Source organism: Bos indicus x Bos taurus, chromosome 23, assembly GCF_003369695.1.
Source record: "Bos indicus x Bos taurus breed Angus x Brahman F1 hybrid chromosome 23, Bos_hybrid_MaternalHap_v2.0, whole genome shotgun sequence".
NCBI lineage: Eukaryota > Metazoa > Chordata > Mammalia > Artiodactyla > Bovidae > Bos > Bos indicus x Bos taurus.
In genome coordinates this window covers 31,291,091-31,549,533 of record NC_040098.1, presented here as the reverse complement: position 1 = coordinate 31,549,533, position 258,443 = coordinate 31,291,091, and the positions used below count along the sequence as shown (strand labels likewise).

The 258,443-nt window shown below is 41.5% G+C and overlaps 9 protein-coding genes and 9 non-coding genes across 48 annotated transcripts; 8 read left to right on the top strand and 10 right to left on the bottom strand.

Annotated features, from left to right (window-relative positions):
* The first annotated feature begins 10,720 nt into the window (after positions 1-10,720).
* ZSCAN9 (zinc finger and SCAN domain containing 9) lies at positions 10,721-21,965 on the top strand. The gene is given in 6 exon segments (XM_027524699.1): positions 10,721-12,741; positions 12,947-12,983; positions 12,986-13,093; positions 15,203-15,289; positions 16,658-17,321; positions 21,206-21,965. Coding segments are annotated over 5 exon segments (1,269 nt in total). The 5' UTR covers positions 10,721-12,321; the 3' UTR covers positions 17,275-17,321; positions 21,206-21,965.
* A 7,922-nt stretch (positions 21,966-29,887) lies between these two features.
* ZKSCAN4 (zinc finger with KRAB and SCAN domains 4) lies at positions 29,888-41,778 on the top strand. Of its 3 annotated transcripts, XR_003508105.1 has the most exons (6): positions 29,888-30,632; positions 32,153-32,294; positions 33,496-33,578; positions 35,345-35,468; positions 36,730-37,755; positions 39,061-41,778. XR_003508105.1 is itself a non-coding variant. In XM_027524677.1 (5 exons), the coding sequence occupies exons 1-5, from the start codon at positions 30,201-30,203 to the stop codon at positions 37,587-37,589; spliced, it is 1,632 nt and encodes a 543-aa protein (XP_027380478.1). In that variant the 5' UTR covers positions 29,888-30,200; the 3' UTR covers positions 37,590-38,074. The 3 variants fall into 3 exon arrangements, 2 of the variants coding, with proteins under 2 accessions (XP_027380478.1, XP_027380477.1); XM_027524677.1 differs by lacking the exon at positions 39,061-41,778 and having other exon boundaries at positions 29,888-30,623; positions 36,730-38,074; XM_027524676.1 differs by lacking the exon at positions 39,061-41,778 and having other exon boundaries at positions 36,730-38,074.
* A 3,200-nt stretch (positions 41,779-44,978) lies between these two features.
* NKAPL (NFKB activating protein like) lies at positions 44,979-50,195 on the top strand. The gene is made up of 2 exons (XM_027524702.1): positions 44,979-46,360; positions 46,666-50,195. Exon 1 carries the CDS (start codon positions 45,081-45,083, stop codon positions 46,278-46,280), a length of 1,200 nt encoding a protein of 399 aa, XP_027380503.1. The 5' UTR covers positions 44,979-45,080; the 3' UTR covers positions 46,281-46,360; positions 46,666-50,195.
* Positions 50,196-52,637: 2,442 nt separating this feature from the next.
* ZSCAN26 (zinc finger and SCAN domain containing 26) lies at positions 52,638-63,338 on the top strand. 7 transcript variants are annotated; one of them, XM_027524689.1, is made up of 5 exons: positions 52,643-52,743; positions 55,907-55,983; positions 57,649-58,130; positions 58,440-58,557; positions 62,018-63,338. In XM_027524689.1, exons 3-5 carry the CDS (start codon positions 57,711-57,713, stop codon positions 62,917-62,919), a joined length of 1,440 nt encoding a protein of 479 aa, XP_027380490.1. In that variant the 5' UTR covers positions 52,643-52,743; positions 55,907-55,983; positions 57,649-57,710; the 3' UTR covers positions 62,920-63,338. The 7 variants fall into 7 exon arrangements, with proteins under 7 accessions (XP_027380491.1, XP_027380490.1, XP_027380494.1 ...); XM_027524690.1 differs by lacking the exon at positions 55,907-55,983 and having other exon boundaries at positions 52,638-52,743; XM_027524693.1 differs by lacking the exon at positions 55,907-55,983 and having other exon boundaries at positions 52,645-52,743; positions 57,813-58,130.
* A 1,309-nt stretch (positions 63,339-64,647) lies between these two features.
* On the top strand, positions 64,648-85,199 carry PGBD1 (piggyBac transposable element derived 1). 4 transcript variants are annotated; one of them, XM_027524656.1, is made up of 8 exons: positions 64,648-64,736; positions 66,970-67,522; positions 69,217-69,664; positions 70,820-70,976; positions 73,580-73,692; positions 75,239-75,338; positions 75,964-76,060; positions 83,381-85,199. In XM_027524656.1, the coding sequence occupies exons 3-8, from the start codon at positions 69,269-69,271 to the stop codon at positions 84,936-84,938; spliced, it is 2,421 nt and encodes an 806-aa protein (XP_027380457.1). In that variant the 5' UTR covers positions 64,648-64,736; positions 66,970-67,522; positions 69,217-69,268; the 3' UTR covers positions 84,939-85,199. The 4 variants fall into 4 exon arrangements, with proteins under 4 accessions (XP_027380457.1, XP_027380460.1, XP_027380459.1 ...); XM_027524659.1 differs by having other exon boundaries at positions 66,970-67,771; XM_027524658.1 differs by having other exon boundaries at positions 66,970-68,947.
* Positions 85,200-95,207: 10,008 nt separating this feature from the next.
* LOC113881606 (zinc finger and SCAN domain-containing protein 12-like) lies at positions 95,208-166,221 on the bottom strand. Of its 20 annotated transcripts, none has more exons than XR_003508098.1 (6): positions 140,526-140,726; positions 139,299-139,785; positions 133,375-133,513; positions 130,301-131,656; positions 119,161-120,057; positions 116,547-118,413 (listed from the first exon to the last, which is right to left on the bottom strand). XR_003508098.1 is itself a non-coding variant. In XM_027524668.1 (6 exons), exons 2-5 carry the CDS (start codon positions 162,636-162,638, stop codon positions 159,322-159,324), a joined length of 1,359 nt encoding a protein of 452 aa, XP_027380469.1. In that variant the 5' UTR covers positions 162,639-162,702; positions 166,027-166,220; the 3' UTR covers positions 139,702-139,785; positions 159,309-159,321. The 20 variants fall into 20 exon arrangements, 9 of the variants coding, with proteins under 9 accessions (XP_027380474.1, XP_027380467.1, XP_027380471.1 ...); XR_003508096.1 differs by having other exon boundaries at positions 116,548-118,183; positions 118,288-120,057; XR_003508097.1 differs by having other exon boundaries at positions 116,548-118,183; positions 118,315-120,057.
* Positions 166,222-170,889: 4,668 nt separating this feature from the next.
* On the bottom strand, positions 170,890-170,962 carry TRNAF-GAA. Its single transcript has one exon. It is a non-coding gene; the product is annotated as a tRNA-Phe (tRNA).
* Positions 170,963-171,993: 1,031 nt separating this feature from the next.
* LOC113881640 (olfactory receptor 2B11-like) lies at positions 171,994-173,301 on the bottom strand. Its single transcript, XM_027524718.1, has one exon. The coding sequence runs from the start codon at positions 173,183-173,185 to the stop codon at positions 172,241-172,243; it is 945 nt and encodes a 314-aa protein (XP_027380519.1). The 5' UTR covers positions 173,186-173,301; the 3' UTR covers positions 171,994-172,240.
* A 5,973-nt stretch (positions 173,302-179,274) lies between these two features.
* On the bottom strand, positions 179,275-179,348 carry TRNAT-UGU. The gene has a single exon. It is a non-coding gene; the product is annotated as a tRNA-Thr (tRNA).
* A 3,938-nt stretch (positions 179,349-183,286) lies between these two features.
* Positions 183,287-183,368, bottom strand: TRNAL-AAG. The gene has a single exon. It is a non-coding gene; the product is annotated as a tRNA-Leu (tRNA).
* Positions 183,369-188,385: 5,017 nt separating this feature from the next.
* TRNAM-CAU lies at positions 188,386-188,458 on the top strand. The gene has a single exon. It is a non-coding gene; the product is annotated as a tRNA-Met (tRNA).
* Positions 188,459-191,253: 2,795 nt separating this feature from the next.
* On the bottom strand, positions 191,254-191,327 carry TRNAT-CGU. The gene has a single exon. It is a non-coding gene; the product is annotated as a tRNA-Thr (tRNA).
* Positions 191,328-191,832: 505 nt separating this feature from the next.
* TRNAA-AGC lies at positions 191,833-191,904 on the bottom strand. Its single transcript has one exon. It is a non-coding gene; the product is annotated as a tRNA-Ala (tRNA).
* Positions 191,905-195,356: 3,452 nt separating this feature from the next.
* On the top strand, positions 195,357-239,751 carry GPX5 (glutathione peroxidase 5). Its single transcript, XM_027524735.1, has 5 exons — positions 195,357-195,678; positions 234,398-234,551; positions 237,495-237,612; positions 238,090-238,189; positions 239,281-239,751. The coding sequence occupies exons 2-5, from the start codon at positions 234,398-234,400 to the stop codon at positions 239,485-239,487; spliced, it is 579 nt and encodes a 192-aa protein (XP_027380536.1). The 5' UTR covers positions 195,357-195,678; the 3' UTR covers positions 239,488-239,751.
* Positions 199,615-207,223, bottom strand: GPX6 (glutathione peroxidase 6). Its single transcript, XM_027524730.1, has 5 exons — positions 206,995-207,223; positions 204,567-204,720; positions 202,594-202,711; positions 201,317-201,416; positions 199,615-200,531 (listed from the first exon to the last, which is right to left on the bottom strand). Exons 1-5 carry the CDS (start codon positions 207,079-207,081, stop codon positions 200,325-200,327), a joined length of 666 nt encoding a protein of 221 aa, XP_027380531.1. The 5' UTR covers positions 207,082-207,223; the 3' UTR covers positions 199,615-200,324.
* Positions 239,752-244,180: 4,429 nt separating the features above from the next.
* On the top strand, positions 244,181-244,274 carry TRNAI-UAU. Its single transcript has 2 exons — positions 244,181-244,218; positions 244,239-244,274. It is a non-coding gene; the product is annotated as a tRNA-Ile (tRNA).
* A 3,652-nt stretch (positions 244,275-247,926) lies between these two features.
* TRNAR-UCG lies at positions 247,927-247,999 on the bottom strand. Its single transcript has one exon. It is a non-coding gene; the product is annotated as a tRNA-Arg (tRNA).
* A 5,373-nt stretch (positions 248,000-253,372) lies between these two features.
* On the bottom strand, positions 253,373-253,446 carry TRNAT-UGU. The gene has a single exon. It is a non-coding gene; the product is annotated as a tRNA-Thr (tRNA).
* Between the last annotated feature and the right edge of the window lie 4,997 nt (positions 253,447-258,443).

The window sequence follows — 258,443 nt, the reverse complement described above, 5'->3', positions numbered from 1 at the left end:
CAATTGCCTTCACACACACAGAATAAAAGAAAACATCTCTGCTTTCAATAGCAACAAAAGAGATAAAACAGAAATAATTTTTTTCTATTTTGTTATATTTATTCATTTGGTTTCTTTTTAAGTTTCCATATATAAGTGATAATATAAAGTATTTAACTTTCTCTGTCTAACATTTCACTAAGCATAGTAGCATCTAGGTCCATCCACATTTTTGAAATATCAGAATTTCATTCTTTTTATGGCTAAATAATATTCCATTGTGTATATATACCACATCTTCTTTATTCATTTACCTGTTAATTGATACTTAGGCTGCTTCCACATCTTGACTATTATAAATAATGCTGCTATGAACATTTGTGTGCATGTATATTTTTGAATTAGTGTTTTTATTTTGTTTGGGTATATATCTAGGAATGGAATTGCTGGATCATATGGTAGTTCTTGTAGAAGGAAATGGCAACCCACTCCAATATTCTTGCCTGGAGAATCCCATGGACAGAGAAGCCTGGCAGGCTACAATCCATGGGGTCTCAAGAGTCAGACATGACTTGGTGACTAAACCACCACCACCATGGTAGTTCTATTTTTAGTTTTTGAGGCACCTCCATATTGTTTTTCATAGTGGGTTCACCAATTTACATTCCCACCAACTGTGAAAAGGGTTCCTTTCCTCCATATTTTCTCCATTTGTTATTTGTACACTTTTTGAGGATAACCATTCTGACAGGTGTGAGATATCTCATTGTGGTCTTAATTAACAATTCCTTGATGATTAGCAAGGTTGAGCATCTTTTCAGGTGCCTGTTGACTATCTGTATGTCTTCTTTGGAAAAATGTCTCTTCTGGTCTCCTGCTCATCATTTAATCAGGTTGGGTTTTTTGGTTTCTTTAGTTTGCTTTGAGTTAAATGAGCTACTTATATATTTGGGCACTGACCAGTTATCAATCACATCATATGCCAATGTTTTCTCTCATTCAGTAGGTTGTCTTTTTGTTTTGTTGAGAAATAAATTTAAGAGGAAAATACCAGGTCAATAATAAGAAAACTTAAAATCTTGTTTACTGAAGCCATATATGGAGAGAAAATCATATCAATTTTCTCTACATGTTAGTGAAAGGGTTAACGGCTAGGCAAGTCTGCCTAGGGAGGCCTGTGGTCCCCAAGCCCCAGGAGGAGACAAACTGGCAAGCCGCCAAACTTTTTTTCCCTGCATTCCTTTGCTCCCACTTCAACTACTTAGCAGGGGCCTTTAGTTCTGTGTTGCTATAAGGAGGATGGGTTCTGCCTGAAAGTAACTTTTTTCCAACCTTGAGCTGCTAATTGCCCAACAAAATAGTACATCTTACTCTGGAAAAGTTTTTCTTAAGTTATATTAATGAAACTATGTATCTTGTTTAAAAGTCTGTTTTCCTTCAAGACTTATACAATGTATCTCACCCACAGAGGACTCCCTTTGTGCAAATATGTATGTTGTGGGAGAGAGCTGCACCTGGTGCAACTCTGTCAGCCTTGAGGTGTTTATCTATGATCAACAGCTTGCTAATGAGTATAAGATGCCTTGCAAAAACTGGCAGGGGGGGGGTACTCTCCTGCCCCCTATTGTTGGAAGCTTTCTTTATCCCTGTTGCTTTAATAAAATCTACCCAAAGCTCTGAGTGACAGAGACCCTCTTTGGTGCCAGAGTTAAATCCTCTTCCAAAGTCACAAATCCAGCAGCACCATTCACGTAAGCTATCATCTTGGGGCTTCATCCGGGATCCCAAAACAAAATGTCAGCTTTCATCTATCATTAGTCTAGGTGTTAATACAATGCCAATAAATATTAACATAGAATTTTGTTTTCAAACTGGATAAATACCTTCAAAAGTTTGTGTGAAAAGTAAACAAGCATTAGTAGCCAGGAAAATTCAAGAAGAATAACAAGAAAGAACAAGCCTTTGGGGTTTTAAAACAAACTTCAATGAAAAAAACATTATAGTATGAACAGGATAGGAAATTCATAAGTAAGCACAAATATTTAAGAATTTGATAAAAATGGTATTTCAAGTCAGTGGAGAAAAGACAGATCACTCAATAAGTGGTACTGGGACATCTGGGTAGATCAGTTCAGTTCAGTCGCTTAGTTGTGTCCGACTGTGTGACCCCATGGACTGCAGCATGCCAGGCTTCCCTGTCCATCACCAACTCTGGAGCTTGCTCAAACTCATGTCTATCAACTCCATGATGCCATCCAACCATCTCGTCCTCTGTCATCCCCTTCTCCTCCTGCCTTCAATCTTTCCCAGCACCAGGGTCTTTTCCAGTGAGTCAGTTCTTCACATCAGGTGGCCAAAATATTGGAGTTTCAGCCTCAGCATCAGTCCTTCCAATGAATATTTGGACTGATTTCCTTTAAGATGGACTGGTTGGATCTCCTTGCAGTCCAAGGGACTCTCAAGAATCATCTCCAACACCACAGTTCAAAAGCATCAATTCTTCAGTGCTCAGCTTTCTTTATAGTCCAACTCTCATATCCATACATGACTACTGGAAAAACCTTAGCTTTGACTAGATGGACCTTTGTCAGCAAAGTAATGTCTCTATTTTTTAATATGTTGTCTAGGTTGGTCACAGCTTTTCTTCCAAGGAGCAAGCATCTTTTAATTTCAGGGCTGCAGTCACCATCTGCAGTGATTTTGGAGCCCCCCAAAATAAAGTCTCTCACTATTTCCATTGTCTCCCCATCTATTGGCCATGAAGTGATGGGACTGGATGCCATGATCTTCATTTTCTGAACGTTGAGTTTTATGTCAGCTTTTTCACTCTCCTCTTTCACTTTCAAGAGGCTCTTTAGTTCCTCTTCACTTTCTGCTATAAGAGTGGTATCATTTGCATTTCTGAGGTTATTGATATTTCTCCCAGCAATCTTGATTCCAGCTTGTAGTTCATCCAGCCCAGCATTTCGCATGATATACTCTGCATCAATGTTAAATGAGCGGGGTGACAGTATACAGTCTTGATGTACTCCTTTCCAAATTTGGAACCAGAGTGTTGTTCCATGTCCAGTTCCAACTGTTGCTTCTTGACCTCCATACAGATTTCTCAGGAAGCAGGTAAGGTGGTCTGGTATTCCCATCTCTTTAAGAATTTGCCACAGTTTGTTTTGATCTACAAAGTCAAAGGCTTTGGCATAATCAATAAAGCAGAAGTAGATGTTTTTCTGGAATTCTCTTGCTTTTTCGATAATCCAGGGGATGTTGGCAATTTGATCTCTGGTCCCTCTGCCTTTTCTAAATCCAGCTTGAATATCAGGAAGTTCACGGTTCATGTATTGCTGAAGCCTGGTTTGGAGAATTTTGAGTATTACTTTGCTAGCATGTGAAATGAGTGCAATTGTGCAGTAGTTAGAACATTCTTTGCCATTGCCCTTCTTTGGGATTGGGATGAAAACTGATGTCTGAGTAGACAAACATCTGAAAAAAAAAAAACAGAGTGCAATCCACATCTCATATTTTACAACTGAGTTATTTCTAGGTGGTTAGGAATTTAAATAGGAAAAAAATAAAGCTGTAAAAGTCCTAGAAAAAACCACATGAGAATTTTCTTTTACAGTCTTGGCACAATGGAGGCCTTTCTTGGCATCACAGAAAACATAAGGGATTAGTATATTGGCAAAAATCAAAAAGTTTGATGAAGATTGGGGGTGATATTTCTTTCAGATAGTGTTGGAGAGCTGGAAATTTTCATAACTACTTTTGAAAGCAATTTAGTAGTCTATAATAAATGAAAATTCTTTGACTCAGAAATTCTACTTTTAGGAATTTATCCTACAGATATACTCATATATGTGTAAGATGATGTATATATATATATATAAACATTTAGTACAGTATTTATAAATAGAAAATATTTGGAAATAATCTAATTGCTCATCAATAGAGGACTGGCTAAATGAATCTATATAATAGAATATTATTCAGCTGTCAAAAACAAAGAGATCTATGCCTATGGCTATGGGAAAAACTCCAAAATTAAACAAGCAAACAGAGGAGCTGTGTGCATAATGTCCTACTATCTGTATAAAATAATGGAGTTAAATTAAAAATAAATAATTGCTTCTACATGTATAAAATATCCCTGAAAACCTACAAAAGAAATCAAGAGCTTTGGCTGTTTCTAGGGAGTGAAATTAAGTGACTAGAGGTAGGAGTAAGATGAAATTTTTTATTAAAAATTTCTTAAATTTGAAAATGTTTAAATAGATGAGAGAGAGACTTTAGTACATATCCAGGATCTCTTATCCACAGTTCTACTGCTGCTGCTGCTAAGTCACTTCAGTCTAGTCTGACTCTGTGCAACCCCATAGATGGCAGCCCACCAGGCTCCCCCACCCCTGGGATTTTCCAGGCAAGATCACTGGAGTGATCTTCTCCGTCCACAGTTCTAAAATCCATACAATTCTGAACTCTTTTCCCCCCATAAATTTGGCAGTAAAACTCATCTGAGGCAAATCTCAAGGTGAACTGAACTGGGATTTTTTTAATAGTCTTAAAAAATCTGAATTTTGAAACATAGTTACTCCCAAAGGTCTATGTGTGATTATATAATGAACACCATATCAGATCAGATCAGATAAGATCAGTCGCTCAGTCGTGTCCGACTCTTTGCAACCCAATGAATCCCAGCATGCCAGGCCTCCCTGTCCATCACCAACTCCTGGAGTTCACTCAGACTCACGTCTATCGAGTCAGTGATGCCATCCAGCCATCTCATCCTCTGTTGTCCCCTTCTCCTCCTGCCCCCAATCCCTCCCAGCATCAGAGTCTTTTCCAATGAGTCAACTCTTTGCATGAGGTGGCCAAAGTACTGGAGTTTCAGCTTCAGCATCATTCCTTCCAAAGAAATCCCAGGGCTGATCTCCTTCAGAATGGACTGGTTGGATCTCCTTGCAGTCCAAGGGACTCTCAAGAGTCTTCTCCAACACCACAGTTCAAAAGCATCAATTCTTCGGCGTTCAGCCTTCTTCACAGTCCAACTCTCACATCCATATATGACCACAGAAAAACCATAGCCTTGACTAGACGAACCTTTGTTGGCAAAGTAATATCTCCACTTTTGAATATGCTATCTAGGTTGGTCATAACTTTCCTTCCAAGGAGTAAGCGCCTTTTAATTTCATGGCTGCAGTCACCATCTGCAGTGATTTTGGAGTCCAGAAAAATAAAGTCTGACACTGTTTCCACTGTTTCCCCATCTATTTCCCATGAAGTGATGGGACCGGATGCCATGATCTTCGTTTTCTGAATGTTGAGCTTTAAGCCAACTTTTTCACTCTCTTACTTTCACTTTCATCAAGAGGCTTTTGAGTTCCTCTTCACTTTCTGCCATAAGGGTGGTGTCATCTGCATATCTGAAGTTATTGATATTTCTCCCGGCAATCTTGATTCCAGCTTGTGCTTCTTCTAGTCCAGCGTTTCTCATGATGTACTCTGCATATAAGTTAGATAAACAGGGTGACAATATACAGCCTTGATGTACTCCTTTTCCTATTTGGAACCAGTCTGTTGTTCCATGTCCAGTTCTAACTGTTGCTTCCTGACCTGCATACAAATTTCTCAAGAGGCAGGTCAGGTGGTCTGGTATTCCCATCTCTTTCAGAATTTTCCAGTTTATTGTGATCCACACAGTCAAAGGCTTTGACACAGTCAATAAAGCAGAAATAGATGTTTTTCTGGAACTCTCTTGCTTTTTCCATGATCCAGCAGATGTTGGCAATTTGATCTCTGGTTCCTCTGCCTTTTCTAAAACCAGCTTGAACATCAGGAAGTTCACGGTTCACATATTGCTGCAGCCTGGCTTGGAGAATTTTGAGCATAACTTTACTAGCGTTTGAGATGAGTGCAATTGTGCGGTAGTTTGAGCATTCTTTGGCATTGCCTTTCTTTAGGATTGGAATGAAAACGGATCTTTTCCAGTCCTGTGGCCACTGCTGAGTTTTCCAGATTTGCTGGCATATTGAGTGCAGCACTTTCACAGCATCATCTTTCAGGATTTGGAATAGCTCAACTGGAATTCCATCACCTCCACTAGCTTTATTCGTAGTGATGCTTTCTAAGGCCCACTTGACTTCACATTCCAGGATGTCTGGCTCTAGGTCAGTGATCACACCATTGTGATTATCTGGGTCATGAAGATCTTTTTTGTACAGTTCTTCTGTGTATTCTTGCCATCTCTTCTTAATATCTTCTGCTTCTGTTAAGTCCATACCATTTCTGTCCTTTATCAAGCTCATCTTTGCATGAAATGTTCCTTTGGTATCTCTGATTTTCTTGAAGAGATCCCTAGTCTTTCCCATTCTGTTGTTTTCCTCTATTTCTTTGCATTGATCGCTGAAGAAGGCTTTCTTATCTCTCCTTGCTATTCTTTGGAGCTCAGCATTCAGATGTTTATATCTTTCCTTTTCTCCTTTGCTTTTCTCTTCTCTTTTCACAGCTATTTGTAAGGCCTCCCCAGACAGCCATTTTGCTTTTTTGCATTTCTTTTCTATGGGAATGGTCTTGATCCCTGTCTCATGTACAATGTCACGAACCTCATTCCATAGTTCATCAGGCACTCTATCTATCAGATCTAGGCCCTTAAATCTATTTCTCACTTCCACTGTATAATCATAAGGGATTTGATTTAGGTCATACCTGAATGGTCTAGTGGTTTTCCCTACTTTCTTCAATTTAAGTCTGAATTTGGCAATAAGGGGTTCATGGTCTGAGCCACAGTCAGCTCCTGGTTTTGTTTTTGCTGACTGTATAGAGCTTCTGCATCTTTGGCTGCAAAGAATATAATCAATCTGATTTCGGTATTAACCATCTGGTGGTGTCCATGTATAGAGTCTTCTCTTGTGTTGTTGGAAGAGGGTGTTTGTTCTGACCAGTGCATTTTCTTGGCAAAACTCTATTAGTCTTTGCCCTGCTTCATTCCATATTCCATGGCCAAATTTGCCTGTTACTCCAGGTATTTCTTGACTTCCTACTTTTGCATTCCAGTCCCCTATAATGAAAAGGACATCTTTTTTGGGTGTTAGTTCTAAAAGGTCTTGTAGGTCTTCATAGAACCATTCAACTTCAGTTTCTTCAGCATTACTGGTTGGGGCATAGACTTGGATTACTGTGATATTGAATGATTTGCCTTGGAAACGAACAGAGATCATTCTGTCGTTTTTGAGATTGCATCCAAGTACTGCATTTCGAACTCTTTTGTTGACCATGATGGCCACTCCATTTCTTCTGAGGGATTCCTGCCCGCAGTAGTAGATATAATGGTCATCTGAGTTAAATTCACCCATTTCAGTCCATTTCAGTTCGCTGATTCCTAGAATGTCAACATTCACTCTTGCCATCTCTTGTTTGACCACTTCCAATTTGCCTTGATTCATGGACCTGACATTCCAGGTTCCTATGCAATATTGCTCTTTACAGCATCGGCCCTTGCTTCTATCACCAGTCACATCCGTATACTCACCTACATTTATAAGTGTTCTTTTTGCCATATTTGTGCTCTCTCTCACACACTCTCTGCCGAAGTACTTTATAGTAAATTATAGACATCATGACATACCACCCTTGTTCTTCAGTTCTCATCTTTAATAAACAAGAACATTCTCCTGTGGAACAACGATACCATTGTCAAGCTCAACAGAAGAGAAAAATCAAAGGGAAATGTTTCAATATAGTCTCTTCTGTACTTTTTGTTCTTTGAAACCATGGCTCTATAACTATTTCAATAGATAATGCAATTTTAAATTAGAAACAAATTTGGATGAGACCTTTAATAGAGAAAATTAGCCAGAAAGCTATGGGATCTGTCAAACTATCAGTAAAGGACAAGAAAGGATTCACAAATACCCAATTAAAAATAGAGATTGGGGGAAAATCGTTTCATGTTAATACCCAACTAATTTGGGGCTGGCATGAATAGGGCTTTCATCAGGTCAGTACTGACAGAAACATGGCACAGAAAGCCAATAGACACCTGACACAAATGTCTACTGCTTTGAAGTAAAATTTTGTTTTCTCTGTCACAGAGTATGTGCTCAGGTACTCAGTCGTGTCCGACTTTTTAAGACCCCATGGACTGTAGCCCACCAGGCTCCTCTGTCCCTGGGATTTTCCCAGCAAGCATACTGGAGTGGGTTGCTATTTCTTTCTCCAGGAGATCTTTCCCACCCAGGGATTGAACCTGCCCCTCCAGTGCCTCTTGCATTGGCTGGCAGATTCATAGAGAGTCCAATGTAATCAATTTGACCCTAGGTGACTGGCTGTTCCTACTGGGATATTATACCATACTGTGGTTGCAGCTCAACAGTGGTGATGTCTGGATTAGCTTTAGTGAAATAAAGCTTCTTTCTTTTTAGTCTATGCACATCTTCCATCATGGTAGTCAAGGTCACCATGTTCAAAAGTTCCTTGACCAAAACCTGAAGTAGCTAAATAAGCAGTTGCTGACATCCATGGGGAGATCAGCTTCCCCACTTCTTACTGAAACCTCTCACATGGTGGGTTAGTGAAGATTCATATGGGACACAAATATTTTTACACTTGAGTCTATTCACCTGCCAGCTAGTTCCTTACTTTTCTTTGCTACCAATCCTCCAAATATTTTCTCTTCCTTCTCATTCTTCTTCTTTTTGAACTTATGATAAAACACACAGTAGAGTCAGTATCCCAATATGCCTGTTTCCAGGTTCAGATGACCCTCAATGTTTTTGCTAGCTGAGTAATCAGCATTTCTTCTTGTCCTTAAGTTGAGTGGCATTTTAAATATTTTCAGTAGAGGTTCCCAATTCTAAGTTAAAAATAATCCCTTCTGTCCTAGGATACTCATCAAGGTACTGCTGCAGGCCAATCTTCCTCCAGACAGAAAAGCAGGAGAGAGACATTCTCCTAGCTGTTTAACTATAAGGAAGTCCAGTGTGCTGTTCACTTGACCCTAAGTCGAATTGGCCTGAGTCCCATAATGTATCTACTTAAAAATCACACAAACCAGTTATAGAGCCTAATCAACTGTCAATGAGATATTTAAGCATATGGTAACTGTGCTTACTTGTTGCAGATGGGCATAAAAAATGGAAGAGAATAATATATTTAAAGCCCAAGAGAAGGTGAGCATTTATTCTCATTATATAGTTTTTAGGAAAGTTGTACTGAGGGCTTTGCATGTGAGGTATATTGGAGAAAGTGATCAGAATTTGGGGCAAATTTTCTTCATGCTGGTGCTCTTAATGATTACACTGCTGCTGCTAAGTCACTTCAGTCGTGTCCAACTCTGTGCGCCCCCATAGACGGCAGCCCGTCGTCCCTGGGATTCTCCAGGCAAGAACACTGGAGTGGGTTGCCATTTCCTTCTCCAATGCATGAAAGTGAAAATGAAGTCACTCAGTCGTGTCTGACTCTTAGCGACCCCATGGACTGCAGCCTACCAGGCTCCTCCATCCATGGGATTTTCCAGGCAAGAGTACTGGAGTGGGGTGCCATTGCCTTCTCCAATGATTACACAGTTATTGGATATTTGGAAGAAGTCAAAGTAAAGGATGAAGCCTGAGTTTATTTAATGCCTTCAGGTGGCAACATTGAGGAAAACAACTAAAGAAATTTATACAGCTGCAGTTTTGGAGTTAAAACCCATCATGGAACCTCCATTAGCATGCATGCAAGATGCTTTCTTACTGCTGTGATAAAATAAATAATGAGGTCCTGTTAAAACAAAACATAGTTTAATCTATGAAATGCCGCTGTTCTGTTGGCATAATAAAATTGAAGAATGACTAACTACTTATAATTGTACTCCTTTGTACCAGTAAACCTAATGTAACTGATTTTGGATTGATTTTGTATTTGTTGCATTGGCCAAAAAAATTTTTCGGAACCCAATACTTTTTGGCAACCCAACACTACTGGAAATCCAGACAACTGTTGGGGGTAGGGGGAGGGTGCAGCGGGAGGAAGGAAAGAAGACCTCTATCAATATGTAGGGGTCTGGGCAAATAAATTGGGAGGCAGGTGCTTGATGTACTATTACACAGACACTAAATGAGCTAGACCAACATGACCCATAAAGATGTCTGAGATACATGACACGAAAACGTTAAAGTAAGTGATGGGGGTGGGGGAAGCTAATTGTAAAATAGCTTAATGCCTATCTATCCATCTATCTCCTAATGTATGTGAGAAATCAGAACTATATATGAAAATTCCAAGCTAAGGGCAGTTGACTGTTTACCTCAAGGAAGTGAGGCTAAAGAGGGACAGGGGGGATTCCCACCCTTTATTAATTTTGGCATTGTCTTAGGTTTTTTAAAAACCGTAATTCGTGTATTACTTTTTTTAATGTTGTTGGTTTTTTTTTTAAATCATGTTCAATAATTATGGTCTGTGCTTCCTCTCTGTTTTCAGTTTAAAACCTAACTGGGGTCCACACACGTATGGAATTCTGATTATGTGATTCACCATTGATACCACATGGATGCTCAGGAAATTGGGGGAGAAGGAAATAGCAACCCACTCCAGTATTCTTGCCTGGAAAACCCCATGGACGGAGGAGCCTGGTAGACTACAGTCCATGGGGTCGCAAAGAGTCGGACACGACTGAGCGACTTCACTTTCACTTTTCCAGGTGAGGCACGCGCAGGAGGTAGGAAATGAGACTCGGAATCCTAGACCGACCGGAAGTGCCTGTGCGCAGTGGGCCCCGAGGTGGGCTGGCTTCTTCCCCGCCGGGCTGCTGTTCCCGGCGTGCTCCTCCCAGTGCTGGGGCGGGACACCCCACCACCCCACCGCCTCGCCTTTTCCAGGTCTGCAGAGACGGTCTGGAGAACCTGGGTGGAGTGGGTGTGGCTGAGAAAGGGATGTGAAAAGTGAACCTCGGCTCGGGGAGGCTGGAGGGGAGCGGGCGGTGGTCGAGGCTGGAGACCTAGAGCCGATCAGTCTCCCAGGCTGGGAATACCTTGCGCGGGAGAGGGTTGCCGGGACGAAGGGTCTTCCCTGTGAATAACCGCAGCAGGATTAGGACTCAGGACAGGAAATGCCTGAAGTCTGGGAAAATATCTGGGTACAAGGAAGTTGAGGACAAATTTGTGGCCTTCCTCTTGGACAGCCGGTGTGTAATACTCTCACTCTTTGGTTCTAAAAGCAGATAAAGGGGCGTTGAATGGACTGATTTTCCAGTGAAGAATGTGACGTTTTCCAATTCCCTTTCCCATGGTTCACTGATTCCCAAACCTTGGAGTGCATATAAATCCCTGGGGAGCCTAGGGATTAAAGATACATTATCAGGGCTCCCTATCCTCCCCCTCCCACCGCTTAACCCTGGATTCCGATTCCCCAGATGTCTGCCCCAGGGCCAGTAACGCTGAAATTCTGCTGCTGGGCTGCTCTTCCTGACGTTTTGGAGACAGCCCTCTTGGGAATCAGGCCCTGCCTGGGTGTGAGCAGACTTCTCCCTTGGGCTTCTGTAGATTCCTAGGACTGTCCTGATAAATAATTTAACCATAAGCAACCTCCTTAACTTCCCTTGGCCCCCATTTCTTATCTAGTGAATAGTGGTTGTAATCAAACCTCAGAGGGTAATTGTGAGGATTAAATGTGGTCTTGTATCTGAAAGCATGTTGTAGGGTGTTGTGCAGTGTTGGCTGTTACTCTGAGAATCAGCGGAGCAGTGTGGAAAACTTAGAGAATTTGCAGTCTACCTAAGCTTTCCTTTCTGTAAATTTAGTGAAAATGAAACTGTCCTTAGTGGTTGTTTTGAAGATTAATTTTAAAAACTCATGTAAAGATTTCAGTAAAAGTAAGTTCATTCATTTAGTCTAAGACAAGAAACAGTTTTCTTTTTTTTTCCTCTCTAATTTAACTTTTTTACAATGAGTCTGAACTTTTTAACCATTCTGAGTGATCTGTTTGGTCCCTAATTCCTCCAGGAACTCTGTAAGATATTATTGCTATTTCTTTTTCACATTAAAAAACTGAGATTGAAAGAAGATAAGAAATTGGCACAAGATTGCACAATTGGTAAAAGAATCAGAATAAAACTGAGGTCTTGGTAACTTGAAAGTCTGCTTTTTGTACATTATGACCTTATTTATCCCATTATTTCATTCTTTGGTCAGCAAGTCACTACTTTCAGTGAAGAGGTTTAGGTCTATAACAATTGATTATAAGTTTCTATCATTAACTGTTGCCATTTTTCTACCTAAACAATGACTTTTACTGATTAAAAGGAGGGAACTTCCAAAGGTGTTTCTAACTCATAACTCCAGCTAGAGGGTGCCTTTTAAGCTATTCAAGGTCAAGATGAATATAGACTCCAAGGAGATTTTATGCCTGGATATGCAAGCTCCCAAGGTTTGGGAGGAACTTCTGACAGAAAAAGTGGAGGCAGAAAGTCATCCTCAAAAACAGGAATCCAGACTGAAATGCAGTAATTCACTGGCAAGAGAGATCTCCCGAAGGCACTTTCGACAGCTCTGCTACCAGGAGACTCCTGGACCAAGACAGGCTCTCACTCGACTCCGGAAACTTTGCTACCAGTGCTTAAGGCCACATGTGAGCACGAAGAAACAGATCCTGGACCTGCTAGTGCTGGAGCAGTTCCTGTCCATCCTGCCCCAAGAGCTGCAGGGCTGGATGCGGGAACACTGTCCAGAGAGTGGGGAAGAAGCAGTGATTTTGCTAGAGGATCTGGAGAGAGAGCTCGATGAACCGCAACACGAGGTAGGAAGGGAGATTCACCAGGGAAAGAGTATGTGTCGATCACCAAGGATCTCTGTGTCCTCTGCTTTGTATCCCCTTGACTTTGGTGATTAAATAAGACCTTGCTTTCTGTGTCTTTCTGAAAAGTGTTTCTTTAGACAGTTAATTTCTTCAGAGTTCAAATCTTATATCTTAAAAAAAATAAATCTTGTTTCTTTGTTTCTAGATGGTAGCCTACAGACAGGAACAAGAAGTCCTTTCTAAAGGGCAGTGTCTCTGGAAGCACATATGTCACTGGCCCTTCAGTCCCAGCCTAAGGAGCCCCAACTCACACTTGACTCTGCTCAGGAGCCCCACCCTATCGGAGAGACAGGTGAGGGACAGGATTTATCTGGTGTTGAACATATCCCACCTGGTCAAGCACAGACGGACAGAAAAACCAGAGCTGGGAAACCAGGGGGTGACAAAATGCTCTACCAGCAATGCTAAGAGTTTCTGGAAGCTGCTTTTACTTGGGCAGGTTACTTAACCAGTTCATCAAGGTTTCTTCATCTGCAAAAAGTCTGCTCAGGCTGCCATAACAGAATATCACAGACTGACTGGCTTAAGCAACAGAAGTTTATTTTCTCATAGTTTTGGAGGCTAGAAATTCAAGATCAGGATGCCATCAGAGTTGGTATCTAGTGAGACTTCTATTCCTGGACTGTAGAGAGCTGCCTTCTCGCTATGTCCTCACATGGGCATTTCTCTCTACCCATGGCTGTGGAGAGAAGAGGAGAGAGAGAGCAAGAAAGTACTCGGGTATCTCTTCTTCTTATTATAAGGACATCAGTCCTATGGGATTAGGACCCCACCTTTAATTACCTTAATTACCTCTCTGAAAACCCTATCTTCAAATACAGTTAAGGCTTCAATAGATGAATTTGGGGTAGGCATGACACAGTTCAGTCAATAACAAATATGTACCTCAAAAGGTCGCTGCTAACATTGAACACAATTTGTGAAAAACACGTGGCACACATTATGCTTAATATATTGTAACTGTTATCAGAAATTACCAGGGCCACCCTTGTCGATTTGGGTTTACATTTGCAGTCAAGAGATATGAGATATACTTAGTAGGTGGCAGACCGGATGAGAGAATCCGATGGAATAGACCTTGCCATTTTTTTGGTATGTAATCTTCTTAGTGGCGTCAGCACTTGGCACCAGTGGGTATAGAACTAGGTACTTGGGGCTGAGTCAGTTGCCTTCCCATTCTAACTCTCCCTGCACAATTGGCTCCAAATCCAATCTAATTGCCCACATATAACATCACAGCCTCTTACTGACTTTTTGTTATCCTTCTGGTAATCCATCCACAGCAGAGGTCTCCTGTTTTCATTTTCACATTACCCCATGTGTATCAAAGCTACAACTTCTCTTGTCGTTCTGTTTCCAGCTTCTATTTATTTCATTTACCCTAGCAATCACACAGTTATGATTTTGGAATACATCTCTTAATTTAAATTAAAACTATATTTGATGAGTAATTCTGTGCCTGCTGCAGACCTTCCTCTGACTCCCATGACCTCATCTTACTAAAATTCCTTCTGGTTTCATCTTCCTCCTTAATGGGCATCTTTCCAGTCAGTTCCTTTGTTAGTTTCTTCTTCCTCTCCCCATGAACTTGGACTTCTCATTTTTCGGCCATTTTTTCCTTTCTTCTACCTTCCAAGCCTGCATCTAGAACCCTGCTGAGAACCCTTCTTCCACGGCACATCTGAGTAAGTCCTTCATCCATCTATCCATCCATCCATCCATCTGGTCATTCATTCATTCAACTAATATGTGTTAAGCATCTACAGTGGCTACAGGAGAGTATCCAGAGGGCTTCTACAGATCAGAGAGTGCTCCCTACAGCACTGTCAGTACACACGTGTGTTGTACATTCAGGAAAAGCCCATTTTGTAAAAGCAATGTAGGAAGTACTTCAGATTACAAGGACCAAATCCAAGTTCCAGCTCTTCAGTTTTTTAGCCAAGCAACATTTAAAGTTACTTTACATCATTGAATTTGAGTTTCTTTTAAAATGCGTACAGATAGTAAAGAATCCCCCAAATACACAAGTTTACATAGTAAAAAGTAAAAGTTCTCCTTCAAGTCCAACTCAGCAGGAGTAAATATTCTTGTCAAATTGCTGTGTGTTTTCCAGATTTCTTTCTAAATATAGTCTGTCTAGCTATAGACAGACTCCTTTGCATATCTTTAGTTCTTTTAAGAAGTGGGATACTAACATGAACAGGTTTTGTGGTTAGTTTGATAATATACATGAAAGTGCTTCGTAACTCATGGAACACTGTATAAATGATAATTATTAAAAAGTGGGAAATGTCTTGGCTTTTATATTCTACCCAGTCCCCTTGTACATTTCAGATGTAAATGTAAAGTTTGAGCAAAAGGGCAGTACTGGTCTCACTTGTGGCCCATTTCTTCTCTGCAGACACATTTCTGTTTTGCAAACCTGTTGTCATCTCCCAGCTAAAAGGAAGTGGAGAACCCTGGTCTCATCCCAGAGGAGTCCTAAGAGGTACCTATCCAGGAGTGTGAGGGACAGTGCAGTTAGATATCAGAGAAAGAGTCTAATGTTTTGGGTTTTTCTGAGTTGCAAAGTGGTGATCACATGTGGGGAACCCAAGACATCCTAAGGATTCACAGCAGCCCTTCTCCATCCTCACCTTCAACTCATCTAAATAGAGGCGGGCTAATTAGGTTGGTTGACTATTGTCCATCGTGAACCAGTTCTGTGGAACAGCCTTTGCCTCAGCACCAGCTCCTGGGTCAGTCAGTTCAGGCCATAGTAGTAACATTGATTTTAATCATTTCTCTAAATATTCAACAAATATTTATTGAGCCACCACTGTGCACCAGCCAAGATTCTCAGGGAATAAACCAGAAAGATCTTGTTCCCATGGAGATAAGATAGCAAGGGGGAGACAAATAATAAGCATGTAAATAAGATGATATAATTTGTTAGAAGGTGGTGTTACAGAATAAAGCACAAATAGAGCATACAGGGAATTTGACTGCTATGGATGGGGCACACAGAGTGTAGTTTTAAGTGGAAGAATTGAGAAGGTGAGAATTGAGTGAAAACTTCAAGGAAGTGAGAGAATGAGCTCTGAGGTCAGAGTTTCCAGGAAGAGAGAAGCACTAGAGCTGAGGCTTTGTCCTGGGGATGCACCCAGGATGATTACAGATTAGAAAGAGTAAAGTACTTCCTACAGCACCTAGAATAGGAGAAGCTCAGCACTTTTTCCATAAATGACCAAATGATCGGAGGTCTACACAAAATAACTTTCTTTAGAAAGGGTCACTGTGAGGCTCCCTGCATCACAGTGTGGAGGGAATTCTCAGGGAAGACTCCGGAGAAGCCACTCAGATCCTGACCATTCTCTTCTTGTGAAGAATATTTAAAAAATTTCTTCAGGCCTCATCCATGTGGGGACACCTAGCTGCATTTTGCCAAAGAGGGCAAACTTCCCTCGTTTGTAGGGAAGAAGGTGTTGCCACACTGGCCCCTCAGTTTGTAACCTCCTTCCGACTCTGTGACATCAGAATAGAAGTACCTCACTTGGGACTTCCTTGATTGTCCAGTGGCTAAGATTCTGTGCTCCCAATGCAGGGACCTGGGTTTGATCTCTGGTCAGGGAACTAGATCCCACGTGCAGCACCTAAGAGTTCATATGCCACAGCTAAAAAAAAAGATTCTGCATGCCACAATGAAGATCAAAGATCTCATGTGCCACAACTAAGACCCCTGCAGCCAAATAAATACATAGATTAAAAAGAAAAAGAAGCAGCAGCACCTTGCATTTCTGTTCACATAGCAGCCCATTCATCACTAGGCTCAGGGAACAAGTGACATTTACCTGGTCTTTTTGTTTGTTTGTTTCAGGTGGAATGACCCAGACTGAGGACAGGGAGTTGGTGCTAAGGAAACATTGTCCTAAGAGAGTGGAACCATGTGGGAAAGTGTCTTATGGACAAACCTGGGAGGAATCACAGCAGGGGCCCCAACATGGAGAAGTCAGTGAACATAAGGGTGGGGTAGAGAGGCACTGGGGAAGTCCTGTAGGAACCGGACCACACAGATACGAGGAATGTGGAAAGAGCTTTGCTCAGAGCTCGGGTCTGGTTCGACATCAAAGAGTTCACACTGGAGAAAGACCCTATGAGTGTAATGAGTGTGGGAAAACCTTCAGTCAGAGTTCGGGTCTTTTAAATCACAGAGGAATCCACAATATTCAGAAACGGTACCACTGTAAGGAGTGTGGAAAGGCCTTCAGCCAGAGTGCCAGTCTCATCCAGCATAAGAGAATCCACAAGGGAGAAAAGCCATATCAGTGCAGCCAGTGCAACAAGAGCTACAGTCAGCGCTCATTTCTCATCGAGCATCAGAGAAGCCACACTGGGGAGCGCCCTCATCATTGCAACCAGTGTGGGAAGAGCTTTAACCACCACTGCAACCTCATCCGCCATCAGAAGATCCACCTGGTGGCTGAGCTGGCCTAATACAAGCTGTGTGCAAGTTTTCCGGATCACTCGCCAAGTCACGTGGGGTAGGTAAAGACTAGAAAACACCTTTCTTCCTGTCTCCACAAAATGTGTTTTGGTCTCAGTTCAGTTCAGTTGCTCAGTTGTGTCTGACTCTTTGCGACCCCATGGACTACAGCACGCCAGGCCTCCCTGTACATCACCAACTCCCAGAGTTTATGCAAACTCAATGTCCATTGAGTTGGTGATGCCATCCAACCATCTCATCCTCTGTCATCCCCTTCTCCTCCCACCTTCAGTCTTTCCCAGAGGCAGGGTCTTTTCAAATGAGTCAGTTCTTCGCATCAGGTGGCCAAAGTATTGGAGTTTCAGCTTCAGCATCAGTCCTTCCAATGAACATTCAGGACTGATTTCCTTTAGGATGGACTGGTTGGATCTCCTTGCTGACCAAGGGACTCTCAAGAGTCTTCTCCAGCACCACAGTTCAAAAGCATCAATTCTTCAGTACCCAGCTTTCTTTAGAGTCTGACTCTCACATCCATATATGACTACTGGAAAAACCATAGCTTTGACTAGACGGACCTTTGTCAGCAAAGTAATGTCTCTGCTTTTTAATATTCTGTCTATGTTGGTCATGACTTTTCTTCCAAGGAGCAAGCGTCTTTTAATTTCAGGGCTGCTGTCACCATCTGCAGTGATTTTGGAGCCCAAAAATATAAAGTCTGTCACTGTTTCCATTATTTCCCCAACTATCTTCCATGAAGTGATGGGACCAGATGCCATGATCTTAGTTTTCTGAATGTTGACCCTTAAGCCAACTTTTTCCACTGTCCTCTTTCACTTGCATCAAGAGCCTCTTTAGTTCTTCTTCACTTTGTGCCATCAGCATGGTGTCATCTGCATATCTGAGGTTATTGATATTTCTCCCGGCAATCTTGATTCCAGCTTGTGCTTCATCCAGCCCAGCATTTTGCATAATGTACTCTGCATATAAGTTAAATAAGCAGGGTGACAATATACAGACTTGACCTACTCCGTTCCCAATTTGGAACCAGTCTGTTGTTCCATGTCCAGTTCTGACTTGCTTCTTGATCTGCATACAGATTTCTCAGGAGGCAGATCAGGGGGTCTGGTATTCCCATCTCTTGAAGAATTTTCCACAGTTTGTTTTGATCCACACACTCAAAGGCTTTGGCATAGTCAATAAAGCAGAAGTAGATTTTTTTTTTGGAACTCTCTTGTTTTTTCAATGATCCAGTGGATATTGGTGTTTTGATCTGGGGACATCCATAAAAGGAATGTTTGGGGTTTTGAAGCTGCTGATTTCCCTTTGGTTCCTTTGCCCTTTCCTGTTTCTTACTAGCCCCATCCCTCTTATTTATTCTCTTTGAGATGACTGCTAACATTTTCTAAAAATGTATTAATAAATGGCAGTGCCACAGCCAACATACTAGGACGACCTATCAGATCAGATCAGATCAGTCCCTCAGTCGTGTCCGACTCTTTGCGACCCCATGAATCGCAGCACTCCAGGCCTCCCTGTCCATCACCAACTCCCGGAGTTCACTCAGACTCATGTCCATCGAGTCAGTGATGCCATCCAGCCATCTCATCCTCTCTCGTCCCCTTCTCCTCTTGCCCCCAATCCTTCCCAGCATCAGAGTCTTTTCCAATGAGTCAACTCTTCGCATGAGGTGGCCAAAGTACTGGAGTTTCAGCTTTAGCATCATTCCTTCCAAAGAACACCCAGGGCTGATCTCCTTCAGAATGGACTGGTTGGATCTTCTTGCAGTCCAAGGGACTCTCAAGAGTCTTCTCCAACACCACAGTTCAAAAGCATCAATTCTTTGATGCTCAGCCTTCTTCACAGTCCAACTCTCACATCCATACATGACTACTGGAAAAACCATAGCCTTGACTAGATGGACCTTTGTTGGCAAAGTAATATCTCTGCTTTTGAATATGCGATCTAGGTTGGTCATAACTTTCCTTCCAAAGAGTAAGCGCCTTTTAATTTCATGGCTGCAGTCACCATCTGCAGTGATTTTGGAGCCTAAAAAAATAAAGTCTGACACTGTTTCCACTGTTTCCCCATCTATTTCCCATGAAGTGATGGGACCGGATGCCATGATCTTAGTTTTCTGAATGTTGAGCTTTAAGCCAACTTTTTCACTCTCTTACTTTCACTTTCATCAAGAGGCTTTTGAGTTCCTCTTCACTTTCTGCCATAAGGGTGGTGTCATCTGCATATCTGAGGTTATTGATATTTCTCCCGGCAATCTTGATTCCAGTCCAGCGTTTCTCATGATGTACTCTGCATAGAAGTTAAATAAACAGGGTGACAATATACAGCCTTGATGTACTCCTTTTCCTATTTGGAACCAGTCTGTTGTTCCATGTCCAGTTCTAACTGTTGCTTCCTGACCTGCATACAAATTTCTCAAGAGGCAGGTCAGGTGGTCTGGTATTCCCATCTCTTTCAGAATTTTCCACAGTTTATTGTGATCCACACAGTCAAAGGCTTTGGCATAGTCAATAAAGCAGAAATAGATGTTTTTCTGGAACTTTCTTGCTTTTTCCATGATCCAGCGGATGTTGGCAATTTGATCTCTGGTTCCTCTGCCTTTTCTAAAACCAGCTTGAACATCAGGAAGTTCACAGTTCACATATTGCTGCAGCCTGGCTTGGAGAATTTTGAGCATTACTTTACTAGTGTGTGAGATGAGTGCAATTGTGCAGTAGTTTGAGCATTCTTTGGCATTGCCTTTGTTTGGGATTGGAATGAAAACGGATCTTTTCCAGTCCTGTGGCCACTGCTGAGTTTTCCAAATTTGCTGGCATATTGAGTGCATCATCTTTCAGGATTTGGAATAGACCTATATCTGTGTTTAATTCCTAAAGATCACATAGAGTGCTGCTGATGTTTTACAATAAAGGGGTCTTTGGTGTTCCCCGTGACTGGTACCCACATAGTAAACACTGTTTCTGCCTGCTGCTTCCCTCTGACACCTGCGTGATCCTTCCTTGGATCACTGACCAGCATTGGCTGGGTGCTTCGCTGTTCTCAGAGTGCTTCCATTTTTTTTTTCTTTTGTTTTTTAAATAAAAAAATTTTTTTTCATTTAAAAAAGAAAAAAAATTTTTAAAAAAAAGAAAAAAAATTTTTTTTAAATTTAATAAAAAAGAAAAAAAAAAAAGAAAAAAAGGGGGTCACAAAGAGTTGGACACAAAGAGTGCTTCCATTTACTTCACCACAGTTGCTTCTCACAACAACCACACAGGAAAATGAGTATTATTATCCTGTTTTACAGATGAGGAATTGAAGATTCAGAAGTTCCAAACCTTAGAGCCAAGGCTTAACCTTTGGACTTTTATTTTTAGTAAACTTTTAACTTATGGAATAATTTTAGACTTATAAAAAAAAGTTGCAGAGAGGGAGTTCCCTGGCAGTCCAGTGGTTAGGACCTGGGGCTTTCACTGCCATGGCCCCAGTTCAGTCCATGGTCGGGGAACTAATATCCCACAAGCTGTTTGTCACTTCCCTCCCCCCACAAAAGTGGTAGAGTTCTCATGTACCCTTCACCCAGCTTCCCCTAATGTTAACATCTTACATCGGGGCTTTTCAGTTAAACCCTTGACTTTTGAATCCAAATCCCACTGTTTACAATGTCATGCTTCATATTGGTATTCTTAGATTTCCTCATTTAAGCTCAGTCACCCAAAATTCCCTTAGTGCTCTCCCATCAATCTTTAGCATTACAAAAAGTCGTCAGTATCCTGAGTATTAATATAAGACATCAGAGCATTGGATCATCATCCACAGATGCTTTAAAAACTACCATCTTAAATCTCCTGAATCTTTCCTTTCTGTTGTGTTACTTAGGTCTGGAGTTGTCTGCTGATGTTCTAATCTGATCTTGTGTCCATTTTTTTTTTTTTTCACACTTAGGATGCTGGTGAATGCTCCCAGTGTTCTACATACCGTCCTGTATAACCCTATATTTTCTTTGGAACTGCTGAGTTTTCCATCTGAAATAATAATCCAGTATAAAGAAGGGACCTGTTAGGAGGGAGAAAATCTTCCAAATGAAATGCAAGAATATGAAGTTGGTATGTATCTGAAAAGTATATGAAGAGGGAATAATTTGAGGAGGGCATGAGAAAGATGAAATCTGTGATGCCAGGGGCCAAAAGAAGTAATGGCCAGACACAGAACAGGTATGTGGGATAAGGAAAGAAAAGTTCAAACAGTGGACATCTGTTAGTAGAAGGAATGAAGATGGGCCTAGGAATATACCCAGAATGGTCCAGAATGCTATGGATGTGTCAAGATTTGATCATGTAGGGGAAATATGCAACAGACTGTCAACATGGTAACTGGGGTAGATGGAGGACTACATGACCCTTTCGCTTTGTGTTACCTCTCTTTGAGCTGTGAATGTGCTTATTGTACAGAGGTGGTATGACTCCCCCTTCCAATTACTAGGGATGATGTTATGAAGAATGAATGAAAAATGTTTTATTCTAATCAAGGAACTTTTGGGGGATAGTAGGGCAGCACCCAAGCTGGTCCAGAATTGACTTGAATAGTGCAAAGGATGTCACAGGTTAAGAGAGCTGAGACTGAAACTTCCAAGGCAGAATTTGAAATTTTGCTTTCTATCAGATATATTAAAGTGTTAGTTACTCAGTTGTATTCGACTCTTTGTGACCCCAAGGACGTAGCCACCAGGCTTCCCTGTCCATGAAATTCTCTAGGCAAGAATACTGGAGTGGGTTGCTATTTCCTTCCAGGGGATCTTCCCAACACAGGGATTAAGCCCAAGTCTCCTGCATTGCAGACAGCCAGGGAAGCTCAGAAAAGGAGCTTCCTGGAGAAGGAAATAACAGTTCATGGTATCACAAGAGGCAGACAAGACTTAGCGACTAAACCATCACGAGCAGTGCAAAGGAGGGTAAGAGCTAGTGGCCCTGGTTTTTATTGTGGTTAGGGGATGGGCCCAGGAAATACTTCTTACACACAGATAAGGTAAGGACTTGCATAGCTTGAGGTGCCAACTGAGGAAGCATATTTCTTATAAACTTACTCAGATGTGGGGAGAAAGGAAGGGGAAAATAGGAGGTGAAAGCTGTCAGTGATCTGTCAAACATCAACAACAGTCAAGATTTTTTTTTAATTACAACTGTTTAAAGAGAATCAATTCAGAAGATACTTTATCATCTGATTCTAGTTGCTCTATCCTTGTAAACTAAGGAGTAAGTATGAACTTAGCATTCAATCCATTTTTAAACAAATGTATATAATGAGAAAAAGCAAAAAATCCATACCTGTTAAAAAAAAAAAATCCATACCTGTCCATTTGACTACCTGAAACTGTCTCACTACTGCAGAGTGGCTCACCTCCCACTGAAGTCAGCTGAGACTTTCTAGAAGAGGTGAGCTCCCAGGGGCAGCCTGTCCCCTCACTAGACTCTTGAAGGAGGTGTGGTTTGTGGGACCTGAGGTGAAATTTCAGGGATTCCTAATCTGTTTGGAAACATACAACTCTTTCTTGCCTACTTCCTGCCAGAGAGGAAGAGCTGGGATCTATGAGTAATTAAAAATGTTTAGATACAAAAGGATATTACTATGGTAGTGGTTAATTTTAATACACTGAGAATCTATAGTGTCCATCATATTTTCAAAAGGGTCCAAAAACTAAACAAAGTTAAGAACTACTGCCTGATGTGTGGTGGAATGACAAGAAACAGGTGTGGTGGAGCCTTTTCAGAGAGCCCTGACTCCAACTTTGATTTTTTTCACACGTACACCTCCCGCCCCCCGACACACACACACACGCACAGTCCCACATCAACATTTTCATCGGCTCTCCTGGTTTACCAGGTTCTCTCTCCAGATCCTCCAGCACAATCACCATTTCCTCTTCACATTCTGGATGATGTCCTCACCCTCAGACCAGTTGCTGGTCACCCTGCCTATCCTGACAAAATGATATCCAGTGCAGCAGAAGCCAGTGCTTTGGGAGTACTTTTAAGGTATAGAACTAATTGTTGAATGAAGTGAAGTGAACTGAAGTCGCTCAGTCATGTCTGACTCTTTGTGACCCCATGGACATCAGGCTCCTCCGTCCATGGGATTTTCTAGGCAGGAGTACTGGAGTGGGTCGCCATTTCCTTCTCCAGGGAACTTCCCAACCTAGGGATCGAACCCAGGTCTCCCACATTGTAGACAGACACTTTACCATCTGAGCCACCAGGGAAGTCACAGTTATTAATATCAGATGAGCTAGTTGAAGGCTATAAGCAGAAGATTCTCTGAGGCTCACCCAGCAAGAAGTTAACTCAGAATTCAACCCTCAATTCAGAAAAATCTAGATGTCTTCTACATTCTGTTCACCCCTAGAAACCTTTCTTTGACTCATAGAATTCAAGACTGTGAAGAAGGCTGAGCACCAAATAATTGATGCTTTTGAAGTGTGGTGTTGGAGAAGACTCTTGAGAGTCCCTTGGACTGCAAGGAGACCCAACCAGTCCATTCTGAAGGAGATCAGCCCTGGGATTTCTTTGGAAGGAATGATGCTAAAGCTGAACCTCCAGTACTTTGGCCACCTCATGCAAAGAGTTGACTCATTGGAAAAGACTCTGATGCTGGGAGGGATTGGGGGCAGGAGGAGAGGGGGATGAGAGAGGATGAGATGGCTGGATGGCATCACTGACTCGATGGACGTGAGTCTGAGTGAACTCCAGGAGTTGGCGATGGACAGGGAGGCCTGGCGTGCTACAATTCATGGGGTCACAAAGAGTTGGACAGGACTGAGCGACTGAACTGAATGAACTGAACGGGGGTGTTTCCAGGTTTGCCCCTATTCCTTTGGGAGAAAAGTAGAGAAATGGAGAGAGAAGGAATATACTGGACTTCTCTTTGAGATTGCATCAAAGACTGGCTTTTATCACAGCTCATAATTGTATCCTTTCACAGTGGCAGTACCTATCCAAGTGATTGGTGTCATTTGCCCCTTTCCAACTTCCTCAGATTCTGTTATTTACTGTCCTGAATCTGTTTCCTTAAGTATGACTGAAATTCCAGTCTTATTTATGAGACTCTGGACTACCCAAGCCAGGATAGTCACCATTGTTACCTGCACAACAGCTGATTGATATAGGTGAGGGGTACTGTTCATGAGAAACAATGTGTGTGTGTGAGTGTGTGTCTATGTGTTTAGTCGCTCAATTGTGTCCAACTCTTTGCAACCCCATGGACAGGCTCCTCTGACCATATAGGTGGGTAAAAATCTTACTGGATAACTGAAACTCTGTGTACAAAGCTTCTATCCTAATTTTTCTACTAATTAGATGGGGGAACTTGAGCTCCCTGAATTTCTCTATGTTTCAGCAGAGAAGTGAGTCTTTTAGCTTTAGGGGGTCTTTAAAATTGACTGCAGAGAGGAGTTCATAAACTATTTTTAAAGCGTCTACAAATTAGCCATAATATCTTTAATTTTGTTTGGCAGCAAGGTGACTGTTCCTCAAGAGGTGAAAGCAGTGTGAGAGTTAAAATGTGTCTAGAGTGAGTGCTGGCCTTCTATGCCAGTGTATGTATGTATATACCTTGAGGAAATTAGAATTAAAAAAACAGTTATGCATGCAAAGCTTTATCACCATAATATTGAAAGGGAATATATGTCTAAGGAAAATTCATAAGTAATGCTCCAAATCTTGAGATTTATGTGTATGCATAATAGGGTCTTGACCCAAGACTAAACAAGCCCAGAAGGACATCAACAAGGACTGGTGGACATATTTTCTCAGATTTTGGGGGTCTGGGATTTCACTCTACTAACAAGTAATTAGGGCTTCCCTGGTAGCTCAGCTGGTAAAGAATCTGCCTGCAATGCAGGAGATCCTGGTTCGATTCCTGGATTGGGAAGATCTGCTGGAGAAGGGATAGGCTACCCATTCCAGTATTCTTGGGCTTCCCTGGTGGCTCAGCTGGTAAAGAATCTGTCTGCGATGTGGGAGACCTAGATTCAATCCCTGGGTTGAGAAGATCCCCTGGAGAAGGGAAAGGCTACCCACTCCAGTATTCTGCCTGGAGAATGCTATGGACTGTGTAGTCCATGGGGTCATGGTTGCAAAGAGTCAGACATGACTGAGCAACTTTCACTTTCAACAAGCTAATTAATTGAGCCTGTGATTCTTTCATGGAATCTGGCATAAAATATGAGTTTCCTGGGTCAGAAAGAAAGAATTTTATATGATTCCATGGAGGCCCAATGCCTTTCACATTTTGCCCTCAGAATTTCATTGTGTTTCTCCAGTGCACGGATGTCCACATCCTCCCCCACCTATAGCCATACTGTTTCAAAGTCATAATTGTTTTTCTTCTCCAATTCTCAGAAACCTTCTTATTATGACAGTCCTCCTTGGGTCTTCAGTGCTTCTACATGTCTTGTTGCATGGGTTCAGGTTATAAGGCCCTGATCATTACTTCTTTAGCCCATTTCTTATAGATCACAAGCCTAACACTTGTTATTCATAGATGGCGAGCAGCATGAGATCATCATATTTGCATCAGTTTCCCTTGCCCCCAAGTCCCAAGGAGGTGACATGATGGGCTCAGGTGGGTGCTATACACACAATGTGCCTATGTTGCATCCAGGAAATCTGAATTTACAAAATACTCAGCTTTTATAATAAGCAGTAAGTAAGCCTGCTAATCAGAGAAGGCAATGGCACCCCACTCCAGTACTCTTGCCTGGAAAATCCCATGGATGGAGGAGCGTGGTAGGCTGCAGTCCATGGGGTCGCTAAAAGTCAGATGAGACTGAATGACTTCACTTTCACTTTTCACTTTCCTGCATTGGAGAAGGAAATGGCAACCCACTCCAGTGTTCTTGCCTGGAGAATCCCAGGGACGGGGGAGCCTGGTGGGCTGCCGTCTATGGGGTCGCAGAGTCAGACACGACTGAAGTGACTTAGCAGCAAGCTTGCTAATTGACCATTGGGATATGTTATCTCATCTTTCAAGATTACCAACTACATAAACAATCCTGTAGAATAGACTGGTTAAAAAAAAAAAAAGATCAAGGTCTTGTCCTTATACTTTTATTCCTTTATTAAAAAACCATCATTCTCATAATGTCCTATTAAAATTTATGTATTCTTCTCATTGTTTATCTTTTGTCAGTCCCCACTGGAATATAAATTTCATAAGGTCAGAAATCTTTGTCCTATTTTGTCAATGTTGTATCCTGAATACCTAAAACAGTGTCTGGCTCTGAAAAGTGACTCAATTAACAAAATTGTTCATGTTCAAGACTCATACAAGTTAAATAATTTAAAGCTGTTAAGTCCATGTGTATATCATTCTCAACCTTACCGTATATATTGACATTGCCTTTTAAGATGAGCACACCAGCTTACACATCCATCAGCTGTATATGAGTTCAAAATTTTTCACATTCTTATTAGCAAATATTACTGAAACTGCAAAATTTTGCTGAGGTATTGGTATGAAATGTATTAAAATTTTCTGGTTTTAGAAAAGGCAGAGGAACAAGAGATCAAATTGCCAACATCTGCTGGATCATAGAAAAAGCAAGAGAGTTCCAGAAAAGCATCTATTTCTGCTTTATTGACTATGCCAAAGCCTTTGACTGTGTGAATCACAATAAACTGTGGAAAATTCTGAAAGAGATGGGAATACCAGACCACCTGACCTGCCTCTTGAGAAACCTATATGTAGGTCAGGAAGCAACAGTTAGAACTGGACATGGAACAACAGACTGGTTCCAAATAGGAAAAGGAGTACATCAAGGCTGTATAGTGTCACCCTGCTTATTTACCTTCTATGCAGAGTACATCATGAGAAACGCTGGGCTGGAAGAAGCACAAGCTGGCATCAAGATTGCTGGGAGAAATATCAGTAACCTCAGATATGCAGATGACACCACCCTTATGGCAGAAAGTGAAGAGGAACTCAAAAGCCTCTTGATGAAAGTGAAAGAGGAGAGTGAAAAAGTTGGCTTAAAACTCAAGGTTCAGAAAACTAAGATCATGGCATCTGGTCTGATCACTTCATGGGAAATAGATGGGGAAACAGTGAAAACAGTGTCAGACTTTATTTTGGGGGGCTCCAAAATCACTGCAGATGGTGACTGCAGCCATGAAATTAAAAGATGCTTACTCTTTGGAAGGAAAGTTATGACCAACCTAGATAGCATATTCAAAAGCAGAGACATTACTTTGCCAACAAAGGTTCGTCTAGTCAAGGCTATGGTTTTTCCAGTAGTCATGTATGGATGTGAGAGTTGGACTGTGAAGAAGGCTGAGCGCCGAAGAATTGATGCTTTTGAACTGTAGTGTTGGAGAAGACTCTTGAGAGTCCCTTGGACTGCAAGGAGATCCAACCAGTCCATTCTAAAGGAGATCAGTCCTGGGTGTTCTTTGGAAGGAATGATGCTAAAGCTGAAACTCCAGTACTTTGGCCACCTCATGCGAAGAGTTGACTCATTGGAAAAGACTCTGATGCTGGGAGGGATTGGGGGCAAGAGGAGAAGGGGACGACATAGGATGAGATGGCTGGATAGCATCACCAACTCGATGGACATGAGTTTGAGTGAACTCCAGGAGTTGGTGATGGACAGGGATGCCTGGCGTGCTGCGGTTCATGGGGTCGCAAAGAGCTGGACATGACTGAGCGACTGAACTGACTGAACTGAACTGAGTAACTAATGAAGTTAAAGATCTTTGCTTGTTTGTTGGTCACTCCAGACTCCTTATCTGTAAATTGCCTGTACATAGTTCTTGTCAATTATTCTGTTTGACTGTTGGCTTTTTTCTTGTTTATTTGTTTATGCTCTTTGTATAATCTGGGTATTGATCCTTGTTGGTCATATGGCTCGCAAATATCTTCCATCAGTCTTCTGTTTGTAGTTTCCACTTGTTTCTGGTATCTTTTGATGTGGTTTTAAATTTTAATGTCAAATGTACTACATTTTTCCTTCACAATTTGTGCAGTCTGTGCATTTTATACTCAAGAGCATAAAGAAATGCTTCTAATTTTTTTATAAAAATGTGAAAGTTTTGCTATTTGACTTTTATGTCTTTAAACAATTAGAATTTGTTTTATTTTTCCATTTATCTCAAAACATTGCAGTGCCATTTATCAAATACTATATATGTACACTTATACACTGACTTGTGTACATTTATATTTATTTCTATAAGTAACTGTAGATTTTGGGACTTGAGTTCATGTTGATACCTTAGATTCCAATCCAACACCACAGGATCATTTTGGCCTTTCTCTTTTTCATGTTTGTAACTGCTTTTCTGACATGGGGAATCTGGCTCATGGTTGTATAGTTGCAAGGAGAGACCTTGACACCATAAGATTGCAGCTGGCAGCTAGTAGCAGATACTGTTTTGAGAATGGCTGGTAGTATCCTTGAGTTTGATACAGTTCAGAAAATTCAAGTTCTCAGTGATGCAGGAACGTGTCTGAAACCATATCCACAATGTGTCCCCCCACCCCCGCCCGGTTCCAACTGTGCTTGAACCACAGTTTCATATCTTGTGATGAGATATTTGTTCTTGTGAGAACAAATAACATTGGTCTGATTGGGGGGGGGTGGGGGGGCGGGCATTTATCTCTATCTTCAAAGTGGACATTGTGAACAATAAGGTAAATGCATTTTTTTAAGTGGTTAAAGCAGATGTACATCTTGTAAATCAGACTAACTTCCCTATGCCTCAATAGGTGAAATTTTCTTCCATCACTATCTACTGTTACTATCCCCATTTACAGATTGGGAAAGTCAGGCACAGAAAGCTGAAATAATTTACCAAGGTCACCCAGTTAGTATGTGGTAAAGCCAGGATTACTCAGATAACTTGGCTTGAAAATCTGCAGATCTAACTATTATGCCAGATGGTAAATGAGGGCTAGGAAGAAACAAGAGCAAAGAAAGGAGATAACAGGACTAGAGAGTTTCTGGAAGTGGGAAGCCTGAAAGCCTGCTTGGCTGAGAAGAAGCCATGGAAAATAGAAAGGGATAACTTATGTGCAGAGGGGGAGGGGGAGTGGAAACTTTAGTTACTTTTGCAGGAGCAATCTCAATGGCTTTGCTGGCAGTTTGCCACCTACAGTGTGTTATGGATGAATGGAAATTGAGGACTAGAATCAGAGATAGGAGGGCTTCCTTTCAAGTTTAATAGTTTAGCCTTGAAGGGGAGGAAAGAGAGTGGTAACTGGAGTGGGGCAGCACCCAGGGGCAGCCACTGTTTCTTCGAGCAAGGGCTTGGTGATATGTTCTGCTTCTTTGATGTTTCTGAGAGAAAGGGAGTGTCCTCCTGCCTGGAGCTCTGAGAAAACCCTGCTTTCTACTGAACTTTAGTGACAGTTTTATGCCAGCTCTTTAGTCAAGCTTACATCAGAGCATGGTATAGGCCACAACAGCATCCTTACACGATCGAAAGATCTAGTCTTATTTCTCATGATTCAGAGCCTGTCATCCTGCTTTCTCCTCCCCTAACTGCTTCACTTGGAGGTAAGGGCATGGTTGCTAATGGGTTAACTCGGGGACAACCACCGAGAGGCTCTTCCTAGAGGGCCCGGGAAGTGGTATTGATTCCCACTTGGGCTTCCTGTGCCCCACAGTCTCAATTCTTCTCCAGCATCTGGAGGCTGTTCATTGCACCAAGACATCTTTGGGGATACTTATTGTGGGATTCAGGGTGAGGTGCAGAGGAGGACGCTGCAGAGGCGCGGACTGCAGGGGGCAACCTGTGAAGCTGCTCCCCAGGTGTGTCCTCGCCCCTGGACACGCGGAAGGGGACCGCTGCAGTTTTACGGTCCTATAGTGATTGCCCACGTTTCAATAATTTTCCGAAGACATATAGCTCCCAAGTAGAGTGAGGCTCAAGTACTGCCTTGGTCCACGATGGCTAGGGAATCGAAGGAAAGCGCAGCTTTGGACGCCCAGTCTGCAGAGGACCGGACGGGGATCCTGACCGTGAAGGTGGAAAAAGAGGACGCCTCCGTCTTGGCTGCAGAGGCGCGCGCCCCAGGCAGCCCGGCTCCGAGCCCCGAGCACTCCCGCCAGCGCTTCCGAGGCTTCCGCTACCCGGAGGCTGAGGGGCCCCGCGAGGCGCTGAGCCGACTTCGGGAGCTCTGCCGACTGTGGCTGCGGCCTGAGACGCACAGCAAGGAGCAGATGCTGGAGCTGTTGGTGCTGGAGCAGTTCCTGACCATCCTGCCGACGGACCTGCAGAGCTGGATGCGGGAGCAGCATCCAGAGAGCGGGGAGGAGGTGGTGGCGCTCTTGGAGTATCTGGAGAGGCAGCCGGATGGGCCGATGCCGCAGGTAGAACAGGTTTAGTGTCTGCAAGCTGTGGTCGGCTTCTTCCTGAAATCTCAAGATCAGAGTGAGGGGCTTTTCTTTAAGATCCAGAAATTCTCCGTCTCTTTTGGTACTATAAACCTCTTTGACAGTAAGGTGAAGTCTCTGGACTCCTTCACATAATAGTATTTATTAAATACCTGAAGTAAAATATAAAGAATTAAAAGCAACTCAATTATATTGAAATACAGTTAGCAAAGTAGTAAATGTATGGTAACTTATATATATGCTTTTAAAAATTAATGCACTAAAGAGTGAGATCGAGGGACAGGCCTAATAACTCTAGTATAATTTCAAAGTGGTGGTGAATATCTTTGATTAACATTTACTTGGTTGTAATGTGATGTGAAAACACCTCCAGTTTCAATTGGTGACAGTCTTTTGTACTGTCTGTAACATCTTGGTTTGTTGCTTCTGCTCATGATTGAATGAAATAATGAATTTTGCTTAGAGTCTAGTAAAAATAATTTTTCCTATTCATATTCATGGAATACTTAGGAGCGAATCTGTGGACCACAAGTTAGAAACCCCTGGGTTTGTATTTATTTACATCTTCCTGAATATTGTGTAAGACTAAGTTCCGTTTCAGAGAAGGCAATGGCACCCCACTCCAGTACCCTTGCCTGGAAAATCCCATGGATGGAGGAGCCTGGTAGGCTGCAGTCCATGGGGTCGTGAAGAGTCGGACACGACTGAGCGACTTCACTTTCACTTCTCACTTTCATGCATTGGAGAAGGAAATGGTAACCCACTCCAGTGTTCTTGCCTGGAGAATCCGGGACGGGGGAGCCTGGTGGGCTGCCGTCTATGGGGTCGCACAGAGTCGGACACGACTGAAGCGACTTAGCAGCAGCAGCAGCAGCAGCAGCCCTGTAATAGAAGAATCACTTCAAGTTTCAGCTTCAGGCTTTTCATTTTTTATAGTTGTTGTGGGAAATTCTAAGCTGCACATGAGCTAATGATTGTGACAGTGGCTTGAAAACCCATTAATTACAAATGTCTGGAAGGAAACCTGCATTTAATGAGGACGTACCATCACTAGGCCCTGTGTTAGGTGATTTCACACACTGGGTTCTTATTTGCTGGTTTGCAAAGCCCTGCAAGCTAGAAATTATCTTTTTTTTAGGATAAGAAAACATATTAGTGTTCTCTGAGAACTTAGCACCAGTTCCCAAAGAGTTTTCACAAAATCACAAATATAAATAATGAGGGAGCACAGAGTAATGGTAAAGAACGTGGACTCTGGAGTCATTCTGCCTAAGCTGGGTGACCTTGGGCAAGTTGCTTTAACACTGTGCCTCAGTTTCACCATTACAAGAATGCAGATAATAAAAATACCTAGCTAAGGTTGTTGCTATCTGCATTAAGTTAATATTCATAAAGCTCTTAGAAATAATGAATAGAAAGGAAATAGAAAGTACTGAGAAATAGAAAGTACTGGCACATAGAGAATGTTATAGAAGTGTCTGAATAAATAAATGAATGACTTTTAGGTCCTAGGTGGTGGCCAGGAGCAAGAACTGCTCTGTTGCAAGATGGCAGTGTTGACACCCATTCAGAGGCCACAAAATATCCAGTTCCAGCCAGTGAAGGCTCTGCTCAAGCGTGAATCTCTGGGATCCATTCCAGACAGAGGTGAGTGTTATCTTCTGGGCAGTATGAATTCTACAGACTTCACCCAGTTTCACTTAAGGATCCCCTAAAGGACAGATTTGTGGATAAGTGCTTTATATGCCCATCACAGATCTACTTCTCTTTGAGACTGAGACCAGCAGGGAAATTTCAAACAATAGTGGAAAGCTTTCCTAATCAAAACTGGACATGATAAATAAGACTTTATTAAAATTGGTGTTTGGAAAGAGTTGATTTTTTTTAGCAACACAGTTATCTCCGTTCATTCAACATATATTTCTGGAGGCTCCCTATGTGGTAGCCAGTATTGGTGTTGTGGGTATCAGGAATAGCATGGTCCACAGCATAGATTTCTTCCTCCTGTGGAGCTTACATTCTAGTAAGAAGAATAGCAAATAAATTAATAATACACTTTCAGATATTGGTGAGTGCTATGAGGAACATAAAACAGAATGTGTAAAGCCTGTCAGAATATTCCAGAATCGTAGGACTTGTGCAAATCAAAGAGTGTAAATCTTCAAAACCTGTCACTAGAACAGGGTGAAAAATCACTCAGTAGGAAACTGCTATATTTTCCTGAGTGTTCCCCATGTGCTGTGAACATTTGGGCAGATTTCCAAGGCAAATAACACTGGGATATGCCAGCCAACATGAAATCTTTATTTCTCAAAAGAGATCCTAGCCTAACCTATTTTCTGCCTCCTGCCAAGTTCACCTTTTATAGGAAAACCTGAAGTTCCCCTTTACTTCTCTTGAATCTGAGCAAGTTCTATATAAGCAGATTCCTATTTCCTTCTTTCTGGGCTCAGCCTAATCTGACTCTTCTTAGTCTTTTATAATAGAACTTAAGAAAAAAGTACTCTAAGCTTCTAAATAAATTTTAGCAAAAACAAATATCCTCTTATCCACTCTTTCCAGAATGTTCAAGATGAAAGACTCTTTAGATGGAATGCTTTGTTTTGCCTTTATGCTGCTTCCATTTCTTATCAAGGATCTCCCCACCAATTCTGTGCCTCTATGGAGCACACCACATCTCTTTAGGTCTAAGGATTTGAGCTGGCCAGGATCAGGAATTTTGGAAAGGCACACATGCTATATAAACTTCTTTGTGGCAATTTATCTATGCAGTTTTTGAACTTGGATTCCACGGAGCAGGAAGGCTGAATGCCAGGGTAGATCTCATCCAAAGTGCTTTCCTTCTCAGTTCTCCAGGTTCCAAGGCTTGCCCCTGGGGGGCGCTGCAGAGAAGATGCCGTGATAGCCACCAGGTTCGCCCCAGGGTCCCAGGTGAGCTGGAGCCCCTCTCCCTCCCCCTGCACCCAGCACCCTTCACTACTGATGGGCTCCCCAGTAGATCTCTTTCTCCCCATTCCTCCTCCACCCTCATCCTATATGCATCTGGAGTTTTGAGTTTTCTCATCTATTCCAAGATTGCCATATGTCATTATTTTGGTGTTCACTTAAGAGGATTTTTCTGTTTCACTCCTAGCTGAGGGAATGTCTGTGCTTCTCGGTTCTTCCTACCCCATCTGTTTGGTCAACTCTTTCATCAACAAGATTTTCTTCTTCAAGGGAAATTTAGCAAATACAAACTGAAGATTTTGTTGTGATGGTAATTTTTTTTTTTTTTAAGTATCAAAAACTGTGCTGCTAGTGAGTAATATAAAGTCATGCTCTGTCCCCTAGGGACTTAAAGGAACACAGAATGTGTGTGCTTTTAGTCCAAGATACTGAACAGCATTTGCTTAACCTGGATTTTAATTTCTTACCTGGTCTTTCATGTCCTGCTTGAAGACCTCAGTATTTGAGGCTCTGTAGAATCTATTTTCCCTCACCTCAGACCTAGATTTCATTGTATTTTAAAATCATTGCTATAAATAAGCCCCCACCCCTGGTTTGCCAAAGCACATCACATATATTTTGAAAAGTTTGGATATGGTTCCACTCCTTCCACTGCATTTGTCCTTATTTTCCAAACCTTTTACTTTCTGGACTTTTTAGATATTTATGTGAAAGTACTTATTGTAATGTGTGTATTTCTTTCCTTTAATGGTTATTTTTTTGATGAAGATATTATTAGAGACAGGGTTAAGTAGGCATAAGTGTACCATACTTGTTTTTTTATAAATAGCCCATGTAAAGGGAATGTTCCTTCATTACATGTACCCAGTTTTGTTTTGTTTTGTTTTGTTTTTATTGGAGCTTAGTTGATTTATAATATGTTAGTTTCAGGTATATAGCAAAGTGAATCAGTTATACATATACATATATCCACTCTTTTTAAAAAATTAATTTATATTTTGGCTGCACCACACAGCATATGGGACCTTAGTTCCCTGATCAGGGATCAAACCTGCACTCCCCTGCAGTGGAAGTGTAGAGTCTCAACCACTGGACCATCAAGGAAATCCCTCTCCACTCTTTTTAGATTCTTTTCCCATATAAGCTGTTACAGAGTATTGACTAGAATTCCCTATGCTATAAAGTAGGTCCTTACTAGTTATCTATTTTATATGTAGTAGTATGTATATGTTGGAGAAGGCAATGGCAACCCACTCCAGTGTTCTTGCCTGGCAAATCCCATGGACGGAGGAGCCTGGTAGGCTGCAGTGCATGGGGTTGCTAGGAGTCAGACACGACTGAGCGACTTCACTTTCCCTTTTCACTTTCATGCATTGGAGAAGGAAATGGCAACCCACTCCAGTGTTCCTGTCTGGAGAATCCCAGGGATGGGGGAGCCTGATGGGCTGCCGTCTATGGGGTCTCACAGAGTTGGACACGACTGAAGCGACTTAGCAGCAGCAGCAGCAGTATGTATATGTCAATCCCAATCTTCGAATTTATCCTTTCCTACCTCTTATCCCCTAGTAATTGTCAGTTTGTTTTCTACACCTGTAATTCTATTTCTGATAAGTTCATTTGTACCCTTTTTTTATATTCCACATATAAGCAACATTATATGATGTTTGTCTTTCTCTGTCTGACTGACTTGTACTCAGTATGAGTGCCTGGGGAGTGATTTTGGGCAAATGGAACTAACTCTATTGTTTTAGGGGCCATTTAAAATGGAAGATGTGGCACTGACTGTTTCCCCTGGATGGACACAGCTGGATTCATCTCAGGTGAACTTGTATGGAGATAAAAGGCAAGAGAACCATGGCAGCCTGACCTCCTTGGGTAAGACTTATGGACATTGATTTCTTCTAAGATTTCCTGGCTTCCTTTGTATATTAGCATCTACTAGGCTATTAGAAGCTGTATGAATTATGTTTAGCATTAGAACCACCATGTCTGAATCCCAACTACTAACTGGCTATGTGACTAGTTTATTAATCCTTCTGAGCCTTGCTTTTTCTAAAAAAAAATGTATTTACCTATTAATATTTGGCTGTGCCTAGTCTTTGTTGTGGCATGTGGGATCCTTAGTTGCAGCATATGAAGTCTTTAGTTGCAGCATGGGAACTCTTAGGGCATGTGGGACCTAGTTCCCTGACCAGAGACTCAACCTAGGCCCCCAGCATTGGGAGCATGGAGCCTTAGCCACTGAACCACTAGGGAAGTCCATGACCCTTGCATTTTTATCTGTACTGCCAGTGTTCTGGTCAGTTTAGGTGGGATGAAGTAGGTACAACCTCTAGTTTAGATCTAGCTCATAGTAGATGCTCAGTAAATGCTGATTTCTTCCCCTTCCCTTCCTGTTGCTAGCCCTGACAGGAGAGGAGAGCTGAGGGGTCTCTTCAGGAAATGGACCATGGAACCATAGGGCGAGAGCTAGAAGTGATCTAGAGACTGACTGCAGAGCCTGGCCTTAGAGATGAGGATGCGGTGCAGAGACACACAAGATTGCCTGGCTTGTCTGAGTTCACACAGCTCATTGGCAGCACAGTAGGGGCTCCAACTCAGATCTCCCAGCACTGATGCCAGTTTTACTTGGTGGACCCTGCCACTGCCTGGGTTCCAGCCAGAAATGACTGTACCTTCCAGTGGTCACTGAATTCTGAGTTCCTGCTTTCCCTGTTTCTCACAGAACATTTCAGAAATTCTTTTACTTGCCTTGTTTACTCACCCCCTGCTCAGCCCTTTTAGTGTCTAACCCCAAGCACATGGCCCTGCCTTACTTTCATGGCCCTTCTTACTTTACAGAATTTAGAGCCTCTGTGTGTATCCCCAGCACAGTCCTCGGTATTTCTCACCACCTTCCCTCCAGTCTCTCCTTTCCCAGGTTGCACCCTTCTTCCAACAGCCCCATTCTCATTCTCAGGTCTCTCTCCTCCCCAGCATCCCTGTTCTCCCCCTTTATTCCCATCTGCATTCTAATACTTACATCCTCATCCTTGCCATATACAGACCTTTGTAACTCTTGCCTCCCTGGGACTCATCACAAAGCTTTCCTCTGTGGCAGGACATAACTGACAGTTGCTGGCCGTTTGTTGTTCAGGTGGTGTGGTGCAACCGAAGATCAGAGAGCTGCCTCCAGATGAGGATCATCCAACACAGGAGCCCGGGCAGATACCATGCCACCTGGGTGAAGCCACTGGCCAGATTCCTGCTTGTGCAGAAGCTGGTGAACAGGAGGGCAGGTTACAAAGAAAGAAAACTGCCGCAGGAAACAGGCGGCACTATTGCCATGAATGTGGAAAGACTTTTGCTCAGAGTTCAGGCCTGACTAAGCACAGGAGAATCCACACTGGGGAGAAACCCTATGAATGTGAGGACTGTGGCAAGACCTTCATCGGAAGCTCTGCTCTCGTCATTCATCAGAGAGTTCACACTGGTGAGAAGCCATATGAATGTGAAGAATGTGGCAAGGTCTTCAGTCACAGTTCAAACCTTATCAAACACCAGAGAACTCACACTGGGGAGAAGCCCTACGAGTGTGATGACTGTGGGAAAACATTTAGCCAGAGCTGCAGCCTCCTTGAACATCACAAAATCCATACCGGGGAGAAGCCTTACCAGTGCAACATGTGTGGTAAAGCCTTTAGGCGGAATTCACATCTTCTGAGACATCAGAGGATCCACGGCAATAAAAACCTTCAGAATCCTGACCCTGGACGGACCTGGGAGAGTCAGGGGAGGAAGGAAAGCCAGTGGGAAAATGTTGAGGTTCCTGTGTCTTATAAATGTAATGAGTGTGAGAGAAGTTTCACTAGGAATAGAAGCCTAATTGAGCATCAAAAGATCCACACGGGTGAGAAACCCTTTCAGTGTGATACATGTGGAAAAGGCTTCACCCGAACTTCATACCTTATTCAACATCAGAGAAGCCATGTTGGGAAAAAAATTCTATCTCCGTGACCCACGTCTTACATGCCAGAGTTGATGTTCCTTCCTCATTGAACTGAAGCCACCCTGGAACCCTTGCTGACTAGAAAACTGAGCTGAGCTTTATTTCCCACCACATATCATCAGGTGTTTGTTAGAAAAGAGAGTCTGAGATGAATTATCTTCTACAACCTAGAAGGTGATTGAAAAAAAAAAAAAACTTGTTTGATAGGAAGCTATGGGAGCATTATCTGGAAGAGGTTGGACCTGAAATAGTTCTCACCTTTTAGACTTAAATGGGCTTCCAGGCTGTCTAATTAATCACTCTCAGCCAGCATTTTATGATGTCTTCTGGGTGGATGGCTCTCTGATTTGGGGGGCTGGTGTTCTGACTGCTCATTTTGCATATAATTAATCCCTCACCTGTTGGTTGGATCAGTGATGTCTTATCCCCACCCCACTGTGCCTTGTATACAGGTGCTATAAACATTTATGAAATATACCAGTGAAATGACTTTCATAGCTCTGAAAGTCTAATGTCTGCATTGCTGATGACTTTTTAAGGCCATTTGTGCTTGTCTAATTCTCTGAGGGTCTAGATTCTGGGTCAATCTAGTATATTTACTGCCAAGTACATAAGATTGTCAGAGTTGGAGAAGTGTGTGTGTGTTAGTCGCTCAGTCATGTCCGACTCTTTGCCACACCATGGACTGTAGCCTGCCAGGCTCCTCTGCCCATGGGATTCTCCAGGCAAGAATACTGGAGTGGGTTGCCATTCCCTTCTCCAGGGGATCTTCCCAACCAAGGGATTAAACCTGGGTCTCCTGTATTGCAGGCAGATTCTTACCGTCTGAGAGTTGGGGTAGAGGAATCCACATTTCTTCACCAGCATAGGAGTTATAGTAAGAATGCCTTAAATAGCTTCTTTATCATTAAGACATTGTGAGACTGTTGCATCCATACAACTGCAGTCTGTAGTCAGCGTTAACGACATTAGTTCATATTAATTGTGCTGTTCTTTAGGGAAAACCTTTCACAGTCAAGTAAATAAAAAACAATTGATCAAGTCAGATCAAAATGGTTATGTATCTTGATATAAATCCTATGATGCTCAAGAGCTTCTCACTTTTTGGTTATCTTGGACCTAACCAAGTACCAAGACACCATTGATATCTCTCTCTCCCAACTTAGAGCCCATGGTGCATCAAGGCTTATGCCAGCTAGGCTTAAACTTCTTCCAGGCTAGAGGATTCACACCAGATATTTATAACAAGTATCATTCATGTTTTCAAAACTGCCCTGTGGTTGGGGAGAGGAAGACTGGGTCAGAGGCAGCCAACAATGATAGAGACCTGAATATCGGTGGTAGGAGAAAATGTATCTTTTTGGAAACACATTGGGAGTCCTGGGATCTGACAGAAATGATTCCACAATGTCCAAAGTATCAACCTGTGAAGTCAAGACTGTCAATAAGAATTTCTTGGTATCTCCTGTTTTCACTCAGATCACCTTCTGTGAAGCTCTTCAAAGACCAATACCATCTTCATAGGTGCGAGTGCCCTCTCCCCAGCTTCCAGCTTTACCAGATTATGCCAAGAATGGATTCTGCTTTGATGAAATCCTGGACCAGTTTTGTTCAGTCACCAGCAGAACGTTTTCTGTTCTCCAGTCCCTTGCTGGATTCCTTCTCTGAAGAACCCCAGGCTGACTAGGGACTTTGCAAACTGTAGGCCTCTCCCAGTATCACTTCCCTTGGGTCTTTCATTGCCTTCATTATTCCCTCATTGGAGTATAATTTAAAACTATTTTTCTAAGAACTTGCAGACTTTCTCCAGTTAACCTTTTCTAGCCTGTAAAATTTTCCTTTTATATTAACTGTATTTTGGGTACCTCCATAAAGCTTACCATTTCCTCTTCTCTCCTTACCTTTATTTTTCCTAAATGTTTTTTAATAGCCCTGATCTTAAACACTGTTTTTTGGGGATTTTTTTTTGGTATTTGTTTCTTATGTCATGTGAAGAGATATACATGAGAACCTTTTACAAACCAGAAAGCATTATACACTTACTCAATAAGTATTATCTATTGAGATTAACAAAGGACCACTGTGCCTCCTTTCACTCTTTCTGCTCCTTCTGAAGCTAAAAATCTTCTCCAGGGAGGAGGGGAGGATCATAGAAAAATACTTTTCAGTGCCTGCTGTGCCTGACAATGAAGGGGATAAAGCATAGACATACACATGCATACATACTTGGGCTTAGACTTTCAGTATAATAACATTGATAAGACTTGCACATAAAAATAAGACAGTGCCAGAGTTGGGACTCCATGCTTCCACTGCTAGGTGCATGGCTTCAATCCCTGGTCGGGGACTTAAGATCCTGCATGCCATGCAGTACAGCCAAAAAAAAAATTGTTTTTTAAATAAGGCAATATTCTGATCAGTGACTTGTGAATGATGAACTGAATACTGTGAAAGTTCAGAGGAGAGAAATGTTACTTCTGCTGTGTGCTATTTTTATTACATTGACAGGCTGATACATTAGCTACAGAGACTAAAGGAGTTACCAGATTTAGTAACTAAGGCAAGTTTGAAGAAGTAGTGCATTGTAAGGGCCTTCAGTGCCAGAGCAAGGGGCTTAAATTTTATTCAGTAACGCTGACATTTTTATGATAAAAATATTTAGGAAGCTGTCTGGCACTATTGTATGATTTCAGATTAAAAAATTATTTTTCTGATAGGCTTTTGGACACCCCACTTTTGTATATAATAGATGTGTGTTTATAAATAAGTGAATTAGAAAATGGGTTTTAACTCTAGCCTATTTAAAAGGATGGTCAAAAAGTTATTTTCAGATGAAAATTAGACCCAGTAAAAGAAGCTACTTAGTTAAGATACAATCAGTATATAAAGTGAAATAAAATATCACTTTTCATGTTTTTAAAAACTGTTTCTAGGAATTTTAGTGTCAGCTGGCCATTCACTTCTCCAACTGAAGCAATGCTGAAATCTACCATTTTATTTTTCCTTCCATTTCATGAATAAGTAACTAATTATAACTAATTTTTTTTAACTTGGGTAAAATGAGTAGCTACAATGAAAAAAGATTTTTAATGAATAGCCCTCATAGATGTGTTCTTATTTTTTAAATGGATTTACTTGGCTGTACCAAGTTTTAGTTGTGGCATGTGGGATCTTGTTCCCTGACCAGGGATTAAAACTGGGCCCCCTACATTAGGAGCTTGGCATCTTAGCCACTGGACCACCAGTGAAGTCCCCTAGACGTAGTCTTAATTTTGGTAAATATGTGTGTAATCCTACAAAAGATTCTGTTTCTCTGCCTTCTTTAACGGAAAAAATGAATAGAGTGCCAGCTTACCTCACAGAATTGTGAGGATCTATCCTACAAAAAAGAAGTGCTGGGTAAATAATCTGAAAACATTAACATTGATAGAGAAATGGAGATTAAATGCTCTGTTAGCTGAAATATCTATATATTGGAATGACAATTGTTTAATAGTAAAGGCTATCTTTAAAAAAAGTGTCCTAATACTAGTATATAACAGTGTTGATCTTATCTTGTAATGATGTCCCAAGTCATCTGTGTGGTTGCATCTCAGTTATTCATATGAGAACTTTAACCACTCAGTAAACTTAATTTACCTACATTTCACTAAACACACTTTTTAGTCTGTCTTTTGTTATTCCTCATGATAATTAACATTGGGTCTGATGGGTTCAAATGAGGAAACTTTTTTTTGGTCAGTTCTGTAGATGTGGTACCTATTTTGAATGTTTCAAGTGGAGTTGCTACTACAGAAATACTTGGGGATGAGTATTTTCCTGTGAATTTTTTTGTTAGCATATTATTTGTAGAAATATCCTTTTATTTCTGCATCTACCCACATTTCTCACTTTATCTATGGCATTAGCAATTCCTTTTTGTTTACTGCATCAACTGAGACCTTGGAATTTCAGCACAGCAAGCATTCCTGGTCTCTTTTCCCAATTAATGACTGAACATTATGATATATTCTTACCTGTTCCATGTCTTTTGTTTATTAGGATTTGAGTTGTCATCCAAAAGCCTATGCACAACTTTCCAAATTCCTGTTTTTATTCTAATTTCTAAGCTACTTCAAATTTTTGAGGGTCTAAAAAAAAATCTGAGCAATCCTAATGTAACTTATTTGTATAAAATAATAAATCATGTGATTATTCCTTTTGTCTCAGTGAATTCTTAAACAGCTAAAACACTGCATAATTTCCAGGCTGTTAGAAAATAACTGTACTTACAGGTATTAACTAAAGTGTTAACACTTTGAACCATTTCCTCCACTCTGTTCTCCAATTCTGCCCATCAGCACTGGGAGTCTGTGAAATGGAATTTGTAGCCTTTCTGATGCACTACAGTTCAGGGTATAGGACTGGTGTGGTGAAAGTGAAAGTTGCTTAGTTGTGTCCGACTCTTCTTGACCCCATGGACTATACAGTCCATGGAATTCTCCAGGCCAAAATACTGGAGTGGGTAGCCTTTCCCTTCTCCAGGGGATCTTCCCAACCCAGGGATCAAACCCAGGCCTCCCACATTGTGGATGGATTCTTTACCAGCTGAACCACAAGGGAAGCCCAGACTGGTGTGGGGCTGAGACATATTTGCTTACAGATAATCTATAATACTTACCTTATCCATTGTGATATGTATGGTGAAATACATGTGACAATTCATTTTTAATACTCCCTCCTATTTGCCAGTTTCTAAGGCAGCATAGAGTCCCTTGGACTGCAAGGAAATCAAACCAGTTAATCCTAAAGGAAATCAGTCCTGAATATTCATTGGAAGGGATGGATGCTGAAGCTGAAACTCCAATACTTTGGCCACCTAATGCAATGAACTGAATCCTTGGAAAAGACCCTGATGCTGGGAATGATTGAAGGTGGGAGGAAAAGGGGATGGCAGAGAATGAGATGGCTGGATAGCATCATGGAGTTGATGGACATGAGTTTAAGCAAGCTCTGGGAGTTGGTGAAGGACAGGGAAGCCTGGCGTGCTGCTGTCCATGGGGTCACAAAGAGTTGGACACAACTGAGCGACTGAACTGAAGAAATCATATTTTATGGCAGAGCACCATGCCAGTCCTTATCCCCTAAAATCACATTACTAAAATTCTACTTGGATCAAATGACCTAACTTGGTTCTGTTTAATTTCTCCATTTTATTCGTTGACCCTAGCATCAGGAAAACACCATTGCTAAGTTCTGTCAGCAGTGGCCACAGGACTGGAAAAGGTCAGTTTTCATTCCAATCCCAAAGAAAGGCAATGCCAAAGAATGCTCAAACTACCGCACAATTGCACTCATCTCACATGCTAGTAAAGTAATGCTCAAAATTCTCCAAGCCAGGCTGCAGCAATATGTGAACTGTGAACTTCCAGATGTTCAAGCTGGTTTTAGAAAAGGCAGAGGAACCAGAGATCAAATTGCCAACATCCGCTGGATCATGGAAAAAGCAAGAGAGTTCCAGAAAAACATCTATTTCTGCTTTATTGACTATGCCAAAGCCTTTGACTGTGTGGATCACAATAAACTGTGGAAAATTCTGAAAGAGATGGGAATACCAGACCACCTGACCTGCCTCTTGAGAAACCTATATGCAGGTCAGGAAGCAACAGTTAGAACTGGACATGGAACAACAGACTGGTTCCAAATAGGAAAAGGAGTACATCAAGGCTATATATTGTCACCCTGCTTATTTAACTTCTATGCAGAGTACATCATGAGAAACACTGGGCTGGAAGAAGCACAAGCTGGAATCAAGATTGCCGGGAGAAATATCAATAACCTCAGATATGCAGATGACACCACCCTTATGACAGAAAGTGAAGAGGAACTAAAAAGCCTCTTGATGAAAGTGAAAAAGGAGAGTGAAAAAGTTGGCTTAAAGCTCAGCATTCAGAAAACGAAGATCATGGCATCCGGTCCCATCACTTCATGGGAAATAGATGGGGAAACAGCGGAAATAGTATCAAACTTTATTTTTTGGGGGCTCCAAAATCACTGCAGATGGTGATTGCAGCCATGAAATTGAAAGACGCTTACTCCTTGGAAGGAAAGTTATGACCAACCGAGATAGTATATTCAAAAGCAGAGATATTACTTTGCCAACAAAGGTCCATCTAGTCAAGGCTATGGTTTTTCCAGTGGTCATGTACGGATGTGAGAGGGACTGTGAAGATAGATGAGCACCAAAGAATTGATGCTTTTGAACTGTGGTGTTAGAGAAGACTCTTGAGATCCCTTGGACTGCAAGGAGATCCAACCAGTCCATCCTAAAGGAGATCAGTCCTGGGTGTTCTTTGGAAGGACTGATGCTGAAGTTGAAACTCCAATACTTCGGCCACCTCATGCAAAGAGTTGACTCATTGGAAAAGACCCTGATGCTGGGAGGGATTGGGGACAGGAGGAGAAGGGGACGACAGAGGATGAGATGGCTGGATGGCATCACCAACTCAATGGACATGAGTCTGAGTCAACTCCGGGAGTTGGTGATGGATAGGGAGGCCTGGCGTGCTGTGCTTCATGGGGTCGCAAAGAGTCGGAGACGACTGAGCGACTGAACTGAACTGAACTGAAGTTCTGTCTTAGCTTTCCTGTCACATTTCAAGTCTGCTAACTGAGCAGGTCAACTTAACTATAGAGAACCAAAATGACGGTAGTGTCTACACATTTTAAGATCGGGGGAAACAATCTTTTGCATGAAATATTTGCCATTTTAGAGAGCGAACAAAATGTATGCAGAGCGTAATTCCCAAACCACAGTTTCTGAAGAGATCATCTAGGTAAAGAGAGAATCTGGACTGAGTTGGATGCTTCCCTGTGTTTCTGTGAATTTAAGAATACAAATCATAATTCCAGTCTTCACTTAACTCAGGCCAAGCTCAATTTTTTATTTTAAAAGAAGTTCTGGGTTTTGCTTCCAAGTGGGACTTGGTAGTCATTAAAAAACGTATCTCTGCTATGAAAATAGTGGACGAGGTCCTTTTTAAGGGGTAAACAAGAGGAGTGGGAGAAGTGGGGAACCTTCACCAAGGGGTAAAGATAAAGAGAGCCGGAGTGAGAATGGTAGAAGAGAATGGTGTTAAGATGCTTAAAGGCAAATAACCAGGTAGAGAACGGAGTGTTTGAACAGGAGAGGGATTCACTGATGCGAATTCCTCTTCTAAATATTCCCACGGGGCTCAACATGGGAAATGTAAATCCCCAAAACAGGCGTTTCCACGCCCTCTTTATCTGCTCTCCAGAAGAGGCCTCCTTGCAGCCTCACCTAAAAACGGACCTTACAGCCCACACTCGGATTAAGATCCTCGCCTAGCAACCGCCGGAAGCGGAAGTCGTGCTCTGGACCGGAAGTCGTGCTCTGGACCGGAAGTCGTGCTCTGGACCGTTGCTAGTGCGCCTGCGTGGGCGAGAATTGCTGGCCAGTGAGGAACTCTGTAATAACCGCCAGTTTGAAAGACCGGCCCATGGCGCCAGTGTTCCAGTCCAGCTACCCAGAGGACACCCCGGGCTCTGGGAGACAGCGACGCAGCTCGTCCAAGAGCCCGCCATCCGCACAGGCCAGACACTCCCCTTGGGTCAGCCGTACTCACTCCCGCGACCGCGAAGGCCTCAGGCCTTCGTGGAGTCGGTCGGGTGTTGGAGCTTCTTACCCCTTTAACCGCCCTGGGTCTCGAGAGCGGCCCCCTGGGCTCCGCAACTACGACTTCTCATCCTCTTCTTTCTCCTGTGGAGGGTACCGTTACCATCAACACCACTATGTGGGCAACAGGCAGTGGGCGGAGGACTGTGAGAAAGAGAAGGAGGAGAGCTATCGCCAGAGGCGGCTGAAAGAGAGAGAAAGGATTGGGGAGTTGGGAGCTCCTGAGGTATGGGGGCTGTCTCCAAAGTTTCCTGAGCCAGATTCTGATGAACACACCCCGGTTGAGGATGAAGAGGTAAAGACCAAGAAGAGCAGCAGTTCAGATTCCAGCTCCGAAGAAAAAAGGAAAAAGGCCGGTCGTTCAAAAAATAAAAAGAAAAGAAAGAAAAAGTCCAAAAGAAAACATAGGACATATTCTGATAATAGTGACAGTGATTCGGACTCCGACACTAATTCCAGCTCTGATGATAAAAGGAGAGTAAAAAAAGTCAAGAAGAAAAAGAAACGCAGAGCTAAAAAGCCCAAGAAAAAGAAGACTAAGAAGACTAAAAAAGAATCCAGTGACTCAAGCTATAAGGATTCAGAAGGGGAGTTGGCAGAAGACGTCTGGATTGAGCAGTCAAAGATTGCAGATAACATGGATCTAATAGGTCCAGAGGCACCTATTATACACACCTCTCAAGATGAGAAACCTTTGAACTATGGCCATGCTCTGCTTCCAGGTGAAGGTGCAGCTATGGCTGAGTATGTAAAAGCCGGAAAGCGTATCCCACGAAGAGGTGAAATTGGGTTGACAAGTGAAGAGATTGCTTCTTTTGAACGCTCAGGTTATGTTATGAGTGGTAGCAGACATCGCAGAATGGAGGCTGTGCGCCTGCGTAAAGAGAATCAGATCTATAGTGCTGATGAGAAGAGAGCCCTTGCATCGTTTAACCAAGAAGAGAGACGGAAGAGAGAAAATAAGATTCTAACTAGTTTCCGAGAGATGGTGTACCGAAAAACAAAAGGAAAAGATGATAAATAAGGACTTTTGTTCCATGGCAGGACTTTCAACAATTTTATATGACCAAAATTAAAAGGCTTTATGGTGCTACTGTACCAACTGTAAGTTCCTTAAGAAAAAGCTGCTTTTTTAAATTTCTTTAACAATTTTGTTAAATTTAACTGAAAAAATTATATGTGTACGTGTTTTTAAAAATATTCAAACACTATAGGAGGAGAGTCAGTAAAATATGGGTCTTCTAGCCCCATCCCTAATCCTTCCCTCCTAAGAAATCTCTTTTTGGTATTTTCTTTATCTATCCATGAGTCCTGTTTAGGTACAAGCATGTGTATTGCAGGATAAAAGTTGGAGCTATTAACCTAAAGGGTTGTTGTTTACCTGTTGTTCTGACTTTTCTCTCTTCCAGGGCTTCATTTCCTCATGGAGACATTCATTTACCCAGGGACAACCAGGAGAACACCACAAAGAACAAAGGATTCAATTGAGTGTATACTTGTGGTTTGCATTTAACAGAGTTAAAAGTTAGTTTTATTGGCTCATTTTCCTCTTCTAGCTTGTTTCCCTTAAATAATAGGCTGCCAAAGCTCCTGAGTTTGGTTATGTATTTCCTGGTCCACTTATGAAGAGGGAAGGAAAATTTTTGTCTTGGCATTCCAAATAAGACTACTGAGACTCAGCCTAATTAGATTAGCTTAGGTCACATGCCCCGCTGCCGCCCTCCCCCCGCCCCATTTCCGGATATATCATTGCCACGAAAAGAGAATGACTTACTCCTGATCTGCCGAGTTGCTCACCTTATGGACTATGGGTAAGGAATGGATACCTGAGTATCCATATTAGAGTAATGTTAGGAAGGCAGGGGTAGGCAACCAACAGGTGCCCACTACAGTTCTGAATGACTTTTTAAAAAAATATAGTACATGTGCTGAAAGCCAACATTTTTTTGAAAAACTTGGCTTTGACTGTCAGAAGCCAAGGACCTCATTGAAAGAGTCCTGGGGTTTACCCATAAAAATAGACATTAGAAAGATAACGATCCAGAGTGCTTGGGTATTCCAACGAGTAGATTAGGTGCCAGCTAGACTAGGAAGAGAAAGAGCAAAAGGAGGAGGTATAAAGAGATGGTTGGTAGAGCTCATGAAATGATCAGATCAGGAAGGACCATGTGGACAAGAGAGTTAACCTGGAGACACTGGTTAGCACCAGTGCTGGAAAGACATTTAGAGCAAGCTCCACTTGTGGTCTGTGATAAGACCTTTATTGTCATCTAGTGATATCTGACCAAACTTAGACTTTCAGTACAAATGAAAACTATCTAATTTGGATAAGCCCCTTTTCAAGCCACAAGACCCTGGAAAGACCACAGAGCTGAAAGTGAAAGGATGTGGCTCTAGAATCTGGCAGGGCAGAGTTGATGTAGAGAGGAACTTTTACCCTGGATCACACTAGCTTGACAGTGGATCACACTAGCTTGAGATTTTCCCAAAGAGAGTTGGGTGAAAGCCCTCTTGTTAGGTATGTACATTTCCATTTATACCACACTATACAGAAGAATCTACATAGCTTGGAGATATTTTATATCAATGCATATAAATAGATCTTTTTAATGACTATAGTATTCCAGTCTATGGATGAACCATATTATATCTGATGTTTAGGATGTTTTTTGTATTTTGCTATTATACAACACTTGTAGTGAAAATCTTTGTGGATGTATGAGGGTTATCATCTGTAGCATGCTCATCTAAAAATAGAATTAATTATTGGGCAAAAAAGAATGCTTTGTGTCATCTAAAAATGGCCACCTAGAAGTGGAATTATTGGATCAAAGGGAAGGTATTTACTAATATAAGTGCTTTCCATGTACTAGGCAATATAGCAGATATTAGGGATAAACCAAAAAGCAAATTAAGCTTGATACCTGCCATCATAGAATTTTACATGCTAACTTGGGGAGACAGACTTTAAATAGTTAATAGACAAATAATTATAAATTGTAGTATGCTATGAAGAAAAGAAGGGGCTAGAGCCAGAAATGGTGGATGTTTTTGGTAGAGCGGTCAAAGTCTAAGAATATTACATTTAACCTTAAAGTGCTTTTAATAGCCATTGTAACATTGCTTTCCAAAGAGGATGCACTGGTTTATACACTCACCTGCTAATATTGTATTTCTAAACCTTTTGAATCTGAATCTTTGCCAATCTGATAGGTGATAATGGCATTTCACTTTTATTTAAGAGTATGGTTGAGTATGTATAATAATTGTAATTCTTTTGTGTGTGTGAATTATCCACATTATATATTTGTGTATTTTCCTATTGAGTTTCTGATCTTTTTCTTATTGATCATAAGAACTCTTCAAATAATAAATAAATCCGTTCTTTATTACAGAACTTGAAGATACTTTCCCCTTATTTGACTTTTGAATTGCTTTTTTGGGAAACACTTGATCATATTGCCCTTTAAGCCCTAAAGACTCTAGTAGCCATTCAGTGAATTGTCTTTCTTACGTGAGGAAAGAATGTAGCTCAGAAACTGTGGCTCCTAAGTAAACCAAGGTAAGACTGGTGGACTTCTGTCCCTCTCTCTTTTGGCTGCTCCAGGCTGCATACAGGATCTTATTTCCCTCTGCACTGGAAGCCTGGTGTCCTGACCCATGGATCCCTTGGGAATTCCTCATCTCTTTGCTCTTAACCTAATAAATTCAGCTGCATTTTTATGAAGATACTTATGAAGTTTTACTATCAAGCATGAGGGAGGTTTTTTGGTTTGAGATATGTGTATGTGTGTGTTTTTCCATATAAAGGAAGTATCCATCTATTCCTCTTTTATTAGGAGTTTCCCCATTTATTCAGAAATGTTTGTTGAATTTTATTAAATGACGTTTTAGCATTTGTAGTTATTAGTCTATTAATATGCTGGTTTTAAAGTTACGGATTTCCTAGCATTAAATTATGTGTTGTTTATTAGATTCATTTGGAAGTTTTTGATTATTTAAAACAATGATTGACTACAAATTTTTCTATGCCATAATTCACAGTAATGAATGAGTATGGGTGGAAGCAGAGAGAATAGTGGAAAGAATCATTACAAAAAGATACTTGTATCTCATGGCTATAATGCAGTAGTGCCTCTACTGATCATATAGAAAAGGAAGCTTTTATTTTAAACATCATGGACCTGGACCTCTGATGGAAACATATAGATGACCATTTTGTTTACAGAAATGAGGATAATCTTAGAAAATGAAAATCGCAAGTTCAAAAATTGATTTGTATTATTAGTGAAATGTAGCTCTGTCTTGGTAAAAATGGTATTTTGATTTATTCTCACTTTATCTACTTGTACCGCTTCCAAAAAATACAGCCTACTTAAAAATGCACACCTTGAATTCTTTTAAAAAAGCTCTTTGTCTAGCTTCATTGTGTTTTTATTTTCATGATATCCAATGCAATGACAATAATCTCAGCCTTGATAATATGGGTGGCATTTAAGCCAACCATGGTAGGGAGTTTGAAAGTGGGAATGAATGAATTAGGATATATTTGCTTCCTTTTAAAATTGAAATTTATGTTTACCTCTTGTATAATTTTTTTGAGGGAAAGCTCTTGAAAAAAATGAGATATGCATTTTCCCCTCAGGACAGAATTATTAACTTTTAATTAGTAAAATATTCGTATTGATTGGATTTGTTAGCCTAAGGAAGTTTTTAAGTATATACATTTTACTTTAACTTTTTTTTTGAGTTAAACTTTTAAAAGATATTTTTAAGTTTTTGAGACACAAGGGGAAAAAGAACTCTGTTGATAATGGAGTTTTTTTTCTGTTATGATAATTTCAGGCTTGAAACAATATGAATTGTGTGATAAAACAATGTTTAGTAAGATATATGTTTCAAAATTAACCAACTGATTAAACCAGTTTGTTCAGATTTTTTAAAGGGTTTATTTTGTTCACAGATAATAAAAATACAGTTTATGATGATGTGGGCAAGAGAGGGAATACTTCTATTTTCTTTGGCAGAATTTATTTTGGTAGTGACACCACCCTACCCCTCCCCCCTTCACATATTTTGCAGAGAATAATGGTTGATTATTCTCTCCCATGGTAATAGACTGTAATTGAGGAGGACCCTATGGGATCTTCCTGGTACAAACACCTCCCTCCTATCCTCTGCTGTAGCTCCTCTCTGATGTACATAGATAATAGTATCTGATGCACTCTCCTGGGTTGTCTTACAGATGCTAACATTACCACCAAATGAAAGAAATGAAATACTTGATGATCATGCCTCTAGACCTACAGTCCCAAAGTACCAATAAGGTGACTCAGACTGCCTTATTTGCCTGGTTAAAGAATCTGCCTGCAACGCAGGAGACTGGGTTTGGATCCCTGGATCGGGTAGATTCCCTGGAGAAGGGTATGGCTACCCACCCCAGTTATTCTTGCCTGGAGAATTTCATGGACAACTTAACCTAAGTAGTAGTAATGTTAACCACTCTGTTACCTCAACACCAACCAATCAGAGAACTGTGCAAGAGCTGATCAGGTTCCTGACAACCCTGCCTCCCTCACCTGACTTTTATTTTATTTTATTTGCACATCCCTTGAATTTAATTCTAACACCACATCTCAGAAAGTCAAATTGTGTTTTTCATATGTCCTCAGTATAGGCAACATCAGTGTCTTTCTGGGTGTTCCCTTCATGGTTCTTACAGCTGGGAGAGAGGTTCTCTTCTACATGCTTTAGACTGATTCTTTGAAGAGGGGTGGTGGTTTAGTCACTGAGTCATGTCAGACTCTTTGTGACCCCATGGACTGTAGCCTGTCAGGCTCCTCTGGCCCTGGGATTCTCCAGGCAAGAATACTGGAGTGGGTTGCCATTTCCTTCTCTACCTCACCTGACCCTTAAAAAATGCTTTGGTGAAACCCTTTGAGGAGTTGGGGGTATTTTTGAGCACACACCAGAAGTTTTCCTTGCTTGGTCCTGCAATAAACCTCGCTGCTCCACAACGCCCACATTTTGGTTTCTTTGGCCTACTGCATCTGGCACACAACCTTGCGTTTGGTAACATTCCTTAAGTTTTTGTTACCTTAAACCTTGCAAATATACATTCATTGTATATTTGCATATGTACATACATACATGTTCAACTTAAAAATACTTTTATTTTTGCCACTGTATTTGATAATTTTTTTAATTGGGGAGAATGGTAAAATATGTGTCCGTGTCTTAATTAGGTGAGTGAGCAAAGTGGAATACTGGCTGTGATAACACTAAAGTGAGCTGGCCTGTTTCCGTGCCTGTATATGTGTGCTCTGGAGAAGGCAATGGCACCCCACTCCAGTACTCTTGCCCGGAGAGTCCCATGAATGGAGGAGCCTGGTGGGCTGCAGTCCATGGGGTCGGGAAGAGTCGGACACGACTGAGTGACTTCACTTTCACTTTTCACTTTCATGCATTGGAGAAGGAAATGGCAACCCACTCCAGTGTTCTTACCTGGAGAATCTCAGGGACGGGGGAGCCTGGTGGCTGCCGTCTGTGGGGTCACACAGAGTCGGACACAACTGAAGTGACTTAGCATAGCATAGCATATGTGTGCTCAGTCATGTCCAACTCTTTGCAACCCCATGGACTAAGGCCCACCAGGTTCCTCTGTCCCTGGGATTTCCCAGGCAAGAATACTGGAGTGGGTTGCCATCTCCTACTCCAGAGGATCTTCCCAACCTAAGGATCAAACTTGTGCCTCTGAAGTCTTCTGCATTAGCAGGGGGATTACCGCTAAGGTTGGTGATGGATAGGGAAGCCTGGGTGCGGCAGTCCATGGGATCGCAAAGAGTTGGACACGACTAAGCGACTGAACTGAACTGAGGGCAACCTGCTACTCCTAAGTCGGCTTCAGTCGTGTCCGATTCTGTGCGACCCCATAGAGGGCAGCCCACCAGGCTCCCCGTCCCTGGGATTCTCCAGGCAAGAACACTGGAGTGGGTTGCCATTGCCTTCTCCAATGCGTGAAAGTGAAAAGTGAAAGTGAAGTCGCTCAGTCGTGTCCGACTCTGCGACCCCATGGACTGCAGCCCACCAGGCTCCTCAGTCCATGAGATTTTCTAGGCAAGAGTACTGGAGTGGCTTGCCATTGCCTTCTCCGGAGGGCAACCTGGAAAGCCCCCAAATACGCAAGGTTTCACCAATTTGCGTGTCATCTACATGAATGAAATAAATTTCGGGTTAAAAATTTAAGAAACCTAAAAACACACCTGGACGCCCCTCCCAGCCTCTGGACTTGGAGACCGGAGACCGCTCAACCAACTAGCCTGAATTTGGCCTCCTCTTGGGAGGCGGGAGCAGGAGGCCATCGAGCCGCAGTCCTCCAGTATTCCTAGAGCGACGGTCAAGTGCGCCGCGGAGCGAGAGCGGCCGCCCAGTAAAGAGCTAACAAGCTGCTTGAAAGCTTTTGGCTTTTCCCGTGGGTCCTTGGAGGGGTGAGTGGTGATTGTGCTCCATTTTGGGGAGTAACTGCGGCCCGTGGGCTGGGAAGCAGCTGATTTCCTTGGAGGTGCGGAGAAGCCTTACCCCATGGAGGAGACTTGTGGACTCTGAGTGGGCGAGGACAGGAGATGTTAATCTTGGGGCCTAGGAGAGGAATGATGCTGTGGATCTTGTTCTAGAGGCACAATCTTCTGCATGTGTGTATATATATATATTCTATCCACTGAGCTCCATTTTAAATATGTATAAAGTTAAGCCTTAGAAGGTGACTTTTGAGCAAAAGCCTGAGAGAGGTTTAAAAAACCTACGTGGCCTTTGCGGACACGAGTTTTCTAGTAAGGGGCAACAGCAGATGCAAAGGCGCTAAAGCAGGAGCTTGCTTATCATACTCGAGGAGTAGCTGGGAGCCCAGAGTGGTTAGAGCACAGTCAACAAGGGGAAAGTGTGTAGAAAATGCTGTCAGAGAGATGGGGGTGGGAGGAGGCCTGTAGAAAAAGTGGGTATTGTGTAAGGAATTTGTTCATTTCTTGATGTGGAAGGAGTATTCGGAAGGTTTTGAGCAAAGGAAAAACACCTGACAGGTTTTTAAGCATCTACAGCCGGGAACTCGAGATGAAACCAGACTGGAGGGCAAGACTGGAATCGGGTGACTGGAGGCAGGAAAAACGCTGATTTCTCAGCTTGAAGGCTGTCAGGCAAGTGACTTCTCTTATTGGGGGAAAGCCTTTTTGTTCTATCCTGGCTTTCACCCGATTGGATGAAGTCCACTTACATAAATGAAAGCCATCTGCTTTACTCAGTCGACTCCTTTAAATGTTAATCTCATCTGAAACACCCTCACAGAAACACCCACTGTAATGTTTGGCTAAATATCTGGGTACCTGATGGTGCAGTCAAGTTGTCAAATAAAATTCACCATCATAGTACCAAACTGTTTTCTGGCTAACCATCATTACTTTCATGGACATTTTTTCACTTCTTTTAAGAATACAGTTGACCCTTAAACAACATGGGTTAGCGGCCCATAGTGAAGTCAGAAATCCAACTATAACTTTACAGTCTGCTCTGTCTACTCACAGGGCCACATTGCAGATTTGGCCTATTTGAAAAAAAAGAAATCCATGTATAAGTGGACCCATGTAGTTCACTCTCCTGTTGTTTAAGGGTCAGCTGCAGCAGCATTGGCGTTTTGGATTGTAAATCCTGTTTTGACAAATAAGTATCAGCTGGGAGTGATACTATATAACAGCGAACTGAATTTGGAACCTAACTGGACACAGCCACTGAGTGAGTGAGCCTTATTCATGCTGATTCAGAAGTGTGTGCCAACAATTGGCAGATACTATTTCACTTATCTCTAGAGTCACTCAAGAGTCATCAAAATCAAGAGTCTCCACACACCAAGAGCCTGTTCAAAAGATTGATGGTATAATTCTCTGAGTTTTTTTTTTTTTAAGGTTGTGTTGGGTCTTCATTGCTGGGCATGGGGGGTACTCTGCATTGCAGTGCATGGGGTTCTCACGGAGGTGGTTTCTCTTGTTATGAGCACAGGCTCAAGGGTACATGGGCTTCAGTAGTGCAGCTTTTGGGCTCAATAGTTGCCGTTCCTGGGCCCCAGAGCACAGGCTCAACAGTTGTGGGACACAGGCTTAGTTGCTCTGAGGCGTGTGGGATCTTCCCAGACCAGGGATTGAACCCTTGTCTCCTGCATTGGCAGGCAGTTTCTTAACCACTGAGCCACCAGGAAGCCTCTCTGAGTTCATCTTGACATGTTGCGTTTGATAGGCTTTTGTAAGGTGTCCAGGAACCAGATAGCCAGAAGAAAAATCTGTCACTCTTGAGAGGTCTGGGCAGAAAAATAAGGAAATCATTGGCATAAAGATGGTACATAACATACCTGTCCTGTATGTTACCCTCTCCTAGCTTAGGTCCTATTTCTCTTTTTCCTTTCAATGTCCTGTTTTTTGAAAGAGTAATTTTTGCTTGTGCCATTTTTCTCATTTTCCTGTGGCTGGGTGACTGTTCTCCCTATCCAATGACCAGAATTGCCTTTACAGAGGTTGCAGTGACCTCTGTTTGTTTGTTTGTTTTAAATAATATTTATTTAAGTCTTTATGGCTCTGCTGGGTCTTAGTTGTGACATGCTGGATCTTCTAGATGTGGCATGTGGGATCTAGTTCTCTGACCAGGGATTGAACTCTGGACCCCTGCATTTGTTGCAAAGAGTCTTGGCTGCTGGACTGTCAGGGAAGTCACTGACTTTTTTTTGTTTTTGTTTGTATGTTTTTTAGAAATACTAATAGAAATACTAATCATCTGGGCTCCCCAGATGATTCAGCAGTAAAGAATTCACCTGCAGTGCAGGAGATGCAAGAGACATGGGTTCGATTCCTGGGTCAGGAAGATCCTCTGGAGGGAGGACGTGGCAGCCCGCTTCAGTATTCTTGCCTGGAAAATCCTGTGGACAGAGAAGCCTGGCGGTCTACAGTCCATAGGGTTGCAAAAAGTCGGATGCTACTGAGCACAATATAGTTATGGACAAGGAGACATGGAAAGTTTTGGGGTTTTCTGTTTGTTTTGGTTTTAATTTTTGGCTGTGGATGCGTCTTCATTGCTGCGTGCAAGGCTTTCTCTAGTTGCAGTGAGTGAGGACTACTCTCCAGTTGAGATGCCCTCATTTACCTCAAAACATGTCTCTGAATTAGGTATTATCTTCATTTTACAAATGAGTAAACAGTGTAGTGACAGAATTGGATGGAATGCAGGCCCCTTGTCTCCTGGATTCTACTGTCTTTGTTTTTCTACCTTCCTGCTTGTTCCTTCTTCTCTTGCTTACACGTAGGTGTTTCCCAGGTTCCAGCCCCACTCACCCTTTTCCCAGCTATAACTAACAACTACCCTGAACATGTGAGGTTTTCCAACAGCTCTGCGCTCAGGTTTTTCTCTGTCTGGAAAACCCTTTCTGTATTTTCTTGTCTGACTTTCACATGTCTTTTACAAGTCAGAAGGGCTCACCTTCAAGAGGCCTTTTCTGACCTGCTAACAGGGATTAAGTGTCTTACCACTGAGCTCTGCTAGCATCCTGTGTCTACCTTCACCGTGGCACTTAATACATGCAACTGTAATTGCTTATTTACTTGATTTCTTGTGGGGCAGAGAGCTATAGAGGCCAGAGGTTATTTCATCTCTGTATCTCCAGCAACTAAGAGTGTGGCACCTAGACAATAAATGAGGTAAGTTGTGAATATCCTTATGTTCTTTTAGTTAATTCTGATACTGGCTTTAATGAATGAACATACAAACAGTTTTGTTCATTTTGTGTCTTTTGTCTCCCTCTCAACAGTTGGAGAATTTTCAAATCTAGTGAAAAGTTGAAAGAATAGTATGGTCAACACTATAAACCCCACATATAGCAGCTCTTGTCAACTTCCTGCTACGTTTGTGTTTTTTCTCTCTCCCTCTCTCCTCATACCTCTCCACAGACTCCCCTTTTCTTGCAACATTTGAAAATAAGTTTTAGTACTGTCTCCTGAGAATAAGGCTATTCTCTTACATGACCACAAAACTGTATCCCACCCGAGGAGACTCTCAGATCTGCACACTTCTTCTGTGAAGGGCCAGAATAGCTGAGCTTTGCAGGTGCTGCAGTCTCTGTGGTAACTCCAGTTGACCCTTGAACAAAAGGGTTTGGACTACATGGGTCCACTTATACGTGGGTTTTTTCAGTGCATATAGTACATGTATTTTCATTTTGCAGATCTTTAAGTGGGGGAAAGTTTGTGTTTGGTTAAAGATCATGTGGAGTCAAAAGAACTAGAGTTTGAGTCCTGATCCTGTTGAAGCTGTTTTAGCTTCCTACCCTTGCTCATCTATCAGTTCCTTTGTTTTTGCAGCAGAGATAGTAAGTAGCACACAGATTTTGGATTTTTGACTGAGCAGGGGTCAGTGCCCCAATGTTCAAGTCCTCAGTCCTGCTAGTGTATTTCTGAAAGCAGATGTAAACACTATCTACTAAATGGGTTTGGCTGTATTTCAACAAGAAAAAAATCAATCTTCCCTGTTGGCTCGGTGGGTAAAGAGTCTGCCTTTAATGTGGGAGACTCGGGTTCAATCCCTGCAGAGTCAGACATGACTGTGCACCTAAGCAGCAGCAGTATTCTGGTAAAACTTTAAGTACAAATACAGCCTTTGGGCTCTATTTGGTTTGCCTATATATTATTCAGATTTCTGAATTCTTCAAAACATTTGTATATTTTTTTTATTCAAGAGCAAATTTCACTTGTTACGTTTTGCTGTATCTCTTTAGTCTAGAGAAATACCTTTCCCACACTCACTCTTTATTTTCATGAAATTGATGTTTTGAAAAGTGCATACCTCTTGTAGATAAGCTGCATTCTGGACATTCTAGATTTATCTGAAAGTTTCCTCATTATTAGATTCGTGTTAAACACATCTAGTAAAAATGCTGCATACGTGATTAAGGCACAAGGTCAGTTATCTTACTGTTGGTGTTGCTAGGTTTCATTTGACTGCCGGATAGCGCCATTCTTCCCTTTGTAATTCATAAGCAATCAGCGTGGTGATTCTTTGAGGCTGAGATTATCCTTTCCCCTTACTGCTTTTTACCCAATGATTTCACCCATTTGTGGTCCTTGATTGAATCAGTTATTTCATCAAGGGCTACAGAATGGTGATTTTTCAAATCTGTTATTTATGCTGTTAGCTGGCGATCTTCTGTAAAATAGTCTTCTCATTTTGTATGGTTGTTTCAGAGAGAGAGAAGAAATGGATAGTAATTATTGGAAATGTATAAATCCAACAAAGGGGTATTTCTATTGCAGTTATTATCATTACTACTACTATTACTGTTTCTGTGATTCTTGTTATTACATTTTCAGGGGTATCCCTGAGGAGGCAGTCAAAAGAAAGTTGCCCCAAATAGAGCAGTCTGAAGGTGGGGATGGCGATAGCATGGGGAACCGTTCCTTCCCTGGCTCCTGTGAACCTGAAGAAGGAGGGGCTTCAGGTGGTAAAGGAGGATCACCTCTCTGCTCGGGAACAGGGAGTCAAGCTTCAGGGAAACGGCACAGGCTTCAGGCAGGAGCCCCTGTGTAAGCGGTTCAGGCAGTTGCGCTATGAAGAGACCACAGGACCTCGAGAGGCCCTGAGCCGGCTCCGGGAACTCTGCCGACAATGGCTACAGCCTGAGACCCACACCAAGGAGCAGATCCTGGAGCTGCTGGTGCTGGAGCAGTTCCTGACCATCCTGCCTGAGGAGCTTCAGGCCCGGTTGCGGGAGCATCACCTGGAGAGCGGGGAAGATGCGGTGGTTTTCCTGGAGGATTTGCAGCTGGAGCTGGGAGGAACAGGACAACAGGAGGTAAGGGTCAGGTGTCCCCCTTTGCAAGAAAGCAGGAGTTGACACACTGGGCCAGAGCTGTAGCCATGACTTCAGCAGTGGAAGAACTGCTCAGCTTGGGTTCCGTTTCTTTGTAGTCTGGTTGTTTCTTGCTGAAGCTCTTACCTCAGCCACCCTGCCTCTGCTGGGAGGAAACTGAATGTACTCCAGGCTCTCCAGCCTCTTTTCTTTGCCTTTCTGTGGTTTCTCTTCACTTCCTTTTCTAAACATTGAAGTGTTTTTCTGAACAGCAGTTTCCGCCTAAACCCACGTGTACCTAATCATCCCTAGGACCCAAACCAGGCAAAGAAACAGGAAGTGCTCATGGAGGAGACAGCCCCTGGAAAAGCCACGCCAGAGCGGCAGGTCCAACCTGAAGGTGACGTTCCACAGCCCGAGAGAGAGAAGGGTAAGAAGACTGCATCTTCGCATGTGAGATTTGTGGTTCTGCCTGGAGGCCTTGCTCGGCACCCTTGGCATTTTACTTTTTTGTTTCTGTTTTGAGTCAGGTTTATTGAGGTTAGTTTACATGCACTAAAATTCACTCTTTGTAAGTGTACAGGCCAATGAGTTTTCACAAACATGAAATAATGACAGTTGTCTAATCATCACCACAATCAAGACAGAGAAGTTTCCATCGCCCCAGACATTTCCTTTTTCCCTAACCCTTGTTTCTGTTTTTGAGTGTTTCTAGTTTGGTTTTTTCTGTTTAATTAAAACTGAATCCTTCTCCTGTGTGAACCTTTACCTTCCTCTTCTCCCCATTACTGGGGGGTGGGGGTGTGAATTAAAAAGGAGTGCTTGTTTCTCTCCCAAGGGAAAGAATGGCAGCCACATGATTCACTGCTTATTTTTTCTTACCACCTTTCAGTTATTGTAAATGACTACTGCCTTTTATTTCTAAATGTTGTCTGGATTTTCTTTTGTTTTTTTCTTTTTGCTCTAGACTCTGAAATCTCTCTTTCTAATATTTATCCCTTTCATTCTTCTTCTCCTCTTTCCAGTCTGGTACAAGCCCTGTTTCTCTTTTTTGTTTTACCGTCTCTCATCTTGGTGCTTCCGCTAAAGTTAAATTACCTCTTGTTCATTCTCCACCATTTAAACACATTCATTACTGTTGCTCCCCTCCTTGAAGACCTTCAATGAACTAAGAAACAACCCATCACCTTCAGTCACTCCCAATAGCTCCTAACAGAAGCCTCACCTAGCATATTCTGGCACTTGCAGACCTTGCAGCCTCGTATTCCCTGACATAATCAGCTTGCTTCAGTTTGCTGGAGACTTTTCATTCCAACTATTCCATGTGCTGGGAAACCCCTCATTCCCAGACACACTGGGACAATTAGTCATCCTTGGTTCCATCAGCTCTTACGTGTGTTTCTCCTCATGCTGAGTCCCTTTCCCGCCTTGTCTGTCTGGAATACTTTTTCCTCACTCTCGCTGGCTAATTCCTACTCCTCCTTCACAGCTAGCTTAGATATCACTTTCTCTGTCCTTCCTAAATCCCCCCAAGTCTAGATCAGTTTCCCCACCTCTGCTGCTAAAGCTACCATAGAACTGATCATATTATATTAGAATTGCTGGTTTACTTCTCTTTTTCTCCTGCCAGAACCAAAGGACAGGGCTTTGTTTTGTCTCCTGAGTCTGCTACCATCCCGCGCCTAGAGTAGACCTTCAGTATATATCTATTTGATGCATGGCTGATTTCAATTGTAAAGCCTTCTTTTACTTACTACCTGGTTCCCCTGTGCAGTTTCTGAGTATACTTCAGAATTCCTCTTCTTCTGGAAGCTTTCTGAGTAAAGCAGCCAAAAGAGAGAGGCCTACTTTTTCTAAACAGCCTTGCAGAAATGAATTTATGCCATGTAATCAATGATGGGTATATATTTTAAATATAAAAAGTAGATTTAACAACAGTAGATTCTTGAAATTGTTCCTTACTTTCTAGATCTGTTGAAAAATGTTATTTTACACTCAGAGTTCAGGTTGTTTTTCAGTTTGGGAGGCCCCTGCATTCCCTTTTAGTTGTGTGTGTCATTCTGTCCTCATGGAAAAGGCTGTTCTCTCACTCCCTCCCCGTGGGGGCTATTCATCCTCTTGCCAAAGGCCTTTACACCCGATCAGGTTTCTCGTGTTTCTACTCTGCCTCCCCAACATGTGCTTTTACTCTCTCTGATACCTCCTCCCCCCACCCTTCATTTTCACTTTCTCACTGACTCTCACTTTTGAAATGTTCTGCTTGCTATCTTTATCTTGCTCACACAGAGTAAGCTTCATTTGTTTGTTATTAGTGCTGTTTAGACTCTCTCTCTTCTATTTTCTCCATCCACTTCTCCTTTTACTCTCATTCTGCTTTCCATCCCATTCATGCTCCTGGACTTCGTGCTCCTATCTGGTATTCCCTCTGACCCTCTCCCTGGTGTCTGAGCTAAGTTTTTATTCAGCAAACATTGTTTATTATCTCTTCTGTGCCACATCTATAAGCAAATGATTAAAGCAATGAACTATAATGGATCTACTGAACCACACAGGAAAGCAGTTTCTGCTGTCCAAGGAGATCAGGAAAGGCTAACACATTTTTGTGGACTTCATGTTACCCTCAAGGTCTTGTGGCCCAGTGTTTTTTTGATTTATTGGTGAGGACATTGAGCCCAGGGGATTTAAATCACCTAAGAAACACAGCTAATCAGTGATAAAATTGGCACCATGTCTGCATGCCTTCATTTCCAGTTCATTTCTTCATTTCTGGTGCTATCCCTTTCTCTTATTTGCCCTGGGTATTTAATTGACCTAGCTTTCTAATTTCCACATGGCAGACCATTATCAAGAACATACAGCTGTCAGCTGTACAGCAAAGTGAATCAGTTATATGTATATCCACACTTAAAAATTTCTTTTATTGGTGTCTAGTTGATTTACAATGTCATGTTAGTCTCAGGGATACAGTTTGGTGAATCAGTTATGCATATTCATATGTCTGTTCTTTTGTGGATTCTTTTCCCACACAGGCCATTACAGAGTAGAGTTCCCTGTGCTATACAGTAGGTCCTTATTTGTTTAATCTCACTTTTAAATACTTCCAATTGTATGTTCTTTTCAGACCCTGCAATTCTATATGCTTTTTCTTCAATTTTGAGACCAGTGATCTCATCATTTTGCCTAAGTTAACTGAAGTTTTTAAAGTAATATAGCCATTATAAATTATTCAAAAACTTAAGTTGTATAATATACTCTTATTTCCTGGTTTTGCCTGGTGGTTGATGTTTTATGGTAATTTATAGAAAACTAGATTAGCAAAAAGTTCTCAAAGATAAAATTATAACAATCATTTTTTTCTTCTGTGTCACTGCCATGTCTGGCACAAACTTTACGTTATTTTCCCACTACTTGTTTATAATTCTGTCTCTCCTTTAAAAAGAGTTCATAAAAAATAAGTTTTTATTCTACTTGATAACCTCAGTGCCTACAGTAATGATTGGCATTTAGGATGGGTTTAGGAAGGAAGGGATGAAGGCAGGAAAATGTTCAGTATTTTCTTCACTGAAGCCATAAGCAGATTTAAAAACAAAAAAGAACATAGAGCCCTGCCCTTTATGACTGTTGACTTGCTTGCTAACTTCTCTCTGTGTGTATTTATGCATATGTATCACATGACTTCAAACCATTTAAAATAAGTCATCTCTCACCATAATCCTCTCAAAGCAGCCACTGAGAAACATTTTCTTATGTATCATTCCATATATGTTATATACAAACACAAACATCCACATTTCCATTTTGCACACATTCAGTTTTATCCTCCTAATTGCAGATTCCTTCTCCTGAGCACCAAAAAGCAAGTAATTGGTGTTATATGCTTAATGTTTCAGGGGAGGCGAAAAGGATTGAGAATGGGAAGCTGGTTGTAGAGACAGACTCCTGTGGAAGAGTGGAATCATCTGGGAAACCATTTGAACCCATGGAGGTTCATTACAAGGACTCTAACTTGGATAGGCAGCAGGCTGAGCCCAAGGAGAAGACTGACTGTAAATGCTCAGAATATGGGCAGGCATTCTTCCAGCACTCAGACCTGATTAAGCATGAAAGTTCACACAGGAAAGAAAAACTCTGTGAAGCTGAAGTGTGTCAGAGTTTGAGTCTTCCTGGACATCAGAAAATATGCTCTAGAGAAAAAGGTCATCAGTGTCATGAATGTGGGAAAGCCTTTCAGAGAAGTTCACACCTTGTCAGACATCAGAAAATCCATCTTGGTGAGAAGCCTTATCAGTGCAAGGAGTGTGGAAAAGTCTTTAGCCAGAACGCAGGCCTTTTGGAACATCTCAGAATCCATACTGGAGAGAAACCTTATCTATGTATCCACTGTGGAAAGAACTTTCGGCGCAGCTCCCACCTTAATCGACACCAGAGAATTCACAGTCAGGAGGAGCCCTGTCAGTGCAAAGAGTGTGGAAAAACCTTTAGTCAGGCCCTTCTCCTCACCCACCATCAGAGAATCCACAGCCACTCCAGAAGCCACCAGTGTAATGAGTGTGGGAAAACCTTCAGTTTGACATCAGACCTTATTCGACACCACAGGATTCACACTGGAGAAAAACCTTTCAAGTGTACTATTTGCCAGAAAGCCTTCCGATTAAACTCCCATCTCGCTCAGCATGTGAGAATCCACAACGAGGAAAAACCCTACAAGTGTAATGAATGTGGAGAAGCCTTCAGGCAGAGGTCTGGTCTTTTTCAACATCAGAGATACCACCACAAAAACAGACTGGCTTGATGAAGTGTCCTCTCCTTATAGACCATCAGAGACAGTACGTTAATAAGCAGCACTTCAGGAAAAGTCATTCTAGCCAGTTCTGGCAGAGAATTGGGGGCCAAGTTGAAGGCTTTCTGCCTGCACTCTTATTTTCCTTGTAGTCAGCTTTGGGCCACAATATTTTGACCCTAGATGGTACTATGGGATCAAAGGTAAAAGCATTCTTCACTGCAGGACTTCTCAGAGGCTTTAACATGGTAAATGTGTAGTTATGTGTCTCCAAGTAGCAGAGAGCCTCATGATCAAGGGCTTGAAGTCATCAATGAGTCAAGTATGTATAAATTTATAGGTTTAAGCAGAAGAAGAGAGGGTTGATATTTTTGCACATGCTGCAGCAGCAGTCTCCTATACAAAATAAAAAAAGACTTTGGAATACCACACTGAAAGGTACCTTTTAATTTTTTTTTTTTTTTTTTTGCTGCATTGCACAATACATGGGATCTTAGTTCTCTGACCAGGGATCAAACCCATGCCCCCTGCATTGGGAGCGCAGACTTCCACCAGACTGCCAGGGAAGTCCCTCAAAGGTATCTTAAAGTCCAGGTTATTAATGGTAAACATTTTACTCCACTGATTTTACTACCCCATCCCCACCCCAATCAGCAGAAGCATTTTGGAAAGCAATGATGATCTAATTTTACCATTTCCCAGCCCCATCCCTGCCATGTATACCTCATTGATTCAAATTAGAAACTAAAGTTTTATTTAGACTATGGAAGAGATTTGGTAAGTTATTTGAATGAACCAGGCTGAATTAATCCAAGTAGCAACTATCTTACTTGATAACTTCAGTGTTAGTATAGTGGCTGCTGCATAGCAACTTTGATAAATGTCTGGGGAAAGAGATTGGATTTTTTTCCTTTAATACTGATGATGTAACTTTAAAATGCTGTTTGTTCTGGAATTTTGAAAGTCAAGTAATAAAATCAGCTTGGAAGAGATCATGTTCGTCACATTGTGAATGCCAAAATGTCATGGTAATGGTGAAGACTAGTAAGCTTAGGGGAGTCTGACTTCTGAATATGTCACCAGGATGATAAACATCACTTGCTGATTGGTGGCAGCTGCTTGGGGTACCGCTGTCTGGAAAATACTTGTTAGTCTGTCATGTGGTTGAGAAGACTGGTGAGCCCTCAGGTTTTGCTAAGGTTTTGTTCAGCTGCATATAATTTAAACACAAAAAGTGGGAATAACATAATAAAAGTTTGTTTTTCTTTAAATAGAAAAGGCCAGAGACAGCAGCCCAGGCCTGGAAGGTGGTTCTCTGACATCACTAGTGGTTCTCTGACATCACTAGGGGCCCCAGCCTTTGCCTTTCATGCCATCATTCCTTAAAGTCATCATATGATGATCCTTGATGGCTGCTGAAGCTCCAGCTATCACATACAAAATGTGGACAGAGGCAGAAGAACAGAGATGCCTCCCCGTCAGTCAGCTCCTTTTAAGCAGCTTTCCCATAAATCACTTCAGCACATATATCATAGGCCAAAACTAAAGAAAGGGAAACTGGAAAGTATATCTTATTCTGGGTTTCAGAGTGTCCAGCTGAAAATCAGGCTTCTGTCACTAAGAGTAAAGGGGAGAATGAAGGTTGAAATAGGCACTTAGGAGTCTTTGATCCACTTCCCACTGTGATCTGACTTAGTGCAAGCTGACCAGAAGCTACAGTTAATGCCATTTTCTGGAGAAGGACCAAATCTGCAGGAGAAGCAGCTGTAATTTTTCAAGAAATTGAATTTTATGGAAAGTCAGTCATATTCCATTGCTTAAGCCATAAGGTATGTATCTTTTATTCTGCTTTTATTAGTAAAATTAAGTTGATACCAGGGAGTTTTCCAAGAGTTTTGAGGGATGTGCTGAGGTTAATGCCTAAATATTTAGCTCTATATCATAGTTTAGATCTGTTTGAATCTGCTCAGTTAAGGAAGTGACCTGAAATATCTTTATTCTCTATTAAAGAGCGATGATAATGAAAAGATTCAAAGTATGAAGAATTATATATCCTTCAGTTCAGTCGCTCAGTCACATCCAACTCTGTGACCCCATGGGCTACGGCACGCCAGGCTTCCCTGTCCATCACCAACTCCCGGAACTTGCTCAAATTCATGTCCATCAAGTCGGTGATGCCATCCAGTCATCTCATCCTCTGTCGCCCCTTTCTCCTGCCTTCAATCTTTCCCAGCATCAGGGTTTTTTTTTTTTTTTTCCAGTAAGTCAGTTCTTTGCATCAGGTGGCCACAGTATTGGAGCTTCAACTTCAGAATCAGTCCTTCCAGTGAATATTCAGTACTGACTTCCTTTAGGATTGACTGAAGCTTCCACAAGCCTCTTATCCTTATCCCTCAGAGGGCAGAGAGAATGGAAACCATGGTTACAGAAAACTAACCAGACTGATCACTTGAATCACAGCTTTGTCTAACTCAATGAAACTATGAGATGCCGTGTTAGGGTCACCCAAGACAGACGGGTCATAGTGGAGAGTTCTGACAAAACATGATCCACTGGAAAAGGGATGGCAAATCACTTCAGTATTCTTGCCTTGAGAACCCCATGAACAGTACATACTCTTAGCGCTCTGGAAAATTAATCTTGGCTTTTTCTTTTCATGATGACTCTATATTATAGGTATTACAAGCACCCTAAGTTCATTGACACTTTAACCTAATTCTTCCTTACAATTCCAAAGGAAGTGGTGCACTCATCTGTACCCTGGGGGCAGACCCATAAATAACCACCTAGGCACAAATGATGGATAGAGATATATTTAAATAATGTTTTCCTTATTCCTGGAAATTATAGAAACGTTGAACAAAGGGCAAATGTTAGATTCAATTGGGGTTTTGCTTAAAAAATAAAACATCCTAGACACCCTAAAATGCAGTTAAAAATCTACTCAGAGCAGAAAGTCAGGAAGACTGTACTGTATTGCAGCGATATTCTGATTGGCCATTTCTGTTTGAGTTTACTTTTAGAGTTTTTAAGTAGTTTTACTGTCAAAAATGACCATCTTTTCACATATTAACTGGTTGTTAATATTAATTCTGATTTTGAGCCACCATGTTCACCTGGGCTGAATTATTCTATTAGATTCTCCTTTTACTCTTAAACAGCAGTGCCCTTAAAAATTAAACAGGGGATTTAAATTTAAATGCACATGCCCTTTGACAAATATATTCCAGTATGTATTGACCCTAGAAATATATTCATAAAAGCATATAAAGATATTCAGTGGTGTTCTCTACTTATAAAGAAAAAATATAGTAGGGATAGTTAAGTAAATTAGCCCATACACTGGAATACTAATTAGCTCTTAAAAGATGAACTGGTGTGGGAAGATCGCCAAGTTAACTGAAAAAGATAAGATGTAAAATAATATCATGATGCCAGGGGTGGTTTAAAATACATACTAAACAAATGTTTGTTGAGTGCTATTGTGTGGCTGCGGAGAAGGCAATGGCACCCCACTCCAGTACTCTTGCCTGGAAAATCCCATGGATGGAGGAGCCTGGAAGCCTGCAGTCCATGGGGTTGCTGAGGGTCGGACACGACTGAGCGACTTCACTTTCACTTTTCACTTTCATGCATTGGAGAAGGAAATGGCAACCCATTCCAGTGTTCTTGCCTGGAGAATCCCAGAGACGGGGGAGCCTGGTGGGTTGCCATCTATGGGGTCCCACAGAGTCGGACACGACTGAAGTGACTTAGCAGCAGCAGCATTGTGTGGCTGGTGGTGTCCTGGGAGGGTATACACAAAATACTAACAGTGGTTAACTGTGGGGAGTTGGGATACTTTTCATTTCAGTCTCTGTGCAACATGAGGGTGTTTTTGTTTACTATGGGACTTTTTAATATATTTTGATATATTGGTACATTATTAGCAGGCTTAACTAAGTTATATATGCAGTTATATGCAACTTGAGTTTTAGTTGTGCGTTATTTGAATCTGTATATTTAAATTTTTAAATGTGTGCTGCTTGCTCTATTGCAATGTTTATTCATCTGTCTCCCCAGCAGCCTGTGAGGACTCTAAAGACAGAAACTCAGTTTTGTCTTCATCATCTATTTGGTTTTTAATCGAAATAATTGCAAAAATGAGGGGTAGTTTGGGGATATCCGGATGGTCTGTCGGAGACTATGCTACTGAGCCTGTTGGGCTGTGGCAGCTGGAGTCTTCCAGGCGCACCAGAGAGATGTGCGGCCGCGTTCCTAGAGAGACGCAGAGCCGGCTCGGCCGCAGCCCGGAATCCTGACGGCAGGAAGTGGGGGCACGCCCACCAGGCGAGGTAGCTGGATTCTCTGGACTGGAGAGCTGCGCCTCTCATCTCCGATGGGATTTTTCACTGGGTCAGCTACGTCTTTGTTGTGCTTGATCCTTAAACTTTTGGTCTGTTAGCAGTTAAGACACTCATTCACCGAGTGCCCCCTGTATTCCAAGTGCCCCCTGTATTCCAAGTGCTGGGATGCGATCGCAGTAAGATACGTTCTGGGCCCGCGGGACATCCTGGCATCCCAGTACATCTCCGTGCATTCAGCAGGACATCCACCAGTATTTGCTGAATACCAGGTAGGCCGGCAAAGATAAGACCCTGTCCTCAAGGAGCAAGGGGTGATGGTCGTGATGAGGGCTGTGACCTGTGAGTTGGAGAATGAAGGGAGTTGGTGAGGCAGGCTTGGGCTCACTTTTCCATGGGAACGCCCTCCGCCTGAGTGGCTCAGAGGACAAGATTGTCTGTACGTTAGGTTTGGGGGTGGCATTTGCGCTGGACCTTGGGGATTCACGGTAAGAAGACTAATCGTGGCCATAAAGTACAAGGTGGGTGGAACAAATTTGAGTATTAGCTGGCAGTGACACGAGGTGTTTGAGAAGACGATGGCTTTCTTGCAAGTAGGGTCTGTGTCTTTTATTCTGGGGATAGCTCCTGGAAAATAATGATGTGCTCGATAAATGTTTATCGAGTGGCAAACACGTAAGTGAAACTCAGTTCTAAGATCGAATCCTGGGGAATTTGAATTTAGTTCAACCAGGAGCAATTGAAATTAGCATTTGGGGGTGGGGGGTTGTCAGATATGGTCCGAATTGTGCTTTAAGAAATACCAATCCAGTGATGAGGAAGTGGTGGAGCAGGAATACCACACAGATAATATTGTGATAATAGTGACTGTCAATCATAATGGTGTAAAAAGGAAGATGAAGGAGTGGATGCAAGAGGCCTTTTGGAGGAAGAACTGACTGGACCCAGGGTGATTATGTACACTATATGTAGGCTGGCTTTGAGCCTGAATACATGGAGGATGGTGGTGATGCCAATAGAAATAGAAAAATACAGAGTGAGTGCAGCTTTGAGGAGGCTGATTTCAGTTGGGGATGTGTTGAAATGACAGGGAAGGAAGGTCCAAGGCTGGAGGCATCCTGTGGCTTTTCAAGATGTGAGTCTGGAATGTGAAAAGCAAGTCAGAACCAGATAGATAATAGTGTTCTTAGAACAGAGATATATTGAATTTTGATGAAGATAACAAAAGGAAAAATGAGAGGGAGAAACAGAAGTTGAAATATTTCTGCTGTTTATCTATTGTTTCCTTAAAAAGAATGCCCCAAACTTAGTGGTGTAAGACAACTTCAGCTTATTATTTCTTATGATTCTGTAGGTTGACTGGGCAGTGTTACTGGACTCACTCATGTGGCTGGGGACTAGGCTCAGCTCCGCTTCAGCTGGGGCTCTGTGGTTCTCATCCACGTGACCTCTGCATGGCTAGCTTGGGCCTTCTCACAGCAAGGCAGTCTCATGGCTGTGTGCCAGGCACTACACAGCACTTCCACTTACAGTGTCATATCTGCCATATTTTATCGGTCAGAGCAAGTCACAGACCAGCACAGATTCAAGGGAAGGAAAAAGACTCCACCCCATAATGGGAAAAGTAACAAAATCTCATCACAACAGATCTTAGGCGATGGAGACTTGGAGACTTTTGAAAGTCTGCTTCACCTAAGGTAAAGTATTCTGTGAGAAAGACACAGAGATAGATGACCCTCCATCTAAAGTATAAGCTGCTCAGGCATTCTTATTAACCCTTCTTCTCTTATATCCCCTCCCTTTGGGCTCTACTCCCTTAGGAGTCAAGGTATACTTTATTGATAAAACAGGCAAGCAGGCCCAGTTTTTGAGCATCACTTAGAGTGGGGACAAAAAGATAAATGTGTTACATAGATTTTTGAAGCTCTTGTTATTCTCATGTTACTGATCAATACTTACGCCTCAGGTGTACATTTGGAAAAGCTAAGTGAACTGTTTTCGAAGCTTTTAAGATCACCATGGATGAAGTTTTGCAGGACTCCGCTCCTGAAAATGGAGACGGCCTTGTGAAAGTGAAGGAGGAAGACCCCACATGGGAACAGACATGCAGCTCACAGCAGAGTGTCCCCAATACTCGGGAGCTTTGCCGCCTGCGCTTCCGGCACTTCTGCTACCAGGAGGTACCTGGGCCCCGGGAGGCTCTGGCCCAGCTCCGAGAACTTTGCCATCAGTGGTTGAGCCCAGAGACCCACAGCAAGGAGCGGATCTTGGAGCTGCTGGTGCTGGAGCAGTTCCTGACCATCCTACCCGAGGAGCTCCAGGCCAGGGTGCAGGCGTGTTCTTTGGAGAGTGGGGAGGATGCAGTGATAGCGCTGGAGAGTCTAGAGAGAGACACAGGAGACTCAGGAGAACAGGTGGGAAGAGAATGTGTGTGGTGGTGTGGGAGATGTAATGGCGAACATTTGTCTGTTAATTTTTAACTCTGAAATAATTTATAACTTGGGAGAGTAGTGCAGAGAACTGTGTGTATGATTCACACACATGTTAACGAAATGTTAACATTTGTTACAGGAATGTGCACCCTTCTTGTGTGAGCAAGTGCTCCCTCTCTCTGTATGCATACATATTGTGTGTGCACGCACACACCCCCATACAGCTTATGCAGTTTTTTTTCTTGAACCATTTGAAAATGGAATTAGTTGGAGATACCTTTTATCTCTAAACACTTCAGTGTGTTTCTGAAGAAGAAAGACGTTCTTTTGTATAACTAGATTATAGATTATCATGTTTTGGGAAATTAAAATTTTTATGATAGTATCACCTCAGTAGTAGTCCTTGTTCAGATGTATCCGTGATAGCCCAATAGTGTTCCTTATGACAGTTTTGCCCCGATTCCATCATCACACATTTTTTAGTTGCTGTCTCTTCAGTCTTCTTAGATCTGGAACAGTTGTTCAGTCTCTGTCATGACAATGACATTTTTGAAGAGTACAGATCTGTTACTTTTTGGAATGCCCCTCAATTTGGGTTTGTCTTGTATTTTCTCACGATAAGACCCAGGTAGTACATTTTGGCTGGAATACCACAGCAGTGACATTGTGGTCTCCTCAGTGCATCACTTCAGGAGGCACACGGTGGTGGATCATCCTGTTGCTGATGAGGTTAAGGTGGTATATGTCAGATTTCTCCACTATCAAGTTACCATTTTCCCCTTTGTAATTAGTAATCTGTGGGAGACATTTGGAGATGGTATACATATCCTATTTCTCATTAAATTTCCACACACTGGTTTAAGCATCAATCTGGGGTTTTGTTTTGTTTTCCAGGTAGGGGTTCTTTGCCTGTATTGTGTCTCTTCTTTGCTTAGCATGTAGAACAGAATCTGGCTTTAGTAGGCATTCAGTCCATATTTGCCAAATGAGTGAATGTCTGTGTCTTGCTACTTTGTCTTACTCGCTACTTAAGGACTAAATGAAGCTTGTCTGGTGTTCCTTTGGGGAATGTCCCTAACTGCTGTTCAGTCCAGTTCCCACCAGGACGCCTTTTCAAAGTGAATCTTTTGTCCGCAGGCTTCTGTCTACACTGTAGGACAGGACCTGCACCTCCTGGTGACAGAATATCAAGGAACCTCTTCAGAGTGTCAGAGCGCCCAGCTCCTGTTGGGGGCAACCACCCTGAAGAGTGAGCCTCCAGAGTCCCTCCAGGAGACCTCCCAAGAAGTGAGTGGTGAGTGCCAGAGGGCGAAGTTAGTAAAGATACTGGGAACAGGCCACTGACAGGTGTGTGGCCTTCTATGTGAAAGCTTGTTTATCTGTGTTCTCAAGTTTTGTTTTTGTCTAACCCTGTACCTCAGAGAAGACAATGGCAACCCACTCCAGTACTCTTGCCTGGAAAATCCCATGGACGGAGGAGCCTGGTAGGCTGCAGTCCATGGGGTCGTGACGAGTCGGACATGACTGAGCGACTTCACTTTAACTTTTCTCTTTCATGAATCGGAGAAGGAAATGGCATCCCAGGAGATGCCAGGGAATCCCAGAATCCCAGGGATCGCGGAGCCTGGTGGACTGCCATCTCTGGGGTCGCACAGAGTCGGACACGACTGAAGCGACTTAGCAGCAGCAGCAGCAACCCTGTACCTAAGCAAGCTTTTAAAAACACCTGAAATTGTAAAATGTTAGAAATCTAAGATCTTTTCAACACCCTTAATAGTTAGGAAAGCCAAAACTCAGAGTTTAAATGACTTGCCCAGGGTCAGCAGAGGCAGCGTTGTCACCTGACCTTCTGGCTAAGATTCTCTTTACTATATGTCTCTACATTTCTAATTCCACACCTGGAATTTAAATATTTACTTGGTAGCTTTCCATAACTTTGTCTTTTTCCCCATGGTAATGTTTTCTTCAGTGGCCTCCTTCAAGATGCACTCCCTGTCATTCACAAGGGCTTTTTATACCTTCATAGGCCCTCCCAAATATTCCGGAGGCTCTAGCCAAGGACCTGTGTGCCTACTAGTCATAACCCAAGCACATTTCTCCAGGGTACCAGAGACCAAATGAACGGAAGAACAATTCCCCAGGCTACCTGCCTTCCCTCCCCTCCTGCTGGAGGGTAGGGTTTATTTAGGGGAAAGGCGGAGGGCGGGGGGGGAAGGTTAGTTGGGGCCATTTTATGGGGTGTTTAAATTCAAACCAGGAAGTTCAGACTTGAAAAAAAGTTGGGTACCATTGAAGCCTTTTTTTTTTTCCGTAAAAAGTATGATTTACAGTGACTGTTATTTGTGTATATTTGGTATTTCATTCCCACCAGTCATGGAACACTAGTTTAAAATGAAAACTACCGAGTACTTGAGTTTTACTAGCCTCTCAATGCTCAGCTGTGATTCTTAGTGTCAGACAGATTGTTAAATTTTAGATATGTTGATGGAGAAGTAGAAAAGACCTTGGTATCATCTTACTCATGGCAACTTAAGCCCACTTTGTCTTGTTCTGTCTTTGGCAGAAATATAGAGCAATGGGATCAGTGTGGTGTGTGTAGTGAGCATAATATGTTTGAAAACATTCTTCTACCTTCTTCCCAGTCTTAACCCTAAAGCTTTTCCACCTCAGGAGGATGATAAGGAGCAATCACAGAGTCTGGTCTGACATTTGCACTCAGATTTCCCATTGCTCTTGATCTCTTTGCCCCTCTTCCATTTTCTGTTGCCATCCTGCCCCTCCTTAGCCTAGCCCTTTCTCTGACAGCAGACCGGCTTCACACTGTGCTTTTTAAGCTGTTGGTTTTCTGGCATATATGCATTGCGGGGAGATTAGGTGGTAATAGTGAATCATGGGCTAGGCTATTTTATTTTCCTAGCAAGCTTTATTCTCTCTAGTATGAAGGAACAGCACCAAGAAGATTCCACAGTGATTCACTGTTGAAGCAAAGAAAAGTAATGCTATGTTCTGGGTTAGAATATCCCCTGTGCACTTCGTTTAGTAATTCTGGACTCCCTCTATTGTTACCGTCTTGGCAAACAGTGGTACATTACTTTGCATGGGGTCTTAAAGGGCTTTACAAAGGGCTTTTATGTTATCTCAGTCTTCATTGCCCCTGTAAAGTGGACTGTGTTCTCCCCCTTATACAGATAAGGAATGGGAAAGAATCTTTCTAAGTAACAGTGCAGTGATGTGCAGTCATTATCACTGTTTGGATTATGGTTTCCAAGGAAGCAGATTCTCAAAAGTTCTCCTAGTTTGCAGGTAGCATCTCTTCTATGTATGACTGTGTGTCTGACATTTTTTACTGAAGTATAGTTTATTTACAGTGCTATTAGTTTCAAGTGTACATGTATGACTTTTTTAGAGCCATTTTAGGTTCACAGCAAAATTGAAAGATTTCTCGTCTCCCCCTGCCTCCCACACATACCCAGCCTCCCCCATTATCAACTCAATTTTTTTTATCCTCACTTTCTCTTTTCATCTTTCTCTTACCTGCTTTCCTGTTGCCCCTTGGCTTTGTCTCTGTTCTCCACTTCTTACCTTTCTTCTTTGTTCTCTGGTTAATGTTTCTTTAATCACCAACTTCTTCTTCCCTCTCCTTATTTTTCATCTGTGATTTCTGATTTTTCTTTTATGTCTGTGAAAGTGCATCACTGGAAAGCATCTCATGAGTTCATAAACACCACTTATTCTGTGGGTGGGGGACGCTAAAGCTCTAGAATTCCTGACAATGAAAACAGACGTGATGTTCTAGCTTAAGATCTGTATCTTAGTTCTTGGATGTTTAAAAAACATAAGATTTAGGGTCTGGGTCCCCCACAAAGGGCTCTTGTAAAAGCTACTATTTCTCTTCAGGACTCTTGTCTGCTCCGTCCACAAGGCCAGCTCCCCAGAGACCAGACCCTCTCCAGGAAGAGAATCCCAGAGACCAGGCTGCAGTACTGGGGTTGAACTCAGCCAGGTCCCAGGTGAGCAGGGTGCCCAGGCTGTGGGAACCTCAGTAGTAGCCCTCCTTCCCCCGCCCACCCATCCGTGGCCCTTCTCTTGGCTCACACTGGTCACCCTGAGAGCCTTTCAGGTGGCACAATCCCTCTGCCTTCACCTTGTCACTGAATACCACACACTATGTGCGCCTCATCCGGGAGCTCACACATACACGCTGTTGCCTCATTCCGCACCATATGCAGAAGGCACATCCAAATCTCAGGTATAAGGGGTAGAGTGAGGCCCTTGGTTTCCGAAAGTGCCTCCACTCATTTGATGCCCAGTGACAGATGTTTTCTCTTTTGGGGAACCTCTGGTTTCTCTCCGCAGTCTGAGAACCAACCTCTTTCTCATATTCCTTTATATTCCCAGTGTTCTGCACATGCCCAATTCATACTTGGTGATGGTAATGGCAGTACTGTGTATCTTCTTCACAGAGTGGACTCTTGTTCATTCTTCCCCTTATTTTTAGTGGTCCAGTCATTTTCCGAGTTGTTTAGTTTGTAAGTGTTTAACTCTCCCATTGAAGCCCTTTCCTCTGCGTTCATTTCCTCCAGACAGGTTTTCATGCAGTCCTCTCCTCTCTGTTTTCACCTGTGATTTCTAATTGGCTCTGTCAGACCCTGGGCCTCCTAGTCTTAATACTTTACCTTCCTGAAAACCAGTGTATAGCAAGTGAAATGTACAGCAAGTAAAACTTCCCTTATGTATATTTAAATCAATGTAATTATCCTAAAATGTAACATAATGGAGAAACAAAATAATTTATTAAGAAAAGAAAAAATTCCCTGGTGGTTCGGGGTTAGGACTTTGCATGCTCACTGCCTTGGGCCCAGGTTTGATCCCTCATCGAGGAACTAAGATCCCATAAGCCGTGTGTGTATGAATTTAAAAAATGCAAACATTTGAACATAATAACTCCAAGAAATAATTAAATGTTGCACCATAATCAAGTTTGAATTAAGTTGGAGTAAGAAGATCAACAGTCTGGGCAATGAAAGGGCAGAGATATGGGTGGTCAGTAGAATGAAAGTAGTGTTGAGTCAAATAATGAAAGACCAGCCAGAGAAAGAGGAAATTCATATTAACTGAAGTAGGGCTAAGATGAAGTTATGGGCTGTATTGTGTCCGGAAAAGGTATATTAAAGTCCTAACCCCAGGTGCCTGTGACTGATCTGATTTGGATATAGACTTTGTGGATGTAATCAAGTTAAGATGAGGTCATACTGCATCAGGGTGGGCCCTGCGTTCAGTGGTCAGTGTCCTTGTACGAAGGCCATGTGATGACAGAGACACACAGAGAAGGCCATGTAAGGACAGAAGCAGAGACCAGAGTGATGCATCCAGGGGACACAGGACTGCTGACAACCTTCAGAAGGTAGGAGAGGCAGGACGCTACTCTAGACCTTCAGAGAGCAGGCCCTGCTGGTTGGTCCTACTGGTGTGCAGTGTGGTAGTCAGCACCCTTCACAACCAGTCCCTTTATCTTTACCACAGTGAAGACTAAGAGGCCATTTGTTGTCCTTGTAGACATCAGTGAAGACTGAGGAAGCAGCGCCGCTCCTTGTCTCAGAGGAATGGCCAGTTCCGAGTCTGGCTCAGGAGGAGGCTACAGACGTCAGTCTCATGGGTGAGGACAGGCCTCTGACTGGTGTCCACCTTTCCCGTCATTAACCCTGACTCAGCCATCATGAACCCACATTTCCTACACACACTTCTTTCCCCTTCTTCTGGGCTCGATCTCCACACTTCTCTCAGCCTGTCATTTTGTATCCCTCACAATCACAGTACCTTCTATTACTAGACACTCAGCCTACTGATTCTTGCTGTTCTCTGATCATCCCTCTGTGTTCCCTGATTCCCTCAATGTCTCCTCCTTTGCTCCTTTTTTTCCCCCTTTGCAAGGGTCCCATATAATTTGTCATTTTCACACATCCCTTAATATCTGGAAATTCCACAAACACCTCTGCCTTATTCCTTCTTCACATCAGAGGAAGTTCTCTTTACTCTGAGAACACTAAAAGTTATGTGTAATTTTCTTTAAATAGTCTTTGTCCCATTAGGCCTTCTCCCCTGGAAACTGACCTTTCTTACTATCTTCCCACACTCCACCACGTTTTTAGGATTGCTATGAGTATGTTCCTGGGACACCTGTTGATTTTTGGTTTTAATTTGAAACATCCTATTCCCTACCCTGGAGATATTTTCTAGATTCAGGTGGCAATGACATTTGAATTATCAATGTGTTATTTTAGCTGAAGAAGTTGTAACTAAAGATGGATTTTTTAATGCAAAGCAAGAAACTTCTGAAGAAATGGAACGAGGTGCTGAGGCCTCAGGAATAGTGAACAGGTGAGTGTCCACGTAGAATAGCTCCTACAAAAGTAAAAAATTGGAATGAAACCAGAGAAACCAGTTGGTAAACGTCTGCTTCCCTGGAATAATACAGAAAAAGTAACACTCACTTCTATGATCAGAGGAGGCCCCACGTCAAGACACTGACCTGTCGGTATATCATAATTACACAAAACCTTCAGTTGGCACACGGTTGCCTTCAAGAATCCTCTCAGTTCCTTGCCTGATCACTGTTCCCCTGGCTCCCTTATGTTTTTGTGGAGCTATAGATACTGAAGCCAGAAAAAGAAGATAGAGAAGGCAGAGGATTGAGATAGGAGAGTGAGGGCTGCAGATGAGGCTGTTGTCATGATGGTTAAAGAAATATCAGATCTGGAAAAGGACTTAAGACAGGAAGATAGGTAGGGTATTTTCAGCCTCCATTAGGGGAGTCCTGAGCAAGAATCAAAAGGAGTGAAGCTGATAATGGACAAATTAAAGGTAATAGTAGGATTTGCACCAGTGACCTGGTGAAAACACCACCTGAGAGTCACCAGAGCCATTTGCCCACATACCCAGGGTTAATAAGGTGGGACTGAGAGCAGCACCAACAATAGTGTAGTTTGTGGACTCGCACAGTAGACAAAAGGGGACACAACAGAGCATACCCACAGGTGAACAGCCCCAGAGGAGAAAGGGCCTAATAACAGAAAGCTTCCTGAACATGAGAAGGAGATAGTCACCCAAATCCAGGGAGCACAGAAAGGAGAGTCCCATACAGGGTAAACCCAAGGAGGAACAAGCTGAGACCACACAGTGTCAAACTAACAAAAATTAAATATAAATAAAGATATTAAAGCAACAAGGGAAAAGCAGCACATACAAGGGAATCCCCATAAGGTTATCAGCTGATTTTTTAGCTGAAACTCTGCAGGCCAGAAGGAAGTGGCAAGATATATTTAAAGTAATGAAAGGGGAAAACCTACAACCAAGAATACTCTACACAGCAAGGCTCTCATTCACATTTGACAGAAATCAAAAGTTTTACAGACAAGCAAAAGCTGTGAAAATTCAGCAGCACCAAACCAACTTTATACAAATGCTAAATGAACCTCTCTAGGTGGGAAACACAAGAACAAAAGAGGAAGAGAGGAAGGGAAGAAAAAAGACCTTCAAAAACAAACCCAAAACAATTAAGAAAATGGAAATAGGAACATATATATCAATAATTACCTTAAATGTAAATGGATTAAATGTTTCAACCAAGAGACACAGGTTGACTGAATGGATACAAAAACAAGGCCTTGTATATATGCTATCTACAAGAGACCCACCTCAGACATAAGGACACATACAGACTAAAAGTGAGGGGACGGGAAAAGATATCCATACAAATAGAAATCAAAAGAAAGTTGAAGTAGCAATACTCATATCAGACAAAATAGACAAGAGACAAGGAAGGTCACTACGTCATGACTGAGGGATCAATACAAGAAGACAACACATATGCACCCAACATAGCATTTGCCTTATATATTGAGATGCTCTGAACAGCCATGGTCCTGGAGAAGGGAATGGCTACCCACTCCAGTATTCTTACCTGGAGAATTCCATGGACAGAGGGTACAGTCCATGGGGTCACAAAGAGTCAAACACGACTAGATGACTACACTTGCACTTTAACAGCCATGAAAGGGGACATCAACAGCACCACAATAGTAGTAGGGAACTTTAAGCCCCCAATTAACAACAACAGACAGATCATCCAGACAGAAAATAACAAAGGAAGCACAAACCTTAAATGAGAGATTAGACCAAATAGACTTAATTGGTATTCAGAGGGCATTCCATCCAAAAGCAGCAGAATACACTTTCTCCTCAAATGCACACAGAACATTCTCCAAGATAGATCACATCTTGGGCCACAAGTTTACTGAGGCTTAAGAAAATTGAAATCATAAAAGCATCTTTTCTGACCACAATGCTATGAGATTCGAAATAAATTACAGGAAAAAAAACCTGTAAGAAACACAAACACATGAGGCTAAACAATGTTATTAAATAGCCAATGAGTCACTGAAAAATTAAAAAATACTTGGAGACATATGACAATGAAAACATGTTGATCCAAAACCTATGAGAAGCAGCAAAAGCAATTCTAAGAGGGAAGTTTATAGCAGTACAGTCTTATCTCAAGAAACAAAAAAAATCTCAAACAACCTAACCTTACACTTAAAGCAACTAAAAAAAGAAGAACAAACAAAACCCAAACTTAGAAGGAAATAAATCATGAAGATCAGAGCATAAATAGAGACAAAACAAGAGCAAAGAACTAAAAGCTTGTTCTTTGAAAAGGTGAAATGGATAAGCCTTTAGCCAGACTCATCAAGGAAAAAAGGAGAGAACTCAATAAAATTAGAAATGAAAAAGTTTCAGCTGACACCACAGAAATACAAAGGATCATAAGAGACTACTATGCAACTGTATGCCAATAAAATGGACAACCTGGAAGAAATGGACAGATTCTTAGGTACGGTCTTCTAAGACTGAACCAGGAAGAAGTAGAAAACATGAACAGGCCAGTCACAAGTACGGAAACAAAGTTCAATTAAAAAACTCCAAACAGGGCTTCCCTGGTAGCTCATGGGTAAAGAATCCACCTGACAATGTAGGAGACATGAGTTGGATCCTTGGTCCGGGAAGATCCTACACGCCGTGGAGCAACTAAACCTGTGCTCTAGAGCCCAGGAGCCACAACTACTGAAGCCCGTGTGTCCTAGAGCCGGTGCTCAGCAATGAGAGAAGCCACCAAAGTGAGGAGCCTGTGCACCACAACGAAGAGTAACCCCTGCTCACGGCAACTAGAAAAAAGCCTATGCAGCAATGAAGACCCAGTACAGCCAAAGATAAAACAAATAAAAACTTATCTTATAAAAAGATAAAACGGCCCCAAAGTGGGAAAAAAATCCCTACAAACAAATGTCCTGAACCAGATGGCCTCACAGGTGAATTCTGTCAAACATTTAGAAAAGAGTTAATACCTACCCTTCTGAAACTCTTCCAGAAAATTGCAGAGGAACACTCCCAAGCTCCTTCTACAAGGCTATCATCACTCTGATACCCAAACCGAAGATATCACACACACACACACAAAAATTACAGACCAATATCACATGAACATAGGTGCAAAAATCCTCAATAAAATACTAGCAAGCTGAATCCAACAACATATTAAAAGGATCATATACCCTGATCAAGCTGGATTTATCCCAGGGATGCAACATGGATTCTTCAATATATGCAAACCAATCAATATGATACACCACATTAACAAATTGAAGAATAAAAACCATATGATCATGTCTATAGATGCAAAAAAAAACTTTAGACAAAATTCAACACCCATTTATGATTAAAACTCTAGTAGTTTTAGAGGGAATGTACCTCAACATAATAAAAGGCCATTATACAGCAAACCTACAGTTAGACAGCCCTCAGGAAGGGAGAAAATATTTGCAAACAAAGCAACTGAGAAGGGATTAATCTCCAAAATATGCAAACAGCTCATGCAATTCAATATTTTAAAAAAACTCAATGGATAGTTAGGGAGTTTGGAATGGACATGTATACGCTCCTATATTTAAAACGTAACCAACAAGGACCTACTATATAGCACATGGAACTCTGCTCAATGGTATGTGGCAGCCTGGATAGGAGGGGAGTTTGGGGGAGAATGGATACACATATATGTATGGCTGAGTCCCTTTGCTGTCCACCTGGAACTGTCACAACATTGTTAATTGGCTATTCCCCAATATAAAATTAAAAGTTTTTTAAAAAAACAAAACAATGAAAAAATGGACAGAAGATCTAAATAGATATTCCTCCACAGAAGACACACGGGTGGCCAAAAACAGATGAAAAGATGCTCAACATCACTAAGTATTAGAGAAATGCAAATCAAAACTACAGTGAGGCATCAACCTACACTAGTCAGAATGGCCATCATCCAAAAACCTACAAACAACAAATACTGGAGAGGATGTGGAGAAAAGGCAGCCCTCCTACACTGTTAGTGGGGATGTAAGTGGTACAGCCACTATGGAGAACAGTATGGAGGTTCCTCAAAAAACTCGAGTTGCCATATGACCCTGCAATTCCATTCCCAGGCATATACCTGAGAAACCCGTAATTCAAAAAGATACATGCACCCCAGTGATCACTGCAGCACTATTTACAACAGCCAGGTTATGGAAGACACCCAAATGTCCATCAACAGGAATGTATAAAGATGTCATACATATATACAATGTTAGCCATAAAAAGGGATGAAATAATGCCATTTGCAGAGACCTAGAGACTGTCATACACAGTGAAGTAAGCCAGAAAGACAAATATTGTATAATATCACTTATATGTAGAATCAGGAAAAATGGATGAACTTATCTGCAAAGCAGAAAGAGAGTCACAGATGTAGAAAACAAACTTATGGTTAGGAATGGGGAAAGTGAGGGGTGGGATGAATTGGGAGATTGGGATTGACATGTATATGCTACTGTATGTAAAATAGGTAGCTAATGAGAACCTACTGTATAGCACAAGGAACTCTGTAGTCAGTGCTCTGTAGTGACCTAAATGGGAAGGGAATCTTTAAAAAAAAAACAGTGGATATGTGTATAACTGATTCACTTTACTGTACAAAAGAAACTAATAACGTTGTAACTCAACCGTGCTCCAATATCAATTAAAAAAAAAAAAAAAAAAGTACATACACGAGTGCTGGTTGTGGAATGAATGAGTGTGTAGCATAGGTGCTCCTGAAGCAGAGAGACCAGATCATGAGCAGAAGGTGGGCTTCTGGTGAGACCACCAACTCCTTGGAGACTTGAGTAAAGAAGAAAAAGGAAACAGCTTGGGATAATTATATTGAAGAGCAGGGCAGGGGATGAGAATTCTTCTTGACATTTGTTCATCTTAGGCAAACAGGGACCACAATCTCAGTTAAAAGAGAAACGTCTTAAAGCTTGAGAAGTGAAATCTTTCATAAAGCTTGTGAAGTCTGAGCCAAGCTGTACTAAACGAGAAGTAACACTGTGACTTAGCTCAGGACTATAATTAGATAATACAAATCTGCTCATGTGTCTGTCAGGTACATTTACATCAGATAACTGAAACCATGACTCACAGTGCCTCTGAGAATCAAAGTATCTTACTGTTTGATGTGACAAGAAGTCTGAAGGGGTAGGCTGTTCTAGGTTTGAGGCTCCATCATGATATCAGAGATTGAGTGACCCCCAACATCCTCACTCATTCAGTAAGCATATTATCACTCATATTCAGAATCATATATAATACAGAGACCCTACCTTCAGTAAGTCATGTGAGGGTACAGCAGATAAGTGAACACAGAACACAATGCGGTATGACTTCGTGCCCTGTAGCTATGATAGATCTTGTGGCAGAGAACCCAACTGAGATGTGGATACTGGAGAGGGTATCCCAGAAGAGGTAACATTTGAAACAAAACCTGACGAGTAAGCCGGCATTTACCAAATAAAGAGGAGGCAGATCAGAGAGAGAAAGAAAATGCAAATGCCTAGAGAGGCTAGAAGAACTGGGAGAGAAGAGTCACAGATCATTTTGAAGAGCAACTTTCTGCCTGAAAAATTCTGGGTCCTCTTTGGAGTAGGAAAAGAGATCATGTTTGGAGATACCAAGAACTGAGTACAAAGAAGATCTGAGAAGAGTGATGAAACACCCATTGTGGGGAACTGGGAATAAAGGGACAAGAGGACATGAGAAGGATTTCTGGGCAGTATTGAGTAACTAGCTGAACTTCAGAGACCATCATTATTAGCTGTTATCAGTCTACCTCATTGTGTGATTCTGTGGCACTGCTCACTCCTGGGTGAGGAATAGAGAAGACTGAGGAGGGGGTTGATCGGGTGCTGAATTTTGCCAGTCCAGACTACAGACACTGGGGCAGGGTGACTGATGATCCTGGCAAGAGAGGGACTAAGGCAGTGGATCATGAAGTCTAGATGGAAGAGCAAGAGAGGTAAAATGAGGAGGGAATGGAGGAGCCAGAGTGAGAGGGAAGAACCAGTACCATGGGACAACTTTATGAGGGGCCTAGAGTGAAAAGAAATTGGGACCAGAGAGTGAGCTTTTGGAGTTTTCAGCAATGGAAAGTTCAGTGTAGTGAAGTGACAGGATTCAAGGAGGATCCCTGAAGTTGAGGATGTCAGGGAACTCTTAAGATGGATGTGTTGAATGGATCATACACACATATTAATGACATTCAGGATGATAAATGCTCTAAGCAGATAAATATATATACTGTAAATTATATTGGGCTTCCTAGATGGCTCAGTGGGTAAAGAATCTGCCTGCAATGCAGGAGACCCAGAAGACTTGGGTTTGATCCCTGAGTCAGGAAGATCCCCTAGAGTAGGGCATGGCAACCCACTCCCAGTATTCTTGCCTGGAGAATCCAATGGACAGAGAAGTCGGTGGGGTCACTGAGAGTCAGACACGACTGAGCATAAATGCTCTAAGCAGATAAACATATGTACTATAAATTATATTACACCATACTTTTTTCACTGCTTTTTTCTCCCTTATGTCTTCTTAAATTAGACCATTTACCAACAGGACATTAGTAAATAAAACGCAGATTTCTAGAATTTAAGAAGCTTGTATGAAGTAATAGTTTTCATCTTAGTAACTTTAGCACACTTCTTTGAGAAACCCATAAAAATCAGTTCAAGGGCAATCAGTCTGAGTTTCTCTTTTGTTTCTCCCCAAAACAGTGTATCCACCAGATGAATGCAGAACTAGAGGAGGCTAAATCCTTCTTTGTTCAGAAAGTCTGTTAGAGATGAGGGGGCTCAGTAAATAATCACCCATTTCTTTGTCTAAATTCAGAACCAATTGAGACATAGGAGTAAAACAGATAGTCTAGAAACCTCAGCTTTATGACTGAGAGAAGCTAGACCAATAAAGCCGCTCAGAGGCAGAGCTAAATGGATGCATAGTGGCTGCATCCTTTCCGCATAGGCCTTCCTGATCCATCTTGGCTGGGGGAAGGAACATGGAATGTCTGCAGCCTGCTCAGAAAGAGGACAGCCCAGTTCCTTCTCCCAGATTCAACAGTTAAGTCATGAGGAGTGAGTTGGAAGAAGGGAGGCCAGAAATGCTCAGTCTGGCCAGAGCCCTCCCCACAGAAACACGAGTGAGAAGTATTCCCCACAGAAGAATCTTTAGGTGTCAGTGGATTTATCCTGTATCAGTAAATAAGACTGAGAATTTTTACAGCCTATGTTTTTTCTTTCTCAGAGACTGTGTACCCCAGACCCCTTGTGATACCCCTGTTCCTGCTGAAAGGACACTTGTGCATTTGAACACTCTCAAGGACCGTCATCCGGGGGACTTGTGGGCTCGGATGCACATCTCCTCCCTGGAATATGCTGCAGGAGACATCACCCGGAAAGGGAGGAAGAAAGACAAAGCTCGAGTGAGTGAACTGCTCCAAGGGCTTGCATTTTCTGGTGATTCAGATGTGGAGGAGGATAACGGGCCTGAGACCCAGCCTGCTCCAAAACGGCCAAAAGGGCCAGGTGTCCCAGAGAAGCACTGGACCAAAAGAGATATTAAACCCAGCTTTCCATGCTGGTCAGCACTGGATTCTGGACTTTTGAATCTCAAGAGTGAAAAGTTGAACCCAGTAGAGTTCTTTGAGTTATTTTTTGATGATGAAACATTCAACCTGATTGTCAGTGAAACCAATAATTATGCTTCTCAGAAAAATGTCAACTTGGAAGTCACAGTTCAGGAAGTGAGGTGTGTGTTTGGTGTCCTGCTTTTGAGTGGACTCGTGCAGCGTCCCAGAAGGGGAATGTACTGGGAAACGTCTGATGCTGACCAGAACCTGGTTAGAGATGCAATCAGAAGGGATAGATTTGAATTGATTTTCTCATACCTGCATTTTGCAGATAATAGCCATCTAGATCAGAATGATAAGTTCACAAAATTGAGGCCTCTCATAAAGCAAATGAATAAAAATTTTCTCCTATATGCTCCCCTCGAAGAATACTACTGTTTTGATAAGACAATGTGTGAGTGCTTTGATAGTGACCAATTTCTGAATGGTAAATCTATTAGAATTGGCTATAAAATCTGGTGTGGTGCTACCACAGAGGGTTATCTGGTTTGGTTTGAGCCTCATCAAGAAGAAGCAACTCTGATGGCAGGTAAGGATCCTGATCTTGGTTTCGGTGGAAACCTCGTGATGAATTTTGCTGATGTTCTTTTAGCAAGGGGTCAGTATCCATATCACCTGTGCTTCGATGGCTTCTTTACAAGTGTCACATTGGTGTCAGCCTTGAAGAAGAAAGGGGTGAGGGCCACAGGGACAATTCGTGAGAGCAGGACTGAAAAATGCCCCCTTATGAGTGCAGAACATATGAAAACAATGAAGAAGGGGTACTGTGATTTCCGAGTAGAAGAAAATGATGAGATAATTTTGTGTCGTTGGCATGGTGATGGTATTATCAGTCTGTGTTCCAATGCTGTTGGCATAGAGCCAGTCGATGAGATACACTGTTTTGCCAGTGACAAGGAGATCCCTCAGATAAGTCAACCATCCATAGTAAAACTGTATGATGAATGCAGGGAAGGTGTAGCTAAAATGGAGCAGATCACTTCCAAATACAGGGTAAGAATAAGAAGCAAGAAATGGTACTCAGTTCTGGTGAGCTATATGATTGACATAGCCATGAGCAACGCATGGCAGCTACACAGAGCCTGTAACCCAGGCGCCTCTCTAGACCTCGGGGATTTTCGGAGATACGTTGCACATTTCTACTTGGAGCATAATGCGAATATGTCAGATTAAGGCAGGTGAAACAGACACAATGAAGACATTAATAAAACACAGAAAAGTCACAGCTATACAGCAGATTGTACCCAAAGCAAACATGATGTATGTATACAATTAAATAACTAATATTTCTGTTAAAAATGTAGAGTTTCAAAAACTTAGAACAAATGATCTGTAAAAATGTTGAAATCCATTGGTACCTTGTGTATGTCTAATTTTGATATAAACATATGGGAAACCCTTTATTAGTTGCATTGAATTGATTATCCATTTAAAGAATGAAATCCTGCCTTTTTTTTTCTTGGTGGTTTTTTCTGGGGAATGCCATTTATAAATGCAGGCAGAATTTAATATAATCCCTATCAAATCACTCATTAAAAATTTTCACAGAACTAGAACAAATAATTCCAAAATTTATATGGAACCACTAAAGACCCAGAATTGCCAAAGCAGTCCTGAGGAAAAAGAACAAAGCTAGAGGCATAACCCTCCCAGACTTCTGACAATACTACAAAGCTACAGTAACCAAAACAATGTAATACTGGCACAAAAAACAGACACATGGATCAATGGAACAGAATAAAGAGCCCAGAAATAAACCTACACCTATGATCAAACTTCGACAAGAGGCAAGAATATACAAAGTAGAAAACAGTCTTCAGGTGGTACTGGGAAAGTTGGACAGTCATACGTACATCAATAAGGTTAGAACACACCTCACACCACATCCAAAAATAAACTCAAAGTGGCTTAAAGACACAAGACATGACATCATAAAACTAGAAGAGAACCTAGACAATTTATTCTCTGACATAAATCATAGCACTTTTTCCTTAGGTCAGTCCCCCAAGTCAATAGAAATGAAAGCAAAAATAAACAGATGGGGCTTAATCAAACTTTACAAACTTTTGCACAGCAAATAGAAACATATAAGCTTTTGCACAGCAAACAAACAAAATGAAAAGACAACCCATAGACTAGGAGAAAATATTTGCAAATGATGTGACTGACAAGCCACAGATTTGGCTTAACTTCCAAACTATACAAATAGCTCATACAACTCAGTAACAGAAAAATAACTCAATTGCTAAATGGGCAGAAGACCTAAATAGACATTTCTCCAAAAAAGACATAAAAAAGTCCAAAAGGCACATGTGAAAAGATGCTCAACGTTGCTAATTATTACAGAGATGCAAGTTAAAACTACAATGAGGTATCACCTCACACCAGTCAGAATGGCTTTCATCAAAAAGCCCACAAATGGGTCTTTGCTGGGGCACAGTGAATAAGAATCCATCTGCCAATACAGGAGACAGGGGTTTGACCCCTGATCTGGTAAGTGCCTCAGAGCAGCTAACCCCTTGCACCACAACTATTGAACCTGTGCTCTCAAGCCCGCAGGCCACAACTACTGAAGCACCCGCATGCCTAGAGTCTATGGTCTGCAACAAGAGAAGCCACCACAATGAGAAGCCCACACACTGCTACTAGAGAAAGCGTGTGCAGCAACGAAGACCCAGCACAATCAAAAATAAATAAAAAATCTTAAAGACTACAAATAACAAATGTTGGAGATGATGGGGTGAAGGGAACCCTTCTACACTGTTGATGGGAATGTAAATTGGTGCAGCCGCTATGGACCCTGGGCTTCCCAGGTGGCTCAGTGGTAAAGAATCTGCCTGCCAGTGTAGAAGTCATGGGCAGATTTTCCTGAATTGGGAAAATCCCCTGGAGGAGGAAATGGCAACCCACTCCAGTATTCCTGCCTGGAAAATTTCATGGACAGAGGAGCCTGGTGGGCTACAGTCCATGGGGTCACAAAGAGTCAGATGTAACTGAGTACACACTATGGAGAACAGTATGGAGGTTCCTTAAAAAGCTAAAAATATAATCCAGCAATCCCACTCCTAGGCATATATCAAGAGAAAACCCTAATTCAAAATGACACATGTACCCCAGTGTTCATAGCAGCACTATTTACAGTAGCCAAGCCATGGAAGCAACTAAATGTCCATTGAATGGATGGATAAAGAAGATGTGTTACATATATACAATGAAATACTACTCAGCCATAAAAAATAATGAAGTAATTCCATTGGCAGCAACATGGATAGAACTAGAGATCATCATACTAGGTGAAGTAGGTCAGAGAAACAGAAAATCACTTATGTGGAATCTAAAATAGGATACAAATGAACTTATTTACAAAACAGACTCATTGATGCAGAAAACTTATAGTTACCAAAGGGGAGAGAGTGGGAGAGGGATAAATTAGGAGTTTGGGATTAGCAGATATGCAGACAGCAGATATGAAACAGGTTAACAGCAATGTCCTACTGTATGCAGCACGGGGAACTATATTCAATATCAAGATAAATGATAATGGAACATAAAAATAACCACAGGATGGCGCTGAATCCATAGCTGAAAATCAAGACAGAGCCCATGAGGTCAGGAAGATCTAAATAAAACAGGTGTCAGAGGCTGATGACCTGAGCATTGGTATACCCACTTCCGATTGTGTGTAGGCAGGGATGTTGAAGGAGTGTTCTGTAAAGGGAAAACTGGAGGTGAAGCAGTGTCTTTGAGTACTGAAGTGAAAAGTGTGTCCTATTGTGACTGTGGAAATTGGCAGCAGAAGCCAAAGGAGTCAAGAAAACAGTAAATAAGGAGCAAATCAGGGTAACAATAGAATCATCATGAGAAGAAAGGCAAGGGTAGCAGTAAAGTCGACATAAAGCCTATGGTGAAAACTACTAAGGAGATTAAACGAGTCCGGGATTCAAGTCATCAGAGCAGGTAACCAAAGAGAAATACTTGCAGGGGGCGGGGGCGGGGGTGGGAAGAGAATGATGTGAACTGTGACTCTTTAGTGCTGAAGTTTAGTATTGATGATTTAGACAGAGCTCACTCATTTCTGTGTGACATACATTGCATTCCCTTCTCACCCTAAGCTGTACCTTCCCAATTCTGGCTGGATGGCAAGTAGTCCTACTTGAATTCTTTCAACAGGCGTGAAATTACCCACATGCTGAGGTGCAAGTGTAAGCCATGCATAACAGTAACAGATTCATTTACTCCACACTCAGATGCTCAAATGTTATTTTCTTTAATCTGTTATTCCTGGTGAAATACATCACTAAAGTGGATTGGCTCCTGCTTTCAGTGGAATGTCTGGTATCTGTGTGAAAGTGTTAGCCACTCAGCTGTGTCCAATTCTTTGCAACCCCCATGGACTGTAGCCTTCCAGGATCCTCTGTCCATGGAATTTCCCAGGCAAGAATACTGGTATCTACAAATACCCACTTACAAGAGTATTAATAGAATGTGGGTTTCAATTAAATGATAAGGGACTTCCCTGGCAGTCCAATGGTTAAGACTGTTTCCAATGCAGGGGCCATGGGTTCAATCCCACTGTGCCACATGGCCAATAAATGAACAAATAAATGATAAATGACTAGTACAGATAGTGGTTGCTAGTGTGGGCAGGAATTATTTACAGAATAAACTCTTATTTCACTTTCTATCTTGATCTTTAGAGCCCTCTGTCCATCCTCTACTTGGCAGTTATCAAAGGTTGTATTTATTATCTCCCCCTTCCAAATGTGTTCTTCTCAAGGGCCCCATAATTAAATACATAAATGACTTCAGTACCCACCCAGGGACCACAGATGTCATCTGTGATTCCTTCCTACCACCCACCTCTTAATCTCTCTTGAGTCTGTCTGTAGCTCTCTACGTGGCTTCCCTGACTATCATTTAGATCACAGTTCTGTGATATCAAGGGCTTCCCAGGTGGTGCAGTCATAAAGAATTTGCTTACCAATGCAGGAGACACAGGTTCGATCCCTGGGTCCGGAAGATCCCCTGGAGGGTGAAATGGCAAACCACTCCAGTATTCTTCCCTGGGAAATCCCATAGACAGAGGTGTCTGGCAGGCTATAATCCATGGGGTCGCAGAGCCTGACACGACTGAGGGACTGAGCACACGCGTGCACACATACACACACACAGTGATGTAGCCTGGCTGCCTGAACACGTGTGCACACACGCACACACACAGACACTGTGGCCTGACTGCCCACCACAGCCTCCCTCCACCCCCACCATGCCCCCCCCCCCCAAGCCCTTCTCTGAACCACATCCACAGTGAGAGTTCTGAAGAGCAAATCAGCACCAGCTATGCAGGAGGTCGAGACGGTGTGAGTAATATTTATAAAGCAGCATAAATGTGGCACTGGAAAGTCTTTGCTTTGGGCAGATTACCCTCTCTGAGCCTGGCCTACACTCTTTCATGACCCTCAAAGTGGCTCCACAGTTAAGAACAATCAGTGATCCAAGGGATATGGTGAGGGACTCTAGTCCTAAGACTAAGGCAGAACTGGCCCAGGCTAGCTATACACACCAGTCCCTGCTCAGGAAGTGATGGAGAAATAAGCTAGAAGGAACCTAGTTCCCTAAGTGCTGGAACAGAACCCTGGCAATCACCTTTCTCCAAAGTTTACACGTGAGGACCTAAACTTATATCTTGGTGAAGTCATTGCTCCTGGGGAGAGAGAAGGTTGGGTCTCTGTTACCCCTATATCTCCCAGAGATGGTCAGAGTCAGGCCCAAGGAAATCCTGGTAGCAGAAGTGCTGTTTGCAGACTTCCTGCTGTGAGGGACTCTTCCCTAGCAGGCTAGATTCCTGATTCTATATGAAGCTGTTTTTTTCCACTTTGACTCATGTAGCCCTTTTTTGTTCCAGAACTGGCATGACCACAACTGGGACTTCTCTTGCTTCTCCAGATAGTCCATAATTTAGTGGCAGGTGCACTCCACCTGAAGTCTGGGATTCAGCAGAACTCCCATTCAGTATCTTATGCTCCAGACGTAGTCCAGTTTTTTAATGACACATATATATACACACACGTACATGTATACATATACACAAATGTACACACATATTAATATGGATTACTTAACACATTAATTATAGGGTTAATAGATATACTATAAAGAATTTCTACACATCAGTAAGGAAAAGTTAGGGAATTCCCTGGCAGTCCAGGGGTTAGGACTCCATGCTCTCACTGTTCAGGGTCCAGGTTTGATCCCTGGTCAGGGAACAGAGACCTTCCACAATCCACATGGTATAGCCTGGGGGAAAAAAAAGTTAAAAAGCCCAAAAGGAGGCTGGACAAAGGATATGAATCAAAAACTCACAAAGGAAGAAATGCAAATGACCAATAAACATATAAAAGGAGGCATAATTCCATTAATATTTGGAGATTAAAAATAAAAACAAGATACCATTACACACCTAACAGATTGGCAAGTATTTAAAAGTTTAATAAAATATTGGCAGGGATATGGAATGTAAATTGGCACAGCCAATCTGGATGCACTTAAATATCAAAAATTTAAATGCATAAATGATGTGATATGTTAATTTTATCATCCCACTGTCCTTGAGAACTAGACGTCTTAACCTGGGAGGAAAGTGTAGTAGGCAGGCTCTAAGATGTCCTCCAGTGACCACAGTTCCCAGTATTCAAAACCTTACATAATCCCCACAACCTCTAAATAGCTTGCTTCTAACCAACAGAATGGGCTTCCCTAGTGGCTCAGACGGTAAAGAATCTGCTTGCAATGCAGGAGACTTGGGTTTGATCCCTGGGTTGGGAAGATCCCCTGGAGGAGGGCATGGTAACCCACTCCAGGGTTCTTGCCTGGAGGAATCCCCAAGGACAGAGGAGCCTGGCGGGCTACAGTCTATGGGGTCACAAAGAGGCAGACACGGCTGAGCAACTAAGCACACACAACCAATATATACAGTAATGTTGAGGGGATGTCACTTCTGTGACTAGGTGACCAAAAACACTGTGATTTCTGTTTCGTGGCTGATGCTCACCCCTGGGGATTTTGATGAAGCGAGCAATCATGATTTAAACAAAACACAATTTATAGACTGCAAGAGAACAGTTGCAAATGACGTGACCAATAAGGGATGATTTCCAAAATAAACAAACAGTTCATGCAACTCAATAACAACAACCCAGTCAAAAAATGGACAGAAGATCTAGACAGACATTTCTCCAAAGACGACATACATATGGCCAAAAGGCACATGAAGTGTTCATCATCACTAATTATTAGAGAAACACAGGTAATACAATGAGGTATCACCTCACACCAGTCAGAACGGCCATCATCAAAAAATCTACAAACAATAAATGCTGGAGAGGGTGTGGAGAAAAGGGAACCTTTCCACACTGTTGTTGGCAATGTAAACTGGTATAGCCACTATGAAGAACAGTATGGAGATTGCTTAAGAAACTAAAACTAGAGCTACCATATGATACTTCAATCCCACTCCTGGGCATATATCTGGAGAAAAAATATGGTTTGAAAGGATACATGCACCCCAACATTCACTGCAGTGCTATTTACAATAGCCAGGACATGGAAAACCTGAATGTACATTAATAGATGAATGGATAAGCAAGATGTGCTTACCATTGCACCACCTGGGGAGCCCCAGCAAACAAGATGCAATAGGAAAAAAGAAATGAAGGGGAAATCTAATTGAAAGAGACAAGACCTATCAGTCAAACACATTTGGCAGATATCATGGGGGTCCTGATTTAAGCAAACATTTAAAGACATGCCCTTTATGTCTTTCCACTTGGGCAGAGAGAGGTGAAGTAACTCACCTACAGCCATACCAGTGGACAGGAACCAACCACAGCACAGCAGCGCCCTGACACCAAGAAGCAAGTGTGTCTCTCCTTCTCCCACCCTTCAGCTTTCCCCGCTCCTCTTCCCATCCAGCTCTGGCTGCCTGCAGAGGTCCTGCACCTGGCTGCCCTCACTCCCTGTGTCTCCCGTCCTATCACCGTCATCATTAACATCACCTGACCTCCAGGAGTCCATCCATATATATTAACATAAAGAACTGGAATGCAAACACGTACTGGGTATGTAATAATATAAGGTAATCACTCCCTGGGTCTCCCGCCCCACCATTAGCATCTCCTGACCTCCAGGAATCCATCCATTTCTTCCTCTTGTGCACCACCAGGGTATCTGCGCCATGCCCATTCCCATTGCTTTCAAGACAGAGCTAGTCACACAAAATACTTGACACCAGCTTAAGTGGTTTCACCTACGTTTTCTGGATAAGGGAGAACGACTTTCTGGGGGCTGGGGTGGGTTGTTGTTGTTCAGTCGCTATGCTGTGACTGATTCTTTTTGACCCCATGAACTGCAGCATGCCAGGCTTCCCTGTCTTTCACTATCTCCCTGAGTTTGCTTAAACTCATGTCCATTGAGTTAGTGATGCCATCCAACCATCTCATCCTGTCTCCCTCTTCTCCTGCCCTCAATCTTTCCCAGCTGTGGGGGATTGGGGGAGGACAAAGCTTCTGGATGCAAAAACCCCATGGATGGAGGAGCCTGGTAGGCTGCCATCCATGGGGTCGCAAAGAGTCGGACACAACTGAGCGACTTCATTTTCATTTTTCACTTTCATGCATTGGAGAAGGAAATGGCAACCCACTCCAGTGTTCTTGCCTGGAGAATCCCAGGGCCGGGGGAGCCTGGCGGGCTGCCATATATGGGATCGCAGAGTCAGACATGACTGAGGCGACTTAGCAGTAGCAGCAGTAGGAAAGAGCACTAAACAGTCAGTCAGTCCCAAATACTTTGCTCAACTTCGCCTGCTTGGGAGGTGACAATCACTTTATGTCACCAAGCTCACTCAACAGTGAATGTGAATGGTAAATAGCATGTCTTCCTCTTCTAGGGGGATGGTGAGGAGCACCTGTGAAACCCCAGGGGAAAGCTTTTTAGTCTACACCATAAGGCTTCTGCACCAGCCCAACCCCTTCCTGAGTCACCCTCCCACGCAGCACCAGCTCCCTCACCTGCTCCAAATCTTAGCGCAAATGCCTCCTTCTCAGTGAAGCCTTCCCTGACCACCCGAGATAATGAAACCCCACTCCTTTATCCTGCTCCATTGTCTTCTGTTTCCAAAACCCTTTATTACACTGTCATTTATTTATTATGTGCTGTGCTTAGTCGTTAGTCGTGTCCGACTCTTTGTGACCTCATAGACTGTTGCCCACCAGGCTCTTCTGTCCATGGAATTTTCCAGGTAAGAATACTGGAGTGGGTTGCCATCTCCTTCTCCAGGGGAACTTCTGGACCCAGGGATTGAACTGGTGTCTCTTCTGTCTCCTGCACTGGCAGATGTATCCTTTACCACTGCGCCACCTGGGAAACCTCATTTATTATACTTACTGTTTGTTGTTTTTCTCAAGCAGGGTTCCCTGATGTGTCCCAAGTCCCTGCAACAGTGCCCACTGGCCCAAAGTGGTGCTCAGCAGATGCTGCTGACTGGCTGAGTGCTCTGCTTACTGCCTGAACTTCCCTTCTTTTCTAGATGCTCCTATGCTCACAGGCACTGAAAATCCTTCATGTCACTGTCTTAAGGCTGAATGCCAGAGTGTGTTATCAACGACTAGAACACTTTGGACTAGACTGATGAAAGAGAAACACTGAAAAAAACAAAACAAAACAAAAAAGCAACATCCCCCAATTCTCCCTTTGGTTTCCTTAGGTCGCAGGCCTGCCCTTTCAGGCCCTTTCCTCCCATCTCTCCTCTCCTCCCCTGTGCTATTCTCCTTTATGCCTTGGGCCTCTCTTTTATGGCTGCTTTCTCCTTTGTGAGCTTTTCTTTGCCTTTCTGGAAAGGTGAGATAGGAAAGGGCTGAGCCCTGGGGCTGGAATCTTAGAGGGACCAAACTGAAGGTCTGTGTTGAGGGTGTGTGTGGTCTGTAGTAGCACCCTAGCTAAGGACAGGCCACTGAGTCCTTGTCCTTGTGTCCAGAGATGCTGCAGGGGCAGGGAGGACTGCAGATCCGCACTGTGCCTGTAAAACATGGACAGTTCCTTTCCCCTCACCCTGGGAGTTCATGTGAAGGGGAGAGAGGAGGCATCGTGGAAGCTCTGGAGCAGCGGCTTTTTCCTAAAGCAAACATTTACAGGAACACTTAGACTTCCCAAGTGATGAATCTGCCTGTGCAGAGCAGAGAATGCCACCTGGTTTCCCAACCACCTCAGCCACCTGCCCATTGCACTTCACGGCATCTCACTCCTCTGAGGGTGGGGCTGGCAGTGGGGAGCATGCAGACATAGGGGTTGCAATGGGAGGATGAGAAGGAAATGGATTTGCCTGACACCTCTAGCTGTAGAAGGACCATCAGGACTGTCTGGGGTCCTGATATTCAAATGTGCTCCATGAACCAGCAGCATCAGCATCACTGGGAGTTTGTTGAAAATGCAGATTCCTGGGCTCCACCATTACCTTTTGAATTAGAATCTATTTTAACAAGATTCCAGATGATTTGTAGATACTCTAAAATTCAATAAGCACTGTTCTGGGGACTTCCCTGGTGGTCCAGTGTTTAAGCCTCTGTGCTTCTACTGTAGGGGGCATGAAGTTCCATCCCTGGTCAGGGAATTAAGATCCTGCATGCCCTGAAGTAAGGCTAAAAAAAAAAAAGCACTATTTTAAATAGTCTGCATTTTCCTAATGTTCTGTTTCCAAATGAAACAGTCAAGGAATTTTAGTTTTTGTTGTTGTTATGGTCCCCAAGCTATAAGGAAAACCAAATATATATATATACACACATATATAGGCTTAACTTTTTTAAAACAAACTTTGAAGACATACTTAGCATGGTATATTTTTAAGTTGAACATATAGTTCCTTTCTTTTGAAATTCTGATTAACATTTTGACGGTGGAGAAAAGTATAATGAGATTGTCAGCAGAGGCATCTAACATTCCATTTAGTTCAAACAGGATACTTAAAATTCCACCTACATTCATTAGATGGTATTATTTCTTAGGTAAATCACAGTGTACATTTATCGAGTTATATTTTCAGTGCTTTACAAATCTGTATTAATCTCATGTATCCTATGAGAAAGGTACTCTTACCCCCTATTAAATTTATAGATAGGGAGACTGTAGCATAGGGACATTTAATTAAACTGCCCAAGGTCACAGAGCTCACAGATGGAGAGGCAGGTACTGAACCTGGACAGTGTGGTGCCAGACTTGTGTGTTTAACCCTGACAGTAAATGGCTTGGACCTGCTGGTCTCCCCAGGTAAGCGTAAGCTGCCTGAGGTCAGAGGCTCCGTTTCTTTATAATGTCAATCATGCTGCTTACAGTGGCCTTCCACATGGCTAAACTTCTAAAGCCTGTGACAGAAAAGGCTATGAATAAAACAGGCACATTGCAAAGGGTTTATTATTATTGGCCTCATCACATGGCACATGGGATCCAGTTCCCTGACCAGGAATAAAGCCTGGTAAGATTTGGTTGCTTTAAGGGAAATTCTTAGAAATGAACCAAGGGATAGGGAAGAAGGAAGCTGCCCAGCAAGTGCCCACATGCTCACACCCACAGTCATCCACTCAGGAGACAGCAGCACATGGTCTGCAAAAAAAAGCCATGCATTCCAAAGCAAAATAAATTTCATAAGAGTAAAATAAGCCATTTGAATATCTTACTTTCCCAAGGATCACCTCACTGAAGGGCCCTGGTGGTCCATAGGGTTAGTTTAGTCCAGTTTGACAACAGTATGGATTCTAAAATGCCTAATGAGGTTGCAGTGATGACTGAAAGCTTTCCCACACTCATCACACTCATACGGTCTCTCTCCAGTGTGGCTTCTCTGATGTTTTATAAGGAGCGTTCGCCTACTAAAGCTTTTACTGCACTGACCGCACTGATAGGGTTTCTCACCAGTGTGGATTCGGAGATGCTGGAAAAGCCCTGCATTCTGACTGAAGGCTTTCCCACATTCATTACAGTGATAACGCTTCTCTCCAGTATGTATCCTCTGATGCTGAACAAGGTACGAGCTCAGGCGAAAGGTTTTCCCACACTCTTCACATTCATATGGTTTTTCCCCTGTGTGGATCCTTCTGTGTCTAATTAGGCTATTGCTGGCACTGAAAGCTTTCCCGCAGTCCTTACATTGATAGGGTTTCTCTCCAGTGTGGCTCCGCTGATGTTCAATCAGGCCTGACCTCTGGCTGAAGGTCTTTCCGCATTCTTCACATTCATATGGCTTCTCCCCAGTGTGGATTCTCTGGTGCTGAATGAGAACTGAACTCTGAGTAAAGCTTTTCCCACACTCGTTGCACTTGTGACATCTCTCTCCAGTGGGCTGTCCGCTCTGTTTTTCTTCCCTGCTCTCATGTTTACACATTTCTCTATATTTAGAATCTAAAGGAATATCTCTTTGGGGTCTGCTATTCTCAAAATGTCCCATTTCTTTTAAGACTTCCTGTTTTGATGTCAAGTCCTGGTTTTTAAGTACAGTTTCACCATCTAGAATAATAAATAAATAAATGTCATTTTTTTCCTTTATGAAAGAGTATAACCATAGGATGGGAAAGAGGAAGATTCATGTCAAATATTTAGGATCCAGTTTTGGATCCTAAAACTGGCAGTATAATGTAACAACCTAAATTGAGATATGGAGACAAAGTAAGGGGTAACCAGCACCTGCTGAAATGGCTGGAGGTCACCCAGACAAGGTGAGGCTTCCAGAGAAGATGTACGCAAGCAGGGACTGTGAAGGGCTTACTACAAAGCAGGTGCTGCTCTAAATGCTTTATATATATTAATATCTTCAAATGACTCTGACTCTGTACTCTTATTTCCATTTTACAGATGCATAAACTGAAGGCACAGGAAAGTTACTTGACTTGTTCAATGTCACATAGCTTCTAAGTAGCAGTGCTTAAATTCCAACTGAGACAATTTGGCCCCAGAGTCCACAGTCTCAACTATTACCCTATACTGGACCACCAGAGATCCTCTGAATGGACCTGAAAACGTCCTTACCTTGTTCTCCAAATTTGTGGACCCCAAAAGATTCACATTTGAGCTGCATCACCATGGACTGAAGCTGGAAAGCTGTTGATTCCTCCTTGGCCTTCAAATGCACTGCATCCCCTGAGAGCATTTCAGCAAGTCCATGTTCACAATCTGGGGCCTAAAGGCAGGTAGGTATATTTGGGTTCATAAGAGGAGGACTACTGGAACCTAGACTCACACTCAATGAGAGAGATCATATGGAACTGTATGAGACATTTTATGCAATTGCACAGTGGAAAGCCCAGAGTTTAATTCCACACCCAAAAGCAGAAGGGGGAGAACAAGAGTGGCCCAATGAGGTGTGATGGTTTAAAATAAGCTCTTCAACATTATTTCCACTAAGAGGTGGAGCCTGATTTCTCTCCCCTTGAGTGAGAGCTGTACTTAAAATGGCTCATTTCTACTGAATAGAATGTATGGCAGAAGTCATTGTATATAACTTCTGAGACTAAGTCATAAAAACGTGAGGATTCACCCTTATCCTCTCTTCCTCTATTTCTGTCTCTCTCTCAGGGAAGCCAGCTGACATGTTGTGAGGACACTCAATGAGCCCTAAGGAGAAACCCAGTAAAGACCCCTCCACCAACCAGTGAGGAACCAAGGCCGCCTACCAACAACTATGGGAGTGAGCCATCTTGAAAGTGGATCCACCAGCTGCAGTAGGTTTTCAGGGGACTATAATCTTGGTTGACATCTTTACTGCAACCTCATGAGAGATCCTCCTAAGTGGCTCCCAAAACCTGACTCAGAAACTGGGAGGTAATATTTGTTTTTTTTAAGCCATTAAAGCTTAGGGGATTACTTGTTACCCAGCAACAGAGAACTAATACATGTGGCTACAACCAACCAACCTGGGTCACCAAACTTCACCCTTCATTTCATATTCTATGTCCAGAAGGCCATCTTCCTCCTCTCACCTGGTTCTCTGGTTCACTGAGCTCTCTCTCCAGGTCTTCAACTGCAGCCACTGCCTCCTCCCCACTCTCGGGATGGTGCTCACATACCCAGGCCTGGAGCTCCTTAGGCAGGATGGTCAGGAACTGCTCGAGCACCAGGAGCTCCAAGATTTGCTCCTTGGTATGTGTGTCTGGCCTCAGCCACTGATGACAGAGTTCCCGAAGCCGGCTCAGTGCTTCTCGGGGACCAGGAGTTTCTTGGTAACAAAAGTGTCTAAAAAGTTGGCGGGAGGCTTCCTGGCCAGAAAAGTTGTTCTCTCGAAGGTAGGGTTCTTGGTCCCAGATAGGGTCTTCCTCCACCTTCACAATCTTAAGTCCATCCTGTTCCCCTGCTGAAGCCATCCTGGGATTAATTTAGAAGGGCTCAATCCAGCCTGGGGTGGAGGTGTAACTGATTTAAAATCCTCTGATTTAATCTTATTCAGGAGGATACACCTGATGAGAAAAATTATGTCTTAATGAAATAAGTAATGGGGAAAAAAACAGTGTAAGAATAATAATATCATGCTATCATTCATGTTTATAAAAGGTATACATATGTATGTTTAGAAACTGAAATTTAAAAAAAGGCATATGGCAGAAAACATTACTGACCCCATTTCTTCACGCTTCCCTGTAGACATGGACTTTGTTTTGTGCTCCTGCTGTGATTCTGGGTTCAACACATGACCTGACTTGGCCAGTGTAATACTAACAAGTGGGACAGAAGCTAGTGTGATTGCTCTTGCATGCCCGTGCCTTCTTTAACTGCTAAGAGGATATACTGGCTTTCAGATGGAGCAGATGAAACCATCCTAGGTCACCTAACAGCCAGATAACCTCCCCTCCTTCCGCCCTGCCCCAACATGTGAGTGACTCCAGCTGAGATCTGCCGAGCTCACAGCTGACTGCAGATGTACAAGTAAGTGCTGCCTAGATCACCAAATGCCACAGACTCATGTACTAAATAAATGTTTATTGTTGTTATCCTGCCAAAGACTTGTAACTGTTTGTTACACCACATTATTATGGCAATGAAAAACTATTACAGAAGGATGGCCTCTGGGAAGGGAACTAGGATAAGAGAGGAAGGACATGTTACTTTTCACATAATACCCTCTATATTTTTTCTGATTCTTGAGTCATTTGAAATAAAGTACTTATTCCAAAAAAATAAACAAAGGGACTTCCCTGGTGGTCCAAGGGTTAAGAATCTGCCTTGCAGTGCAGGGGATGTGGGTTCAATCCCTGGTCAGGGAACTAAGATCCTGCATGCTGCAGAGCAACTGAGCCCACGTGCCACAATTAGAAGTCTGCATACTGCAACAAAAGAAAAGACCCCAAGTGCCGCAACTAAGACCCAAGGCCGCCAAGTTAATTAAATTTAAAAAAGAAAAGAAACAAGAGGCTTTAACCAAATGTCTATAGAGCAAAGAGTAGGAAAAACATAATTCTGACAAAGCGTGAAGCAGTGAAACAGTGTGGCTTAGGAGCAAGTACATTTGAATTGGGCCTGAAATAACTAACAGAAATGAGGCAGGCAGAGAAAGGGCGCTGGCAGGAGATTCAACATCACAGGCCAAGCAAACAACAGACTCTAACCCTAACCCATTTAACATGCATCAGAGGATCAAGAACAGAATGGACACAGCTGAAGAGTAACAGTGATTATGAGAATACTGAGACTTTACCCTGAATGCAACAGGGTATTAAAAAATATGAAAGAGCAGTTAATGTTAACTGCTCTTTCATACATATTATATATGTATACATATTATAATATAAAATATTAAGATACTACAACATTAATATATAGGAACTTCAGAAGAAAAGAATGTAGTGAATGACTAAGAAATAATAGTTGATGAGAAAAAATTAAGAATTTTCCAGAAATGAAGGCCTGACCTCTCAGATCAAGAGTGCACACCTAGACATAATAGAGTGAAAGTGAAGTCTATTGTGGATAAAGAGACAATCTTAATAGCTACCAGAGGAAAAGAATAAAGAGACAATCTTAATAGCTACCAGAGGAAAAGAGATTACCTATGAAGGAAACACAGCAAAGTGCTCACTTACAGAGTCTAGAAGGCAATCGGAGTGGAGAAATGACTGTTAACACAGAATTTACCCCAAGCTAAATATAAGTAAATAGAGCAAAATGAAGTCATTTACAACCCACAAACACTTCCTACGAAAGTAAGTAAAGGATATAGAGTTCAGCAAAGAAAGGTGAACTCAGAAAGAAGGTATGAAATAGAGGAAACAACATAAGCTCAAGAACTAACAAAATATGGTGATAATTTAAATGATTATGGGAGGAAATCTCTTGTAATTTACTCACTCACATGTAAAATGATGTACATAAAAGCATTGTTTGTGAGACAAAGGTTGGAAACAACCCAAATGGCCACCAAGATGGGACTAGGTAAATAAATTATAGTAATTCATAACTACTGCTATGCAGTTTTTTAAAATGAGTAAGCTCTTTATATACAGATATGAAAGGATGAGCAAGATCCATTTAGTGAAAAAAGCAGAGTAGAGAGCCACTGTGAAAAATATTAACAAAAGGGAAAGGGGAAGAAAAAAAATATACATATATATATTTGGATACCTGAGCAACATTACTTGTCCCTGGGAATGGGAAATAAGTGGTTGGGAGCAGGTATGATGTGGAATTTTTCAATGGATAGCCCTTATTACATTTTTTACATGAGAATGTTTTACTACACAAAAGGGGAGGAATATAAAACTAAAATTCTTTATAAAAACAAGATGTGGTAGATGGTCAGTTCAGTAAAAGGAGTGTATTAATGCCTTTGGTGTCAGGAGAATAGAAATACTGAAAAATAGACTTCATTTTAAAAATTCTAAAAGTAAATACACATCTTATAATTTAAGGGTAAATCAACAAGGAATTGGAGCAAGTGGAACTCTCATACATTGGTATGATACTTTAATGGGTACAACCACTTTGGAAAATTATTTAGAACTATCTCTTAAAGCTTGAGAATAAAAATGTTCTGCAGCTGTGGTATAAGTAGCCCAGAACTGATCTATTCAATTAACAACTCATTTCAGAGAACACATTTTTGTAAGTCCATCAATTAGTGACAACCCATAGCTTTCAAAAATCAGTTAGTCGGGAATGACTTGTTAAAATAAACAGCTCTGAGTGCCAACTAATGAACAACAGTTTGCCCCATGAAACCATGCCTCCACAGATGTCAGCCCACTGAACCCCATGTTTCTCAAAACCCTTATGTAAGAGCAGCAACCTCTTCTGTACCTAGTGAGGACTGTACCTAGGTCCTAGTGAGAGGATCTCTTCAGCTGTCTTTTCATTTCAGATACTGAGTGATGGTCTCAACATTTTTTGACAAGATCAATGTCTGTGTACCCCCTGACGCAGTAATTCCACTGTTGGATTTATACCCCCAAAGAAACAAGTGCTTATGCCCATTAAAAGCTAAAAATACAGGAATGTTCAGAGTAGTTTTATTCAAAATAGTTCCAAACTAGAAATAACCCAACTGTCCCTCAACCCTCAACTTGCAGAATAAATAGTGGAACTGTGTTAGGCAGAATTCTAAGATTGCCCTATGATATCCATCATGTTATCATGTCCCTTAAGATTGTTAGTTTACATGAAAAAAAGGTATTATTAAGATGTAATTAAGTTAGCAATCAGTTGACCTTAGGAGGTCTCTAGGTGGGCCTAACCCACTACATAACTCCTTTAACAGCAATTTTTTTTTAGCAGAAGAGGAAGTCAGAGAGTTGAAGCATGAGAAGGATTAGATCCACAACCACTGACTTGCTGATGGAGGGAGCCACCTGTAAAGGAATGCAGGCAGCCTCCAGAAGCTGAGACCTGTCCCCAGGGGCAGCCAGCAAGGAAAGGGAGACCTTAGTCCTTTCATGGACTTCAGTTCTACAACTGAAAGAAACTGAATTCTGTAACTGGTTTAAGACTCTTGTATTTTCAAAACACAGTCAATAAATTTGGTGCCATTTACATTAACTACTCAAAGTTTTCCTATTTGATTCCTTCTGCTGTCCTGCTTCATGGCTCTGTTCCAGGGAGAAGGAGTCCCTGTGCTGCTGGAACTTTCACTCTAATGGGGAAGATTAAAAAAAATTAATTAACAGCAACAACAACAAAAGGAGGCAGATAAAATAATGAGCAGTTGTGATAAGTACTGTGAGGAAAACCAACCAGCATCAAGTTATCAAATAAATGTAGGACCTATTAAGATAAGATGATGAGAGGTGAGGTAGCTCATGAGCCCTAAGAACAGTAAGGACTGAGCTCTGCAGAGTAGAGGTGGGTTGTAGGGAGAGAATGGTTCAAAACCCCCGACAGGACATAGAAGTTTGTTTTTGATTCTAAATGCACAGGAAAGCCACTGAAGGCGTATAGGAGGGTAAGTGACAAGGCCGGGTTTATGTTTTAAGAAGCTCTGCTACTGTAAGCGAGCTGAGGGAATGAAGATGGAGGCAAGAGTGGAAGAAGGCAAGCATCGAAAGAGTGGAGGTGGAGGCTAGTGCACTGGATCCAAAAGACAGCCACTTAGGTATAATGTCAATATATTCATCAAATTAACTTTGAAAAAACATAACTGAAAGGCAAAAGAGCTTAGCTTTTGTTTGAAAAAAGAGCTTCAATCTTTGGGCAGATATTTACGAGCTGCGCTGAGAGCTGGGTATACACAGGAGTTTATAACTCATGGGGATAAAATTATAATACAGTGAAAGCCATAATCTTGAAGATGTGTACAAGGAAGTAGGGCAATTCATCCTAAATTCAGGATTCAGTTTCTGTGTATTACATGATATTCACAAAGGGGACTCACTTCAAAAATATTCACTAAGTGCCTATATGTGTCAGGCAGCAAGTATATGATAAAAGAGTGATACAATTACAGAATCTGAAGTGTCCTCACCTTCCTTAATTGAACTAAAAAACCACGAGGTGCCAGAAAGAGTGTAAAAGAGCGTTTCTCTTTTTTTCTGACACCACACTTGTGCCACCCAGGGATCTTAGTTCCTTCACCTGGGTTCTAACCTGCCCTGTGCACTCCAAGCGCCAGGTTCAAACTGCTGGACCACCAGGGAATTCCTGAGCTTTTTTTTATTAGCTTCAGCATATTAGCAATTACGAAGAGACAATGAAAATAATAAACCACCTGCGCTGTAAAATAAATTCCAAAGGAAAACTGATCACAATGGCAAAGAAAAAAGGAATAACTTAAATACTATGAGGAAACTGGCACATTCGGAAATGGAGATACTCTAGGAAAGGACTAGAATATCCTTCAACCAGGCAATAGGGTGGGGAGAAAGGAGGGGAAGGATTATTGTTATTGTTTAGTCGCTAAGTCGTGACCAAGACTTTTGAGACCCCCATGGGCCACAGCCCGCCAGGCTCCTCTGTCTACGGGATTTATTTCCCAGGCAAGACTACTGGAGTGGGTCGCCATTTCCTTTTCGACCCAGAAGTGGAACCCACATCTCCTATATTGGCAGGCAGTTTCTTTACCACTGAGCCATCAAGGAAGCCCAAGGGAAGCATAGGACTGTTTTAAATTAAGAGACTTAACTACATGCAACGAATGGTCTTTAATTGGACCCTAGTTGGTGTAAACCAATTGCAGAAAACACTTGTAGGACAACGAGGGTAAATTCGAATATGCAGTAGGTGTCAGGTAATATTAGGGAATGCGCTTACCTTTAGTTGGGTGTGTTGATATCGGGGTTACGATTTGTGTATGTAAAATATCCTTAAGTTTCAGAGATGCACATACGAAACTATTTAAGGGTGACAAGTCACGATGCTTTTATTTATTTTGAAATATTTAAAGAAAAAATAGATGCGATACTGCTTAATGTTAACACTTGTTAAATAAAAGCGATGGGTATATAGGAAGTTGGGCTTTTGACAAGGAGCGAAAGCAAGTTCCGGAAGCCCCTCTTCCACCTTCTCACCTCGGGTCTAGTCACAAAGCTCCGCCTCCACAAGGGGGTCTTCTCCACGACCCCAGCGGGGGCAGGGGCGGGACCTCCTACCCTAGGCGTGTGTCCAGGTGACCACGAGAGGCTGGCGGGGGCCACGCCCGCGCAGACGTCCCCTCCTCACCTACTCCAAGGCACCGATCTTAATCTTCCTGGGGCGGGGGAGTCGGAACAAAGTGCCTGAGACTCACTCACCTTCGGGATCGTGGGAGCTCCAGGTCCGCCGCGCAAGCAGCATCACTCAGAAAACCTACAAAGGCCGGAAGTACGTCATCATCCCAAGCTCCGTCGCCAAGCAGCCCTTTCCTTGCTAGGAGCATTGTTGTACTCTCTAGGAGCTCCGGAGGTTAATGCACTTGGTGACTACTTCATCACAAAGCTCGGAGCCAGAAATACAGCCCTAGGAGGGGAAACCCCCGCCCCCCGAGATTTCTGTGCTGAGTGGTTCCGGGCATCTAGAAGTCAATGGTCGTAGCAACGCAAAATGTTAGGGCCGGAAGGGACTTCATTGTTCCTCCAGTTCTGGTTGTTACCATCCATTCCTTCCTGAGGCTCTCCCCTAACTGGTCCCCTTAACACCACAAAGGAGAGATGGTAGCTGTGGTTGGGTTTTTTGTTTTTAACTCTCAAACTCTGTTTTCTGGAATCGCAGTCTAGCAGGAGAGACACAGGCACATAAACAAAGGAGAGGTACAGGCACAGAAACCAGTGTACAGCTGGTTTGTATGTGAAATGAAAGAAAAATGAAGTAAATGTAAGTCGATTAGGATAGTCCCTGGACCATAGTCTGGCCACCTCATGCGAAGAGTTGACTCATTGGAAAAGACCCTGATGCTGGGAGGGATTGGGGGCAGGAGGAGAAGGGGACGACAGAGGATGAGATGGCTCGATGGCGTCACCGAATCAATGGACATGAGTTTTGAGTTAACTCCGGGAATTGGTGATGGACATGAATTTTGAGTGAACTCCGGGAATTGGTGATGGACAGGGAGGCCTGGCGTGCTGTGATTCATGGGGTCGCGAAGAGTCGGACGCGGCTGAGCGACTGAACTGACCTGGACCATAGTAAATGCTACAGGAATAGTATATGTTAAGAAGTTGAATTTTTTTTTTAATCCATTCATTTAACAGATTCTCTTTGAAAGCATTCTTTGTGTCAAAGGTTCCCTCTAAGGACTGGATATAATAATAATGAACACAGGTCTTGACCCTTATGAAGCTTAAAAGAGAAATATAGACACTGGGAGATCCAGTATATATAATTTGAGTGAAACATAGGCATGAAAGTGGAAAATTACATATTACAAATTTTGAAGTCTTAAAAAAATCGCAAACATGAAAGTCAGAAAAAAAGTTTTATTAATTGCCTGACACACGTCTATAATAATTTTTAACTAAATTTTTGACTTTATATTCTTGAACTCTTTTAATGTTAATTTTGTAATTTAATTTTTCTAGAAAGAATGAAAAGATATGTAGTCTATCCTCTAGCATAGCTGATCATTTTAAATGGTTGGTATCTGGGTAACCCTTTATAGAGTTCTTTCAGTTATGAGCTACAAGATGTTAGGATGTTTTAAGTTTTTTGTATTAGGACTAATCTGAAAATCTCTTATATCAGTGACACTAGCTAGATTGTTTTGATGTCCTCATTGTGTCAGTATTATTTATTTATTTATTTTTGGCGGCACCAAGGGCAGCATGCAGGATCTTAGTTCCTCCACCAGGGGTCAAATCTGTGTCCCCTGTGGAGTCTTAACCACTGGACCTCCAAGGAAGTACCAGTGTCAGTATTTTAAGTCAAAAGTTCAAGAAGTACTAATCTCTTTCCACAGTGCTCAGTGATTCACATCACTTCATTAATTACATTACTAAATAATCCAAGAGCCAATGGATTTATTCAAAATTTAGCTTTCCTCTTACTGTTTTTGTGTAATCTGAAATTTGTTTTGTTATAATTTGCTTCTTTATATCAGAATTAAAATCTTTATTCTATTGAGTATCTGTTTTTCTCATTACATTCTTTTAAATTTAAATTTTCTGTTCTGTAATAAATTATCTTTATTTCAGAACTTATCACTTGTTCCTTAAATCATATCAAAATTTATTTCTACATCATTATCTTATTTCCTCAATACAGGTTTGGATTACACAGGGGCATGCATTTATGAAAACACAAACTCTACAATGAAGATAATACATTTTAGGATTCCTCTGGTGGTCCAGTGGTTAAGAATCCACCTGCCAATGCAGAGGACACAGGTTCCCCGGGGGATCTCACATGCCGCAGGGCGACTAAGCCTGTGCACCACTACCGAGCCCACACTCTAGAGCCTGGAAGCCAAAACTACTGAGCCTCTGTGCTGCAACTATTGAAGCTAGTGTGCTTTAGAGTCTGTGCTCCACAACAAGAGAAGCCACCTCAATGAGAAGCCCATGCACCACAATGAAGAGTACCCCTCGCTCACCATGATTAGAGAGAGCCAGAGTGCAGCAATAAAGAGCCAGTACAGCCAAAAATAAATAAATAAAAATTTAAAACTTCTACAAGCTTGCTAAACTTTTATTAATCATCATAATTTGTTCAATTATCTTGGATTTTCTATTTAAACAATTGAGCATATTCCTTAAAACAGTTATGTACTGTAAAAAAGAACAGAATGTTGTACCTCATCTAGTTATACAAAGGGTTAAGTCTCAACCTGCTGCAGTTGCCCATCAACAGTTGGGAAAAACAGAATGAAGCATTCTGGGCTTTGGATAAAAGAGCCCCTAGATGATTAAGACACTCCAGTACTCTTGCCTGGAAAATCCCATGGACGGAGGAGCCTGGTAGGCTGCAGTCCATGGGGTCGCTAAGAGTCGGACACGACTGAGCGACTTCACTTTCCCTTTTCACTTTCATGCATTGGAGAAGGAAATGGCAACCCACTCCAGTGTTCTTGCCTGGAGAATCCCAGAGACGGGGCTGGGGAGGGGGGCCTGGTGGGCTGCCATCTATGGGGTCGCACAGAGTTGGACACGACTGAAGCAACTTAGCAGCAGCAGCAGCAGATGATTAAGATGGAAATCTAAGGAAGAATTTCAATGACCCCTAGATTCTTGCATCTTTTCATTCATAGAAAAGCACAAAAATCATTAACTTGAGATATTTGTTCTTTGTGATTAGCAGTGATCTTTTACACGATGGTGTGATCACTCACCTAGAGCCAGATATACTGGAATGTAAACTCAAGTGGGCCTTAAGAAGCATTACTACAAACAAAGCTAGTGGAGGTGATAAATTCTAGCTGAGCTATTTCAGATCTTAAAGATGACTTTGTTAAAGTGCTTCACTCAATATGCTAGCAAATTTTGAAAACTCAGCAGTGGCCACAGGATTGGAAAAGGTCAGTTTTCATTCCAATCCCAAAGAAGGGCAGTGCCAAAGAATGTTCAAACTACCATGCAGTTGCATTCATTTCACATGCTAACAAGGTAATCCTCAAAATCCTTCAAGCTAGGCATCAACAGTATATGAACTGAGAACTTCCAGATATTTAAGATGGATTTAGAAAAGGCAGAGGAACCAGAGATCAAATTGCCAACATCCGTTGGATCATAGAAAAGGCAAGAGAATTCCAGAAAACAAGTACTTCTACTTCATTGACTACACTAATGCTGTTGACTGTGTGGATCACAACCAACTGTAGAAAATTCTTCAAGAGATGGGAATACCAGACCACCTTAACTATTTCCTGATAAACCTGTATGCAGGGCAAGAAGCAACCGTTAGAACCAGGCATGGAACAATGGACTGGTTCAAAATTGGGAAAGAAGTACGTTAAGGCTGTACATTGTCACCCTGCTTATTTAAATTCTGTGCGTGGTGTGTGTGGGCTAAACCTTTAGGCAGAGCAGCCACCCCCTTGGACATCACAAATCCACACCAGGGAGAAGCCATACCTGTGCAAAATGTGCGGCAAAGTCTTTATGTGGAATTCACATCTTCTGAGACATCAATGTATCCATAGTGATTAAAAACCTTTAGAATCCTGACCCTTGACAGACCTAGGAGAGTCAGGGAAGGAAGGAAAGCCAGTGGGAAAATGTTGAGGCTCCTGTGTCTTATGAATGTAATGAGTGTGAGAGAAGTTTCACTAGGAATAGAAGCCTTATTAAGCATCAAAACATCCACAGGAGTGAGAAACCCTATCAGTGTGATACGTGTGGAAAAGGATTCACCTGAATTTCATTCCTTCAGTTCAGTCACTCAGTCGTGTCCGACTCTTTGCGACCCCATGAATCGCAGCACACCAGGCCTCCCTGTCCATCACCAACTCCCAGAGTTCACTCAGACTCACGTCCATTGAGTCAGTGATGCCATCCAGCCATCTCATCCTCTGTCGTCCCCTTCTCCTCCTGCCCCCAATCCCTCCCAGCATCAGAGTCTTTTCCAATGAGTCAACTCTTCGCATGAGGTGGCCAAAGTACTGGAGTTTCAGCTTTAGCATCATTCCTTCCAAAGAAATCCCAGGGCTGATCTCCTTCAGAATGGACTGGTTGGATCTCCTTGCAGTCCAAGGGACTCTCAAGAGTCTTCTCCAACACCACACTTCAAAAGCATCAATTCTTCGGCACTCAGCCTTCTTCACAGTCCAACTCTCACATCCATACATGACCACAGGAAAAACCATAGTCTTGACTAGATGGACCTTTGTTGGCAAAGTAATGTCTCTGCTTTTGAATATGCTATCTAGGTTGGTCATAACTTTCCTTCCAAGGAGTAAGCGTCTTTTAATTTCATGGCTGCAGTCACCATCCGCAGTGATTTTTGGAGCCCAAAAAAATAGTCTGACACTGTTTCCACTGTTTCCCCATCTATTTGCCATGAAGTGATGGGACCAGATGCCATGATCTTCATTTTCTGAATGTTGAGCTTTAAGCCAACTTTTTCACTCTCTTACTTTCACTTTCATCAAGAGGCTTTTGAGTTCCTCTTCACTTTCTGCCATAAGGGTGGTGTCATCTGCATATCTGAGGTTATTGATATTTCTCCCTGCAATCTTGATTCCAGCTTGTGCTTCTTCCAGTCCAGCATTTCTCATGATGTACTCTGCATAGAAGTTAAATAAGCAGGGTGACAACATACAGCCTTGATGAACTCCTTTTCCTATTTGGAACCAGTCTGTTGTTTCATGTCCAGTTCTAACTGTTGCTTCTTGACCTGCATACAGATTTCTCAAGAGGCAGGTCAAATGGTCTGGTATTCCCATCTCTTTCAGAATTTTCCACAGTTTATTGTGATTCACACAGTCAAAGGCTTTGGCATAGTCAATAAAGCAGAAATAGATGTTTTTCTGGAACTCTCTTGCTTTTTCCATGATCCAGAGGACGTTGGCAATTTGATCTCTGGTTCCTCTGCCTTTTCTAAAACCAGCTTGAACATCGGGAAGTTCACGGTTCACGTATTGCTGAAGCCTGGCTTGGAGAATTTTGAGCATTACTTTACTAGCATGTGAGATGAGTGCGATTGTGCGGTAGTTTGAGCATTCTTTGGCATTGCCTTTCTTTGGGATTGGAATGAAAATGGACCTTTTCCAGTCCTGTGGCCACTACTGAGTTTTCCAAATTTGCTGGCATATTGAGTGCAGCACTTTCACAGCATCATCTTTCAGGATTTGAAATAGCTCCACTGGAATTCCATCACCTCCACTAGCTTTGTTTGTAGTGATGCTTTCAAAGGCCCACTTGACTTCACATTCCAGGATGTCTGGCTCTAGGTGAGTGATCACACCATCATGATTATCTTGGTGATGAAGCTCTTTTTTGTACAGTTCTTCTGTGTATTCTTGCCACCTCTTCTTAATATCTTCTGCTTCTGTTAGGTCCATACCATTTCTCTCCTTTATTGAGCCCATCTTTGCATGAAATGTTCCCTTGGTATCTCTAATTTTCTTGAAGAGATCTCTGTTGTTTCCCATTCTGTTGTTTTCCTCTATTTCTTTGCATTGATCGCTGAAGAAGGCTTTCTTATCTCTCCTTGCTATTCTTTGGAACTCTGCATTCACATGGGAATATCTTTCCTTTTCTCCTTTGCTTTTTGCTTCTCTTCTTTTCACAGCTATTTGTAAGGCCTCCCCAGACAGCCATTTTGCTTCTTTGCATTTCTTTTCCATGGGGATGGTCTTGACCCCTGTCTCCTGTACAATGTCATGAAGCTCATTCCATAGTTCATCAGGCACTCTATCTATCAGATCTAGGCCCTTAAATCTATTTCTCACTTCCACTGTATAATCATAAGGGATTTGATTTAGGTCATACCTGAATGGTCTAGTGGTTTTCCCTACTTTCTTCAATTTAAGTCTGAATTTGATAATAAGGAGTTCATGATCTGAGCCACAGTCAGCTCCCGGTCTTGTTTTTGTTGACTGTATAGAGCTTCTCCATCTTTGGCTGCAATTCACCATCAAAGAAGCCACATTAGGAAAAATGTTCTCTCTCCATGACCCATGTCTTATATGCCAGAGTTGGTGTTCATTCCTCATTGAACTGAGGCCACCCTGGAGTCCTTGCTGACTAGAAAATTGTAAACTTGGCTTTATTTATCACCACACATTATCAGATGTTTGTTAGAAAATAGAGTCTGGTTGAGATGAATTATCTTCTACGTCCTAGGTGATTGAAAAACAACAACACAAACTTGTTTGATGGAGGCCATGGGAGAGTTTTCTTGAAGAGGTCTGACCTGAAATGGTTTGTTCTCACCTATTGAACTTAAAAGGGCTCCCAGATTGACTAATTAATCATCCTCAGCCACACTTTATGATAAGTAGAAGGCTATGATCTAGAGACTGTTGCTCTATTTATCTCACTTATAATGAAACCTCCATGGTTTGTCAGATTCATGAAATCTTAAACACACACACATACACCCTTCCACACACACACATACTATACCAGTGAGATACCTTCACAGCTCTGAAAATCTGATGTCCGCTAGAGTTCTGAAGAATTTGTCACCAAAACTGTTTGTGCTTGTTCCTAACTGTGAGGTGCTAGATTCTGAGTAAATCTAGTGCGTGTTTTGCCAAGCACATAGGATTGACAGAGTAGGGATAAGGGTGGGGTTACTTGTGACAGAATCAAAGGGAATACAAATTTCTTTACCAGACTAGGAATGCTAGTATAAATGCCTTAAATAGCTTCTTTTTCATTAAATCAATACAAATTATGATTCACATTGTAATCATACATTGTGATTATTAATCATACATAATTACATATTGGAGAAGGCAATGGCATCCCACTCCAGTATCCTTGCCCGGAAAGTCCCATGGATGGAGGAGCCTGATGGGCTGCAGTCCATGGAGTCGCTAAGAGTCAGACAGGACTGAGAGACTTCACTTTCACTTTTCACTTTGCTGCATTGGAGAAGGAAATGGCAACCCACTCCAGTGTTCCTGCCTGGAGAATCCCAGGGACGGAGGAGCCTGGTGGGCTGCCGTCTATGGGGTCGCACAGAGTCGGACACGACTGAAGTGACTTAGCAGCAGCAGCAGCAATTACATATGGAATTACATTTTTATTAATGTTTCCCTGACATTAATTTTGCTACTCTTGAAGAAAAAAAAAAATGTCCCTATGCAGGCAATGTGAAAATCAGTTATTAAGTCAGGATAAAATAATAGATTCTCTAAAGCTTAGCATCTTGGTTCTTATCTTTTAGTTCTCTTGGGCCTGACCAAGGGCTCTCTAAAGCCTCTACCATCCTCCTCACAAACCTTCTCCCTCTCCCCAGCTGTAACACAGACTATATCAAAACTTACAGTTACTAAGTTCAAACTTCTCTGGGTCAGTGGGTTCATACCAGGTATTTAAAACAAGTATGACTTACGGTTTAAACTCCATATTTAGTGTTGACTGTCTTGGTCTTGCTATATATTGAATCCCAAACCAGCTGTGTGGTACCACCTCCTCCAGTACTCATGATAACAACTTTAACCATTAAGTTAACTTCTCAGGTTATCTACTTTCCTTTGAACATACTTTGTAAACCATGTTTTTTTTTCTTCATGACAGTCAAAATTGCAGTCTTATGAATTCAAGTGACAAGTTTTTTTTTAGTCAGCATTATGAAAGAAATATTTATTATGTATATTTCAAATGGAATTGCTTTTACAAAAGTGTTTCAAGATGACTACTTTCCTGCAAACTTTGTTAGTGCATCCCTTCTCTTTATTACAGAAATATGTTTTTGCTTTTGAATCTGCTCACACTTCTCACTTGGTTTCTGGCATCAGCAACAATTTCTTCCTTATTTACAATATCACTCAAGGACTCATGAATTCAGGTATTTCAAGGTTTTCTGCCACCTCTCACAATGGATGGCTTTACCATTGTGATACATTCTTACTTGTTTATCCAAAAGTTTTTGCAGATCTGTCCAAGTCCCTGTTTTTATGCCAGGTTCCAAGCTTTGGTATTTCAAAGTTTTTAAGGGACACAAATTTAAGAAATCCTAATGTAAATGATTTTTACAATAATAAACAATATAGTTATTTTGAATCCTTAAACTGATAAAAATCTATTTTATGATTTTCAAACTTCCTGAACATACTTGTATTAGTCTGTGTTCTCCAGACAAACATAACCAATAGGATGTATATATAATGAGATTTATTATAAAAAATGACTCACATGATTATGGAGGCTGAGAAGATGTGCAGCTGGCAAGCTGGAGACCAAAGAAAACTGATGGTGAGATTCCAGTCCAAAAGCCAGCAGGTTTGAGAATCAAGAAGAACCAATGCTTCAAGTTTGAAGGCAGGAAAAGACAAATCTGAAGGCAGGTCAATGCCATCAGGCAGGAGGAGTTCCCTCTTACTCCATACAGGATCAGACTTTCTTGTTCTATTCAGGTCTTCACCTGATTGGAGGATGACCATCCACATTAGGAAGAAAAATCTGCTTTATGCAGTTAACCAATTCAAACACTAATGTCATCCCAAAACACTTTCACAGACACACCAAGAAAAATGTTTGACCAAATATCTGGGTATCCTGTGGCTCAGTCAAAAGGACACAAAATTATCCATCACAATACTGCAGTTACAGGCATTAGCTAAGTATTAAAACTGTTAATCATGCTTCCCCCTTTTGATCTCTAGTTCTTACAAATAACAGTAAGAACCTAGGAAATAATGTTTGGAGCCTCCTTACCCTGCTTACAGATCAGGAAAAGAAGGGCTGGTATGAGGCTGAGACACAGGAGATAATGACTGGCTCACTACTGTATTCAGAGCACCTAGCAGGCTTCCTGATGAATGAATGATTCCAAACATTGGTTGATTCTACTTGCTCTTTCATATCAACATAAAATCCCGCTGGTACCTACTGCTAGAGACCGAAGTGTTCACATACCTATTTTCACAATTAATGGTTTTTCTGTTGTACCTATATCACATTGGCTAAGATACAAGATATAAAAAGACTTCCCTGAGATTCAACAGTGTATCCTACCTGCTGATGAATATTTAGGAGTTAAGTACCTAAAGGTAGGATTGCATCCAGCTGCATAATGCCTTAGTTATTAAACATGTTTCTTGGGGCTGAGTAGATTACTTAAAGTCAGTGCAAATCTATGCTTCTGATGTGGGGCTGATCTTTCTGTGCCTCCTGGTCTCTTCCCAACTCAGTTACTTTAGGGAAAAAAGGGTCCCCAGTGTTCCAGCCACCTTTGCAGGATAGAGTCCTTCATATTACTCCCTAAGCTCCCAGTCAAGCAGACAATACTCTTCTGGTGGGTGGTGTTTATAACCCTTGAAGTGCTTGTATTAAATTTCTTTCTTCACGTTTTTGTTTTTAAAAATGCATGCCTAAATTCAGCTGATAGAATTTAAACTTACAATGAAGAAAAAGAAGCTAAAGTAACTTTAGGAGTGAGGGCAGTTGGGAGGTGATATGGGGGGCATGAAATAGTGAATGGCACAGTGCCTCCATTGTTTGAGGAGGCAATTTACTCTTCAGTAAAATGTCTGTTCATGATTTTGCCCATGGCCAAATTGCTTAATTGCTGCCATTAGGTAAGTTCTTTTTATATGCTCAGTACAAGTCCTCTATCAGATGAAGTGAAGTGAAAGTCGCTCAGTCATGTCTGACTCTTTGCAACCCCAAGGACTATACAGTCCATGGAATTCTCCAGGCCATAATAGTGGAGTGGGTACCCTTTCCCTTCTCCAGGGCATCTTCCCAACCCAGGGATCAAACCCAGGTCTACCGCATTGCAGGCAGATTCTTTACCAGCTGAGCCACAAGGGAAGATATATGATATAAATTATATCAGATATATGGTATAAAAATATTTTCCCATTTCTTTAGTTTGTCTTTTAAAATCCTCTTAACAGTCACAGAGCAAAAGTTTTAAATCTTTTTGAAGACCAAATTATTAACTTTTCCTTTAATAAATCATGCTTTTGACATCAATTCTAACCATCTTTGCCTAACCCTAGGTCCTGATGATTTCCTCTTATGTGTTCCTTGAAGCTTTATGGTTTTATGTTTTAGCTCCATGATCTATTTTCAGCTTTTTGTAAATACAAGGTGTATGGTTCAAGCTGAGTTGTTTTTACGTTTTTGGCTATGGATGTCCAATTGCATCAGCACCTTTTTCTGAAAAGGCTATCCCTCCTCCACGGAACTGTTTCTGTACCTTTGTGAAAAATCAGTTGGGCATTTTTGTGTGGACTGAATTATGGATTCTTCAATCTGATGCACTGAACTATATGTCTACAATACCACATTCTTGATCACTATATCAGGCAGAGTGATTGCTCCCACTTTATACTTTTACAAAATGTAGTTTTTCTAGGTCCTTTGCCTTTCTGTATAAATTTTAGAGATAGCTTATCTGTATCTTCCAAAAAATTTTGCTTGAGTTTTGAAATAATAATTTATATTGGACCTGTAAATCAATGTAGGGAGAATTGGTATCTTTACTATGCATGTCTTCTAATCCATGAACACCGCATGTGTCTCCATTTACTTAGATCTTTGATTTGCAACAGCTTTTTGTCATTGTCTCAGTCCAGATACAGATCCTGTACATTTCTGTTAGATTTATACCCAAGGATTTAATTTTCTTAGGAGCAACTACAAATGGCATTGCATTTTACACTTCAATTTCTGATTGTCTATTATTAGCATATAGAGATAGGACTGATTTTTGCACATTCATTTTGTATCTTTCAATCTTGTTGAATTTGCTTACTGGTCCTAAAGTTTTTTGTAGGTTCCTTGGGATTTTCTATGTGTACAACTACATTACCTATAAATATGCAGTTTTTTCAATTCATGTCATTTTTGATCTTGGTGCACTTCCAGTAAGTACTTCCAATATATGTTAAGTAAGAATGATGGGAGTGAACATACTTACCTTGATCCCAGTCTTACAGGGAAAGCATTGTATTTGAAATTAGCTGTAGGTGTTTTGCAGATCTTTTATATCAAGTTGGAGAAGTTACCTTCTATTTCTAGGGTGCTGAAAGTTTCTATTATGAATGAGAATTGGATTTTGTCAAATGCTTGAGACTGAAATAGCTTTACATATTGGAATAAATCTTGATTATGGTATATAACTCTTTATAAATACCTTGATTTCATTTGCTAATATTTCATTGCATCTAAGTTCATGAGAGATACTGGTTCCGGGGGAGGTGGTTTCCATTCATTGTTTCATTATGGTATCAGAGTAATATTAGCAACATGACAAGAGTTGGGAAATATAACGTTTTCTATTTCTTGAAAGAAACTGTAAATTTGCTGATCATCCTTCCTCCAATGTTTGGTAGAATTCTCCAGTGAAGCCCTCTAGCCCTGAAGATTGGGTAACTTTAAATTATGAATTCAATTTTTTTAATGGCCAAAGGATTATTCAGATTATCTATGTCTTGGTTGGGTTTTGGTTACTTATACTTTTGAAGAATTGGGCAATTTTTTGAAGAATTGTTCTAGTTGTCAGAGTTATAAATGCAAAGTTGTTCAGTCTGCCCTCGTGAAGCTTTTAATAAATAATGCAAGATCTGTAGTGATATGCCATGTTCATTCCTGTCACTAGTGATTTGTATCTTCTCTTTTAATCTTGTTGGCTTTATTAAAAGTTTATATTTTATTGGAAAAATTTTTTGAAGAGACAGCTTATGTTTTGCTGATTTTTCTCCTGTTTTCCTATTCTCAATTTCATTAATTTCTGCTATTATTGTTATTATTTTCTTCTTTCTACTGCCTTGGTTTTATTTTGCTCTTGATCTTTAGTTTATTGAAGCAGGAACTTCAATTATTGATTTCAGACTATTCCATTTTTCTAATATAAGCATTTAGTGCTATAATTTTCCTTCTCAACATTTCTTTAGCTGTGTCTCACATCTTGTCATAGGTTGTACTTATTTCCCTTCAATCTATGTATTTTAAAATTCCTTTGAGAGTTCCCTCCTGACCAGGGCATTATTTAGAAATATTTTCCTTAGTTTCCAAATGTTTGGAGAGTTTTCTGTTGACTTACTGTTATTTCATAGTTTGGTACCATTGTGGTCAGAGAATATACTCCAAATGATTTCAATTACATAAAAAGCATTTTTCCCACAAAAAAGCACCCACCCCAAATAGTTTTACATCAGAATTCAACTTTCAAATACAAGATAATTTCAATGCTTTACAAATGGTACTAGAACATTAAAAACAAACAAAAAAGAACAAAAACTTAAAGTTTTTTTTATGATGTAGTAAAATTAAAACCTAACCATGAATATAGAATAAAATGACAGATCTAAAAGATGACAGCTTTTTATATGAATATTGAGTAAAAATACACTAAATAAAGTATTAGCAAGTAGAACCCATTAACACATTAAGAAAACACCATGACTAAGTGAAATTTATTTCAGGAATGCAAGGTTGGTTCAATATTAGGAAATCCTTTCATGTAATACAAGGTGATAATAAAATTAAGGGGAAAATGTAGTTTCTATAATGCTGAAAAAGTCTTTAATAGAATGCAGTCTGTCTTTTAAAATAGTGACTATAATATCTACTCAGAAAATTCAGGCATTTGCAGCAGATATAAACTCCTAACTGTGAAATAATCATTGCAATCTTTTGAAATCTGTGGTTCCTATATTTAATGACCTACTATAAAATCCATAAGCTTCATTCTCATAGAGATTGGGCTATACTGCCAAATTGCTGAAGAACAGCTTAGATAGATTCTTTCCTCTTTCAGCCTGTAGGTTTTAGAACTGAAAGTAATGTTACTTCAAAATATTAGCCTCCAGGATATTATATTGTGTTATCTATAAAAGAAAATAACCTATTATCTGTCAAAGCTATATGTGAAATATCATTTTCTATCTTAAAAAAAAAAAATAAAGCTGGGAAATATATACTCTGTGATGGACACCTCTTTGGCCTTGTGTTGGAACACAGAAGCAGTGCCAAATTTTAAAAAGTACTAACAATTCAATGACGTGGCTCATTATGCTTACTGAAGCTTTACAAATGTCATTTTTATGTCCTAGGGTACTCATACAAGCCTATTTAGCCCATAAGAATTAATTTACAACAAGCAGTAGACAATATTATCTACACTTGAATGAATTTAAGATGTGAGATTAGAGTGGGCATGGGAAAATACGATGTCCCCAACAGTCATCTTGGAGACAGTAGCACAAGTCCAGGGATGCAGGTAAACATCTTCATTTCAAAACTCCTGATCGTTCATGTTTATAGACTCCTTTTGGAAGCAAAAAGAACTTATGACTTTCCCTTTTCTTGACTTGAGAAATTCACTGAATGTTCTTTGTGGCTACAATGGGCAATTTAAAATATCCATTCCCCATACATCTTGCCCATTTACATTAATTATATGAATTTTCCAATATCATGGAGACTCTATTGTTGAGGCTTGATATCTGTCCATACAACTTCCTACAATCTTCTCATTTATAAGAGCCTCTCTAATATGGACTCCCTGATATTTTCTAAGGTCCAACCTCTGAAGACTTTTCCAAACCCATGACACTCAGTTTTTCTTTAGTGTGATCTTCTCCCCAATGCTGAATAATGCTGTGATTCCATAGAAAACATTTCCACATTCATCACATTTAGTAGATCTGTCTCCCATGTAGAATCTATAGTGCAGTCAGTTCTGACTTCTGGCTGAAGGCCTTCCTTCTTGCTTCCTTCACATAATGTTCTAGAAGGTTTCCATGATGAATGAAGGCCTCCTTACAGTCATCACATGTATGCAGTTTCTCGCTTTTGCAGGTTTTCTAATGTCAAATATGGCTTTCTCACATTCTTTATACTGACAGCATTTCCCTTGTGATAGATTTCCTAGTGGGAAAGGAGGGACCCACTGTAAACAAAAGCCTTTACAAACATGTTGTTCTCAAGCATTTTCTTTGATATGTGCTCCCTAATGCTGCGTAATGACTCACCAGTGACTAAAGCTTTTACTAACTTACTGCACTGGTGGTGGAATTCTGCAGACTCCCCCCACATGACAGCATCTTCAGATTTGTGTGTTGGAGACAAGTCCTTATTTTCATTCTCAGTAACTCCATCTAAAAAAATGCACAGACAATTCAAATGTCAGTTGTCTCTTCTCCTGAGATCATGAGATTAATGATGAGAAACAGTGATAAAGATAAAACTCAGTTTTACCTAAAGTGCATGCTTTTTCAGTTTCCCTAAACTGCCATCTCAGTTTTGAAAAATACCCAAGAAGGCATATGAGGTTCCAGTTTGAGAAGCGAGAGCTGGGAAGAAAGAAACTGGAAGAGCATGGAGAATTTTCTCACAAAATATGACAAAGAATCAGGAAGGTATAATCAAAAAAGTTAAGAAGAGATCAGTTTTAATCCATACATGAAAAAAAGAGAATATCATGAAACCAAGAGAAATTTAATTTGCTAAAGGGTAATTATAAGTACCATTTAAACAAAATGAAATGTATTGAGGCCACTACTACAAACAAACAAAATGTTCCATAAATGTTTGTTAAGTGGATCCACAAACAATGGCATATAATAAAAGTTAACTTGAAGCAACAGGTAAATTAGAAAATCCATACTATTTTGATGTGGGGAAATAAGTAAACTGGAAAAATTACAGTGGGGAAGATAACTTTTTCAGGTAATATTCAGGATTAAAAGATAAGAAGAAAAACATTTTGAAGCTAAAGAAGTTGAAAAAGTCAAAACAACAAAACACAAACACCTCCACAAATATGAATAACAGCTTCTACCTAAAGAATTGGGCAATGAGGAGATGGGTAGGTGCACAGTTCCCAGGGAAAAAATACTACTTACAATAGTTCTAAAAAGCTGCCTTTCAAAGATGTCTTCTTTCTCAGCAGATTTGCTTTCTCATCTGCTTTTCATTTCATAAGGCAATACTGTGAGAGTAAAACTAAGCATTTTAACAGTCTGGACCTGACACTTCTGATTCCAGGGCACTATCTTCCCAAAAGCATATCTTGTTCTATCCTTGTTCTACCTGGACCCTAAAAGCAATGGGATGAAGAGATGGTCTTGGAAAATTGAATATGAAGCTAGTCCCTCAGTAAAAATACTCATACACCACCACCACCACCAATAAAAACCAAATATAGAGAGAGAACGTTCCAGAGGTGTACATGAATTAAAGCCCATGAAGGTGATACGGGGTTATGGCTCCAAATACATCTGATGGGTCCTGAAATTCGGTTTTGCTGCTTTCTATGTTATTCCTTTCACTACTCAAGCCATAAATCATCCTCCCAACCCTTCCCGCCTTAAGGCTTGTCCATCAAACTGTTTCTAACTCCTCCAGCATAACTGATGCCTCTTTTCCACATTCTGGATGATATTATCCTCCCTAGGTCTGCAGTTCTCCAGGCAGAGGTCAGGACCTACTTTAGCACCTGCTCCTCGGTCTGTATCTCTGCTCTCTGCATCTGTGGGCAGAGTTACCCATCTTCTGACAGACCTGTGAGGTTCAAGTAGCTATTTCCTGGTAGCAACAACTTAAAATTTGAAGAAAGATTTTGCTGTGCCAGTCTGATTCTTGGACAGGCACAACCCTGGCCCTCTACCATCAGTCACTAGTAGAGGTCTTTTCTGCAAGAGGACTGCCATTCTGGAATAAGCGAGCTCAGAAGAAGATTCACTCCAGCTTGTGGTTCACATTGATTTTTCAGAAGTATTTCCTTGTAGCTAGTCTTCTTCCTGAGGCATAAAACAACACAATTAACAGAAACTTTGAATTTTATTTAGCTCTTACCCCAAAATTCACTTACCTGGTAATGCACTGAAAGAAAAAAGGAACTCTGTCAGAAAGCTAAAAAATATATGAGTGGGAATGACTGCAAATTATTATCCAGCACTATCTGCTAAAACTCTTACTTCCTAAATGTTTAAGTTAATCAGGCTTGGGAGAAAGACCATGACCCTCTTCCCTTTGGTTCCCCTCTTCTGAGAATCTCAAACAGTAAACCATCAGAGATCAGAAAATAACGGTTATTGAAAATTGACTGTAAATTTAACTAAGATTTTATAATTCCATCTGACACATGAATGATACTGAGGCACAGAGGGATTGAACTATTTGCTAAAAGTCACACAACCAGTAAGTGGACTCCTAATTTGTTCCTATTTATTCTAGGGAGAGTCATGAGTGGGATCTTCTCAAAAGAACGCAACTTTCCTTTTACCAAACTGAGGTTCAGGACTTTCCTCTTTCTCAACATCCTCAACATCCTATTACAACTCAAGACTTGGAAACCATCTTTAACTTTCCCCTGCATATCAATCATCACACTGAACTTCAGCAGAGTCCCCAAAGGGCCAGATATACACGGAGTCAAAGCCGGAGTCTAGGAATCGGTGACCACCGACCCCTACAACACAGAGGCCAAAAAACTCACAGTTCTAAGCCTTCAGCAATCAACGGCTGGCTTACCCTTCAGTCTTCTCTAGGAACCTGGAGGTTCTCTCCTATGGTTGCCTGGCAGCATCCCCGCCCCTGCTGAGCAGCACAGGTTTGGGCAGCTGGGTTGGGTAACTCCAGTGGGCTGCGCTCTGAGGCTGGGGCTCGACAGTCTCCTCCCGCCAGGGTTCGCCTTCCCACTACAGAAGCTCGAAAGAGCAGCTCCCAAGACAAAAAGTGAACCCCCCTGGCTGCTAGTTATAGCTGATAACTAACAAGGGTAGGTAGAAACAAAAGATAGGAAAACCTTTCCCAGGCAGTTTAGGCGATGTTTATCTCCTGCCGTCCACTGTTCATCAGAGTCCAAGATAAAAAGCAGAGCAGAGAGGGAGCTTTCATCTCAGCGGCAACAATGCAGCAGTCTTGGGAAATCTGCAGCGTGGTTACAGGTAATCTCTGGCCTGGGGCTGGAGCTTCTAGTCAGTCAGTCAGTACAGTCACTCAGTCGTGTCTGACTCTTTGCGACCCCATGGACTGCAGCACTCCAGGCCTCCCTGTCCATCACCAACTCCCGGTGATCACTCAAACTCATGTCCATTGAGTTGGTGATGCCATTCAACCATCTCATCCTCTGTCCTCCCCTTCTCCTCTCGCCTTCAAGAGGAGAAGAGAGGAGAGAGGAGCTTCTAGAGGCCACACATTTGAGAGAACCCAGGGCAATAAACAAAGCAAACGTCTATAAAGCTCTTGAATCTCAAGCGGGAATCAAGATTGCCAAGAGAACTATCAACAACCTCAGATATGCAGATGATACCGCTCTAATGGCAAAAAGCAAACAGAAACTAAAGAGCCTCTTGATGAAGGTGAAAGAAGAGAGTGAAAAAGCAGGCTTAAAACTTAGCATTCAAAAAACTAAGATCGTGACATCTGGTCTCATCATTTCATAGCAAGTAGGGGAAAAGTGGAAACAGTGACAGATTTTTATTTTCTAGGGTTCCAAAATCACTTCAGATGGTGACTGCAGCCACAAAATTAAAAGACACTTGCTCCTTGGAAGGGAAGTTATGACAAACCTAGACAGAGTATTAAAAAAGCAGAGACATCATCACTTCACCGACAAAGGGCCATTGAGTCAAAGCTATAATTTTTCCATTAGTCAGGTACAGAGTTGAAAGTTGGACCATAAAGAAGGTTGAACGCCAAAGAATCGATGTTTTCAAATTGTGCTGCTGGAGAAGACTCTTGAGAGTCCCTTGGGCAGCAAGGAGATCAAACTAATCTAGTCAATCCTAAAGGAAATCAACCCTGAATATTCATTAGAAGGACTAATGCTGAAGCTCCAATACTTGGGCCACCTGATGCAAAGAACCAACTCATTGGGGAAGAACATAATGCTGGGAAAGATTGAGGGCAAGAGGAGAAGGGGATGACAGAAGATGAGATGGTTGGATGGCAAAGCCAACTCAATGGATGAGTTTAAGCAAACTATGGGAGATAATGAAGGACAAGGGAAGCCTGGAATGCTGCATTTCATGCAGTCGCAGAGTCAGACACGACTTAGCAACTGAACAACAAATAAAGTACTTAGGTGCTAAGCACTGTTCTAAGCACTTTATATAAAACTCATTTATCCATATAACTATTATCCTATAACTCCCCAAGCAGAGGAAGGTACTTTAGCAATATTTTACATTATGAGGAAACTGAGGCCCAATGTCACTCAGCTAATTTGGCTATGGCAAGCTGTAGAGTTCTAAACTGCCTCCTTCTTTATTGGGAATAAAATGGTAAGACACATACTCTTAAATATTTCACTTAAGTAGGCTGAGCTGAGGCACTAGGTCAAAATGTATGAAGTGCATATAAAGTGCTGCTGCTGCTAAGTCGCTTCAGTCGTGTCCGACTCTGTGCGACCCCATAGACGGCAGCCCACCAGGCTCCCCCGTCCCTGGGATTCTCCAGGCAAGAACACTGAAGTGGGTTGCCCTTTCCTTCTCCAATGCATGAAGGTGAAAAGTGAAAGTGAAGTCGCTCAGTCATGTCCAACTCTGAGCGACCCCATGGACTGCAGCCTACCAGGCTCCTCCATCCATGGGATTTTCCAGGCAAGAGTACTGGACAGGGGTGCCATCGCCTTCTCTGATATAAAGTGCAGACAGGAATAATGAAGCTCTGCATAAATCAGAGGTAACAAATGGCCTCCTCTTAGGAATCCTTGGAGTACCCAGGACCAGGCCATTTGGGCTTAGGAAAATGACTGGTGGAGCAAACATATATCCCCAAAGATCACCTTGAACTGTGATGGGGGAAATCTCTGGGAGCCTTGACTTCTGGGTTTTCAGACCTGGAAAAGGTCTTTTACATGAGTGTGAAGAGAATACACTGTTTTCAAGAAAGCAATGGATAACTTCTGGCTCTCAATAATGACCTCACAATGTGAGCTAGGGAGGTAATCAACTGGTGAGTTTAAAATACTTATCAAAGTTGGTTTTGTCGAAATCAAATTTTATATATATAAAATCAGATTATATATATAAATACAATATATATATTATATATATATAATATATTCATACCTACTTTATAAATATATTAAAGTACTATGTACAAGAATAATGTACATGAACTCCTTATCAGTTATACCCAGAAACATTTGGAAGGAGAAAAGATCCAAAGAATTTCTTATAAAACGATGAACTGCTGGTGGAGCTTTATAACGTAAAATCTGCAGTGTAAAAGCTTGAAAGTTGAAAAAATTCTATTAACAGTGTATCAAAATAATAGTTTAGTCGCTTAGTCATGTCTTACTCTTGTGACCCCATGGACTGAAGCCTGCCAGGCTCCTCCGTCCATGGGACTTCTCAGGCAAGAATACTGTAGTAGGTTGTCATTTCCTTTTTCAGGGGATCTCCCCAACCCAGGGATCAAACCCACTTCTGCATTGGCAGGCAGATTCTTTGCAACTGAGCCACCTGAGAAGCCCCAATCAAAATGATTATCCTCTGTTAAATAAGCACACTCATTGCTCAAATAAATTCTGGGCGTGTGGAGTCAGGAAGAGTAACTGAAAGAAATATATAATATATACTTATCTATGGTTTTTTAAGTCCAAGAAATGGTACTAGCTACAAATATAAGATCGCTTTTAAAAACCCTCATCAAAGGTATTGATGTACCCATAGTGAGTTACTGGATAGATCCATAATGGGGATATTATCTAATCTCTATGATTTGTATTAGACAGGCAAATGTCCCTTATTCTGTCAGAATAATGCAGAAAACAATGATTCTAAGCTAGGAGTGTGATCCTTTCCTATAAAGAGACCATTTTTAACTTGAAACATCTCCTGCATACATCCTCATTCTGCAGGCAACAAGAATTAGATATTTACACTGGCCAAACTTCATCCAAGATTTAGTATACAAGAGGATGGGGATATTATCACTCTAGAAGTATTTTCCATAATTTTGATAGTTGAAAATTTTTCTATAGGTAATAACTCAAAAGAGGGCTTCCCTCCTGGCTCAGTTGGTAAAGAAGCTGCCTGCAATGCAGGAGACATGGGTTCGATTCCAGGGTCGGGAAGATCCCCTGGAGAAGGAAATGGCAACCCACTCCAGTATTCTTGCCTGGAGAATCCCATGGACAGAGGAACCTGGCAGGCTACAGTCCATGGGGTCGCAAGAGTCAGACATGACTAAGTGACTTTCACTACTATTACTCACTAATAACTCAAAGCCCTGAATACCACTGCAATATGCAGTTTGTTCTGAAACAGAGTGGGTTCTGGATCTGCTGAGTTCATATCCTGGTCCCCCACACACTAACTCTGTGACCTCAAGTAGTTTTACTGACTTCCATTTCCCCAGGTAAAAATGAAATAGTGTGAGCAAAGCATTTAGTAATGTCTGGCCCTTAGCAAGTAATTAGTAAATATCACATAATACTGTTAATGAATCCCTTCATCTATTCCTAAAGATTGCCAAGAATAATGACTTTGTTTTAACTGTAACAACTCTAATGGTCAATCACTGGATATTAATGGAAGAGGCTACTTCGTTGTGACGACAGGAGTGCACAGCTTTTCTAAGTGCTTCCATCTGATCACTCTCCACCTCCATCCTCACCCACCATGCCCCAGGAAATTTCTCAATCCTACAGCCCTGGTCATCCCCTCCCCACATTTTTTCTTTTTTATCAGAGGGGTCCATCTTCCTTCCTTTCAGTCCCTGTCTATTACACTCTTTGGAACCCTTTTGCGATTGTCAGGATACCTTTTCATCTGAAACCCATGTTTAAAGCTCACTTTACTTTTCACTGCTCTAGAAATTTGATTCTCCCCCAACCTCTCCAAGTGCTTTTGCCTTAGTAAACACTGTCTTGGTTCCATTCAGTTCAGTTGCTCAGTCATGTCTCTTTGCAACGCCAGGGACTGCACCACACTAGGCCTCCCCTCCCTGTCCATTACCAACTCCCAGAGTTTACTCAAACTCATGTCCATTGAGTCAGTGATGCCATCCAATCATCTCATCCTCTGTCATCCCCTTCTCCTCCCGCCTTCAGTCTTTCCCAGCATCAGGGTCTTTTCAAATGAGTCAGTTCTTCGCATCAGGTGGCCAAAGTATTGGAGTTTCAGCTTCAGCATCAGTCCTTCCAATGAACATTCAGGAGTGATTTCCTTTAGGATGGACTGGTTGGATCTCCTTGCTGTCCAAGGGACTCTCAAGAGTCTTCTCCAACACCACAATTCAAAAGCATCAATTCTTCAGCACTCAGCTTTCTTTATATTCCAACTCTCACAACCATACATGACTACTGGAAAAACCATAGCTTTCACTAGATGGACTTTTTTTTTGGCAAAGTAATGTCTCTGCTTTTTAATATGCTGTCTAGGTTGGTCATAACTTTTCTTCCCAGAAGCAAGCATCTTTTTAATTTCATGGCTGCAGTCATCATCTGCAGTGATTTCGATATCACCAAGACAGTGATAACCATCTGGCTCGGTTCACATCTGGTTTAGTTCACTTCAGTCGCTCAGTCATGTCCGACTCTTCACAACCCCTTGTACCACAGCACGCCAGGCCTCCTTGTCCATCACCAACTCCTGGAGTCTGCTCAAACTCATCTCCATTGAGTCAGTGATGCCATCAAACCATCTCATCCTCTGTCATCCCCTTCTCTTCCTGCCTTCAATCTTTCCCAGCATCAGGGTCTTTTCAAATGAGTCAGTCCTTCGCATCAGGTGGCCAAAGTATTGGAGTTTCAGCTTCAACATCAGTTCCTCCAATGAACCCTCAAGAGTGATCTCCTTGCAGTCTAAGGGACTGTCAAGAGTCTTCTCCAACAACACAGTTCAAAAGTATCAATTCTTTGGCACTCAGCTTTCTTTATATTCCAACTCTCACATCCATACATGACTACTGGAAAAACCATAGCCTTAACTAGACGGACCTTTGTTGGCAAAGGTCCCTGCTTTAATGTCTCTGCTTTTTAAGATGCCATCTAGGTTGGTCATAACTTTCCTTCCAAGGAGTAAGTGTCTTTTAATTTCATGGCTGCAATTACCATCTGTAGTGATTTTAAAGCCCCCAAAAATAAAGTCTGACACTGTTTCCCCATCTATTTGCCATGAAGTGATGGGACCAGATGCCATGATCTTAGTTTTCTGAATGTTGAGCTTTAAGCCAACTTTCCACTCTCCTCTTTCACTTTCATCAAGAAGCTCTTTAGTTCTTCTTTACTTTCTGCCATGAGGGTGGTGTTATCTGCATATCTGAGGTTATTGATATTTCTCCCGGCAATCTTGATTCCAGCTTGTGTTTCCTCCAGCCCAGCGTTTCTCATGATATACTCTGCATAGAAGTTAAATAAGCAGGGTGACAATATACAGCCAGGTGTCAGCAATATGTGAACCGTGAACTTCCAGATGTTCAAGCTGGTTTTAGAAAAGGCAGAGGAACCAGAGATCAAATTGCCAACATCCTCTGGATCATGGAAAAAGCAAGAGAGCTCCAGAAAAACATCTGTTTCTGCTTTATTGACTATGCCAAAGCCTTTGACTGTGTGGATCACAATAAACTGTGGAAAATCCTGAAAGAGATGGGAATATCAGACCACCTGACCTGTCTCCTGAGAAATCTGTATGCAGGTCAAGAAGCAATAGTTAGAACTGGACATGGAACAATAGACTGGTTCTAAATAGGAATAGGAGTACATCAAGGCTGTCTTGGTTATCTTCATTCAAATAGAAAGGAGAAGCTAATCAATCTTATTCTCATCCTTAATGTTATTTCTAAGCTGCTGCTTCATGATTCATTTGAGCTTTACACCAGCTGCTCTATTTGGCTGTTGTATTACTGTCAGTACTTCTCTTGTGGACTGACTTTACTTTCATATAACCTGTTTTGTTGATTTAAAAATCCACATAAATGAACTGATTTCCTAGATTTCCCTGATTTCCAAGATCCTGTCATTATCATGCCATCTATTATACATAAAAATGTACTCGACTTCGTCACAAGGTATTCTGTTACTGCACTCTCCAATTCCTTATCTAACATGTCCTCCACTTGCCCTCTCATAGCCTTCAGTTTTCTGTTGCCTATTTAGTTCCACTTGGTAACCTTTTACCTTTTCCTTATAATGGACTAGTTTGACCCCTTTGATGCCTACCTGGAAATCCCATGCCACTGCACCCTTTTTTTTTTTTTTTTTTTTTGGCACAACTGTATTTAAGCATAAGAAACAACCAGAACAAACCTCCCATATTTGAAATAAGTTATGAACTGTATTCTTCTATATAATAGGCATAGTCCATTGTTCTGGGTCTTTGTTTATGGTTCCTTTACAGTTCTCTTTACTTGAGAGGGAAACGGAGGAACTTGAGTGCATTAAGAGAACATGTTAAGCAGATGAACTGGAGAGACTGCTAATAACAGCACTGGAGAATAGAGAGCAAGTTTAAAATAACAATTGCATTCTACTGAGCAGTCAGATTAGAGAGAGAGGCTCTGACATTACTATGAAGAGTAACTTCAGTTTGGAGAACATGTTTGTGAAACCTGATTAGATGACAAGTATGGAAAAGCATGAGTTTGGTAGAGATGGTCTCATGAAGGTTCTTGTTACTATGTCAAGCCCCCTCTAAATGGTTGAGTTTACATGAGAGAAACTTGAGACTGAGCAACCTTAGGGAATAGGCCTCATACATTAATACTTATGGTGGTTGGTGCTAGTGATAAAGAACCCGCCTGCCAATGCAGGAGACATATGAGATGTGGGTTTGATTCCTGGGTCAGGAAGATCCCCTGGAGGAGGGCATGGCAGCCCACTCCAGTATTCTTGCCTGGAGAATCCCAGAGGAGGAGCAGGCTAGTCTATAGTGTTGCAAAGAGCTGGACACAACTGAGGCAATTTAGCACGCATCAATACTTACAGCTAGGGCCTTCAGGCTTAGTTCTAGGATCCTTGTTTCCTAGACATAAAAAATTAGGTTTTCAATCCTAGCTGCCTCAGTGCCTAGGTGCACAATTCCAATGTTGGTCTTATTATTAAATAAACAGTCCACTTGTGAATGAATTGTTTTCCAAATGTTAATTTGCTTTCCTATGTTGTGAACCCAGAAAGTTTTCCCACAATCATTGTAAATTCTAATCACAAAAACCAGTATGACACTTTATATGCCTAAAGTACTATTATCATTTTTAAGAGAAATTGTGTTCACAATTACAATTTAGAAAGCTAGGAACATATATATTTCTATAGGACTAGGGACTTTTCTGGTTCAAATCCAATGATGATATTCTTATGTATTATACAGGGATTATGGATAGAGGGACAGGAGATAGGGGCACTAGGGAAATGGGGGTAGAGTCTTTTACAGAAGGGGGAGGTGGATAAAGACAGGGCTGGGCAGAAAGGTTGTTGGGACTAGTTAAAGAGTGGTGAATTACCCTTCTTTTTTCTCCTCTACCTCTTCTGTCACTATCTCACCACTTCAAACCCACTGACCAGCTAGAAGTGAGAGATGAGGGGACTGAAGTTGGGTGGGGTGGGGTGGGAACGTAGTCCTAGGAACGAACTGTGGAGTTTGCTGTGGCAAGGCAGAAAGGAAAAGAAATAAATGAACATCTCAGCAGAGATTAAATATGATTTCTGTAAAGAGATAAACAGACAAGGAGCTATATGTACTTCTGTGACTTGCCTGCTACCTAGTACAGTAATCATCATAGATTCTCATCAAAAACAGAATTTACTCAGTAATATAGGAGAAATGTCAACCAGTTTTCAGTTAATTTTTTTCCTGAAGCCTGAAGGAAAGAATCACTAATCTTTGGCTCTTTTAATATGCTCAAGAAAGTATACAAGTCAAAAAATTGTAAAAGAATTCATAACACAGAGGTGGGAAAAAAGAGAAGTATAAAACAGAGAACACCAGCATCCCTCCCCTCACACACACACACACACACACACACACACACACAAAGCATGCACTCAGAAGACCCCATGGAGCCTTGGAATATAGGTGGGTCTGTTTTGAAACATTTAAATTTGAAGGGCTAGAAAGGCCATTGTGAAACCCTAATTTTTAGGCATGATGGTGGTCTAATTCCCTGTTCATTGTAAAGAGCTGCTGGCACATGTCCCCTGAAGGGCTTTCCTCATGCTAAAAATCTGCAGTGGCCTGTATTCATGCTTCCTCACTTCACTGGCAACTGTGATTCAATGCAATGTTTCTCAAATCGTATAGCACATCAAGTGACTGTGGAGCTACAGAAATGAAGATTCTCAATCCCCATCTCAGACCTAATGAAGCATAGTATCTGCAAGTGGGACTCAGGTATGTTCAACAAGCACCAAGGTGATTCTGATGTTCACTGATGTTGAGGAATCACTCCTGTAATGAACAGAACTTAAAAACTGTAATGACCTGCACTTAAGCCTCTGGTCTCTTCCTTTGTGTAATACTGTAGCTGTGTCATCATCTCCATAAGCAAGAATATCCTCATTTTTACAATGGAGAATCATTTTAATTTATAGAAACATTTTAGAAATTAAATGAGAAAAATTCTTTAAGTGTCAAAATATTCAGTGAAATTACTGGCATTCTGACCTCCCAGCGTCTGCCCTTGTTGTGTTTCCAACACAATACCATCAGCTGCCCAACTGAATGAACTTTCTTTAGGTTGGCTTGTTTTGTCACTGATGCTTGCAAACCACAGGCACTCTGATTAATTTGTTCTATTCTAAATGTTTTCTCCCTTTTGCCTTCCAAATATCCCCATCAAACCTTTATCTTTAAAATCTTTCCTGACTACTTCAGACACCAGTGATCTCTCCTTCAGAATTTATAGCACTTACTGCTTGTCAAGTGCCACCTTAATTCTATAATATTTGAGCATCAATTCTACTGTCCTGTGGCCTTAACTAAATAGGTGGACCTATTATCTTCGAAACTAGGTTGTAAACTCTTTTGAGAAAAGGAGCACACAGTGAATTTTTTATGAAATATCCAAGGTTTCCGTATAGCTATAGTGACTAACATTTTGTCCTGATCATCTCATAGCTTGTATTTCTCCTTAGCCTGAATTCTGTGAGATAGTTTCCCTGCAGTTATCACACAGAACCAGATTTTTCTGCTTTGTGGGTAGTCTGATGTTGAATAAGAGCTGAGTTCTGTGTAAATGACTCCCCATGCACTTTACATGTATAGGGATCACCTCTGTTATGAATTCTCTGGTGTTTACTAAGATCTGACCTCTGTCTGAAGGCTCTGCCGCATTCGTCACATTGGTAGGGTTTCTCCCCAGTGTGGATTCTCTGATGCTGAATGAGGCTTGTGATTCCTCGGAAGGCATTCCCACACTCATTGCATTTATAGGGCCTCTCTCCAGTGTGCACTTTCTGATGTTCCTTGAGGACTGATCTTTGAGTGAAAGCCTTCCCACACTTATCACATTGATAGGGTCTCTCTCCAGTGTGAATTCGTTGATGTTCTATAAGACTTGTCCTCTGAATAAAGGCTTTTCCACATACATCACATTTGTAGGGTTTCTCTCCATTGTGGATTCTCTGATGCTGAGTAAGGCCGCTCTGACTGAAGGACTTCCCACATTCCTTACACTGATAGCATTTTTCTTTGTGGTGGATCTCCTGATGGGAAACAAGGGAGGAGTTATAAACAAAGGCTTTTCCACACTCACTGCACTCATACGGCTTTGCCCCAGTATGAACTCCTTGATGTTGGGTAAGAATTGAACGCCGACTAAAACTTTTATTACACTGAGTACAATGATAAGGTTTATCTCTTGTGTGGATTTTGAGATGGTGAAAGAGGCCTGCTTTCTGGCTAAAGGCTTTGCCACATTCATTACAATGGTAGTGTTTCTCTCCTGTGTGAAGTCTCTGATGTTGATTAAGAGCTGACCACTGGGCAAAGGCTTTGCCACACTCATTACATTTATAGGGTTTCTCTCCTGTGTGTATTATTTTGTGTCGAATAAGCACAGTTCTCCCACGGAAAGTTTTTCCACATTCTTTGCATTTGTAGGGCCTGTCTCCAGTATGGATCCTCTGATGTTCTACAAAACGTGAGTGTTGACTAAAAGCTCTTCCACAGACATCACATACATAAGGCTTTTCTCCTGGACAAATTCTCTGGTGTTCAGAAAGATCTAAGTTCTCAGTCAAACTTACTCCATTTTCATCACATGTAGGTTCTTTATCCTCCCTTGAATATTCAGAAGACTCTCCTGTTTTTTCTTCAGGTTCATATGTTTTTTCATACCTAGCTGGTTGAGACATTTCATTTTCAAATTTGCTAGCTATATTCCCATATGGTTTCATTTCTGGAGAAACTTCTTGCTTTAAATTCCTATACTCATTTCCAGTCTCAATATCTGAAATTAAAAATGGATCATACTCGTTAGTTTCTTATGGTTGAAAAAGGCAACTTTCATTAGGCAACATAAAATTATTCAAATGAAAAATTACAGAACTTAGAGATCTCGCATGACTATAAAATGGCACTAGAATACAGAACTAATAAACTCAAGCACTCCAAAAACTGTTAAGAAAAAGACCAGTAACCAAATAGAAAACTGGGCAAAGAAAAAAACTGATGGCTTCCATGAAAGGAAATAGAACAGCTCTTAAACACAAGAAAAGATGCTCCCCCTCACAATAAGGGAAAAGTAGATTTAAACAATATTGAATATAATTTTCACCTATTGGATTTGCCAAAAGCTTGATGTAACACTGTGCTCACAACATGAAAATCAAACATTGCCAGTAAGAGTGTAAACTGATCCAAGCTTTATTAGAGGGCAATTTGACAATATATATCAAAATTACAAATATATATATACCTTTGACCTAGTAATTCCACCTAGAAGGAATTTATGCTACAGATATATTCACACATATGGTTATTTATCACAGCACTATTTGTTATAGTAAAAGAGTGGGGCCAACTTAAATGTTATTAGCAGGAGAAGACTAAGTTAATTGCATGATATAGCCATATTGTTGTTGTTTAGTCACTAAGTCCTGTCCAACTCTTTTGTGACCCCATGGACTGTAGCTCACCAGGCTTCTCTGCCCGTGGGATCTCTCAAACAAGAATACTAGAGTGGGTTGCCATTTCCTTCTCCAAGGGATCTTCCTGTCCCAAGGAATGAACCCTTGTCTCCTGCATTGGTAGGTGGATTCTTTATCACTGAGCCACCTGGGGAGCCTGATATAGTGATATATTTTAATATTTAGCAGCTGTTAAGAAATAAAAAATGCAAGGTTCTATAATCTTAGTGATAAAGAGAGGAAAATATATTAGAATATGAGAAATATACATATATGGTTAAAAATCTCTAGGACACACAAGAAACTAGTAACAGTGACAACCTATTTCAAAATAGAGGTAAGGAGACCAAATGGCTAGGGTAATTGAGTGGCAGGCAAACTTTTCACTGGGTAACTTAAGGTTATTACTTTTTTCAACAATGTGGATTTTCACCTGTTTTTAGAAAGTAAGTGAAAAAACAGAGAAACTGGAAATAAGGAAGGTACATTCTTTCACCCCTTCACCCACTTTGAACATTTTGCCACATCTGCTTTATTACTCTTTCTCTTTACAAGAGTAATATATGTATGTGTGTATATATATATTATATATGTATATACATATATGTATATATATAATACATATATACACATATATGTATTTTTCCCTGAACCATCTGAAAGTTAGCTGAAGAGATCATGGGGCAAAGGTTTATTTACTGAAGGACACAGAATAAATTGCAAGACAGTGGTATTGTCTGGTAGGATAAAGGCTATACATAGGAAGGAAGTCAGTATAGAGGAAAATAACTATCAGAAGGACTAAACTAAGTGTTTTCAAATAAAATACAGCCAGGATTCAGAAAATAGTAACATAAAGAGAAAAAAAGTTTCAGAGTGATAAACCAGGCTGCCTCTGGTCTATGCATGAGCCATCAGAGTTCTTGAGAGACCTTCCTGACTTCCATGCTCACAAACAGCACAAAGTACAAAAGAGTCCCAGGGTCCTACGTTGGCCCCCATCTTCCCCTTCCTCCCAAGATGGGTCTTCCTTCTTTACCTTGCTTCTGTTGGGCTTCAAGTTCTGCAGATTCACACTTTGGCTGGGCTTGCACAGACTGAAGGCATATTCTGGGTTCTTGTTCTGTTCTTAGAGGTACGATCTCCTGTAATTCTTGTTCCTCACTGCGGACTGAGACCTGAGGTAAATGAGATATAGCTTAGAACCTTGCTCTGGTAACATTAAACAAGAATATACTATCCAGGGCACTGGCACCCAGCTCTCTGAAACTTGAAATAAACTTCTTTCCACATAACAGCCTGCCATAATCCTACTCAAGGCCAATACAAATGTCACCTCTTCTGGGAAACCTTCCTTTCCCCAGTTGGAAGTAACTTCCCCTATCTTGACAGTTAAAGTATATTAAATGTACCACTTTTACATTTTTGTCTATGCTCAAAGAAACAGAGAAGTGACAAAGAGAGGGAAAAGAAGGTAAAAAGAGGCAGAGGCAGAAAGAAGTGGAAAGGAATTTATGGGGAAATAAGACAGAAGTGAGAAAGAAGGAAAGGAAGGGGTAAAAGTAAAGGGAAATAATGAAAGAAATGACAAAGAAAGAAGGGAACAAAGGAGAAAGAGAAAGAAAAGAAAGAGGGTATAAGAAGGAAAGAGGAAAGGAAAAAGAGAAATCTCTCATATTCCTAATAGACAATGCTCTTCTGAGGTCCCCATCCCCCTTCTTTCTTTCTCCAAGATCACGACCATCTCAAAAAAATCCTCTCTCCTTCACTTTACCTATCTCCACTCTCTTACTCTTCTCCTTTCCTTCTATCTTAGAGGAAGAAGTCTTTTCTTTTTCAAGGCTTGTATCTCTACTTTTGCCTTCAATGTCATCCCTTTCTGCTTCCCTTTGACCCTTGCTCCTTCAATTAACTCATTTACTCAGCAATTTCAACCACTCTGTAGCTTCCTTTCCTCCATTGGGCCCATTGCCTCTTGCACTTAAAAAAAAGAAAAAAAGGTTTCCCCAGCATGGTAGTATAAAAACAGGAATCAGAATCTAATTACTTACTCTGTTTCTTAGTTTAGTATCGATAGCTCTGTCACCTTAGGCTAGGAATCATTCTGAGATTATATGACATCTGAGATTATATAACATGCATGTAAAGCACCTCACATAGGCATGTGATAGGCCCTCAAATTACTTCCCCATCCCTCTTCAATAGCTTGCCTAGTGGCTCAGACTGTAAAGAATCTACCTGCAATGCAGGAGACCTGGGTTCAATCCCTAAATCAGGAAGATTCTATGGAGAAGGGAATGGCAACCCATTCCAATATTCTTGCCTGGAAAATCTCATGGACAGAGGAGCCTGGCTATAGTCCATGGGGTCACAATGTGTCAGACATGACCGAGCAACTAACACACACACACACACATACCCTTCAATGGCTAAAGTTTGTAAATAAAAAATTACCATACACTGACACTATTTCTCTGACAGTTTCATTTTGTAATCTTTCCCTCAGAATAAGAGCCAAAATCAGCAGAATACTATCTCAAATGTACAGAAAAAGATGTTTTGATACTTCAAATTTTGGGGTGTGTGTGCTCAGTCATTCAGTCCTGTTCAACTCTTTGCGGCACCATGGAATATAGTCCAGCAGGCTCCCGTGTCCATGGTATCTTCCAGACAAGAATACTGGAGCTGGTTGCCATTTCCTCCCCTAGGAGATCCTCCCAAACCAGGGACTGAACACACGTCTCCTGAATCTCTTGTACTGCAGGCAGATTCTTTACCACCAGCACCACCTGAGAAGCCCTCAAATTGGGGGGAGAAGAGAGCAAAAAAAGCCCAGTACAGTGAACTGTGCCTTCTGTCCTTGGATCTTTGACTAGGCCTCATAAACCACTAGCTACCCACAGCAAGCCTCAAAGGAAAGGACTGGTTGGCAATACAAATTCTTCATGACTAAAACCAAGTTACTTCCACCTACGCCTAAGAATCCCATTCTTTCTTTTGGTTCTCTTCCTACCTCCCTGGCCACTCTCCAGTTTCCAATCTGGTTACTCCCCTGATGCTCTTTTTGTCTCATGGCTTTAAATACCATTCATATTCCGGCAAGTCCCAATTTTGTATTTCTAGAACAGATTTCCACTGCCCACCCCCACTGAATCCCAACTCTTTATATCTAGTTGCTTGCTCAAACTTTCTACTTGGATTTAATGAGAATCTCAAAATTAACACATCTAAAACCTAGCTTTTGATTCCCGTCCCTTTACTCCAAACCTATGTCTCTCTCAATCTTTACTATCTCAGTGAATGACGAATTCATTTTACCTGATGTACGAACCAAAAACCTTGGAATAATCTTTAACTCACTTTCTCTCATATCCTGCAACCTATATAAACACAAATCCTCTCAAGCTCTATCCTCAAAATGTATCAGAATCCAATTACATTTTGCCACTTCCAATGCTATTATTCTAGTCAGGCACCAGCATCTCTTGCCTGGATTACTGCTTATAGCTATAGCCTCCTCAACTGGTTTCCCTGCTTCTAACTTTGTTCCCTATGTTCTCCTTCCCCACCCCCAGGCCCAGTGTAGAACTTTCGCAACATAGAAGCTAGAGTGATTATGTTAAAATTAAAAACTTTAAATTGGAATTAAACGTCAGACTGGGGCTTCCCTGGTGGTCCAATGGCTAAGACTCTGCTCTCAATGCAGGGGGCACAGGTTTAACCCCTGGTGAGGGAACTAAGACCTGCATGCCACATGGTGTGGCCAAGAAAAAAGAGCAGCAACCCTCTACACTTTTTTCACTGGTGCATTCCCAGTGCCTAGTAAACAACAGATGGCCAATAAATATCTGCTGAATGATGCTGCTACTGCTGCTAAGTCGCTTCAGCCGTGTCCAACTCTGTGCGACCCATAGACGGCAGCCCACCAGGCTCCCCTGTCCCTGAGATTCTCCAGGCAAGAACAACGGAGTGAGTTGCCATTTCCTTCTCCAATGCATGAAAGTGAAAAGTGAAAGTGAAGTCACTCAGTCGTGCCCGACTCTTAGCAACCCCATGGACTGGAGCCTACCAGGCTCCTCCATCCATGGGATTTTCCAGGCAAGAGTACCAATTCACTTTCCCCTACGATCTTGAACTCAGGAGTGTTTCCGTTATACTAGTCTTTCAAGCTTGAAAATCCCAAGTGCTTAGCCTAGAATAGACTGCTGAGTAGAGTTCTCCATTCTTTCTTCCTTCTTTATACCTCCATCTGTATAATTTTCAATTAATTTCATGCAAAGATGGGCTCGATGAAGGACAGAAATGGTATGGACCTAACAGAAGCAGAAGATATTAAGAAGAGGTGGCAAGAATACACAGAAGAACTGTACAAAAAAGATCTTCATGACCAAGATAATCACGATGGTGTGATCATTCATCTAGAGCCAGACATCCTGGAATGCGAAGTCAAGTGGGCCTTAGAAAGCATCATTACGAACAAAGCTAGTGGAGGTGATGGAATTCCAGTAGAGCTATTTCAAATCCTGAAAGATGATGCTTTGAAAGTGCTGCACCCAATATGCCAGCAAATTTGGAAAACTCAGCAGTGGCCACAGGACTGGAAAAGGTCCGTTTTCATTCCAATCCCAAAGAAAGGCAATGCCAAAGAATGCTTAAACTACTGCACAATTGCACTCATCTCACACGCTAGTAAAGTAATGCTCAAAATTCTCCAAGCAAGGCTTCATCAATATGTGAACTGTGAACTTCCTGATGTTCAAGCTGGTTTTAGAAAAGGCAGAGGAACCAGAGATCAAATTGCCAACATCCTCTGGATCATGGAAAAAGCAAGAGAGTTCCAGAAAAACATCTATTTCTGCTTTATTAACTATGCCAAAGCCTTTGACTGTGTGGATCACAATAAACTGTGGAAAATTCTGAGAGAGATGGGAATACCAGACCACCTGATCTGCCTCTTGAGAAACCTGTATGCAGGTCAGGAAGCAACAGTTAGAACTGGACATGGAACAACAGACTGGTTCCAAATAGGAAAAGGAGTACGTCAAGCTGTATATTATCACCCTGCTTATTTAACTTCCATTCAGAGTACATCATGAGAAACGCTGGACTGGAAGAAGCACAAGCTAGAATCAAGATTTCCAGGAGAAATATCAATAACCTCAGATATGCAGATGACACCACCCTTATGGCAGAAAGTGAAGAGGAACTCAAAAGCCTCTTGATGAAAGTGAAAGTGGAGAGTGAAAAAGTTGGCTTAAAGCTCAACATTGAGAAAACAAAGATCATGGCATCCGGTCCCATCACTTCATGGGAAATACATGGGGAAACAGTGGAAACAGTGTCAGACTTTGTTTTTTTGGGCTCCAAAATCACTGCGGATGGTGACTGCAGCCATGAAATTAAAAGACACTCCTTGGAAGAAAAGTTATGACCAACCTAGATAGCATATTCAAAAGCAGAGACATTACTTTGCCAACAAAGGTCCGTCTAGTCAAGGCTATGGTTTTTCCTGTGGTCATGTATGGATGTGAGAGTTGGACTGTGAAGAAGGCTGAGCGCCGAAGAATTGATGCTTTTGAACTGTGGTGTTGGAGAAGACTCTTGAGAGTCCCTTGGACTGCAAGGAGATCCAACCAGTCCATTCTGAAGGAGATCAGCCCTGGGATTTCATTGGAAGGAATGATGCTAAAGCTGAAACTCCAGTACTTTGGCCACCTCATGCGAAGAGTTGACTCATTGGAAAAGACTCTGATGCTGGGAGGGATTGGGGGCAGGAGGAGAAGGGGACGACAGAGGATGAGATGGCTGGATGGCATCACTGACTCGATGGATGTGAGTCTGAGTGAACTCTGGGAGTTGGTGATGGACAGGGAGGCCTGGCATGCTGAGATTCATGGGGTCGCAAAGAGTCAGACACGACTGAGTGACTGAACTGAACTGACTGAATTCTTACCTAAGATATGCCTCTTCCTTTGCAGTCACACTTTCATGATCCTATTTTCAACTTAGACCTTTTTGCCACATGGTCCTTCCCTCTTCAGGCTTTGTACTTCGATGCTAGATTATACTTCTGTTTCATTAGCACTGTGATTATCTAGCAGTATCCTTCAGCCACTAGATGCCAGTGATACCTCTCAATGTTAGGACAATCAAAAATGCCCCAAGACACTGCCAAATGCTCTTTGAGGTACTGAAAAATGTCCCACGACATTGCCAAATGCCCTTTGAGGTACTGGTTGAAAAGCACTGTCTTTATCAATGTTAAAACAAAACAAAATGGTTCAACATAATTTGCCTCTTTTTTTTTTTTTTTTTTCTATCTTGGTTTTAGTAAAACTCACTTAGACTCAAAGAGAACAGATTAGGAGCTTCTGTCCTACAGAATGAAATCTAAACTCCAGAGGTTGATATTCAAGGTCCTCCAGTCTCTGTTTTCAACTCTTCTACTGACATCTCACCTTTTCAACTCAACTGGGCTTTTAACCACTCAAAGAAACATGGGTCCCTTCCATGCCCATCCCCCCTAACTTTCCACTCTGCTCCTACATCTCATTCCTGAGATGGTGACTTTGATTTCTCAATCTTTTAATCCTTTAATGGAGACAAGGCAGAGGATATATCTGCAAAACCTTATTTCTTAATTACTTGTGTTGTACAGAAACGATGTCCCTTTCAAGAGGCTGCTGCCCACCCTTTAATCACCTAACATTTTCTCTGTACTACAAGTCTGTTTCTGGACAGCATTTCACCAAACAGAATTTTGCAGCTTAATAAAGAAATACACAATCCTTCCACAAAAAAGATATAAATAAGTTAGGATTACATTAACCAACGTCTGTGACACTCAGGCCCCTTTCTGATGCACCAATTTTGTCAAGGATACATTTTGTGAAATAGTATTAGACTTCATTCTGGCCTAGAAATCCATAATTCACTTCTCAGACACCACATCTATGTTCTCACCTGATATCCTGGCTCATCCAACTCTCTCTCTAAATCCTCCAGCACAGTCACCACCTCTTCCCCACTCTCTGGATGCTGTTCCTGGACCCAGGCTTGGAGCTCCTCAGGCAAGATGGTCAGGAACTGCTCCAGCACCAGTAGTTCCAGAATCTGCTCTTTGGTGTGGGTCTCTGGCTTCAGCCACTGATGGCAAAGTTCCCGGAGTCGGCTCAAAGCCTCACGGGGCCCAGATGTTTCCTGGTAGCAGAACTGCCTGAAGTACCGTCGGAAGACCTCCCTGCTGTGGGTGTTGTTCTTTTGAAGGTTCTGATCCTGCGTAGTGGCATATTTATGCTCCTCCTCCAGCTCCTCTTCCTCTATCTTTACTTCCAAAAGTTCTTCCCGGTCCTTCATGGCCTGGATAGACCAAGTATATGCCATCATTGCTATACAAAAGCTTATCAATGCTTCAAGCAAGATCTCCTGTGTCGTTTTTTTCTGGCTGGAACTGAGGGAGAAGCTATCATCATTAACCCAAACTACACCATAAACAAAAATTGCAAATTCTAAGAATTTAAATATGCACCTCGAAAGCTGCCTCCAGGGTAATCTACTATACTCAGAGAAATGCTCTGATAAAAAAGACTCAATAGACTAATTTAAAGAAAAAGAAGAAGTAGAAGGTGCTAAGTTGTTTCAGGATTTTCAGGACAAGAAAAGTAAGACTAAGAAGGAAATATTTCCACTTAGTAATAGAAAAAAGGAGAATTAAATGGAATAAACAAACATTTACAGCAAACAAATTATAACAAAAAGCTGAGACATCATTGAGTACTTTCTTTTTAAATTCTTTAAAAACTCAGATGATGCATAATGGGAAATCACTGTCATAAAAGCTGCAGTTACATGAATTTATTTCCGCAGGGACTTAATCTCTCTGCTCCTGATTCTTTATCAAGCAAAAAAGCTGGAGACGTTGTTTTTTCAGGCCCTCTTCTACCCTAGTACCTGTAATTCTAAATATAAAGGGATGCTTGAAAAAGAGGCCCTAGGACGTGGGTCAGCGCCTGTGACCGACGAGTGTTCGGAAATGTCAGATGGCGCAGAATCAAGAAGGGTACACAGCGCGAGGCAAGCCCAGGAGGTATGAGGCGCACAGCCGGGTCTCCCCCTCATCCCGGGCTGTGACCCCCCTTCTCAGAGGGCTGGGGGCTAGCTTCTGCCTCAAGTAGCTTCTCGCGGACCCACCTGGGCAAGTCAGCACCAGAGGATGCCCCGCTCCAGCCTGGCCGGAAGACGGCCAGCAGCCCACCCGCCGCGTTCGCAGCAAAAGCTCGCTCAACCGCAGCCCCAGGAGGCCAGCAGAAGTTTCCCTCCCGGATTCAAGGGGGTGAAGTCTCTAACGATTTCCGAACCGGAACCCACCAAGAGCGACCCACAAAGGCCGGAAGCGGCCAAGGAGTACGGAGCATCTGGTCACTTCCGCCGCCACTCTAGGAAGAGTGAGCTTGCTACTCGGTAGTTCTCCCGTGCACTCTCGAGAGGTGACTACGGAGGATTCACAGGCCCGCAGTTTGACGATAGTTTTCGCCTTCTGCTAGTCTTCCGCTTGCTAGTATCCCCATTCCTCCCAACTGATGGGTGGTCGAGGCATGGCGAGCCTATCTGAGCTAGGTAAATCCTATGCTTTTTCACTCACGTTTATTTGGGTTTCAGCACCCTTGATATTAAAGATGTCTCAAAGGGATTTCTCCTGAGGTCTTCCAGACTCAGGAGGGGACCTCTTCTACACACTTCTCAAGGGTCAACCTGGCGGTTTCTGCTTACGTTTTCACCTTCTACAGTTCCCTTTTATGTGCTAATGATAATGGGTATACATCTGAAAACCCATTGAGTTCAATGGGAAAACTAAAAGATAATTTAGTAAAAAGAGTCCGACTCCACTGAGCGACTTCACTTTCACTTTTCACTTTCATGCACTGGAGAAGGAAATGGCAACCCACTCCAGTGTTCTTGCCTGGAGAATCCCAGGGACGGGGCATCCTGGTGGGCTGCCGTCTATGGGGTCGCACAGAGTCGGACACGACTGAAGCGACTTAGCAGCAGCAGCAAAAATATAAAATTAACACACTGAAAGCAGTACTTTCCAATGTGCAAATAACCAGTGATAAAGTTACAAGATATAATGTAAGAGAATACTAATTTATAGTAACAACAGCAGCAGCAACAACAACAAGAGAAAGAAAGAAAATAAGTGGGACTAAGTGTAGGGAAAAAATTGCAAAACCTGTATGGGGAAAACCTCCTGAAAGGCCAAATGTATAGTTAGACAAATAGAAAGCCACATGCTAAAAAGACAGTTCAAAAGACTCAACAAAGAAGTCAATCTTCTAAAATAAAAGTATCAACAAATACTGTTCTAGAGTTAGACAAATTGATTATAAAGTTCAAATGGGAAAATAGGAATAGCCATGATACCCTCTGAAGAACAATAGTGAGGGACATACTAATCAGATATCACCACACGTTATAAAGTCCCTACAATTGAGTGTGATACTGTGTAAGAACAGACAGAAACGGACCACACCCCAGGATTCTTGCCTGGAGAATCTCATGGACAGAGGAGTCTGGCTGGTTACAGTCCATTGGGTCACAAAGAGTTGGACATGAGTAAGTATGCACGCACCACGCACTAGACCGAGGTACATATGGATATTTAGTAAATGATGGTGGCATCATGAATCAATGGGGGAAATGAAGGGCTTGTAGATAAGTTGTATTAGGACAACTGATAGCCATTTGGTCAAAAGTAAAATTGCATTAATATCGCCCATCACATATCACAATCAGGATAAATTCCAAATGGATCAAAAAAACAAATGTAAAAAATATACCTATAAATGTATTAGAAGAACATGAGTAATAATTCAAACATCTGGGAACAGGAAACCTTGCCTCAATTTCCAAAAGCAATAAAAAAATAATAATAATAAGTAAATCTGCCTAAAAATAAAATGGATTGGTTATCAAAAAATACCACAAAGAAAAGTCAGAAGAAAACTAATACACTGGAAAAATGTTTGCAACATATCACAAAGGACTAATATCCCAAATATATAAAGGGTTCCTAAAGTATTTCCTAAAAAGAAAATAACTGAGGACTTCCCTGGTGGTCCCGTGGCTAAGACACCGAGCTCCCAATGCAGGGGGCCTGGGTTTGATCCCTGGTTATTGAACTAGATCCCCACATGCCACAACTAAGAGTTCACGTGCTGAAGTAAAGATCAAAGACCTCACGTCCCTCAACTAAGACCTGGCCCAGTCAAATAAATGAAATATTTTTTAAAAATAAAAGAGAGAAAAAAAGAAAAGAACCAATAACCCAATGGAGAAAATGGACAAAGGAAATGAAGAGCTGACAGAATAAGAAATTGTAGCAGTGCTCAAATGTCTGTAAAGATGCTCAACTTCACTCTAAATATAAACATACAAACTAAAATCTACACTCAAGTACCATTAGTCATTTTATCAGACTGGAAAAAATTCAGAAGTTTGACAATATACTCTATTCATGAGGAAAGAGGAGCTCTTATGCACTCTTAATTGGAACACAAAATAGTACAGCCCCTATTTGGAAAAATAATAAAATGTAGCAAAATTGCTTACATAAGTTTATTCTTTGTCCCTGCAATAGAAATCCATCCGAAAGATATATTGACAAATCTACAAAATACATATGCACAAGGTTATTTATTTAGATAGTCAAGCTAAAAGACTGGAAACAAACCTAATGTCCATCAATAAGTGACTGACTGAATAAACTGTGGCATAACTACCGAGGCAGCTATAAAAAGAACGAGAAGTATTTTGAGGTACTGCTATAGAGTGACCGTTGGGTGCTGACAGCAGACTACTGGCGGTAGGTAGAATAATGACACCACCTGCTCCACCCTCACCAAGAAGTCTACTGCTCACCTAATCTCCAGAGCCTGTGAATTTATTATGTTACCTGGCAAGAGGGATTCAGGTTGCAGATAGAATTCATCTAATTCTATCCAACTGACCTCAAGATAGGTTTTCTTAGTTGAGAATTAACTTTTTTCTTCCAATAAAGCTTGATTTCTGCACACTGAAACTTGAATTCAATATTACTTTCTCTACTCACAAAACACTATGCTTATATTTTGCTTTTTAAAGTTAAATTTTATTTTAATATAATTGTAGATTCATATGTTTTAAGAAAGAATGCAGAGATCTCATTTACTCTTTACCAAGTTTCTACTAATAGCAATATCTTGCAGAACTATAGTACAGTCACAACCAGAGCATTGTTACAGTCAAGATACAGAACATTTCCATCACTACATTAATCCCTTTTACGAACACACCTAATTCTCATCTTCTCATTAATGACTGGCGACCAGGACTCTGTTCTCTGCTTCTATAATTTTGCCATTTCATATTTATTTTTTCATTTGTTTTCTTTTTTGACAGAATTGTGCAGCTTGTAGGATCTTAGTCTCCCAAATCAAACCTGATTTGATCACTGCAGGCACTCTGCAGTGAAAGCACGGAGTCCTAACCACTGAACTGTCAGGGAATTCCCATATTTCTCTATTTTCTTTTTCTTGGCTTCCTGTAGGTTACTTCAAGAAGAAGTCATTTTTCCTTTTTTAACTGCATTTTGATTTATCTATTTTTGATATTTTGTTGTTGTTCAGTTGCTAACTAGTGTCCAACTCTGTGACATCACGAATAGGCTCCTCTGTCCTCCACCATCTCCCAGAGTTTGCTCAAACTCATGGCCATTGAGTCTGTGATGCTATCTAACCATCTCATTCTCTGTGCTCCCTTCTCCTCCTGCCCTCAATCTTTCCCAGCATCAGGGTCTTTTCCAGTGAGTCATCTCTTCATATCAGGTAGCAAAAGTATTGGAGCTTCAGCACCAGTCCTTCCAAGGAATACTAAGGGTGAATTTCATTTAGAATTGACTGGTTTGATCTCCTTGCAGTCCGAGGGACTCTCAAGAGTCTTCTCCAACACCACAGTTAAAAAGCATCAGTTCTTCAGCACTCAGCCTTCTTTATGGTCCAACTCTCACATCCGTGCATGACTAGTGGAAAAACCAAAGCTTTAACCATACAGAACTTTGTCGGCAAAGTGAGGTCTCTACTTCTTAATATGCTGCATAGATTTGTCAGTGTTTCTTCCAAGGGGCAAGTATCTTTTAATTTTGTGGCTGCAGTAATCATCTGTAGTGATTTTGGAGCCCAGGAAAATAAAATCTGTCACTGCTTCCACTTTTACCATCTTTGGTAAATCTTTTTGTACACTTTTTTTTAAGTAGTTGCTCTAGGTTTCCAGTTATATATACACACTTATCACGTTCTATTGGTAGCATCTTTTTACCAATTTGAGTGAAGTATAGAAACCTTACTTTCCTTTACATCTCTTGCCCTTCCCACTTATAATTCTCTTAATTAGATATTTCCTCTAAATATATTTAGCACCACAGCAGACAAAATTACAATTTTTGCTTCAACAGTTAAACATAATTTAGAAAAATCAGGAGAAGTAGGAAAGCTTGCTGTATTTACCCATATTCTTTCCTGATTATTCTCTATTTAGAGATTGTCCTTTTGCCATTTTTTTTAAATGTAGGTTTCCTGGTGACAAATTCTACATCTTACTCATCTGAGGACGTCTTGATTTTTCTGTTCACTCCTGAAGGATATCTTCACCAAGTACAGGATTCTGGCTTGATAGTTTCTTTCTTTCAGCTCTTTAAAAATACCATGTCAGTCTCTTCTGGCCTCATTACTCGTAAGAAATCCACTGTCATTTGAATTTCCTCCTACAGATGTCATTTTTCTCTGGCTGCTTTCAAAATCTTTTCGCTGTCTTAGGGTTTGGGTAGTTTAATTGTGATGCTGTTTTGAAAGGATTTCCTTGGGTTTGTCCTGTTTCCATTTTGATCACCTTCTTGAATCTGCAGGTTTACTTCTCTTGCCAAAATTGGTAACTTTTCAGCCACTATTTTAGGTAGTTATTAAGCCCCATCCTCTTTGGGACTTCATTGATATGATCATTACATCTTTCTACGGTTGCACAAATCCCTGAAGTTCCTTGTATCACTGTATTAGTTTCCTTTGGCTTCTATAACAAATTACCACAAACTTGTGGCTTAAAACAACAGAAATTTATCCTGACAATTCTAGGGGCCAGAAGTCTACACTCAAGGCTCTGTCCAGAGACTCTGAGGTAGAGACCCCATTTCTTGTCTCTTCCACTCCTGGTCATCCCTTGGTGTCCCTGGGGCTTGAGGTCACACCACTCCAATCTCTACCTGCATCTTTACATCACCTTTTTCTGTGTGTCTAATTTCCCTCTGCCTCTCTCTCATAAAAATATTTATTATGGCATTCTGGACCCCTTCTGGATAATTCAGGATAATCTCCTTTTCTCAAGATCCTTAATCACTTATTTTGCCATATAAAATAATATTCACTGTTCTGCCACATAATATTTTTAGGTTCTGGTGATTAGGAAGTGAACGTATCTTTGGGTGACTATTTTTTCAGCCTACTACCCTCTGTTTCTCCTTTTCCCCATCTCCAGCTTATTTTCTCTGTTGTTAGAATTGGGTTATTCCTGTTGTTTAGTCTTCTAGTTCAGATTTTCTCTAGCCTCCATCCTGTTGTTAAGGCCACCCACAGAGCTTTTAATATTATAACTGTATTTTTCAGTTCTCAAATTTCCACTTGATTTTTTTTTACATTTTCTATTTACTTGCTAGGACTTTCTATTTCCTTGCTGAGGGTTTCTTTCTATATTTTCACTTCTTTTATATGTGTTCACAATTTCCCATTGAAGCTTTTTTAAAAAAACGTTTATCTGGCTGCACCAGGTCTTAGTTGCAGTACACCGGATCTCTGATTTTCTTGCAGCATGCAGGATCTTTAGTTGCAACAGAAGTGACGTGAAGTCGCTCAGTCGTGTCCAACTCTTTGCAACCCCATGGACTATAGTCCACCAGGCTCCTCCGTCCATAGGATTCTCCAGGCAAGAATACTGGAGTGGGTTGCCATTTCCTTCTCCAGGGAATCTTCCCGACCCAGGGATCGAACCCAGGTCTCCCGCACTGCAGGTGGATGCTTTAACCTCTGAGCCACCAGAGAAGCCCCTAAGATCGAACCCAGGTCTCCCGCACTGCAGGTGGATGCTTTAACCTCTGAGCCACCAGGGAAGCCCCTAAGTTGCACTATGTGAGATCTAATTCCCCTACCAGATATTGAACTGGAGCCCTCTGCATCAGGAGAGAAGTCTTAGCCACTGGACCACCAGGAAAGTCCCTCATCGAAGCTTTTTTTTTTTAAATCATGATTGCTATAAATTTCTGTTAATTCTAAAACCTCTGTTAATTCTAAAACCTCTATTCGCTTGGTGTTGGCATCTCTTTTCATTCCATTTGCGATCTTCCTGGTTCTTGGTATTTCGGATTTTTTATTGCTATTTTGTACTGTGTTATGAGACTGGATCTTAATTAAACCTTAGGTTTTAGCTGGTTTTCCCTGAAACTACTGTGGCAGGGTAAGTAGGGAACGGTGACACTAAGGCAACGTCAGAAAGGGGCCAGTGAGGTCCGGACTTCCACCATCACTCAGCAATAACTAATCAGCGCTCACACAGTGTCTGTGGTGACCACATGAAACTCAGAATTTCTACCCCTACCCAACAGTAAGGAGAACCTAAATGGCAATCAAGTAGAAACTTGGACTTCTACATTTACCTGACAGTAATGAGCTGCCACCCTCCTCTACTTCCCCTGCCACACTTTTGAATCTGTTTTCTTAGCCACAGAAATGAACGAGCACTTCCCTTTGCTTTGCAAAACTGTGAGGATCGCGTTATAGTTTTTATTTTTTTAAGAACTAAACCTCTACAAATATGTAATCATGACCATTACTATAAGAGCTTTTCATGAAAACTGAGAAACTGCTCAGTTAAGTTCACGAAAAGTATAAGAAACCATCTTTTAGCCTTAAGGTCCATCAACCGATGGACACTGGAGGAGTTTCCCCGCTAGTAAATGCGTCTCCTTCGAAAACCAGATGGTGCACACAGACCCAGCCCTGTACCCTGTTTGTGTTTAGCTCTCTGCATCGCCGAAACTTACAGAAGCTCCAACATGGAAGAGTCCGGTCCTGAGGGATCTATGTAAGGCAAGCAAGAGGAACCCAAGCCAGGCCTAGGAAAAGAGGACAACACCCCCAATCCAGCCCCAAGATCTCTGCAGAAGTAAATGGCAACCCACTCCAGTATTCTTGCCTGGGAAATCCCACAGACAGGGGAGTCCGGCAGGCTCCAGTCTGTGGGGTCTCAAAAAGAGTTGGACGTGACTTGGCGACTAAACCAAAAATGGAGCATCCAGCCTCGGGATGAACCAGGTTTCCACCTACTCCAGTTACAGTCCTGAGTCAACCAAGGAAAGGGGTATTTAAGCCACAGCTCACACCAGGAACTGGAAATACGTCACAACACTCAAACGCATCTCCGTCGGTTCCTCAGCCGCCTCTCTAGGAAACTCAGAGGACCTGTCATTTTCGTGGTTGGTCTGGCAACTGAGCTAAATTCACCCATTCCAGTCCATCTTAGTTCGCTGATTCCTAGAATGTCGACGTTCACTCTTGCCATCTCCTGTTTGACCACTTCCAATTTGCCTTAATTCATGGACCTGACATTCCAGGTTCCTATGCAATATTGCTCTTTACAGCATCAGACCTTGCTTCTATCATCAGTCGCATCCACAACTGGGTATTGTTTTTGCTTTGGCTCCATCCCTTCATTCTTTCTGGAGTTATTTCTCCACTGATCTCTAGTAGCATATTGGGCACCTAGTGACCCGGGGAGTTCCCCTTTCAGTATCCTATCATTTTGCCTTTGCATACTGTTCATGGGGTTCTCAAGGCAAGAATACTAAAGTGGTTTGCCATTCCCTTCTCCAGTGGACCACGTTCTGTCAAACCTCTCCACCGTGACCCATCCGTCTTGGGTGGCCCCACATGGCATGACTTAGTTTCATTGAGTGAGACAAGGTTGTGGTCCATGTGATCAGATTGGCTCGTTTTCTGTGAGTATGGTTTCAGTGTGTCTGCTTTCTGATGCCCTCTTGCAACACCTACCACCTTACTTGGGTTTCTCTTACCTTGGACATGGGTATCTCTTCACGGAAGCGCAGCCGCTTCTCCTTACCTTGGATGAGGGGTATCTTCTCACGGCCACCCCTCCTGACCTTGACCATTATATCTACTACTGTGGGCAGGAATCCCTTAGAAGAAATGGAGTAGCCAACATGGTCAACAAAAGAGTCCAAAATGAAGTACTTGGATGCGATCTGAGAAACGACAGAATGATCTCTGTTCATTTCCAAGGCAAACCATTCAATATCGTGGTAATCGAAGCCTATGCCCCAACCAGTAAGGCTGAAGAAGCTGAAATTGAACGGTTCTATGAAGACCTACAAGACCTTTTAGAACTAACACCCAAAGAAGATGTCCTTTTCATTATAGGGGACTGGAGGCAAAAGTAGGAAGTCAAGAAACACCCGGAGTAACAGGCAAATTTGCCCTTGGAATATGGAATGAAGCAGGGCAAAGACTAATAGAGTTTTGCCAAGAGAATGCACTGGTCATAGCAAACACCCTCTTTCAACAACACAAGAGAAGACTCTATACATGGACATCACCAGATGGTCAACACCGAAATCAGATTGATTATATTCTTTGCAGCCAAAGATGGAGAAGCTCTATACAACAGCAAAAACAAGACTGGGAGCTGACTGTGGCTCAGATCATAAACTCCTTATTGCCAAATTCAGACTTGAATTGAAGAAAGTGGGAAAAACCATTAGACCATTCAGGTATGACCTAAATCAAATCCCTTATTACACAGTGGAAGTGAGAAATAGATTTAAGGGACTAGATCTGATAGACAAAGTGCCTGATGAACTATGGACAGAGGTTCAAGACACTGTACAGGAGACAGGGATCAAGACCATCCCCATGGAAAAGAAATGCAAAAAAAGAAAAATGGCTGTCTGAGGAGGCCTTACAAATAGCTGTGAAAAGAAGAGAAGTGAAAAGCAAAGGAGAAAAGGAAAGATATAAACATCTGAATGCAGAGTTCCAAAGAATAGCAAGAAGAGATAAGAAAGCCTTTCTCAGCAATCAATGCAAAGAAATAAAGGAAAACAACAGAATGGGAAAGACCAGAGATCTCTTCAAGAAAATTAGAGATACCAACGGAAAAGTTCATGCAAATATGGGCTCGATAAAGGACAGAAATGGTATGGACCTAACAGAAGCAGAAGATATTAAGAAGAGATGGCAAGAATACACAGAAGAACTGTACAAAAAAAAAGCTTCACGACCAAGATAATCACGATGGTGTGATCACTCACCTAGAGCCAGACATCCTGGAATGTGAAGTCAAGTGGGCCTTAGAAAGCATCACTACGAACAAAGCTAGTGGAGGTGATGGAATTCCAGTTGAGCTATTTCAAATCCTGAAAGATGATGCTGTGAAAGTGCTGCACTCAATATGCCAGCAAATGTGGAAAACTCAGTAGTGGCCACAGGACTGGAAAAGGTCCGTTTTCATTCCAATCCCAAAGAAAGACAATGCCAAAGAATGCTCAAACTACCGCACAATCGCACTCATCTCACACGCTAGTAAAGTAATGCTCAAAATTCTCCAAGCCAGGCTTCAGCAATATGTGAACTGTGAACTTCCCGATGTTCAAGCTGGTTTTAGAAAAGGCAGAGGAACCAGAGATCAAATTGCCAATGTCTGGATCATCGAAAAAGCAAGAGAGTTCCAGAAAAATATCTATTTCTGCTTTATTGACTATGCCAAAGCCTTTGACTGTGTGGATCACAATAAACTGTGGAAAATTCTGAGAGAGATGGGAATACCAGACCACCTGACCTGCCTCTTGAGAAACCTATATGCAGATCAGGAAGCAACAGTTAGATCTGGATATGGAACAACAGACTGGTTCCAAATAGGAAAAGGAGTACATCAAGGCTGTATATTGTCACCCTGCTTATTTAACTTCTATGCAGAGTACATCATGAGAAACGCTGGGCTGGAAGAAGCACAAGCTGGAATCAAGATTGCCGGGAGAAATATCAATAACCTCAGATATGCAGATGACACCACCCTTATGGCAGAAAGTGAAGAGGAACTCAAAAGCCTCTTGATGAAAGTGAAAGTGGAGAGTCAAAAAGTTGGCTTAAAGCTCAACATTCATAAAACGAAGATCATGGCATCCGGTCCCATCACTTCATGGGAAATAGATGGGGAAACAGTGGAAACACTGTCAGACTTTATTTTTGGGGGCTCCAAAATCACTGCAGATGGTGACTGCAGCCATGAAATTAAAAAATGCTTAGTCCTTGGAAGGAAAGTTATGACCAACCTAGATAGCATATTCAAAAGCAGAGACATTACTTTGCCATCAAAGGTCTGTGTAGTCAAGGCTATGGTTTTTCCAGTGGTCATGTATGGATGTGAGAGTTGAACTGTGAAGAAAGCTGAGCGCCGAAGAATTGATGCTTTTGAACTGTGGTGTTGGAGAAGATTCTTGAGAGTCCCTTGGACTGCAAGGAGATCCAACCAGTCCATCCTAAAGGAGATCAGTCCTGGGTGTTCATTGGAAGGACTGATGCTGAAGCTGAAACTCCAATACTTTGGCCACCTCATGCGAAGAGTTGACTCATTGGAAAAGACCCTGATGCTGGGAGGGATTGGGGGCAGGAGGAGAAGGGGACAACAGAGGTTGAGATGGCTGGATGGCATCACCGACTTGATGGACATGAGTTTGAGTGAACTCCGGGAGTTGGTGATGGACAGGGAGGCCTGGCGTGCTGTGATTCATGGGGTCGCAAAGAGTCAGACAAGACTGAGCGACTGAACTGAACTGAACTGGCAACTGACCCAACTTTGCGAGCTCAGAAAGTGAAAGTGAAAGCCGCTCAGTTGTGTCCGACTGTTTGTGACCCCATGGACTGTCCATGGAATTCTCCAGACCAGAGTACTGGAGAGGGTAGCCCTTCCCTTCTACAAGGGATCTTCCCAACCCAGGGATTGAATCCACGTCTCCCACATTGCGGGCCGATTCTTTACCAACTGAGCTATCAAGGTGCATGCTCAGAGGTTTCCTCCTAATCGATAAGGCAGGCAAGTCGACGAGGGTTCTTTTGTAACCTCTGGTGTCCAGGAGCCACTCAATCTGGGCTTGTTTCTTTCTACCCCAATGAGGACACCTGGCCACTCTCACCGGATGCTGCGCAGCCCTAGGTTCCCTTAGCACCAGGTCCTCTGAGCTTTCAGCCCTTAGGATCACTCTCCAGAAGAGTCTCTTAAGATACCAACTGACAATTACCTTCACTCGGTTCCCAGGGTCAGAAGCAATAATCAACACCCACCTATGGGAAGAGCAGCAACAAAAGGGGCAGAGGATGGCTTGCCCTCCACTGTTTTAATTCTTTGAATAACTGAGTCCCTCTGAGTAACCTAACCACTGATTTTGTCCGTCTGGGGTGGGGCCGGGCAACTGCACTTCAAACAGCCCAGGTGATTCTAACACAGGTAGACACCAAGAAACAGTGACTTCATCATAGAGCTAAGGTTGCTAGCATGGAAATCTGAATGTGGGTCCAGAAACCTAAAAACATCACAGGGTAATTTACAGACTGTGTTCTTCTCCCAGTTCTCCTTTTTATGGATAGTATTAAAATAAATGAGAACCAAAGGCAGAGATTACCACTGCTTGAGACACCAGTACCTAAGACACTTGAAACAACTGAGATGGAGGGACTTCTAATACCTACTGTGAAGATGAAGAACATCACTTGGTAAAGATGTCTCTGTATCTATCTTTTTATTTTTTATTTTTTCTCTTTGGACACCATTGTTGCCCTCTGATTCGTTTTTGTATTCTCACATTTTGGCCATCCTTTTCCTCTTTTCATCTGTTTTTTGCTGATGCCTAAAATGTGTCAGGAGGAGAAGGGGACGACAGAGGATGAGATGGCTGGATGGCATCACTGACTCGATGGACGTGAGTCTGAGTGAACTCTGGGAGTTGGTGATGGACAGGGTGGCCTGGCGTGCTGCGATTCATGGGGTCGCAAAGAGTCGGACATGACTGAGTGACTGAACTGAACTGAACTGAAAATGTGTCTCAGGGCTCCAAGTCTAAGTGTTCATGAAACTACATATAATTCACAGTGATCTTTGTTCATAGTTTTTTAAAAAAACTTTTTTAATATGGCTAAAAAACAGATCACCATAACTAACCACTTGGGTTTCACTTTTCTCAAGTAGGTATGAAATGAGCTAAACTCCAAAATTTCTTTTTAAATCTCAGTATTTTTTTATTCTTGGAAAAGGAGAATCAGAGAATGGCAACCCACACCAGTATTCTTGCCCGGAAAATCCCACGAACAGAGGAGCCTGATGGACTATGGTTCATGGGATTGCAAAGAGTCGGACACAACTCAAGTGACTTGCATGCATGTATGCATTCTCTGACTATATACTGAAAAGCTCCTACTATACCTTTGATGATTCTACACTGCCTATCAAACAAAGACTCAACGCATTAGAAAAGTGTTCAAGGCCCTCAATCTGGCCCCCACCTACAATCTCCCACTCCTGCACTTCCCTGCAGGAACTCTGTGACCCAGACAAACTGGAAACCCTTTGCCTCTTGAACATGTCTTAAATTGGGGTCTTGCCTCACTCTAGTCCTTCGGCCAAAAACACTTCCCTCTATCCTCCATCTCCCTCTGCAAAGAATCTACATTTCTCTCCATTATTAACTCAACATTTAACCAATGACCCACATATGTTGGTATATATTTTGTATTTAAAAATTCTAAAACAGAAAATCTTCATATTTTATAAAATTTTGACCTTAGGTATACTTTCATTTAGAATCTCCTCAGAAATAACTTTTGTCTTACTAGGAAAATATTAAAAAATCTTCTACTAGAAGTTACTTTTTTTAAAGGAAAGCATTGTCAGATATAGAAAATAGGAATCATTTCCAAATATAAAAATATGGACAGTCTTGATTCTCCTAGAGTCCTGACCTTCAACTCAAAATTATAGTGAAAGAGAATCTTCAGGGCTCTATCCACAACTCTAGGTAGGTTTTAGTTGCAAGACACTTAGCCATTTCTTCCTCTTTTTTTTTTTTTTTTGGTTGCACCTAAGGCATGTAGGGAGAAGGCAATGGCACCCCACTCCAGTACTCTTGCCTGGAAAATCCCATGGACAGAGGAGCCTGGTAGGCTGCAGTCCATGGGGTTGCTAAGAGTTGGACATGACTGAGCGACTTCACTTTGACTTTTCACTTTCATGCATTGGAGAAGGAAATGGCAACCCACTCCAGTGTTCTTGCCTAGAGAATCCCAGGGATGGGGGAACCTGGTGGGCTGCCGTCTATGGGGTTGCACAGAGTCGGACACAACTGAAGCGACTTAGCAAGGCATGTAGGATCCTAGTTCCCTGACCAGGGACAGAACCAGGCTCCCTGCAGTGGAAGCAGAGTCAACCACTGGACCACCAAGGACATCCCACTTAACCATTTCTTGATGTAGTGTCCACTGTCCTAACTGCTGAAAGGGGTGCTGGACTATCCTTCAAGAACCAATAAGCCTATTTAATTGGATTTGAATCAATATTTCTTATACCTTGCTCAATCATAAAACTGAATTTCTTACATCTTGCTCAAAAATAAAACCAAAAATCTCTTTCAGATTGGACTTTTCAAGGGCACAGGGAGGGATGGATACTGGTCCAGGGAACACCTGAAATGAGTTCAACACTAGAGACTTCACAGGTGAATAAAAGGAGCCAGGATGGGAAAAGAGAGAAGCGAGGGAAGTTTAGAAATGTAAAGAGACAACTAAGAACTTCTGGTCTGGAAGACTGGAATAATCACAGAAACAGCCAAGGTCTTCATGCCATTGTCTGTGTCCATGCTCAGTTGCTAAGTCATGTCCAACTCTTTGTGACTGCATTGCCTACAGGTTAAGTCAAATATTATTTCTCAAATAATGAGGAATGTGGATCCTAGATAAAAGAATTAGCATAAGAGAATTAGTACAATCAGTATCAGAAAACAAGGAAAGTTAGTTTGGTGAACTGTAAGTCATTTTAATTGCATGAACCATCTTTGCATTCTAAGAGTACATCTGTCTCTACAGCATATATAACATATTTTGTTTCTCGGTGTTTTACCAGCTGTTGAGAAAATTAAGAATTTTTGAAAAGCTATAAAAAAACAAAACAAAAAAACAAGCACAGAACAAATCAAACATTCAACCTTCAATTGCAAATGTAAAAACTCAGTTCATTAGAAATACTTCCTCTAAAATCCTAATCTGTTCATATTTTAAATATTTTAAAAGCTAACAAACATGCTGCTTCAGCATATTGGAGAAGCATTTAAAACTTATGAACTCAAACTATAATAGTATAAACACTATATAACTATGTGCTCAATTGCTTAGTCGTGTCCAACTCTTTGCAATCCCATGGACTGTAGCTCCTGTGTCCATGGGATTATCAAAGCAAGAATACTGGAATGGGCTGCCACTTCCTCATCCAGGGATCGAACCCACATTTCCTGTGGCTCCTGCAATAGCTCTGTGGATTCTTTACCACTGAGCCACCTGGGAAGCCTATTATATCACTATATGGAGTATATATTTAACTTGAGAAGTTGATTTTATTGCAAACTTATCCTACTATATTTTCTTTAACTTCATCCTAAAATCCCTATGTATTTCTGTTGGATAAGAATTTAAACCTCAAGACACAATAAACTATATACTCTTGAGGAAATTTAAGGTTTTCTTCTTCTAAAATTGTTGATAATACATACAATTAGTCACAGGTAGTGACACTAACAGTTTGAAATGTTAGGTTTAAGAATATATAACAGAACAAAATACATGAAATAAAAAACATCACTTATAACTTCATTTCTCAACATAAGCATTATGTGCACTTCTTATCATCCAAATCTTGTTTTCTAGCTCATGTGGAGGTTGTTAGCTTTTAAACAGAAAGAGTTTGACTTGGACCAAACTAGGGAAAAGAATAAAACAATATACAACATTCTGAAGTAGCAATTTTTCATCTGTAGGAGTACATTGAACTGTGCAGCACCAACAAATGATATATCACCAACTTGTAAACAGAGTAAGGAAGCTTGCTGTTATAAGGCAGAAATATCTGAAGATTACACTGTTTCATGAAAACAACAAGATGTAGAAGGGTGTGAATAGTATGCTATCATTCTGCGTAATCAAGGGAATAAAATTATATTCATATTTTCTTGTATTTACATAAAGAAACCCTGAAAAGTATTAAGAAACTAGTTAAATGACTACCTACAAGGGGAAAGATAGGGACCTTTTTTAATGTTGTTTTGATATTAGAACCAGGTGCAGAATGAATTATCTTTTTTAAAAACTCCTAAGTAAATTAAAATTTAAAGTTAAAAATAATCACTCATTACAAAAATAAATGAAATGCCTCAAATGAGAAATAAGTAGGAGGAATCTTTCTTGGGACTCCACTGTAAATTAAATAGGCTGTACATCTATTGAAACAAATAAACAGGCAGGTTTGTTGAGCTAAAAAGCAAAATTGTAATGCCTTGTAAGTGCTCTAAGTTGCATATGGCAATACAGTGCTTCCGATGGCTCAGCAGAAAGAGCACTGCACTAAGAGTAAGGAGAGAGGGTTCTAGTTCCAGCTGCATTAACTAGCTGTGTGATGTTACACAGTCACTTCTAGAGCTTCTGTATCCATATCTGTTAATAAAGGGCATGCAGAAATGACGCTGAGGTCCCTTATTGTGTTCTATTACTCTTAAGTTACCTGCATGTGTATATAATATTCCAATCCAGATTGTTATCACCGTAGATATTCCACTTCTTTGTCTCCTGGCCTTAGTATAAAGCTTCGTAACACTCAGTGTTAAGGGAAAGGAGTTTTTTAATGTATGACTTTGGTAGTAATCAATAAATAGCACTGAGAAGCATGGAGGCTATAAAAAGCAATCAGCATGGAAGACCAATCATACTTTTCTCTCTACTTTTGTATATGTCTGAAATTTTCCTTAACAAAAGGCTAAATAAAAACCCCAAAATGCTCAAGTCACAGCAAAAATACAGTTAGACCTATATTTTCACAACAAAGATCTTAAGTGAGATATCAGATTTTTAATAATCAATTTCTTGGTTTTTAACTGAGGGCTGAGTTACTAAACCTCTACAGGGAAAAGCCTTTTGTGTATGGAAAGATCCAAGTGCCCCCTTTTGTAGGTTAAAAGGCAAATTTTCCTATCTTATGCAAATAGAAACTAATCTAATAGTTTATATTATAGATTTTATGGAAATTATTTTTAAATTAATTTTTAAATACTACCTTTGACTTTTTGTATTCAGGTTGCATATAATTTTTAAGACTTAAAATAAGTTTTAAAAAACTAGGATAAAGTTTTCCTGAAGCATATCTAGAAAACTTTTTGGACAGATATGTATGAAATTATGAAATCAATGCAATAACAGTCAGTGTTGCAAAGTTATGGATGTCACTGACCAAAGAGACTTTGACAGTTGTATTTAAGATACTATGCTTCTCTCAGCCATGAACTCCTTATTGCCAAATTCAGACTTAAATTGAAGAAAGTAGGGAAAACCACTAGACCTTAGGTATGACCTAAATCAAATCCCTTATGATTATACAGTGGAAGTGAGAAATAGATTTAAGGGCCTAGATCTGATAGATAGAGTGCCTGATGAACTATGGAATGAGCTTCATGACATTGTACAGGAGACAGGGATCAAGACCATTCCCATAGAAAAGAAATGCAAAAAAGCAAAATGGCTGTCTGGGGAGGCCTTACAAATAGCTGTGAAAAGAAGAGAAGCAAAAAGCAAAGGAGAAAAGGAAAGATATTCCCATGTGAATGCAGAGTTCCAAAGAATAGCAAGGAGAGATAAGAAAGCCTTCTTCAGCGATCAATGCAAAGAAATAGAGGAAAACAACAGAATGGGAAAGACTAGGGATCTCTTCAAGAAAATCAGAGATACCAAGGGAACATTTCATGCAAAGATGAGCTCGATAAAGGACAGAAATGGTATGGACCTAACAGAAGCAGAAGATATTAAGAAGAGGTGGCAAGAATACACAGAAGAACTGTACAAAAAAGAGCTTCATGACCCAGATAATCACGATGGTGTGATCACTCACCTAGAGCCAGACATCCTGGAATGTGAAGTCAAGTGGGCCTTTGAAAGCATCACTACGAACAAAGCTAGTGGAGGTGATGGAATTCCAGTTGAGCTATTTCAAATCCTGAAAGATGATGCTGTGAAAGTGCTGCACTCAATATGCCAGCAAATGTGGAAAACTCAGTAGTGGCCACAGGACTGGAAAAGGTCCGTTTTCATTCCAATCCCAAAGAAAGGCAATGCCAAAGAATGCTCAAACTACCGCACAATCGCACTCATCTCACATGCTAGTAAAGTAATGCTCAAAATTCTCCAAGCCAGGCTTCAGCAATATGTGAACCGTGAACTTCCCGATGTTCCAGCTGGTTTTAGAGAAGGCAGAGAAACCAGAGATTAAATTGCCAACATCCGCTGGATCATGGAAAAAGCAAGAGAGTTCCAGAAAAACATCTGTTTCTGCTTTATTGACTATGCCAAAGCCTTTGACTGTGTGGATCACAATAAACTGTGGAAAATTCTGAGAGAGATGGGAATACCAGACCACCTGATCTGCCTCTTGAGAAATCTGTATGCAGGTCAGGAAGCAACAGTTAGAACTGGACATGGAACAACAGACTGGTTCTAAATAGGAAAAGGAGTTCGTCAAGGCTGTATATTGTCACCCTGCTTATTTAACTTCTATGCAGAGTACATCATGAGAAATGCTGGACTGGAAGAAACACAAGCTGGAATCAAGATTGCCGGGAGAAATATCAATAACCTCAGATATGCAGATGACACCACCCTTATGGCAGAAAGTGAAGAGGAACTCAAAAGCCTCTTGATGAAAGTGAAAGTGGAGAGTGAAAAAGTTGGCTTAAAGCTCAACATTCAGAAAACAAGGGTCATGGCATCCAGTCCCACCACTTCATGGGAAATAGATGGGGAAACAGTGGAAACAGTGTCAGACTTTATTTTTCTGGGCTCCAAAATCACTACAGATGGTGACTGCAGCCATGAAATTAAAAGACCCTTACTCCTTGGAAGAAAAGTTATGACCAACCTAGATAGCATATTGAAAAGCAGAGACATTACTTTGCCAACAAAGGTTCGTCTAGTCAAGGCTATAGTTTTTCCTGTGGTCATGTATGGATGTGAGAGTTGGACTGTGAAGAAGGCTGAGCGCCGAAGAATTGATGCTTTTGAACTGTGGTGTTGAAGAAGACTCTTGAGAGTCCCTTGGACTACAAGGAGATCCAACCAGTCCATTCTAAAGATCAGCCCTGGAATTTCTTTGGAAGGAATGATGCTAAAGCTGAAACTCCAGTACTTTGGCCACCTCATGCAAAGAGTTGACTCATTGGAAAAGACTCTGATGCTGGGAGGGATCGGGGGCAGGAGGAGAAGGGGACGACAGAGGATGAGATGGCTGGATGGCATTACTGACTGATAATGACGTCCTGACAGACGTGAGTTTCAGTGAACTCCGGGAGTTGGTGATGGACAGGGAGGCCTGGAGTGCTGCGATTCATGGGGCCGCAAAGAGTCAGACACGACTGAGTGACTGATCTGATCTCAGCCTAAAAATCAGGACACTTTCACTGGCTTTCTCTGGAGCTTCGTATTACTAGAGGATTAAATTATTAATACTATTGTTCTCTCAGGGACAAAGTAAGAACCAGGACCCTGGCTTCCTTGCCCAGCAGTCTGGCATCAGGAAATGTTGCCCTACCTGTTCCAAGGAGCTAGCTGGATTCAGCCATGGGGTGGACTTTCCGATGCTGGATGAGGTTGCAATGGTAGATGAAGTTCTTGCCACATTTGTCACATTTATAAGGTCTTTCTCCAGTGTGAATTCTCTGATGCTTAATGAGGACAGAACGTCGACTAAAGCTCTTACTGCACTGATTGCACTGGTAAGGCTTTTCCCCCGTGTGGATCCTGAGATGATGAAAAAGCCCAGCATTCTGGCTAAAGGCTTTGCCACAAACGCTGCACTGATAGCGCTTCTCCCCAGTGTGGAGTCTCTGGTGCTGGAACAGTCCTGACCGCTGGCTGAAGGCGCGCCCACACTCATCACACTCATAGGGCTTCTCGCCCGTGTGCGTTCTCTGGTGCTCAATAAGGATGGAATTCTGGGTGAAGCTTTTCCCACATTCACTGCAGACATAGGGTCTTTCCACTGAAGAGCTTCCCCGTTGCCTCTCCAGTCTACCTTCCTGGTCACAGGTCTCTCCATATTCAGGCACTGGAATAGTATCACCATTCAGTTTTTCAGGTGCCTCCACAAGAGATTTCTTTTCTTTAGACAGCTCCCTCTTTGGAGCTAACTCCACAGTCCAAGTTCCAGTCTCATTGTCTGAAATAATAAATGGATTACATGAATGTTGTGTTCCCAAAGAAAGGAAAATACTGGTCAGGAGAGTGGGTGGAAGGGGACAAGCAACCATGTTTTCTATTTACTTTCCCACTCTTAACAATTATACTTGGGCTTCAGTGAGAAGATGCCCTGTATCACAATTGCCTGTTTATTGTATACCTCTCCCACCAGACTGTAAACTCCCTAAGGGCAAGGACCATGTCTACCTTGCTCATCACTGCTTCTCCAGTACCCAGCACAATGCCGGGCCCAAAGTAAACAACAAGTAAACATGCTGAATTGATGACCATTCGGGGAATGACTTAGGCTTCCTGAGCAAATTCTAATCCTCACCAATCTCCTGAATCGGGCCCACCCCTCTCAAGTTCCACTGAGGCCGCTCTTCCAAGGTTTGGAGCTGGCTACTTGATGACTCCTGGGCTGTTCCTAGAGCTGCTTTCTCCTTCACAAGCTCCTTTTGTTCATGATCACGGGCTGGGACCTGGCAAAAATTAAGGACAATTGGAAACCAAATATCAGAGAAGATACTGCAAGGCCTTCTCAGGATCAATGGATAGGAAAAGATGGATCAAGAAACTGGCAAAGAGAAAAGGTGGAGAGATTAAAGAGTCTATTACAGATCAAGTCAGGTATAAAGAAATCCATCTTTTCCTCCTCTTCCTCTTACTGCACTGAAACCCCATGCTTCACCATACAAGCACAAATCCTTGTTCTCCCTTCTTCCCACCTGCTCTCTTGGTTCATCCAGCTCTCTCTCCAAATCCTCCAGCACAATTACCGCCTCTTCTCCACTCACTGGGCGGTGCTCTCTCACCCAGGCCTGGAGCTCCTCGGGCAGGATGGTTAGGAACTGCTCCAGCACCAGCAGCTCCAGGATCTGCTCTTTGGTGTGCATCTCTGGTCTCAGCCACTGATGGCAGAGCTCCTGGAGTCTTCGAAGAGCCTCTCGGGGCCCTGGTGTCTCCTGGTAGCAGAACTGTCTGAAGCGTCTACGAAAGATCTCCCTGGTATGAGGGTTATCTCCTGACAGGCCAGGTTCCTGGCCCATTCTTGTGTGGTCCCCCTTTTCCTCTTTCACTTTCACTGCTAGAAGTCCCTCGTGCATCTCTGGAGTCTGAAGGGCCAAGGCTGTGGCTATTCAGAAAAAGAATCTAATCTTAATAATTCCCTCTTGATCTTTTCTTCTGGAAATCCCAAAATCTAAAAAATAATTTGCAGGAAAGAAAATGAAGAAAATTCTTTTTGCTGGTAGGCACTGGAAGTATTTATACCCAAATCAGTAACTCTAATGAAGAACATGAATGCATGATTAATAATAATAATGATAATGATTAAGCAAATACTGGTGAAGGTAATATAGGAAGGAAAACAAAACCAAAACAATGCCCCCTCCCTGAGATTTATTGAAGGGACTGTTTGATCATCCTGAATGAATCAGCTCAAATAAATCAGTTTGAATATCCTGGGTTTCCATTTGAATGGCAAGATACTAGACTCAGGCAGTTTTTAGTTGAATGGAGGTAAACAAACACTTTGGTTCCAAGATGTCACAGAAGACACTAAGAATCAAGGAGAAAAAGGAAAGAAAAAGGAGTAGGGAGAGAAAGTAAAGAAGATAAATAAATAGAATGAGGAACAACAAAAACAAAAATGTGCCTGGGGAAAAGAAGCTGAATTCTTTGAAGCACGTTAGGTCTGGAGGAAAGAGATGCCTGCTTGGAGCAGGGAAACCTGGAATTGAGACTGATCCCCAGGTACTCCCTCCACAGTCTTGGGCTTCACCTTCTGCACTTTAGTCTACTTAATCTATAACATAGGAATCCTAAAGCCAACCTTGTCTACCTCTCTAGGTTGATATAGAAATTAAATAAGAGCACAGATACAGAGCACAAAGAAGCAGGCAGTTTGGTAAACTCTAAAGTATTATAAATTACCATGACTGTGGGGCTTCTCTGGTGGTTCAGTGGCAAAGAATTTGCCTGCCAGTGCAGGGGACATAGTTTCAATCCCAGGTCCAGAAAGAGCCCACATTCTGTGGAGCAACTAAGCCCGTGGGCCACAACTACTGAGCCTGTGCTCTAGAGCCCATGAGCAACAACTATGGAGCCCAAGCGCCACAACTACTGAAGCCCGTTTCTCTGCAAAAAAGAGAAACTATAGAACTGAGAAGCTTGGGCACCACAGCTACAGACCAGCCCCCTCACCCACTGCTAGAGAAAGCCTGCATGTAGCAGTAAAGACCCAGAGCAGTCATAAATAAATAATCTTTTTTAAAAAATTAATCACTACTATGACTATTTTTCTTATAAAATTTTCAAATATTTTTTCTTATAAATTTTATTGAAAGATTAAATGAATATCCTAGTGATCTAAACACAATGGCAAAAGAATCAGAAAGTAGTCAACTGGAGTGGGCTTGGCTCATAGATAGTAAAATGAAGGAAATGTTAGTTTTACTATTTTTAAAATACAGAATTTTAGCTCTTTCTTACCTTTTAATTTCTTGGAAACTGTTTCTCTTTGAAGCTCCTCAAGGATGGAGAGTAGGCAACTGTATGTAAAATAAGTGCTAATAAAGAGACAAATGTCAGAATTTCCAGTGGTGATCCAGTGACTAAGACTCCATACTCCCAATGCATGAGGCCTGGGTGTGATTCCTGGTTGGAAAACTAGATTCGACATGACACATCTAAAGATCCTGCATGCTGCAACAAAGGTCAAAGATCACGTGTGCTGAAACTAAGACCTGGAACAGGGAAATATATATAAATATTTTTTTAAAAAAGAGACAAATGTCTATGACCACTTAACCTTATGAACAATCTTAATCAGGACAGGCAATCTTCTGAAAGAAAAATAATTATGTGACCTAGTGATTTCCAAGCACCATTCTTGGGCACAGGCTTTCAAACTTTTTTGACCAGGGCCTTTAGTAAGAAATATTTTATATTATGACCCAGAACACATATACATGTGCATATGAGTATATGCTTGTGCATGTGTGATATACACAAACACAAAAATGGAAATAATTTTTTTTTTTTTACAAAATACCATGTATACTTACCTTATGTGATATATACTCTTATTTTTAAAATCCTAGTTTTTAAAATGAAAAAAACAAAAAACCCTGGTCATAACCCACTATATAGATTACACGACCCACATAGGGATCATGACTTATAGTTTTTTTAAATATTTTTGTTCTAATTTTAAGTAAAATTACTGTAATTCACTGTAGAAATAACCCTACATCATTCATAAGTATTGGCAGGCATCACAAAATTTAAAAAACTAAGGATAGATTATTTAAGTTGTTAGTGAACATTGATCATACTACAACTAAAAGAAAAGTTAAATTCATATTGCCACTATTGGTTATAGTCATCAAAGAAAAAAAAAAAGCACATTGGTATGAGACAGCATCCTTCTGAGTAACCTGTGAACATTATCCCTTCACAAATTTCTAACATCTTTGGCTTGCTTGACTTCTATAGACCACCTCAGGAAGAGTGGAGACAGTTTCTACTCAAAAGATAGGATCCCTGAATTCATGTTTTCCCCCAACTCACCACCACTCTGACCACATTATCTTTTTCTGTTGAACTTTTCATATGCCAATTCATTCATTTAGCAAATATTTACTCAGAGCCTACCATATTCCAGGTACTCTTTTGGGCTACAAACAAAAACAGTTTTCACCTCAAGGAATTTACAGTCTTATAACAATAATTGACATTTACAGTGCTTTTAATGTACTGGGCACCATTTTAGATGCTTTACATATATTAACTCAATTAATCCACAAAGCAACCATGAGTTAAGGTACTATTATTAACCCCATATTGCAGATGAGAAAACTGAGGCATAAAGAGCCTATATCATTCTCCCAAAGCGTCACAAGTAGTTAGTGGTGAGGCTGCAATTCAAACCCAGAAAACCTACCTTTAGAATTCATATTCTCAATCACTATACCACTATCTCTCCTCTATGTAGGGGGAAGAAGGAGACAGGAGGACAAAAGGGGGTCAGAGGGGCCAGACGATAATTAAATGTATGTCAAGTAGTGATAAATCCTATGCAGAACAATAAATGTAAAGGATATAGTAAGAGGGAAGAAAGGTTTCTATTTTATGTGGGTTAGTCAAGGAAGGCCTTGTTGATAAACTATTATTTGAGCAGAGACCTGAAGGAAGTGAGGAGCAAATCATGGAACTATCTGGAGAAAGACTGTTGCATGCACGGGAACACTGAGTTCTTGGAGGCAGGAGCATGTATGCATTTTTCAAGGAACAGTTAGTTAACCAATGTGGCTAGAAGAGAGAAGGCAAACAAGACAGGAACAGGAGATGAAGTCAGGTTAGGAACAGATCATGAAAAGCCATTATAAGGGTTCTGCCTTGTACTCTAAGAGACGAGGAAAGCTACTGGAAGTTTCAAGCAAGAGGGGTGATAAAATTTTACTCAGTTTTAATATAAAAACATAACTGGCTGCTGCTACAAAAGACTATGGGGAAAGCAGAAGCAGGAAGAGAAGCTAAAGTAATAGTTCAGGGGTGAGATGGTGGTAGCATGAACCAGGTCTGCTGAGCTTGTTTTAGGGTGAGAAAGTTTTGGGGTACAAATTACTCAATTAACCAAGATTGGTTTCAAAGGAATAAACAACCACTTGTTTAGTCAACTTTTCAGGCCCCTGAAAAATATCTTTTCCCTATTTGCTACCTACTCATCTTGGTTTCAAGTCAAAGCTTTTCTGTTCACAGACAATGCAACTGAAGCTTTGAGCTCTGCCAACAGAAAACCATTTCTGATATGCACGGGTGCTAAGTCGCTTCAGTGTGTCTGACTCTTTGCGACCCTATGGATTTCAGCCTGCCAGGTTCCTCTGTCCATGGGGCTCTCCAGGAAAGACTGCTGGAGTGGGTTGCCATGCCCTCCCCAGGTCATCTCAACCCAGGGATCCAACCCGCGTCTCTAATGTCTCCTGCATTGGCAGGCAGGGTCTTTACCGCTAGCGCCACCTGGTGCTATTCTGGTCCATGGTGTTTCAAATCTTGACTCAGTTTCACTGAGATCAATTTCCCTCTTCTCTGTCATCTTTTCTACTGATCAAAGCGCAACACCAGCGAGTGGGTGGGAAAACAGGTGTACACACACAAATGAAATGGCTGCTTCATCAGGTTTGCAGACGGCACACGTCCTCGAGTATATTCCTCTCTCTAAACTTAAATCCTAACTAGAAGTTCAAGATTACTAAGGTGTAAAAGGGGTAGCACCATATTCAAATAAGGGAACTCACTTCCCTTACAATAAAGCTAATACAGAAAAAAAAGAGCTGAGTCAGCACGGCAAAGGGTTTAAGAAAATGGACTCTGAAGTCAGACTCCCTGGATGTGAATCCTGAGTACACCCCATTACCAGCTGTAAAACCCGGGGCTAGTTACTCAACTTCATTTTCTTCCTGGGCCTTAAAAAAGAAAAAAAGGTGGCGGGACGGGGAAGTAACATACTACTAGTGTCTACCTCATAAAGTTACTAGAACTAAGTTAATATCGGGAAAGTGCTTTGAACAGTGCTGGCGGACATGTAAGTGCTATTTAAATATTCGTGTTTTGTTTTGTTTTAAATCAACAGTTGGCAAGAGCCTATACATTCTTGAGTGAATCAGACTAAAAGAGGCTGTGGCAATGTTATAAAACTATAGTGCTCATTGTTTAAAATAAGCCCCCAGTATAGAATGGCAGCCGTGGGAAAATACAAACCATTCTGGCTATCGGAACCTAATCTTATCCTAGGATGCAGGGAAAGAGAGTTCCGAAGGACACCGGTGCTAGGACCAAGTGTTTGAAGGGCTCAGGAACAGACGAAGGGGATGGGGGTGGGGACACGGACGCTGACTTTCAACTAACAAGGCCCTTGCAGGTTCCGGGGCAGCCTCCTCTGCCCCTCACCTTTCCAGCCAAGCCCTGGCCAAGAAGACCCGCTGCCTCCTCCCCACACCCAGTCCAGAGTCACAGCGCACAGTCCGGACTTTTCAAAGGCCCTGCGGTAGCCCGACTCCGAAGCTCACCGGGCAGCCGCGGCACCACCTTCGAATCCTTGACAATCTCAGCCTGGATAACGGTAAACTACAAAGGCCGGAAGTGCGTCACACCGCGGCTCTCAGGGTGTGTTCCTTCTAGTAAGCCCGGAGGTTTTCACACCTCTGTGGTCGCTGCTCTGAATCCCCTGCTAGGCGTAGGGAGGCGCTGGCTTTCATAGTCTCTTTCAAGGGGCTGGGGGTGGGGTAATACAATAACTGTCCAACACAGTGTTTTCTGTACACTATTTCATTTACACGTACTCACTCACTTATTCTGCATAACAGTCCTGTGGGTTTGGTATAATTATATCCGTTTCAGCTCAGTTCAGTCGCTCAGTCGTGTCCGACTCTTTGCGACCCCATGAATTGCAGCACGCCAGGCCTCCCTGTCCATCACCAACTCCCGGAGTTCACTGAGACTCACGTCCATCGAGTCAGTGATGCCATCCAGCCATCTCATCCTCTGTCGTCCCCTTCTCCTCCTGCCCCCAATCCCTCCCAGCATCGAAACCTAAGGCACATTCTGTCTACATTTATCAATTACTATTTCCTGCAAAGAAAGCTTTGTGTGCACCTTATTTTCTAGCACAAGATATTCCAGGCTCATTTTATACTTTTCCTGCCTTAGACCTGGAATCCTCCATTGCTCCGTGAAGCTGTGGTTCCTTTTAATGTAGAATGATATACAGAAACTAAGATCTGAATTTTGAATAATAAACTCATTGCTACTGGGATAGATCAGTATCCCAGTATCCCTATCATTAGACCCCCCCTTTTTTTTAGTAACACATGCGTGCGTGCTAAGTCGCGTCACTACCGTCCAACTCATCTGCGACCCTAGGGACTATAGCCCACCAGGCTCCTCTGTCCTTGGGGATTCTCCAGGCAGAAATACTGGAGTGGGTTGCCCGGCCCTCCTCCAGGGGATCTTCCTGTCCTAGGGATCTAACCCGCGTCACTTACATCTCCTGCATTGGCGAGTGGACTCTTTACCACTATGGCCACCTGCAAAGTCATCACTAGACCTTAGGGCTGGAATAAAATATACATATGATAAGGATTTTATAAAATATTTCCAATTCAAATACAACGTCACAGATTTCTTTTTCATTTTCACCATTGCACATATGATCTTCCCTTCTTCCACAGGAAAAAACCCCTGTTCCCAACAACATCCATATAGTCATTCAATTTGGTCTTACAATATATATTTTTAAAATTTTCAAAATTAAAATATCAACACCATTAGCAATAACACATCTACTATGTACAGTTCTAAATTTCTTTGCTTGCTTTATTTGTTCTTGAATTGTATCTCATTAAGGGAGATAGAGTATATATACATAACTTATTTGAATTCTTTTCTCTGTGTAGTTATATTATAAATTTGATATACAGTTAGTCATTTGTTTCTGTTTTATTCAGTTTCAAGATTTGCTTTCCTTTCTTCCTTCTCCTTTCTGAATATGAAAAACAGCTCAAAATTAAAATTACATAAAAAAATATATATATATTCAGAGTTTTGTTTCAATCCCTAACTCTTTTATCTCCTATATACTCTTGCCCCATTTTTATTAGTTTTATCCTTTCCTTCTTCCTACTTCCTTCTCTTATCCCTTCCCTTCCTTTCTTGTACAAAAACAAACTTTTACCCCTTTATATCTATAAATAATGTTATATATACCCTTTTGCATCTTACTTTAATAGAATAAGCTGGTGCACGTGCATGCTCAGTTGCTTCAGTCATGTCCACCTCTTTGCGACCCCATGAACTGTAGCCTGCCAGGCTCTTCTGCCCGTGGGATTTCCCCAGCAAGAATACTGGAATGGGTTGCCATTTCCTTCTCCAAGAATAAGCTGGAAATCATCCTAAATCTGTTGATGGAAATAATCTTTTTCTTTTACCGTGACATGGTACTTCATTGCATTAGAAAAGGAAATGGCAACCCACTCCAGTATTCTTGACTGGGAAAATCTCATGGACAGAGGAACCTGGTGGGCTACAGTCTGTGGGGTCACAAAGAGTCAGACACGACTGAGCAACTAAGCACACACACTATTGTTTTTTTAACCAATCTTTTAGGGAGCATATTTGGATTCTTTCCAGTATTTTGCTTTAACAAATAATGCTGCAATGAACAATGAAGAGAGAAGAGAGATGTCTTTGTAAGCGTTGTATCATTTTGCACTTTCAACAGCAATGTGAGATAGTGCCAGCTTTCACACAACCTCCCTAATTGTATGTTTTCAGACTTTTGAATATTGCCGATCTGATAGGCCATTAGGTACTGTATGCAGGTCAGGTAGCAACAATTAGAACTGAACATGGAACAACAGACTGGTTCCAAATAGGAAGAGGAGTGTGTCAAGGCTGTATATTGTCACCCTGCTTATTTAACTTCTATGCAGAGTACATCATGAGAAACACTGGGCTGGAGGAAGCACAAGCTGGAATCAAGATTGCTGGGAGAAATATCAACAACCTCAGATACGCAGTTGACACCACCCTTATGGCCGAAAGTGAAGAAGAACTAAAGAGCCTCTTGATGAAAGTGAAAGAGGAGAGTGAAAAAGTTGGCTTAAAGCTCAACATTCAGAAAACTAAGATCATGACATCCGGTCCCATCACTTCATGGCAAATAGATGGGAAAACAGTGGAAACTGTGGCTGACTTTATTTTGGGGGGCTCTACAGTGGAAACAGTGGCTGACTTTATTTTGGGGGGGCTATAAAATCACTGCAGATGGTGATTGCAGCCATGAAATTAAAAGACACTTACTCCTTTGAAGGAAAGTTATGACCAACATAGACAGCATATTAAAAAGCAGAGACATTACTTTGTCAACAAAGGTCTATCTAGTCAAGGCTATGGTTTTTCCAGTAGTCATGTATGGACGTGAGAGTTGGACTATAAAGAAAGCTGAGCACCGAAGAATTGATGCTTTTGAACTATGTTGTTGGAGAAGACTCTTGAGAGTCCCTTGGACTGCAAGGAAATCCAACCAGTCCGTCCTAAAAGAGATCAGTCCTGGGTGTTCATTGAAAGGACTGATGCTAAAGCTGAAACTCCAATACTTTGGCCACCTGATACAAAGAGCTGACTCATTTGAAAAGACCCTGATGCTGACAAAGATTGAGGGCAGGAGAAGGGGACGACAGAGGATGAGATGGTTGGATGGCATCACTGACTCAATGGACATGGGTTTGGGTAGACTCCGAAAGTTAGTGATGGACAGGGAGGCCTGGCGTGCTGTGGTTCATGGGGTCGCAAAGAATCAGATACAACTGAGCAACTGAACTGAACTGAAAGAATTACAAACTAAATGCTAAAATCCCTGTTAAAAATGAACTCACAGTGCCAAATGTTGGCGAGGATTATGGAGCAATGGCAATGTTCATAAGAGTGTAAATTGGCAACACCGTTTTTGGGAAACTCTTTGGTATATCTACTGAAGTTGAACATATGCATATTCTACGACACAGGAGTTTCACTTTTAGTTATATTGCTGCCAGCAGAGTATATATATTGTATATATATTTACATCTGAAGACACACTTTAGCCACATTTTTTATAGTTCTAAACCAGAAGCAATCCAAAAGTCCATTAACAGCAAGATGAGTGCAAAAATGGAAGTGTATTCATAAAATGGTATACTATGAATGATGAAAGTGAATGAACTACAGCTACAAGCCAAAGTGATAAATTTCACAAACGTAATGATGAGTGAAACCAGACACAAAAGATGCATATTTCATGATTCCATTTATATCAAGTTTAAAACAGGGAAAAGGAATCTCTATGTTAGAAGCCACAACAGGGAGTAAGAAAGGAATAGTTAGGGAGGGAGCACGACTGGGGTCTTCTGGGGAACTGGTAATGTTCTCTTTTTTGATGTTGGTGGTGGTTGTGTGATGATTTCACTTCGGGAATTTCATTTAGCTGTACACCTAAGATTTGTGTACTTTTTAAATATATATACTATATTTCAATAGTTTTTATTTTTTTAAATCAAACCATTTCTAGAGATGAAGAAACTGAGAAATGGATTTAAATTATTTTTCCTCCGGCTTTTAAATATTATTATAATTATTGAAAAATATTGTCATTATTGAAGTTTAGTGAGTTTAAGGACACTCCAACTCAGGAGTTTCATCAGTTCTCATTCTCCGGTTTCCTCTTTTCCTTCTCCTTATTATATTCCTCCCCTCTTGATAACCACTAGACCACTGTATCTCCAGTTTCTCATTCTGTTTCTTGTACCTGTTATCATTCATTCATCCAACTATTCACTGATCTTTTAGCACACATTCATTAAGAGTAGGTACATGCACTTTAGAACTCAAAATGCCATGACTTTATTTAGGACTGAGGCAGGCTGTGCCTACCCACTAAGTAGCTCCTTTTTATTAGATATCAGAAGTTGCATTTTTTGTCTGTGTCCATCGGCACCTGGAATAAAAATTAACTGAGCAATGAAGTTTGGAGAGCTTCCTAACTGGTGACCACACTGAGATGCAGGAGAGGCATGCCCTGAAAGTGAATGGATGCTCTGCCCACTGCTCCTCCCTGTCATATCTTACCCTATGCATATCTTGAATTTGGCTATTCCTGAGTTATATTTTTTATAATAAATTGGTGCATGTGTGCTAAGTCATGTTTGACCCTTTGAGATCTATGGACCACAGCCCTCCAGGCTCCTCTGTCCATGGGATTCTCCAAGCAAGAATACTGGAGTGGGTTGCTGTGCCCTCCTCCAAGGGATCAAACCCATGTCTCTTAGGTCTCCTGCATTGGCAAGCGGGTTCTTTACCTCTACTGGCCTGGGAAGCCCCCCAAAAAAGTGCTTTTCTGCCAAAACCTGGGATTGAACCAGGGACCTTTAGATCTTCAGTCTAATGCTCTCTCAACTGAGCTATTTCAGCCCCAAGATAAGTTGGTAAAAGTATGTAAAATGTTCCCTTGAATTTTGTGAGCTATTCTAGCAAATTATCAAATCTGAGGAAGGAGTTGTAGAAGCCCTTGATTTTATAGTTGGCTGGTCAGAAGTACAGGTGGCCTGAATTTGTTATTGGCTTCTGAAGTGGAGGTATGAGAACAGGTAGTTAACTAGATGTGAGCTGAGAAAGGGGGTGGGAGCAAGAGCCAGGTGACTGGAAACGATCCATCTTGTGGTGACAGGAGTCCTAGAGGCAAAGAAAGGCTGCAATAGATGGGCATTTCTGGTCTCTGAATGTCACCTTTTGCTCATTATGCCCTCAATTACAATAAATTTAGCCTTGCAGAAAAGAAGTACCCATTAGGCACTGACACCATGACACTTCTGCTCAAGACCAAAGAGGGGTGAAAATCCCTCTTCCCCTGGGGAAGGTAGAGCTGGGATGAAAATCAAGAGATTTGACCTGAAACCCCTGCCTCTTCAATGAATATTGTCTGTGCAATCATTTTCACATTCCATATAACCAGCTTGCCGAAGGAACTCAGAGCAGCTGCTCATCTGATCCTGCCCACTCTCCCTCCTGAGAGTATACTATTGCTTAATAAATTCTCACTTTGCTGTCTTAGCTTCCCTGTCTCAACTCTGAATTCTTACTGCAACAAGAAGAGAACCTATTCTCCAATAATAAAATTTTGTGGAATTGAGCCCTTAATCTGTGAGGTCTATGCTAACTCTGGGTAGTGTCAGAATTAAATTGAGAGGGCTTTCCTGGTGGTTCAGTGGTTTAAGAGTCCACCTTGCAATGAAAGGGACACTGGTTCCATCCCTAGGCTGGGAGGACCCCACGTGTCCAGGGAAACTGAGCCCATGCACCACAACTAATAAGCCTGTGCTCTGGAGCCATACTGAAGCCTGTGCACCCTGGATCCTGTGCTCCACAACAAGAGAAGCCGCTGCAATGAGGAGACCCCTCACTGCAGCCAGAGAGAGTAGCCCCCACTTGCCGCAGCTAGAGAAAGCCTGCACTGAGCAAGGAAGACCCAGCACAACCAAAAAATAAAACTGAACTGTAGGACATCCCAGTTGGTTTTAGAGAACCAGTTATTGTGCGGAAAAAACCCTACGTGTTTGATATCAGAAGTGGTAAACAGAACACACAAAGGTTTTTTTTGACTTGACTTTTGAGCATGATTTTGATGGAACATCTATTTAAAGGAGGATATATTTCACGTTATTGTTGAGCTTTCCTATTCAGAATAAAGCATCATATTTTCTTGGACAAAATGGCCCTCCTCAGAAGTCTCCTCAAAGCTCCTTTAACATCCTTGTTCCTCAAGGTGTAGATGAATGGGTTGGCCATGGGAGTAATAACACAGTAAAACAGCGTCAGAACTTTGATAAGGTCTTGAGGGCTGTCCCCTGAAGGCTGCATATAGATGTAGATGCCAGGGCCATAAAATAAAGACACCACCAATAAGTGCGAAGAACAAGTGTTGAAGGCCTTAAGTCTCCCACCAGCAGAAGGAATTCGAAATACAGCTTGTGCAATATAACTGTAAGAGACAAGAATCATGGAGAGGGGACCCATTATCAGGAAGGTGGCCACCACCGCTAAAGTAAGCTCATTGACTGTGGTGTCCACACAAGCCATCTTAATTAGACCAGGCAGTTCACAAAAGAAGTGGTCCAGTTCTTGGTTCCCACACAAAGGCAGCTGGACTGTGAGTGTGGACTGCAGTAGTGAATTGGCCAGACCAATGAGCCAAGCAGTGCTGGAGAGCTGCCGACAGAGCTTGTGGTTCATGATTACAGGGTATCTCAGAGGCTTACACACAGCTACATAGCGGTCTAAGGCCATGGTGCCAAGCAGGATACATTCAGTACAGCCTAGCCAGTGAAATACATATGCCTGGGTCATGCAGCCTATATAAGTGATGTTCTTGTTGGGTCCGCCTAAGTTGAACAGCATTTGGGGTACAGTCGTGGTGGTGAAACAGAGGTCCAGGAAGGAGAGGCTTGTGAGGAAGAAATACATAGGACTTTGGAGTTGGGAATCTAGTTGGGAAACCAGAATAATAGCAATGTTTCCCAATAGTGTGAACATGTAGGAGGTTAGGAGGGCAAAGAAGAAAGGAACATCCAACCATGGATATTTGGTAAAGCCCATGAGAATGAAATCCTCTGGAAAACTTTCATTCATGTGCTTCATTGAATTTTGATGAGAGACACCTGCTAAAATCAAGAAAAAGGATGACTTTAAAAACCTTGATTTGGTTCTTCCCTAGTGATCCAGTGACTGAGACTCAAATATTCCAATGCAAGGGGCCTGAGTTCAACCCCTGATTAGGGGATGCCACAACTAAGACCTGGCATAGCATGCATAAATGAATGAATGAATAAAACCATATCTTTAAAAAAAACCCTGAGTTGGCAGAAGTTTTGATGATACCAGGGGGAAAATTATACCCTTATGGGGGAGCAATGGGGTATATCCTCAATAGAAACATTAAGGAATATAATAATTAAAATTAATATTAAAAGTCACATTTGAAAAAATCCTCTCAGTAGAGAAAGTGGCTTCATTTTTCCCCCCTGTATCAGTGCCCTAGGTTAGTGGACATTCATCACTTGTTTTGGCTATTCTGTATGATTAAAGAGGCCACTAGGAGGCGGTCTTCTCCTAGCTACCTTGCAGCTAAATGAGTGTACAACCTAAGAGGTGGGGGCTTGGGTAGGTGCTTAGATCATGAAAGTAGAGCCTTCCTGTAAGGGGTTAGTGCTCTTATAAAAGAGAACCCACAGTGATTCCTGTCCTTTCCACCAGACAAAGTTACAGCTATACGGTGCTATCTATTAGCCAAAAGGTGGGCTCTAATCAGACACTGAAACTGCCAGTGCCAAGATCTTGGATTTCCCAGTTTCCAGAACTGTGAGATAAATGTTGTAAATAGGTCTCCTGGTCTCTGACACTTTGTTACAGCAACCCAAATGGACTAAGACATATGTCATCAGGGAAATGCAGATTAGAACAACAATCAGATTCCACGACACACCTATTAGAGTGAATAAAATCCAGAACAGTGACACCAAATGCTGGTGTGGATGCGGCACAACAGGAACTCTCATTCACTGGTGGGAATACAAAATGGTATGGCCACTTTGGAAGACACTCTGGTAGTTTCTTACAAAACTAAACATACTCTTAATCGTGTGATCCAGAAATCACACACCTGGGTGTTTACCCAAAGGAGCTGAAAACTTATATCCACACAAAAGCCTGCACAAAGATGTTTGTAACAGCTCTACTCATAATTGCCAAAATTTGGAAACAACCAAGATGTCCTTCAGAAGGTGAATGGGTAAATTAACTGTGGTACATCCAGACAATTCAGTGCTAAAAAGACACAAGCTGTCAAGCCACAAAAAGACATAGAACTTCAAGTGCTAATTACTAACTGAAAGAAGCCATCTGAAAAGGCAACATAATTTACAGTATGATTCCAACTATCGTACAGTATGTTTGGAAAATGTAAACCTAGGAAGACAGTAAAAAGATCAGCCAATGTATAGGAAGAAGGGAGGGATGACTAGGTAGAACACAGAGGATTTTTAGGCAATGAAACTACTCAGTATGATATAATGGTGTATGCGTGTCATTATACATTTTTCCAAACTCACAGAATGTACAATACCAGACAGAACCATAACGTAATTATGGATTTGGGGTGATTATGATTTCCTGAATAGGTTCATCAGTTGTAACAATTGTACCAGCCTGGTGCGAGATGTTGATAAAGGAGGAGGTTATGCATGTGTGGGGAGTAAGGGTTATATGGGAAATCTCTGTACTCTTGCTCAGTTCTGCTGTGATATAAAACTGTTCTAAAGATAAAATCTTAAAAATCCTAATACTTCCTTACTGAGTGCGATGCAGAGTAAAAGGAACAATTCTCCTCATGGCCCTCTCCACCAAGTAAACAGGGTTAAGACTGCTGCAGGCTCTGCCAGGGCAAGAAACACTACAGGTCCTTGCTAATTTGGGACAGAAATGTGGAGACAGTATACGAGAATGAATTCTGAGATTGTTATGAATTTATCATTGTTACCTTTATCAGAGAGGCTTGTTTCAGTTTACTGGCTGGAGCCATGGGTATGATTTTAATTTTTTTTTTCTGTTGTTTTAGTTAACACTAAAACCTGGGTTTAAGGGGTCCCACCTAAATGATGTTGACTTGTCAGAATTCCCTTAGCATATAGTAGAAGGACCCTGAAGACATGTGTGGGTTATGTAATATTTGCATTAACTTGATTGATGAAAACAGACTGGTGATGAGGACAAGATTCCTTGTAATGTCTCCAAAAACAAACAAAAACAACAGGAATTGTATAATTTGATCATCTATGAGAACTGAGAGATTTATTTTTTAGGTAACAATAGTTCATTACATGATTCCACTGTGGCTAATGTTTATAAGGTCGTGGAAGTGTATACACTCCACAGTGATCAAACCAAAAAGATATAAGAGGATCTGGAGAGTGAAGCATAGATCTCTCTCTCTCACCCTCACTTTTGCTCTCTCTTTGTTATGTAAGGGTTAAAAGTTCTCATTTTTTGTAGTAAGTAATAAATCATATTTAAAAGTAAAAATGCAGATAGAATAAAAGCATGTTATTAAGAAATATGGGTATATAGAAGAAAACACTAAGTTATTAAAAATGTGTTACCTCAGGAGAATGGGAATTGAGAGTGAGAAATGATGAGGAAGGGAACTGCTATTTTTCATCGGAACCCTATATATTATTTTATTTTTTTAACTGTAAACATATATGTCTTTAATATAAAAGAAAATTAAGTATGAAGGAATGGAAGGGATCTGAATATTTACCAATGATGGTGAAGGCATTGAAGGGATATACATTATCTGAAAGCATGGAAAGCACACCTCATCAATTGTTGCAGCACAGGGTCCACAATGTGAGGTGGTGGAAAATCAAGTTGTAAAAACAGCTTGGGTCCAGGATATGGAAAATCTTGAATACTAGGCAAGGAATCTAATCAAATTCATTTAAAAATGAATTTTTAAAATTCATTTTTTAAAAAAGAAGAGGTGTGAAATGATTAGAGCAGCGCTTTAAAACATTTATTATGACTGAATAACAAGGGATTCAAAAAGAGACCAGAAGCTGGGAGGTTACTACAAGGGTCTATTGGAGAGAGGCTGAGAACGTTAGCTCTGGTAGTGGCAGTGGGAATGAAGAGCAGAGTAGGAATGTTGGAGAGAGGAAAGAGCTGAAAGAACGTTTGAAGTTTCAATCTGAGGTGCTGAGAGAATGAAAATTCAGTTAACAGAAAGAAGCATGTATATGAGAATTGATAGGAATACATGATTTAACCAAGAAAAGAGCTCAGAAAAAAAATAAATTTAACCTATAACAATTGGCCCTGAGGATCCATTCACTAGAGGATGGATTTCTGCTTCACCCAGATACCTCTAGTTCAACTTGACCAACTACCCATTTATAAAATATCATACAGCTACCTGAATTCATGACTAGGATGGTTTGTTGTGGTTGTTTAACCACCAAGGACAGGGACACAGTTAGAAAGAGGCAGAAGCAGAGGCAATGGAGTATGTCTCCAGAAAAGATAATAGACTACATTTGCCAGGAAGTTCATACATTTGAGTATAAAATGGCTGAAGACCAAGATCCCATTGACCCCACTCCACTTTGCAAATCCTCATTTTTTTTTAACCATTGGTTATTGTTTATATTTTTTAATCCTCAAATTTATCTTCAGAGTACTGGCCTTCATTCATTCATTTTAAAGCAAAAAGATAAAGAATTTATTACTGAGAAATTCTTTCTGATCTTCACATTGGGGTGTAACAAAAATGACAGTATTGGTCTTTAGAGAATTGCTTTTTGGTGGCTGACCTGCCTTCTGATTCCTCCCCATCTCCTAGATAATTGGATTTTTTTGGACATAATTCTGGGATTAACATAATTTTGAACAAATGACAACCATTGGTCTGGCATAATGAGAAACCATTTAGCTCATAGAGGTATCTTATCCTGCCTGATCTTGTCCAAAACTCAGAACCTTCGTTTTCTATCTCAAAACAAAACTGAACAAAACCCAATATCATCTAGGATGGTGTGAATAGAAAGAGACATCACTAGAACTTACCTCTTCTTATTTGAATTTGTATTTAGGAGATGTCTTTAGCTATAGAAGTTTAGTCAAGAGAAAGGTTGCAAAAGGGTTGGATTCCAACAATCCTGAGAGAGGGAAGCAAATATGATAAGGTCAGGGCTTCAGTAAAAGTCACTAAGGGTCTCCATATGCAAGTAGGGTGAATGTGATTCTGGAGGCATCGAATAATCTGTATTGGTTCCAAATTTGATTTAAAGGCAAATAAAACCAGTTTGCACCCAGTGTGTCAGTGATCCCATAGGGGCTGTCATTGGTGAATTAGTTTCCTTGGAGATAGTGTCTATCTTTTGTTTATACTTTTGGTCACGATTGAAGATTGCATCAGTTCTTCCACTCATTAATTCCATCTTAACAGGGCTTCCCTGGTGACTCAGACGGTAAAGAATCTGCCTGCAATGCAGGAGGCCTGCGTTTGATCCCTGAGTCAGGAAGATCCCCTGGAAAAGGGAATGGCTACTTACTCCAACCCACTCCAGTATTCTTGTCTGGAGAATTCCATGGACATAGGAGTTTGGCTGACTATAGTCCGAGGGGTCACAAAGAGCTGGTCATGACTGAGACACTATCACTTTTCACTAGCTGACTAATACACTATGTTTAAATCTAAAGAATCAGGGCGTGAAGAGAGCATGTCCAAGGCAAAAAACAAAAACAAACAAACAAAACCAAAACCAACCAAATAACAGAGTCTAGGAGATGGAGAATATTAATTGAGTTTGTCTATATGGCCTGCTCATTTTTTCATGGAGAACCTCCTACATAGACTTCTGAGGTTTTATATTTTCCTCCTCCCTAAGTTAAATGCATTAAGCAACTGTTCACTGGGCTGATTATCTTCCAGTAGAAAACAGAAAGTTATCTCAGGATTCCCAACGAATAGGACTAAGGATTGAGATCAGTCTAAGTCACTTTATTTTATTTAGCTGTGTGGCCAAAAACTGCATTCTTGACTCTAATGAAATAGAAGATAGATATCATGAGATAAGCATGGATTCCAGAATTAGATCTGAATTTGAAATTTAACTTTGTCACTTTGTTACCGTGAATATTATTGAATCTGTTTCCTCATCTTTAAAGAACTGATTATAACACATATTTGACAGGATTGTTGGGCTAATTAGATGACAGCATGTCTGGAAACTCTTGGAATGTAGCAGATTTCGAATAATGGTAACTTGATGATAATGAGAGTAAGCAGATGTTCATGAATCAGTACAAAAGTGCTAAGAGTATACAAAAGTGACCTCACTTTCAGTTCTGCTCTGTGTGCAATATTTTAAGCTGGGTACTTGCAAATGTGATTCATTTACTTCAAAATCACTTGGGGTGCTTGTGAAAAACACACATCTCTGGGACGTCCACCAAAACAGAATTAAAACCTCTGGGGATGAGTTTTAACTAGTTCCCAAGGCAATTTAAATGTATATTGGGCTTGGGAATCATTGCATTATAGAATCATTCTGTTGTTTTCTTTTTAATTATAAAATTAAAGTTTAGGTTCTAGTGGGGCCAATTTATGTATTCCCTTTAGGACTAAAGCCCTTCCATGAAGACTGAAGGAATACAAGCAAATGTAAATTACCATTATTATAATGTAGTAATATTTGGAAAATCATATATAAAACAGATAACATAATGCTGAGTTCCCTAAAATCACTAATAAGTTGCATGGGAGCTCAGAAATAGGCTTTAAGAGTTGGTACAGTTTTGTCGCCACCCCCCACTCCCCACCTCCCAGTTAGAAATGAGAGGACAGCTAAAGATGAAAAACAAAAGGCTATTTTCTTTGTTTCCATAAAGTGACCCACCATCTTCTCTTCCAAGTTTTGTTTGTTTGCTCGTTTCTGGCTCCAACCCTGCAAGGATGAACCCTCATCTCCTGCATTGGAAGGGCAGTGTCTTGAGGCCGGAACGTCGGCAAGTCCTCGCCTTTTCTTTAGAACTGAGAATTTTTGCAGTTACAGCTGCTTTTGCATGATTGAATCAAAATTTACAGTAATACCTAGTACACTGGAGAATTAGAAGCAGTGGGGAGTTAATGAAGAATTTGGGTCCCCATGAAGAGGGGAGGAAAACAGTAGAGGCCCCACTGGGATTCGAACCCAGGATCTCCTGTTTACAAGACAGGCGCTTTAACCAACTAAGCCATGGAGCCTGCGCGTAAACCTGCATTATACTCAGTCTGTCCTTACCGTGAGATTAAATATTCTTGAGGCAGTTTGTGGCATTTAGAGCAGTTTACTATGAGAAAAGAGATAAACTTCAAGCAGACGTTTTGCTTACTTAGACGCGCTGCAGAACAGATACAAGCTGGAAAAGTTTCGGGCAGCTTGAATGTTGGAACCAACAGGACTTCAACTAATTCAATGGGAATCGTCAATAAAAGTCGGAGCTACTCACTTTTTCTAAAAGGGATGCTGCTACTGCTAAGTCGCTTCAGTCGTGTCCGACTCTGTGAGACCCCATAGACGGAAGCCCACCAGGCTCCCCCGTCCCGGGGATTCTCCAGGCAAGAACACTGGAGTGGGTTGCCATTTCCTTCTCCAATGCAGGAAAGTGAAAAGTGAAAGTGAAGTCGCTCAGTCCTGTCCGACTCTCAGCGACCCCATGGACTGCAGCCCACCAAGCTCCTCCATCCATGGGATTTTCCAGGCAAGAGTACTGGAGTGGGGTGCCATTGCCTTCTCCCTAAAAGGGATAAATTCTTCTAAAAGCAAACTTTGATGTTACTGCACCTCGACTTTCGTAACTAAGTTTCTTCGTTCCAGTATCCTAAGTGAGGTGCTCTAAAAATGGAACTCCACTAACTAGTCTAAGCTCGTTAGACCGCCGAGTCGGGGCACCTAGCGTTCCTACACGTTTGCACTCAGCAAGCGGTGACTTGAAGGGGAAGGACCGCGAGCGGAGAAGGCGGCTGGAAGTGTAGAGTTAAGCTACAGTCAGGCATATCGCTCTCTAAAAATCCAAAAACGCCAGTGTCAAGGTGGTTGTAAAGACTCAGATCACACAACCATAGTTGTAAAGCCCCTCGGAGTGCTGAACGGGGAGAGGGCCTAACGGTCCCCTGCGGACCACAGAGTGTTCACTGGATCCACGTACCATCCTCCTTAGGTGGAGAGCCTTACAGTTCCAGAGAACCACCCACTGAACCCTACCCACCAAGGGCCCGCTTTCCAGAGCAACAGGTCCTCAACTCGCAAAGAAGGCAATGCCTTCTTCCCTCTAACCAGGTTCCTGCACTCCGCTATGACCCGCCCTTCGCTCTCCCAAGTCGTATCCCCGGAGGGAACAGGCCGAGATCTAGGTCTGAGGTTAGTACCCTGATCGCGACTTCGGTCCACCTGAACGCCCAGAAGGCGACAGAGGTAGCTGACCGGGGGGAACCGTGGTAGGATAAAGCAGGTGAGGCTCGCACGTGGGCCTCTGATATTCCCAAGGGTAGGAATCAAAGCTCCTATTTTGTACAAAGGAAGCAGAAAAAGCAGTCTATTTAAAACTACAGAAGTTTCTTAATATGTTTTTGAAATAAGAAAAATGTTTAATTAAAAGCCCTTTTGGAGGTAGTGTGGGAGCCCTTCTAGGATGCAGAATTAAGTCTCTAATTTCTGTAGAAACATGGGTTCAGACCCCACTGCCATATCCCAGGCCCCACAGGTCCGCAAACGGAACCTAAGTAAATAGGCTCTTCCTTAAAAGCTAAAGAAAAACTCCTGCTTCCGGAATTAGTTTAGATAAGAAGAGTTATTTCACCGAGGGCAAGTAGCTAAAGGTGTGGGGGGAGGTGGGGGGGGGGGCGAGGCGGGGGTGCAGCTCAGTCGTGTCGGACTCTTTCTGACCCTATGGATTGTAGCCCACCAAGCTCCTCTGTCTATAGGATTCTCCAGGCAAGAATACTGGAGTTGCCATTTCCTTCTCTAGGGTGGGAAACCTCCCTAATCCAGTCCTTTTCTCTGTCCTAGTTGGTGGAGTTTCCCAGAGACATTCAAACTAAAGAACTACAATGAAATAATATTTTCTATCAAGCAGATTGGTAAAAAAACAAACAAAAATAATTGTTTGCAGTAGTGTTGCCTATTAGCACTTGAAGTCATTGTATGAGTTTCCTGTGGCTTTTGTAACTAATTACCATAGCTCAGTAGCTTTAAAGAACAGAAATTAATTTTCCCACAGTTCTGGAGGTCGGAAGTCCAAAGTCAGTATCACTGGGCAGAAATCAAGGTTTTGACAGGGTCATACTCCCTGTGGAGGCTGTAGGGGAGAATCTGTCCTTGTCTCTTCCAGCTTTTGATGGCTACCAGCCTTCCTTGATTTGCAGTTGCATTTCCTCTGCCTTTATATTCACATCGTCTTCTGTTCCATAATCTCCCTATGCCTCTCTCCTTTAAGAACACTTGGCATGGCATTCAAGCTCCATCTGGATAATCCAGGATAAATTCCCCATCTCAAGATCCTAAACTCAATCCCCTCTGCAAAGACGCTCTCATTTTTAATTTTTTTTTTTTTTTTGCCATATAAGGTAATATTGACAGCTTCCAGGAATTAGGGTGAAAATATTTTTTGAAGGATCATTTTTTTTCAGTCTGCCCTACAGAAGTAACATCCTGATTCCTCCACCTACAGACAAGAGATTAACTGGTTATAACTTCAGTTTCTTTCTCTTAATAAAATAGGAATAATAATATGAACTTTCTTATATATTACTGAGAATATAAAAGAACTATGACAACATCTGGGGCTCTGTAAGAATTTAATGGCTGTTAATTCTCAATGTCACAGCAATGTTCTGTGTGGGTCATGGTGTCAAGGAAACAAGCCCTTCCTTGGCTCTCTGGGGATAAATTAGTAACATTTAGGAAAGACTAAGACAAGAACCACCAAAATTACCATCACACACATTTAATTCAGCAATTGCATTTTCAAAAATTTCTCTAATACACACACTTATGAAATGCAGATGTTATTTATTTGTGTTGTTTATATTGTTAAATGTGACTTGTTAAATAAAAATATATCCATAACATGGAATATTTTTGAGACAAAAGGAAAATAAGCTATTTCTATGCTGATATGGAAATGGAGGCTTAAAACTCAACGTTCAAAAAACAAAGATCACAGCATCTGGTCCCATCACTTCATGGCAACAAGATGGTAAAACATTGGAAACGGTGACAGATTTTATTTTCTTGGGCTCCAAAATCACTGCAGATGGTGACTGCAACCGTGAAATTAAAAGACGCTTCCTCCTTGGAAGAAAAGCTATGACCAACCTAAACAGCATATTAAAAAGCAGAGACGTTATGTTGCTAACAAAGGTCCCTATAATCAAAGGGTTTTTCCAGTAGTCAGGTATAGATGTGAAAGTTGGACCATAAAGAAAGCTGAGCACCGAAGAATTGATGCTTTTGAACTGTGGTGTTGGAGAAGACTCTTGAGAGTCCCTTGACTGCAAGGAGATCCAACCAGTCAATCCTAAAGGAAATCAGTCCTGAATATTCATTGGAAGGACTCATCAGAAGCTGAAGCTCCAATACTTTGGCCACACGATGCGAAGAGCTGACTCATTGGGAAAGATTGAAGGTGAGAGGAGAAGGGGATGACAGAGAATGAGATGGTTGGATGGCATCATGGACTCAATGGACATGAGTTTGAGTAAGCTCTGGGAGTTGGTGATGGACAGGGAGGCCTGACGGGCTGCAGTCCATGGGGTCGCAAAGAGTCTGACACGACTGAGTGACTGAAATGAACTGAACTGAACTGAAAAGGCAAGGTGCAATAGAATAGATTTGAAAAGTGCAAAATATGAGAAAAATAATAGGCTTCTTCTGGTTTGCATGCAAAAAGCACATCTTTAACTTCAGGCGTGAAGTTATCATTCCTTATATGTTTGTGAGAGGAATCAGAATCCAGTGCTGGAGTGGAATGAAATAGGATGAAGACTGATTTTCAATTAATACATTCTAATAACTATCAACCAATTTCTGCTTATTTCTTAAATCTGTAAGAACATTTCAAAACCATTTGACATACTCTCTTCCGTAGGAACTTTTAAAGGGGTCACACGACTGCTTTAAAGAAATGGGTCTACAATAGAGATGGCAGCGGTGGGATTCGAACCCACGCCCCCGAAGAGACTGGAGCCTTAATCCAGCGCCTTAGACCGCTCGGCCACGCTACCACGTAAGTGCCCCACCTCAAACTTCTTCTTAGCAGTTTAAAAGACTTGCACAAACCTGTGTTATTTTTCCTATTTTCCCCCTGTACATACAACTCTGTCATTTCATCCACGAATAAAATCCGCAAACAGGTTCCTACTTTAGGAGATTCACATTTGCCTTCTGTGCTATTTTTCTGATACTCGAAAGTAAAGGGAGAAGCAGCCAATGCATAATTCCCTCAAACTCGAAGTCATAAACTCGAATCAGTCATTAAAAAAAAAAAAAAAAAAAAAAGAGGATGAGAAATCGCCGGCACAGCACCCACCGAAACTCGGGATGTAGAGATCAGGAGTCTCCAATTTGTCAACTGCGTTTGGGAGTCAGCAGTGGGAAGTTATTTTTTATTTCTTCACCTAGAAAACAGAGACGCTCTTCTCCCCGCTCACACGGAACTTAAGTCAGAGTTTGTGTGTTTGTGTGTGATTTCTTACTAAAGAAAACAACTGTGCAAACCGACCTACTTTTCGCTGAATGTGATCATGTTCTTAATTTATAAAGTTCAGGGAGGGGATTAGTTTGCTTTCAGTACGTGGTGTAGCATACTCTCCAAGCCCAGAGACTACTTGCTCTACCCGCTCCAACCTCACCTATGCGAACTTCGCGAGTCCACGGGTCTCCTCCCCACATAATCCCTGTCTCCAGACGGCTCATCCTTTAGCTGAACAACCTGATCCATTATATGCTGCACCGTTTAAGTGAGCCCTACTATGATCAGGGGAAGTCGTGTGTAATTCTTCAAAAGGTCTGATTATATTATATACAGGGAAGAAGTGGTCTTTTTTTTTTTTTAAAATGAGATTCAGTTCAGTTCAGTCGTTCAGTCGTGTCCGACTCTTTGCGACCCCATGAATCGCAGCACGCCAGGCCTCCCTGTCCATCACCAACTCCCGGAATTCACCCAGACTCACGTCCATCGAGTCAGTGATGCCATCCAGCCATCTCATCCTCTGTCGTCCCCTTCTCCTCCTGCCCCCAATCCCTCCCAGCATCAGGGTCTTTTCCAATGAGTCAGCTCTTCGCATGAGGTGGCCAAAGTATTGGAGTTTCAGCCTCAGCATCAGTCCTTCCAATGAACACCCAGGACTGATCTCCTTTAGGATGGACTGGTTGGATCTCCTTGCAGTCCAGGGGACTCACAAGAGTCTTCTCCAACACCACAGTTCAAAAGCATCAATTCTTCGGCGCTCAGCCTTCTTCACAGTCCAACTCTCACATCCATACCTGACCACTGGAAAATCCATAGCCTTGACTAGACAGACCTTTGTTGGCAAAGTAATGTATCTCTGCTTTTGAATATACTATCTAGGTTGGTCATAACTTTCCTTCCAAGGAGTAAGCGTCTTTTAATTTCATGGCTGCAATCACCATCTGCAGTGACTTTGGAGCCCAAAAAATAAAGTCAGCCACGGTTTCCACTATTTCCCCATCTATTTCCCATCTATTTTCTGGTCCCATGGACCAGATGCCATCATCTTAGTTTTATGAATGTTGAGCTTTAAGTCAACTTTTTCACTCTCCTCTTTCACTTTCATCAAGAGGCTCTTTAGTTCCTCTTCACTTCTGCCATAAGGGTGGTGTCATCTGCATATCTGAGGATATTGATATTTCTCCCGGCAATCTTGATTCCAGCTTGTGCTTCTTCCAGCCCAACGTTTCTCATGATGTACTCTGCATAGAAGTTAAATAAGCAAGGTGGCAATATACAGCCTTAACGTACTCCTTTTCCTATTTGGAAGCAGTCTGTTGTTCCATGTCCAGTTCTAACTGTTGCTTCCTGATCTGCATATCAGAATTTTCCACAGTTTATTGTGATCCACACAGTCAAAGGCTTTCTATATTTTTTAGTTAAAGAGAAAATGTATGGAAAAGTATCAAAGGAGAGTGCCCAAGAGCAATTTGAAAGTAGAGACTAGTTAGGATATATTCAGTCTACTACTATTGCTGACATCACTTAATCCATGATGGAGGGACAGGGATGTTTTTTAAAAGTAACTGAAATAGTCTGTGAAATATTTGGGATCTTAGGGTAAAAAGTACAGCATTTTGAAGGTAAACTTTTGTTACAAAGTGTTGCTAAATGAACTAAATTATGTAGAATTTTAATGAAGTAATCACATAACATTTTATCAATAATAAAATATTCCTGTTCAGTAGAAAACTGAAATTTTATCTGTGATTGTTAGTTCTGTAAAATCACAGATGATTGCCGGGAGCCACCACGGGAGATCCCACCCATGACAAAGGTCATGCGGACAGAACCCGACAGGCAAAGGCGGATCAGGCCTCAAGGGACCCCCTGAATCTGCTCGAGCATCCACCCCAAAACCAAAATCTGTCTCTCTTACTATTTTGTGCCTTTCACCAACTCTTCTGACATTAACAGGGGCTATCCCCAACCACCTTTCTCTGGAAAAAGTCAACTTAGGGTTTTAGTTAATAAGTCTCCTGGGCATGAAAGGAATATTTCTATTTTAACCCCTCTGTTGGCATTCTAGCTTGCCTGACAGGTTTATCCATACTCTTGCAATTAGCACACTTGATTGTTCACAACTCCCCAACCTTGAAAGGCACGGGAAGCCAAAACATTCTAAAAATCCTAATGAGCATAGAGTCCTTTAAGGGATGAAAAATTATTAGAATAGACAGTACTGGTAAAGGGCTTCATTATTGGGCCAATGCTTGCTGCCAAGTTCCCATATCCCTTATCCATTGTGCACCTGGGAATGCGTTAGTTAACACAGTTGGAATGTAAGAAAAACAAGTAGCAGCCTTGGAGTTAACCACATCAGACCTTTGAGCTAATTGGTTCTTTCTTAGTTGTGACCCACTGCACCTTTGCTCCATGAGAATGTAACTGTTTAGTACTTTCTGAGGCTGGGAGAAATAAAGAAGAAACACTTTAACGGAAAACAAGTTTTCTGGCTGATCAGCCTTTATCAATAAAGGGTCATAAAATGTTCACAGGCCTCCAAGGCCACAAGATAATGTACACAACATTGTTTATGGGAAAGGTATGCAGAAAAAATCCTGGTTTTGATAAAGACAAAACAGATGTAATGTTTGGGCTGACTCTATATGACTTTGCATCTTTCATTTCCCTCTATGTACAAGTCAAGGTATAAAAGTTCCTTTTGAAAATAAAGTTATGGGCCTCGCTCACCAAAGCTTGGTCTCCCCGTGTCATTCTTTTTTTCCTTTTCTCTCTTTTTCTCTCTCTCTTCTTCTTTCAGGATGACTCCTTGGAACACAGTAGCTTTATTGGCTTTCTGTGTTAATCAAGGAAGATCAAGCCTCTTTCTCTTCGCTTTTTTTACTTTCCTTATCGCGTATGCCGTCATCCTGAGGGTACCCCTGGATCCTGCTGGGGCTGGACCCCGGCAGATGATAACCACTCTGTCACTACACCTACTAGCACAGGACTTGACACATCATAGGTACTCAGGAAAATTTTAGTCAGTTGTATAGTACCCATACATTAAGGTAGGGGTTTTCATCCAATAAAAACTTACTGAAACCATACAATGTACCAGTCACTATTTTAAGTTCTGGGATGGGAACGGTGAACAAGAAAAATACAAAGTCGATGCCCTTGTCGAGCTTATATTCTAGAAGAAAAGACAGACAATAAACAATGCAGGACACTGGGGTTTGATCCCTGGATCAGGAAAATCCCCTGGAGAAGGGAATGGCAATCCACTCCAGTATTCTTGCCTAGAAAATTCCATGGACAGAGGAGCCTGGTGGGCTATGTAGTCGATGGGGTCACAAAGAGTCGAACACGACTGAGTGGCTTCATAGTCATAGTTAAGTGAGCCCGAGTTCTACTGCTTCTCATCTACTGAGTAGCTACAAGCCTATCGGCAAGTCACTTAAACTTATTCGGTCTTACTTTTATCATATGTAAATGATATGACAATAATAAAAGTTGCCTACAGTGATAGACGATAGATGGCCACTACATGTAACACACATATAAGAGTACCTTGCCCGTAATATGCACTCAATACAGTTTGCTATCATCATTTGTATCATTTATTAGTATTCATTGAACAACTTTTTTGTATGTCGAATTCAGTCTTTTAAATAATACTGTGAATATTATCCTATTTTACAGATAATGAAGTTTTAAAAAATTGACATATTCTCAAAAAAACCAAGTGAATTATTTTTCCTAACTTAATAGATGGCACACACAAGATTTACACTTCAGTCCTACAATATCTATTTTAGGACATTTTTCACTTTGCCAGATTGAAATCCAGTGTATTGTTTCTCCATTTTCAATCATCTCACCTCATTTCTTCCACCTTATCTCGCCTCTGTTTACATTATTCTGGACTTTTAGCCAGAATAGAAAGGCCTTCAGATCACGGACTTGGTCAGACATGGATTTTAAGGGGAATACTGGCAGACAAGGAAGATGCAGAGCTAGATAAGGATACTCCAGCTTCGCCCTCAGCAGAGCTAAGCATATTTCTGTGTCCTCACTGTTTCAGTCTGGAAATCTTCCAGCCTGTGGACCCAACTCAGGCCCCTCGTATCTGTATGCCACTTTCTACCCACGTAGTTGTGAAGTAGGGCACAGTGAAATCTAATGAAGTCTGATGTCTGCCAGCAGTAAGTGGTATTTAAAGCATGTGTGTGTGTGTGTTAGTCGCTCAGTCATGTTCGACTCTTTGAGACCCCATGGACTGCAGCCCACCAGGCTCCTCTGTCCATGAGATTTTCCAGGCAAGGATACTGGAGTGGGTTGCCATTTAAAGCATAGTGGGAGAAAAAAAATTCACCGTGTTTCATATTTATTCATGGATGAAATCCTGAAATAATTTTGATCATTATGACATACTCAGAGCAACAGTATATATGCCACAGCACATACTCTTATCTTGCACTCTGTTTGAAAAATACAACTTCTCAGAAAATTTGTATAAACATGAAAGAGAATCGATAGTTCTATTGAAACCTTTTTGTCTCAGAGCCTTCTTAGCGCAGTAGGCAGCGCGTCAGTCTCATAATCTGAAGGTCCTGAGTTCGAACCTCAGAGAAGGCACAGTAGTTTTCTGACTCCTACATGCTTTCATTTGAGAAAGAAGCGGGGTAAGGAACAAAATTCCCTATCCCACCAATCAAGTTCTGTGTGAAATCTAGGCCCCAGGACTAACTCCCTGTCAACATGATGCGATTATAAATGGAACTGTAGTCCTTCAAGAAGTTTAGCTGATTTCTTTCGAACCAGGTTCCTTAGGCAGCAAAGCAGTTTTTCAATATGTTTCCTATAACCATATATCTGGATTAACCGTCTCTGCTGCACTAGAAAATTAGCAAAAATTTATTACCTTAAAATAGCATACTGCCAAGTCACTTCAGTCGTGTCCAACTCTGTGCGATCCCAGAGACGGCAGCCCACCAGGCTCCCCCGTCCCTGGGATTCTCCAAGCAAGAACACCGGAGTGGGCCACCACCTCCTTCTCCAGTGCATGAAAGCGATGAAAGTGAAATCGCTCAGTCGTGTCCACCTCTTAGCGACCCCATGGACTGCAGCCTACTAGGCTCCTCCATCCATGGGATTTTCCAGGCAAGAGTACTGGAGTGGGGTGCCATTGCCTTCTCCATAAAATAGCATAAATTTATTATTTTACAACTCTGGAGGTCAGAAGTCTGAAATGGGTCTTGTGGGATTAAAATCAAGGTGTAGCCGAGCTGCCCCCTCTCTAGAGGTCTTGGGGAGAAATTACTCCTTGCTTTTTCTAGCTTCTAGAGGATGCTCCTATTCCTTGACTCATGTTCACTTCACTCTGACCTCTCTTCTGTTGTCTCATCTCCTTCTCTAACTCTGACTCAGCTACCACCCTCTTATAAGGACACTTTGATTACATAGAGCCACCCAAATATCCAAGATAATCTCCCTATCTCCAGATTCTTAATCACATTCCTTTTGCCTGGCAAGATAACGTATTACCCAGGTTTTAGAGATTAGGAAATGGGCATCTCAGGGTGGGGGGTGTGAGACATAATTATACCTACCATAGTCTTCCTGCTGGTCCCCAAAGATTCACACTTGTGTCACATGAAAAAAATATTCACTCCATTCCAATTTTCCCCAAATCTTAACTCATTTCACCATCAACATATCTAAATCTTGTCCTTTCAAAACTTCCAAATATCATCACCTAAATCACCCAGATTTGGAATGAGTGAGGCTCTGTGTATAATCAATTCTTATTTTATTTTATTGATTGCTTCTTTATGTGCTAGATATCCTTCTAAAATATTTTATGTGTATTTACTCCACAAGTCCTCCCATTAACTCTGTTAGGTAGGCTTATTACTATTTCTCTTTTATACATGAAGATAGTGATGCCCATTGAGAGAAAGCAATTTACCAAAGCTCCCGTAACTAATAAGTGGAACAGTTGAGATTTGAGTACAGGCAGTGGGAACTAGTTAAATAAAGCCCTAATCAAAATGAACAGAAGTGAGATCCAGGCATTGTTGGGGGAAGGGGCATCAGTTTTCTATTTAATATTGCTACTCAAGTTCTTAGAGTAATAATAGTAGCCACTTTGTAACCATTTCTCATTAAAAAGTTAAAAAATTATATTTTAACATGTCAGTGATTTTATTAAAGAACAGATGACACTCTGGTTAGTCCAGCTCTATCCTATGCTGTCCCCATACTCTTTCATTGCTTTATTCTTCTCCGCAGACTTCATCAGTATCTTATATGCTTACTTATTTTATATATTAATTTTCTTTATTTTTCATGTCACCCCCAGCAGAATGTGAGATCCGTGACAGCAGTGCTTTTTGTTAGCTTTGTTTGCTACTGTATTTCCTGCCCTTAGAAATATTCCTGGGGTGGTTACTGGAGGCAGCAGGGATGAGGGGTGGCAGGCAAAATGAGTGAATGTGGTCAAAAGGTGCAAACTTCCATTTATGAGATAAATAAGTCCTGGGGATGTAATGCACAGGTTGGTGACTATAGTTAACAATATTGAATTGCATATTTAAAAGTTGCTAAGACAGTAGATCTTAAAAGTTCCCATAATATGGGAAAAAATGTAACTGAAAATAAAAGGAAAGACAGACAGAAATATGCCTGGTATATAAAAAACCAGCAGCTTACATTGTTGAATTAATTGATGGATCAATAGGAGACAAAAAGATAAGGAAGCTCCATAAGTCTCTAGGGCTGAATCTAAGTTTCCTTAGATATCTGGCAGAATTCTCCAGCTTGCTCTTTTCACAGCGACTTTGTCCTAGCTCTAGGGTGTTTGTATCTAGGACATTTTTCCTTCCAGTTGATCATCATTCCTGAAATACTCTAATGTTTTCCTTAAGAGAGATAGCATGGGAATATACTGTTCTTCCTCATAGTCCCTTCAAAATGTCAAGCACGACCCTGCAAACATCCTAATTTTCCTTTGTAGCTAGTAATAGGTTCATTGTTCATTATCTTATTTAATGAAATCAATTGTAGAGCTAGAGATTGTTAGAGTCTAGAGATTTTTCTTTCTCTCTGGATACTTTAAACAATAACACACTGTAGGTGATCAAAAACATTTTACCACAGTTTAATGCAAAACCTATTTGAAAAGTGATTGAGGTATAAAGTCACATGCAGTATTAGGTGGCTTGCATTTGAATTGTCATCTCTTAAGAATGTACTTCTTTTTAAAAGTAAGGAATCTGAGGCAGTTGCAATCAAACAACCTATAATGTATCTGATAGAGTTCTAGGGCTGTTAACTTTCGTTGAGAATTTGTGGAGGATCAGTAAGAAGACACAGTTAACTAGCCAAAATAAAATTTTCAGGAGTTTGCCCTACCTTCGAGCAAAAAGGTAAGGCCCTACTGGGAGTCGAACCCAGGATCTCCTGTTTACGAGACAGGCGCTTTAACCAACTAAGCCATAGAGCCACCTGAGTGACTACAGGAGAGTTAAATCTACCTCATTTTACTTTGCTCCAATAGGGCGCAGGAATGGGGGGAGCTTAAGGAAAAAAAAAAAAAAAGACTATACTACCCTGTAGATGGCTCTGAGATGAACTGAGAAAGTAGCATTGACATATATAAATACTATCACGTATAAAGTGGGAAGTTGCTATATAACACAGGGAGTCCAGCCTGGAGCTCTGTGATAACCTAGAAGGGTGGGGGATGGGAGGTGGAAGGCTAGAGGGAAGGGAGGCAAGTTCCAGAAGGAGGGGATATGTATATAATTACGACTGATTAGCATGGTTGTACGGCAGAAACCAACAGAATATTGTAAAGCAACATTCTCCAATTACAAAAATAAAAGGTTGACAAATAAGTTTGAGCAAATCAGCACGAGTTATGAGTGACAAGTTTCAACAGGTAGGAAAAACTAAGAACCATTTTGAGTAGTTCTGAAGAACTGCTACACAAGAAGCCAAATTCTAACTGGAGGTGCCGGGGATTGAACCCGGGGCCTCGTGCATGCTAAGCACGCGCTCTACCACTGAGCTACACCCCCTACAATGTCAACTACTTTGTGGAAAATACTTAATGCCAATCGCTATCTGCATTATTTTTCAAGAACCCTGGCCTAGTACAGGAGAAGACAATGGCACCCAACTCCAGTACTCTTGCCTGGAAAATCCCATGGAAGGAGGAGCCTGGAAGGCTGCAGCCCATGGGGTCGCTGAGGGTCGGACATGACTGAGCGACTTCACTTTCACTTTTCACTTTCATGCATTGGAGAAGGAAATGGCAACCCACTCCAGTGTTCTTGCCTGGAGAATCCCAGGGACGGGGCATCCTGGTGGGCTGCCGTCTATGGGGTCGCACAGAGTCGGACACGACTGAAGTGACTCAGCAGCAGCCTAGTACAACCCAGCTCTGTTCTGGAGAATCTTGTCTATGCATTTGCCCTCCTCACATGAAGCTCTTGGCTCTACAAGAGTATGAAGAGCTAGAAACTAGAGTAACATCTACTGACTTGCAGTGGTTTATTCTGTTCTACTCTAGGGATATAGTTGATTTAAGGAAGGTTCCTTACAACCTTAAAGAAGAAACTATTGCTTTGAAGATTACAAATTTAGAGCAATGTAGTAACAAAGTAACTAGGGAGGAAATTTGTAAACTAGGAAAGGTCAGTTAAAATTTTTGTTTTACAAGTCACTGATAAATTAGAAATCTGAACAACTTATTTCTAGACAAGATGGTTGAATTACTGGGTGTGAGTGAGGAGGTGGCCAGCATAAAAAGGTCCCCAACTTTTTCTCTGAGGATGGTAAAGAGTGGTTATGATGTCTGTCAAAGACCTTGGGGACTTCCTGAGCTTAAGTTTGACTTGAGAGACCAGTGCCCAAACAAACTAGTCAGACACTTGTTGAATAAAAACGATAAAATCTCATGTATTTTGGCTAGAGTAAGACTCCATACAGTCACTGTGATTTCATTCATAGAAAAATCTAGGGCCATTTTGTGATCATCAATGTTGCCTGAAAGACTGGTGAGCTAGAAGATACAAGTAACCACATCTTAAAATAGGGCGATTAACTCTTGATTGCTGTCATGGCTCCGTGTTTGAATAGGAAGGAAACTTTGGGAGCAGTGACTGAACACCAGGAACTGATCACCAGATTCTCTACCTTGTAGAATACTGTGGCAGAAAGCTAAGGGAACAAAAATGTAGCCAATGGTTTCACTGGGATGATTTTTTCTTTCATTGAAATTACCTCAAAACCCCATGTTCTTCTCTATAGAGAACATACATTGCTTTACCCATCAAACTAGAGGAACTGGGGTGAGTGTTTCAACTTTTTTCTTGTTTTATGCCATTTAATTGATTGGTTCCAAACTTTTCTCAAATCTAGGAACAAGTACACTTGAACTGAATCAAGATGTCTTCTCCCAGTGAGTAATAGATGATGCTAACAAAGTAATGCTCAAAATCCTTCAAGCTAGGCTTCAGCAGTATGTGAACTTCCAAAACTGAGGAAGTTCTGGAACTTCTGAACCAAGAACTTCCAGATGTACAAACTGGATTTAAAAAAGGCAGAGGAACCAGAGATCATATTGCCAACATCCGTTGGATCATAGAAAAAGTAAGGGAATTTCAAACAAAACATCTACTTCTGTTTCATTGACTACACTGAACCTTTGTGTGGATCAAAACCAACTAGAAAATTCTTCAAGAGATAGGGATACCAGACCACCTTACTTGCCTCCTGAGACACCTGTATGCAGGATAAGAAGCAACAGTTAGAACTGGACATGGAACAATGGACTGGTTCAAAATTGGGAAAGGAGTACATTAAGACTGTATATCATCACCGTGTTTAAACTTATATGCAGAGTATTTATCATACAAAATGCCAGGCTGGATGACTCACAAGCTGTAATCAAGAAATATCAACAAAAGCTATGGAAAAAAACATAGCTTTGTCTATAGGGACCTTTATTGGCAAGGTGATGCTTCTGCTTTTTAGCAGGTTTGGTATAGGTTTCTCATAGCTTTTCTTCCAAGGAGCAAGTGTCTTTTAATCTCATGGCTGCAGTCACCGTCCACAGTGATTGTGGAGCCCAAGAAAATAAAATCCTCAGATATACAGATGATACCACTCATGGCAGAAAGCAAAGAGGAACTAAAAGCCTCTTGATGAGAGTGAAAGGAGAGTGAAATAGTTGTCTTAAAACTCAACATTCAAAAAACTAAGATTATGGCATCCGGTCCCATCACTTCATGGCAAATAGATGGGGAAAAAGTGGAAAAAGTGACAGATTTTATTTTCTTGAGCTCCAATATCACTGTGGATGGTGACTGCAGCCACAAAATTAAAAGACGCTTGCTCCATGGAAGAAAAGCTATGACAAACCTACAGGGTATATTAAAAAGCAGAGAAATCACTTTGCTAACAAAGGTCCCTGTGGTCAAAGCTGTGGTTTTTCCAGTAATCACTTACAGCTGTGAGAGTTGGACCATAAAGAAGGCTGAGTGATGAAGAATTGATACTTAGGAATTGTGGTGCTGGAGAAGACTCTCAAGAGTCTCTTAGACTGCAAGGAGATCAAACTAGTCAATCCTAAAGGAAATCAACCTTGAATATTCATTGGAAAGACTGATGATGAAGCTGAAGCTCCAATACTTTAGCCACCTGATGAAAAGAGCTGACTCATCGGAAAAGACCCTGATGCTGGAGAAGGGCAAGAGGAGAAGCAGGTGACAGAGGATGAGATGGTTGGATGGTCGCATGGACTCAATGGACCTGAGTTCAAGCAAACTCCGGGAGATAGTGAAGGACCGGGAAGCCTGGAGAGCTGCAGTCCATGGGGTCGCAAAGAGTCGGGCACTACTTAGTCACTGAACAACAACAATCCGGTTGTTGGCTCAGTGGTAAAGAATCTTCCTGGCAATGCACCAGACGGGGATTCCATCCCTGGGTCGGGAAGATTACCTGGAGAAAGAAATGGCAACCTAGCCCAGTATTCTTGCCTGGGAAATGGCAATCCACCGCCTTATTCTTGCCTGGGAAATCCCATGGACAGAGGAATCTGGTGGGCTATAGTCCATGGGTTCGAAAAAGAGTCAGACAGGACCTAGCGTCTAAACAACAACAATCCAGTTGTTAATCTTTTGCCTTTCGAAACTATGCTGTACTATGCCAACTCCAGGGAGATGCTTCACTTTCTAGAACGCGTTGAAGGCAGAAAAATAGGACAGCAACGGTAATAGGCAGGTGGAGCGTTAGACAAGGGTATTTCTGTTATCCCAAGGAAAAGAGTCACAGAAACTCGCAGCTAGGAAATAAGTGATAAAGACTATTATATGTATTTTTTTTAATATATGTAATAATAAAAAAAAAAAACTTCAAGGATTTGCAGGAAATAACGGGCCATATGTGATAAAGTAACTCATTTGAGGTACCTGAAGGCGCCAGACTGGTGGGAGGAGGAACCTGCATCTCTCGGGTGGGGCCGAGGGGCTGGACCCAGGGGCCATCTTCCTTCAACTACAGGTGTCATCCCGTGCAGTTTCTCTTCAAACCCCGCGCTGTCATTCTCAAGAGCACGGTCAAAATCTATTGTGACATCTTTCCACCCGGAGCCTTTTGGGACGGGTGTGGAGGTGGGAGTGGGGATAGGGGTCGGCAGGAACCTCGGCAGCTTCCGCCTCAGGAAATTCGGTGAGCGCTTGAAAAAGTCCAACCCGGAAAAAGACTGTTCACTTCAGTTCCTCCCGACTTCTTGTCCTCCTCTGTTTCTCTCGGACTCAGGTTGTCTAGAAAATCAGCTCGTAGAAAAGGTAACGCCTTCTCCCCTCTAACCCGGTCCCTGCACCCCTCGGTGCGCCCCTCCCCCTCCCCGGTGCCCTCTACCCTCGGTCGCATCCCCTCCCCCTCCTGGGGGGCACGAGCAGAAAGCCGGACTAGGGGGCGCTGCGCACAGGTTCGTAGCTGCGCGTCCCCAGGAGACCCCGTGTGGGTGGGGGAAGGGCCGTGGGAGCTGGGGTGGGTCTGGGGGCCCCAAGGACAGGCGGGAGCTGAGACGACTGAGGTGACGTGGGCAGGGAGGCCCGGGACAGGGGAGGGGAGACCCGAGGAGCGGTCCAGACTCCGTCCTTAGGGTGGGATCTCGCAGAGCCCGGGTGGGTGCGAAGATGCGCATCACGGATCCCAGCCCTGAACTTTGGAAATTAAGACCATGAACGTATTCCGCGAAAAAGGGCGTCTGTCGCACAGATGTTTCTTTCCATATCTTTTACAACAGGTTCTTTAAAAGGTCGGGCCTCGAATTCCAGGTGGTTAGAGATGAGGGGGCTGGGAGTGGGGAGGGGAACTCGTCTGTTTTCCGGTTGCGGACAAGAAATATAACTTCTTTTCGCTGACCCCTTAAACTCTGCCGGCAAACCTAAGACTCTTCTCAGGGTCGTCACAGTTCCAAAGCCAAGTCTCATTATCCTCAGCTGCCATCTTCTTCAGAGAATTTCCTTTAACCTAGGGGGGCCGTCTCACATTGGTTATGCCTCTGGGGTCGGAGGGTGAGCCCATAGCTAATGATTGATGGACATGAGTTACAAAAGTCCATCCGTCTTCCTTCACGGTGGAAATAATTATAGTGCAATTTATCTGAAACTGAACTCCATCAGAAATTGCATCCTTACTTCTCTCCCCTACCCTGTCTTTCTTCACTGATTCCCTTAGACTACTCTCTCAATAAATTATGTGTACCTGAATCCTAGTCTCAGCTTCTGTCTACTGGGACCTGAAACCAAGTCAAGGAGTATTCATGAGATCACAAAGATTCAATGTGCTGTGGAAGAGACTTTGGCTACTCTTTACCAGGTTTGGGGAATCCAGCTTCCAGAACTACCATGGGGACTTTCAAAGCCTAAAAATCACACAGTCCACAGGGAAAATACCACATTTCTGCAGCATCTCTCATGGGGGGAGACTGTATTGGGGTCTTACTTCCAGGGATGGGCTGCTTAACAAGATGGGAAAGGACAGTTTGAGAAGGTCTGAGTCTTGGTTCTCTGGGACTTTAGAACACTGTCCCCAGGGACTCTCCTCAAAGGTTTTGTGGTTAGCAGAGCCTTACTGATTCTAGATGCCTGCTGGATGGTGTGTTCCGGTAATAGATTCCTGTGACAACACTGGTTTTGGAACCAATTAGCTCAGGTCTTTCCATGATAGATTGTACGAACCTCTGGTTCAAAAAAATAAAAAATCCACAGCAGTAGTAGTGCCAGTAATGAGAATGATGATCACCATGATAGTCACAGTCAAGTTTTAACTGCTGTAACAGACAGAGTTCCTGAGACCCTCCTGGGCAGTCTGCCCCTCCCAGAAGTTTCTGCCTGTGGCTTTCTCTGGGGCTAAGATCTGTTACATGGATTGGTGAGGAAGGGAGAAGTGGAAAGTTGTATCTCTTGGTCTTCTCTTTTTATAAAGACTACCATCATCGTCATCAGAAGCAATATTCTGATCAGGACTGCTGCTTTCACACCTGTCTCTCACCTCCCCTCATCTCCCAGTGCAAGGGAATTTTTTTTTTTTTTTTCATTTCTCTGGTCTTGGCTATCCCCAAAACAACTTCTCTTTTTTCTCTTCAGGGCCAGCCACTGGAGGGCATAAGGGATATGACATCTGGACTTTCCAGAGCAGTGGCAGGATTGAGACCTCCTAGACTTTATACCACTCAAGTGCAACAGACTCCGGTGAAGCCACAGTTCTCTGCCTTCATCATCTTAGGTCTTCACTGTGCAACAGGGGATGTTGCTCCCCTGGGGCATCCACTTTTGTCCAACTAGTTTCCTGGTTTGGACTGGACCAGTATCTTGAGAAGATTTTATACATTGTATCATCCCATCATCCTCCACCCACTTCCTGGCACCTTGAGTATTCTGATCTGAAAATAGTGACAGATTTGGAACCCTTCTGAGCACTGTTCAGGTCCTTGAGGGTTCTCAAGAACTGCACAGATTTCAAGATAACTAAGAAATGAAACACACATTTTTCAACACCACTGGTAGCTGGTTCTGCAATCCTGTCACTGCCCTAATAACACAGTGCCCAGTAAAAGATGTATGGTGTCTCAAATCCTGTCACAGGGTTATGACCAAGGACAGGCTTCCCTGTGGCTCAGTGGTAAAGAATCCCCCTGACAATGCAGGAGATGCAAGAGATGTGGGTTTGATCTCTGGATCAGGAAGTTCCCATGGAGTAAGAAATGGTAACCCACTCCAATATTCTTGCCTGGAAAATTCCATGGACAGAGGAGCCTGGTAAGCTACAGTCCATGGGGTCACAGATTCAGACATGTTCAAGGACATTCAGTTTTTTTTTTTTAATATATATAATTTTATTTATTTTTGGCTCTGCTGGGTCTTTGTTGCTTCGAGGGTTTTTCTCTAGTTGTGGCAAGCAGGGACTACTCTCTAGTTGCGGGACCTGGGATTCTTATTGCTGTGGCTTCTCTGGTTGGGGAACATGGGCTCTAGGGTGCCCAGGCTTTGGTAGTTGTGGGCTCCTGGGCTCTAGAGCACAGGCTTAATAGCTGAGGCGCGTTGGCTTAGCCGCTCTGTGGCATGTGGGGGCATGTGAGATCCTCCTGGATCAGGGATCAAAGCTGTGTCTCCTGCATTGGCAGGTGGATTCTTTATACCACTGAACCACTAGGGAAGCCTCAGCTTTTTTTTTTTTTGGCTGTACTGGGTCTTAGCTGTGACACACAAGTTCTTCAATCTTTGTGGCAGCGTGTGGGCCCTTCAGTTGCAGCATGTGGGATCTAGTTCCCTGACCAAGGATTGAACTCAGGCCCCCTATCTTGGGAGCATGGAGTCTTAGCCACTGGACCACAGGGAAGTCCCCCCTAGCTTTGTTTTTTTTAACCCATTTTTTTTTTCTTACACGATTTTGAATTCAAGAAGACAAAATATCCAAATATTTTGAAAATATTTTCCATTTCTCATGTGTGTCTATCATCTATGAATATTTAGAGTCTTAAGAATCACTTTCCTGGTCATTTCTGGCTTAGTCTGCCAATTTTCATGTTGCTGTATAAAGATTAAGTCAGGGATCACATCTATTTAGGTACAAACCAGAATTATATTTTATATTACTCACTGATACTTATATTTTGTGTACTTTTTAAAAAAAGACCCTTTAAAGTGCAAGTAGCTGTGTTAATAGTAATTTGTGAAAAGAGAAAGAAAAAAACACCGATTTTACTCTTCATACAATCTTTTCTTTCCTGTTTCTGATATTCTGAAATCTGTCTTCATATAAAGATTGAAGTTTAATTATAAAACAGCATGGGCTAGATAGGGCTTCCAGTATATTCTTGACTCCTCTGATTAGAAGTGAGGTTTGGTATGCTTTTCTTCTACTTTTATATGTTTTTAGATTTTTAACAGCGAGCAGAAATTAATTTTGTAAACAAAAATGGATGCATGTTTGTTGAGAGAGAGAGAAGATTCAAGAAGGGACTCCCCAGGGGATCTGAATGAGGAAGTACAGGGGGCTGTACTTCCCCTGTTCGTGTCACAGCAACTCTGTGCAGCCAGTCCCACCCAGTGTTTTCGGATGAGCCAACAAAAGGTCTAGAGCACTATGAGAAAAACAAAATACTTCAGAGCTAGGTGAGCTAGATACTGAAGGAAGCAGAAATAAAGTGAGAGGAAGAAGTGGTATGACTCCACATGTAATATAGGACTGGAAAAACACCACGGGAAACCAGCTGCTGCAGAATTCTTTTTAATTTGAGACAGTGATAAGGATGAGTTTAAAGGGTGAGGAGAGAAACCCATCATTCTGAATGAAGGAACATCCCTGCCCAGGTGCCATGACCTGAATGCACTAAGGGACAGGCACCAAGGAAGGTTCTGGTTGGGTCCTGCCCACAGGGGCTTTGGGACCCACCATCATGGAGATGCCCCTCAGCTCATGTGAGATGAAGTTTCTGCTCTCACTCTGCCTTCAGAGATCCTACAAGAGAACTCAGGGTGTCAGGGGATAAATGAAAACTAACTAGGGAGAGGAAGAATTTAACAACGCATGCCTGTCTTGGAGGAGAGAAGAGGCTATTAAGGAGATGCTGAGAGTCTTGCTGCCAGTTTCTGCTTTTCTTAAACCTTCAGCATTGGGAAAGGATGGATGTCAGGACTTCTGGGGACTGCGTTTTTAGGGACATGGGTAGTCCCTATCTATAATATGATTTTCCTTTGGAATGGAGTGGAAAAAATTTGGTATTTTGAGGTCAGAGAGTTGGGAGACAGGTTTTCTTTAATTGTCTCTCTCTCTCTCTCTCACACACACACACACACACATTTGGGCTGTACAGGATGGTTTGGTCATATGGAGGCTGGGTGGAAAAGGACTCGAAGCAAAGATGGGATCCTTAAATGTGTTCTTCAGATGGGAGGCAACTTCTGACCGTGTCTCGCCCTTCCTATTCGCTTTTGAACTGCTTCAGGTACTCCAGCATGTCTGATTTAACTGTGCTGACTGAAGCCCGGTGGTACCAACGCATGACAGGGACGCCATCAGGCCCCACTAGAAACTTCTCAAAGTTCCAGCGAATGTCATGGACCTTCATGGGCTCCCAGAAGAGCTGACTTGATGAGCCCAAAAGATCAGAGGTTGGAGGGCAGGCGTTCTGGAGCAGAGAGAGAGAAATCGACAATGTTTTTTCTGTTTCTGTGTAGTCTCGTCTTATCCCCACCCCTAGAATATCTACTCACCAGTATGTATCTCAGTATATTGACTAATTGACATGCTCCTAGTGAACCATAGACGTTCCAATACATCATTACCAGTACAATCAACAACCAAGAGTTAGTATGATAGCAAACAGAAACGTTTATTCCTTTCTCTGTTTCTCCCTCAATCCCATGATTATATGGGATTCACAGTGCTTCAAAGAAAGACTATCTTCTGTTTTTGTTTTTGTGTGTGTGTGTGTGTGTGTTTTTTTTGGTAATGCATAACACTTCTAAAGCTTCAGTTTCTTTAGCTACAAAAAAGGGGGTCCTTCTGTTCTGGGTTTCTGTGGTTCTAATACTCTTGTGACACTCTTTATTACCTATTTCTGTGTTTGTCTCCCTGATTAGATATGAATTCTTTCAAGGAAGAAATTATGCCCTATTAACATTTGTTAACTCATTGTGTAGCACAGTTCTTGCACAGAGCTAAAGATTTGATAAATGTTGAATAAATGAATCATTACCATTCAGTAAGAAAAGTTAGTCTATATTAGAGCAATCATATTTATATGTTTCCATTACTTGAAGTTAAAGCTTCACAACAAATATTGCCACCATCCATGAACTTATCTGAGAATTTCTTTCCAAGGAGTCCAAACTCAATCCTAGACTTGAGCCCCATGCTTTCAGGGCACTGTTACCTACCTGACCAATTCTTGCCAGGTTTATGCTCACTTACCTTCAGGAAGGTAAAGACCTTCTGTTCTTTTTCTCCATTCACATCCCCTTTCTCAAAGAGCTGAAAATTGGGAACAAAGCCACCACCTGGACGTACATACCTGCAATGAACCAGAACAATCCTGAGACCATTCAAATTAAGAAAAGGGTGGATAATAATGGCCACCACAATTTGGCCACAAAGTGAAATTAGAGATAAAGAAAGAGAGGTCGTAGACAGGGAAGATGAGGAAAGAGTGGTCTTTGGGAATCAGGACTTCATGCATATGCTTTAAGGAGCCAATAGAGAATTCCAAGAAAATTGGAAGCAGGGTATTCCTCAGCCATAAAAAAAGAATGAAATGCCATTTACAGCAACATGGATGGATCTAGAGATTATCACAGTGAATTAAGTGAATTAAGTCAAACAGAGAAAGACAAATATCATATGTTAACACTTATATATCGTATCTTTTAAAAATGGTACAAATAAACTTATTTACAAAACAGAAATAGAGTCACAGATGTGGAAAAGAATCTTATGGTTGTGTGTGCTCAGTCCTATCAGACTAATTGCAGCCCCATGGACTCTAGCCCATCAGGCTCCTTTGTCCGTGTAATTTTCCAGGCAAGTATACTGAATCAGGTTGCCATTCCCTTGTCCAGGGGATCTTCCTGACCCAGGGATCAAACCCAGATCTCCTGCATTGTAGACAGATTCTTTACCATCTGAGCCACCAGGGAAGCCCAATGTTATGGTTACCAAGGATAAACTGGGAGATTGGGATTGACATATACACACTACTATATATAAAATAGAAAAGTAATAAGGACCGGCTGTATAGCACAGGGAACTCTATTCAATACTCTATAATGACCTATGCGGGGAAAAGATCTAAAAGCGTGGATATATGTACACGTATAACTGATTCACTTTGCTATACATCTGAAATTAACACAATATTGTAAATCAACTATATCCAGTAAAAAATATTTAAAAAGAAAATTGGAAAGCAATATTTTAAGGTTAAAATTCTTGATTCATTTCTATTTCCTAGGCTTTCTCCTTTCACGCGCTTCTTTTCATTAGATTTCCTGTAGTCTTATCATTAAACAACTCAAAGTTAGAATTGTTGAGCACTACCAGCAGGGCATAACTGAATTCAAGGCATCAAAATGATGTTCTTGAACCAATTAATCTGTCAATCACCCCAGAAGTCTCCAGAATGAGAAGCCTCTAGGTGGAATGTGGGAGGAAAATTCTAACACGATCTTGCAGGGTCCCAAGCAGGCACTTACTTGAGCCCCATAAGGATCTCTGAGTTCTTTGCTGGCTCTTGTTTTCCAAATTGATTGCAGGGAAAGCCCAGCACAACTACACCGAAAGGCTTCAGCTCCTCCTGTAGTGCATTCAGTTCTGTAAGCAGAGGGTGAACAGCATGGGTAGCTCTATCTTGAGCAGTAAAAGCAGTATCTGTCTATCACATGAATAAGCTGAGGACTATGAAGGGAAAGATTCAAGATCATGAAGTTTGAGGAAACAGAGCAAAAGGCTAGAACACAGATTTCCAGAAACACATCCAAACAACTGCCTTTTATCTTGTGCAGAAGTTCCCATAAGTGGCTCCACTTCGTCATCCAATAGGAGCCCTTCTTTAAAAGCACAGATTGCTTAAATTGGTGTGTGTGTGTGTGTGTGTGTGTGTTTTGGGGGTGGGTCCCGTTTGATTCTGAAGAGAAGTCAGATTTAAATGCCATTGCCTTCCTTAGTTGATTGATCAAAAAGTGTTTTAAGGAATGGCAAACAAAATGGACATTCTATCCCCATCCTCCCACCATCGGCCCCATGGTGACACAGTGTTACACTCCAGTCACCCTCCCAGGAGCACTCTTCGGTGCTCTAACCTGGGAGTTACAGAGGGAATCAGAGAAATGCTAAGTCTAGCTCCAGAGCATTCTTTTTGTCAGTTCCAGTGACATAAATGCTGCCATTTCCCTGAAAGACTCATTAGGATTCTAAGGCTACAAACTCCTTTGAAAACAAACTTTCAGCTCTTTCCCACTGTCAGGAAGCTTCCCAGTGTCTGTCTGGACTTGTGCCATTATTTCCAACTTCAGCCACTTTCAGTTCAGATTTACTGACTTCATGACCAGCACCAGCCAGTCCTAATCAGACTCAGCTCTATCTGCTGGCATCTCCTCTTAGCCCTCACTCCAAATAAACAGTGCATAGATGGTAACTACGTTTCCTCTTCTCTGCCATTTGGAAGTACCTGCAGAACCCAAAGGTATTTTTCCAGAGGCTCAAAGGTCAATCTTCTCTCCTGTTACCAGAAGTTACCAGTGAGAAAGATAAAATTAGCCCCTGAAAGCTAGATTCTGGCCTGGGACTTATAGCTAGAGCTTGTTGTTCTCCTCCTGAACATAAACAGTTTCACAGAAGATCAGTTTCATACGAGAGACCTTTAACCGGACAAAACATGAACATTATTCAAATCACAAAAATGACCAAGTATCACCCTATTCTTACCAATTTAAGTGATTGCTGTTTATCCTTGCTTTATTCCTCCTATTCTGTAGATATGATTTATTAAGATACCAATCACTTCACTGTGCCCATTTTCTCATTTCCTGACAGCATCCAATCCAGAACCAAGCTTCAACCCCTTGAACCCTTCCCCAAATCATATAACACAAGCTCAGATCCTCAAATAAGTCCTTTCTATTAATAACATCTTCTTACTGAGAAGCCCCATGGTTCCCTACAGTATATGTTTTCCCTCAGAACGTTGAGCAACAAACTCAAATACAGATACATTCCTGGTGGTCTTTGCTAAATCTTTGGGAGAATCTTAGTTCTCAAATCCCGAGATAATTCTCCTAGCATTTCTAAGGAGCAGAGCAGTGGCAGGATGTAGGGGATAGAGTCACATGATCACCTACCTTCCCCCAGCCCCTTGTTTCCTCCCAATAACAAATTAGCAAAACCTTCTGGAGTTAGGACTTCCCTGGTGGCTCAGACGGTAGAGGGTCTGCCTACAATGCAGGAGACCCGGGTTTAATCCCTGGGTCAGGAAGATCTCCTAGAGAAGGAAATGGCAACCCACTCAGTATTCTTGCCTGGAAAATCCCATGGATGGAAGAGCCTGGTAGGCTACAGTCCATGGGATCACAAAGAGACACAACCGAGCGACTTGATTCTCACTTTCTGGAATTAGACTATGGCCATCTGACAAAGCTAGTTCCAAGAGAGTTGAAACATGAGTTCTTACCTGGATACTGAGCTGTCAAGCCTCAATAGGTGGCCACATTGACAAACAGGACATGCTTGCCCACATACTGCTTGAACTGGATATACTCCTCACCATTGAGGGTGAGGGCTCCATACTCATAGATGGTGCCTGTCACCCCCTTATAGCAATCCACCTGAAATATAACAAAAATAACCACAGTGATGTGATGATAAAGCAAATGATAATCTCTAACATCTGTGGACTTTTTGAAACTCTAAGAACCGAAGAGAATATTCCAAGTAATATTTTTAGTTACGGCTAATGCCACAACTGGGACTTTACAGGTGGTTCAGTGGAAAAGAATCCGCCTGCCAAGCAGGAGACTCGGGTTCGATCCCAAGATTGGCAAGATCCTCTGGAGAAAAAAATGGCAACCCACTCCAATATTCTTGCCTCGGAAGTCCCATGGACAGAGGAGCCTGGTGGGCTATAGTCCATGAGGTCACAGAGTCGGACACGACTTAGCGACTAAACAACAATGCCACAACTAGAATTTATACCTTCTAATTTAAAATCTTTTTTGCAATGGTGGGACAAGCACTTTATAATCATCTTTCCATTCCTGGAATCTTAATACAATTTACTGCCATCCTCCGATTGACGATTTACAGTTTACCTGCACTCTCTTCCATATCCTAACACCCTATTCCAGTCATCATATCTCTTCGCAAATATTTTTAACAGATTTTGGCAGAGTTTCTCACAACAGAAATATGTTTTATATAAATGTCTCATCTGTATGTTCTCACATTGTAGTTTCCTTCCCCAGAGCTCAGCAAATAACTTGTTCCTCCTCTAGATCCCAGAGGCATTTTCCAAAGCTTTGCCAGTAGGGGCTTATTGGTACCTACAAAATTCATCCTCAGTGCCCTTTCTTATCTCTGTGTAAAATAGGAAGCAAAGGGAATAGACTTCCTACCTACAAGGATGGCAAGGGAAAAAAGCCGACAGGATCTGGAACAAAAAGCTAAAATGCCTCAACAACTTCTGGCTGTCTTTATCATGTGTGGATGCCACCTTGTGAACTGGCATGTAGAATTCCAAGAATACTGCAGCTTGGAAGAGGCTGATCTTTCCTTCTTGGCTTTCAGTTCTGCTCCAATTTGCTTAGGTCTGTTTGAAGAGATCAGGATACCCTAAAACACAGCCTTTTACTCACAAGATAATATTCTATGGCAGAAATTCCACACCCAATCAGGCAGCAGCTGCTGACATAGACGTGGATGGCCCTCAGTAGATGCTTGGTTTTTTTTTTAATATCAGAGAAGAGATATGATCTTACTACAGCTACCAGTCTTGATTCATGTTATATACACCATTTTACACTTCACATGAACCCAATAATAGAGCACTTGAAGTGTGGTTTGAGGACCTGCACCAGTATCATCTGAGAACAAATTAGAAAAGCAAATTTGGACTCTACTAAAACCTACTGGATCAGAAGCTTTGGAGGTGTGACCCAGTAACCTGTGCTTTAACAAACTTTCTAGGTGATCACTGCACTACAAGATAGGTTTTCTCCAACTTTTAGAGAGGAAAGAAAGGGGTCAATAAAAGATGTCTAACTGGCTTAACATCACAGTGAAGCTGTGTTTTTGAATGAATATGCCCAATTTTAAACTTCAAACTTGTTACCTCAAGTCATTTACTTCAGCTGCCACTTAGTATCCTAAGACTCATATACACACCCTTAACAGGGTGCTACTGGAAGCAAATGTGGACATTTTTCCTGGGGTGAGGGGAGAAGCATTGGGTGATTTGGAGCAGTACCAAGACTTAAAAGCAAAGATCTTACTCTGATCTGAGCTCTTGCCACATCACTTCCCCTGAAATTAAAATCAGCAAGCAACTCTCCTTGCCTTTTGCCTTTTATTATTCCCTAAAAGAAAAAAAGCGCCCCTCTTTCCTGACTCTGGAACTCCTTAGGGCACATTTCAGCACCAGCTTCTTTTTCCACCTGCCCAAGAGTTTCAGTTTCTCCAAGAGCTGCCAGTTCAGCCTCCTTCTCAATCCAGTTACTACTTCACATCCCTGTTTCCCGGACCTGCAAGATTCCCCAGTGTTCCAGACCAGGGTGGAGGGGATGGGTTCTGGGTTATCCAGCGGCCACCAGGGGCAAGTGGCAAAGCAGAACGCAGGGAGAGCAGCCTTCGTCCTTCATCCACTTTTCCACTTTCTGCCCAGTGACCCACCAGGCTAAGGGGAGATGATCCACGTAAAGACAGGCAGTTTAGGAGAGCCTCTGCCTCAGAGAACAGCAGTGGCAATGGCAGACGTCAGTTAGGAAAGGCTGGGGAGACGAATCTCGTCCTTCCTAGGAGAGAAGAAGGGAGAACTCCTGGCTTCCTTGGCAGCCTAGTTCACCATCAGTGCTGGAATCCACCTCGGTTCCCTGCAGGACACTTACCTTCATCTGTTGCTGCTTCGGAGTCAGCTGAGCTAAGCCGACCAGGAACAGTGGGAAAAGACATGAGGCCCAGAGCTGCAGGATCATGGCTCGAACTAGGAGTTCCAGGCAAGTCTCAGATCCCTAGGGATCTCAACCCCTTTTGAGCTCCCGGCAGGGACCAGTTTGAAGATTCATCCTCCAATCACAGAGAAGCATTAACACACGGGCAAACCTCCCTCCACCCTGCGATCCCTCCCCCTTCCTCTTCTTCCCTCTCCCCAACATCCACCTTCCCCATCACTGTCCCACCCCAGACCACAAGCCCTGAAGGCTCAGTGCACCCAGTACCTCCCCCTGACAGGCCACCCACCGGTGGTTCTGGCACCCGTATCCTGGCAGGTGAAGGTGGAGGCTTTCCCCTTTGGAACTTTAAATACTGTCTCTACCTTCTCTAAGTGCCTGGTAGTTCCCAGGTGCCAGCTCTGCACCCAGGAAGTAAAGTCACCACCACTGAATCAGAATCTGCTTTTTAAAATCAAGATTCTCATGTAATTTATATGCAAACTAAAGTTTGAAAAGCATTGTCCCACATGACTAATAATCCTCGGTCCTGTCCCCTCAAACTTTCCTCACTTAGTCCACAGCACACTGTATTTTCTGACTATGAAGTCTAGCTGTGTGGGCCTGAGTGTCTCAGATACTCTTGAACCTGTGCCCTGGAGAAGGGCTTGTTAGCGCAGGAGTAACACAAATGATGGGTACACATTCACAGGGCAAATTGTCTAGGAGAAAGCTCTAAAATATGAGATAAGGAACTTCCCTGGAGAAGGAAATGGCAACCCACTCCAGTATTCTTGGTGGGAAAATTCCATTGACAGAGGAGTCTGGCAGGCTACAGTCCATGGGGTCGCAAAGAATCAGACAAGACTAAGCATGTAAGCAGGGGAATCCTCCTTGGTTGCCTTGGGCTTGACTAAGCTTCATTTGTTATAAATAATCATCTCTACCCTCACTTACTCCATAAAACTATTTCTAGTAAGGTCCTAATAAGGTAACAATCTTAAATTTGTTGGAAAGCATTAATATTTGAATTGGTGAAGAGTCAGAGTTATTTCTCCCACACATCCTCACTCCCATCTGCTCCCCTCCAGCTTTTCTCTGACAGCCCAGCTTTACTGAACTCCCTTGTTTATTGAAGTGATACCTTCTTCCTCTTCAGTTCTAAGCCCTTTTACATCCAGTCCCTTCCATCTGCCCTGCCTCTTCCAGGTTCACACAAAAGGCTTTCTCTGCTCCTGAAACTGAAGTCTGGATGGGGTTGAATTCTCATGAACTCTGTTGGAAGATAAGCTTTCTGTTATCTCAAATTTCTTCTCTAAGACCTTATAATCTGTGGCCTGCTCACTGATATCCGATCCAGCCAAGCAGGTCCTCAGGCATTTGCAGCCATGCGAAAGTGTCCTCCTCTTGACACAGGCCTACACACATTCATGAGCTCCTTGGCCTCTCACTATTCTTGTTTTTAAAAGTGGCTAAACCTTAGACTATGATATATACCGATGATAAGGGTATTGACTAGCTCCTTATCTAAGAAAAAGTTAATGTCTCTGTACCTTAGTTTTCTCATTTGTAAAATCAGGGTAGTAACAGTGTTTACCTCCTAGGGCTGCTTTGAGAATGGAATGTGATTCTAACTGTAAAGAACTCAACCCAAGGCCTGTAACATTTAAGCAACTATTTTTCATCCATATGTTTATCTTTTTGCATCAGAAAAAGGAAGCTCAAAGAGAGAGTGACATCTCAAAGATCATAGGTTAGTAATGGTGAAATGAAAGCAAACTCTTGACTCTTGCCATGGAGTCCTCGCTCTGGCTCCGCATGGATGATCAGTTGTTGCAACTAAATCTTCACTGTCTGAGGTGATTTACATTTGCTCTTTTTGCAATAACTAGCCCCTGAGTGGAGAAGGCAATGGCACCCCACTTCAGTACTCTTGCCTGGAAAATCCCATGGACGCAGGAGCCTGGTGGGCTGCAGTCCATGGGGTCGCTTGGAGTCGGACACGACTGAGCGACTTCACTTTCACTTTTCACTTTCCTGCGTTGGAGAAGGAAATGGCAACCCATTCCAGTGTTCTTGCCTGGAGAATCCCAGGGACGGGGGAGCTTGGTGGGCTGCCATCTTTGGGGTCGCACAGAGTCGGACACGACTGAAGCGACTTAGCAGCAGCAGTAGCAGCAGCAGCAGCCCCTGAGTGGTGAGGAGACACTTCAGAAGAGACCTTATCAGTAAGTCAAATGGTCTAAAATCCCAACTGCCCAGGTTCCTATTCCAATATTCCTCATAAGCTTTTGAGCATCTTGGGTCCTGGCCTTTGAGAATAGAAGGTACAGAACACACTGAGCAGGAGGAAAGGAGGCAGACATGGTCCAGTGGCTAAGAATCTGCTTTCTAATGCAGAGGACTTGGGTTGTACCCCTGGCCGGGGAACTAAGATCCCACATGCTGTGGGGCAACTAAGCCTAGATGCCAAAACTAGAGATCCCACTCAGAACAACGAAAGATCCCGCATGCCGCAACTAAGACCCAACGCAGCCAAGTAAATGAATATTTCTTTTTAAAAAAGAAAGAAATGACTGATGCAAGAGCAGAGAATCTGTATAAACCAAATTTGTCACTTCCTTAATTTACTACGCCAAGCCCAAGCTCTTTAGATTTTTCACTGATTAAGCACCCAAGCCCAAGTTTCTTTGTCCTGTCAGTTCCTCACAAGTTTATTGTCTTTGTCTGAAAAGTATAAAAGCTGCCTGCTTTGACCACTTCTGAGAACACATTTCTATAAGACCTCCTTGCATACAAATTAAACTGTTTCTTCTCCTGCTGTCAATCTGTCTTGGGTCGCTTTTTTTTAGTCCAGCCACAATCATTCAAGAGGGGTGGGAGGAAGGTTTCTCCTCCTCACACTTCCCAGATCTTTTCCAGTCTCTCTTCTTCTACACCCAGCTTTTATTCTATGACTTTTCTAAAGGTCTGTTTTGTTGACATCACTCTTATATTAAAAATAATTTGATTCCTCCCTAATTCTTACACTTTCAATTTTAAATTCTCCCATGGAGCACTCACCCTTCCTGATTTGACATTAGTTAAAATTTGCAGGTGTATCCTTCCCTCCATAAATGTTATGTTTCTGGCAGATTGAACTGCCTTCATCACTCAAAATCTATCTATTTAGGTATTGATTCTTGACCTTTTAGATAAAATCAGGGGTAGTATGTTGGGGTAATTTTTGAAATATTTTTTTTGATATATGAATTACATGTTTTTATTTAAAATGATGCAGTGCAATTATTAAGCAAGACCTCAGAGGCCTGAGTCACAAATCAGGGTTCTGGGGAGCTTGACCAGGCCTTCATTTGGACTCAAAGTCAGTCTTGCTGCCTTTCTCAAATAGCCTAGTTAGGGCTAGGGCAGAAAAGACTGGGAGATTCAGATCAATTTGTCTCAACCACTATTTCTTTGGCCCAGTCAGGATGAAGCAGTTTAGATGGTACAGGATTCTTAAGAAATGATTTGTACAAGGTTGCAGGATGTTACAGGCTGAGTTATATTCTCCCCAAAAGATATACTGAAATCCTTCCTTGCAGGACCTCAGTATGTGACTTTATTTGAAAATAGGATCTCTGCCAATGTAATTAGTTAAGATGAGGTCATAACTAGAGCGAGATGGACCCCTAATCCAATATGACTGATGTCCTCATAAAAAGTTGGCTTTGTAAAGGATGTCCTGTAAATGGAGACACAGCTTGGAGTTGAGCTGCCACAAGGCAGGGGATGTTTGGGTTTAGCAAAGGCAAGGAAGGATCCTTCCCTACAGGTTTCAGAGGGAGTATGGCCATGGTGACTCTGTGAGTTCAGACTTCTAGCCTCCAAAACTGTAAAACCATCCATTTCCATAGCTCTAAGCCACTTAGTTTGTGGCACTTCCTTATGGCAGCCCTAGAAAACTAATTCTTGCAATTAAGTTTCATTTTAGAGATAAGAACTGAGTTTTCTCTGGTTTCCGACAAGTTTCATCCATTGCCTTATGTCTACCCCACATTCACCATAAAGTTCTTTCATTCTCAGTTTCTTTGATCATAAAGGAAACAAGATTCTTTATTACTTCCATACAAGCCTTCATTTTACTTCCAGAATGAAATTACTACTTTATTAACCTGAATCTCAACTTAGAAATTCAAGCCTATGCTTGATTCTGCCTGAAATATTTTTTTGATTTACTTTATCTCCCTTTGTACATGGGCCTTCCTCTTAGGACTCTAGGGATTTGCTTCTCTGCTTTGCAAAGGAAAGACAAAGACTCATTGCAGATTTGCCATAATTTTGTAATACCATCCCTTTTGTATTGTAAATAATATTTTCATATCTACCATCTCATCTTGCCCTCACTATCAGAGTAGAAATTACATAGGGGAGGCATACTTTCCTCAACTGATAAATGTAAGATTTAAAAATAGAGTCACTTAACTTCAAATCTAACTATTTTTGTCTGTTTTAAAAATCTCCTTTGACTTCTTTAAATTCATTAACCACACATATTAAGAATTTGAGTGTGTAACAGGGAAGAACAAACCTGACTCCATATTGAATCTATTTCTTTAAGTTCTAGACTTTGCACTCTATAGCTAATTGCCTCCTGCCCAGCCTTGCTAACTCTGTGCATATGCGTGTTAATCATAAAATGAATGTGGCCTGTAGCTTGAAGTATAGAAGAATAGTCCCCTTCCAGAAACTCTGCCTCCCATGCCTAAACTTTAAAACTTTTGCTTAGCTTGTAGGTATACTAATCATTAGAAAGATAATTTTCCCTTGCTTGGTGACCACTCATCCACATAGAGATAAGGAGTTGCAGAACAGGAAATAACATCCATTTTGTTGAATATTTATAGTTGCAACATGGCCAGCCCTATGTTGAACAAACTCAAAAACAAAGGATTACCATGTCGCCTCCAAGATCTGGCAGGCACCAAGGAGTCTGCAACAACTCATCACCTCTTGACCTCTCTCCCTCCCATTTATTCCTCTTTGTAGCATAAAAGAAGCTTTATTCAAACCGAGCAAGAAGAGTTCTTTAGCACATTAGTCTGCCATCTTCTTCATTTGCACACTTTCTAAATAAAATCTCTGTTCCTTGCTCTAACACCTTATTTCTTTATGGTTTGGCCTGCTGTGTGATAAGTAGTATAAGCTTGGACCTGGTAACAAGATGAATGACAGTATGCTATACTTTCCTTTTTGTTACATTTTTATCCATATTTGTGTCTACTATTGCTCCATCCTTGAGGACACTTCGGATTCAGGCTGGCCATGGCCCTAATCCTGAGTCTTCATTAAGGCAGCTGGCCCTGAAGCAAAGTACTCCTGTAGGCTCTGCCCCTATTGTCAAAATTTCTACCCCATCTGTACCAAGAAATAATTTTAGGGTCTGGTGAAACAAAAGGGATAATGTGTAAAGAAGAATGTGTACTTTCCCAGGTAAGGCCCAAGTCCATTATTTCTACCGTAATGTACCAGGGAGGTGCCACTGCATCCATGCACAGCCATGGGCATCTGAGACCCCACTGCACCCACAGGAGCCAAGCAACTCCTTTGGCCTCAGAATCAGACATCCCCACAGGCGTAGTCCCAAAGCTTCTGTGACTCAGGCCTTGTTACTCCCACAGAAGGAAAGACTGTGGCCATCTCATCAATATTGCAAACCACAATCCAGCAGTTAACCTGGGGGGAGGGGATTGGACTAAAAGATGACTGCCTTCATACTTTTTCACATTTAACAGTCTCATCTATTAGGAGATTCAGTTCTCTTGGTCATCTGCTGCTGCTGCTGCTGCTAAGTCACTTCAGTCGTGTCCAACCCTCAGCGACCCCATGGACTGCAGCCTTCCAGGCTCCTCCGTCCATGGGATTTTCCAGGCAAGAGTACTGGAGTGGGGTGCCATTGCCTTGAGAAGACTGAGGAGTGGGAATATTGATCCCGAAAACTCTTAAAATTTTAGTGCTCAAGTACTGCAGTTTCCTTATTCATGTATGGAAAGGCAGAGGCCCAGAAACTGAAGTGATTGAAACGTCTGACCAGGGAAAGCGTCATTCAGTGGACCATACTTGGTCAAGTGAGGGGCAACTGAAAGAAGTGGACCAAGTTGGACTTCTCCCATTTGATTTTTTTTCGTTTTTTTTTGCCCCACTGAACCCATGGCGGGGATCTGAGAATCCGTGCCCCCTGCAGTGGAAATGAGGAGTTCTAACTGCTGTACCACCAGGGAAGTTCCTCCCATTTGTTTCTTACTTACAACTGTTCAACACTAGCTGGTAGGTTCCTGCACTTCTCAACTGATCTCAGGGCCAACTCTGTCTACTCCCTGAACAGCCTCAGGAAGAAAAGTCAGTAGAAATGAGAGATGCTAGGAGGAATTTGGTCCCAGAGATAGAATGGGGAGCGGAGGGATAAAGAGAGATGGGAGATAAAGGAAAAAAAGAGAGGGGGAAAGAACAAAGTATGAAAGAGAACTAACATGCACTGACTCCCTTCTTACTCTGTATCAGGCATATTTGTACAGGTTTTCTTAATCATCACCAATATAACCATAAGGTTAATATTTTCTCCATTTTATAAATATGGATATGAATACAGAGTAGAAATAGTTAATTTTCATAAGTTACAGATCATTGTCAAACTGGCACTCACATTCAAGTGTGTTCTGATTCCAAATCCAAACTCTGTAGTAGCCTAAATAATAGCATCCAAAGATATCATATTTTAATCCTGGAACTGGTAAATGTTATTTTATATATTTTATCAGCAAAGATTTTGCTGATGTGATTAAGTAAAGGATTTTGAGATGAGGGGATTATCCTGGATTATCTGGGTAGGCCCTAAATATGATCACATGTATTCTTAAGAGGAAAGCAGATGGAGATTTTACTATAGAAGACAGAGGAGATGGAAGCTAGAGGTTGGAGTGATGCCAAATAGGAGTCACAAGCCTCCTTTTCTATTTTCTATAACATATTACTTATTTCCTTCTGATTTTTTACCAGAAGCATCCTTGAATATCATATTCCTACCAGTAGTTAATTCAAAGCATTCTAGACTTTTCCCATCATGTATTTCAAAATTATTCCAGCCTCAACACATTTACCAATTCTAAAGCCACATCAATATTTTTAGGTATTTGTTATAGTAGCACCCTGCTTTTAGGTACTAAAATCTGTATTAGTTTCCTTTGGGTGCTGTAAAAAGTTACCACACAACTGATGACTTAAAAGAGCAAACCTTTGGTCTCTCATAGATTCTAGAGACCAGAAGTCCAAAGTCAGTTTCATTGGACGAAATCAAGTGGGGCTTCTAGGGGAGAATCTGTTTCTTGCTTCATCCAGTTTCTGGGGCATCTGGCTTTCCTAGGTATGTGGCTTGCATCACTGTAATCTTTGCCTTCATGGCCACATTGCCTTCTCTTTTTCTGTCTGTAGTCTAATATTTCTCATAAAGGACTTGAGAACTGGCAAGATGATAATGGACTACCAAGCCAATTGTGCAAAAAAAGAAACTAACACTATTAACATTTATTTTCTCAAGAAGGGCTAGTATCTCTGCAGGTAGACTTGAGTTTCTGATTTGAAGGCCTCTTGTGTCTAGGGGGTCTGTGATTCTCCAGAGATCAATTTGGTGTTCAACAGTTCAATTCAATTCTGACACCAGCTCCCAACACTTCACAGTTTAAAGGTCCAGTTTCACAAGACTGCCCCTACTTTAGGGACCCACTGTAAATTCCAGCCTGGGGGCATGCATCTACTAATTCAGTTCAGTTCAGTTCAGTCGTGTCCGACTCTTTGTGATCCCATGAATCACACCATGCCAGGCCTCCCTGTCCATCACCAACTCTGGGAGTTCACCCAAACTCACGTGCATCAAGTCGGTAATGCCATCCAGCCATCTCATCCTCTGTCGTCCCCTTTTCCCCCTGCCCCCAATCCCTCCCAGCATCAGAGTCTTTTCCAATGAGTCAACTCTTTGCATCAGGTGGCCAAAGTACTGGCCAGCATCAGCTTTAGCATCATTCCTTCCAATGAAATCCCAAGGCTGGTCTCCTTCAGAATGGACTGGTTGGATCTCCTTGCAGTCCAAGGGACTCAAGAGTCTTCTCCAACACCACACTTCAAAAGCATCAATTCTTCAGCGCTCAGCTTTCTTCACAGTCCAACTCTCACATCTATACATGACCACAGGAAAAACGATAGCCTTGACTAGATGGACCTTTGTTGGCAAAGTAATATCTCTGCTTTTTAATGTGCTATCTAGGTTGGTCATAACTTTCCTTCCAAGGAGTAAGCGTCTTTTAATTTCATGGCTGCAATCACCATCTGCAGTGATTTTGGAGCCCAGAAAAATAGTCTGGCACTGTTTCCACTGTTCCCCATCTATTTCCCATGAAGTGATGGGACCAGATGCCATGATCTTAGTTTTCTGAATGTTGAGCTTTAAGCCAACTTTTTCATTCTCCACTTTCACTTTCATCAAGAGGCTTTTTAGTTCCTCCTCACTTTCTGCCATAAGGGTGGTATCATCTGCATATCTGAGGTTATTGATATTTCTCCTGGCAATCTTGATTCCAGCTTGTGCTTCTTCCAGCCCAGCGTTTCTCATGATGTACTCTGCATAGAAGTTAAATAAGCAGGGTGACACTATACAGCCTTGATGTACTCCTTTTCCTATTTGGAAGCAGTCTGTTGTTCCATGTACAGTTCTAACTGTTGCTTCCTGACCTGCATATAGGTTTCTCAAGAGGTAGGTCAGGTGGTCTGGTATTCCCATCTCTTTCAGAATTTTCCATAGTTTATTGTGATCCACACAGTCAAAGGCTTTGGCATAGTCAATAAAGCAGAAATAGATGTTTTTCTGGAACTCTCTTGCTTTTTCGATGATCTAGCGGATATTGGCATTGTTGATCTCTGGTTCCTCTGCCTTTTCTAAAACCAGCTTGAACATCTGGAAGTTCACAGTTCACGTATTGCTGAAGCCTGGCTTGGAGAATTTTGAGCATTACTTTACTAGCGTGTGAGATGAGTGCAATTGTGCGGTAGTTGCCGTCTGTGGGGTTGCACAGAGTCGGACACGACTGAAGCGACTTAGCATAGCATTAGCATTGAGCATCCTTTGGCATTGCCTTACTTTGGGATTGGAATGAAAACTGACCTTTTCCAGTCCTGTGGCCACTGCTGAGTTTTCCAAATTTGCTGGCATATTGAGTGCAGCACTTTCACAGCATCATCTTTCAGGATTTGAAATAGCTCAACTGGAATTCCATCATCTCCACTAGCTTTGTTCATAGTGATGCTTTCTAAGGCCCACTTGATTTCACATTCCAGGATGTCTGGTTCTAGGTGAGTGATCACACCATCATGATTATCTTGGTCCTGAAGATCTTTTTTGTACAGTTCTTCTGTGTATTCTTGCCACCTCTTCTTAATATCTTCTGCTTCTGTTAGGTCTATACCATTTCTGTCCTTTATTGAGCCCATCTTTGCATGAAATGTTCCCTTGGTATCTCTGATTTTCTTGAAGATATCTCTAGTCTCCCATTCTGTTGTTTTCCTCTATTTCTTTGCATTGACCACTGAGGAAGGCTTTCTTTTCTCTCCTTGCTATTCTTTGGAGCTCTGTATTCACATGGGAATATCTTTCCCTTTCTCCTTTGCTTTTGGCTTCTCTTCTTTTCACAGCTATTTGTAAGGCCTCCTCAGACAGCCACTTTGCTTTTTTGCATTTCTTTTCCGTGGGGATGGTCTTGATCCATCCTTGACCACCCCATGAACAGTATGAAAAGGCAAAATGATAGCATACTGAAAGAGGCACTCCCCAGGTCGGTAGGTGCCCAGTGTGCTACAGGAGATCAGTGGAGAAATAACTCCAGGAAGAATGAAGTGATGGAGCCAAAGCAAAAACAATACCCAGTTGTGGATGTGACTGGTGATAGAAGCAAGGTCCAATGCTGTAAAGAGCATTATTGCATAGGAACCTGGAATGTTAGATCCGTGAAACAAGGCAAATTGGAACTGGTCAAACAGGAGATGGCAAGAGTAAACGTCGACATTCTAGGACTCAGCGAGCTAAAATGGACTGGAATGGGTGAATTTAACTCAGATGACCGTTATATCTACTACTGCGGGCAGGAATCCCTCAGAAAAAATGGAGTGGCCATCATGGTCAACAAAAGAGTCCGAAATGCAGTACTTGGATGCAATCTCAAAAATGACAGAATGATCTCTGTTTGTTTCCAGGGCAAACCATTCAACATCACAGTGATCCAAGCCTATGCCCCAACCAGTAACGCTGAAGAAGCTGAAGTTGAATGGTTCTATGAAGACCTACAAGACCTTTTAGAACTAACACCCCCAAAAGATGTCCTTTTCATTATAGGGGACTGGAATGCAAAAGTAGGAAGTCAAGAAACACCTGGAATAACAGGCAAATTTGGCCTTGGAATACAGAATGAAGAAGGGCAAAAGCTAATAGAGTTCTGCCAAGAGAACACACTGGTCATAGCAAACACCCTCTTCCAACAACACAAGAGAAGACTCTACACATGGACATCACCAGATGGTCAACACCAAAATTAGATTGATTATATTCTTTGCAGCCAAAGATGGAGAAGCTCTGTACAGTCAGCAATAACAAGACCGGGAGCTGACTGTGGCTCAGATCATGAACTCCTTATTGCCAAATTCAGACTTAAATTGAAGAAAGTAGGGAAAACCACTAGACCATTCAGGTATGACCTAAATCAAATCCCTTAATATCTACTAATTGAAAGTGAAAGTGAAGTCGATCAGTCATGTCTGACTCTTTGCTACCCAGTGGACTGTAGCCTACAACGCTCCTCTGTCCATGGGATTTTCCAGGCAAGAGTACTGGAGTGGGTTGCCATTTCCTTCTCCAGAGGATCTTCCCGACCCAGGGATCAAACCTGGGTCTCCCACATTGTAGGCTGATGCTTTACCATCTAAGCCACCAGGGATGTCCAATCTACTAATTGGTTAACTATAAATCAGGGAAAAAGAGAAGCTAAAAGCAAAGAAGAAAAGGAAAAATATAAGCATCTGAATGCAGAGTTCCAAAGAATAGCAAGGAGAGATAAGAAAGCCTTCCTCGGTGATCATTGCAAAGAAATAGAGGAAAACAATAGAATGGGAAAGACTAGAGATCTCTTCAAAAAAATTAGAGATACCAAGGGAACATTTCATGCAAAGATGGGCACAGTAAAGGACAGAAATGGTATGGACCTAAAAGAAGCAGAAAATATTAAGAAGAGGTGGCAATAATACACAGAACTATATAAAAAAGATCTTCAGGACCCAGATAACCATGATGGTGTGATCACTCACCTGGAGCCAGACATCTTGGAATGAGAAGTCAAGTGGGCCTTGGAAGCATCACTACAAACAAAGCTAGTGGAGGTAATGAAATTCCAGTTGAGCTATTTCAAATCCTAAAAGATGATGCTGTGAAAGTGCTGCTTTCAATATGCCAGCAAATTTGGAAAACTCAGCAGTGGCCACAGGACAGGAAAAGGTCAGTTTTCATTCCAATCCCAAAGAAAGGCAATGCCAAAAATGTTCAAACTACCACACAATTGCCTTCATCTCACATGCTATCAAAGCAATGCTCAAAATTCTCCAAGCCAGGCTTCAGGAGTATGTGAATGATGAATTTCCAGACGTTCAAGCTGGTTTTAGAAAAGGCAGAGGAACCAGAGATCAACAATGCCAACATCCGCTGGATCATCAAAAAAGCAAGAGAGTTCCAGAAAAACATCTACTTCTGCTTTATTGACTATGCTGAAGATTTTGACTGTGTGGATGACAGCATACTGTGGAAAATTCTTAAATAGATGGGAATATCAGACCACCTTACCTGTCTCCTGAGAAATCTGTATGCAGATCAAGAAGCAACAGTTAGAACTGGACGTGGAATAACAGACTGGCTTCAAATCGGGAAAGGAGTACACCAAGCCTGTATATTGTCATCCTGCTGATTTAACTTCTATGCAGAGTACATCATGCAAAATGCCAGGCTGGATGAAGCACAAGCTGGAATCAAGATTGCCAGGAGAAATATCAATCACCTCAGATATGCAGATGATACCATCCTTATGGCAGAAAGTGAAAAGGAACTAAAGAGTCTCTTGATGAAAGTGAAAGAAGAGAGTTAAAAAGTTGGCTTAAAGCTCAACATTCAGAAAACTAAGATCATGGCATCTGGTCCCATTACTTCATGGGAAATAGATGGGGAAACAATGGAAACAGTGACAGACTTTATTTTTCTGGGCTCCAAAATCACTGCAGATGGTGACTGCAGCCATGAAATGAAAAGACGCTTACTCCTTGGATGAAAAGCTATGACCAACCTAGACAGCCTATTAAAAAGCAGAGACATTGCTTTGCCAACAAAGGTCTGTCTAGTCAAAGCTGTGGTTTTTCCAGTAGTCACGTCTGGATGTGAGAGTTGGACCATAAAGAAAGCTTTTGAATTGATGCTTTTGAACTGTTGTGTTGGAAAAGACTTGAGAGTCCCTTGGACTGCAAAGAGATCCAACCAGTCAATCCTAAAGGAAATCACTCCTGAATATTCATCGGAAGGACTATCGCTGAAGCTGATACTCCAATATTTTGGCCACCTGATGCAAAGAGCTGACTCAATGGAAAAGACCCTGATGATGGGAAAGATTGAAGGCAGGAGGAGAAGGGGATGACAGAAGATGAGATGGTTGGATGGCATCACTGACTCAATGGACATGAGTTTGAGTAAGCTCCGGGAGTTGGTGATGGACAGGGAGGCCTGACGTGCTGCAGTCCATGGAGTCGCAAGGAATCAGACATGATTGAGCAACTGAACTGATATCAGGGTTTCCCTGGACCCTCTCCTCACTTTCGATAATTTACTAGAATGACTCTCAAAATTTGGGAAATCACTTTACTCAGATTTACTAGTATATTGTAAAGGATATAACTCAGGGACAATCAAATGGAAGAAATGCAAAGCAAGGTATGCGGGGTATGCGGAGGGTTTATCAACCAGGAAGCTCTCAAACTCTGTCATTTAGAGTTTTTTACAGAGCTTTCCTACAAAGGCATGATTGATTAAATCAGTGACTATGAGTAATTGAATCCGTTCTCCTGGCCTCCATTTCCTGGATGGAGGGTGCGGCTGGACATTCTAATTCTCTAATAATGACCTGGTCTTCCTCTCTATGACAAATACAAGCTATAACTCAGCTCTGACAAACCTAGACAGCATCAGATCAGATCAGATCAGATCAGTCGCTTAGTCGTGTCTGACTCTTTGCGACCCCATGAACTGCAGCACACCAGGCCTCCCTGTCCATCACCAACTCCGGGAGTTCACTCAGACTCACGTCCATTGAGTCAGTGATGCCATCCAGCCATCTCATCCTCTGTTGTCCCCTTCTCCTCCTGCCCCCAATCCCTCCCAGCATCAAAGTCTTTTCCAATGAGTCAACTCTTCGAATCAAAGTACTGGAGTTTCAGCTTTAGCATCATTCCTTCCAAAGAAATCCCAGGGCTGATCTCCTTCAGAATGGACTGGTTGGATCTCCTTGCAGTCCAAGGGACTCTCAAGAGTCTTCTCCAACACCACACTTCAAAAGCATCAATCCTTCGGCGCTCAGCCTTCTTCACAGTCCAACTCTCACATCCATACATGACCACAGGAAAAACCATAGCCTTGACTAGACGAACCTTTGTTGGCAAAGTAATGTCTCTGCTTTTCAATATGCTGTCTAGGTTGGTCATAACTTTCCTTCCAAGGAGTAAGCATCTTTTAATTTCACAGCTGCAGTCACCATCTGCAGTGATTTTGGAGCCCAGAAAAATAAAGTCTGACATTGTTTCCACTGTTTCCCCATCTATTTCCCATGAAGTGGTGGGACCAGATGCCATGATCTTCGTTTTCTGAATGTTGAGCTTTAAGCCAACTTTTTCACTCTCCACTTTCACTTTCATCAAGAGGCTTTTGAGTTCCTCTTCACTTTCTGCCATAAGGGTGGTGTCATCTGCATATCTGAGGTTATTGATATTTCTCCCAGCAATCTTGATTCCAGTTTGTGTTTCTTCCAGTCCAGCGTTTCTCATGATGTATTCTGCATATAAGTTAAGTAAGCAGGGTGACATTATACAGCCTTGACGTACTCCTTTTCCTATTTGGAACCAGTCTGTTGTTCCATGTCCAGTTCTAACTGTTGCTTCCTGACCTGCATATAGGTTTCTCAAGAGGTAGGTCAGGTGGTCTGGTATTTCCATCTCTTTCAGAATTTTCCACAGTTCATTGTGATCCACACAGTCAAAGGCTTTGGCATAGTCAATAAAGCAGAAATAGATGTTTTTCTGGAACTCTCTTGCTTTTTCTATGACCCAGCAGATGTTGGCAATTTGATCTCTGGTTCCTCTGCCTAGACAGCATATTAAAAAACAAAGACATCACTTTGCCAACAAAGATCCATCTAGATAAAACTATGGTTTTTCCAGTAGGCATGTACAAATGTAAAGGGCTGAGTACCGAAGAACTGATGCTTGTGAACTGTGGTGCTGGAAAAGACGCTTGAGAGTCCCTTGGACTGCAAGGAGATCAAACCAGTCAACCCTAAAGGAAATCAACTCTTAATATTCATTGGAAGAACTGATGCTGAAGCTGAAGGTCCAATACTTTGGCCACCGATGCTAAGAGTCAACTCATTGGAAAGAAACGCGATGCTAGGAAAGATTGAAAGCAAAAGGAGAAGGAGGTAGAAGAGGATGAGATGTTTAGATAGCATCACCAACCCAGTGGATGTTAATTTGAGTTAACTCTGGGAGATAGTGGAGGACAGAGGAGCCTGGTGTGCTGCAGTCCATTTGGTCGCATAAAGTTGGACACAACTTAGCAACTGAACAATAATAACAAACTAAATGTATTATAAAGATTGTGTAAACATATTTCTCTTTATATATTTAGATAGTAATATCTATTTATGTTCAAATATACCAGTGATATAACATATAATTACATAATTTGTAAAAAATTAATAATCAGAAGCCTAAGTTAAATAGAGCTGGGAAACCAGAAGGGGGAGCTCTCACATTCTGCAGCCACAGCAGAGCCCAGCAGGAAGAAGAAAAACTTTTCTGGCAATTGAACTCAGCCAATGAAAAGCCATGGACTCTTTGTTTACTGTAGCCCTTCCAACTTCCTTTTCCTCGCTATAAAAATCGATCTCTTTTCCATGCCTGCGGGGACTTGCACATGGCTTGCCATAGTTGCAGATCCTGAAATGCAATTCTTTGCTCATCTTGAATAGACTCATCTTTGCTAGAGAAGTATCTGGCAGCCTATTTGTTTCAGAACAACAACTCATATTTTAAACTCACAGCAAATTAAGGAAACAAGAGACCTTTTCAACCTGATAAATAGTATCTAACAAGTAATCATTACCCCTTGAAATAATGTTCAAAGAAAGAATCTTTGTTACTACTTTAATTCAGTATTGTATTGGCAAAACTTAGCAGTGAATTGAAGGCAAAAAAAAAAAAAAAAAGGAAATTAAATGTACAAAGATTAGAAACAAATGAAACTACTGTTAGCATACCTTGTAAAAGTGAGAGTCAGTCAGGTGTCTCCTGCTCTAGACTGTCCATGTAATTCTCCAGGCAAGAATACTGGAGTGGGTAGCCATTTCCTTCTCCAGGAGATCTTCCTGACCCAGGGATTGAATCCCAGTCTACCTGCATTGCAGGCAGATTCTTTACTGTCTTAGCCACCAGAGAAGCCTACCACCTTGCAACCATATAGTTTAAAAAGAAACAAGCAATAAATTATTATGTGAATTTAGCAAAGTTGTTAGATAAAACATCAATACAAATTTTATTTATATTTCTCTATATTATCATAAACCATTAAAAATAAATCTAATATTTATTTAATATTTATTTATTTTAATTTTATTAAAAAACATAAAATAATCAAATATCTACTAGTAAACTCAACAAAAGATGTACTAGATCTTTATGATGAGAAATATGTCTTAATTGCCACAATTTTCAAGAGCTCTAGGTTAATTTTGAGGTATATCATTAGGAGAGTAAACAATGTAAAAATATCAATTCTACCCAAACCATTTTATAGATTCAATACAATCTCAACCAAAATCCTAACAGACATTCTTGAGGAATTTGAAAAAGATGCTTAAGAAACTTTAGTGTATTAAAAAAAAAAAGAAACTGAAGTGTAAATGGTCAAAAACAGTCAAGGGACTTCCTGAGTGGTCCAGTGGTTAAGAATTCGCCTTGCAATGCAGGGGTCATGGATTCCATCCGTGGTCTGAAAATTAAGATACCACATGCTGCAGAGAAAATAAACCTGTGCACCACAACTACTGAGCCCTCACGCTCTAGAACCTGTGCTCTGTAACAAGAGAAGCTACCTCATGGAGGAGACCATGAACCCCAGTGAAGAGTAGCCTTCTCTATCTTTAGAGAAAGCCCACACACAACAGTGAAGAGCCCCTGCACCACAACAGGGACCCAACATGCCAAAACATAACTCTAATAACAATAACATTTTAAAAAATAGTCAGTACAAAAAAATAGACAATTTTGAAGAGGGTGGGAGAACTTGCTTTATAAAATATCAAAATTCATTTTTAAAACTACATGTTTAAAAGCTACATTAAGCATTGTTTTAAGGACAAACAAGTAGAACAATGGAAAGAAATAGAGAGCTCAGAAATAGATTTGTGTCTATGAGGACTCTTGATTTAGGACAAAGGATCTGTGTGTGTGTGCTCAGTCGTGTCCAGCTCTTTGCAACTCCATGGACCGTGGCCCACCAGGCTCCTCTGCCCATGGAACTTTCCAGGCAAGAAGACTGGAGTGGGTTGCCATTTCCTACTTCAGGGGATCCTCCCAACCTAGGGAACAAACCTTCGTCTCCTGCATTGACAGGTGGATTCTTTATCACTGAGCCACCTGAGAAGCCCCCTATCATAAAGTACAATATAAAGTAATAGAAAAATAAAAGATGGTCTTTTAATAAATAGTGATGATTCAATTGGATATATATAGAAAAAAATTAGAACTTTATTTCTACCTTAAACAGGCATCCATCTGCAGTTGGTTAAATCCATAGATGTGAAACACGTGGATAAAAATTGATTGTAGCAATTGTATTATGGCATTTTCCATGAGGAACTTGAGCATCCGCAGATTTTGGTATTCGTAGGGGCTCCTGGAACCAATCTCTGGCAGATATTCAGGGATGACTATACCATTCACAAAATTCCAGTCCATCTAAGTCTTCAACTTCACTGCCAAAATAAGAAATATAGGCACACCTTGGAGATACTGTGGGCTTGATTCCTTCCAGACACTGCAATAAAGTGAGTCACATAAACTTTTTGTTTGTTTCCCAGTGGGTATAAAAGATATGTTCATATTATACTGTAGTCTATTAAGTGTGTAACATAAACACTGGGTCTAAAAAAACCCAAAACCCAATTTACATGCTTTAAAAACTAGTGCTCTTTGAAAAATGGCACCAATAAATAGACTTGCTCAACTCAGAGTTGCCACAAACCTTCAGTTTATAAAAAACACAGTATCTATGAAGTGCAATAAAGTAAAGTGCAATAAAACCAAGATCTGCCTGTGTAAAGGAAGAATGACACTTTGAGGAAACAATGAGACAAACAAAAATGTGGGATATTTATCAGGACAACTGAACTTCCATAAGAAGACATAATCAATATTAACACATGAACCTTGAGTGAATCTAGGTTGGAAAGAAAAGTTATTCAATCAATTTAAGAAGTATTGGATAAATTGCTTATTCTAAACCTGATCTGACTGCAACAAGGCTAGAGACTGTTGTGGGGGCAGAGCTGTGGATGTGTCTAGCCTGTCCCTTGTGACTTGGAAGAGGCAATCTCTCCACTTTACTGAGCATCTTCTTTTCATGTATAGAGTTGTGGCCTGAGAAACATGACCCATAAGACACATTAGAGCTTAAAATTTGTAAAATTTCTGTTTCCCTACTCTTGTTTCCTAATAATCTAGGGGTAATGACTGATCAAATCAATTTTAAGGGTGTTCAGAATCTCTGAAAATCTAAGAAAATAAACCAAGGATGTCAGCCTTGGTTGACATTGGTGATGTATTTTCTCAATGTCCCAGAGTTCTGTTGAGTTGTTGGTGATGGATTGCAGTGTGTGTTGGTGATATGGGCATATTTATCTTCTCTCTGGGAGCAGCAATGGCCTGAGACACAGACCGGAGAATTTCCAGGTGGGAGGACATTTGAGTTTGAGTGGTGTGGGTTATTCCAATTCTTGTGGCTGTGCATGGACACAGAGCTCTCTCTCCCACGCCCTCCCCCAGCCCATAAAGACAGGGGTAATAGACAAGAACATCACCCAAGGGAGTACACATCCTTCCTCTCACTGCCTCCCCACTCCAACCTCCAAGAAGCAGAGTTCTTCCTGTAGCAGGTTGGAGGAAGAAAGCTTGGCACGAGCGACAGAAACTTCAGAAGCCTGGGTGTCAGGGCCAGCTGTCTTAGTGAAGGCCCAGGGCCAGAATCGGCCTGGACCAGAGGTGAGCTTCCTCTTCATGTTTGAAGAAGGAGGCCAGAAGGTTAAAAACACATGAGGATGAAAATTAAATGCAAAAGGACAGTGGTCTCTCTAAAACTTCCCTCCTTTTCCAAACATATATTTTATGGAGAATTGAACCTAGAGTGGAGAGACAAGTGGATTTGAAATAACTCAAATTTACAGTCTAGGTCTATGCTATTAATGAGACTTTACCCAAGGCACTTTCCCTCTTAACCTCATTTTTCCATTGAAAATCTGAGTAAATAATGCTTGTTCTACCTTTATAACTGGCTGATTGTGAAGGCCAGATGAAATCCTTGATGTAAAAGAGATTTGTCAACTACGAATTCCATGTAAACATGAGCCATATAACTTTAAAATGGCAGGCTTAGGAGTAGACCCTATATTTCACACTTGTAAGCCACACTTGCAACCCAAGAAAATCCTAGAGACCTGAATGGGGATCTCAGATGACAATGAAGATTGTCTCATTCAGGGAAAATATCCAAGTAAAGCTAAACGATGGACAAAAATCTCTTAATCATATTTGGGTGGTTGTAGAGGCTGTGATTGAATCGGGGTTGAAAAGGTGGACTACATCTCAAAAACAGTTTAACTTGTTTCCTCTATGATCAAAGAAGCTAACAAAGAATCTACCTGCCAATGCAGGGGATATGGGTTCAATCCCTGGTCTGGGAAGATTCCACATGCTGCAGAGCAAGTAAAGCCCATGTACCACAGCTACTGAGCCCGCATGCTGTAACGACTGAAGCCCACGTGACTAGAGCCTGTGCTCCACAAAGGAGAGGCCACTGCACTGAGAAGCCTGTGCACCACGACTAAGAGTACCACCCCCTCCCCACCGCAACTAGAGAAAGCCCAGTTGTTTTACTTGTGTAGCAATAAAGAGCCAGCACAACTAAATCAATAAATAATGATAAATGTTGACTCAAAAAAAAATGAAACTAACATAAGGAACTTGGTGTTGATTTTCAGGTAGGATTAAGTCATTAACACAGGCTAAGACAGAGAATCTGAAAGGCTTTATTTCAGTCTTTAAATGGCCACCCATTAGTTGCGTGACCTTTGGCAAACAAGTTATCCTCATAAGAAATCTACCTCAATGAAATACTGGAGTCTGACTAGGAAAAACAGGCAGTTGTTGAGACGTGGTTTTTTGTTGTTGTTTTTTTTTTAATCAGATCTTATTGAGTAATTTAGAGAGATCTTATTGTGTAATTTAGATCTGGACTGGTTTTCAGACTTAATCTGTGGCTCAGGTCTAAACATTGCTACCTAAAAATCTTGTATGGTAAAAACTAATGAATTTGCTTTCTTGATCTTTCAATGGAAATAAATATATAGATAATTTGGGACAAGGAAAGTGGAATTCCCGAGTAATTGGCCTCCAAGATCAAGAACTTAAATCCCAAGAGATATGATTCAGGGAATGGAGAGTATTTAGCTTGCCTGAAGACTGAGCTTATTGAGAGTGAAGACTAAGAAGGAGGCTGAGATCACAGGAGAATTTTGGATACCATGCTGGAGATTCTGGATTTGATTCTATACCAAATTGTTAGCCTTAATTGGCTCACTATAGGTGGAGGGATATCATGAGACAAAGAGTTCAGCAGCTCCAGTGGCAGCAGGGGGAAGAGGAAAAAAGCACAGAAGGGGAAGAACTTGAAAGAGGGAAGACAAATAGGAAATGGCTTCAGCATTCCAGAATAAAAATGATATAATCAGATAGACTACGACAGGAAGTGCCCCTCATGTAGTCCCGCCTGCTGAGCTTGAGCTCCTAAACTTTTCCTTCTCCTGACTGGAGCTCTTAATTCCAGGGAAACTAAAACAATGAGACACAGAGATGGGAAGGCAGAGATTTTAGGCCCCTTGATCTGATCTGCACACTCAGGAAGAATTATGACGAATGTTTCTCTTCTGCTCTAGGAGTTAGTTATTGTGTGATGAACAAAGAGAATGTAGCTAATAAAGTAAGGAATTTATAAAAGAAGCCGAGTGTAATTTCTTCTTTGGATAAATCGATCTTTCTATCTGAGCATCAGTTCCTTCATCTGTTAAATTAATGATGGGTATTTGCCTTGGGCTAAATCCAGTGCTAGCTGTGACTGGACAAAGGCAGGAGGATCTGTAGGCGGGAAGCAGGAAATCTGTATAGCTGCCCTCAAGGGCTTTAGGAGCTCCTTAGCTGGGCCAGCAGTCATTGTTTTGGGCTCCTCCCTCTAGATTAGAGGCCTCTGAGAAGAGATCAGATATCTGGGATAACAAAAAGCCTCTGTTTTCCAAGAGAATTCATGAATGCCCAGACTCCACCAGCAGCAAGAATTAAACCCTACTCAGACTTCAGTTTTAAGGAGGGGGAGGCAGCTATTTATGGCTGGGGCTGGTTAAAAAAGAGTAAGAACTGGAAAAGAAGACTTTTGTTGTTCAGTCACTCAGTCGTGTCTAACTCTTTGCGACCCCATGGACTGCAGCACGGCAGGCTTCCCTGTCCTTCACCATCTCCCAGAGTTTGCTTTAAAGAAGACTTTATCATTTCAATAAACGTGAGAGTTAGTAAAGCTGAGCTCTCAGTGCAAATCCTATGGGAGGAGGAAGAGTGTGGGAGAGTGGTAAAGAAAAACAAATCTGATCCTCTGCACCTAATCCAAATATTTTTCAGCATCTCTTTGTTAGTTATCTCCTTAGAGCACAGTTCAGTTCAGTCGCTCAGTCGTGTCCCACTAGATGGACCTTTGTTGGCAAAGTAATGTCTCTGCTTTTCAATACGCTATCCAGGTTGGTCATAACTTTTCTTCCAAGGAATAAGCGTCTTTTAATTTCATGGCTGCAGTCACCATCTGTAGTGATTTTGGAGCCCCCCAAAATAAAGTCTGTCATTGTTTCCACTGTTTCCCCATCTATTTCCCATGAAGTGATGGGACCAGATGCCATGATCTTTGTTTTCTGAATGTTGAGCTTTAAGCCAACTTTTTCATTCTCCACTTTCACTTTCATCAAGAGGCTTTTGAGTTCCTCTTCACTTTCTGCCATAAGGGTGGTGTCATCTGCATATCTGAGGTTATTGATATTTCTCCCGGCAATCTTGATTCCAGCTTGTGTTTCTTCCAGCCCAGCGTTTCTCATGATGTACCCTGCATAGAAGTTAAATAAGCAGGGTGACAATACACAGCCTTGACATACTCCTTTTCCTATTTGGAACCAGTCTGTTGTTCCATGTCCAGTTGTAACTGTCGCATAGTCAATAGAGCAGAAATAGATGTTTTTCTGGAACTCTCTTGCTTTTTTGATGATCCAGCAGATGTTGGCAATTTGACCTCTGGTTCCTCTGCCTTTTCTAAAACCAGCTTGAACATCTGGAAGTTCACAATTCACGTATTGCTGAAGCCTGGCTTGGAGAATTTTGAGCATTACTTTACTAGCGTGTGAGATGAGTGCAATTGTGTGGTAGTTTGAGCATTATTTGGCATTGCCTTTCTTTGGGATTGGAATGAAAACTGACCTTTTCCAGTCCTGTGGCCACTGCTGAGTTTTCCAAATTTGCTGGCATATTGAGTGCAGCACTTTCACAGCATCATCTTTCAGGATTTGAAATAGTTCCACTGGAATTCCATCACCTCCACTAGCTTTGTTCTGAGTGATGCTTCCTAAGGCCCACTTGACTTTACATTCCAGGATGTCTGGCTCTAGGTGAGTGATCAAACCATCATGATTATATGGGTCGTGAAGATCTTTTTTCTACAGTTCTTCTGTGTATTGTTGCCACCTCTTCTTAATATCTTCTTCTGTTAGGTCCATACCATTTCTGTCCTTTATCAAGCCCATCTTTGCATGAAATGTTCCCTTGGTATCTCTGATTTTCTTGAAGAGATCTCTAGTCTTTCCCATTCTATTGTTTTCCTCTATTTCTTTGCATTGATTGCTGAGGAAGGTTTTCTTATCTCTCCTTGCTATTCTTTGAAACTCTGCATTCAGATGCTTTTATCTGTCCTTTTCTCCTTTGCTTTTGGCTTCTCTTCTTTTCACAGCTATTTGTAAGGCCTCCTCAGACAGCCATTTTGCTTTTTAGAGCATAGTTAGTTGCTAAACTCACCCTTCTAATCCCACAGCACTAGGAAACACATTAATCTTTGTTTTAGTCATTTTGCCTTCTAAGTCATCAGACAACAGTTTTCCCAAATGTTCTGTTGCAACATGACAGACTGCCAACTTTCCGGTCTGTAGTAACTGTTGCCTTGCCCCTTTTCCTCTCTGAGAGGTAAGAAAATGGGATTGGATTGGGGACAAAAAATGTTTTTAATTAATATAAGAAGAGAATCATTACACAGCCTAATGATGATATAGTGCCATAAATTTAAAAGTGTGATTAATTCAACCCTTTAAATCTGAGATCCAAATTAAAAAAATAATTTTGTAAATTTTGAAGACGTAATATACAATATACAGATGTTTCAAGAATAAGAACAATATGCATATTAAACATATTTCACCTATAGGGAGAAGGGAATAAAAAAAACAATGAAGTTTGAGTATGAATATAAAACAAAAGGGGGGGGGACCTTGCAAGAACAAATAATCATGAATTTAGGAGTATGATTAACTCAAACCTTAGCACTAGAGGCCCAGAAAGTCAATCCATACTGTAGATAAGAGGGAGAAAGTTATTGGTCAGCACCTCTGCCATGAGGTTTGTGGGAATTAGATATATGTTATTTATGTGAGAAACTCAGCAATTCCAAGTGCTCAAAGCCTGTTACATAAACTCATCTATTCAAAATTTTGGCTGATACTATTGAGCAGTGGTTAGAAACTTTTGCTGAATGGATGGGGGTTCTTAGGATGGTTGAGAGGCAAAGCATTTTTATCCTTAGAGGAATGTGAGTCTCACTTCCATTATCCTTCTTGGGCCCTGGAGCTTCCAGGAGATTAACAGAAGTGTTTGAGACCTCCAATACATTTATAAGCATTTCAAAATAAAAGAATTTTTAAGTTATTTACTTTAAAAAAATGTATTTAAAATGGCAGATTATCCTCCAGAAAGTTGGTGGCTATTACTTTCTGCTGTCAACTGGAGCATAAGAGACTTCTATACCAGACTGACACCTAGACTGGTCCCTCCATTCCTTTGAACTTAGGCCAATCTGATAACTGCAGAATGCAACTTTTCTTGTTTCTACCTCTTTGATTATTGGCAAGGGAGAACACTGTATCCTACCATTTGGTTTACCGTCTGGTGCCCAAGTTTCTCTTGGGCTGCTTGGTTTTTCTTACTGACTTATAAGCATGTGAAAACATTTAATGTATAGTGAACATATTAATGTGTAAAGATTTTTCCCTTCCTCGGGCCCAGTTTCCTTCTAACTCTCTTAGAGAGATCATATGTGATCCATTCTTTGTTTTTTTTTTTAAGCCAAATAATAATGTTAGGAATAGTATTTGGAATATCCATGTCGTGCGTTTTTGCATTGACTTTACTGAGATGTCTGGGGGACTGCATCTACACCTAGACATGGCTATCCACTCAGAAAAAATAGACAGTCTTGAAGGAGTGTGGAGTGCTTGCCCTCACCTTTTCATAATTCTGCCAGAATTTATGTGAGTCCCAGGTCCTCATCGCACTAGTGAGCGCTGAGTGCTCACGGGGGTGTGTGTAGGTGAGGATGTGGTTTGAATTCTATGTCCTCTTGCCCCACTCACACCCTAGAAATCCTTGCTGCCCTGCAATTGGCCTGCATAGGCTTGGGCTAGTCCCTGGCAGACTATCAAAAGGTTACTGGGTGCCCAACAACCTCAGACTCTCAGACCAGTGATCTGAAGATACTACCATGACTATACAGTTAAGGGCCTCTTGTCTTTTTCTCCTTTTCCTAGCCGGCTTTGTGCAGACAAATTCCAATCTAGAGAAGGTAAGTGACTTCCAGAGAGGATGGGACAGGGTTCAAAGGTGCAGTCTTGGGTCCTGCTCCAAGATCCCACCCTCAGCCCGTCTTGTAAGGCTCTGACCTATGCTTCCTCCCTCTGAACCTTTCTTCGCTTCTCCTCAAAGCTTCTTCACTTCTATGGTGTTCCTTGAGCTGAATATGGTAAGGACAAGAGAACCCTTTTACTGTGGTCCTTTCTTCCCTTCTTCTCCAGGTAGAGGTTGCCTGGACATCCCTCCAGCCACCCATCAGTATGCATCAGAGCTGGGTCTGAGGCATGGACTGTAGTGGGCATCAGAGTGAGGAGGGATTAGGGTTTGGAGGAAAGTTTGAGTTGAGTCATCTCAGACACAGCTAAGCAGGAAACATATGAAGATGTGGAAAAACAAATGTGGAAGTTTTAGGGATGGATAAAATCAGAGTTATCAGAGAAACATAAAATATATGGGAAAAAATAACTGGAGGCCAAAACAATTGGATCTGAAGTTAGAAGTCTTGAATTCTGGCCTCAGTTCTATTTCCAATTCATGGCTTATTGATATAATAAAAAAACTTGCCTTATTGATAAAAATGTGTGTATGGCAATGTCAGGGGCAGTTTAGGAAAGAACAACAATAAATTAGAAGACCCAGAAGCAAAAAGCAATCAAAAGTTAGGGGCAAGCAAACTCTCATTCACATAATGGGTTATCATTTTTGGCCTTAGACAAGTCACTTCACCTCCATTAGTCTCTGCTTTCTCACCATAAATGTGTGTATAAGAGGATCTACCCACTTGTTCACCCAGTTATGGAGGGGGGAGAGTGAGCAAAAGTTACCGTGCATATGATGTGGTCTATAAATGCAACTCTAGTAAGATCTTCCTTCCTCTTGATTAGATAACCTCTTGAGTGATTATCCTTATTTTTGAAAGTTGATACAGTGTTTATGCTAACTGGCGCTGGCTACTTGGGTGTGGAGACCCTTGGCTGTAGAACTTGCTTAATAAAGGCCAAGTCTGGAGATATTTGAGACATATCATGCAGACCCAAATAAATGTGAAATAACAACGAATATCAGGAGTAAGCTGGACCTAGAGGAGTCTTCAAGATCAGAGTCTTAAGGCCATGCATTCTGGTACCCAATATGATTTTCAGAAATTTTCAGCACAGTAGCAAAGGCAGGAAAAAGGCAAATTCTTAAAAACAAACGTTTAGCTGGGAACTAGGCATAATGGAGATAGGAATGGATACTCTGATATAATGTTCTCTTTATATATGTCTCAGTTTTGCTGGTGTGTATTTGTATGTGCATTTAGAGAAAGGTGCAAAAGCCTGCATAAAGAAAATGCCTCTCTCCCCAGGAGTAAAAGCTAAGTAGCTAAGTGTGCTAGGGATAGAATCAGTGGTAGAGTTTGGTTTGGTTTTGTGTTGGATCACTCCTTTAGGTGGGGCAGATGGTGTCTGATTAAAATCTTTTGTAGTCCTTGCATTTCCAGGGAGTCTAGTTTAATCCTAGTTTAAGTCTGGACCTTTCTTATTAGATTAAGGCCTTCCCTCCTTTCTCTGGTCAGTACCTTTCTGCCTTTTTCTGACTGGGTGGTTTGGATGTTAGCTTTCTTTTCATACTTTGGGATTTTACATTCCCTATACTCCAGAAGCCATTTATAGCAGCTTCCCTGATATAGGGAAGGAAATCAGGATGTGCTGGTGAGCCCTGTGGAGTCAGCATATTTTGGGTACTGCATGGACCCTGCATGGATAAAGACAGAGGAGAGATAAGATGAGATCTGCCTGTAGAGGAATTTAACCTAAGGACAGGCAATGAAAATTTCATGCTGAACTTATTTCTATTATGTGGAACTTTGCTCAAATATGTTCCACAGATTGGATAAGGATTAAGGTAGATGGAGCTGGTGGTGAAGGTAGGTATTAGATAGCTAGAGCATGATGGGTAAGGAGTTGGGCATGTGATAAGTTGGATGCTGCCAGACACAGTTTAGTGACCTGCTTACAGATGGATTTTTGAGCTCTCCATCTCTTTTCCTGGCAGCTACAAAAAGTTAGAATTTTATAGTATTGGCTTGTAAGAGTGCATTGAGAGAGAAAACTACTCAAGGTAGGAGTAATATTAGATTCTAGAATGTTAAACCTGGAAGACTTTCAGGATCTAATAGGAATCTAGAAAAATGTCTTCATTTTTACCAGTGGGGAAACTGAGGGCCAAGGATGAAAATTTCCCAGAATCACAAGGAACTCTAACAATAGAGCAAGCTTCTGATTCCCAGCTAGAGCTCTTTCCACTCCACCATGCTGATGAGTTGGGCAGGAAGTCAGAAGACCTAGGGAAAGTTAAAGAAGTAATAAGGCTATCCTGAAATACTTGGGCAATTAAAAACCTTCTCTCCACTGAGGGAATCCTGGCAAGATGCCTTCAACCCAGAGACAAGGGTAGTTTCATTTTCAGAGAAGCAAGAAAGGCAGTATGCTTTTCAGTTTGACTCCACTTACTTCTAGGCCATCCAATTCCAGCTCATGAATCTCTGCTTTTTTCCATTCATCCAAGCAGTTCCTGGTATTTTACCTCTGCAAAGATAATAAAGAGACTTGACTGCCTGTTCCTCAAAAATACCATTGCCTTTCAAGTCACAAGGCCTAGTTTCAATCTTGTCATTGACACATTAGATGACTCGTATTTGTTTTCTGGATCTCAGTTAATATATGTATTATTCTTTGAATGGTTTGAAAGATTATACTGACATTAGGAATTATTATTACTAAAATTATGTTTTTTTTTAATCTTCCAGATGGATTGCTACAAAGATGTGAAAGGCACTATCTATGATTATGATGCTTTCACTCTTAATGGAAAGGAACACATTCAGTTCAAGCAATATGCGGGCAAGCATGTCCTTTTTGTCAATGTGGCCACCTATTGTGGTCTGACAGCTCAATATCCTGGTAAGAGTTCATAGTCAAATTTCCTTGGGACTAATTTTCCAGTTTGTTATATTTTAAGTCATATTGGTATTATATTCTAATTTTATATTCTATATATCAAAATAAATACTCATGATCAAGTGACTTTATTCCCTAATGTCAGGAGTCAGCAAACTATGGTCCACAGGGCAAATCCAGTCAGCCTAACTTTGTAAATAAAGTTTTATTGAACACAGCCATGACCACTCATTTGCAGATTGTCTATGGTTGATATTATGCTGCAAGACAGAGTTGAGTAGTATGAGTGTTGGTGCCAGAGGCCATCTGAAATGACTAATCTGGACCTTCACAGAACACGTTTGCTGACCCCGTCCTACGTCCTGCCTCTGCTTTGCTCCTGAGATTTCCAGGAGAACCAATAATGTATTTGAGAGCTAGCAGTCTCTCTGAAGATTCAAGTCTTCTTGGCAAATATACGAGGTAGGATTGATGTTTTTGAGACTTTTCCAGGTAACTTACAAAGACAGGGAAAAGCAAAAAGGGCTTTGTACCTGGAGCACATTTAACTGGAGCGAGGGCTGGAGAGGAGACCGTAAGAGAGGCGAACGCTTCCTCTCCAACCTCAGCACCTCCTTTAGGTGTAGATTTTTCCCCTCTCTGTGCATTATTCAGGGTAGAATGTTATCTTTCTCATATCTTAGGCCATATTGATTAAAAGCCAAAAAATAAGGAACAGGACTAATTTTTATCAGAAATAGATGCCTTTCTTATATTTGAACTAATAAGAACTTCATTTTTAAGTTTTTCATTATTATATTTTGAATAGGTACTGAACTGAACTGAACTATATTCACAAGGCTCAAAATTAAAGGAATAAAAAAGTTTAGAGTAAAAGGTCTTTTCATTTCTTTCCCTTCCCTTCTGATGACCAGTATTATCATGTTTACAAAATATATATGTATTCTTTTTTTTTTACTTTTCTATCAATTGATGACATATAATAAATGATGATGATGATAGTCACTCAGTCATGTCCGACTCTTTTTGACTCATGGACTGTACCTGCCAGGCTCCCCTGTCCATGGGATTCTCCAGGCAAGAATACTGGAGTGGGTTGCCATTTCCTTCTCCAAACAAGTAATAAATAAAATCTGCCAATTTGCTTTTTTAAATTAATAAGATACCTTGGAGTTCGGATCATTTCCTCCCTCTGTTTTAAGATTGAATAATATTCTATTGGACCATACTTCATTTTGCCAGCTATAGGGATTTTTAAAATCAATTTATTCAGTTCCAACTCTGTATGTAATAGGTGCAAGAACTGGGGAATAGTTTCTCAAGAACTGGAAGACAGGTTTCCTAATTAATAGTCTGTTTCCTAGAGGAGTTATTGTCTATAGTGACTAAAGACAAGAGGGGAGGATGTGAGGAAAAGTACTTAGGAACCATGTGGAAATAGGAAAGCAATCTTATGTTGCAGAAAATAAAAATGAAAGGACTCAGAGGAGATATCAGTTGACACTGTTGCCTGAGCAGACTGTTCAGTTAGGGACTGGCTAGTGTTTGTTACGGAACTGAAGAAGTCTGGCTCACAAAAGATGAAAAGATGGTTATAAAAGTTCGGGGAAACAACCTGAAAAACTTGGGGAAGAAGGCAATTGGAAGCTTGTGTTTTGGTATATCAGTGAGGGTTTTTAGGTAGAATGCATCTTTAACATCCTGAAGATTGTTAAAGAACACCAGAAAACTCAACTTGAAATTTCTGGGTTTTTTTGCCCCTGTCAGATTTACCCCCACTCCACCCAGGGTGAACTAGCCTGTGAAGAAAGAAGTCCATTCTCATTGTGTGTGTCTTTTCCTTTAAAAAAAAAAAAGATTCAATCTACCAATTAACCAATCAGGGAAGGCAAACTGATGGTCAGAGATGTTTAAATGTGGTTTTGTTTAAAATTAAAATGAAATGAAATTTTTAATTTTTAAATTGTGGTACAAAAAGACAAAATATAAAATTTACCATCTTAACCATCTTTTAAGAAGACTGTTCAGCAGAGTTAAAAATATTCATTGTTGTGAAACAAATCTCTAGAACTTTTCTATCTTGCAAAACTGAAACTCTGTATCCATTAAATAGCAGCTCCCCTCTCTCCTTTCCCCCAGCCCCTGGTAACCACACTCTACCTTCTGTTTCTATAAATTTGACTACTTTAGATACCCCATGTATTTGTCTTACCTGCAGTATTTGTCTTTTCATGACTGGTTTATTTCACTTAGCATAAAGATTCATTCATGTTGTAACATGTGACAAAATTTCCTTCCATTTTAAGACTGAATAATATTCCATTGTAAATGGATATACCACATTTTGTTTATGCATTCATCCATCAATGGACATTTGGGTTGCTTCCACCTCTTGATTTTTATGTATAGTGCTCCTGTGAACATGGATGTGCAAATATCTCTCTGAGACTCTGTTTTCGATTCTTATGCATATATGCCCAGAATTGGGACTACTGCTTTATGGTAGTTCTATTTTTAATTGTTTAAGAAACCTCCATGTTATTTTCCATAACAGTTATACCATTTTACAATCCCACCAGCAATGATCTGGTGAGCTTTAGAATAATAAAGATGACTGGGGAGCCACCTCAGAATAATGTAACCAGAAGAACTTCTGGAAAGGAATCTGGGCATCCCTATTTTTAAGGAATGGCCCCATCTAATTCTGATGTGCTGCAGATTTGGGAAATACTGCACTATAACAAAGGGCTTTTGCATACATGTCTGGAGATCTAGTAGCTCATTTCAGCCCTGCCATGAACAGTCTTTCTGACTTAGATATTTTCCCCTTTTCCTGGACCTCTGTTTTTCCCTCTGTAAAATGAGTATTTCCAAGGATCACTCTGTCTATATACACAAGGCAGGCTCTCTGGCCAGGCCACCATATTGTCCATTCTCTACCCATAGAACTGAATGCACTACAGGAGGAGCTGAAGCCCTTTGGCCTAGTTGTGTTGGGATTTCCCTGTAACCAATTTGGAAAGCAAGAACCAGGAGAAAACTCAGAAATTCTTCCAGGACTGAAGTAAGTGCCTACTTAAAACCCTATAGAGATCTGTCTCTGTCTATCTTTCCTCTATTTCCGGAGGCACTTCCATGTTGGGGACTTCCAGGATGGGCAGTGGGTTAATAGGCTTGGGTACCTACTAACTGATTTTAAATTTGGCCTCCACTAATGTGAGTCTGGCAGTGTCAGAGATGCTTTCCCCTTCCCTGGGAAGTGAGACCTGGATGGATGGTGGAGGAGTGGGAGCACAGAAATAGCTCCTGGTGTTGCTGGTACAGAAACAATTCAGATGGGAGACAGTGGCAGCATGTGGAATAGAGAAAAATAAAGTGTCAGGGAGCCCAAAGTTTATCGATGGTCTTATTTTCCCTTCCCAGCCCTGTTTTCTATATCTCCACATCTGTTTCCCCTTTTTCGTAACCTCAAATCCTGGTACCCTATTATAATTTTCTCTCATATTCTGGGGCTTCTTGGGAACATTATGGTTCATTACAGGTATGTCCGTCCAGGAGGAGGATACGTACCTAATTTCCAGCTGTTTGAGAAAGGGGATGTGAATGGTGAAACAGAGCAGAAAGTCTTCACCTTCTTAAAGGTGAGTTAATTACTGACCTAAGCTGCTTCTTCCTTACTATTCCTAATGTAGAGTTGGTGTGGTAGAAATGGACACAAGGGCTCCTGCCTGGAGGAGGGGTTGGACTCTTTGGAAGAGATCTCCTTATAAGCATAGGGACTAGGGTTAAATTTGTTAGTATCTGTGATGCTCTGGCTTTGTGGTACAAAGCACTGTGTACTTTCACTGGGACCACTCTCTTTTGTTCATTGACATTCATTCATTCAAGGAACATTTGTTGAGTGCCTGCTATCTATAAGGCAGTTTGCTAAACAATAAGGGTGTAAAAATGAACAGACGCAGTCCCTGTTCCTTGATGAGTTCACACTGGAGAAGACAAAAAAAAAAAAAAAAAAATGGCAGATGTAATACAACGCAATAAGTGCCTTTTATGAAACACTGGCTTTTAGATACAGAGAACGTGAGAGCTGAGAAGGGCCCTTAAAGATCATCAGAGTTCAGTGTTCTTAAATGCTGGACTGTGGGCCAAGGTTGACCCATGTTGAGATTTTTATATATACTGAAAAAACAGGGCAATGTAAGGAGGGTTTCATAAACATCAACTGATTTACAGAGCTGCCCTTTATTCTAAGATTAGGACAAATATGTAATTTATTCTTATAATTATCTCTTTAAAACTAAATGAATAATGGTGTTTTAAAATTTTTCTCTTATTTTTCAAAACAAAATATTGGAACTCTATGGCCCCCAAAAGGTATTTTCGAAAGATGACTGGCCCACGGAGCATCAAGATCTAGGAAACCACATTCTAATCTATTCCCTTTGTAGAAAAGGAAATTGAAAGCTAGAGAGGTGACATATCTCATTCATAGGAACAGGATTTTGTGATGGGGTCACAGGGAGAAACAGAAAGAGGGAACAGACCTTTGCTATAATATCTACAACTTTCTTGTTAGTTAGCATAGTTGTGATTCAGAGAATATATTAAGAATCATAGGAAATGAAAATATCTCAACATAAGTGGAAGTGGAGTATCTGTGGGTGAAAATAGCCTGGATCATCCATGAGCAGAAATGATTCCGTCATTTCTTTTTTCCATCTCTCTGCTGCAGCAATCCTGTCCTCACCCTTCTGAGATTATGGGCTCAATCAAACATATATCCTGGGAACCCATCATGGTCCGTGACATCCGCTGGAATTTTGAAAAGTTCCTAGTGGGACCTGATGGCATCCCTGTCATGCGCTGGTTTCATCGGACTCCAGTCAGTACAGTCAAGACAGATATCCTGGCATACATGAAACAGTTCAAAACCAAATAAGAAGATCAAGTTGGGGGCAGGAGCCATCCTGCTTCTTTACCTGAAGACCTGTTTAAAAACAAAATCTTTTCTCTACATTCTCTTCCTAAATGCCCTCCACTTGACTAAATCACATATAGTGCCAAAATTCCCACTCTCTATCAAGTAGATTTATGTTCAGAAGGCTACTACTATTTCCCCCTGCACGAGTATGTGGGTAAGAGAAAAGAATGGAAACCCTAAACCCTCAGCTATCTGTTAACAAGTTTAATAAAATATATATATATATATATATATATATATATATATATATATATATACACCTCCCTAGAGGAGGGTCTGGCAACCCACTGCAGTATTCTTGCCTGGAGAATCCCCATGGACAGAGGAGCCTGGCAGGCTGCAGTCCATGGAGTTGCAAAGAGTCAGATATGACTGAGTGACTAAGCACAGTATATATGTGTAGATATATATATCTACACACACACACATATATATATATCAAAGGAAAATCATTCATCCATGAGGATAGGTCAATTTGGCATGATATCCTGAAAAAGAATGTTCCTACACATTCTGAGTCTTCCTTCTTTCTCTACCCTAAATGTGTAGAATTGACAATGCGGTGAACAGCCGTACAATTTAAGTTCTACTTCATAACATTTGTCTTCCCCTAGAAGAAACATGTAAAGTCAATTTCCAAAGATTTTCAGATCAGTCTTTTTCCATGACACCCCACCCACCCTACCTCCACTGATGTGTTACTCTTTTGTAGGAGCCCTAGACAGAGTGGGAGCAAGAAATCGCCTTACGTGAAGGGAAGAGTATCTCCATGACAGTGGCAGTCAGAGCCTCTTTTTAATTCGGACCCTACAAAAATTTTCCTCTGTCTGATCTTTAGTGTATTCAGATTATGATACTTGGGCAGAACATCCTCTGAAAGATAGGCTTTCCCTTCTCAACCCTAGAACCCTTAGCTTCAGAACCAGCCCTGCAACTATCTCCAATAAAATGTTTCCTACAGCATCTGGAACCTGTGGTTGTTTTCAAATCCTATCCAGAGCTCAAACTCATTTTCTCTCTGTCTTCTTCCTCACTGTGACTGTCACAGATGGTGTATTGACATTTAAATATCTGGACCCTTTGGATAGAACATTTGCCTTCCTAGATCCTTGGAAGGTTGTTATCTGATGATTCTCAACTGTCATCCCTTCCTCACTGTGACTGTCACAGATGGTGTATTGACTAAATACCTGGACCCTTTGGATAGAAGATTTACCTTCCTAGACCCTTGGAAGGTTGTTACCTGATGACTGTCAACTGTCACCCCTCTTTAGGAATTGTCTCAGGTCAAGGTCACATTTCATTTCCAAGGGCACCCTATATCCAATTATTGGTCTATGAGAGGTATAACAGCCAAGATCTGACTTCCCAACTCAGGACACATCTAAAGGGCCCATTCCAGTGGTGGAGACCCCCAGGAGTAGGCAAATGCCCTTTTGCACTTGCACTGCAGCCCAGTTTGTTCCTCTGACAAATTTTGATTCTTCATTGCTTCTCAGGTGTTCACCCTGAGATAGTGCCCCAGTAAAGTTTCTGAATGCAAATCCCCATTTTGGAGTCTTTCCAGGGAACACAAAATACAGTAGTTGGTACCAAAAGTATCTGAGAAAAAAAATGCTAAGATGAGTTTTTTTTTTTTTTTGCCACACCCATGCAGCAAGTGGGGATATTAATTCCCTGACCAGGGATGGAACACATGCCCTTGAAGTGTCTTAACCTTAAGTGCAGTGTCTTAACCACTGGACTGCCAGGAAAGTCCCTAAAATGAGATTTTTGAAGCTGGATTGTCCATCTGGTTGGCAGTAAAGGGATTGGTGGAACACAAACAGCCACTGGCACAAAGAAGCAATTTTTAAAACTTTCACCCAACCTGAACTGAGATGCTGTACTGATGGATATACAAAAGCAAATGTGATGTATCAGGTGCTTGATAAATATGGGAGAGATGGTAATTTTTTTTTTTTTTTGGTAATTATAATGTAATAGAATTCTTCAGTAGAAGAAATTGATGCCTTGGAGAGAGATGATTAAATGCTGAGGATGATATCTCATCAAATAAAGTGAAAGTCTCTCAGTTGTGTCCAACTCTCTGGGACACAGGCCAGAATACTGGAGTGGGTAGCCTTTTCCTTCTCCAAGGGAATCTTCCCAACCCAGGGATTGAACCCAGATCTACCCACATTGCAGGCAGATTCTTTTACCAGCTGAGCCACAAAGGAAGCCCATCAAGTAGAGGCTAATGTGAAAGCCAGAGTCTCCATAGGAGGGTATAAAAAAACTTATATCCTGCAACTCAAGGGCAAAAAAAGCTAAGGTTCAGCTCCAAGATTTAATCACAGGAATAGTAGGACTCCAAAATATGTTAAATTCTCAAACCAGATTATCTTCCATGCCTAGGTCATGGCCTCAATTGGAAAACAGAATATTGAGACACTGGATGGAGACATCTGGTGGGATGCATTGTTGTTGCTATTGGGTCGCTAAGTCATGTTTGACTCTTTGCGACCCCGTGGACTGTAGCCTGCCAGGCTCCTCGGTCTATGGGACTTCCCAGGCAAGAATACTGGAGTGGGCTGCCATTTCCTTCTCCAGAGTATGCATTAGAACATCTCAATCTCCAGATTTCCCAAGATCCTTTGAGCTTTTTAGAGGTAGCCCAATCCTCCTTATCAAGGGTTAGTTAGTCCTTCTTCCTTGAAGACAATGCAGAGATCTCTCCTCTGCCAAACATGTACCTCTGCCACCCATTCGGCATCCTTCCATACACAACTAAATTCTAAGTGTTCTGGATCAAGGAGAGTAGAATGCCAAGTTAGTTGATGTAGAATACACTGATACTAGAGCATTCTCCCAAAGTACAGAATTTTTATACACTGGCAAGAACTCAACGTACTGTTACGATTCTCCTGCTTAAAACAGCAAAAGCTCTCACTAAATGTGGTAAGAATGCCAGGACTCTTGAGATTGACGGCAGAAAGAGGGATCAAAAACTCAAAGAAGTGGACATGCTAGAGTGGATTTACCATGTAATATTGAAAAACCCACTAGATGAATTGGTAACAGGAGAGCCAAAGGATATTCTGTTGGGGGTGGGGGAAGGCATGTGATGGGAGAGGGACACTACCATTACTAAGAAGTTCCATGGTGAGTGTCCTCTATTGGCCTTGTGCTGGTGATTCGAGAGTCTGCCACAGAAGTGGCTTCACTGACAGCAGTGGGAATTATAGGATCTCGAAGCAATTCAGGCCAGAAATAGCAGCACTCAACTGCTCAGAATCTGGTCAGTGTGTGCATGTGCATGCGCCAGGTGTGGGTGGGCAAAAATAATGTAATGAAAGACAATTTCAGAGAGGTAGCCAACTTTGTAGACAGTGTTGAGACGGTTAATAAAATACAGCATCCCTAGAAACAAAATAGATGGGCAGCCAACAAGCGTATCACTGTCTACACAGAAGAAATCAAGGATAATCAGAAGACTGAGGGTAGCTGCCCCAGTTAAAAATAAAATCACAATACCTTGCCCAGTTTCTGATCTTAAACCAGTTTTCAGATCTGACGTCTTGGATTAAAGGAGAAGCCAGTTCCTGAGGACCCTGCAGTGTCACTGACAATATATAGAATATATTTCCCCCATTTCTTTCCTAAATGGACTTATAACCATTTACTCAACAATCATAGACTCAATAAAGAGAAAAACCCTCACATTTCAAGGACTATTGGAAACAAGGTCCAAGTGAATATTGATATGGAAAGACCCAAAGTGTCATCATCGCCCCTCTGTTAAAATGGAGGTAATGGGGTTCCGGTCACAAGTGAAGTTGTGTGTCTGGTTCACAGTGTGTCCACTCAGGCCATGGATCCATCTGGTGGAAGTTTCTTTTGTCCCAAAATGTATAACTAGAATGAAAAAAGCTGAAATGAACCACAAATATATTTCTCTGAGTATGAGACTTCAGAAAATTTTCAAGTTACCACCTTTTTATTTTTCTGCATTTCCTTAGTCTGTATTGCATTTAATGTAGTTTATTTAAACTTAATACATTTAAAACAGTGCTTTTTCTAAAGGAAATATTAGCTCTCTGAATGTTTCAGGATAGCAAAGTATTTTAACATTCTTAAGTTAAAAAACAGTGACTGGGTCGGGGTGGGACAGGTGGCATCTGAAGCAGAGGGAAAGTCGGCCGAGCGCAGGGCAGAGCGGAGACAGAGGTGATGCAAGAAAGTAGACCCGCTGAGATGAAAAGTCCCCGGGAATTCGGAGAAATGAAAATGCACTGTGGTCTTACAGACGGAGTACACACTCCTGAGTGGAAAGCTTCCTGCCTTTGTGGAACCAATGTAATTTTTTCCCCCATTCAAATGCTTTCAAATAAGTCTGAATTTAGAGAAGCCGTGGGAATATGAGCGGAAAATCAAGATGGAGATGACTGCGACGCTCAACCGTGGCTGCATCTCTGTACTGTGGGGAAAACGGCGTCAGATTGGCTGATACCAACTGATCAAAGACTGCTGTTGTGAATTGCATATCAGATTCAAAGAGAAAACCCCATATCAGAAGGCGCCATTTTATTCATAATATTGACTACCTTAAACAAGTCTTGATCTGTGAAAGTATATTCACTTACACCTCCCCAAACTTTTACTTCTCAGAGCTCCAGTGGCGCAATCGGTTAGCGCGCGGTACTTATAAGGCAGTACACTTGTGAGCAATGCCGAGGTTGTGAGTTCGAGCCTCACCTGGAGCAAATTTTACTACTCTCTAGCCATATGACACAAATTAAATTTGAGGTTCCCACAAAGAGATCAACGGTTGGGATTTACATACTAGAGCTTCGTTGTGGGTTGTCTTAAAATTCTCTGTTTACGGTCGTGCATGGTTTAAGTACCATCCCGCTGATTCCGGTGCCTGCCTTCTTCCGACACTTTGGCAATTTAACTTTTGTCTCTTGCCAAGACTGTTTCACAGTAATAAACTACGTCTGATTTGTCATTTATGTGAAATGTGGACGCTCTTGGTTTTTAAACGTATCTCAGTGGAAATTTTCCTGTGTTTGAACCTGCTTTCCTCAGTTTCTCCACTCATCCGGGCTTCCTCTAAGGTGCTTATTACTCTCTTTAAGTCCATGCTGCCTGTAGATATATCAGACACTCAGGAACTCAGTATCAGAAAAGGAGTTTAACCAGGAGTCTGTGTGTGGGTCACTTAATCTCACCCTCTCTATCTTAAACATTATCAGAGTCATCCTGAGACAAGGACATGGAGCTCTCTGGCTTTACAAAAATTTATAATGGCACGTGTTCAAATGCTCAGCACTATCAGTGCTTTTTCAGCTGCTGCTACATTTTGGAGTGCTTACATTCTCCCTGGCCCACTTTGAGCTGCCCACCAGGTAAATGTGGGTTCAAAACAAGGTTCACAGACCAATTCAGATTAACACTGGTAAAGAAGTGATAACAGATAATTTACTTTCCAAGATATATCAATAGTGGCTATTCACAGTGTTGTTTTTAGTGTTAAATGAGATAACAAAGCATTGTTTGATTGATTGATTGTTGTTCAGTCACCAAGTCCTGTCACAAATTCCTACTATGCATGTCCCTTTGGAATATGATTGTGCAGCAGCTACCATCAAGAGGTGGAGTCTATTTCCCTCCTTGTATGTGAGCTGACCTTGTGATTTGGCCAATAGAATGCTGTGGTAATGATGTTGTGGGAGAGAGGTTGTGGGAGTTTCAATATTAGGGTTCAAGAGCCTTATAACTTCTCCTCTTGCCATCTTGAGACCCTGAGACATCATGTGAAGAAATCCTACCTAACTTCCTGAAAGATGGAAGATCATGTGAAGAGAGAGTCCCAGTCATCCCAGCCATTCATTCCACATGACACCCCAGACAGTGAGTGGGAACATTTTGGACCATCTAGTCACAGTCAGGCTGCCAGAAAACTGCAACCAATGAGTGACCACAAGCAAAACCAACAAAAGAATTGCCTAGCTGAGCACAGCCCGATAATTGACCTGCAGAATTGGAAACTAAATGTTGTTTTAAGTCACCCACAAAATTTGGGTGAGGTTTGTTATAAAGATGTAGATGACTGACATAAGCATTTAGCATGGAATTAGAATCCATAACAAGCAAACAGATTGATTTAGTGAGTAAAATTACCCATAAAGAAAAGCCCAAGTCTAGACATCTTAATTGCTAAATTCTACCATTTTTTAAAAATTGATATTAATTCTTTACAAACTCATAAAAATTGGAAAAGGAAGCCATTATTACCCTGTTTATTTAACTTATATGCAGAGTACATCATGAGAAACGCTGGGCTGCAAGAAGCACAAGCTGGAATCAAGATTGCCGGGAGAAATATCAATAACCTCAGATATGCAGATGACACCACTCTTATGGCAGAAAGTGAAGAGGAATTAAAAAGCCTCTTGATGAAGGTGAAAGTGGAGAATGAAAAAGTTGGCTTAAAGCTCAACATTCAGAAAACGAAGATCATGGCATCTGGTCCCATCACTTCTTGACAAATAGATGGGGAAACAGTGGAAACAGTGTCAGACTTTATTTTTCTGGGCTCCAAAATTACTGCAGATGGTGACTGCAGCCATGAAATTAAAAGACGCTTACTCCTTGGAAGGAAAGTTATGACCAACCTAGATAGCACATTAAAAAGCAGAGACATTACTTTGCCAACAAAGGTCCATCTAGTCAAGATAATGGTTTTTCCAGTGGTGATGTATGGATATGAGAGTTGGACTGTGAAGAAAGCTGAGCACCGAAGAACTGATGCTTTTGAACTGTGGTGTTGGAAAAGACTCTTGAGAGTCCCTTCAACTGCAAGGAGATTTACCCAGTCCATTCTGAAGGAGATCAGCCCTGGGATTTCTTTGGAAGGAATGATGCTGAAGCTGAAACTCCAGTACTTTGGCCACCTCATGCGAAGAGTTGACTCATTGGAAAAGACTCTGATGCTGGGAGGGATTGGGGGCAAGAGGAGAAGGGGATGACAGAGGATGAGATGGCTGGATGGCATCACTGACTCGATGGACGTGAGTCTGAGTGAACTCCCGGAGTTGGTGATGGACAGGGAGGCCTGGAGTGCTGCGATTCATGGGGTCGCAAAGAGTCGGACACGACTGAGCGACTGATCTGATCTAATTACCCTGATGCTAAAGTCAAACAAAGACATCACGAGATAAGAAAACTACAGACCAATATCTCTTATAAACATGGACATAAAAATTCTCAACAAAATACTAACAAACAAAATCCAGCAACGATGAACATATTACAAAAGGGCCTGAAGAAACGTTTGAGGATGGTGTCTGTGTTCATTATCTCCTTTGTAGTGGTGGTTTCATGAGTTATACATATGTCAAACTATAAGTTTAAATACATGCGGTTTAAGAAAATTATGCCTCGATAAAGCTGTTTAAGAAAAAAATCATTACAGCATTCGGCATGAGCAGTTGTGGATTTTTTTTTTTTCTTTCTCTCTTTCCTATACTGTGGAAGAGCTGTGTCTGGTTAGACTTATTTCTTAAGTTCGTAGTAAACGGAAGGACATGTGATTTTCTCAGTAGAAAGACTTGACAACTAATTCAAAATATTTCATAGTTTAAGACCATTCAAAATCTCAGTTCCTACTTGAATCTAATTTGAACCGTCATATTGTTATATGAATGTGTCCATTACACCTAAATATTCAAATGTATTTGACCACGTTCTTTCCACTTGTGCAGAAGCTGCTCCCTCTTCATTATAATTTGCCTGACTGGTCTCTTCTCATGGTTCCAGGTTTCTGTTTTAACCCTGACTCCTCAGATACTGCTTAATGTTCAACTAATTCATCCCGCAATGTGTGGGAGAACCCACAGAAAGACGGTGCGCCTCTCAGGTGGCATCCACGTGAAACCAGGAGCCAGCTGCTCTAAAACGTGGCAAGTTTTCCTGTCGAAAGGGGGCGCCATTTAAACTGACTTCCAAAAAGCAAATCTCAACATTTTCAGCGTCAAAGTACAGAGCGGCACCTGAAAACCAACGGAAGAGTCGTACGCTAAAATAAGAGACGTCCAGACACTGCCGGAAAAGGAGAGCAGAATTCTTTGACATTCGTGCCTTGTGGCACCCACCTCACTCACTGGGTCCACCCAACCCCCTGGAAGAGGCTCCAAAAGACCAGGGCTGGCGCTCTTCGCAATCCCAACACCTGCGTGCCTACCTGACCAAGGACTCCTATAGTACAAAAGGCTGGATGGAGAGGGCTGGCGCCGACCCCATTTACTGAACCACTTATACTCAAAGGGAGATCTCTGATGCTATAATTTGGGATTTGAGAGCTGGGACGGCGATATCTGGGTAAAGGTAGCAGGAGTGTGAAAAAGGAAACCACAACCACGAAGGGATTCGAACCCTCAATCTTCTGATCCGAAGTCAGACGCCTTATCCATTAGGCCACGTGGTCCTCTGCTTTTAGAGTGAAGGAAAATATTACAAGTATTGAGAATCTGGGCTATTCTTGTTACTGTAACTCATGAAAAGATACATTTCCCATCAATTTTACTTAAAAGGTGGTGTCATTGGTACAAAACACAAGTAACTTCTTTTAAGAAGTTATGGTTAGAGACTAGGGCAAAATGGAAATTCCGCTTTTCTCCAAACTCCTACCCTTAGCCTGACACCAAATTTCTTTTCTGAACAGAATTTTACACTTGTATTGTAATGACTCTTCAGTCGGTTGATAAACCTGTTTAAAAAAAAAGAAGAAGAAGAAGAAAAAAGGATTGAAATGTCTTTCTGTAATCACGGCTACAAAGGCTCGATTTACCTTCAGAATGAAGACAAAGTCAAAATTAAGACCCTATGGGAATAAGTGAAAATTACAACAACAACAAAAAAAGACCGCTCCTGGCATCCTCTCAGCTGGGCGCCCAATCCTGCCAAGACGTCTTCAATTAGGATTGAATTGAGAAGCGTCTTCCTAGGCCTGGCCCTTCTTGGAAACCACGAAGAACAGGCCCACTGAGTACCCTACAGGGACACCTTAGTAAAAAGCCCAACGACTGTACTTACTGAGCAATTAGAAAATGTCCCTCCTCTTGTGCAGCCACTGAGTTGCGGGGTTGTGTGACTGAGAGGGAAGGAACCATTCTCCAGGTTAGAAAGGTTGGATTTTGAGTCCGTTTGTTGTTGTCTGTTTCCTTTCCAGCTCATTTCCCATAGCCACTCTCATCTCAGCGGATCTCGATCCCCCATTAGTGATGGTGCGGGCGAGGAAAATACACGGGTGGTGGGAAGGTGCGCGGGAGGCCTGGAGGAGTTACTCACACCGCCTGCTTTGGACCCTGTTCCTGAAGGGTGCGGTGGGCGCGGTGAAAGCAACCCAGCTGGAATCTGAGGCATTTGGGGGGCCTCATTCCCCATTATTAGGAACTGCGAGGGCCTGATTTTGGTCTTCATCCAACCTGCCTTCTCAGAGCATTCCAGCTCCCAGCCCCGAAAAGTTGAGGTTACATAGATTTTTCACAATTTAGAGATGCTGGAGAAACAGCGTTTTCTCAAAAGCTTCTGAGCACCCTGAAGAGGCTGCTCTCTTTTGCTTGCTTTCCAGGAAAGTACCACCCCAGTTCTCTGGGCCACAGTAGGTCAAAGTGACAGACTGTCTGGGGTCTGTCCTTAACCCAGCCTTCAGTAAGCATTCCAAGAACTGAAATCTAAAAGATGAGAAAGGTTAGCAAAAAATAAAATAAAAAGCAAAAGAAGAGTATATCCAAAAGGTGGATCAGAATGTGCAAAAGTGTGAGAAATTTTGCCCAGTTAATTTGAAGTTTTAAATGAAATCGTAACAAAAAATCAATTAAATTTCACTGAAAAAAAATAGCAAATATGAAGTCCCAAACCATTAAATTAAACCATAAATAGTCAAAAAATTTTCCCACAGAGAAAACTCCAAACCCAGATATTTTAATCTGAAAGTTCTATAAAACATTACAGGGAAAATAATTTCAGTTGGACACAAATACTTCCAAATATAGTAACAGAGGGAAGCCTCTCCATCTCATTTTATAAGCCTACTTTCATCCTAATTAAATCAAAGCCAGGAAACATGAAGAAATTAAAGGGAAAATGTTTACCTCAGTACAGGCAGAAAGAGCATTTAATAAATTTCAGTGTCCACTAATGAAACAACAATCTGGAAATAGAAGGAAAGTTTTTTAACCTGATTTTTAAAATACAAAAATAATCTGCAGAAAACATAATACTGCTGCTACTGCTAAGTCACTTCAGTCATGTCTGACTCTGTGAGACCCCATAGACGGCAGCCCACCAGGCTTCCCCGTCCCTGGGATTCTCCAGGCAAGAACACTGGAGTGGGTTGCCATTTCCTTCTCCAATGCATTAAAGTGAAAAGTGAAAGTGAAGTTGCTTAGTTGTGTCCCACTCTAGCGACCCCATGGACTGCAGCCTACCAGGCTCCTCCGTCCATGGGATTTTCTAGGCAAAAGTACTGGAGTGGGGTGCCATTGCCTTCTCCGAGAAAACATAATACTTACAGGCAAAAAACTCAAAACATTCTGTTTGAAATTAGGAACACATGAAGTAAACCAGAAATTACCACTTGTATTCTCTTCCAGAAAAGACCCTGATGCTGGGAAAGATTGAAAGCAGGAGAAGGGGACAGAAGATGAGATGGTTGGATGGCATCACCAACTGGATGGACATGAGTTTGAATAACTTCTGGGAGTTGGTGATGGACAGGGAAGCCTGGTGTGCTGCAGTCCATGGGGTCGCAAAGAGTCAGACACGACTGAGGGACTGAACTGAACTGAACTGATTCTCTACTAGACAAAAGGAAAGCAAAAAAATAAATAGCTGTGATGACTAGAAAGGAAGAAACAGAACTGACTTTCTTTTTAACAGATCGTGTTGGCAACCTACTCCAGTATTCTTGCCTGGAGAATCCCATGGACAGAGGAGCCTGGTGGGCTACATTCCATGGGATCACAAAGAGTTAGACACAACTCAGTGACTGAACACACACACATACATATGCTTATGTACAAGATCAAACAGAAAAATTATTATAAATAGTGTCAGAGTTTTATCACATTTTCATGACAGCTATAAAAATTTAGTTATATGCAATAAAGAAATATCTAGAAATCACACAAAATGAGATATTATGATAATATTTCAATAATAAGGAAACATTCCAAAACAAATACAACATGGTCTCATCTATAGAAACTATAAACTAAGCATATTAAATAATCTATTGTGTTAAATACATATATTAGTAGTAAAGCTTAAAAGCAAGGGACTGAATAGGAGGGAGGGAAGGGATATATGTATACTTAAAGCTGATTCATGTTGTTGTACAGCAGAAGCTAATACAAAATTGTAAAGCAATTACATCCAACTAAGAAAAAAAAAAAAAAAAAGAACTAAGGACTCAGTAATGTGCATGAGAAATCTTGGGAATAAATTATCCAGTCCAGTCAGAAGGCTGCATCCAGTTCCTGGCTGAAAAATTAACTGCAATCCCATGAGAGACCTCCAAGCCAGTGCCACCCAGCTAAGCTGCTTCTAGATTTCTGATGCACAAAAATTGCTTGAGAATAAATGTTTATTGCTATTTTAAGGTTTAAAAAAAAAAAGGCAAGGAAATGATAATCACAAGCATTAATATAGTAGTTATCTCAAGTGAGAGAGAGAAGTAAAGTGGAGTGGGGCAAATGGAACTTATAAAATAAAGGCAATGTTCTCTTTCTTAATTGGTGGCTTTGTTTTTCTTTTTAAATTATTTTTAATTGAAATGTAACAAACGCAGGAAAGTGTACAAACAGAAGCATATACAGAATACATTTATGTAGATTATCTCTGAATATATATGTATGTGAGTGAAAGTCACTCACCAGAATACTGGAGTGGGTAGCTGTTCCAACCCAGGCCTCGAACCCAGGCCTCCTGCATTGCGGGTGAATTCTTTCCCAGCTGAGCCACCAGGGAAGCCCTTATATATGTATATATAAATGCGTATATCACTGAATATTTACAAAGAGAACATGTCTATGAACTCTCACTCAGATCTTTTGTTCCAATTTATTGCCACTATTTCTATCAAATTGAATCAAAAATTAAGTTTTGTCACCTAGGTTATCTGTGTCAAGAAATACCAGAAGCCCCTCTCATGTGCCTCCTAACTACTTTCTTCTTAAGGGTAACCACATTTTGGACTCTGATATCATCTACTAGCTTTGCACATTTTAAATAACATATAAATAGAATTTTACAATATGTACTCTTATGTCTGGCTACTTTTCTGCAGCACTATGAGGTTCATCCATATTGTTGCATTCAATGATGTTATTTGTATTTATATATATAGTCATACATATATATATATAATCCTATTGTATTAATATGCCACAATTTATCCATTCTAGTGGTGGATATATGAGTTATTTTCAGTTTGTGAAAATTGTGAATAGGACTGTTAGGAACACTTTTGTATATGCTTTTCTGTGGACTTGTACACAGATTTCTATTGAAAACTGTAGTTAAGAAATTGACCCCATTTTTTATATTTGCTGACAGCTTTCAAGACCATCACTCTCACATCTAAGCCAGCCCGTAAGTGCTTAAGCTCCCTCAGAGGGAAGATCAACCCACGCTAGTCCTGGTTCTCACTTAGGAATCTTCACTCCCCTCTCCCCTCCACAGCCTGCCCCCTAATCCTGTAAAAACCAAAGCCCATCACCCCTCCTTGCTCTTATTTTTGGACTTACCTGAGAGCCTCCCCTAGTCTTCCCAGAAAACTTCATTATGTGAAAGATAAATGTTTTCATATCTCCCGGGTACATATGTAGCATTATCGATCTCGCCAATATGAATGCTTTGGGTATGGCGACCATTTCATTTCAGCTGAATGATTGCAAGATAGATGTGCACTCATGAGTGGACTTACAGAGTCACAGCAAGTGACTTTACTACACTTTTTTTGGCAAGTGGCATATATGATTTCCATATATCTGTAATTACATGTAAGAGAAATGGACAACTGAAAATGGGAAAAAATAAAATATGACAAACTAGATAAAAAGATAGATGAAAAACAATTATCCATAACCAAACAAACTCGTCTGGTGAATGCAAGACTTTGTTTCAACTCTATTTCAATGCTATAGAAATGCTAGTGCCAGCTGGGCTAATGAAAAAAAATGTTGATTCAGGTTTTCTTTTGTTTACAGAAATTTTCTTTTTAACTGAAGTATGATTGACCTACAGATCTATGTTAGTTCCAGTTGCACAATATGGTGATTTGATATTTCTATTACAAAATAATTACCATGATAACTCGAGTTACCAAAGATATTACTATATATATATATATATGTATATATATATATATATTTTTTCTTTTTACTGTTTTCCTCATGCTGTACATTTTATCTTCATGACTGATTTATTTTGTAACTGGAATTTTGTGCCTCTTAATCTCCCTCACCTATTTCACTCATCCCTCAACGCCCCTCCCCTCTGACAACCACAGTCAATCCATGTTGCCCGAAACTGTGAGAATGTGCGTATTCAACACCTCTCTGACCACTCCCGAGATGGGGACAACCATCCCATAATGGAGATGAAGCAGGTTTATTTATTTCCCCAGAAAATGACCGCCAGTTCATTTGCCCTTTTGTGACGGGAAGAAGAGGGTTGCAGAGATTTTAGATCATTCTTAGGGTTCTGCCTTTTTCGGGATCTGAAGGAGGCAGCGGGGTGGTTCTGTAGTACTGAAATCTTCATTCTTTCTCAGGAACAAAGAGGCGTGCAAAATAGGCCCTACTGGGATTCGAACCCAGGATCTCCTGTTTACAAGACAGGCGCTTTAACCAACTAAGCCATAGAGCCAGACAAGGTACAGCCTCCGAAAGAAACTTTAAATCAATTTTCTTTGTTACTTTAAAAAATATCCAGATCTTTTCCAGTCTTATATACAGGTTGTGCCCATTTCAGTGACTGAACAAAGGGCTTGACAATGTGATGATTACTATGCCTCAGAGAGACATAGAAGTTAAAATGAGGCCACAGACACCACATCCGAGTCCTGAATTTGCGTAAAAATATTCTAATACATTATATTTCCATAGCACTTTGGAATTACAAAAATTTGCCTCTCTGAACATCAAAAGCAACCCCCAATACTGAGCATATTATCATTCCTATTTTATATTCAACTCCAAAAACGTTTAAGGACTTGTTCAAGTTTGCACAGATAGCGAAGAAGTGGAGTTAAGACGAACTCATTTTCTCATGCTAATTCATTACCATCTGAGTCACCAGGAAAGCCCTCTGATGCTAATTCAACCACATTGTCAGCACAGCATTTTCTCATGCTGCAGAAAGAAACAACCCCAAGAATCATAGCAGCTTAGAGTAACACACCCTGCTCCTGCTATTTGTCTTCCATGACTCCGCCCAGGATGAGGGAGCCATCTCTACCTGAAACATTGATGGTCTCTTGACAAACGAAGAAAGAAAAATATGCCAAATCAAGAACTGTTTCTTGGTGCCCAAAAGTGCCATGTCAATTCTGCTCACATTTATTATCCAGAGTGAAATAAGTCAAATCTGGTATCTGTGGAGTGAGGCAGTACAATCATATCCCAGGAAGAGGCAGTAAATACTTTTGAAAATTATAATTTTTCACAACTACCATCCCATATAGTCTCATTTGTGAAACTCAGAACTTTTTTCTTTTTAAAAATTTATTTGTCCATAAAGACAGAAGATCTTGTCTGTGTTGAAAATGTTCAGTTTTGTGGCTTTTAAGTTTTTAGTTTGGGAAACATGAGTATCAGTTCGTAAAGATAAGCTGGGCTAATGTGGGCACTGTAGAAATTCAGTCAATATAATCTATCATTGCTATGTATTTGGGATGGGGAGTAGGAGAAAAGATGAAAGATGAAACCACAGTTAGTTAAGAAGAGTAAGAACAAGGTAGTTCTTGACAGCAGCTGTACACCCAGATACACTCATCTGAGACTGTGATTGACTACTTTGCATACGGTTAATAGTAAACACAGTCCGCGGGAAAAGCGGTCTTGTTAGGTGGTCACTGTGGCTTGGGGCTGAGGCGGTCCCCTCAAGAGTAACCGCGGGCCTGTGCCACGGTCACGCCACTGGCCTTTTCCTTTAGCCTTCTCGCTCACCAAAAGATTTTCCCGTCTAGTTATAAAGTGCAAGTTGTTTGCCAAAGGGATTACTCTTTGGATTAACACCTGTAGGAAATGAGCTGCACTGCATCCCAGCGAAGACCTCAGCCAACCCCACAGGGGCGGCGACGAGAGGAGTTACCCCGCGTCTGAGGTCAGGGGCGGAGGCCAGGAGGAGCAACCCCACGCCCGAGGAGCCATGGCTGCGTGAGCGCAGGAGGGCCTAGAGGAGCTATCCCACTTTGAAAGTCAGGAAGGGCGGCCCTGAGGAGATACCCCTCGTCCAAGGTAAGGAGCAATGGCTGCGCTTTGCTGGAGCAGCCGTGAAGAGATACCCCACGCCCAAGGTAAGAGAAACCCAAGTAAGACTGTAGGTGTTGCAAGAGGGCATCAGAGGGCAAACACACTAAAACCATACTCACAGAAAACTAGTCAATCTAATCACACTAGGACCACAGCCTTGTCTAACTCAATGAAACTAAGCCATGATGGGCGGGTCATGATAGAGAGATCTGACAGAATGTGGTCTGCTGGAGAAGGGAATGGCAAACTACTTCAGTATTCTTGCCTTGAGAACCCCATGAACAGTATGCAAAGGCAAAATGATAGGATACTGAAAGAGAAACTCCCCGGGTCAGTAGGTGCCCAATATCCTACTGGAGATCAGTGGAGAAATAACTCCAGAAAGAATGAAGGGATGGAGCCAAAGCACTACCCAGCTGTGGATGTGACTGGTGATAGAAGCAAGGTCCAATGCTGTAAAGAGCAATATTGCATAGGAACCTGGAATGTCAGGTCCATGAATCAAGGCAAATTGGAAGTGGTCAAACAAGAGATGGCAAGAGTGAATGTCGACATTCTAGGAATCAGCGAACTAAAATGCACTGGAATGGGTGAATTTAACTCAGATGACCATTATATCTACTACTGCAGGCAGGAATCCCTCAGAAGAAATGGAGTGGCCATCATGGTCAACAAAAGAGTCCGGAATGCAGTACTTGGATGCAATCTCAAAAACGACAGAATGATGTCTGTTCGTTTCCAGGGCAAACCATTCACTATCACAATAATCCAAGTCTATGCCCCAACCAGTAACGCTGAAGAAGCTGAAGTTGAATGGTTCTATGAAGACCTACAAGACCTTTTAGAACTAACACCCAAAAAAGATGTCCTTTTCATTATAGGGGACTGGAATGCAAAAGTAGGAAGTCAAGAAACACCTGGAGTAACAGGCAAATTTGGCTTCGGAATATGGAATGAAGCAGGGCAAAGACTAATAGAGTTTTGCCAAGAAAATGCACTGGTCATAACAAACACCCTCTTCCAACAACACAAGAGAAAACTCTATACATGGACATCACCAGATGGTCAACACTGAAATCAGATTGATTATATTCTTTGCAGCCAAAGATGGAGAAGCTCTATACAGTCAACAAAAACAAGACCAGGAGCTGACTGTGGCCCAGAGCATGAACTCCTTATTGGCAAATTCAGACTTAAATTGAAGAAAGTAGGGAAAACCACTAGGCCATTCAGGTCTGACCTAAATCAAATCCCTTATGATTATACAGTGGAAGTGAGAAATAGATTTAAGGGCTTAGATCTGATAGATAGAGTGCCTGATGAACTATGGAATGAGGTTCGTGACATTGTACAGGAGACAGGGATCAAGACCATCCCCATGGAAAAGAAATGCAAAAAAGCAAAATGGCTGCCTGGGGAGGCCTTACAAATAGCTGTGAAAAGAAGAGAAGCGAAAAGCAAAGGAAAAAAGGAAAGACAGAAACATCAGAATGCAGAGTTCCAAAGAACAGCAAGAAGAGATAAGAAAGCTTTCTTCAGTGATCAATGCAAAGAAATAGAGGAAAACAACAGAATGGGAAAGACTAGGGATCTCTTCAAGAATTCAGAGATACCAAAGGAACATTTCATGCAAAGATGGGCTCGATAAAGGACAGAAATGGTATGGACCTAACAGAAGCAGAAGATATTAAGAAGAGATGGCAAGAATACACAGAAGAACTGTACAAAAAAGATCTTCACGACCCAGATAATCACGATGGTGTGATCACTGACCTAGAGCCAGATATCCTGGAATGTGAAGTTAACTGGGCCTTAGAAAGCATCACTACGAACAAAGCTAGTGGAGGTGATGGAATTCCAGTTGAGCTATTCCAAATCCTGAAAGATGATGCTGTGAAAGTGCTGCACTCAATATGCCAGCAAATTTGGAAAACTCAGCAGTGGCCACAGGACTGGAAAAGGTCCATTTTCATTCCAATCCCAAAGAAAGGCAATGCCAAAGAATGCTCAAACTACTGCACAATTGCACTCATCTCACACGCTAGTAAAGTAATGCTCAAAATTCTACAATCCAGGCTTCAGCAATATGTGAACTGTGAACTTCCTGATGTTCAAGCTGGTTTGAGAAAAGACAGAGGAACCAGAGATCAAATTGCCAACATCCGCTGGATCATGGAAAAAGCAAGAGAGTTCCAGAAAAACATCTATTTCTGCTTTATTGACTATGCCAAAGCCTTTGACTGTGTGGATCACAATAAACTGTGGAAAATTCTGAGAGAGATGGGAATACCAGACCACCTGATCTGCCTCTTGAAAAATTTGTATGCAGGTCAGGAAGCAACAGTTAGAACTGGACATGGAACAACAGACTGGTTCCAAATAGGAGTTCGTCAAGGCTGTATATTGTCACCCTGTTTATTTAACTTCTATGCAGAGAACATCATGAGAAACGCTGGACTGGAAGAAACACAAGCTGGAATCAAGATTGCCGGGAGAAATATCAATAACCTCAGATATGCAGATGACACCACCCTTATGGCAGAAAGTGAAGAGGAACTAAAAAGCCTCTTGATGAAAGTGAAAAAGGAGAGTGAAAAAGTTGGCTTAAAGCTCAACATTCAGAAAACGAAGATTATGGCATCCGGTCCTGTCACTTCATGGGAAATAGATGGGGAAACAGTGGAAACAGTGTCAGACTTTATTTTTCTGGGCTCCAAAATCACTGCAGATGGTGACTGCAGCCATGAAATTAAAAGATGCTTACTCCTTGGAAGGAAAGTTATGACCAACCTAGAGAGCATATTCAAAAGCAGAGACATTACTTTGCCAACAGTGAAGAAGGCTGAGCACCGAAGAATTGATGTTTTTGAACTGTGGTGTTGGAAAAGACTCTTGAGAGTCCCTTAGACTGCAAGGAGATCCAACCAGTCCATTCTGAAGGAGATCAGCCCTGGGATTTCTTTGGAAGGAATGATGCTGAAGCTGAAACTCCAGTACTTTGGCCACCTCATGCGAAGAGTTGACTCATTGGAAAAGACTCTGATGCTGGGAGGGATTGGGGGCAAGAGGAGAAGGGGACGACAGAGGATGAGATGGCTGGATGGCATCGCTGACTCGACGGACGTGAGTCTGAGTGAACTCCGGGAGTTGGTGATGGACAGGGAGGCCTGGAGTGCTACGATTCATGGGGTCGCAAAGAGTCGGACACGACTGAGTGACTGATCTGATTTGATCTGATCTGATCTGATTAATAGTGAACACTACCACAATAGAAGATAGAACATTTCATCACCCTGCAGAATTCTCTCCGTGATATCTCACTTTTACTACTGTATTCAACTACTGTTGAATAAACATGATACATTTTATTATGTGAAAGGGTATTTAGGT

What these genes read in the sequence shown, in the direction of transcription:
- ZKSCAN4 (XM_027524676.1), top strand. Translation starts at nt 30,201, where the DNA reads ATGGCTAGGGAATCGAAGGAAAGCGCAGCTTTGGACGCCCAGTCTGCA. An exon ending in GGTTCGCCCCAGGGTCCCAG is followed by an intron (nt 33,579 to 35,344) that starts GTGAGCTGGAGC and finishes CTATTGTTTTAG; the next exon opens with GGGCCATTTAAAATGGAAGA. An exon ending in TGGCAGCCTGACCTCCTTGG is followed by an intron (nt 35,469 to 36,729) that starts GTAAGACTTATG and finishes TTTGTTGTTCAG; the next exon opens with GTGGTGTGGTGCAACCGAAG.
- NKAPL (XM_027524702.1), top strand. Translation starts at nt 45,081, where the DNA reads ATGGCGCCAGTGTTCCAGTCCAGCTACCCAGAGGACACCCCGGGCTCT.
- ZSCAN26 (XM_027524690.1), top strand. Translation starts at nt 57,711, where the DNA reads ATGGCGATAGCATGGGGAACCGTTCCTTCCCTGGCTCCTGTGAACCTG. An exon ending in GAGGAACAGGACAACAGGAG is followed by an intron (nt 58,131 to 58,439) that starts GTAAGGGTCAGG and finishes AATCATCCCTAG; the next exon opens with GACCCAAACCAGGCAAAGAA. An exon ending in ACAGCCCGAGAGAGAGAAGG is followed by an intron (nt 58,558 to 62,017) that starts GTAAGAAGACTG and finishes TTAATGTTTCAG; the next exon opens with GGGAGGCGAAAAGGATTGAG.
- PGBD1 (XM_027524656.1), top strand. Translation starts at nt 69,269, where the DNA reads ATGGATGAAGTTTTGCAGGACTCCGCTCCTGAAAATGGAGACGGCCTT. An exon ending in CAGGAGACTCAGGAGAACAG is followed by an intron (nt 69,665 to 70,819) that starts GTGGGAAGAGAA and finishes TTTTGTCCGCAG; the next exon opens with GCTTCTGTCTACACTGTAGG. An exon ending in GCCTCAGGAATAGTGAACAG is followed by an intron (nt 76,061 to 83,380) that starts GTGAGTGTCCAC and finishes TTTCTTTCTCAG; the next exon opens with AGACTGTGTACCCCAGACCC.
- LOC113881606 (XM_027524666.1), bottom strand. Translation starts at nt 139,721, where the DNA reads ATGATGGCATATACTTGGTCTATCCAGGCCATGAAGGACCGGGAAGAA. An exon ending in TGGATGAGCCAGGATATCAG is followed by an intron (nt 133,514 to 139,298) that starts GTGAGAACATAG and finishes CATTTACCTCAG; the next exon opens with GTCTCAGTCCGCAGTGAGGA. An exon ending in GGCAGAGCCTTCAGACAGAG is followed by an intron (nt 120,058 to 130,515) that starts GTCAGATCTTAG and finishes TTTATGCCTCAG; the next exon opens with GAAGAAGACTAGCTACAAGG.
- LOC113881640 (XM_027524718.1), bottom strand. Translation starts at nt 173,185, where the DNA reads ATGAAGCACATGAATGAAAGTTTTCCAGAGGATTTCATTCTCATGGGC.
- GPX5 (XM_027524735.1), top strand. Translation starts at nt 234,398, where the DNA reads ATGGATTGCTACAAAGATGTGAAAGGCACTATCTATGATTATGATGCT. An exon ending in GAAATTCTTCCAGGACTGAA is followed by an intron (nt 237,613 to 238,089) that starts GTAAGTGCCTAC and finishes GGTTCATTACAG; the next exon opens with GTATGTCCGTCCAGGAGGAG. An exon ending in AAGTCTTCACCTTCTTAAAG is followed by an intron (nt 238,190 to 239,280) that starts GTGAGTTAATTA and finishes TCTCTGCTGCAG; the next exon opens with CAATCCTGTCCTCACCCTTC.